The sequence below is a fragment of the Aquarana catesbeiana genome, linkage group LG04, assembly GCF_042186555.1.
Source record: "Aquarana catesbeiana isolate 2022-GZ linkage group LG04, ASM4218655v1, whole genome shotgun sequence".
In the NCBI taxonomy this organism is placed as follows: Eukaryota; Metazoa; Chordata; class Amphibia; order Anura; family Ranidae; genus Aquarana; species Aquarana catesbeiana.
The window spans coordinates 370,359,461-370,615,285 of record NC_133327.1 but is presented as its reverse complement, the minus strand read 5'-3'; the positions used below and the strand labels follow the sequence as shown (position 1 = coordinate 370,615,285).

At 42.8% G+C, this 255,825-nt stretch overlaps 1 protein-coding gene across 3 annotated transcripts; it reads left to right on the top strand.

Annotated features, from left to right (window-relative positions):
- The first annotated feature begins 23,380 nt into the window (after positions 1-23,380).
- WASF1 (WASP family member 1) lies at positions 23,381-214,089 on the top strand. 3 transcript variants are annotated; one of them, XM_073627064.1, is made up of 10 exons: positions 23,384-24,091; positions 59,340-59,544; positions 110,319-110,479; positions 146,097-146,231; positions 191,186-191,339; positions 197,731-197,848; positions 201,435-201,607; positions 202,514-202,696; positions 203,742-204,382; positions 212,003-214,089. In XM_073627064.1, the coding sequence occupies exons 3-10, from the start codon at positions 110,347-110,349 to the stop codon at positions 212,155-212,157; spliced, it is 1,692 nt and encodes a 563-aa protein (XP_073483165.1). In that variant the 5' UTR covers positions 23,384-24,091; positions 59,340-59,544; positions 110,319-110,346; the 3' UTR covers positions 212,158-214,089. The 3 variants fall into 3 exon arrangements, with proteins under 3 accessions (XP_073483166.1, XP_073483165.1, XP_073483164.1); XM_073627063.1 differs by lacking the exon at positions 59,340-59,544; XM_073627065.1 differs by lacking the exons at positions 59,340-59,544; positions 146,097-146,231 and having other exon boundaries at positions 23,381-24,091.
- Positions 214,090-255,825: the final 41,736 nt, after the last annotated feature.

The following is a 255,825-nucleotide window of genomic DNA, read 5'->3' as shown; positions in this document are numbered from 1 at the left end:
ACTCTGGAGACGCTGGCAGAACTCCGTCTGGGCAAATACTCCTCCTTCCGACATCCGGCCATTCTTCCCCACGTCCACATATAAAAAATCATAGTGTGCCGACACCACCGCCATTAAAACAATACTGTGGAACCCCTTATAATTAAAATAATATGACCCCGAATGGGGTGGTGGCACAATGTGGACATGTTTCCCATCTATAGCCCCTCCACAATTGGGAAAGTCCCAACGGCTGGCAAAATGGGATGCCACAGTCTGCCATTCCTGTGGCGTTGAAGGAAACTGGGAAATCAAACAAGAAAACCAAAATCAATTAATTTGGAAGCTAACATTGCAAGAAAATTAGACAATTAAAAACATTATTCCCCAGCATCAGTATAACATTCAATAATTTAATTGTTCTGGAATAACTAATATGGAAAGGCACACTTATCAGATTGCTCACCCCCTCTGATGGAACATTGATTACATTTTAGGGGGTTGTGAAATCCCTAAAAAAAATTACTTTTAGGACATGCAGGAATTTAGGGACTAAAAAGGCTACAAGACTGCAGTTGTCGCACTCTGCAGGTGCAGTTGCTAACCAGCTTACAGTAAATGAGGTAATGTAAAAAGGCATTCATGTTGCAAGGAGTACACAATCACATGCAAGGGCAATTAATGAAAACACTTTGAGGCTTGCATATGATTTGATGATGGAAATCAGCAGAGCTTCTGCTCATTTACTAAAGCACTGGAACAAATGCACTTGTAGAGTGCACATGCATTTTGCAAAGTGCAACATATATTTGCTTTAGACAAATCAACACCACAGAACATTCCAGCAAATTTTAACGAGGGTGGGGGTGGGGGGGTTGTGAAATCTAGATAATTGCTCATTAGCAGCACACTATTTGGAGTGAGTTTAGGTGGGGGGGGGGGTGGGGGGGGTTGTGAAATCTAGATAATTGCTCATTAGCAGCACACTATTTGGAGTGAGTTTAGGTGGGGGGGGGGGGGGGGGGGTTGTGAAATCTAGATAATTGCTCATTAGCAGCACACTATTTGGAGTGAGTTTAGGTGGGGGGGGGGTGGGGGGGTTGTGAAATCTAGATAATTGCTCATTAGCAGCACACTATTTGGAGTGAGTTTAGGTGGGGGGGGGGGGGTTGTGAAATCTAGATAATTGCTCATTAGCAGCACACTATTTGGAGTGAGTTTAGGTGGGGGGGGGGGGTGGGGGGGTTGTGAAATCTAGATAATTGCTCATTAGCAGCACACTATTTGGAGTGAGTTTAGGTGGGGGGGGTGGGGGGGTTGTGAAATCTAGATAATTGCTCATTAGCAGCACACTATTTGGAGTGAGTTTAGGTGGTGGGGGGGGGGGGGGTGGGGGGGTTGTGAAATCTAGATAATTGCTCATTAGCAGCACACTATTTGGAGTGAGTTTAGGTGGGGGGGGGGGGTGGGGGGGTTGTGAAATCTAGATAATTGCTCATTAGCAGCACACTAAATACACTCAAACAAAATACATTCCAAATGAGTAGACTAGGTGGATATGTTCCCATCACTTCATGCTGGGAAGGTTATTGAAGGAAAATATACATGCATGACAAAAAATAACAGTAAAAAATTCCAGCATGTGTGAGGATAAAAAGGGGACATTCACACTATATTGCAATGATGGTAAGTAGTGTTTGAAGCAAGAAATACATCACATTATCAAAGATTACATAAAAGAACATGTGATGCTAATAAAAGAAAAATATCTTACCTTAATATAGTCCTTCTGCAGGACCTGTATGATGGCAGAACAGGTCTCTGGGATAATGATCCCCAGAGCCTGGGGGGAGATGCCTGTCGAGAACTTAAGGTCCTGCAGGCTTCTCCCTGTGGCCAAATACCGCAAGGTAGCGACCAGCCTCTGCTCCGGAGTGATGGCTTGCCTCATGCAGGTATCCTGCCTGCTGATATAGGGGGTCAGCAAAGCCAACAAACGGTCAAAAACGGGGTCCGTCATCCGGAGAAAGTTCCTGAAATCCTCAGGATTATTCTCACGGATCTCACGGAGCAAAGGCATGTGACAGAACTGGTCACGCTGAAGCAACCAATTCTTGGTCCATGAACTCCTCCTCGCCCTGTTCATGGACTGGTCTTGGGCTGAAGAATAAACTACAGCACCAAGCACATACAATGCACGAGCTCTACGACGAGTACGTACAGGTAACATGGCTTCAAAACGGTCGGCTGGTCAGAACGCACTAAACAGAACGCACTGAAGAACAGCAAGGCCTGTGAAGAACGACCTGAAAATCAGGAACGAGCGGCCAATAAAACAAAGATTTCTCAATGCCAACTGACCAAACGCACTGAAAAGCAGATACAAACCTCACAAGCACAGACTGAACAACAGTTAAAACGAACTGAAAAATACGAGTCTCACAAGCGCGAATCGTCTCTCACCAAACTTCTACTAACACGAGATAAACACGAGATTAGCAGAAGGAGCCCAAAGGGTGTCGTACGGGCTATTGAACTTCCGTTTTATAGTCTCGTCGGACTTGGTGTACGTCACCGCGTACTAGGCTGTCGTACTTTTGTGTGGTCGTGTGTGTGCAAGTCCGTTCGTAAGAAAGTCTGCCGCAAGTCCGCCGAAGGTACGTCGGAAGTCTGTCGGACAGGCTGTCGGACTTTTGTAGACGAAAAGTCCGACCGTGTGTACGCGGCATTATCCTTCTCGATGGAGAGTGAGACAATGTGTCTCACACTATTTGGAAGACCCCATGGGGGAAAGAATAATCTGCCCAGGTCTTTCGAAATTGGTTGCCAAGATATGCAACCGTTACTGGATCCCAGAGAGTGAGGATACGACTGAGTTTCATGTATCCTTTAATGCCGTCTCTAGGCTTACTTGTATACAATTCAATCCTTACAGCAAGGAACAGAGAATTCCATCCTTTAAATTCTGTAGGTTTTTCTCGTATCTAATGTACTTGAAGTCTGGAGTAGGCACTCTGACCTCCATAGGATTTCAAACACTAAAGGTGAGACCTCCACTTCTTGGTCTCCAGCATCTAGATATAACTTGTATGGATTTGGAAGATACCATTGGCCACGCTGTATGAGGTGTTTGACCTCTGGAAGGAGAATAGGATGATATTGTACCCGCGTATATCATGGTCTGCAAGCCACAGGGCCATTACTGTTATCACCGCTGAACGGCTGCGAATCCGGATAAGGATCCTGGAGACTACTCGGTTAGTTTAATATACATATTGGCTAATCTGCAGACCCAGCTGGCTGTCTTTAGTTTCTCTGCTTCCACCTCTGGAAGCCACCCAGGTTACTGTCAGACCAATATTTTGATAGCCTTACTTGTTGCCGATCCCTTGATCGGCTTGTTGGTTTGGAGACTATCCCTTTGTCATCCAACGGCCTTTGTACCTTACGCCGTCTGGCAGTAAGTTCTAGAAAACCCTAACCTAACGGGCTGGTAGACCTGACTGGGAGATACCTCTGACAGAAGTTGACTAGTTTTGCATTCCTTCTTGACAGCGAAGATAGGCCTTCCCCATTTTGCTGAGTCTTTGCAGCATTGCTGAGATTCTTTTGTTGCGTTTCAGAAAGACTTCAGGCTGCGATCACTGCAACTCTGACTTTTGGACACCTTGTCCTCCAACGGCATGAATACCCTCTTGTGACCGTGGGATGCAACCAATGGGAAAGAGCTATTTGTTCAAGTGAGATACTTATACTGTTGCTCTCTCTGAGGAGACTATTTGGTCTCTAGATGATGGCTCCTCCTGACTTGATCAGTGTCTGTACTAGGACTCTTTTCCCAGAACCTGGAAGTCTTTGCGCCAGTCTGTTGCTCAAACAAGGCTCACCAGAAGTCCTTGCTCCCGCAAGTCGGCCCCTACTGGACCCAATATCCCGGGAAATCCCCGGAGTTTGTGGAAAGGTCACAGTCTGCCTGATGAACTCATAGTGAACTCTAACGGTCAAGCGAAGGTACTTGCCGAAACATCTCGAAGTGTGTATACAGTATACACACACACTCAAACACACACTTGTGAATGACCACAACATACAGGATATACAAGGTAATACCGAGATATAATCACACACATAGGTTGGACTTGATTGACTTGTGTCTATCCTCAACCTCACCCACTATGCAACTATGCAATTATGCAACTTGCTAGGTCTAAAGACCATCTACAGTCTTAGCCTAGGTTTCCACTATTGCAACCTAAAATTTGTGCGATTTTACTGCGATATCTATGCGACTTGAATTGATGCCTGTGTACTCTTGATGTCTATGACCCCAAGTACATCACAGTGGGATCAAAAGTAGTGTAGGGACTACTTTTTTTTTGTAAAATCTTTATTTAGCAACATTTTAGTAGAAAACTACACACATTATAGATATTCAAAACAAAACACAGAGAGAATGTACCTTGATACAGGCCAGTGCAAGTGACTATTCTAGACTCAAGGTGACAGCACAACTAGTGGTCAATAATCAACACCCTGAATCAGGATGACCAAGGGATGGAAGTCCAGTCAGTAGGGATGAGCCGAACACCCCCCTGTTCGGTTCGCACCAGAACATGCGAACAGGAAAAAAGTTCGTTCGAACATGCGAACACCGTTAAAGTCTATGGGACACGAACATGAATAATCAAAAGTGCTAATTTTAAAGGCTTATATGCAAGTTATTGTCATAAAAAGTGTTTGGGGACCTGGGTCCTGCCCCAGGGGACATGGATCAATGCAAAAAAAAGTTTTAAAAACGGCCGTTTTTTCAGGAGCAGTGATTTTAATAATGCTTAAAGTCAAACAATAAAAGTGTAATATCCCTTTAAATTTCGTACCTGGGGGGTGTCTATAGTATGCCTGTAAAGGGGCGCATGTTTCCTGTGTTTAGAACAGTCTGACAGCAAAATGACATTTTGAAGGAAAAAACTCATTTAAAACTACCCGCGGCTATTGCATTGCCGACAATACACATAGAAGTTCATTGATAAAAACGGCATGGGAATTCCCCAAAGGGGAACCCCGAACCAAAATTAAAAAAAAAAAATGACGTGGGAGTCCTCCTAAATTCCATACCAGGCCCTTCAGGTCTGGTATGGATATTAAGGGGAACCCCGGCCAAAATTAAAAAAAAAAAATGACGTGGGGTTCCCCCTAAATTCCATACCAGACCCTTCAGGTCTGGTATGGATTTTAAGGGGAACCCCGCGCCAAAAAAAAAAAAAAAAAACGGCGTGGGGTCCCCCCAAAAATCCATACCAGACCCTTATCCGAGCACGCAACCTGGCAGGCCGCAGGAAAAGAGGGGGGGACGAGAGTGCGGCCCCCCCTCCCTCCTGAACCGTACCAGGCCACATGCCCTCAACATTGGGAGGGTGCTTTGGGGTAGCCCCCCAAAACACCTTGTCCCCATGTTGATGAGGACAAGGGCCTCATCCCCACAACCCTGGCCGGTGGTTGTGGGGGTCTGCGGGCGGGGGGCTTATCGGAATCTGGAAGCCCCCTTTAACAAGGTGACCCCCAGATCCCGGCCCCCCCCCCTGTGTGAAATGGTAAGGGGGTACATAAGTACCCCTACCATTTCACGAAAAAAGTGTCAAAAATGTTAAAAATGACAAGAGACAGTTTTTGACAATTCCTTTATTTAAATGCTTCTTCTTTCTTCTATCTTCCTTCATCTTCTGGTTCTTCTGGCTCTTCTGGTTCTTCCTCCGGCGTTCTCGTCCAGCATCTCCTCCGCGGCGTCTTCTGTCTTCTTCTCCTCGGGCCGCTCCGCACCCATGGCATGGGGGGGAGGCTCCCGCTCTTCTCTTCTTCTTTTCTTCTCTTCTTCTCTTCTTCATTTTCTTCTCCGGGCCGCTCCGCAATCCATGCTGGCATGGAGGGAGGCTCCCGCTGTGTGACGGCGCTCCTCGTCTGACAGTTCTTAAATAACGGGGGGGGCGGGGCCACCCGGTGACCCCGCCCCCCTCTGACGCACGGTGACTTGACGGGACTTCCCTGTGGCATTCCCCGTGACGTCACAGGGAAGTCCCGTCAAGTCACCGTGCGTCAGAGGGGGGCGGGGTCACCGGGTGGCCCCGCCCCCCCCGTTATTTAAGAACTGTCAGACGAGGAGCGCCGTCACACAGCGGGAGCCTCCCTCCATGCCAGCATGGATTGCGGAGCGGCCCGGAGAAGAAAATGAAGAAGAGAAGAAGAGAAGAAAAGAAGAAGAGAAGAGCGGGAGCCTCCCCCCCATGCCATGGGTGCGGAGCGGCCCGAGGAGAAGAAGATAGAAGACGCCGCGGAGGAGATGCTGGACGAGAACGCCGGAGGAAGAACCAGAAGAGCCAGAAGAACCAGAAGAACCAGAAGATGAAGGAAGATAGAAGAAAGAAGAAGCATTTAAATAAAGGAATTGTCAAAAACTGTCTCTTGTCATTTTTAACATTTTTGACACTTTTTTCGTGAAATGGTAGGGGTACTTATGTACCCCCTTACCATTTCACACAGGGGGGGGGCCGGGATCTGGGGGTCACCTTGTTAAAGGGGGCTTCCAGATTCCGATAAGCCCCCCGCCCGCAGACCCCCACAACCACCGGCCAGGGTTGTGGGGATGAGGCCCTTGTCCTCATCAACATGGGGACAAGGTGTTTTGGGGGGCTACCCCAAAGCACCCTCCCAATGTTGAGGGCATGTGGCCTGGTACGGTTCAGGAGGGAGGGGGGGCCGCACTCTCGTCCCCCCCCTTTTCCTGCGGCCTGCCAGGTTGCGTGCTCGGATAAGGGTCTGGTATGGATTTTTGGGGGGACCCCACGCCGTTTTTTTTTTTTTTTTTGGCGCGGGGTTCCCCTTAAAATCCATACCAGACCTGAAGGGTCTGGTATGGAATTTAGGGGGAACCCCACGTCATTTTTTTTTTTTAATTTTGGCCGGGGTTCCCCTTAATATCCATACCAGACCTGAAGGGCCTGGTATGGAATTTAGGGGGACTCCCACGTCATTTTTTTTTTTTTTAATTTTGGTTCGGGGTTCCCCTTTGGGGAATTCCCATGCCGTTTTTATCAATGAACTTCTATGTGTATTGTCGGCAATGCAATAGCCGCGAGTAGTTTTAAATGAGTTTTTTCCTTCAAAATGTCATTTTGCTGTCAGACTGTTCTAAACACAGGAAACATGCGCCCCTTTACAGGCACACTATAGACACCCCCCAGGTACGAAATTTAAAGGGATATTACACTTTTATTGATTGACTTTAAGCATTATTAAAATCACTGCTCCTGAAAAAACGGCCGTTTTTAAAACTTTTTTTTGCATTGATCCATGTCCCCTGGGGCAGGACCCAGGTCCCCAAACACTTTTTATGACAATAACTTGCATATTAGCCTTTAAAATTAGCACTTTTGATTTCTCCCATAGACTTTTAAAGGGTGTTCCGCGGCATTCGAATTTGCCGCGAACACCCCAAATTGTTCGCTGTTCGGTGAACTTGCAAACAGCCAATGTTCGAGTCGAACATGAGTTCGACTCGAACTCGAAGCTCATCCCTACCAGTCAGGTACCAGTTACAACCCCCCTGAGGTACTGAATGATCAGGAGGGCAAGGGGGGCACCTCCCCCGGCAGCAGTCCGAACAGAGGGGGGCTATGCGCCTCCATCAACCTCACCCGCCCCGCCATTCCCAGAGAGGGCGCCCCCCCCAGTCCCTGCCACCAGGAGGCGGAAATAAAAGCCCACCCCAGTGTGGCGAGGTTTCCCTCCCCTCAGCTAACCACTGTAACCCTTAATCCGGGCAGTGCAACATGTAACATAAATGATTACAGCCTGGCATCAAGGAGGCATTAGGTAGTTATGGAGTGTAGGGACTACTTTGAAGTCAATGCGACTTGGAGTCGCACCGCTATAAATGATACACCTTGAAAATCATGGGGTATGATTTGTGGAGGCCAAGCCTTACTGACGGCTGGAGAGATTAATTGCAGCAATGGCCTATGCAATTTTGGATCCTCATCCTTCTGCTTGTTATTCAAGTCTTACTTTTGACTAACAACCATGTAGTCACAACCCTTGTGCTCTAATGCTTCATGGAGGGGATGCAATGAATTGGCAGAGAGTAATGAAAATTCCATCGGTTTCCTTAATGCACAGGACCCACGGATCCTAAGCTCAAATTTACATATAACTGTCAGCTGACCCTACTGGGCGGCTTGGGCTTAGGCAAATAAAGATGATTATTGATTCTTTATTCTCCGCTATAGTTCTCCCACTTTTAGCCTGTCATTCACTCTTTGTTACTTTGCCTTTTGGCTATCCTCTGGTCATTGGCAATTAACATAAGGGATTAATCCTCCTTCTAGATATCACCAGATCCAACTTGAACAGTCACCACTCTGACTTAAAGCGGCATGTGTTTACTTGTGGGATGAGCCATAAGGGGTCACTGACCACAATGATTACTGGAGAAACAGCATACAGTCTTGTATCCGCAGTGGCTGAACTGCATCATTGGCTACTCCATTTTCAATCTAGGGTCCACCATCATAGAGAGTTTATCACTGACCAGAGCTCTGCTTTCATCCTGTCTGGGGTCCTGACAGTCTGGCTACTGAAGTGAGCTCAATCGCAGGTCACAAAACACTACTTAACAGTAGTATGAACCTTATTCATCTCTGGCTCTATTTTCTGTCCCAGATTCTCTGTAAAGGATATTGTTTCTTCTGTTGGAAGAATGGCACCTTTGGTTAATCTAGTGAAGCCAGTTTGGCCGGCTGCTTTTGAGGCAGAGGTACCCTTTAGATCAGTGGTCATCAAGCCTGTCCTCAGGGCCCACTAACAGGCCAGGTTTTATGTATTACCTTGGGGAGATGCAGACTAGAATACTGCAATCACTGAGAAGCAAATGATATCATCTGTGATGCATTTCAGTTATCTTGCAAACCTGGCCTGTTAGTGGGCCCTGAGGACAGGGTTGATGACCACTGCTTTAGATGACTTTGTTTGAATTGCTTAGTACCTGAGCTCCACACAGTCAGTTTGGACGAGGTTAAAAGTATCCACCTTTGCTTCTGATATGCCAACTTGCCATAGCAATTTCTCAGAAGCAAGCTAAGGCTGACCCCTCTGGCCAGTCTGATAAAGACTCCCTGGTCAAATGCTTCTGAGGTAGAGGTTGCCTTTAAATAAACACAGTTGTTTGATTAGGCTTGGTATGGAAACATTAATGACTGTAGGCTTTCTCAGTCTCTGTCCATTTGTCACTGCTTCTGGCCTACAACTTAGTTTTGCATTTTGGCCGACACACCAGTTACCACCAGACCACTATGATTACTGTAAAGCTCTCTTGATCTGCCTCTTCTGACAGTGAACTACATAGTGGTTCCTTCAGGGCTGAAGAGGATCTGTCCCTTGTTGCAGAAGCAGGTTGACTGGTGTTGGTGTTGAGGGCTTGAGAGATTACACTCATTATGCCCATAATGTGCACTCTTTTAGGATATAGCATATATGCCCTTACCTTAGTTAAAGTTGCTGGTCTCTAGGAAGGCTAATTGCTACTGGTTCACAGATGAGCTGAAAGCCTGGAGCCATGCCTGGGCGTATTTACCATAAGTAGTAACCACTACAAAACCACATATCTCTCTGTGGGGGTACCACAACTAACACAAGCAATTTACATATTGCTACAGGTAAGTACTACGACTAAGCAGATCCTGACTTTTATTTTAGCACCAAGGTCAGCATGTAAATGCATAGAAATAAACACATAACAGTCATTCATACTGTAGAGTTAATGTAATCATAGGTAAGTAGCGCAAGTTAATAGTCATCTGATGATTAGCACTAGCAGGCAGGGGCGGATTAATGCACAGGCTGGTCTAGGCTGCAGCCTAGGGCCCCATGTGTGCAAGGGCCCCCGATTGGCCATGATATTTTTATTAATTTATATATATTTATGTATATGTAGAATAAAAACCATGCCTGCATGTTATACGAATAAGCCAATAAATGTTTTTACCAACAGGGGGGGATTTCTCAGTTTAGGCCGATATGTATTCTTCTACGTATTTTTGGTTAAACAAAAATCACAATAAGCATATATTGATTGGTTTGCGCAAAAGTTATAGTGTCTACAAAATAGGGGATATATTTGTAGAATTTTTATTATTATTATTCTTTTACTAGTAATGGCGGCGATCTGCAATTTTTATTGGGACTGCGACATTATGGCGGACACATCGGACACTTTTGACACATTTTTGGGACCATTGGCATTTATACAGCAATCAGTGCTATAAAAATGCACTGATTACTGTAAAAATGTCACTGGCAAGGAAGGGGTTAACACTAGGGGGGCGATCAAGGGGTTAAATGTGTTTCCTCAGTGTGTTTCTAACTAAAGGGGAGGGGACTGACCTAGAGGAAGTGATGGATCGTGGTTCCTAGCTATTAGGAACACACAATCTGTCACTCCTCACAGAACAGAACAGGGATTTGTGTGTTTAGATACAAACGTCCCTATTCTGCCTCTCGTGCCCGCGATCGCTCGTGGCCGGCGGTCATCCCCCGCAGTGCAGCGGGCGCGCGCGCCTGCTATCCCAATCCCACACGCCAATGTATAGCTACGACGGTTCGTGGGATTGTGTCGACCTGCCGCTGTAAAATGACGGCGGCTGGTCGGCAAGCTGTTAATCACCACTGGGTTTTTTATTTTTTGCGACATAAGTGAAAAAAGAGCGTAAATTTTGAAAAAAAAGCACTTTTTTTTCTTTTCTATGATAAAATTTTGCAAATAAGTAATTTTTGTTCATAAATTTTGGCCCAAAATTTTTACTGCTACATATCTTTGGTAAAAATAACCCAGATAAGTGGGATATTATTTGGTCTGTGTGAAAGTTATAGTCTACAAGGTATGGTGCCAATAATTGAAAATTGATTACACCTGATGTGCTGACGGCCTCATCTTGAGACCCTGAGATATCTGGAAAGTACAAATACCCCCTAAATTACCCCTTTTTGAAAAGTAGACAGTAAAAGGTATTTAGTAAAAGGCATGCCGAGTTTTTTGAAAGTGTAATTTTTTCCCACAATTCTTGGGAAAATTAAAAAAATTATTATGTATTTTTTTACACACAATTGTCATAATAACAAGTTATTTCCCACACACAGCATATGCATACTTGCAATTACACCCTAAAATACATTCTGCTACTCCTCCCCAGTATGGCAATACCACATGTGTGAGACTTTTTCAGAGCCTGGCCACATAGAGAGGTCCAACATGCAGGGAGCACCATCAGGCGTTCTAGGATCATAAAGTACACATCTAATTACCTAAAGACCTATTACACTTTTGAAGGCCCTAGAGCACCAGGACAATGGAATTGCCCACAAAATGACCCCATTTTGGAAAGCAAACACTCCAACGTATATTCTATGAGACATTATGAGTCTTTTGAACAGTTCATTTTTTTACACAAGTCTACAGAAAACGTGGAAAGAAAATGAAAATGTATTTTTTTTACACTAAGTTGTCAATTTATATGATATTTCTAACACACAGCACATACATAGCAAAAAGTACCCCCAAAATACATTCTGCTACTCGTCCTGAGTATGGCGATACCACATGTGTGAGTCTTTTATACAGCCTGGCCACACACATGCTCCTTCAGGCGTTCTAGGAGCATAAATGACACATCTAATTTCATTCCTACCTATCATACTTTTGAAGGTCCTGGAGCACCAGGACAGTGGAATTACCCACAAAATGACCCCATTTTGGAAAGCAAACACCCCGACGTATATTCTATGAGGCATGGGCTGCAGATAGGAACTCGGGTACTCTGATGGGCTGGTGACAGGTACTTGGTTACTTAGATGGGTGGTGACAGGTACTCGGGTACTCAGATGGGCTGGTGACAGGTACTCTGGTATTCTGATGGGCTGATGACAGGTACTTGGTACTCTGATGGGCAGGGGACAGGTACTCAGGTACTTAGGCTGGTGACAGGTACTCAGGTACTCAAATGGGCTGGTGACAGGTACTTTGATGGGCTGGTGGCAAGTCCTCTTTATTACTGGGGGGGCAATCAGTGTGATTGGTGTGCACTCTAGGCAGTAACAAACCCGTTACGGCAGTTCGTTTACATTCTGTGACCGGCTGTGATTGGATACAGCCGTTCACGTGGTAAAGAGACAATTTTATTGGCTTTTTACCACGGTCGGGGATGGGCTGTGTCGGGGTGACAAGCCCCATCCCCGATTTGCCCTAGGGACGCGCATAAGCACTGTGCACGAGGACAGTGCATGTGACCGGTTGTGATTGGACACAGCTGGTCACTTGGTAAAGAGCCATTTTTATTGGCTCTTTACACTGATCGGGGATGGGCTGTATCCTGAGGAACATGCCTCAACCCTGATCGACACGCTGCGGGCCCGCAGGAGCGTCGAGAAGGTCATATGACATCCAGCCAGAATGGGAAGGTGTTCCTGCCGGCATCATTTTACAATGGCCCGGTATGGAAGTGGTTAATAAATGCAAAACATATGTGTTGATTTTGCCAGAAATCTTATGAGCTGACAACTTCCCTTGCGCTCTGCCTGCGCAAAAGCAGGGCTTATGGAGGGGGGGGGGGGATGTCTGTTCTTTACAGTCCACCAGGAATCAAGTAAGCAGGGCTAACACCACATGCTTTGGAATTCAGAGCTGAAAATACACTGTGGGGAACTTATTAAGACTGAAGCAGACAAAATCTGGAGCAGCTGTGCATGCCAACCAATCAGCTTACATCTTTTGTTGTCAAAGCTTAATTGAACAAGCTGATTGGTTACTATACACAGCTGCACCAAACTCTGCCTGCTCCAGTTTTAGCAAATTGCCTTAACTCTGCTGTCCTGTCAAAGAAGGTAGAAAGCACACTATGGGGTTGATTTACTAAAGGGAAATCCACTCTGCACTACAAGTGCACTTGTAAATGCAGTCGCTGTAGATCGCTGTAGATCTGAGGGGAAGCTCTGAAATTAGGGGGAGCTCTGTTGATTTTATCATCCAATCATGTGCAAGCAAAAATGCTGCTTTTTTATTTTCCTTGTCCCCCTCAGGTCTACAGCGACTGCATTTTCAGTGCACTTTCAAGTGCACTTGCAATGCACTTATAGTGCAAAGTGGATTTGCCTTTCGCAAATAACCTGCTATATTTCCGGTATACCAAGTTATTTTTCTGTGCTTGTATTGTGTTTAAAGGGACAAAGCATGGGAAAATGTGCATGTATTGCAGAGATGTACTAAATGTGCTTTAACATATACTTTAATAAATTGAAAAGTTATCATTGCCCTAGGCCAGTGATGGCGAACCTTGACACCACAGATGTTTTGGAACTACATTTCCCATGATGCTCATGCACTCTGCAGTGTAGTTGAGCACCATAGGAAATGTAGTTCCAAAGCATCTGGGGTGCCAAGGTTCGCCATCACTGCCCTAGGCTGATGTTCTCTGTTCTTTGCTTCTGTTTTAGTAGTTATTTTTTGCAGATGCTTTTCTTTGTTTCGCGGATCTGCAAAACCGTTTTTCTCATTCATTTCATTTCTTTCTGCTACTACATATTTTGAGCTGAACCTTGGATAATTCAGTTTTGGATCAAAGTTATGATATTTAAGACTTTTTTTTTCCTTTGGGTTTACCTGTAAAAGGATAATTGCGCCATTGTCTACATCAGTGTTTATCAACTCCAGTCCTCAAGGCGCACCAACAGGTCATGTTTTCAGGATTTCCCTCAGGTTCAAAGAACTGTGGTAATTACTAAGGTAGTGAAACTGATTAAATCCCCTGTGCAAAATAATGGTAAGCCTGAAAACATGACCTGTTGGGGTGCCTTGAGGACTGGAGTTGAGAAACACTGATCTACATTATTCTACAAACAAAAAATCCCTGCTTCTGCATTATTCTATTTATGTTAATTTTAGCAAATACAATACATGCGGGGGAATTATAAGAAAAGGACCTGATGGATGCCTTGCAAATCTCCTTTTTAATATGAGTTTGGATTTGAGGAAGAGGTAATACGTTATACTTGTAGGTCATCTGAATAGGGTCCGGAGGAGGTGATAGTAGATGAGGACACAGGTTGACCCTTCCTATAACCGGAGGGAGATTAAGAGATGATTGAAGAACCTAAAGCTTTTTTGATCTTAAGATATGTGGCCACTGCCAAAGGATAATGGACATTTATATAATCACTAATTAACAAAACAAGACCCAGTCTTGACTGTAACAGAAAGAGTCTGCCACTAATGTCTAATAAAATGGATGACACATGGATCTTAACAGAATTAAAATGGTATTAAACCCCAAACCAAAAATATAATTTATTGCAGCTTACCAATCATTAGATGTGGTGGCTGCATTTGTTTTCTTTTCTTAGGCTTTTTTCTCCTGTATTCACCTGGTGATCTGGCCAGTGACACATCAACTGTATCAGAGTGTCTGCACTCTGGATGAAGGAGAAGGGGGCGCTTTGAACAGCAGCATTGAAAATCTGGGGGGGAGAGGAGTGTTAGATGTACTAGCAGATTTAAATACACAATCAAATTGAAGCCAAACTTCAGCTAACACTTTATAAGCAGTTAGAGCAAACCGTTTTTTTCCTTTTGGGATTTCTTTACATAAAAAAAAAGCTGAACAAGCACCCCTGCTAGTGTTAAATGGTTTGTCTCATTTCTTAACTGATATAGTCTGCTGGAAAGCTTGTTCTTTTTAAAAACAACAGACTTACTGTGTGGATCATCAGATGAAAACAGAAAAAACAAAATGAATGCAGCCATCACATCTAAGAATTAGTAAGCTGCAATATAATAGGTGTTTGTTTTTGGGTTCAATACTGCTTTAAGACCCAATTTAAAGAAATTTCCAAATTTTTTTTTATGCCACTAAATTAAACAGCTTAGATATAAATGCAGGAAAATCTCGAAATAAAGCCTTTAAGGACAAAAAGAGATGACTATAATGAATTTAGAGTTGCTAAGTTGCTCCAGACTTTCTACAGAAACCTGAAAACAGGAGTGGGAGGAATAGCATAGAATAAACTATACTTTCATATCTGATTGACAGCATTATTTCCCATGAATAATAAGGGACTAGAGATGCGTTGAACACCCCCCTGTTCGGTTCGCGCCACAACTCTTGAACATCGCAAAATAAAAAACCCTAATAAAGTCTATGGGGCCCAAACTTAAAAAATCAAAAGTCCTCATTTTGAAGGCTTATATGCAAGTTATTGGCCATAAAAAGGGTATGGGGGCCTGGGTACTGCCCTGGGGGACACGTACCAATGCAAAAAAAAAACTTTTAAAAAACATTGTTTTAAAGGAGCAGTGCTTTTAATGATGCTTAAAGTAAAACAATGAAAATGATAAATTCCTTTAAATATGGTGCCTGGGGGGTCCTCTTAGTCTGCATGTAAAGTGGCGCATCTGTACCATGTATAGAACCTGCTGCAGCAAAATTTACATTTATAAAGAAAAAAAATGAACTTTAAATAGATTTTTCCCTGCAAGCTTTCTTTATTTGGACAAGCTAGAATTTAGACAATGAGCATGTGGGTGGCAGGGAGTGTATTTTTTTTTCAATGCAGCAGCTGGGGCAGAGAAATTTGCCTGCTATACTCTACAGTTGGTGGTGTACTGCTGGCAGATGTGTTGCAAGGACCTATGACACCCTTTGCTATATCATTATCCCTGTCAGTGGAGGCTGCTGAGAGGTCATGAGATATAGCTGGGTTACACATGACAGGTGAGGAGGAGAAGTATTGTGTCCTTACTGTGTGGCTTTCAGGCGCTCTTGCCAACGGTGGTGGGAGGTTAAATGCTTTGTTAAGCATGTGGTACCCAAATTGCTGGTGTTTTTGCCATGTTTGATCTGCTTTCAGCAGAGATTGCAAATTGCAACAGTGCAGTCGACTGCACATGTGCTAAGCTGAGCTGTGGGAAGTGGGCTGGGAGAAAACAGCTCCATAATCTGATGGAATAGGGTGGCTGCTCTGTACTGTTCCATAATGGCTGCCTCTGGAGAACATCCTGCCTTGTTGGGGTTGTGCCTCCCCCTCACTTTCCTCCTCTGCTCTATCTGGCACCCAAGTCACGTCAGTGACCTGATCATCATCATCCCCTCCACCCTCATCACTGGAGCCAACTTGGCAATACGCTGCGGCTGGGGGAACATGACTGCCAATTTGTTGTTTATTAGGGTTCTCCCCTCTCTGTAGTCTCATATTCCTACCTTCCTCGACCTCAGAATCAACATCAGAATCAAGTAATGCCTGTGCTTCCTCAAGAAGCAAGAGGCTGATGCTGTGTTCAAATAATCCAGCTGACTCCTTCATGCATGATGCCGGGGCTATGGCAGGAGTAGCTGTGGACAAGGAGGCAGAATAAGCTGCTGGTAGCTGCGGTAGACTGCGCACTAGTGTCAGCTTGGGTCATAGAGGATAAGGATGAATTAGTAAGCAAGCCCACCACCTCCTCTGCATGCTGTGGCTGGATAGTATGGACAACATCAACAGAGACAAATGTGCCCTGCCTGAGGATGGATCATGTCCACTTTTGCCTGTGGACACAGATGCTGCTGGCCCCTCATAGTAGTATGGGAACGTCTGCAACCCCTTGCTGGCCTCCCAGACATGATGGGGGGGGGCTGGGAACATGTGATTGGATGCACTATATTGAATGAAAAGTGGTGTTTGGTGCACTTTAAATTGAGGAATGATGTTGACAGAAATGTAGAAACTATAAAACAATAAAAAAGGGGAACACCAGCGTCGCAGTCAGAAAAACTGCGTCTGACAATTTAAAAAAAAGGGGGCAGGCAAGGGACAAAAAAAAAACATGCAGCAACCCAAAAAAGGGGGGGGGGGGGTATACAGCACTGTATGCAGCACTAAATGTTATGTAATGCTGTGTTAAACACTGCACTATACTCACACACTACACTATACTGTCACACTACACCAGTGTTTCTCAAACTTTGTCTTGCGGCGCACCAAAAAGAACTAAAAATTTTCACACACACCTGAAAAGATTTAACAATTTTTGTGGTGAAGAACTTATTTATTTTTACATATATATTTAATATCAGGTTGAAGCGATTTGTAATCTTATTTTGTACTTTCGCTTGCCTTTCAGTTAACAGTTTCTCTTTCAGAGTTCCAGACTTGGTTAAGTATTTCTCCATCGCTAAACAATCAACAAACTATTTATAAGCATCAAAGTTGGAATGGAACGGTCTCTATTATTATAATATAATTAGAATGATCAAGTTCTCCCGAGATCTCTATAAGTCTTGCGTTACAAAAAGAACCAATGAATGACAGGCTGACAGAGATTGCGTTTTTATATATGTTCCTTTGTTAACTTTTGCGACATTGATTTACAATAAAATTTTTCGATATGTTCAAGGTTTCAAAATGCTAGCAGTTTTAAATATTTTTCAAAACTCCCACAGCACACGTGCAAATCTCACACGGAACATTAGTGTGCCAAAACATTAGTGTTTGAGAATCACTGCACTACACTATACTCACACTATACTGACAATAACACTACACTAAAACCACACTAACACTCTACACTCAGAGTCACAATAAGTGAACACACTAACTCCCTATTAGAAAACTGAGCCCTGCTCAATCTCTCTCCAATCCAACAACATTCTCCAGCAGTCAGGTGCAAGGCTTCATCCAATTAGGGCCCTAGAATGCACCAAGCTCCCCGCAAATTCGGGTGCTCGCCGAACAGGCGATCTTAGGGCCGAACTTGTGCTTGGCCTGAACCGTTCCCCCAACTCCATAAGGGACCTGGAAAAAAGTTGGAGTAATCATGTGGAGGGCCTCCATCTTGAGTGAACATTCATTTTTTCCTAAGAAATGACTGCTCAGATAATCTGCTACTTATTTTTTGACTGTTGAAACATACGGAGGCAAGAACCGTGCTCTCATGCCTTTTGGATAAAATATTTAGTCAGCACTTAGTTCTATGGTTTTTCGAAACAGCTCCCTGGGTGACAAAGCGCTACCTGGCTCTACCAAAGATACTTCACAAGGTTTCCCCATTCTGGGAGGCTGGCATTGGGCATATATATATATATATATATATATATATATATATATATATATATATAGACCAATACACAGTTTTCAGGTTATGGCAGTTTTTGGGAAACCTAATTTAAAAAAATAAATAAATATACCGCGCTAAATGCTATATGCAATATATTGCTACATACAGAAAAATAAATGTAAAATACTGAAAACCATCAATAATAAATAAAACAGTCCCCAGTGAAAAGTGCTGGTGCTTATGCAACAATGATGAAAAACTCATACAGTGCTGTGACTTGATAAATAGTTTGTGCTCCTTATGTGCTTAAATAGAGTGCCCCCTAGTAGATGTGCACTCACCCTTGGGATTGGACCAACTATTGCTAGTTAGGTCAAATGCGTGTGTGGGACGACCCCTGTAGATATCCTTTGAACCGTTGGTTAACTATGATGAATGTTCCTCATGTAGATGGATACAATAGAGAAAACCTCATTGCGCAGTAGCGTTTAAAAAGAACTTTTAATCCAAAGAATTAAAAGATATTCAACTCACATGTATGAGTGCCTGATATCCTGGCACCCGGAGTGAACAGCAGGTAAAAATATCATCTGTGAAATCTTGGTAACTTCCTGAGGATGGCCAATCTGATAGGCCGAAATGCATAGAGGTTGAGTCACGTGATCGTGACAACTTCCGCCCATACCCGGAAATCGAGCCCTTCACTGCATTAACTGATCAGGAAGATTTCACGGATAATATTTTTACCTGCTGTTCACTTCGGGTGCCAGGATATCATCAGGATATCATCATCAATTGTTTACACCAATTGGTAATTTTTACTTTTATTTTTACCCATGATATTAATACATATATGAGGTCATTTATATTGGTAGTAATCCTTTTGGTGCTTTGGTCCATATATATATATATATATATATATATATATATATATATATATATATATATATATATTTCACAATCCTAATTTTTAACTGACACTGAATGGAGCTTCTCAGTGATGAAAAATATTGATATTCTAAACAAGATTGTTTAAATAGCGATTGGGGGTGTCTCAAGGTCTATCAGGTTAATTTCACCACCATAATAATGATGAAAAGGGGAAACTAAAGAGGGGTCTTTAACTCTTTGAGTCCCTGTGCTTACAGGACTCAGAAAGCTCACATGCTGTCTCAAAGTTGTACAATGTCTCCCTATTGGCAGCCTTCCCGGGTCACCCATACTACCTCCGAGACTGGGAGAGAGAGTTGGGACATGCCATCCTGGAGGAAGATTGGGACAAATAATTTCTTCTCACTTTCCAAACTATTGTATCCACTCAAGCTCAAGAATGTAATTTCAAGCTCTTGACTAGGTGGTATAAACTGGCTCTCTTACACAAAATAAAACCCCCTAATCTGGATCGGTGCAGGCAATGTGGAGAACCCAGAGGCACTCTTCTTCATTTGTGGTGGACTTGTTCCCTTATTAGGCCATTTTTGAGTCCATTTTTCAACTCTGCGTGCTTTTTATAGGCAAATCTTGGCCTGCAACTCGTCCTTCCTATTTTCCCCGGACATATAGGTAATCTTATGAAAGAAATGTTCCTGTTTTTCATTTTAGCAGCCGAGTGGTAGTTACTAGGCACTGGAATTCACCTACACTTCCCGCTACAATATGAAAATGGAGGAGAATGTTGCGATGATACAAGAACGCTATCAGAAATTTTGGGAATCATAGTAGGCTTGGATTGATTTTGGCGCTTCCCCCAAAATGCAATTCTTTTTGTAATGGAATTTAGGGATTGCAAATACACATCATGGAAAGAGCTAGATCGCCCTACCAGTCAGAGCATGTCCTCTTTCTTACCTTTTCTATGGCCTTCTATCCTCATTTTTTCCTGTCCCCACAGTGCAAGGTTGGTACACAGCTTGGAAAAAGTAGCACTAAAGGATTTCTTTACAAAACAATGAAAATGCTAGTGCTCAGGGTAATTAAATTGTAGACAATAATGGGTGATTAATACACAAAGTCCAGGGCAGGGGGGAAGAAAATGATAAAGTCCATGGTAAAATTGGATGACAAATCTTAAATGGGGAATCTTGAGAGGAAGACACGCACTGAGGGCACAACTTTTCTCTGGAGTGAAGTCAGCTCTGAGATGCAACATAAGGAAAGAACAGAAAAGTGCCTCTGAGTGCAATGTTTATTGTACAATAGCAAGTAGTTATAAAACACTTACATAAAGGTAAGGGAAAGTAAACTCATCTGGGAAAGGCAAACACTGTCACTTTGTGGAGGAGGGTTGTGAGGAACATAGTATACAATGACACTTTCTAGAACATCATAATAAGTCTACCATAGATTTACAGGTGTGGGTTATTGAAGCCATACCCAAAAATGTAGCCAAAGCTGAACATTTCTGGAGACTATGTGAACGTGAAACATTTTGGATATACACTCTTGATACCCTTGTGCCAAATGGTTTAAACGAGGAATTAGAAATCAGCACTATATTATAGCTATACCCCTGCTAATACCTCCCAGCCAACTCATTGTTCTTATTTCTTTATTTGGACAATCAGACGCATTCTAACACATACATCAGTCACATAGTAACATTTTTATGACATACACCCTCTAACCGTATCTAGATCCTTTGTTTAAGTTTTGGTTAATTAATGAATTTTTGGTTAACTTTTGTTTTACCCTACCTACATTAGAATTACAGTAATCTATCTTATTTTCTGTGTGTGTGGTCTGTGTGCAGTGTGTACTGTGGGTTGTGTGTACTGTGTGCAGAGTGACTGTGTACTGTGGGTTGTGTGTGTACACTGTGTGTACTGTGTGCAGAGTGACGGTGTACTGTGGGTTGTGTGTGTACACTGTGTGTACTGTGTGCAGAGTGACTGTGTACTGTGGGTTGTGTGTGTACACTGTGTGTACTGTGTGCAGAGTGACTGTGTACTGTGGGTTGTGTGTGTACACTGTGTGCAGTGTGTACTGTGGGTTGTGTGTGCAGTGTGTACTGTGGGTTGTGTGTAAACTGTGTGCAGTGTGTACTGTGGGTTGTGTGTACATTGTGAGCAGTGTGTACTGTGGGTTGTGTGTACTTTGTGTGTACACTGTGTGTGTGCACTGTGGGTGTGTACTGTGGGTTTTGTGTACAGTCTCTGTGTGTACACTGTGGGTTGTGTGTAATTTGTACATCGTGTGTAATTTATATGTATACTGTGTGTGTGTTGTGTGTATACTGTGTACACTGTGTGTTCTGTGTATACTGTAGTTTGTGTGTACACTGCATGCAGTGTGTACTGTGTGTATACAGTATGTGTACTGTGGGTTGTGTGTATACTGTGTATGTACTGTGGGCTGTGTGTATACTGTGTATGTACTGTGGGCTGTGTGTATACTGTGTGTGTACACTGTGGGTTGTGTATATACAGTGTGTGTACTGTGGGTTGTGTGTATACTGTCTGTGGGTTGTGTGTATACAGTGTGTGTACTGTGGGTTGTGTTTATACTGTGTGTGTACACTGTGGGTTGTGTGTATACAGTGTGTGTACTGTGGGTTGTGTATAATGTGTGTGTGCAGTATGTATTGTGTGTGTACTGTGGGTTGTGTTTATACTGTGTGTGTACACTGTGGGTTGTGTGTATACAGTGTGTGTACTGTGGGTTGTGTATAATGTGTGTGTGCAGTATGTATTGTGTGTGTACTGTGGGTTGTGTGTATACAGTGTGTGTACACTGAGGGTTATGTATACTGTGTGTGTACACGGTGGGTTGTGTGTACACTGTGGGTTGTGTATACTGTGTGTACACTGTGGGTTGTGTATACTGTGTGTACACTGTGGGTTGTGTGTACTGTGGGTTGTGTATACTGTGTGTACACTGTGGGTTGTGTGTATACTGTGGGTTGTGTATACTGTGTGTACACTGTGGGTTGTGTGTACACTGTAGGTTGTGTGTACTGTGGGTTGTGTATACTGTGTGTACACTGTGGGTTGTGTGTACTGTGGGTTGTGTATACTGTGTGTACACTGTGGGTTGTGTATACTGTGTGTACACTGTGGGTTGTGTGTACTGTGGGTTGTGTATACTGTGTGTACACTGTGGGTTGTGTGTATACTGTGTGTACACTGTGGGTTGTGTGTATACTGTGGGTTGTGTATACTGTGTGTACACTGTGGGTTGTGTGTACACTGTGAGTTGTGTGTATACTGTGGGTTGTGTGTACACTGTGGGCTGTGTGTACACTGTGGGTTGTGTATACTGTGTGTACACTGTGGGTTGTGTGTATACTGTGGGTTGTGTATACTGTTTGTACACTGTGGGTTGTGTGTATACTGTATGTACACTGTGGGTTGTGTGTATACTGTGGGTTGTGTACACTGTGGGTTGTGTGTATACTGTGTGTACACTGTGGGTTGTGTGTATACTGTGGGTTGTGTACACTGTGTGTATACTGTGGGTTGTGTGTATACTGTGTGTACACTGTGGGTTGTGTGTATACTGTGGGTTGTGTATACTGTGTGTACACTGTGGGTTGTGTGTATACTGTATGTACACTGTGGGTTGTGTGTATACTGTGGGTTGTGTACACTGTGTGTATACTGTGGGTTGTGTGTATACTGTGTGTACACTGTGGGTTGTGTGTATACTGTGGGTTGTGTATACTGTGTGTACACTGTGAGTTGTGTGTATACTGTATGTACACTGTGGGTTGTGTACACTGTGTGTATACTGTGGGTTGTGTGTATACTGTGGGTTGTGTATACTGTGTGTAGTGTGTATACTGTGTGTACACTGTGGGTTGTGTGTATACTGTGTGTACACTGTGGGTTGTGTGTATACTGTGTGTACACTGTGTGTTGTGTATACTGTGTGTACACTGTGAGTTGTGTGTATACTGTGTGTACACTGTGGGTTGTGTGTATACTGTGGGTTGTGTATACTGTGTGTACACTGTGAGTTGTGTGTATACTGTGTGTACACTGTGGGTTGTGTGTATACTGTGGGTTGTGTATACTGTGTGTACACTGTGAGTTGTGTGTATACTGTATGTACACTGTGGGTTGTGTACACTGTGTGTATACTGTGGGTTGTGTGTATACTGTGGGTTGTGTATACTGTGTGTAGTGTGTATACTGTGTGTACACTGTGGGTTGTGTGTATACTGTGTGTACACTGTGTGTTGTGTATACTGTGTGTACACTGTGAGTTGTGTGTATACTGTATGTACACTGTGGGTTGTGTACTGTGTAGAATGACGCAGTGTAGGTCATGGGACATTCTCCTTCCCAGTGCCAGCATCTAGTTAGCAATTAACTGATCAGCTCTGAGATTCCTAAGCCAACAGAAAACAAAGGCTGTCATAAGAAATAAACATCAATGAGAATACAGAGAGATGCCCGGATAACGTCTCGTCCCTATAGGATGTAGAGAGCGGCTGTGGGTGACGTTCCAGCACCATCTCCCCAACCTGCACAGGAGGAGATAACTCGTACCGGAGCGAGCTGTGGATGGGTGGACTGCACCACCCTGTGGCAGGAGGGGTGGACATAGCACCGCACACAGAAAACCCTCCGCCTGGTTCAGCCTCCATTCCTCCAGTGTGAGTAGAGCAGTCCGCCATCTCTCCTCCTGTACACAGTGCTGTGAGGCCGGGAAGGAGAGCACAGAGCTCGGCTGTGAGGCCGGAGAGGAGAGCCCAGAGCAGGGCCGTGTGCCGGCCATTCCTGCCTCCCTCTCCCCCGCAGCTGACCTGTCCCCGCCCCTCTCCCATCACAAGCTGCGGCTGCAGGGCAGGCGAGCCTCCTCTCCTTGTTTGTTGTCCTTGTCTTCTGGTCTATGGTGACAACGCTGACATGGGGCGCACGGCTTAACCGGTCCCACGTGACCCTGATTATCGGAGTGCCATCCTGATCCGGAGAGGAGGACTATGAGCGATCAGTGATCAACAATCCCCGCACATACGGCTCCATTCATCCCACGGCTCAGTCAGTAGGTATCCTGTCATTGATTCCAAGTGCTTGCTTTCTATAGGATTGTGTGTGTCTGTTCTGGGGGGTCTCACTTATCTTCTACCTCTGATCACACTCATCTCCTCTCTGGCTGTCATTGATTTCTCTAATGGGATCATGCCATGCCTTATCATAAGGCCTTCTTCTCATCTCTATACTGTCCATAGAAGTGATAGTACATCCCATCCCCTGTGCATGACATCCCCTATATGTATGATCCATAGTAGTGAGGAGAAATCCTACACCCTGTGCATTTATTACATGACATCCCCTGTATGTATGATCCATAGAAGTGATGATAAATCCCATACCCTGTGCATTTATTACATGACATCCCCTATATGTATGATCCATAGTAGTGAGGAGAAATCCTACACCCTGTGCATTTATTACATGACATCCCCTGTATGTATGATCCATAGAAGTGATGATAAATCCCATACCCTGTGCATTTATTACATGACATCCCCTATATGTATGATCCATAGCAGTGAGGAGAAATCCTACACCCTGTGCATTTATTACATGACATCCCCTGTATGTATGATCCATAGAGGTGATGGTAAAGCCCATACCCTGTGCATGACATGACATACTCTGTGCATGACATCCCCTGTATGTCTGATCCATAGAAGTGATGATAAATCCCATACCCTGTGCATGATATGACATCCCCCTGTATGTATGATCCATATAAGTAATATGATAAATCCCATCCCCTGTATGTATGATCCATAGAAGTGATGATAAATCCCATACATACCCTATGCATGATATGACATCCCTTGTATTTATGATCCATAGAGGTGATGGCAAATCCCATACCCTGTGTATGACATGACATCCCTGTATGTATGATCCATAGAAGTGATGATAAATCCCATACTCTGTGCATGATATCCCTTGTATGTATGATGCATGGAAATGCCTCTGATTCCCCCAGGCTTCTCCTGGGATCTGACAGTTTTGATGGATGTTTATCAACATGGTTATTTTGTTACTGTTATAAAAGATACATTGATTCCTTTCTGTACACTACCAGTGTCAGCTTCTCATCATGACCATTGGAGATAGACATGGAGGTATTATAAGTACTGGGATCACTTTCAATCTCTATCTATCTATCTATCTATCTATCTATCTATCTATCTATCTATCTATCTATCTATCTATCATTTTTCAACTACTAAATGTAGAGATTGTAGATAACAGGTAAGTGTGGTCTTATGATGACCATGCGCACTTTCATGTTATTATCCAATCAAATCAGCAAACAGTTGAATAGCCATACCATCCCCTCCAATTGATTTAGATCAGATTCGATCAAAGTGAGTTAATCAGCCAGGGCAGAAAATTATCGGTTGTGTTGCATTAACCTGTAGCACTGAGATGATCTGGTCATGAATGTGATCATATTTCTATCAGATGTCAGGTGAAAATAAAGGATGCATTCAAGAAACTGATTATTGTATCTTGCAGCTATCAAAATCCACTGGCATATCGATTGATTGGGTTATCGTCTGTGGATCAATTGTTCCTATCAAGAATTATTCCCATCAATTGGAAGATCATTATAATACTGTGTATGGACACCATTATAGTGGCTTACACATAACAATCTGATCAAATGATTCTTCACAGAATTAATTGGATTTAGGAATTCTCAAAAAAGGCACATACTGGGGGAGATGTACTAAAACTGGGGCAGCTGTGCAACCAATCAGCTTTCAGTTTTTGTCAAAGCTTAAATGAACAATCTGCAGTTAGAAGCTGATTGGTTACTATGCAAAGCTGCAAAAGATTCTGTGTTCACCAGTTTTAGCACATCTCCCACAGTGTGTCATCAGTCTGTTTTAAACAAAATTAGTCCTTTTTTATTTAAAATGATTTTGATGGGTCCGGATGGAAAGTACGATTGCAGGGAAGTAGATGATTCAATATGATCATTAAGTGTGTGGTGCAGCAAATGAGCCCTCCAATTGTATTTCTGATCGGCAGGGTGATTGTATAAAAATGGGTCATTTTTTAATGGCTATGAAAACAGTGGCTATATAATCATTCAATGAAACTTTTGATACAGCTAAAATGATTGCATTTGAATTAAATGATTGTTTTCAACACCTTTTCTGATAAATATGTGTGTTGACCACCTTAATACACCTGCATATATCAAAATCATTCAGTTGATTTTTCGGTGCAGCTAAAATGATTGAATTTAATAGGAATTAAATGGTTAAATGATTCTTTTCAGTCGATTGTTTCTGATAGATCGTGTTTCCAATCAATACTGTATTATTGCATTGCTCAATATTTTTTAATCGAGGATGAATTGTACATTTACGATCGCTTGTACGTAGATCGCAGGTCACAAATCAATACATGTATACCTTTACCTTTTGGCTTAAGTGGTCTGTAGGGGACCATAAGTAGATGTAGCAGAGCGATTTTAATGCTCTTCCTCCAAATATTTTTTGACATGCAGCTTGTGTGCAATACTTTGCACTTTAAGGGTGTTTAACATGCGTTACTATTGAATTCTATATAACGTGTGTTTTCATGAAAGTGCATCAAAGATGCAGCAAGCAGGGTTTATTTATATATTTTAATGCACAGGTGGGCTTGGTAGAATTCATATTGTAAAATGTCTTCTAAGTACATCAGTGCTAGATATCCTGATGGGTATCTGTTAGTCACGCAGAGATGTCAAACTGGCGGCCCCTTCAGCTGTTGCAGAACTACAAGTCCAATCATGCCTCTGCCTTTGGGAGTCATGCGTGTAACTGTCAGCCTTGCAATGCCTCATGGGACTTGTAGTTCCGCAACAGCTGGAGGGCCTCTAGTTTGACAGCATTTGCCCCTCCAGTAGCTATGCTTATCATGACTATGGGGGTTGATTTACTAAAACCTGGAGAGTGCAAAATCTAGTGCAGCTGTGCATGGTAGCCAATCAGCTTCTGACTTCAGCCTGGTTAATTATGTTTTGACAACGAGGCCCGACTCACACCTATGCAGGTTGCAGTTTGCATATTGCAGGTGTGTTTTGCAATACACACTTTTGATCCATTGAAGTCTATGGAACCAAAAACCAGAAAAAAGTCCCTTTCCCTTTCCATAAAATGCACAGATGTGAACTACATCCATAGAGAACCATGTTAAATGGACTGTAGTGTGTTTATGCAAAACTGAAAATGCTCTAAAAATTGCATAGATGTGAACCAGGCCTGAAAGCTTATTGGTGCTGCACCACATTTTGCACTCTCTCTAGTTTTAGTAAATCAACCCCTGTGTTTTCCCAGTCTATATATTCTACAATCATCCATGTCACTCCTTTCCCAATTAGACTTGTTTGTGATTGTCATTTCTGCTATGTAACTTCTGGCTGTGACAATCGTGACAGTAAAGTCTTGGAAAACGCAGGAAAAAAAAAAAAATATCAGCGCTGTCCTAAACTAGGAGACTTGTGTTCATTTTCTAGCAATACGCCTTTTTTCCAGCCATGTACATATGTAGCATCTGTAAAATGTACAGTAAGGCCAAAGTGGCGTTTTGTGTGTGCACAGGCAAGGTGTGTGCCCGGAATAGAAATATCGCTGTGTCATAGACTTGCACTGGTATCTGATTAAAGCAATCTGATCCCTGGTTCTCTCACCAACCCCCACCTGCCCATTCTTCCTGGAAGAGGAGGGGTGACTCTCGCTGGTATCCTGTCTCCTTGTGCATTGTTAGTGGATTCCACAGGATTGTGTTAGGGATGCCGGCGGAAGATGGAAGACCCCCCCCCCCCCCTTTTTTTTTTTTTTTTTCTAATACCTGGTTGCTGCAGCACAGACCAGCATTGTGTCACACATATGTATACACACATTCTATTTGATCATACGAGAAAAGGGGACTGCAGTAACTCAGCCTCACGTTGATCATCATTTAAACATGAATACTTCTAGTCCTGCCCTACAGAACGACAAATGATCCTTCTTTTATACTAGGCCGTCCTGTTTCCCTTGTATTTGAATATGTAAACTGTCAGCTTCGTATACCTTTTTTTTTTTTTTATTGTTTACCTAGAGTATTTACATTCACAAGGCGTTGTCCGTTTGTGATAATAAAATCTTCTATGGGAACGAATGGGAAGGGATTTGGGGGAGAGCTTGCTATATGTGAATGTTCCTGTTTGCAATTCCTCAGGAGCCGGATTTCTGATAGTGTCGTATGGCAGCACTGAGCACAATGCCTTTTCATCAGGACGTCTTCCAAGACTGCAATATTATGCTTTTCGGTTTTCGTACGAAAAATGCCACTTTCGAAGCAATTGTACGATAATCTGATCGTTGGTACACAGCTTTCGATCACGATCACGGCAGTTCATCTGATTTATTATCCAATCGGACAAGCATGAACATTTTTCTCATACGATACCAGATTGTATGATTTTTGTTTAATCAGTACAGTTGTCGTTTGAAAATACACTGTAACACATGACATCACTTAAAGGAGTTAAGTAAAGGCAGAAGGTTTTTTTCTCTTAATGCATTCTATGCATTAAGATAAAACAAAGGCTGCGTGTAGCAGCCCCACCAGCACCCCCTAATTACTTACCTGAGCCCTATCTCTCTCCAGCATTGTCCACGAGTGTCTTAGCCATCCAGGACGTTCCTCCTGATTCGCTGAGACACAGCAGTGGCGCCATTGGCTCCCACGGCTGTCAATCAAAGTCAGTCAGCCAATCGGGAGAGAAGGGCTGGGTTAGGGCTCTGTGTCTGCATGGACACACAGACCTGTGACTCGGCTTGGGTGCCCCCATAGCAAGCTGCTTGCTGTGGGGCACTCGACGGAAGGGAGGGACCAGGAGAGCTGAAGAGGGACCCGATAAGAGGAGGATCCAGGCTGCTCTGTGCAAATCCACTGCACAGGGCATGTAAGTATAACATGTTTGTGTGTTTTTGTTTATAAAAAAAAAAGACTTTAAAATCACTTGAATTTTTATTCTGTCGCACGAGAATTTTTGTAACTTTAGTAAAGTCTTCATTTTCAATAAGAGTCTAGCATGCAAAAAAAAAGACGATCATTCAACCAATAATCTCATCGTGTGTACCAGGCATAAGGTTTGTCATATCCTGTGTAAAAGCAGTATACAGCAGGTCTTGTAGTCTATAATCAATATTTTCTGATGTAATATGCGCATAGGAATGTGCTTCCGAGTTACAGAGCAACAAGAAACTAAAGATGGCCACACACGTTGAAAACTAATCTATTGATGTGACTAAAATGATCAAGTTAACAGGCTCTCCATTTGGTCAGTTTCAACGCTAGCAAGTCGGTCGACCATGGTGGAATTTGATTGATAAAATGAATACCTGTATGCGTGTTACACAACCAACACAGAATATATGGTCATTTTTATCAGATCATTTCTGATTGATTGTATTTTAAATCGATATGTTGTATTGTATCGTTCCATATTTTCACCACTTCAATACCACTTTCACCCCCTTCCTGCCCAGGCCAATTTTTTCAAATTTCAGAGCTGTCCTACTTTAAATGACAATTAGTCAGGCAACACTGTACCCAAATTAAATTTGTATCTTTTTTTGAGTCAGATAGGGCTTACTTTTGGTGGTATTTAATCACCACTGGGTTTTTTCTTCTTCCTTCTTTTTTTTTTTTTTTTTGCTATATAAAAAAAAAAAAAAGTTTGAAAAGAAAACATGTTTTTCTTTGTTATAAAATATGCAAATAAATAATCTTCATAAATGTAGGCCAAATTGTATTCTGCTACATTTCTTTGGTAAAAATAACCCAAATCTGTGTATATTATTTACTCTGCAAAAGTTTTAGGCCTCTTTCACACGGACTGTCCGTTCAGGTCCGCCTGTCAGTTTTTTAGGCGGACCTGAACGGACACTCTATGGAGGTCTATGGAGTGTCGGATGTCAGCGGTGACATGTCCGCTGACATCCGACCCGCTCCGAAAAAGTGTAACGGAGGAAAAACCTACTTTTCCATCCGTTATCAGATCGGGTGACGACGGACTCTACGGTCCGTCATCACCCGATCCCCCATAGGGGAGAGCGGCGCTCTGACAGGTCTGTAGCTGCACAGTGTGCAGCAACGGACCTGTCATTTTCCTGCTAAGCAATCAGATGTTCACGGGGCGGATCATCACTGATCCGCCCCATGTGAAAGAGCCCTTATAGTCTACAAACTATGGTGTGTATCTCTCCCTCTCCCCAAGGTATTTTAGTAAAAGGCATGGTGAGTTGTTTTTTTTTTTTTTTAAGTTATATTTGACACAGGGATGTGCAGGCATCTCATGCACGTGAGGACGTCCATGCATGTACACCCACCCGCCAATTGAGGCCCCCCCCCCGCTGTAGCAGTCTTTTGGCTATAACGTGGGTGGCAAGTAGTTAAAAAAACAAAAAAAAAAAACAACCTGTCATACCTCCTCTGTGCAGTTGGTTTTGCACAGAGTGGCCCTGATCCTCCTCCTCCCTGGGTCCCTCAGTGGCGCTCCTGGCTCCTCCTCTTCTCGAGTGCCCTGTTGGGAAAGCTGCTCTCACTCAGGGCACCCGTGCAGGCGCGCTCCCGTGTCCTGCTGCTGCGTCCGTTGACACAGACAGCAGGACTCGGCCCCGGCCACCCAGATCCCGCATCATTGGATTTGGCTAAGATCAAGTGTAGTATCTGTTCTTATCAGTTTCCAGGAGGTGGCGCTTGCTTCCGTCCCTGATCGATGGCAGTTGCTATGCAAAACCTGCTGGAGTAAAGGTGACCTGGACGGTTCGTAGCCGAAAAGGAAGCCTTCTGATGTGGATGGAGAACCACGGGGTCTGAACCGGAGGGTCAGGACCCTGGTCTTCTGGCCTGGATTGGGGCAGATCTAGCTCCGTACAGTTATTCGGGAGAGAACGCTGGCTCCCCTTTCTCCCACCGGGGGGAGCGGCCAGTACTTCCCGACTGTAATTAGGTAGGAGGGACGGAACAATGGTGAAGCCTGATGATTAAATACTGGATAATGTTGGGTTATTTTCAGATACAGATACAGGTCCCCAATCCCTAATATTAAATCACAAATAGAAACATTAGGAGGGAGCCTAGGCTGCCTCATAGGAGATGGGATTTTTGTAGTGGACCATTTTATCTGTATAATAAGGCAAGCACAAACTCAAAAAATCTGATAAAAATGTTACATTTTATTGGTTACAAAACGCATAATATCTGATATAATAAAATCACAGGCTACAGAGAGTACATTATGAGTACTTAATACTAAAATCGCTGTTACGCAAAGTGCTGGAGAGATGCTAGAATATGCGGTAAGCCAACATGTTTCGCAGTTTCCTGCTTCTTCAAGGGCGTCGCTTGCATCTGTAGATGTCTCTAAATTACATAAATTTATATTAGGAGCCATAATTTCTACAATACATAATCCAAGTGCATTTTCTTTGGCTAATGAAGGTGCTTACCCAATCATAATTACCAATGCCTAGAGTAGGGCGTGCGTAGCCGGACTCACACCAAAGGTCCAATGGGTAATCAGCCGATCGCGATCATCACCCCAGGGCAGTCAGAGCCTAAGGGGTTGGATAGTGGGGTGTCGGATCATGTAGTGACCCACCTATCAGAAGGTATGTCCTGTGTAAGAAGATATTTTTAACTACTATTGCAATAGAGGAAAGGGGTTTGATTAACATTATTCCTAATCCTGATATATTATATTTCTCTGGCTTTGATTATCTATATATGTTAAATGATAATTCTAATATGGGTTATACTCATGACCATCTTACGCCACCCTACATGCCAGTAGGGAATGTACACCTAGATGGATATTGTTTTCTTATATTTACAAAATAGTTAATCAAAATATGGATCAGCATATATATCTATATTGCTAAAAATGCCAGAGTGTCAGCTAACTTAAATAACTGGCACATATCTATCACCCACAGCAAGGTACAAACATCTGTACAATGACAATATGTAAAGTATTGTGTATATCCACTGGTATAAATTTCCCAAAATGGATAGGGTGAAATAATATTAAGTTCCTGTCTACATAGCTCAATGAAAAGCCCTGGGTGCAGTGTGCAATCATAATAAATCATGTCAGAGTTTGTACAATAGCAGGTAGGCAAGGGGAATATCTATGTAACATTTACCTCCAACTGATCTTAGTGTCAAATGGCTTTAAGGCCGAGAGCCTCTGGGTATTGTCCGCTTGTGTCCGCTGCCGTGATAGGTGGCTAAGTAGACACTGTTCACGTCTTCCTTAAATCTGCGTGATCCCTGCAAAACTGCGAAACATGTTGGCTTACCGCATATTCTAGCATCTCTCCAGCACTTTGCGTAACAGCGATTTTAGTATTAAGTACTCATAATGTACTCTCTGTAGCCTGTGATTTTATTATATCAGATATTATGCGTTTTGTAACCAATAAAATATAAAATTTTTATCAGATTTTTTTGAGCCTGTGTTTGCCTTATTATACAGATAAAATGGTCCACTACAAAAATCCCATCTCCGGTGAAGCCTGATGGTAAAGGGCTTTCACCAAGCTTCCAGAACTCCATGCCTTTCTGCCTGGGGTGGGGTCTGCTGTGGCCAGGGTTGGTCTTGAAAGCCTATGGAGTAGTGCCCCTGGAGTGGCAGTCCAGGGGTGCCATAAAATCACTATGAGTGGCAGTCACTTTGATTTGAGGCACCACGGTCACTCCACCATAAACACGCTTTTTTAGCACCTCCCTCTTGGGTCGGGCCTTTTGGCTAGGACCAGAAGAATTTTTTTATTCCTGGACGGAGGGCCTGGTCATTGTTTTACACAATGGCCACTTTTTTCACTCTCCTCTCCACTATCCCTTCCCCACTTTTTATTTATTTTCTTTCTTTTGATTGAAATCCTGTGTTTGTCACGTCTTGTTCACGTTTGTCATTGTGTGATGAGTAAGGACGGGTCCTTGGGCCAGCCCTGAAAGTCTTGTGGAGGGGTGGACATGGCCTTCTGGCTTCGTCCGCCCTGACTCATGGGGTCTCCCTTCGGGGGAGCCCCACCTAGTACTTGGGTGGGCTCTGCTTCGGCAGGCCTTCCAGAGAACGGGGTCTGTCTGGTTTCGGCCAAATAGACTATTGTAAGTACCTTTGTCCCCGTCTGGAGCCTAACGCCCCGGGGTATCAAGGAATTGGCACGTCTGTGTACCCGTTGCACTTTTTTGTGAGCATCTTTATGTGTGTGCACATTTTTCATGCATCGGGTGAAGTTTTTGGGTGTGTTATGCACGCCATAGGCTTTCAATAAAAATTGGATTTGATTGACAGCAGTGGGAGCCAATGGCTGCTCTGCTATCAATATCCAGTCAGGACCCGAGGCAGCGGCTGGAGTAAGTAAGGGGGGGGGGGGGACTCTGGGGGGGCCGCTGCATTACGGGAGGTTTTCCACCTTCATGCATTAATGTGAAAAACCTCCAAGGGTTTACAACCCCTTTTAAGGCTTCATTCACTCAGGCATATGTGTGTTTCCTGCACAAATGCGTCTAGACACATAAAGCTTTTAGACGTGCACATTTCTTCTAATGACTGTGCATGCATTTACACACATTTACAGACCTACATGTTTAAAATATGCAGCTATGTATGGCCCCAGACACAGATGTGCTCTATTTTTTATATACACGGCTAAATGTGGCGCACATTTTTGTTTGTCGACACAGCTGTGTCTAAGGCCCTATTGATTCCTATAGTGCTTTGTTTAGTTAAAAAAAAGTATATGCTGTACATATTTAGATATGGCATTTTGAATGCCCATGTTAATAAACCTTATAATAAAAATATGTCCCATTCTATGAATGGAGGACAGGTGAATGAATGACAGGAGTTGCCTCTTCCAGTCACAGACTGGATTCTATTCTATGCATTCTATTCTCCATTCATAGATCCCCTTTCATTTAAAGAAACTGTAGTAACGACTTCTATGAATGGAGGAGCTGAACGGAAAGGGCAGGCATAGTCGGGCTTTCTTGAGGAGTGCCTGCCACAGCTCCCTTAGCACTATTAACCCCTGCCTTACTGGTAAATTGCAAGGGGGCATTGGAGGAGGAACATGTCTGGTAAACTAGGGCACAGCAGCTTAACGCCCACATCGCATTGAAGATAAGTCATGTCCCTTGTACTGATTTTTAAATGTTTTTGCAAGTAAACTTAGGCTTTATTTGATAATGAATAACTTGTCTCCAATTTCCAGTACTTAGATTGATCACAAATCAATACGTGTATGGCTACTGTGGATGAAAAAAATCTGTGGCTGTTGATCATAATGACATGCTAATACTTTGTGTATGTGTAATTAAAATAATGATATCCTGCACTGGCATTTCATTAAAAGGATACAATCATCGGCATAACGGATGTTTTGGTCTGGTTGGATGCATTGTTCTGTATAATGTGCAGTTATTAATGTTCATTCTCAATTTGATTTTAACTTTTGATTTTTATTTATTTACTTTTTCTTTATGGGAAATCTTTTTTTTTTTTTTTTTTTTTTTCTGATGTTTTTTGTGACCGTTTTTGATCACATTAAGCAGCAACATGTAAATTGAGGTCCATCTGCTTCCTGATTTTTGCATTATGCTAAATGCGGGACCTCTCCGTTTTTAGATTCCATATGTCAACTGAATTTAGTTTATTTTCCCGAGTTGACTGTTTCTCAAGTAGTATTTAAATATATTTTATTGTTCAAAGATTACTTTATTTTTAGTGCAATCCTATGTGGATCAATATGACGTTGAAAGTAATTATGCATTCCTGTTTTACCTGTTGAACAAAAACAAGAGCGGTGTCTTCTGAACAAATAGCTGTCAAATATGTGTGCTCACAAGGTTTGACTGTAAGCTTGCATTTTGGTCACATAACTCATCCATTGTGCACCTGTTCATAGTACATGATAGTTGGGATACTGTAATTAAAAAAAAAAAAAATAACCAGCAGGATCTGAGCAGTGTTAGGTTTCCTTTTTTAGTTGTATAGGTGTTGCAAGTACACTTTATCGGTAACACTTGTGACTTTCCCTAAAGATCATATCCGCTCTCCAGGTAGACAGATATTTCAAGATCTGCAGGCCCTTCTTCCAAATCTAGCTTCACTAATGCTAACCTCTAAAAATTGTCATCAGCTGCTGTTTATTCTCATGTCTCCACCTGTTTGTCTTATGCTATTTGCATTCTGTGGCAGACAGTGATGATTGAATGAACTGGTTTCCTTTTATCTAAATAACTACACAGGTCATTGGTACAGAAGACTTTTTTTTCTGTGAGATAAGATAACTGCTTAAACATTTACACAGTAAAATTACTTTCACCTTGAACCAAACAATCTCAGAATATTTTGCAAGTAATGCCTCCCATAGACTTGACAGGGCGGTCACCCAGGTGCAGTTCGACCATCCTTGGGTTGAAGAACTGGCAGGGCACGGCACAAACTGGTAAGGTGTACAATAACATCTCTGGGTTTTCTCATTTTTCATGTTTTAGTATGTTTCCCTTTGTCAAACTGTCACCAGAAGCATTTTAAGCATGTAATTGAAAGTACAAGTTGCATAACAATGAATGGTAATGCGTAAAAAAAAAAATACATTTATTGCATGTTTTACATATTTCTTGTAAACATAAGCATAAAATCTGTTTGCTTTAAACCAGATGCAGCGCATGTAAAATGCATCAACTATATACCACACCTTGTGAAAAATATACTGAGGCGTAGAGTAGGGACTGACTCAGCTTATAAGTGAAGGAAGCAAGATTACTAAAGCTAGATGACTAATGACTGTAATATGTCTATGGGTTGCCTAAAGTAAGCCTAGACATATCTCACCCAGAACTATCTGCGAGCCTTCAAAACTCAGATATAGCTATTGCTGGTGGGGAGCTGGTGAAATGACTGGGCTATCATTAGCAGTGCCAAAAAAAAGTGCATCATGGGAGTTATTCAGCCCTGACCTAAAATCAACTTCCTATTGATTTGGCATGCCAAAATGTCTTAAAAGTCCAGCACATGTTACATTTGTGAGCTACAGAACACTCCTTTCTTATGTTATGGAGATGAGGAGAGCGAAAGGTATGCTGTAATACTCTCTGAAGGTGACAATCCTTCTCCTGCCTAGATACAGTATACAGTGCAGTGATTGAGCCTTGCCCCTTAGCACAGAAGTGTGTTGTTGGCACTAATGTATATTAATGCAGCCAACTCAGGTTCCTCGAGGTTACTGGGGGTTCCTTGAGCAATTTCTGCCTCTCAGATAGGTTCCCACTGACACCATTGATTTTTCTAGCTATCTGTGTAAGAGGGTAACTCTTCCCAATGATCACTAGTGTACGGAGCACTCTTCCCACTGACATCGCACTGTTGTATCACGAGTTGTAGATCTAGTCAATTTTTTGCAGAGGTACCCTGAGACTGGAAAGTGTATTTCTGTTCCTCTGTGTTGAAAAGGTTGTTGAGAAAGATTGTTCTAAAATGTGAATGTGTATATCGATACTTAATGTATTTGTTAATTTTGAGATGGGCATTGTTGGATTTGGTGATATGTCTTCTGTTTTTACTTCAGTTGTCTGAGCTTGAGAGTGGGGATGATCAATTGATATGACACGCTTTTCCCATCACTATTGTTTCCCCAATGGTAAGCCAGCACCCGAGAGATCTTTTTCTTGTTCCAGATTCCTTTCATTATACAAGAGAGGATTTTACTGGAAGACTGATATGTAGATATTACATAGGGTATACTCTGTACACTATGTGATCCTTTAAAAAAAAAAAAAAAAAATTCTGCAAGGCTTAATTTCTTATAAATTCTTCCTTTTTTTACCTATTTTGTGTGTTTACTCTTTCAGATTCTGGTCAAAATGGCCTTAAAGAGGCGCTCCAGGCCTCCAAAAAAAGGGAAAAAAAAAAAGACTTTTAATATTGGAGGACTTACCTGTGCCCAGTGGTGTCCTCACCAGAGCCAAATCTTCAATCAGCTCTTCTACCGGTTTCCTCTACACCTTGTGAATGGGCCGCAGTCTTCTGGGACCTGTGAAGTGTCCCAGAAGGCTGCAGGGGAAGGAGGGGGGCTGCAAATCTGGCCCAGTTCACCACAGCGAACTGAGCCAGGAGTGGGTACTTGCAAAATCCAGGTACCCACTGCCCCCCAAAAGGTGACAAATGTGGTAGCGGGGGGGGGGGGGGGGGGTGTGAGGACAAGCTGAGCTTCCCATTTTGGGTAGAGCTCCACTTTAACTCTGTCAGCTTAGATGGGGGACTGATGGCATTTTGAAAACTTGCTACCATGCTTCACCATGGGGTTGATGTTCTTAGGGTGACGAGTGGTGTTGGCTTTCTGTCACTTCATTTTAGGTTTCATCGAACAAGCTCCTTTTGTTCCATCTGTCTTATGCCTTCTCCCTCATATCATCCCACACAGCCTTCTGCTGTCCACAGAGCTTCCCTTCCCTTGTCCACAGGCACGAACATACAGATTTTTCCAACATCATTGTAAAATGATTGCTCAGGGACTGGATTGTGACTGTACTGCAGGCCACATCTACTTTTTTTTTTGGACAACTTCAACCCAAAATCATGTGGAGTATTATAAAAATAAATGTAAGGTATTTATTGCCATTCATTGGCATTTTTTTATATGAGCACAAGCTCATATTTGCACCTAGCAATTTTGCACAGCATCTTTAGTGTTTTTTTTGCACAGTCGCATTTTTTAGAAATTTTTGCTCAGTGCTAAATCATCTATATTTAAAATATTAAGTTGCGCTGATCACTTATTTATTTTATACCAATGTGGAGTATTATGCCATGTTCTTCTAAAGTGTTACTAAACCCAGAACAGTAAAATCAGTCTGTATATGCAGTAAGACCCCTTTCACACTGAGGCGGTTTTCACGCATTTTAGCGCTAGAAATAGCCTATAAATAGCGCCTGAAAACCATCTCTCATTCATTTCAGTGTTTTTGCACACTGGGGCGGTGCGCTTGCGGGACATTAGGAAAAGTCCTGCAAGCAGCATGTTTTGGGGGGTTTGGGAGCACTGTATTTAGCGCTCCCAAAACACCTTTCCAAAGCAATTCGGAAGCGCTGCAACGCGGGTGCTTTTAACCCCTTCTTTAGGGTTAAAAGCTCCTCTTAAACAGCGTTAAAGCACCGTTAAAACGAGCTTTTGCGCTGATGCGTCCGCGGCCCCAGTGTGAAAGGGGTCTTAAGCATGCTTGTTATTCTCACTGTGGAACCTCAGGGGTTAATCCTCTGCATTGTGTTAAAAGGCTCTTTGATCCTGTCTTCTCTGATCCACCCCTTCTTCCATTGTCCCCAATCCATCTGCTGATGGAACAGAGCCTTGGGGGTAAGCTGCACATGCTCGGTTTGGTGTGTATTGCTAGAGATTTATTTTCTCTTGGGAGGGTGCATGTGATCAGCACATGGCCAATCAGCACTGTCCAGACAGAGTCAGGGGTCCTGCAGCCTCATAGGACAGTCAGAGAAGAATGAAAACTCCCCCTACAAGTTTTAAACAGACACTGATAGAAAGAAGTCACAAGAATGCTATGTACTACTGATGGAAAAAGGTATTTAGCAGTTTTATATTTACTAAAATAATTGCATTTCCATGGTCTGTGTACTGTGGGAGACCAGATATAGTGAGTACAGGTTCTGGGTTTAGTAACACTTTAACTGTTTACTAGGCAAGGGAACCAAGCAATTGTTTGTGAGACAGAATAAAAATAAAATCTGACACTGCCTTCAAAAGAATAATTTCCTGAAGTGATTTACATTGATCTTTATAGTAACTGCAGTGTTGAAATTTCAACCTAAATACAACCTCCTCCTCCCTCCTCCCTCCTCCCTCTTTCTTCTTTCTTTTCTTTTTTTTTCTTCTTCCTTCTTCTTTCTTTTCTTTTTTTTTTTCTTCTTCCTTCTTCCTTCTTCCTTCTTTCTTCCTTCCTTCTTCCTTCTTCCTTCTTCCTTCTTCCTTCTTCCTTCTTCCTTCTTCCTTCTTCCTTCTTCCTTCTTCCTTCTTCCTTCTTCCTTCTTCCTTCTTCCTTCTTCTTCTTTTCTTTTCTTTTCTTTTCTTCTTCCTTCTTCTTTTTCTTGGAAATTGCTACCTGGTAGGCGCATTCTGTCAAGTTTACAAGCAGGAGTCTGCCTGACTCATCATTTATTGCAGAAACCTGTTCTTACACCCTCCCCTAAAATACGTTTTGATTCAATTTGCAGCTGTTCTTGTGTATCGCAAAATGTCGATGAATGAAGTGACAGTGTCATGTTTCATGCACAATGAGGAGTAAAGATATATAATTTGGCATGAGTTATAGGTGTGTCTGAACTTGTGCTCATAGCCTGTGATGCTTCCTAGGAGTGGTCCTGTGAACTTTTTATTTTTGCATTGTCTGTGTCACAAATTATTTTCAGGCTAACCTGTCAGAACTTGTCTTAACAGTTTTTTTTATTTCAAGATCTGAAATAAATTGGCTGTAAGGTCCCCGTGTTTTGTAATGTGTTTTCGAATAATGTATACAGTGCAGTGCTCTTCAAGGACTGAAAGATATGTGAGGTACCACCATGAGCAGTGGTTGCCATCAGGTACCTCTGCTGAGTAAAGAAAGTTATTGTGTACAAGCTAAGAGCAGTATTAGAGGCATCTCTACATGTTATTAAAACATGCACAGTAGTACCATACATATGGTATAAGCACAGCTGTCTAAATATAGAAAAATATTTTTCTGTCTAAGTTTTGTTGAAAATAAACAAGCCTCTAAAAAAGAAGAGCCTTTTGTAATCTTTTGCTAACCCATAGTCCCCTGGGAATCCTCTGTTGTTTATTATATGCTTATTAAAACAAGATTGGATGAAATGTTAGTTTTCTTTGTGTACAAGATACTGTACATGCACAACTGCTTTTTGGGCATGCTTGCGTTAACCAGTTGCCTACCTTCGGCATGTTGCACACGTCCATAAAACCTCCTCCTCTGTACACAAGGCATCTCCTGTACATCCAGGAGACTTCCTTCAGTTTCTCCTCTCCCCTGCTTGCTCCTGTGCACAGCCCTGGTTTCTTTAGAAAGATCAGATCCCAATCCTCCTCATTGAATGATCACTGTGACAGCCAATCGGTGTTCATTCAATGTAAACAATAACAAAAATAACACAATACAGTGGAACCTCGGATTACGAGCATAATCTGTTCCAGGAGTATGCTCGTAATCCAATGTGCTCGCATATCAAAGCGAGTTTTCCCATTGAAGTCAATGGAAATTAAAATAATTCATTCCGCATTGACTTCAATGGGATGCAATACCGCATGAGGCCAGAGGCGGGGGACGCCAGAGAGCCTCGGAAACGGACGAAAAGGGCCGAGGGACACTTTGGCTGACCTCGGCAGACCTCGGAAAGACTCCGTTCACGAGCCTTTCCGAGGTTTGCCAAGGTCAGCCGAACTGTCCTCGGGCCTTTCCGTGCATTTCCAAACGGCGCTGATTGGCGACTTTCGGCTCTGCTCGGCTCCGGCACCCCCCACCTCAGGCCAAAAGCGGTACTGCACACCGCTTTTGGCCTGAATCCTCATTTTGTGAGACAACACTCGCAAACCGAATTAGTATTTTTAGAAATACAGTGCTCGGTTTGTGAAACACTTGTTAACCGCGTTACTCGCAAACCGAGGTTCCACTATAGCTCTTATTGCTTCAGTTCCCTGACATACAGCAGTCTGGTGAATGAGAGAGCTGCAGCAAAGGCCAGCCATGCATGGTTCAAATTCAAACTGTTAATGGGCAGTCCGAATGCACCAAGTTGATTAATCAATCAGCTTGGGTACAACCAGCCTGCCGGATTCGCTTGCGATTATCACAAGTGGCTACTATAGCCGCTAGCGATAATCACTGTCTTCTCACATTAAAATGTTTATGGTGTGCACTGGTGAATTAGTTAACCCTTATTTAACCTTTATTTTACTATTTAACCTATTAATTTCGGTAGATCACCCTGTTTAAGCACTATAAAGGGGGGAAAATATAAAGCACATATACTGTAAACGTTGTTACCTTTTACGGGATTACTGTTAAAAAAAAAAAAAAAAAGGGCAGGGGTGCTCAACCTTTTGAAGAGCGAGGGCCACTTAAGCGACCAAAACCGGTCGCGGACCACAATGAGCTTAGCGGGCTGATGACAGGTCCATGTCCGCTCTGCATATGCAAAGCAGACACAGCCCACTCTACTCTATGGGCCCTCTGATCCAATCAGCCCAGATGGAAAGGGATCAGATTGCAGTTACACAAGATACAAGTTTGTTTACATCTGCCGCTCCATAGAGGTGAATGTAGGGTCCAATTGGGTCGGACCGATTGTGTGAAAGAGGCCTAGAGCTGCTTTCACACTGATGCTCTGCGGTTTACCCACACCGCCGGTGCAGCACAGTCCACCTGTGGCTTTCTTGCAGGTTAGCTGCACTTTGCCACAGAATTCTATTATAATCCTTCAGGTGTGGTGCACTTTTTGAAAGCACACCAAACCCGCAGGTAAAAACAGAAGTCTATGGCTCAGTGCAGGTAACTTGCAGGTGCACCTGCAGATCGGGTTGAAAGTGGACCATTAATCACTGCAGAACAGTAAGGCCCATATATACATTGTGATTTTAGTAATAAACTTTACTTTTTAACAACAGTCTTCCATTCAGGTATCGCTGGCTTTTGCTGTCCCAGGCAGAGTGCAATTGGTAACATACCTCTCTTTTAAAAGCTTACACCAGCATACTGTACAACCAGCTGTGTTTAGAGTAGACATCAGTACATTTTTTTTTTTTTTACTTTTTTCACTCTGGTTTAAAGCTAGTTTGTGTGAGATGCAATAAGCACTGAGCCCTCTAAAATGAATACTTGTCTGGGAAGTAAAACTTAATTTTGAGGTTGGATCAGGTAGTAACAGCAATTGGCTGTCTACTTGCTTCATTCCTGTTTATACAAAACACTGAAGGCAGGGATTCTATCAAGCACCTAAGCAGCATAATCTGTGTCTTTGAGCAAGGGTTTGCAGACTTTTCACATGAGCTTGGCAAACCTACACAGTTCAGACTGGTCTGCCTACATCTAAAGCAAATTTATTGTTACATGTAACGTTTTGTTTTGTTTTTTTGTTATTACTTTGCACAAATGCATGTCAGTAATGATTGGAAACATATTTGGTGCAGTAAAAGTAAATTTTTGTTTTTGTGCTTCACTTTATACACTGTTACATTTTAATGCAAACATTTTTACCTATACACATTGTGACTTTTATATATTTCATATGAAAGTCCTGAAAATTTTTGATCAATGACAATGTTGCAAATTTTAACGTTTGATTTTGAGATGGACGGAAATGAATGTGATTCCTAACGGGAATTACATTTGAGCAGATAAGAAACCAGAAACATTTTCCATCCTTCTATTTTGATTTTCCGTGTCCTTGCGGTTGAAAACTATCATCTGTATGACCACATTAACCATTAAAAAATTTGAACAAACTTTTTCAAGTTAAATTCTGTCAGTTAATGGCCAGCTTTTAATTGATAAATCTTCCCCCATCCCCACCCCCTTTTGTATGATACAGTATATTTAGTAACGCGTGAATGGACTACTAATATTCTTTTGCTGTATTAAGGCCAGATTTATCATTAGCCACAATAAGCATGTGCCTTTAGGTGGCAGAGGCAAACAGGTGGCTTTTCCCTATACAATTATTGGCCACAACATTTTTTAATTTTTATTCCATTATCAGAACAAAAAGTAATTTTAATATAAAGTTATATTAAACTGTATTCTAAGCCAGGTCAGGGCCATATGTTTTGATTCTAACTGTGGATTACTAAAGGCACCAAAATTTGCGTTTCTACAGGCTACAGTAATGAAAATATTTCCCTGCGTATTTATTCTCACACGATAATTTGCCCTTCTTCCCTTTTTTTTTTTTTATATTTAAATTTTTTTTAATTTTTAATATTATTAATCAGGGTAGGGGTGGATCAGCATTGTAATTACTTACAAATGCAAAAGTGTTTTTTTTTTCCTTATTTAAGAATAGTGGATGAAACCACATTAATCTCTTTATGCTCAAGCGACCAACTTTGTATTCAGATACAGACATGGCCTTGAATATAGATCCATTTATCTAATTTGCATACAGCTGTTTTAGGTTTATTAGCTTCTGCCAGGCTTCATTGGTGTAGTTTACACAAGTCTATTATAAAGTTATTGTTGACATCACTAACAAAGCTCCTTTATATTGTGATTGGTTGCCAGATAGTGCACTGAAGCTCAAATTTGCAGTTCTGCTAATGTACTAAAATAAAAATGCATTTGGAATAAGTTATGCTATTCCCTTGAAACTGATTGCGTTTAAACATTTTTACCCATGACGGGCTGGCACTCAAAGTGCCTCCCCTACCCTCTCCATGGGCACAAAACAAGTTTAGCCAATGGTCATTTCTGATAATATTTGTTTGGTGATTGGACCTATTTATTCATGGCCTGCAACCATCTAGTGTAGGCTTTGTTATACTAAGGAGTCTCTCTTTATTTTTTACACATTTAGCATTGTTAATTTCTAACGCATAAATACACTGAAGGTAGATCTGTCCGGCTTACAGTTTGCTAATTGCTTTGGTTCTGTAAGTAAGTTTCCCACACAAGTTAGTTTTAGACTAGATGAGCCTAAAGTTGGTACATGTCTGTGTCCAAAGTGGCCATCACTTGGAAGACGGTCAACTTCTTTCTTTATATAGAATTTCATCCTGATATTTGATAACCTCCTTCAAGTCATCTTTTGACTTTTTGACATGCAAGAAAAAAATGCAATTATGGTAGCTATATACCTCAGAGGGTAATTACCATAGTGTGGATGGGGAAGAAAGTAACCAAAACACCTTAGCCAAAAACCCCCCAGATCGGATTATGTTCATCTCCTGACTACATCCAGCTTTAGAGAGTTTCTTTATCTCATCTCATATCACACTTCTGTGTTTTGCACTTGTTCTTAAATACACCATTTTATTAATGGCATACTTTTATTGTGGGATTTTTGTGGAGCAAGATAAGCCCATTTTTTTCTTTGTTTTTTTGTACCGGCCACATGTGAAGCTTTTATCAAAGATGATTGTTAGGTGAGCCAATGTCACAATGCAAATTTTCCCATAGCCAAAATTCACTACATAGTGGTCTTGTTGGGTCCCCACCGCCGACGCCCAACCCATCCAACAATTAGGCTTATTTTACACATGTCCAGCTGCATTTTGGAGTCCAGTGCAATTTTTGTTCACCGGTTCAGGTGAAATTCAAGTGGGAATTTATAATAGGCACTGTGGAAGATTAATCCACCCAGGTTGAATATTTAAAACCCTCAGCTAAATGAAGAAGGAGGAAAAAATGCAATGGTGTATGTCCAGCTATAGAAATCTGTAGCAGAGAAATTGCCCCTCAAGAAAACCTTGACACAATCTAATCCATCCTCCTAGAACATATATGATTAAAGGGTTGTTTAAACAGTTCCTTAAGTCCAACTTCACATTGTTAAACCCCACTCTCTGACCCCCTAACTGCATAAAAAATTTAAAGCATATACAGGTGCATCTCATAAAATTAGAATATCATTAAAAAGTTAATTTATTTCAGTAATTCAATTCAAAAAAGTAAAACCCATATATTTTATATAGATGCGTTACACACCGAGTGATGCATATCTGTCTTTAAATTTTGATGATTATGGCTTACAGATAGTGAAAACCCAACATTTAGTATCTCAGAAAATTAGAATATTACATAGGACCAATAAAAAAAGGATTTTTAATACAGAAATGTTGGCTTCCTGAAAGGTATGTCCATGTACAGTATAGTATGCACTCATTACTTGGTCGGGGCTCCTTTTGCATGAATTACTGCATCTGGACTTTATAAAACACAGTGGACCAACACCAGCAGATGACATGGCTCCCCAAATCATCACGGACTGGAAAATTTTGCATTTCATTTGGAAATCAAGGTCCCAGAGTCTGGAGGAAGAGTGGAGAGGCACAGAATCCAAGTTGCATGAGGTTCAGTGTGAAGTTTCCACAGTCAGTGATGATTTGGGGAGCCATGTCATCTGCTGGTGTTGGTCCACTGTCTTTTATCAAGTCCAAAGTCAGCGCAGCCCTCTACCAGGAAATTCTAGAGCACTTCATTCTTCCCTCTGCTGACCAGCTTTATGGAGGTGCTGGTTTCAGGAGTCAGTGGCTCCCGCTACTATCAGTCACAGCTAGTGAGCCAATGAGGAGAAGGCAGAGCCGAGCCAAAATCAGTTTGTGAATGGACACACACAGCAGTTTGGGAGCCTTCATGGCAAGCTGCAGGAGGTAAGGGCCAGGAGCAATAGGCGGGCCCAAGAAGAGGAGGATGGGGGTGTGCTCTGTGCAAAACCATCGCACAGAGCAGGAAAGTATAACATGTTTGTTTAAAAAAATAAATGCCTTTTTAATATCACTTTAAGTGCGAGGAATTGAGTTTTTCTTTGAGCCTGGAGTAATTTTAGCATGGAAATACCCTACATATATATGACGATTTTCTGTTCACTATTACAGGTATGCAGCAGACTAGATTTGGAGCTTTTTGCAAGTTTGCTTCAAATGCATTGTAAAATATGGTTAAGTGCCTGTTCACTATGGTGCTGCACTGGCAGTGATTTTCAGCGCAGCCCTAATTTATAAACAAGGCAGAATGCATTTTTTTGCAGTGGTGCCAGTTTTGCATACTGCAGTACTACTTTTTTTTTATCAGTGCAGTGGGTTGCCACATGAACCACAGCACTGCAATGCTGCCATGGATAACAGAACTCTATTTAAAATGCTACTTATGTTCTGTGAAGAAAAAGTAAAGATGGACACAGTGCACACCAGCAGCCATGCATTCAGCTTGGCTCACTGGTATCTACAGCACCTTAGGCCTATCACTAAGGTTATTTCTACATGCAGAAGGTATATGGCCCTTGGGTTAGCCTAAAAATAGTTTGTTTTTGAGAAGGGAGCTATGCATGACCTTGTAAAAGCGAACAATGTCACCCATTTGATCACTGCTAGCCACTTCGAAACATAATGGTGTGTATGTGTATATATAATTTGCTATGCCAAAGGGTAACCATAGACATGGTTTTGATTGTGGCCCGATCTACCAAAATCATACATTATGTTGGAGGTTTGGTTTTTGAGCTACCTTCTTGAACTATACTATGAAGGCCCTAAAAGTACATAAATATAGCCACCTAAATCAAACTTAAATCCAAAACCATAAATCATTTTTTATGTGGTTATTGAGGGAAAAAGAAAACCTTCAGTTATTTATTGGGTACTTGAGTACAATTGCTTGCTAAATCTAATTAAAACAAAACTTCTTAAAGAATATGTAAACCCAACATTTCAATATTCCTGATATGTTCCTGTGGTAGCATGTACTTGTCTGAAGAAGTATCCTGTTCTTTGTATTGCATCCCTTGTGTGAAATCCCTGATGGCAGGAGAAAAAAACACTGTGGTCAGTTCTCTGTTATCTCTGTAAACTCAACCTGCTATCCTCCAATGGTCAGATTTGTCCTTATAAACACCCCCCCCCCTGTACAGTCATTCACTGTGAAGATCACTGTGCTGCTGTTGCTCCTCCCCCAGCTTTTGTGTGGCTGAGATCAGAGGGTGTGTGATCACTTGTGGATAAAAAGGTGTTTATAATCTATCTATACTGAAATGTTTTGCCTTGTATTTCTATTTTAAACTGAATGGATTGTTTTACAAGGTGACGGTTTACATATACTTTAAAGATGAACTCCAGTTGAACAGCTACTTATATGTGAGCTGTTTTATGTGCTGAATGGTTCTGAATTCTGTTCAGTCACTGTTTGACATCAGCCACGCTGCATATCCAGGCAGGAGACACCTTTATCTCCTTTTTATTAAAGCTCTGCACATTCATGTATTTTACTCTGCATCAGAGTTCTGCTTCAACCTGATAGTCAACAAATTACGTCATTTCTAAATGAATGTGCTGTTTTTCATTTTGTGAATCTTTCTGAAATAAACAAAAACATGGGCGGTGAAGACGTTGTGTGTTTTTTTTTTTTTTTTTTTTGCGATCAGTAAACATTTATTTTTAAGGTTGCTTGCAAAATATATTTAGGCTTCAAACATATTGGTACTCAACATGTAGTCACAGCCGGCAAAAACTGTTGATCACTTTTTTCAAGTTTATTTAAAGCAAATATATATATTGCCAGATTACACAGGAATTCTGAAAGGAGGAATGGGGCTTGCAACAGTTTCAAGTGGCAGTTTAGTTAGAAATAGAATATATACAAACACCTCCATATCTCTCAATATTAAACGCAATGTTGAAGTTGTATAGATACGAAAATGCAGTTCTGTGACCACAGCCAATAAACTCTGTGCTTGGAGATGAGTCAACAATGCCTATCAATTGAAACACACCATGCCTATTGCAAGGCATAGAGGTGGATCTCTGCTGTTTTTTGGTAAGGGAGGTGGGTCAGCTACAGCGGTGACAAAAATTGATGGCAAGATCAATACAGCATAATATAAAAAATGTTAATGGAAAATTTGCATTCATCAACCTCAAAGCTGCATTTGGGGTGCACTTGAACTTTCCAAAATGACAATGATCAGCAACATAAGGCCAAGTCAACCATTCAGTGGCTGAAGCAGAAAAAAAAGTGAAGGCTTCGCTGTAGCCATGGTTGAACCTAAATCCTCCTATCCTTTACAGCCAAGGAAGCTACCATCTTAGTCTCTGTTTGAATCGCAGTTGCCATGATGCTGCACATGTAATCAGTTATAACACCAGACATTTGATGGCTTGACTATTCAGTTGAGAGAGCACAAGTAACTGAGAGCTATTACCAGAATGCCTTGAATATAGCTGTTTTGGGTATCTACTAAATTGATGAGTTTAGTTCCACTTTAAGCTGTCGTTGATGCTAAAGGGGCAATGCACGATATTAAACCCTCAATTTTTAAGCACTTTCAGCAGCTAATTAAAACACTTGCTAAGTATGTAATGTCTTCATCCTGTAAACCTTTAAAGGAGAAGTCCAGCCTGAGCTCGTTTGGCTGGGCTTCTCCTAAGGGTCACAGCGGTACAATCCATTTTGCACTCCTGTGACCTGTTTTCAGAAGAGAGTGGTCTGAAGTCTGCTCTCTGTTGATGAGTTCAGTCCAGGCACAGCGTCATCCCGACTCCGGAAGTCTGCATCCGCCAGGTGCTTGGACGATGAGCGTCTCAGCCTCTCAGCGAGCCGCTGAGATGGCCGCTCCCCGTCCCTCCATAGCTCAGCGCGCCAGTGACTGACAGGCAGCAGCTGTCCGCTCGGGGAGGTGAGAGAATCGAGCCATCGGCGGTGTTCGGTGGCTCGGTTCTCAGTGAAGAGGCGGCGGGGGACAGATGCAGCATCAGACCGATGCTGCATCCACCTAGGTTTGTATGCATATGAGATAAAAAAAAAAATCCAATACTACTTCTCTTATTCCAGTTTTTAATATGGTGCCATGATGTATAAACTTTCCTGTTTTTTAAGTTGGCTCCTTTCCCTCGCAGAGTTCAATGGAGCCACCACTATGTGCTCTCCCAGTAGGGACTAGAGCTGTGGTTCCCTATTCTGTGTGCATCAATAGGAACACATGGCCCTATAGCCTAGGATGGCTATACACGCAAATGAACTTTAATGGCAGTCCCAGTCTTAATCCATAGGGTTCAATATTTAGTTGGCCCACCCTTTGCAGCTATAACCGCTTCAACTCTTCTAGGAAGGCAGTCCACAAGGTTTAGGAGTGTGTCTATGTGAATGTTTGAACATTCTTGCAGATGCACATTTGTGAGGTCAGGCACTGATGTGTATGTGAGAGCCTGGCTCGCAGTCTCCATTCTAATTCATCCCAAAGGTGTTCTATCGGGTTGAGGTCAGGACTCTGTGCAAGCTAGTCAAGTTCCTCCACCCCAAACTCGCTCATCCAGAGTCTTTATGAACCTTTCTTTGTGGAGTGGTCCAAATCATTTGGTGGAGGGTTATGATGTGGGGTTGTTTTTCAGGGGTTGGGGTTGGTTTCTTAGTTACAGTGAAGGGAACTCTTAAGGCTTCAGCATACCAAGACAATTTTATGCTCCCAACTTTGTGGCAACAGTTTATGGATGGCCCCTTTTTGTTCCAACATGGCTGCGCACCAGTGCTCAAAGCAAGGTCCATAAAAACATGAATGAGTGAGTTTGGGGTGGAGGAAATTGACTCACCTGCACAGTCTTGACCTCAAACCGATAGAACACCTTTTGGGATGAATTAGAACGGAGACTGTGAGCCAGGCCTTCTTGTCCACATCAGTAATCTGACCTCACAAATGTGCTTCTGGAAAAATGGTCAAACATTGCCATAGACACACTCCTAAACCTCATGGACAGTCTTCCCAGAAGAGTAGAAGCTGTTATAGTTGGAAAGGGTGGGCCAACTCAATATTGAACCCTACGGACGAAGACTGGGATGCCATTAAAGTTCATGTGCGTGTAAAGGCAGGCATTCTAATACTTTTGGTAATATAGTGTATTTGTTTGGTCTGATCACTCATTTTTTCATAAAAATGGTTGACATCTTACAAAATTCCTCCAGGGGTACGTACATTTTTGAGGACAACTTATGCTGGTTTTCTCTTCTCTTCTACGCTACTTTCTCTTCTCTACTTGATTTTCTTTTACCTTTGGTGACTTACTAATTTAATTGAGAATAATATTGCTCCTGACTTTACTCATTTTTTAACAATGTTGTATGATGCTGATTTAATTTCCTTTAACATTTATTTTCCTTTCCTGTGACTACTGGAATATTGTAGTGTTGACCTCCTCATTCCTTCCCATAAGTGTGAATGAAATGCACATAGACTTTATGGCCTTACACAGTTGGAAGGTGGCATGCATTTGGGCAATGCAAAGCCACACCTGTTTGAACATATGCACTTGCCCAGCACAGTGTACAGGCATACCCCACTTTTAAGTACACAATGGGGTTTATTTACTAAAGCTGGAAAGTGCAAACTTAGGCTCCCTTCTGCATACAAACCAATGAGCTTCTATCCGCAGCTTGTTCAATTAAGTTTTGGTAATAAAACCTGGAAGCTCATGGGTTTCTATGCAGAAGTGAGCCTAATTTTGCACTTTCTAGCTTTAGTAAATAAACCCCATTGTGTACTTAAAAGTGGGGTATGCCTGTAATGTTTCAGACCTGTTTGGAGGCTCTTTAGCAGGCTTTGAAAGCACTTGTCAAGACCCACTTTTTTTTAGTAATCGTATGAATCCTTATGTATGTTAACAGCAGCGTTCTGTTATCCACAAATAATAATGTAAACGAGAATGTAAAAGTAACCAAACAACCAACCGTTGCCTTTTATTAGGAGAAATATAGATGCTATGAGTTACCTCATGCTATTATTAAAGCAAGCCTTCACCCATTACATTAGCCTTTTCTCTTTTTTTGTTTCTTTCCTTTTCCCATTTATAGAACTGGAAAACATTTTATTATTGGGAAAGTATAGCACAGTTTCTTCTTGCTCAGGCACTCACCCCTGCTGTCTTCTGAAATTGCCATGTCACAAATTCAAAGAAGTAGTACATTTTTACTGAGCGTGCATGCGTGCCATCAGATTCTGTTCAAATGCAGACATGGCACTGTGCACTTCCAGGTATTTGGGACCTGGCAGAGACCCCTGGCTTGCCTGGCACGGGCAGGGGATTCTCATGCATGCACACAGTTGTTCGAGGTCTTAGCCTTGTCCAAGAAACATGCAGCATCTATGCACATGTACAGGGATCCCTGGTGTGTGTTCACAGACATGCCGCAGCTCCCTGCCAGGCCCTGAATACCGAGATCTGCGCATGCACCTAAAGATGGAAGAGTGACAGGGGCAAAGTAATATAGCCAGGTTGAAGTTCTGCTTTAAATGCTAGCTCCAACTTTAAGACCATTTTAGGTTTTACACCCATATTTAGGGTGTCATTTTGTAACACGGTGCTAAGCGCTCTACTCCCCCCATCCCCACAGACATCTGTGAGTGAATAAGCTTTGGCCTTTTAGATCTAATAGAAAAAAAAAAAAACTACTCCTATTTTCTTAGCAGCCCTGCAGTTGTAGCATCTGGCTCAATATTGCAATGTTCTATGCAATCATCTTATTAGGTACCTAGGGACATATCTTACTTGAAATTTGCCATGTTTGCAAATACACCATAATGTAATAATAATATTTCGATCTACCACTCTGTGAATGCTGTATTGCTTGCTGAGTGGATAGAGCACTTGTGTAGCGCATATGCATAAATTAGACTATTTATCCCTGATGTCAGCTTCTGCCGTTTTAAAGATTGCAGATGTTCTATTACTTGCATCCTTTTAAGAAAGCTGACTAAGCAAAGGTAGTCGCCTATGAGAGATCCTGGTCATAAGTAGGCAACAGACCTAATGCATCACACAGCAGATGTTTGTCTTCTTTTCCAGTGTCTGTGTGCGTCCCTTCATGTTTTTACAAGAGCAAGCCATATGCGCAGAGCTAAGGTGTAGTAGTTCTTTTTGGTCTCCTTGTGGACAGTGGCATTGATTTTGAAGTGAATAGAGTCACTGGTTTCAATGTTTGCTATGTTAATTTTCTCCTTTGCTAGCTGATTACCTAGTACTTATACAATGCTGTATTCTAATAATAGGTTAACGCATGTAATGACAGAGCAGCACAGTGACTAAGTGGTTAGCACTTCCGCCTGGCAGCGCTAGTCGTCATCGAATTGAATCCCAACCATAAGACTACCTGTTTTGAGTTTGTATGTTCTCCCTGTGTCTGTGTAGGTTTCTTCCCACACTGCAAAGACATGCTGGTAGGTTAATTGGTTACTCTAAAGCCTAGTACACACAATGGGAAAATGAATTGGTTACTAAAGTATGAAAATACTCATACAATAGAATAAAAATTCGGAAGTGATGTATTTGTATTGTAATTCGTAGGAAAACTGTGCTGATTAAACGAAAATCGTAGGATCTGGTATCGTACAAGAAATATTTTCTTGTTTGTTCCTTCGGATAATTTCGGACGAAAACTGTGAACGAACTATCAGATTATCGTACGATCGCTTCCAAAGCGGTATTTTTTGTATGATATTTTGATCGTGTGTACTAGACTTAAATTATCTTTAGTACGTGTATGTATGAATGTGAGTTGGAACCTTAGGGACTGATGTGAATGTGCAATATATATGTAAAGCACTGTGTAAATTTGTCAGTGCTATGTAAGTACCTGTAGTAATAATAATAACAATAATAGAATTCTGTATTTGTTTATTTCACATGACCGTCCCCCTCCCCCCCTTTCTACATGCCACCAAGCGTTATTGAGAAAACGACTATCCAGAAAAATATTATATTTTGGTAACTGCATGTGATTGTCTCCATATTTTACACGCCAACCAAGCTATCTGCAAAAGTGACCATGACAAGGACTGTGGCAAAGTTTATCACAGGCAGTTGTGCAATAATTTTTTTTATTCCTATGGTTCTTCGTGATTACTGCTTAGGCATCATTATTATACAGGATTTATATAGCGCCAACAGTTTGCGCAGAACTTTACAATGTAGGGAGACACTACACCAACAGTACAATTCAAAACAAGAGGGTTAGAGAAGCCCTGCTCCTGCGAGCTTACAATCTAAGAGGGGGGGGGGGGGGCTCGTGAAACAAAAGGTAGGGACTATGAGGGATGAACTGATGAGGGGAGTAGGAGATTCGGTCGTTAGCTGGAGGCAGGATAGGCCACCCTAAAGAAATTCGTATTCAGGGATGGCCTAAAAGTGGACAGAGTAGGAGATAGCCAGACCGATTGGGTAGTGCATTCCAGAGGATGGGAGAGCCTCTGGAGAAGTCCTGGAGAAGAGCCTGGGAGGAGGAGACAAGGGAGCTAGAGAGCAGAAGGTCTTGGGAGGAGCGGAGAGGCTGGTCTGGGTGATATTTGGAGATAAGATTGGTGATGTAGCTCGGGGCAGAATTGTGAATGGCTTTGTTATGTTATTGGTAGTGTTTTGAATTTTATTCTTTAGGCAATAGGAAGCCAGTGGAGGGATTGGCAGAGAGGAGTGGCAGACATTGAACAATTGGTAAGGTGGATGAGTCTGGCAGCGGCATTCATGATAGACTGAAGAGGGGATAGCTTGTGGAGAGGTAGGCCAATGAGGAGGGAGTTAAAATAGGAGATGTTTCAGAGGTTAAGGCTGGACGATTTGGACAGTGATTGGATTTGGGGCTGAAAAGACAGGTCAGAGTCTAGGATTACACCTAGTACCTTGGCATGAGGGGAGGGACTGATGGTTGTATTATTGATCTTGAAGGAGAAGTCAGGGTGAGGGGCACGGCTGGAGGAAAAATTAGGAGCTCAATTTTAGAAAGATTGAGTTTGAGGAAGTGGTGTGACATCCATGTTTATATGTCGGTTAGTAAGTTAGTAATACGAGAGGAGATTGAAGGAGTGAGGGGAGGAGTAGAGCGATAGAATTGTGTGTCATCAGCATAGAGGTGGTACTGGAAGCCATGGGAGTTTATTAACAGACCAAGGGAGGAGGTGTAAATGAAGAAGGGAAGGGGTCCAAGGACAGAACCTTGAGGTACCCCTACAGAAAGAGGAAGTGGAGAGGAGGGAACAGTTATAGGTCACACTGAAGGAGTGCTGTGATGGGTAGGAGGAGAGCCAGGAGAGAGCAGAGTCTTGAAGGCCAAGAGACTGGAGTTTTTTTGAGGGGGATGGCCAACAGTATCCAAGGCTGCAAAGAGGTCGAGTAGCAGCTATTGGTTTTAGCAGTTAGTAGGTCATTAGTGAGGTTCTGTAGGGCAGTTTCAGCGGAGTGTAGCAAGCGGAAGCCAGACTGTAGGGGCCAAGAAGGTTGTTGTCAGTGGGGTAGTAGCTAAGACGGTTGTAGACTAAGCGTTTTTAAAGTTTTGACACACACAGGAGCAAAGAGATGGGTCTCAAGTTGTTCAGGCTGGGGGGATCCAGTGAGGGCTTTTTAAGGGGTGATCAGGGCATGTTTTAAGGGGGGGGGGGGTGCCAATAGAGAGGGAAAGATTGAAGATGTGAGTGAGGGAGCATAAGATGGAAGAAGAGGGTGACCGTGCTAGATGTGAGGGAACAGGATCCAGGGGACAGGTGGTAAGGCAGGCTTCTGAGAAAACTTTGGAGACCTCTTCTCTAGTGGCAATTTCAAAAGAGGAGAGTGTTGAGAGTGAATTAGTACAGGGTATGGTATGTGGGTTAGATGTCTGTGCAGTGATGTCCCCACAAATTGCATCAATCTTGTTTTTGAAGTGATTGGCAATCTCGTGAGTAGTGAGCGAGTTACTGAGTGGAGATGGTGGTGGAGAAATTAGAGAGTTAAAAGTAGAGAAGAGATGACGAGGACTGGAGGACAGAGTATTAATGAGGGTGGCATCATGAACACAGGTCGCGTTTGCTTTTCGCCTCTGAAAGTCAGAGCTCCTGGCAGGAGAAAAGCAGTTAAAAAAACACGCCCAAAGCTGCATATTGCAAGCGTTTGAGAATAAATGGATTCCACTAGCCAGAATATTAATTTATTCTGGCCACTGGAATTCATTGAACGCTCAACAGCGCCTAAACACACAACATTTAGACACGTTTAGTTGCATCTAGAATTTTTTTTCTAATCCTCCTCTCCTGAACTCGCTTGTGATGTGTTTTTTTTTTTTTTTCTTTTCTTTTATACCTGTAAACGATCCTCTTCTAATATCCCTGTAAACCCTTGTGTGCATAGATACAATAGGCTAACATAGGTGCTTTTAGGTTCCATTCACACCTAATGCAGTTTGTTTTTGAGCATTTTTCTGCAGTTCTTTTTGCATTTATTTTTATTTATTTTTTTACCGTGTTTTTGCATTTTTTTTAAATGCTTTTTTTTTGTAAATTTGTTGTTGGGCAGAATAAAAAATGGCAAATTGAGGCAACATCGCAGTAAAATGCACTACGCTTTTCCGCAGCTTCTCCATTTAAGTCTATTGAGCAAAAAAAAGCACCGTTTTGCATTTTTAAAAATCCCTGTCCCTTTCCAAAAATGCAGAGGCACAAAAATGCATTGATGTTAACATGTTATGTAGGAACTCGTGTTAAAAACAATGCCCTGCGTTTCTCCAAAAAGCGAGAAAAAATGCGTTGGTGTGAACCGAGCCTTACAGCCTGAAAAAAAAATTAAAAACTGTAAAAGAGGCATTTTTTTTTAAAGTGCTGTGTGCATGAGATCTTAAAGCGTTTGTTAACCAAAAAAAAAAGTGCTTTCATTTTGGCCCCCTGTAACACCTGGCTGATCCTGTCTGGCTATACCCTCCCCCCGTACGCTAACTTCGATATATCAGGGCTGCTGAGCCCTGACACTAGTCATCCGTACGTGCCTCTATCATCCGCAGCCTGTGTCCTCTGTGCTCTCTCCCCCTTCCTTCTCTGCTTGTCAGCTTGTGACAGTGCCTGCCCCGCAACTCCTGCTGCTCAAATAACTTTCACATCTTCATACCATCCCCTCTGTCTTCTAATCCAGTGTCCCCTGTGTGAGTGATTTATAAAAAAAAAAAAAAAAAAAAGTCTGCTGTACCTCATTTCACAGCTCTTCTCAGCAATCACATGATCGTTTCTCTTTTTCTCTTTCTCTTTTTTTTCTCCCTCTCTCTCCCTCTCCCTCCCTCGCGACATCAGCGGTGAATCTCGGCCCCGCCCACTGCATCTGTCAGATGGGGAGAGGAGAAAGCCAGCCGATCATGTGATCGATGCGAAGACCTCTAAAATGAGGTATAGCAGGCTTTTTTTTTTTATTATAAATCACTCACACAGACTTAACCACTTTAAGCAGCCTTGGCAGTGTTCCACTTTATCCCAACATCTGTCCTTGCTGCTTATTAACCACTTGCCTACTGGGCACTTTTACTCCCTTCCTGTCCAGGCCAATTTTCAGCTTTCAGCGCTGTCGCACTTTGAATGACAATTGCGTGGTCATACAATGCTGTACCCAAACAACATTTTTTTCACACAAATAGTTTTCATTTGGTGGTATTTAACTACCACTGGATTTTTTATTTTTTGCTAAATAAACCAAGAACGGCCTGAAAATTAGTTTTAAAATTTTGCAAAAAGGAAGTTTTTCTCCTTCACTGATGTGCGCTAATGAGGCTGCACTGATGGTTACTGATAGGCAGCACTGGTGAGCATGGCCAAGGAAGCACTGATGAGGCTGCACTGGTAGGCGGCACTAATGGCCACTGGTAGGTAGCACTGATAGGTAACACTGATGAGGAGGCACTGGTGGGGCACTGTTAGGATCGCACTGATAATCAGTGTACGTGTCCCTTTTAGAGAAGCCGGTTGCTGCTGTGTGTTGTTCGTTGAAATTTTCACAAATGGCACAGAGGGGTGTGGTTTTTTTTTTTAAACACATGATATATGTTAATTATGATTGCTGGTGATGCATGGCACATTTGTTAATGTGTGTCATTATTTACACACAATATTGTTTGGAAGATAATTAGAGTGCTTCACTATATTTTCTTTTGACTATCACCATAATGCAATTTTTTTAATAATAGTGGTTCTTAAATTGTTGCTGGTAACTCATGAAACCTGTTGCTTTGCAAACAGGTGTTAAAAGACTTGATCAATGTGCACATTATGTCATGGGTTTCTGTAGTATCTATTCATCCTTCTATTTCATTACTCAGAGCTCCCGCCTCTATAAGCATGGGTGTATTCAATCATTATGATTATACTCACCATTTGACAGGGCTTTATGTCAACTGTTTATATAGGAGCAATGCAATTATGGAAATCAAAGATACACTTTAGCAATCTAATAAAAGAAACATAGGATGGTTTCTGATTGGTGTTTTCATAAGGGCCTATTTATAAATTGGTGACCGTGACATGGCATTCACCAAACCTATCCAGGTGGTTAATCATTCTTGTAATATACGCATGCGCCACAACGATTCCCCTGCAGTAAGTATTTTTGGAGGTCATATTTACTGTTTTATAAATATACCCCAAAGTGTTGTAGGATGCTGAAAATTTTATTCTACAATGATCAAACAAACTTTGTAGTTTTTTTATTTCTTGTCCATTGAAGGACACATGAATTCTTAGACTGTTGTGTTATACTGCCAACTACAGGAGAAATAAAGCACTGGCAACAAAAAAGCCCTTGGTCAGAACCGAATAACCCTGCCTACATTTGTCCTTTAGTTTTTGCTAGTGTCCTTGGAAAAGTTGACATGTTTTCTTCAGTTCTGCTGTTCTCTTTTGGTTATGAAAACTTTTTTACTATCAACAGCTGCTGGTATATTCATGCCAGATATGATAAAGTCCTGGATGATTCTCCAGTTAGCTACCAAGTGCAAGTTTTCCTAGTGTTATATTGGTATTCTCTTTATAATGAACCTGCTGTCAGCAGTGACATCTACTTCAGGATTCCTTGCAGTCTTATCAGAACCAGAGTTGTGGCAGTTCTGCACCCCATTTCCCCTGTTATGCATTAAATTCCACTTTAACCTAAAACAAAACAAACAAAAGGCAATGGCAACAAGGATTTGTAGGGGTCTGTTTTACTTATATATTTACACACGCTTTACTTTGTGTCTTGTGAATTTGATTAAAGTGGATGTAAACCCAATGTCATCCTTTCTAAACTACTGCCATAGGGGTTATCTATAAGGATATACATGCCTCCTGCATGTATCTTTACCTGTCAAATGTCTCCCATCTGTCTGTTATTAGACCTGAAAAACTGCATATTCTGTGGGTGGGTCTGTTGTCTGGAGCTCGGTGGGTGGAGTCGTGATGTCAGTAGACTCCCCGCCCACCTCTACACTCCCCTTGTCAATATGCATTTTCTCCTGTGTATTTCTAACACTGAACTTCTGCTATGATCTCTAACATCCAGTGAAAAGACAGGAAAGTAACCACATGACTTCAGCATGCCAAATCATGCTGAGGTGTGGAACAGCCAATCCTTGCAGAGCTGCTGAAGAAAGGAGTGGGGGAGGGAACTTAAAAATACTGCATTTCTCTTAGGCTAGTGCACGGGATATGTAAATCACCTGTCAATCACAGCAAGGGGGAGGATTTGACAAAGTTTTTCTCAGTTTGCCAAGAATTGTCTCACTGAACAATAAAAGAGGATTGCTCGGAGCTGGATTAACTCTGTGTGGCAAGACTGGGCTCAAATGATAGCAAATCTTATACTCTACAGTATGATATAAAAAAAATAAAATTTTTCGGGTTTACATCCACTTTAAGGCCCCCTTCACCCGACCATTGCGATCAAGTCCACTTGTCAGTTTTTCAGGCAGACCTAATTGGAAGGTCTATTCACATCTATGGACCAGCAGGTGTAAATAGAATTGTCTGTTTACATCTGTCTACCTCTGATCTGATCCAGACTGCTAAAAATAAACAGCAGGTGCTCCATCCTCCTCTGTCTAAACAGGTCGGATCTAAGGTAGTCTGGTGTAAACGGACAGATGGGTCCTAAGTTTTTCAGCTGATTACTTATCCTCCATATTTGTCCAGGTCTGCTTTAGCGGGTTCACGCGGTTTGGGTGCAGTGCAATTTTTGCGCGTCATGAAAGCGAATCAAATTTCTGCATGCTTATTCTTTGATGCACTTTCAGAAAACACACATTCTAATGGCAGTCAATGGGATTGCACCTAAAATTGCATGTAAAGCACAGATACAATTGTGCTGCACCCAAACCGCAACACACTGTTGTGAACCTGGCCTTAAGCTTCATGACAAATTCCTTTTGCTGTGACTAGAACAAAATTAAGCAGTTATTGTTTCAGACATTGTAGTCAAACATTTCAAGCTAAGGTTAGAACATTGTAACCCATCATTTATACATTCTTGACAAAGTAGCAAAATTTGACAAGCAACATGGTCTAATTAGATTCTTATAAATCCCAAAGGCAAAGCCATTATCTGTTTCCATGGTTAGAATGTTTGAAAAAAATAACTCTAATTTTGAAGAGTGCACCTAAAGTGAACCTGTCATTAAAAAATAAAAATGCCAAACAGGCATGCTTTCAAAAGAAGAGGGGTAGAATACTTACCTTGTGAATACTGCTCTGTTTTCAGGAAATCTTCCACCTGAGGCACCTGGGAAACTGAGACATCCTGGTGTGTCCATCTCCTTGGTTCTCTGCAGCAATCAGTGGGTCCTTCTGCCAACCTTCACATCACTATGGAGGGACCAATGTGATTGACATTCCTGGAAGTGTGGGTTTCCAGTGAACTTCAGCAGAAGATTTCTTTTTGAAGGAGTCTATGGGTTGCAGGAAAGGTGAGTATTCCCTAAATTTCTAATGAACAGGGTCACTTTAACTGTACTCTGTATTTAACCTGGGCACTTAAACCCCCTTCCTAACCAGACTAATTTTCAGCTTTCGGTGCTCACACACTTTGAATGACAATTACTCAGACATGCAACACTGTACCCAAATGAAATGTTTGTCCTTTTTTTTACACAAATAGAGCTTTCTTTTGGTGGTATTTAATCACCGCTGGGCTTTTAATTTTTTGCGCTATAAATCAAAAAAGACTGAAAATTCGATTAAAAAAAAAAAAATTTGTTTCTGTTAAAATGTATTGGCAGAGTATTGCACAATGTTGCAGAGTGTTGCAGAATGTTGGCATTATTTACATTGAGCAGCGCTGTGGGCACTAAACATCCAGCCCACAGCGCTGCAATCTCTCCCCCTCTCCCCTCGCACTGTACCGATCGGTACAGAGAGGGGAGGGAGGAACCGGCGTCATGATGTGACGCCGGTTTGTTTTACAAGTGATCGCTCCGTCATTTGACGGAACGATCATGTGGTAAACAGCCACGATAAGTGGCTATTTACCGTGATCCGTGATGCGTCGGGTCCGGTCATGGATGTTCCCGAGTGCGCGCCCCAGGGGGCGCGCGGGAGCAGCATTCTGGAATGATGTCCCACGGACGTCCACCCAGAACTAGCCGACCGCGCTGTTGCCATCTTTCGGCAATGGCCCGGTTGGCAAATGGTTAAAGTATGTGATTTTTTTTTTTTTTGAAAGCCCATATTGAATTGCTACCCCTCCAAAGCCCAATTATCCCAAATTTGTTTTAATAGTTCCTGGTGTTTCTGGATGCTGTTTGTTTACGGTAAATATGTTTTCTAACAAACTGAGGCCTTTCAGAAACAGGTGTATTTATTTTAAGATCATGTGACACTTTCATTGTGCAGAGGCCTACCCCTTTCAACTGATAACGTGACTTTTGAAGACAGGCAGTTGCAGTATGGCTATCGCGAATTTACAAAATGTAGGTAAAAACACAGAAAATCAAGTATTTAAATACTTGCAATATTTTTCCATTTCATAATTTTTTTCATTTCAGTAAATTTTTATTGAAATTTCAAAAGATAACAAACAGGTAATCGATATTCATGGCAAATGTACAATATAGAAGAAAGTTTAGCAAAACAGTCGTAAGTGATACAACAGAGGTAGCGCATACAATCAAGTAAAAATGAGTATTGAACATACTTTAAGACAGCGCTTCATATTTACTTTGTATTAACTTCAAGGTACCAAAGGGGGAAAGAAAAAAAAAAACTAGGGGACAATTAAACATGGGGAAATTCACCAAGGAAGAGATTTACTTTGTGGAACTATTACAGCAGTGTCTTGTGTACCACTGGGCCCATGGGCTCCAGGTCTTTTGCGTTCTAATAAGAGCTTTTCTTTTTTGCAAGACAGCAGTGTCTCATAGGTGAGATCAGTTTGGGTTAGTTGTATGATGTTCTTTATTGATGGGGGTGTTTTGGATTTCCAAAACTTAGTTACTGACAGTCTGGTTGCTAGGAGTATGTGGGTGATTACTGTACGTAAGGAGGGGGGATATTTTCTATAGAGAGATTAAGTAAGGCAAGCCCAGGTGATGGAGATATTGGCGCTTTAGCAACATCTGAGATGAGGTTGAAGGTTTCTTGCCAGAAATTGTGAAGCATGGGACAGCTCCATAAATTGTGATCCTGTTAGATCACACTCTCTCCAACAGAGGGGAGACGTGCAAGTTTTGAATGCAGACATTCTCAATGGGGTTACATACCACCTTTTGGGTCTTTTTTTTTTTTTTTTTTTTTTGTCAATTCCCATAAAGTAGCGCAGCTCTGCAAATTTTCCTCAGTGCACATTGTTACTGAGAGATGGAATAAAGGGTTCCCAAATCGTTCTCCCATTCTTGGAAAGGGGGGGGGGGGGATTTTAATGTACCATTTTCTTGGAGGAGATTGTAGAAGATCATTATGCCTATTTTTGTTGGGTATACAGGACTTGAGGTACAGCCAAGCCTGGTTAGGTATCTCTTTTATGAGGTAAGATGTGCGTGTAATTTTTTTTTGATTTGCAATGTACCTTTGAACCTCACTTTGACTAGTCATTTCCATAACCGCCTCCGTCCTTACATGTCATGGCCCTCTCCTCCTCTAGGAATGTCTAATTACTATATGTGCTGGTCCAGCTCCTCTGTCTGTCTCTCTTTACCGCTTGCAAAACCTTTTATTCAGCCAGAGTAGGTGTGAATGGGAATGCTATAGAGCAGGGTTGTTCAACCTGTGGCCCAGGATGGCTATGAAAGCGGCCCAACACAAAATCATAATTATGGAATTTTTTTGTAAAAATGCATTTACACTTAGTGAACACATGCAGAAAAAATGGACAGTGTCTCTTTACTGGACATTTATAAGTGTGTTTGTTTTTTTTTGTTTTTTTTACTTTTATAATCTTCATTGAAAAACCTTTTTCCCCTTAAACATCTTTACATGCAAATCAACCCTTATCCCCTCCCCACCCAATTTAATATACCAAGATACAAAAAGAGAAGAGAGAGAACATATTCACAATACATTTTTCAGTTATTTGTTCTATACCAAGTTCATCTTCCTCCCATAAGTTTCCCATTCAAAACCTCCACTCCTACCCTCTTAGCACCCCCTAGCACACCATTCACGCCCACCCCACCCCATTTAATATACCAAGATACAAAAAGAGAAGAGAGAGAACATATTCGCAATACTTTTTTTCAGTTATTTGTTCTATACCAAGTCCATCTAACTCCCATAGGTTTCCCATTCAAAATCTCCTCTCTTAGCACCCCCTAGCACACCATTCACTTCCCTTCTATTCCCTCTCTTTCCTCACCATCCCAATACCTACTCTCAGCCTCCCTCCCCTCCATATTGCACACCTTTTGCCCACATTCACACTACTCATCCATTCCTATTCGTCACCTCTTATTTTTATTGCGTTTATTCTCTGCCCCTTTTCTCTTTCCTTTTGATATAGTTATCATTTATCTCTGTCCTTTCTTAAGACCTTCCTATGCTCCTTCCTTTGTGCAAATAGTTCATAATTATTAATGTCTTCCACCTCACTCTAGGAAGGATATCCTTTTACCTCCCACCAGAGTTTCCAGATCTCTTCATATTTCTTTAAACAGCCTTGTCTGACGTACAGTACAACCTTGGTTTATGAGTAACGCGGTATACGAGCATTTTGAAAGACGAGCAATATTTTTTTGAAAGATTTTGTCTTGATATGTGAGCAGTAGTTTTATGGTTAAAACAAAAGAATTACTCCTGCAATGTTAAGAAGTCTGGTGTTCATCCATGTAAAGCCGCTGTGTATATGTACAGTAAAGCTGTCGGAGACACCCAGAAATGCTCTCAGCTGGGTGAGGCCGGGCGAAATGTGCGTTCGGAGCACCTGGAAGTGATGTCAACAGTTCCAGAGTGTCTCCGAGTTCTCCGGGAAGCGCAGGGAGCTAACTTCTGGCCACATATAGCGCTGTATACTGTACACCAGTGGCTTTACTGTAATATACACAGCGGCTTTACATGGATGAGCTCCAGACTCCTTAACATTGAGTGTAATTAATTTTTTTTTTTTTTTTTACATTAAACTGTGATTCTATTTTTTTAGGACCGGGTTTAGAGGTCCTCCAAATACCTGACTTATAACTCCGGACACCTCTTTTCAGTCCTGGAATAGTTTCGGACCCCTCAAACGTGTACAAAATCACCTTCCCTTTCCCCACATCTTTGGGAACTGGCGTCCAATCTACGACCAAATAAAAACAGTCTGAGCAGTATAATAAGCTCTGTATAACAGGAACAAATGTGACATCTTTTGAGAGGGGGAAAGTGAAACCAAGGGGCTCAATTCAAGGATTCTACTCCATTGCTCTTCCGATATGGTTCCTACATCTTGTTCCCATCTCCTTCTACTTAGTGGGGCCCCTATCCCCTCTAGGCTCCCTCTAAATATATGTGGATATAAGCTTTAAATAAGACCTTTTGGGGTGGTTGCGTTAATAACCTTCTGGAGCAAAGGAATCTTACTCCATTCAAGCGCCCTCTCTTTAAACTGCGCCTCCAAAGCGTGCCTGATCTGTAGGTACCTAAAGAAGGATTTATTCAATATTGTATATTGTTCCCTCAATTTCTGAAAAGATTTCAAAATATCTTCATTATATACCTGGCTAATAAACTTTATTCCGCACCTTTCCCATTCCTTGATTGTCCCCATCTTCTAGATTTTGCCCCCTTTTTTATTCTCCCATAAGGGAGTATACTCTGTAAGTCCCTTATACCCTAGCAAACGGATTTTGTTGTTGGAAAATTTTATATCCTGCTCTCAAACTTTGTGTGTCGGAAAATCCGATGGAAAATGTGTGATGGATCCTACACACGGTCGGAATTTCCAACAACAAGGTCATATCACACATTTTCCGTTGGAAAATCCGACCATGTGTACGGGGCATTAGTGTGAGGAGTCTAGAGGGGAAAGAGCCCGCCTCCATAGCTTCTACCAATGATCCATGTGGGGTAGTTTGTAGCAACATTTCCTTCCCCACGTATCCCCCTTCTGGTCCACTACACCCTCCTATATGCTGTAATTGTGCCTTGAGGAAGTAATTCTGAGGGTGTGGAAGTGCAACCCCTCCTTCCTGTCTCTGTAATTGTAAAATACGCAAATTGATTCTTGCCAGGCCACCTTTCCAGATTAATTCTCGGAAAATTGTATCTAACTTTTGGAACCACTTTTTGTATACCCACACTGGAGAGTTATGCAGTGCATACAAAAGCTGTGGCATCCATAGCATTTTGACCAATTTACATCTTCCTGCTACTGATAATGGGAGACGTTTCCATATTTTTGTTTTTCCCCTGAATTTCTCCATTAGTGGAACGATATTATTTATGATATACTGTTTGGGGCCTCTTGTGATATTAATTCCCAAGTATTTCATTTTGTCCACTATTTGAATTTGGGTGACCTCCTCAGTCAAGGGACTTTCCAGGGGATCTATTGGTAATATTGCAGATTTTTCCCAATTTATAGTAAGGCCATAGAATTGGCCAAAGTTTTTTATTTCCATTACCTTCAGCAAGGAGGCCTGCGTATCTCCTGGAGATAATAAAAGGCCATCTGCATATAGTGCCACTTTTTCTTCCGCTATTCCCCTTTTAAACCCTATTACCTTCGGGGAAGACCGAAGAGCCACCGCCAGAGGTTCGATTGCGAGGCCGAAGAGCAGGGGGGACATAGGGCACCCCTGTCTTGTCCCCCTCAGCAGTCGAAATTTGTCAGAATGTTCATTGTTCACTCTCACTTTTGCCTTTGGCCCCTTGTATAGCATTTTTATCCAATTAATAAAGCCAGGGCCGAATTGAAACTCGGCCAGAACCTTCCATCAAAAGCCTCGGCGGCAGCCAAAGGCGGAATGGTCCTTGATCCATCCCCATCAGCTGGGACCTGTAAATTCAAATACACGCGTCTTATGTTTATGCTAGTAGATGCTTCCAGGTATAAATCCCGACTGATCTGGGTGGACAAGTTTCGAGATGACCCTAGTTAACCTGGTCACCAAGACCTTCGCCAAAATGTTTACATCCATACTCAGTAAGGAAATGGGTCTATGTGAGAATGTATTAAGTGGATCCTTGCCTTCCTTATGTATCACGACTATGGTAGATTCCATCATAGATTTGAGGAGCTCCCCCTCCATCCATGAAAAAGGACAATGACACAAAGGTCCCGCCCCTTTTATAGGGTGAAAGTATATTGCTTGGCTACAAAAACTGAGGACTCCTGGAAGGAGGAGGGGTTATATAGGGGAGTCAACTTCCTGTATTGGGTGTGCCAGTGTCAACACCTGAAGGTAGCTATAACCCACTAAGTAAATACTTAAGGCTCTGTGTCCTATGATGTACTCCAAGAAAAGGATTTTACAGGTAAGCTGTTTTAATAATCCTATTTTCCTATTTATGAAAATGGTACTATCTTGGTACTCTGAAAGTGTTTATACAGTTAATTCTAAAAAGTATACCGATTGATAAAGAAAATTAAAACATGATTACTTGAAAAATGTTATAAAGCCAGAACACATTGTTTTACATCCAACATTGAGTAAACATTTCTTCCACCACCAGTCCTCAAAGAATTAATAACGTTGTATACTCTTCATCCGCATCTACCTAAAGAAGTGGATTGTTCACAAAAAAGTGTAGGAAGAAACTCTAGCCCCTGTTAATAGACAATTAACATTTGAGAACTAACATGAAATGATTTATTGCTGTTATTAATTGTTTGAGGACTGGTGACTGAAAAATGTTTACTCAATATTGGCTTTATCCCTTTGTATAAGTAACAATGTCTTAATCATCTTTAATAAAATTGGACAATTTTGTATGTAAATATATCTAATTGCCTGTAATAGGAAATGTAGATAACATACCTAAAATATGTTAAATGCACAATCCAAAGTCTAATACCTCTTACAAACTGGAGAGGCCTGGAGATCCAATGGCAAAAATTATTCATGTATTAAATCTTCAAGTAGCTCTCGCAAAAAGATGTAACATTTCCAAGAATATCAGGGGATTTAAATAATGAATTTGGTGTGCAATGTTCCTGGTGCAAGCATCGGGTATTTTCTTGCACTCTGGTAGAGGCTGGACCAGCCGAGGTTGTTCATCGGCTGGTTTGTTGGGGGCTTTTCACATTGGGAATTGTGTGTTGTTGTTGTGTTTTTTTTTTTTTTTTTTTTTGTTCTGTGGATGTGTAGGATCATCATATTTGATTTAATATCGATTAACTCCTGAATTGGCAGCAATGTATGCTCTGAAACACATTAACTTTTAGCTAATTAGTTTGGTTTGGAGTTATATATTACTTTTCTGAGATTTACCTTGTTTGTTAAAATCCCTGTGAATACAGTATACATTTTCAAACAGGGCTGGTGCTGAGTTTATTTATACCCGGCATTAGAATCTGGTGAGTCCTATTCTGTGGGTATGGCCTACGGCTCATTACAGATACACTTAGATGGTTTATTTTTATCTACTAGCACTTGAAGATTATTGTGACTATATTTTGGAACATTGATACTTGTTGCTGGTATACAGTGTTTTCTCTGCGATCTGTAAAGGTGAGCATTGTACATTTATTCATTCATTCATTTTTTTCAAAATATGTTAAATGCAAATATGATGTTATGGGAATATTTTTGTTAAAATTATGATCTGGCATGTGTTAGTAATGTTCATTTGGGTCCCATTGAGGATTTCTGCAAAAAAGATGCACATTTTTGTGCATTGCAGGAACGCATGCGATTTAGCACGTGATCCCACGACACAAATGTGAGCCTAGTTTAAAGGAGCTTTTTACAGCACACAAGTCTTTTCTGTTGTTTATTTGTAAATAATTTGAAAAGCCTTGTAGAAACTTTTTTTTACGTTATGAACTATGTAGAGCAGTAACATCATTCCAATTCTATTTGAATTCCAGAATGTAAATGACAAAAGTCCAATGGGGTTGATTATGCAAAGCAACCGGTATTTGCTCTTCTTGGGGCAGTCCAAAAATATCTGACTTGAATTTGCATGTGTTGCATAACACACCCTACCTGTATAATATTGTCTTGTTTGCTGAAACATTGTAAAAAGGTAATTTAATTTTTGTTAGGATAGTGGGATATTTAAAGAAGGTATTCTGTATGGTTTTAAGTTGTTTACAGAACATCAACAGAATTTAGTTTTTAAACCTCACCAATTGTGAGAATGAAAGCAGCAATTTTTGTTTTTTCAACTTAACGTATATCTAAAGCCTAGTACACGGGCTGAATGTTGGGCGGCATCGGCTGGTTGAACAGAAACGAGCTGACGTTTGGCCTGTGTGTACTGCAGTTGGTCCGACAGAAGAGGCATGACCAAAAAAGGTCTGCTGATTGGCTCTCAATCAGCGCTCTCAACAAATAGTGTTCTGGGAGGACGCTTACAATAGAACAGCAGGGGGGGGGGGTCACTGTACTAATGTTGGATAGTTAGTACAGCAGCTCCTCTTGAGCTCTGTTTTTTTTTTTTTTTTTCAGCCCTGCTGGGTTGAACGAAAAAGAAATTGATTAGTGTGTACTAAACCCCAGCAACGGCTTTCTCTCTTTGGTCCTTTTTGTTAAATATACCATTAAGGGCTCATCCACACTGCCCACACGCCTAAATTCTCCATTTTAGCTTGTGGGCAACTGTCAATTGTCCTTGCTGCAGCGAGGGGGTGGTGTGATACACCTTTCAGTGCATTGCACTTTACTTTTTCTTTTTAAACTTTATTTGAAGTGCATAAAGTTACACATTTGTGTCTCTGTACAGCAGCACACATCACACTAGTGTTACTGTGTGAGCGGGGCACATAGAAAACAAACTTCTATGTACCCTTGCAACAACTGTCATTTATCCAGTGTGGAAAACCACCAGTCACCACACATTGTGTGAACAAACCCTGAAAGCATTATCTGTCTGATAAGTTAAAAAATTAAACCTATTGACCTAGCCAGAAATCTGATTCATGTACTCTTTGCCTGTGATAACTATTTACATTTTCCTTGGGGAGCTCTGAGGAGTACAGAACCACACCCCTCTTTTATGGACACTAAAAAAGGGCAGTGTTGCGTAGTTCTATCTTGCTTCTATTGTTCAATGGTGTGTGAGCATTCCCACCTTAGGAAAGAAATTGTTACAAGTGTTATCAGCAGCTGGAAAAAAAAGTGTAGAAAAATAATGCTGCTCTCACATCAATATATTTAATGTTCTGTTTTTGGGTTCAGATACACTACCTCCATGTCATGGACACTTCCACATTGCACAGAAAAGGAAGATTGAGCCTATGCTGTGCCCCAGTTAGTTATCTAGTCTTATTTTTTTCTTTTATGATGTTTCAAAGTTCTTTCTTGTGAGTGATTTTGTATTTGCCTGTACTGCATTTCCCACAAAACTTTCCATAGCAATAGGCTTTGTCAGATGCAAATGTTCTCTCTGAAGGTTTTCTTCTAGTTGTCTTTGAAGTCTGTTCTCCTCTGTAGCACTTTCAGTTTTACCTGTGCCCTCTGTATCAGGCACGCTGTTTCTACCACTTTTACTTGATGTTTAAAGAAAAAAAAAGACCTTCTTACACCTGTTCTGACCCAGGATACACAAAACCTAGTCTTCCATATAAATGAGCCAATGTGGCTGACTTTGAGTCTATCAACAGTCGTCATATTATGGTTTGTAAAATCAGAATTGAGTAGTATATTTCATAGTGCAGAGTAGAGCTGCACGATTCTGGCTAAAATTTTTTTTGCTTAGAAAAAAAGATCACGATTCTCGCGGTGTAACATCTTCTTTCACATTATACAAAAAAAATTTGGCTAACTTTACTGTTTTTTTAATTAAAATGTTTTTTTTTTTTTAAATTGTTTGAAAAACCGCTGCGCAAATACGGTGTGACATAAATATTGCAACAACCACCATTTTATTCTCTAGGGTCTCTGCTTAAAAAAAAAATATATATCATGTTTGGGTGCTCCCAAGTAATTTTTTAGCAGAAAATAATGATTTTTACTTGTAAGCAACAAATGTCAGAAAAGGTTTGGTCTTTAAATGGTTAAACTTCCCTCATCTACGGAGTTCTTTCCTTTGATAAAAGAACCAAAAGATACTTTGTTTCTACTTATTTGGTGTTGTAATAAAACTTGGCAGGCTGCCTGGATTTTTTTTTCCAGCTGTAAGGACTCTCTGCACTTCAAAGATCCTGACATGCTGTTTTGAAGATCGGGAAGGGAAAAAGATTGCGATTTCGATTCTTAACAATTATTCGTGCAGCTCTAGTGCAGAGTGGTATACATGGGTTTTGGTGGACATAGCAGGTATATGCTGACATTTCCGCAAAGTCGGTATTTGGTATGGCGAGTGCTTATCGCCTGGTAGGATCTCTAACTAAAAAGAGATGAATAGCACCATAAGGAGTTGTATATTTGGTTGTAGATATTGGGCCATGTTTGGCCAAACCAAGGAGGATTTGTGAAAAAGTTGGTAGATAACTCAGGACTGGCCTACCATTGTTAATTATAAACTGATTATTCAGTAAGGTAATTCTAAGAGGCTTGGTGATGTGCAAAGTCCATTGCCCTGTTTTTATCCAGCCAAAAACATCTCTTGCTTAAATTTAATCAGATTAGTTGTTAAGAGTCATTGCACTTTGCACTGCTGCTAGATAAGTGTGAATGTTTACTATTTACAGCTATAGACTGTTTTGCTACCTAGTTACTAGAGTTTCCTTACAGGAAATGAAAGAATGGGCATAAGGGTCGGTTCACACATGGGCAACACGACTTTAGCGCGACTTTGTACCGCGACTTCAACGCGGCTTCAGCGCGACTTTAGCGCGACTTCAGCGCGACTTCGGCAAATTACGAGGCGACTTGAAGTCGCCTCCATGACAGGCGACTTCGCCTGTGGCCAATCACCTCTCTGGGAGGGAGGGGGGAGGGAGGGGTTTTCTCTGCAAAGTCGCTTGAGAGATCCGACTTGCAGGCGACTTACATTGAGTTGAATGGGTACAAGTCGCCTACAAGTCGGATAGAAGTAGTACAGGAACCTTTTTTGAAGTCGGAGCGACTTCAGTAGTGTCAGTTAAGACGGTTCAATTCACTACAATTGTAATCTAAATGCAAAGCGACTTGGGGCGACTTGGGGCGACTTGAGGGCGTACAAGTCGGATCCCAAGTCGCCCCAGTGTGAACCGAGCCTAAATGACTGATCTTCTCTCTCCATTCAATCTTGAGATTTAGGGAGGCCATACACGGTGCAAATTTTGTTTCTTGCAACCACGGGACAGTGCTGACTGGGGAATCCCTCCTGCTGAGCAATTGTCTGCTCCCCACTGGGGTGCGGCGGTGGATGAACCTGTCGCCAACGGGAGAAGACAGTGATTATCCCTAGCGGCTATAGCAGCCGCTAGCAATAAGCGCAAGAGAATTCGGCAGGTTGGTTGTACCCAAGTTGATTGATTAAACTTGGTACATTCTAATGGTTTGAATCTCAGCTGGTTCCTGCTGAACAAGCCAAGTTTCAAATTGTGTATGGCTGGCCTTACATAGCCCTGCCAAGAAGATGATACCACTTTCTTTGTTACAATTAGGAAATGCATTGCTGACCCCACCCTGTCCTTACCTAGTTGAATGGTTGTTGGAGTAGCAGACGGAGGAGATCATTCTAAAGCTTGCGCTATTGCCGCCTGTTTGCTTTTTCCTTGTTTGTATTTTTTGCATGCAGCTCACCTGATTGGCTCACAGTGCTTCCTCTCCAAGTATAATAGTTTATGAATTAATAAAGAGCTGTATTATTTAGTAGAAGTATTATTATTTATTTTTTTTAGCTGCCTAAAGTTCAGCTTTGAACAGATCAATACAAGGACTAGGCCATTTTAATTTACCCAAGATGGCATAACATACATAAGAAAAAAAACTGTGATTGCTCTTCTAAAATGCTTGCTGTCTGGCTATCATGCTAACCCCCTTGGTTCAATAGTTTCAGTCCTTGACCTAGAACAAACATGCAAATAATGCCACAGTGCAACCTTGTACAGTCAGATCTTGAATGCATTAGTGACCATCCTCTAGTACAGCCTTTCTGAATCTTTTTAACATTGAGGAGCCCTTGAAATAACTTTTTAACCTCAGGAAACTCCTGCTAATAAATACTATATCCACAGCTCCTCCTACATTAGCGTGATAGTTGGGGGAAGAATTTCTGTTTCAGTTTGTTAAAATTGTCATTAGACCTTTAATTTTAAGAAGGCATCCTATCTATGATGAGAGATTAGGGTTTCTTTTATTCAAGAGTGGCTGTGTTCGCATATGCAGGCTAGAATTTAATCATTCGTACATAAAACTGATATGGTACATAAAAATGAAACCATTTTTTTTAAATATGACCAACCTCAAATGTAACTGTGATTTTTGGGAGCTTCCAGTGAACTGAATGTTGTAAGTGCATATTTGCAGATTTATTTGCAGACATTAATAATTTCAACAGAACGTCTGGTTGATTTGCATTGAAAGGAGTTATAAAGGCAAAAGGTTTTTATTTATCTTAGACCCCTTTCACACTGGGGTGCTTTGCAGGCACTACAGCGCTAAAAATAGGGCCTGCAAAGCGCCCTGAAAGAGCCGCTGCTGTGTCTCCAGTGTGAAAGCCCCGAGGGCTTTCACGCTGGAGCGGTGTGCTGGCAGGACGGTAAAAAAAAGTCATGCTAGCAGCATCTTTGGAGCGGTGAAGGAGCGGTGTATACACCGCTCCCTCACCACTCCTGCCCATTGAAATCAATGGGGCAGCGCGGCTATACTGACAACAAAGCGCTGCTAAAATGACAGTAAAGCGGCGCTAAAAATAGCATTGTTTTACTGCCGCCCCAATGTGAAAGGGGCCTTAATGCATTCTATGCATTAAGATAAAAACCTTTTGTGTGTAGCAGCCACCCCAGCACCCCCTAACTACTTACCTGAGCCCCATCTCTTTCCAGCGATGTCCACGAATGTCTAAGCTATTCGTGACACTCCTGCTGATTGGCTGAGACACAGCAGTGGCGCCATTGGCTCAGCTATCAAAGTCAGTCAGCCAAGTAGGGGAGAAAGGAGTGGGGTAGGTCGGGGCTCCGTGTCTGAATGGACACACGGAGCTGTGACTCGGTTCCAGTGCCCCCCCATAGTAAGCTCCTGGCTGTGGGGGCACTTGATAGGGAGGGGCCAGGACCAGCAAAGCGAGACCCGAGAAGAGTAGGATCTGGGGCTGCAGATCAGGCTCACTTCAAACGTAAAGCGGGCGCTCTGGTGGTGGAGGAATTCAACCAACCTGACAAGAGGTCTCTCCTGGGTTTTTCTCCTAGACAAGCGTCTAACAACAGATGCGAGTTCTTGGGGTAGGGGAGCTCACCTGGATGGCCAAACCTCTCAGGGGGCCTGGTCCAAAGCAGAAGCCCGAAAGTCCTCAAATTGGCGGGAGCTGAAGGCCATTTTTTCCGTTTTTCTAGCCTTTCAACAAGCAGTACAGGGACAACACGTATAGGTTCTCTCGGTCAATTCAACTGCAGTAGCTTATGTATTGAAATGAGGAGGAACCAGGAGCAGAGGACTCCTGGAGCTGGCCAGTCAGCTACTTACCTGGGCAGAACAAAATGTGGCCTCATTGTCAGCAGTCCATCTAAAGGGATCCCAGAATCTGCTAGCAGACCTACTAAGCAGAAGGAGAGTTGTGGAGTCTGAACCAAGACGTGCTACGCTCCCCCCACCCCCCCCCCTCCCCTGATACCAATGGTCCTAAGGAAATTCAGGGAGGAAAATGCCAAACTGATCCTAGTCATTCCCTTCTGACCAAAAAGACCCTGGTTCGCGACATTACTAACCCTGGCCGCAAAACCTCCATAAAGCTACCACCAAGAAAGGACCTGCTAACACAGTCCATGAACCATCCGGAAGCAGACGGGTTACATCTAACTGCTTGGTTTCTGAAGAAGACCTCCTAAAAGCCAAGGGACTGTCTGATAATTTAGTGAAGACCCTACTCTCCAGTAGGAAGGAGGTAACTCGGGCCATATACCTGAAGGTTTGGAAAAAGTTCAATTACTTGGGCACTCCTAAAGGCCTCCAGGTCAAAAATTTAGTGTCAGTCTTAGAATTTCTCCATGACGGAATGGAGAAGGGGCTGGCAGCCAGCACCCTGAAAACCCAGGTGGCGGCTTTCTCAGTTTTCTTCGAGAAGACTATCCAGAGAGGTCTTAATTTCAAGATGCCAAATGTAACGCCAGAGGGGGGGAGGAATCGGATAAGAAGTTGTTCCACTTTTGGGTGGAACTCCACTTTAACAACCATCATAGCCCTCTATTAAGAGTTAAATGTATTAAAAAAAGCAAATGATGTTAGGGGTGAAAATCCCATGGGGCCACTCCTCTATATATATTTTTTTTTCTTGGCCCTGACATTCTTCTACAAATACTGCAGCTGCTGACTTTTAATAATCGGACACTTACCTGTCCCAGGGTCCAGCGATCCGGGGAAACGAAGCCCCGCTAGTCTTCCCCTCTTCTCTGCGGCGCCGGCATTGTCACTGTGGGCGCCCGGCTATGGCTTCACAGCCAGGCACGCACTGCGTATGCGTGAGCCGCGCTGTGACTGACCGGGCAATCATCTGGGACCTGTGACGTGTCCAAGATGGTTACCGAGAGGAAGGGGGGAGAGGTGATCTTCCTTCCAGCGCCGTGGTGCCCCAGGAGGAAGTGGAAGCTGGAACCCTCTAAAAAGAATTTCTGCCCCCCCCAAAAAAAATGGCATGCCAAATGTGGCATGTCAGGGGGTCACCTTCCCTTTAAAGCGGAAGTTCCATTTTCGGTTGGAACTCTGCTTTAACATCAAAATTTAGAAGGCCAGTAAAATTCTGCTGTTGGAACAGAAATCTTTTGCCGAGTCATGCGTATTCAGATGATTACAGTAATTTGTCAGAAAAGTTTCTTACCCTTTCCACACAGACTGCAAACTTCTGTCACCTTGACCTATAAATAATGGTTGCTGTAGTTGCGCTATGAAATACTAATTTATTCTGCTTCTATGTCTCTGTAGATTAAAATTATTTATCCGGCTTTGACAGTTGTACATTCATCAAAGTAGTATTCCCAGCTTTATGCCAGTCCTTCTAACCAACTCTGCAGCATTTTCCTATTCTATTTTTTTTAGATTCAATCCAAACTAAATTGTAAAACAAAAATTAAACAGACCTTTGCAGAAAATGTATTACTGTTAAAAACATCATAATTATATGTATTTTCAAATGTTGTGCCTTATTGTGATGTGTATTCCAAAAACTGAATTGAGGATTGACTTGTACGTGTCAGTTGCTAATAAGTCAGGTCTTGATAGATACTGTATAATCCCATTGAATCCCTTAGCAGTTTAGCAACTTAGCTACACATTTCTGCAGTGGCCATCGCCATTAGTAGGTCACAGTAAATGATTATTATACTTTTATATTTACATTAAATTACTGCAGCAGGAATTGTCAGCCGTCTGACATGATTGCTGGTCGGAGCTGAGAATTCCAGCAGGGTATTTTATTCATCCAGCACTGAGCCATAGCAATAACATTCGTTCTGAATACACTGGCTCTGTATGTCTTTTTTTTTCTTGTCTACAGGTCCTATGTGTGTCTATTCTGGTTTTACATGCCTTATGTGTCTCTTCTCATTTACAGTTCCTGTATGTCTCTGATCTGGTCTACAGACTCTGTTTCTTCTGTCTTAATCAGGTCATATATGTCTCTTCTCTGCTTTTCGACCCTTATATGTCTCTTCTCTGGTCTTCAGGCCCCATATCTCTTGCCTGTGGTCTACAAGCTCTAGATGTCTCTTCTCTGGACTACAGGCCCTGTATGTCTCTTCTCTGGACTACAGGCCCTGTATGTCTCTTCTCTGGCCCACAGGCCCTCTACAGTAGGGAAAATCATTTTTTGATCCTCTGCAGATTTTGTAAGTTTGCCCACTAACAAAGAAATGGAGGGTCTATAATTTACAATAGATGTATTTTAAATGATGGAGACAGAATATCAACCAGAAATCCAGAAAAACACAATACAAATGTTATAAATTGAATTGCAGTTCAGTGAATAAAATAATTGTTTGATTCCCAAGCAAAACATGACTTGGTACTTGGTGGAGAAACCCTTGTTGACAAGCACAGAGGTAAGCCGTTTCTTGTAGTTAGTGACTAGGTTTGCAGTTGCACACGTCTCAGGAGGGATTTCGGTCCACTATTTTTTGCAATGCAGCAATGTCAGTCTGTACCTTTTAGCAAAGAAACAGCCCCAAAACATAATGTTTCCACCTCCGTGCTTGACTGTAGGGATGGTGTTCTTAGGGTCATAGTCAGCATTTTTCTTTTTCGTGTCAGGGAAAATCTAGCTGATTCAGAAAAGGATTGGGAAAAAGTGCTGTGGTGAAATTAGACCAAAATTGAGCTCTTTGGCATTAACTCAACTTTCCGTGTTTGGAGGAAGAAAAATGCTGACTATGACCCTAAGAACACCATCCCTACAATCAAGCACGGAAGTGGAAACTGTTTAAGACTGTTTCTCTGCTAAAGGTACAGACCAACTTTGCTGCGTTGAGGGGCCAGTGGACGGGGGGGGGGGGGGGGAGGACCCAAAACATACCACCAAGGCAACAAAGGAGTGGCTCAAGAAGAAGCACATTAAGGTCATGAAGTGGCCTAGTCAGTCTCCAGACCTTAATCCTATAGAAAATTTGTGTTGCCAAGAGACAGCTAAGAAAAAGGATTTAGAGAAGTTCTGTAAAGAAAAGTAGACCAAAATCCCTCTTGAGATGTGTGCAAACCTGGTCAACCAACTACAAGAAAAGTCTTATCCACCAAGTACTAAGTCATATTTTGCTTGGGGATCAAATACTTATTTTACTCACTGAACTGCAACTCAATTTATAACCATTGTATCACGTTTTTCAGGATTTTTGGTCTCTAAAATGTAAAATACACCTATGATAAAAATTATAGAACCTTAATTTCTTTGTAGTGGGAACAATTAACCACTTCAGCCCCAGAAGGATTTACCTCCTTCCTGACCAGAGCACTTTTTGCGATTTGGCACTGCGTCGCTTTAATTGACAATTGCACGGTTGTCGACGTTACACCAAAACAAAATTGACTTCCTTTTTTTCCCACAAATAGAGCTATCTTTTGGTGGTATTTGATCACCTCTGTGTGTTTAATTTTTTGCGCTATAGAAAAAGAGCGACTATTTTTAAAAAAAGCAATATTTTTTACTTTTTGCTATAAAAAATATCCTAAAAAAAATTATAAAAAAAAACTAATTTTTTTCCTCAGTTTAGGCTGATGTGTATTCTTTTACATAATTTTGGTAACACAAAATCACAATAAGCGTATATTGATTGGCTTGTGCAAAAGTTATAGCATCTACAAAATAGGGGATAGATATGTGCCATTTTTATTATTCATTTTTTTTTTTTTATTAGTAATGACGGTGATTTGGGATTTTTATGGTGACTGCGACATTGCGGCGGACACATCAGACACTTTTTTGACACTCTTTTTGGACCATTGTCATTTATACAGTGATCAATGCTATAAAAATGCACTGATTACTGTGTAAATGACACTGGCAGGGAAGGGGTTAAACACTAGGGGGCAATCAATGGGTTAAGTGTGTCCTAGGGAGTGATTCTAACTGTAGGGGGGATGGGCTCACTACAACATGACAGATCAATGCTCCTGATGACGGGGAGCAGTAGATCTGTCATGTTGCTAGGCAGAACAGGGAAATGCCTTGTTTACATCTCCCCGTTTGTAAGGGCTTACCTAGGTTGGAGTCCATGATGCAGAGATGTATGCTCACCCTTGCAAAAACACACAGCCCACGGTAACAGGGTAATAAGCTACCTGGGCTGTGAGTCTGTGCATGGGGGCTTGACAGGAATTTGCCAAAGGATAGTTAAGGTAAAGCCGTAGTCAGGGATTCCAGAAGACCGAATAAACGATAAGCAGAGCCATGGTCAGAAGCCGGTGTCAGTCTTGGAACGCTGTAAGTAGAACACAGGAATACAGGAACCTTTAGCGAAACAGGAAACGAGAGACAATGAACTGACAAAACCCTCAGAGTGAGGCAGTGCTTTATATCCAGCTGATTGGATAAACTGCCTCAGCTGAACCAGGAGTGACAGGTACAATCAGAGTATCACCCACAGTACTTCACGGAGAACTAGGCGTAGCTGGAAAGCAGGCTGAAAGGAACTGAGGTGTGGCTCAGAGGCAAGGTAACAGGAGCACTAAACAGGCAGTCATAGGTTCAATACCTCTTTGAGCCACTTGGGGCGTGACCACGCCTGACCGTCTGCATGGCACAGTAGGGACCATGACATCGTTCTGCCGCTCTGTGACACGATCGCGGGACACCGGCAGACATCGAGTCCGCGGGACCCGTGGGCACGGTCGCGCAGTACGCAGCGGGGGCGTGCCCACTAGCCCGCAAATTAAAGGGGACGTACAGGTACGCCCATTTGCCCACCACTGCCTTTGTGCCGATGTATATCGGTGTGCGGCGGTCGGCAAGTGGTTAAAAAAATCTGCAGGGGATCAAATAATTATTTCTCTTTCGTTCATCGACGGACACAGTGTTTAATCTTTGACTATTGGGTTATTTCACCTCCACAGGAATAGGACTAGGCAGAACAAAAAACACCTGGCTACCCCCATGGGCTGTTCTCAGTCATTATATAACCCCCTCCCTGCTCTAGGTATTCAGTTTATTTCTGCCTAGTCATGAGTATGGACCTAGCTCCTTGCTGGGAACTTTTGGTCCTAGCAAATTTTGTTTTTGTCTCTTTCGTCCATGCATTTTCTCCTGGAAGATCTACAATCAACTGCCGGGCTGGGCGACAGGCTGGATAATCTAGATCCAGTGGTATCCACAGTCCAGCCAGCGAGCGCGTGCAGACCGCAGCTATGTGCTAGGTCGGCCATGACATGGCCTCAGTTGACGGAGGCTGGCTTGCGAGTTAAACGTCTCGCAAGGTTGCATATGAATGGGCTTTGGTCCGAGTTGCAGCGGTCCCTTGGCCAACAGCCCCCCTCTTCAGAGGTGAGGAGTTCTGTCTGGAGGGTCACCTGCACCATGGATTGGTAAGAACAACCCCCCCTCCTTTGTGTTGTTTGGGGTGGAGGTGGGTACTCCTCAGGGATAGTCGGACCTGCCTGCAGGATCCCTCCTCCCATTCTAAAGTCCCTTGGTTAAGCTGGGCTTCCCCCTCCCCCCACGGATTGGTGGGAGTCCCTTCTGGGTGGTGTGTGTCCTGCCCTGGAGGTATACAGCAGAGACCCCTAGATGCATGCCCTGCTGTGTGTGAGGTAGAGTCTTTGGGGGTCCTTGTATATCTCCACCTCTGCTGATAGGTACCCTGGCCATTGGGGTGTCCCTTGGTGGTGCCAAAGATTCCTTTTGTACTACAGGGTCTTCTGTCCTATGGAGCCTCAGGGTCTCACCCACTGATCCCCCTCATGGAGGTGGCAGGTCCCTTGGAACCCCAGCTTCCCATTGTTGAGCTGATGGCGGTCCTTGAGTCATTGGTATCCTGGGTGGAAGTAGTGTGTGGGCAAAGACTCAGGGGGAAGCATCCCCCACATTCCCCTGACCAGTCTGTCTCATCTGATTCTGAGCCTGATGCCACTGGGGACACGGCTCGTCCAGGGGGGTTTAATATCTCGCCCCCTGACCCGTCCTCTTCGGTCTCAGCAGCGAGTGAAAAAGCGCTGGTGGATGCCCTTGTTACTGCGGTACGGGAGACTCTAAAGATGGAGGATGCGGCTGACAGGGCCACGGATGTGGCTGTGTCCTTTGGTACACATAAGGCACCTCGCACACCAAAGGTGTTTCCTTATCTGCCTTATTTTGATAGGTTTACCTATAAGGAATGGGGATAACCAAAATCACCCTTTGTGGTCCCCAAACATTTCTCAGTTCGCTACCCCTTTTGAAGAATCACTTTTTAAAAAAGTGGACCACCCCACCAGTGGTGGACCCTCCTGTTTCCAGGTTGAGTAAAGCAACTATGATCCCAGTAGAGAAATCCCCATCCTTTAAGGACCCGGCTGACGGGAAAGCGGAGGCTGTGGCACGCAGCATGTTTACTATGGCTGGTTCGGCATTGCGTCCAATCTTGACCTCTGCCCTGGTGTCACAGACCCTAACTGAATGGGCCAAGCTTTTGTGTCAGGGTCTGGTTAGTGAGCAGGTTCCCGCTGCCTATGTTGATTTAGTGGACCGGTTGGTCCATGGGCTGCAGTATATTTGTGATGCAACCTGGATGCAGCTCCTCTGCTGTCCAAGCTTTCTGTTTCAGCGGTGGTGATTAGACATGTGCTGTGGCTTAATAATTGGTCGGCAGACCACGCCTCTAAGAAAGGTATCATTGATCTGCCGTTTCAAGGCAACCGCCTGTTTGGGGCTACCCTGGATGTCATCATTAAGGGTGTCACGGGGAGGAAGAGTACCTTCCTGCCTCAGCAAAGGGAATGAACCCCGTCGCAGATGGGGGGCCTTCCTTCTCAGCTCATAAGAAATTCTTCTGGGCTCCCGGGACTGTAGATAAAGGAAAAGATCTCTCAAGTCTTCCCCGGAAGTTCCAAGCAATATTGGTCTGGTAAGCCTAGAACAGGCTTCTCTGGATCCACTGACAAGACTCCTTCAGCATAAAGGTCTGCCCTCACCCATTGCTGGGGTGGAGGGACATCTTTGCTGGATTCCAGATTCATGGACCTGTGAGTGTCAAGGGGGTCCACGAAGTGAACCTTTTGGGGGTACCAAAGAAGGGGGACAGAGTTTGTCCACTTCAGGGGGCCTTGTGTCTTCTTGTGCGGGTATAATTCCTGTAAAGGTTTGGGTGATGTCCGAACTACCCAAGGTCACCTCTAGCCCGGTCCAGGAAATTGGGTTACCTGGGTCTGACTCTGGAGTGAATGCTGACCAGGTTAGTAGTTTTTCTTCTCAAACGTCAGCCCGTTCAGCAGGTTCAGTTCAACAGGAAGTAACTGAGACTTTAATGGGTTCCTCTGGTAGACGCCACAGTCGTCCTAGTGCCACTGCGGAACCAACACCTTCCTGTTTTGCGGTGCCTGCGAAGGACCAAGGGCAAAAGTCTTCTGGTCATTCTGGTGGCCCTTAACGTCCCTTGGAAGCTACCCCTGAGGGCTGAGCTTCCATCCTGCTTTACAGTAATTGGTTTTAATGACCTAGCCATTGAAAGCCAGCTACTGAGAGATAGAGGTCTGTCGGAATCAGTGATCCCTACTATGGTGAAGACGAGGAAGTCGACTTCTAGTAAGATATACCATCGTACGTGGAAAGCGTACATTTCTTGGTGAGTCGATTGGCGCTCATCCTCGATCCTTTTCTGTGGCTCAGATCTTCGCTTTTCTTCAACGGGGGTGTTGAACAGAAGTTGGCCTTGAGTACCATCAAGGGCCAGGTGTCTGCCTTAGCAGTCTTCTTTCAGCGACCACTAGCCACTCACTCTTTATTTTGTGCCTTCATTCAAGGAGTCCGGCATGTGGCTCCACCTGTACGGTCTCTTTTGCCGCCATGGCATTTAAACTTAGTACTATCAGTTCTCCAGAAACCTCCATTTGGGATATTCCCTTACCTACGTTGTCCCAGAAGGTGGCATTCTTGGTGGCTATTACCTCAGCCCGCAGGGTTTCGGAGTTGGCAGCATTATCCTGTTGTAGTCCCTATTTAGTACTCCATAGGGATAAAGTGGTTCTTTGTCCCTGTCCGTCATTTCTGCCCAAGGTTGTCTCTGACTTCCATTTGAATGAGGACATTGTGTTGCTGTCCTTGTGTCCCAAACCGGCTCAATCCAAGGAATTTTCTTTGCATACCTTGGATGTGGTTTGTGCGATTCGGGTGTATCTTGAGTCCTTCCGGAGGTCAGACTCACTTTTTTGGGTTACACAGGGACCAAGAAAGGGCTGGCTGCTTCCTCGGCTACCATCTGCAGATGCATCAGACAGACTGTGACTCAGGACTATTCTATTAAGGGTTGGGTTCCTCCTTTCCCTGTCACGGCGCATTCTACTTGGGCGCTTAGTACTTATTGGGCCTTCCGTCATCAAGCGTTAATATCACAGGTTTGCAAGGCGGCCACTTGGTCGTCAGTGCATACCTTCACTAAATTCTATAAAGTAGATATTTTGGAATTTGTGGATGCTTCTTTTGGCTGCAAGGTTTTGCAGGCTGCTGTTTAATAGGGGGGTTCCCTCTTGAGGGTTTTTTTCTTTAAAATGTTTTATTTCAGATGGGGCTCCTGTGACCCAGTTAAGGCTCCTATGTCCTGGTTAGGGCTCTTGTGGTTAGCCATGGGTTATTTTGCCCACCCCTCATTTTTCTTTGGCACTGCTTTTGGACGTCCCAATGGTCAAGAATAAGGAGGCGCTGTGTCCGCCTGAACGAAAAAGAAAATTGGATTTTTGTACTCAGCGTAAAATCCATTTCTCTGAGTTTGACGGACCCAGCACCCACCCCTCCTATGAAGTTTTTGATACTTCTATTACTGCTTGCTACTAAACTGAATACCTAGAGCAGGGAGGGGGTTATATACTGACTGAGGATAGCCCATGGGCCAGGTGTTTTTTGTTCTGCCTAGTCCTACTCCTGCTGAGGCGATATAACCCAATGGTCAAGATTAAGGAGGTGCAGTGTTCGTCGATGAACGCAGAGAAATGGATCTTACGGTGAGTACAAAAATCCAATTTTTCCCCACTCTGTCTCTTCTCTGGCCCTCTAGGTCTCTCCTCTGTCCCCTGGCCCACTAGGTCTCTTCTCTGGCCCACTAGGTCTCTTCTCTGGCCCTCTGTCTCTTCTCTGGCCCACTGGCCCTCTATGTCTCTTCTCTGGCCCTCTCTGTCTCTTCTCTGGCCCTCTCTGTCTCTTCTATGGCCCAATGGCCCTCTATGTCTCTCCCCTGGCTTACAGAAATATTCAGCGTCTTCATCATGCCTAATTTTACTATCACACTGATCAATTGTGTATATACCGTATAGTAAACATGGTTATTGCGATTATTGTACTTTTTTTTAACGTCTTTTTTCCCTTAGTTTTTCCCCTAGTAATCAAATGTCACACACTATGTGCAACCTTAATGTCTAAATGGTTTGACCTTACTATATAACTCAGCAGTTACAGAGCAGTTCTTTTAAATTTAGAAATTATGTCTTAAAGCAAATTTATAGACAAATCGCTAAATACACAGATGCAATTGATAAGGTGTACAACTGCAAAAACTAGTTTTCTAATCAAAACACCCAAACTAGACACCATGCAAAGACTTTACCACTAATGTTCTCCACTGCAGTTATAACAACACAACCTAGTCAAGGCTATAACTGATGAAAGTATTTGTGAATATTGTAGCTTAAAAGTCAATAGTAAGGCAGTAAACCCAAATCATTAACTCCTTTTTTGCTTTAACGTTTTCCCATAATAATAAATATCCTCTGGGGAAAAAAAGTTCTTCCTTTTTTCTTTTTTTTTCTTTCATTCTTTTTCTTTCTTTCGTCTTCTTTCATCTTCCTTCCTTCCTTCCTTCCTTCCTTCCTTCCTTCCTTCCTTCCTTCCTTCCTTCCCCTTCTCTCCTTCTCTCCTTTTTCCCTTCCTTCCTTCATTCCTTCTCTCCTTTTTTCCTTTTTTCCTTCCTTCCTTCCTTCCTTCCTTCCTTCCTTCCTTCCTTCCTTCCTTCCTTCCTTCCTTCCTTCCTTCCTTCCTTCCTTCCTTCCTTCCTTCCTTCCTTCCTTCCTTCCTTCCTTCCTTCCTTCTCTCCTTTTTCCCTTCCTTCCTTCCTTCTCTCCTTTTTCCCTTCCTTCCTTCTCTCCTTTTTCCCTTCCTTCCTTCCTTCTCTCCTTTTTCCCTTCCTTCCTTCCTTCTCTCCTTTTTCCCTTCCTTCCTTCCTTCTCTCCTTTTTCCCTTCCTTCCTTCCTTCTCTCCTTTTTCCCTTCCTTCCTTCCTTCTCTCCTTTTTCCCTTCCTTCCTTCCTTCCTTCTCTCCTTTTTCCCTTCCTTCCTTCCTTCCTTCTCTCCTTTTTCCCTTCCTTCCTTCCTTCCTTCTCTCCTTTTTCCCTTCCTTCCTTCCTTCCTTCCTTCTCTCCTTTTTCCCTTCCTTCCTTCCTTCCTTCCTTCTCTCCTTTTTCCCTTCCTTCCTTCCTTCCTTCTCTCCTTTTTCCCTTCCTTCCTTCCTTCCTTCTCTCCTTTTTCCCTTCCTTCCTTCCTTCCTTCTCTCCTTTTTCCCTTCCTTCCTTCCTTCCTTCTCTCCTTTTTCCCTTCCTTCCTTCCTTCTCTCCTTTTTCCCTTCCCTCTCTCCTTTTTCCCTTCCCTCTCTCCTTTTTTCCCTTTTACAATAACACATTCAATAAACACTTTACATCAGGGATGCTCAGCAGGGCAGGGCTGCTAGTAAATTTAGTTGTGCTCAGTGGTAATAAAGTCTGGCTAATTTATAGTCTTGATCAAATGGTTTTCTCCTAAGCTTGAGTTTAACTGAGTTCTCTCTTCTGTCAATAGGAGGCACTGTTGCCTTTGGCATTAGAACAATAGATTACAGTGAATTCAGATTATGAGTGAATATGCTTTTCTCAGCCAATCGGCAGGAGTTTCTTTGGCCGCTGAGGCTGCTGGGGTAGTCTATGTATTTGGAGAGAGTCAGGTGGTCAGGGTTCTTTACACCCAGGCTGTGGCCTGTGTGGGTGTGTGTGGAGCAGCAGCAGAGGTGTAGGCCTGAGGCCTAGCCACGTGTAAAGAGGCTCAGCCCTAGGGGAGCTTGATCGTTGCCAGGAGGTATAGGAAAAGAAGTTTCCAGAGGGTCAACCACTCTTGTTGCCAGGGGCAGGTATCAAAGAGCTGGCATTTTGAAAGAGTACCAGAGCAGACTCTTCATCAGCCGGGGACTGTGGAGTGTTGGAAAAGCTTCAGGAGAGCACTTATCCAAGACATACAGCTGGTAGCTGTGAGTAAAGCTTGAAGAGAAATACAGTGGGTAGCTGTGAGTCCGAGGAACCCAGCAGGTAGCAGTGGGTGAAGCTTACAGTGGATAGCTGTGAGTAAAGCTTGGAGTACAGCGGGTAGCTGTGGGTGAAGCTTGAGAAGTCCAGCAGGTAGCAGGGAACTAATTGCACTATATTTTTGATATTCATAGTTTCAATATAGTTGTGTTCTTTATGTATAAGACGAATAAATAAAATTGATTTTATCATTATACCAACTTTAGACTTTATTGTTGCCCAAAGTAACCCCTTTCTCCGAACCCATCCCTTTGGGCTCTCCCCTCCCCCAACCTTCCTTTTAATACTGTATAAGCTATGGTTACAGCAACAATACCCTAACGGGTTAAGCATGAAGTACTCAAAGCCACAAAATCTCTGCGCTTAGGACAGAGGACAAAGAAGAGAAAAAGAAGAAGGAAGAGGAGGGGGATGTAAGATGCAGGGGGGTGTGTACCCCAATAAAGAGAGAGGAAGGATGAGGGAAAAGGGGTCAGTGAGGGGAGATAGCCAAAAAAGAGAGAAGCTAAGGTGTGCTGCCTCCCCTAGTTAAGCCCTCAAAGGGAGCTAACGTGTATGAGAGAATGTAAATGGGGGGTATGGCGCTCCCTTGTGGGGGGTATATAAGTGATACAGTATATTGTGATGCAGTAAATGCTGATATGGATATTAAATACTTAGTATGTACCATATGCAAAGGGTGAAGAGTGCAATAACTCATACATGGATTAAACCCTAAAACATTGTTTAAAATGGTGAGACCAAAAAAATGTGATGAGAACACCCCTATATTGCATTCACATGTATTAATAAGTGTAAGATAGTGGCAAATAGTGACCACTAGGTGCTACTACTATATAAACTGTGCAGCTTATGTGATGAGTTCAACGTGTTTCAAAGGTAAGTGACATACTTGATTTGATTGTAGCCGTATTAGTGCAATTGTGACAGAGAAAATTGAGTACTGTCCGTGATACTTTTTTTATTTGCACTAACATACAATTTTTCAGGACAAGCTTTCGGGGTATGTCCCCTTCTTCAAGGTCCAAGCAGTATTGATTCACAAATTTTTAAGCAGAATGTTAAAGAAGAAAAAAAAAAAAAAAAAAAGAGAAAACCAAACACATACAAATCAATGGTAATAAAGATAGCAGCAGAGTTAGTGAGATAAGACAGAGGGAGAGCAAGGGGGGATGCTAGTCACAGAGCGGTCGTAAAACTTTAGCATAATGTGTAAGGAAACCAATATCTAAATTCAGGCCATTATTCTTCGTGTCAAAAAGAAGTATCATTCTTAGTTCAAACGTTTTCCTTTCCTGGATAGTTCTGAAATTCCCTTTAAGAACGAAGACATTGAGGTCTTCTATAGTGTGGTCCGATTGTGAGAAATGATGTCCCACAGGTGTGCATAAACTGTCTTCTTTATGTTCTTTGATGGTATGTCTGTGCAAATTCATCCTCGCTTGCAACTTCTGTCCTGTTTCACCAACATAAGATCCTTTGCTGCACCTTTTGCATTGGATGAGGTACACAACATTACTTGAGGTACAGCTGTAAGATCCCATGATATTGAAGGTCCCATTAGTGTGTGTAACACTTTTGGATAGATTTATCTGGTTGCATAGTTTGCAGCGTTTTTTATTGCAGGGTTTGCTACCATTGTTTGTGACTTCATAATCAGAGTGAAGTTTCCTGCTGATTAGTTTGTATCTGAGGTTGGGTGGTTGTCTGAAAGCCAATAATGGGGGCTGTTGGAATATTCCTTTCAGAGTTTCATCCTCTGTTATAATGGGTTGTAAATCTTTGATTATCTTTTTGATCCCTTCAAGTGCTGGGTTGTATGTGGTGACTAGAGGTACTCGGTTATTTGTTTTTTTCTCTGTGTATTGGAGGAGATTTTCTCTTCGGGTTTTCAAGGCTGTGTTTATGCTGTTGTTGATGATTTTGTCTTTGTAACCTTTCTTATGGAAGGAGTCTGCCAGTGTTCTGAGATGTTTATCTCTGTCTTCTGGGTCTGAACAAATTCGGTGGTATCTGATGGCCTGGCTGTGTATGATGGCCCGTTTGGTGTGTTGGGGGTGAAAACTGGAACAATGAAGATAGCTGCATCGGTCAGTCGGTTTTCTGTATATCGATGTGTGTAGCTTGTCATTCCTGATGTATACTGTAGTGTCCAGGAAGTTGACATGTGTGTTCGAATAGTCCATTTTTAGTTTGATAGATGGGTGAAAAGTGTTGATCAATGAGAAGAATTGGTTTAGATTTTCTTCACCATCAGTCCATATCATGAATATATCATCAATATAGCGATAATATCTGTATGGCTTTTGTTGTATGCTGTTCAGAACATTGTCCTCCAGGTCAGCCATGAATAAATTTGCATATTGGGGTGCCATTTTGCTTCCCATAGCAGTACCCATACACTGGAGATAAATGTCATTATTGAAAGTGAAGTAGTTGTGTGTAAGAATGAATTCAATGAGCCGTGTCACATCCTCAGCAGTGTATTTGTGGTCTGGTGAGGATGATAAGAATCTGTGACATGCCGCCAACCCATCCTTGTGAGGGATGTTACTGTACAGAGATTCTACATCCATAGTGACTAGAAGTGTATTAGGTGGTAATTGTTGTATATTGTTAAGCTTGTTCAGAAAATCAGTGGTGTCTTGCAGGAAACTTGCAGTGTTCATGACTAAAGGTTTTAACATGTTTTCTACAAGGCCTGAGATATGTTCGGTAAGTGTATTCATACCTGTTATAATGGGTCTGCCTGGATTTCCTGGCTTGTGGATCTTGGGCAGCATGTAGAAGTCTCCAATTTCTGGATTATCTGGAATCGCATTGATGAGTTCTGAATGTAGGTGGCTTGGTATTGTCGCAATGAGACTTTTTAATTGCTGAGTAAAATCCTGGGTCGGATTTATAATCCAGTTTTTTGTAGTAAGTAGTATTTGCCAGCTGCCTCTGGCCCTCTTGTATATATTTGTCTGTATCCATCACAACGACTGCTCCCCCTTTATCTGCTGGTTTGATGGTTATGGCCTGATTATTGCGCAGATCATGTACAGCTCTTCGCTCCAGTGGTGAAAGGTTGTATAATATTTTCTTTTGCTGGGTGGATATCAGGGATGTAACTCGCAGCCTGAAGCTGTCAATATAGGTATCCAGTTTGGGGTTGCGTCCTTGTGAAGTTGCTGTTCTTTTTCCTTTTGTAATCTCCTATTGTCCTAGGATTCCTTTCCTTGCTGTCAAAATATTCTTTGAGCCTTAGTCTCCTAAAGAATTCCTCCATATCTGACCATACTTGTAATTTATCCAATTTGGTGGTTGGGCAGAATGTGAGGCCTTTGGAGAGGACTGTTGTTTCTGGTGTAGTAAGTTGATGATTTGACAAATTTATGATTCCGAGTTCCTCTGTTATATCCACATTTTCTGTAAAGTCAGCATTTACACAAGGGATACCTTGGGATTCTGGATTGGCTTCCAAGTTGCTGATAGCAGGAGTTATAGAAGTTGTGTTTGTTTTGTGTTGTTTAGGTTGTATCCAAAAGGTCTGCTCTTGGTGTAGCTTTTGGAGTTTTTTTTGCTTCCTGTTCATGGGAAGTTTTTGCAGTTGTCTTTGTAAGGTTTCAATTTCATTCTTAATTTGGTTGATGCTTGTGGGGTCCAATGGTGTTGAGGTTTCAAACACCAACTGCTTTTGTTTCCGGATTGTTTCCCTTTTACCATAGAGTTTATGAATGAGGTTGTTCCTTAACCTTTCGCTGGTACGTCTGCAGAGTCCTTCTGCATAAGGAGAGTTCAGTGTATTTGCACAAGGATTTTTAATCCGGAGACCCTGTGGTATGAGATTTCTCTTTTTGCATCTTGAGAGAAAGAAGATGTCGCTGTTGACCTGTGTTTCCTTTGTGGTCAGGTTGGTTAACTGCTTCTTTATGCGGCTATATGCAGTAAGTGACAGATGCAATCCAATCGAAAAAATTATAAACGAAAAAATTAATATAAAATAATATAAAATAATAAAGGAAAATACAAAATGCAAAAAGTCTGTTCAAAGGTGCTGCGTTTCCAAAATGTAAATATCAGGACAAAGTTCCAAGAGCTTTAGTGACTGTAGTGCTCACAGAGGAGAATATCCGTGACTTCTGTGCTCCCCCTTTTGGCTCCCCACTCACCAGCTCCCAATACCCCTGCAGGGGTGACAGACACTTTAAGATCCCAATGCCGTCCTCTTGGTAGGTATCCCGTGGTTGCTGAGATATGGTATCCTCTCTCCCAGGAACTCCAGGTCACTTCTCCATACCACGTCCAAGAGGGGGATCGCCAGAGAACTCCTCATAAAAAAAGATGCCACCTCATAGTGTAGTATGATTAAAAACTTTATTAAAATAATACTCCCCAAACGGGAAAAAATCCACAAAACGCTACACTATGGGTGAAGCCGAAAACCAGGAAGTGCTTTCCCGCAGCGTGCGGTCCAGCTGCGTTCCAAGCTCTCTCGCTCCGTACCCGGAAATGACGTAAGTGCGTAGCTCCGCCTAGGCGATCCCCCTCTTGGACGTGGTATGAAGAAGTGACCTGGAGTTCCTGGGAGAGAGGATACCATATCTCAGCAACCACGGGATACCTACCAAGAGGACGGCATTGGGATCTTAAAGTGTCTGTCACCCCTGCAGGGGTATTGGGAGCTGGTGAGTGGGGAGCCAAAAGGGGGAGCACAGAAGTCACGGATATTCTCCTCTGTGAGCACTACAGTCACTAAAGCTCTTGGAACTTTGTCCTGATATTTATATTTTGGAAACACACCACCTTTGAACAGACTTTTTGCATTTTGTATTTTCCTTTATTATTTTATATTATTTTATATTAATTTTTTCGTTTATAATTTTTTCGATTGGATTGCATCTGTCACTTACCTTTGAAACACGTTGAACTCATCACATAAGCTGCACAGTTTATATAGTAGTAGCACCTAGTGGTCACTATTTGCCACTATCTTACACTTATTAATACATGTGAATGCAATATAGGGGTGTTCTCATCACATTTTTTTGGTCTCACCATTTTAAACAATGTTTTAGGGTTTAATCCATGTATGAGTTATTGCACTCTTCACCCTTTGCGTATGGTACATACTAAGTATTTAATATCCATATCAGCATTTACTGCATCACAATATACTGTATCACTTATATACCCCCCACAAGGGAGCGCCATACCCCCATTTACATTCTCTCAAGCATGAAGTACTGGCTTACGCAATTTCATGATCCAGTACAGGTGTACTCACGCTAGCCCCCCTACCTTATCCCCCAACCTCCCCAAAACCCCCCCCCCCCCATTTTATTTTAGCAGGGAACTAAGCTTGAGGGTCACCAGTGGGATACTGTGAACTGAGCTTGAATATCTACAGTGGGATACTGTGAGTGAAGTTGTTGCCATAGGAGACAGCAATTACTACAAGATACAGATCACTGCGAGTTACCACGCTTAGCAGCATTTACAAGCTGTTACAGGCATCTGATGTTTCAAATGCCTCTGAACATCCATATGAACCCATTTTTTTGCGTTCCAAAAAAAGCTTCTAAACCAGGGGTCTCAAACTGGCGGCCCTCCAGCTGTTGCAAATCTAAAAGTCCCATGAGGCATTGCAAGGCTGACAGTTACAAGCATGACTCTCACAGGCAGAGGCATGATGGGACTTGTAGTTTCGCAACAGCTGGAGGGTCGCCAGTTTGAGACCCCTGTTCTAAACTCAACTGCCTAGAAACTACTATAAATGACCCTGTGTACATGTACTGATAAGATAACATAGAGGAGAGTTCAGGGGCAGCTGAAAAAAATGCCCAACTGCTTCTAAACATCCTAAGGCCTAAGGGTGTCCTGTGCCTTACCCTTTTCTCCCCCTGTTCCTGTTAGGAGAAATAAAACTCTTTGTTCATTTTAAAATTGACTGGCGCCCAATCTTTCCATCTTGCACTACACCCACCATGCCTAGTAACCTGCACCCTGAGGAAGAATGTCAGTCCTTCCGGCCTCTGGGGGTCACCACCAGGCCCTTGGAGGTTGGGGAGACCGCTACAACTGTTATAAAAATAAGCCATGAATTTGGGCAACACGGTTATATATATAAGCCAATGGTATCTTGCTAGATTCTCCTAGCTATTTAAATACAAATCCAACCGTTTAGTCAATTTCAGGCATATCAAAAGCAGAATTGTGGCAATTTTCTTCTTGGGTTTTTGTTTTTTTTTCATTTGTGTTACCATTATCACCGATTGACAATATAATGTTTGGAATTATCCACTGAAAGCTTCATGTCATCTATTGTAATTTGCAATACAGTTTAAATCATTATATTATATATATGTATATTTATGTGAATTGCAGCTTAAACAATTGACCTTGCTGCCCATTTGAACTATTTTTTTTCTGCAGAATTGTCACTCTGCTGTGCTGAAGCATTAATGCATTTGAGGCCACATGTGAGGTCTCCAAAATCTAGTATTTATTTATTATAGGTACTTGTATACAGTGCTGGGACAAGGCCATTTGGTGCCCAGGGCGAAGATGGCAAACTGCGCCCCCCCCCCCCCCCCGCCCCCCCCCCCGTTTTTAATTCAGATATCCCCGCACAAAGTCAAGGACGTCGTATGACAACCGGCGGGCGGGAAGTGGTTAAAACGTTTTTTTTTTTAACACAAAGTTGTCCATTTATACAATATTTCTAACACATAACATGTACATACCAAAAATGACACCCTAAAATAGATTCTTCTACTCCTACTGAGTACGGCGATACCACATGTGTGAGACTTCCACAGCCTGGCCACATACAGAGGCCGAGTACAGCCGAGTATGGCTGGGTATAACTGAGCATGGCTGGGTATAACTGAGCATGGCTGGGTATCACCGAGTATTGCAGAGTATGGCTGGGTATTGCAGAGTATGGAGGGGTATTGCAGATTATTGCGGGGTATGGCAGAGTATGGCAGAGTATGGCTGGGTATTGCACAGTATTGTGGGGTATTGCAGAGTATTGCACAGTGTTGTGGGGTATTGCAAAGTATTGCGGGGTATGGCAGGGTATTGCAGAGTATGGCGGGGTATTGCAGAGTATGGCGGGGTATTGCAGAGTATGGCGGGGTATCGCCGAGTATCACAGAGTATGGCTAGGTATTGCAGGGTATTGTACGGTATTGCAGAGTATTGTGGGGTATTGCAGAGTATTGCACAGTGTTGTGGGGTATTGCAAAGTATTGCAGAGTATTGCAGGGTATCGCCGAGTATCACAGAGTATGGCTGGGTATTGTACGGTATTGCAGAGTATTGCGGGGTATTGCAGAGTATTGCACAGTGTTGTGGGGTATTGCAGAGTATTGCAGAGTATTGCAGAGTATTGCACAGTGTTGTGGGGTATTGCAGAGTATTGCAGAGTATTGCGGGGTATTGCAGAGTATTGCGGGGTATTGCAGAGTATTGCACAGTGTTGTGGGGTATTGCAGAGTATTGCAGGGTATTGAAGAGTATTGCAGGGTATTGAAGAGTATTGCAGGGTATTGAAGAGTATTGCAGGGTATTGCAGAGTATTGCGGAGTATTGCGGGGTATTGCAGAGTATTGCGGGGTATTGCAGAGTACTGCGGGGTATTGAAGAGTATTGCGGGGTTTGGAAAGTATTGAAGAGTATTGAAGAGTATTGCGGGGTATTGCGGGGTACTGCACAGTGTTGTGGGGTATTGCAGAGTATTGAAGAGTATTGCGGGGTATTGCAGAGTATTGCGGGGTATTGTGGGGTACTGCACAGTGTTGCGGGGTATTGCAGAGTATTACGGGGTATTGCGGGGCATTGCAGAGTATTGCACAGTATTCTGGGGCATTGCAGAGTATTGCACAGTATTCTGGGGCATTGCAGAGTATTGTGGGGCATTGCAGAGCATTAGGGATGGCAACCTCGCCTCAGCCTCCTCCCCTCCCCCAATCCAGCCATTTATTAATCTGTTTTTGAGTGTTTACTTACACAAGTTCAGACTCAGAACACTGGCACACAGTGGCACTGCAATCTTCTACCTTCGCTATCTTCCAGAATCCAGAAGCAGCTACTAGAGCCAGCCAGCCAGGCAGGCAGCAGCTCCTCAGCTCGGCTCGGCTCGGCTCCTTGAGGTAACAGCGCGCCGACACCGCTCCCGCCTCCCTGCGCTCCTCTGCGTCCTCCCACCTCGCCTCCGGCCGTGAGTGACGTCACGGCGCTGGCAGGGACTACGGGACTTCTCCGTAGGGGAGTATTGTGCTGAGGGAAGGGAGGATGCAGGAGCGCACAAAGTCGGCAATTTGTACAGTGCCGCTGGGCGCTGTAAATGCACTGTAGACAGTAGTTGTATTGTACACACTGGCGGGCGGCGGCCGTGACAGAACTTCATCTGCAGGCTGCGCCCCCCCCCCCCCCCCCATAGCAAATGGTACCGCCCAGGGCACGTGCCCCTTCCGCCCCTGCCTTGTACCGGCCCTGCTTGTATAGCACTGTCAATTTACACAGCACTTCACATATATTATACACTCACATCAGCCCCTGCCCTCAAAGAGCTTTCAGTCTAAGGTCCCTAACTCTACACATACTGAGGCCAATTTAGACAGGAGACAATTAACCTACCAGCATGTTTTTGGAGTGTGAGAGGAAACCGCAGGCACAGAGAGAACATGCAAACTCCAGGCAGGTAGTGTCATGGTTGGGATTTGAACCGACGACCCTAGTGCTGCTAGGTGGAAGTGCTAACTACTTAGCCACTGCGTACAGCCTTTTTCATCCAGGGTGCCTTCAGGTTTCTGAAGTAGTGCCTTGGCAAAACGCCTAAAAATTGACCAAAAATTGTATACAAGCCTGCATGGATATAGCCACAGGTTTTCATTGTACACCATTACAACCTTCCAACTACCAGTGTCCTAACAACCAGTGACGCCATCAGTTTATAAGAAGTAAGTCGGCTGCCTGCCTGTTTGCCCCTCCCCTGCCCCTCTTCATCAGCACTGGGATCACATTAGCTGAGTGATAGAAGAGAAATTTTGGAATTAGTATCAGTGTGCAAAGGAGTATTTACTTTGGAAGAATACATGACCTCTAATGTTGGGTGCCCTACCTGTATGAATATTGCTGCGTTATGTAAAACTATTAGTTTAGTTTTTACATTTTAGAATAGGTTGCCTCAAAATTGTGTAAAATTGGGTGCATTGCCTGAAAATAAAAGGTTGAGAAACACTAATGTAGCAAATAGAGAAGGTACTGTACATTTGAACTTTACATCTGTAAATGTACATAATCCCAGAATATCCCGAGCTCCTATCCATGATTTACTAGCAAAGAGCTGCCAGCTAGGATATCTGACATCAAAGAAAATTTGATCTGTTGCCTAGCAGCTGAATTCAAGTATGGAAATTTAGCTCCTGATGCATTAAATAAAGTAGAATGGTGCACTTTTGTGAGAGTATACTGTAGTAGAATGTGACCTCCTGAGTTAGTCTGTAGTTCTCTGTAAAATAGATTTTCAATGGCCTTCCTGATGCTTAAAATAAACTATTACAAAGGAATTGGATTTTTTTGCAAGTGCATACATTTTAATTGAGAGAAGAATACATAGATTAGCAATGACCTCATAAAGACATTTGATTTTTTTTGTAAATTAAAAACCTTGCTTAATTGACATTTTTCTTTAGGTGCTAGGCTGTCGAATTAAAGTGATATTGTTATTATTATTATTATTATTATACAGCATTTATATATCGCCAACAGTTTGCGCAGTGCTTTTACAACATGAGGGCAGACAGTACAGTTACAATACAATTCAATACAGGAGGAATCAGAGGGCCTGGCTCGTTAGAGCTTCCAATCTAGGAGATATTAAAAATGTATTTAGAAAAAATAAAATAATAACAAGCATCTTATACTTTACCTGCTCTGTAAAATGGTTTTGCACAGAGCAGCCCCGATCCTCTTCTTCCCAGGTCCGGTGCTGTGGGCTCCTCCCCCTGTTGAGTTCCATTATAGCAAGCTGGTTGCTATGGGGGCATTTGTGTGTGCTCCCTCCCAAACCCTGTTCTGTGTGTCACACACACAGAACAGGGCTCAGGCCTGCCCCTGCTTCCTCTTCACTGGTTGTGATTGACAACAGTGGGAGCCATTGGCTCTCAGCCAATGAGGAGGCAGAGACCCAGGAGAGCAGCTGCTCTTGTGCACATTGTGTGATCGGGCTCAGGCAAGTATCGGAGGGGTGGGAGGGCTGCGTACTGAAGGTTTTTTACCTCCTTTCATAGAATGCATGAAATTAAAAAAACTTCAGACTTTAGGAACATTTTAAGCACAATTCAAGGAACACCTATAATGTCAGAAGTGAGAGATCTTAAAGCATAGCTCTAAGTATTTTGTTCTACACGTATTGGTCTAAATACATGTAAATAGGAGGATTCAAAGTGATTCTAAAAGTACATTTTTAAAAAAATAACAAACCGTTATACTAATCTGCTCTGTGCAATGGTTTTGCACAGAGCAGCCTCGATCCTCTTCTTTTTGGGTCCCCTGCTTGGCGGTTCTGACTCCACTCCCCCTCCACCCTCACCTGCAGAGTGCCCCCAATAGCAGGCAGGCTCGCACCCGCAAATGGACATTGTCCATAAACTTACAGAGCGTGTCTCGGCCCTGCCCCCCAGCTCTTTCCCCATTGGCTCACTGGCTGTGATTGACAGCTGTTAGCCAATGAAGAGAGAAACCCAGGAGAGCCACTGCTCTCATGCACATCACTGAATCGACATAGAGCTCAGGTAGGGGGGTGGGTGGGGAGGTGCACTCAGGTTCCTTATTTTAATGCATAGAATGCATTAAGGTAATAAAAGTTCTGCCTTTAGAACCACTGTGATGTTGTTTTCAGCCAGCCCTGTAATTCACTTACACATGATACATTGCAAGGCAGGCAGGCAGGGCCGGTGTTTCGTCACATATGAACCCATCACATTTTACTGCCTGCTGGAATGCACATGCGCAGCGCCGCCATATGTGTTTCAACAGTTTTAGGACAAAAGAGCACACTAAAACCGTCACGTTGCCGCTATCTTGCTACACTCCGCACTTCTCCATAGTAAGGATACACTGAAGGGGGAAAGCGGACATCTTCTTACACCCACCAGAGTCTTGCATTTTATAGTTATTTTTAGCAGTAAAGTGAGTTCATATAGTGAAATACAGTACTTACAATTCCGTCTGACTCGTTAGATGTTGAATTTTAAAAGCAACGTCAAGCCTGCTTATGTCATAGGTTTGCTAATCTGACAGAAGTTCGCTGCTTTCAAAATTCAACATCTAACCAGTCAGACGTAGTTCTAAATACTGTATTTCACTATAAACTCACTTTACTGTTACAAATAAGTGTCAAATGCAAAACTCCAGTGGGTGTAACAAGATGTCCGCTTTCCCCTTCTCAGTGTATCCTTACTATTGAGTAGTGCAGGATGTAGCAAGATGGCGGCGACGGAACATCACTTCCCTTACAAATTCTGACGGGTCACCCTAATCTGACGAAACAACAGTGTTGGAACGCATATGGCGTCGTCACGCATGCACACTCCAGCGGGTAGCCAAATGTGATGGGTTGCCTTATGTGACGAAACACCCCTAATACTTTGTGAAAGTGACCCTGTCGCTGCAGGATCAAAATGAAAGCAGGTTTAGCCTGTAATATGGGTGCACAACCTGTAGCCCTCCAGCTGTTGCAGAACTACAAGTCCCCTGAGGCATTGGAAGACTGATGGTTACAAGCATGACTCCCAAAGGCAGAGGCATGATGGGACTTGGTAGTTCTGCAACAGCTGGAGGGCTACAGGTTGAGCACCCATGCAAGATGATGCCACATACCTTTCTGTCTACCCATTTGTGAAAACTCTGGCTGCTGCAGGTATCCAACACTCCAAGTATGTTGGGAAATGCATTGTAAATAAAAGGTTTGATTGCTCTGAATTGCTATATTATCTGCAATTAAAATGCCTTGATTTGATATCATATGGTTTAGAACCAGAATGATCGCTCTGTTGTCAAGTTGAGTGGTTCAGATGTATATTTAATGCACTAACTTCTCTCTGTGTGCTTTGTGATGTTTCTCCGATCTCCTTACCTTGTTTTGTATTCCTATTCTGGTGTAATCAGAGTAATTCAGGGGGTGTTATGTTCTGCTTCAGCTCATGTGACTCGGGTCTCAAAGTGATTTTCAGTGATGTCAATAAAACCCCAGGACTCTGTAATAACCTTGCAATAACTTTACTTCAGTTTATTTTCTCCTTTGGGCCTTTCTGCATCAGATCATTTTAAATGGGTATGTTGTATGTTTACTATAGAAATTTGAAGGAAAAGAAGGAACTACTTCATAAATCGTACATCTACATCCTAAATATATAAGATATTCCCATACTGCTAGAGGCTTATGTATGTATTTGCTTTTCACAGGGTATTTTCTTTGTTCTTTTGAAGAATCATAAGCTGATTCATAATAAATACAATAAAAATGTTGGATGTGCAGCTTTTTTTTTAAATCGAATCCATCCGCCATTTAAAAGTAATAGTCCTAATATATACTTTGCAAGGTACCCTTTCTTTCTCCCTTTATTAATGGCAAATTACTCCCCATTGTGCTCCTCTCTCTGATCCTGGCTTTGTGTTTTTCTAAAGCTTCACTTAGGCTTCATGCACACTGGAGCTCAAAAAAGCTTTTTCTGGATGCCAGATTGCTGTTAGAAAACGCTGGTTGAAAAACGCACTTTTAACAGCGTTTTGTACTAGCGTTTATGCGCGTTTTTTAGCGTTTATGGGCATTTTTAATAAATATACAGAGAAGACACTCCAAAAATCCCACAATGCAGTGAAAAAATACAACGCCGAATGCTAATAAACACGCGTTTATGCACGTTTATGAGCGTTTATCGGCGTAGCGGTTTTTAGCTTTTTTTTGTGATCAGAAAAGCTGCACTTCAGAGAACAGCCCATAAACTCCACTGCTGATAAAAGCTAAAAAACGTCCATGTGTGCATGGACACATAGAATAAAGTAGAGTGGAGTTTATGGGCTGTTAAAAAAAATTCCCAAACTCCAAAAAAAGGCCGTTTTATGAGCTCCAGCGTGCATGGAGCCTTAGGCCTCATGCACACGAGACGCTGGTGCAAACTCTGCTGAACACAGGTTTTTAAAAGCTGAAACCGAGTTTTGCCGAGTTTGCATGCCGCGTTTAGCCGAGTTTGCGTCTAGAAGCGTCTGCAGAGCAGAGAATGCCATTTTGCGACCCAACTTTGAGGCCCCGTATCTCGGGGCCACTTAGTGCTAGGAACCCCAAATTTGGTATGCTAACACAGTGGAACTAGCACTACAACATATCCAAATTCCTAGCACCAAGTGGCCCCGAGATATGGGGCCCCAAAATCGGGTCGCAAAATGTCAAGCACTTTTCTGCAGCAGAGAATGACATTTTGTGACCCGACTTTGGGGCCAGTTTATGCTAGGAACCCCATATTTGGATATGTTATAGTGTTAGTCCAACTGTGTAAGCACACCAAATTGTGTTCCTAGCACCAAGTGGCCCCGAGATATGGGGCCCCAAATTCTGGTTTTAAAAAACACTTATAAACGCAAACGCGGCTAAACGCGGTATCAGCGTTTAGCCGCGTTTGGCATCTGAAACATGGAAAACTTTTACATCTGAACCCATTTTTTTGCTTCTGGAAAAACGAGGTTAAACGCAACTGCCTAAAAATGCCAAAAAACTAGACTGTGTACATGGACACATAGGATAACGTTGAATGGGTTCAGGGGCAGTTGAAAAAAGTGTCCAACTGCCTCTGAACACGAGTTTAACAGCGTCTCGTGTGCATGAGGCCTTAAAGTTTGAGCCATCTAGTAGCAGTTGGTCACATTCAACTTGACGTGTACTGAAATCCAATGTTTCTCAACTCCAGTCCTCAAGCATAGTTCCCAACTGTCCCTGATTTCGAGGGACTGTCCCTGATTTGGAATAAAGTCCCTCTTTCCTCTCCATTTGTCCCTCATTTGGTCTGATCTATACAGTTATATAACATTTACATTTTTATTTTTCAAAACGTGTTTCCCAGTGTTAAACCTTTCATCCAATTTCAAAATTGCTGCATTTGTACATTTCAGACACCAAAATAAAGGAATAGTAGAGGGGAAAAAAAAGCATTTGTGGGTTTAACTAATATTTTTTTTGTATAATTCTCCTTTAAGGGGGTGTGACAGGGGGTGTGTCCTATACCTAAATACTTTTGCTAACAGTTGTCCCTCGTTCCTATCTCAAAAAGTTGGGAGGTATACATCAAGTACCCCCAAAAGGTCATGTTTTCAGGATATCCCTCAGCTGAAATGACTGTGGTAGGCAGTGAAACTGATCAAATCCAGGGACGTGCGGTGAGGTCAGTGACTGGTGAGGCACTGGCTAGTATCAGAGCCAGACAGGTTACATACGCCACGAACGTTAGAGCGAGAGCAAGAATTCTAGCACTAGACCTCCTCTGTAACTCTAAACATGTAACCTGTAAAGAATTTGAAAGCGTCACCTGCGGAGATTTTTAAGTACTGAAGTTTGTGCGCAATTTTAAAGCGTGACATGTTGGGTATCTATTTACTTAGCATAACATCATCTTTCATAGTATACAAAAAAATTGTGCTAACATATTTGTGTTTTTTTTTTTTTTTTGTTTGTTTTTTTGTTTCTTTCCAAAAAAAAATGCGTTTGAAAAATTGCTGCGCCAATACCGTGTGTAACATAAAAAGTTGCAATGACCACCATTTTATTCCCTAGGGTGTCTTTGCTTTAATAAATTTTGACTTGATATACAAGCGGTGTCTTGATATACAAGTAGCATCATGACACAACTGAGTATAAATGAGAAGAGAGGCACCTCTAAGTGTAGCAATACAGTTACATTTAATGAAGGTACGACATTTAGAAACTCAGATGGTTGATGATTAAAACAGGCACATCTTATTATGCAGGCATCTGGGGTAAAGCTGTCCACATAGACCGTCCTTCGCACCACCATTGACATCATCCCTTCCACTCTGTGCTCTACGAGCAGTTCAAGCCACACTTTCAGATCACTCTTCTGCAGGGTAGTCTTCCCGGTCACGATTGCAGACTGACAGTGGTGAGAGCCGGTGGTGAGGACGATGGTCTATGTGGACAGCTTTACCCCAGAAGCCTGCATACTTAGACGTGCCTCGTTTTATCATCAACCATGTGAGTTGCTAAATGTTGTACCTTCATTAAATGTAACCATATTGCTACACTTAGAGGCACCTCTCATCTCTTTTATACCCTGTAGCTCCTGATGGATTTTGCTTCTAATCCCCTTGTGGAGGCTTCCATTTGTGGATGGACATTTTATGGTTACACAACCTATCACATTGCTAGAATCTTTTTTTATGCACTATAAACTGAAGGATATATAAATAAATGGTTTTGAGACAAATCATTTGAATTTCCATTATTTCTTATGGGGAAATTCCCTTTGATATACAAGTATTTTGGATTACAAGCATGTTTCTGGAAGAAATTATGCTCGCAATGCAAGGTTTTACTGTATAATGTTTGGGGGTTCTGAGTAATTTTCTAGCAAAAAAATTTGGATTTTTACATGTAGGAGGAGAGAAGTGGCAGAATTGGCCTGGGTGGCAAGGGGTTAATTACCATAAGTAAGTCATATACCAATTATTATATATTGTTTTTAAGGTAATTTTAATATATTTTCAAAAACTGTACTTAAGCAGGTTGCATAATGGACACATTTCCTGAAGTTTGAAGTTATAACTTCCAACCAGTAATTTCACAGTAAATGGATAAATAGTAAATTATTATGTGCTAACATATAGCATAATAATAGATGATTTAGCTTGTACCTTTTCAGCAGCAGCAGATTCTCATTCTCCCTCTTAACTGTATGAGAAAAACATGGGATTGTAGGTAAATCTTATACCCATAAACACGTTATATCCTTCTAGTTAAGAGGGCTGGGCTGGAAGGGAGCATTTTGTTTTCTTTTAGACACATGCCCCCTTCTATGACACTGCAGTGAGAGGCATGCCTCCACTGCAGCATTTTTATTGGACAGCTTGGGTAAATGGTACTCTATCATTGGTCCAATGCTCCAAGCTGTCCATTGAGCTCAGTGCCTCTGACAAGAAGTGAGGAGAGGCACTGTGAGCTCATCCTCTCAGTCTGCTGCAAACAGAGTGTGCCAGCTTGTATTTAAACTGCCCACTCTGTATGTAGCTTCTGACAAGCTGCGCAATGAGCCCCGTATCTCCGGAACCATAGATCGTAGAAGCCCCAGTGGCTTAGGGTAGTGATGGGGTAGGACTTCAGCGACCCCAGTGACCCCAGTTTGCCGAGCTACGACATTTGAAGTCGATCATGTGTGTTTTGGGTTTTTTTTTTTTTTTATGTCTCCCCTGACTGCACGTCCCTGATCAAATCACCTATGCAAAATAATGGAGAGCCTGAAAACATGACCTGTTGGGGGTACTTGAGGCCTGGAGTTGAGAAACTTTGCTGTAATCTACCCCTAATCTCCTCCACCCCGTGCTTTCAATTGGCTAAACAAAAACACCTGACGCTATAAAACACACTTCTAAAAGCACTCACAAACACTCAAAAAAAAAAAAAACTTCTGAAAATTGCTCCGCTCAGGTGTGAATGCAGTCTTAGATCTCATGCTCACTGGATGTTATAAAAACAGCAGTAGCTTTTAGCTGTAGAATGCTGCTGTAAAAATGAGAGTTTTTTCTAGCGTTTGCATTTTTTAGCTTTGCTTTTTCTTTTTTTTTTTTTTTTTTTTTTTTTTTTTTTTTTTTTTTTTAGCAAAACTATACTCCCACAAAAGCTTATGGCTCATAAATGCAGAATAGACAAGTTTTTCAGCTTGCAGCATTTTTACAGCTGAAAAACTCCTCTTAAAACCCACTAGTTCTGGGGTTTTTTTTTCCAGTCAGACAATGCCCCTGCCAAAAACTAATAAAAGCCTGCATGGACACATAGGATAACATGCTGGGGAGTTCACTGGCTGTAGAAAACGCCTGAAGCCAAAAACGGCAACCGTAAAAATGTCCAGTGTGCAATGAGGCCTTGTTAAAATTTAAGGTACCCAATTACCGTATTTACTCGAGTATAAGCCGACCCGAATATAAGCCGAGGCACCTAATTTACCACAGAAAACTGGGAAAACCTATTGACTCCAGTATAAGCCTAGGGTGGGAAATGCAGCAGCGACATTCATCTGACAAAGATGCGGTACACCCCTGGTACCATCACACAGAATAGATATGAACAGAAAAAGTATTTCTCCTGTGCTCGTGCCGGCAGTATTGATATAAAGTAGTAGTAATTTTGGAAAGAAGGTTGTATAGAAAGACCATGCGTGTCCCGCTGCTTAAACATTCAGGGGTGATCCGAAGAAGGCCGAGTGAAAAAAAGAGGAGGAAGGCGCGTGATCTGACGCATGGCTCAGAATGATATAGCTTATTCTTATACAAAGTAGATAAGTACAAAAAAGTTACTACGTATTGATGGAAACTAAGTTATTTACTAACCTAGTTTCCATGAATATGTAGTAACTTCTTTGTACTTATCTACTTTGTTTAAGAATAAACAATATCATCCTGATCCATGCCTTAGATTACACGCCTTCCTCCTCTTTTTTCACTCGACCAGCACACAGAAGCGGGCAGGTTCTTGCCGAGTACGGCACGGACAACACAGAGGCTGCCGGCGTGCAGGAGAGAAGACGAGCGGTGATATCGGCAGTCATCGGACCACCCACAGAGGCTGCAGGCGCCCACAGATGAGCGGGAGAGACCTGAGAACACCTGCACTGCACCAGAGAACAGGTAAATGGGACCCTCACTCGCGTATAAGACGAGGGAGGGCTTTTTCAGCATAAAAAATGTGTTAAAAAAACTCGGCTTATACACGAGTACATACGTTAAATGGTTTCAAAAGCACTAATTACAGCCTGGCAAGACCTAATGTGAAAAAACGGAACCCTTACCATGTCCATTGGTAGAATCATTGCCGCTATTCTCTGCACATGTTATACTTACCTGTTCTGTGTATTGGTTTTGCACAGAGCAGCCCATATTCTCCTGTTCTTGGGTCCCCCGCCAGCGCTCCTGGCCCTTCCCGCCTGTCTAGTGCCCCCAGAGCAAGCAGCTTGCAATGTGGACACCCAAGCAGGCGTTTCCGAGTCGTTGCTCTGCATGTCCATTCAGACACGGAGCCGTGGCTTGGCCCCACCCCTCTCCTTATTGGCTCACTGGCTGTGATTGACAGCAATAAGGAGGGAGAGTCCCGGGAGAGCTGATCTTGTGTACATCGCTGGATCAAGGGGGAGCTCAGCTAAGTAATAGGGGGGGCTGCTGCACACTAAATGTGTTTTTTTATCTTTATACATAGAATGCATTAAGGTAAAAAACCTTCAGCCTTTAGAACCACTTTAAGGAAAAGAGAAGTAAGATAGCTTGGAGTTGTGAGAAGAAAGGGGACATGTTGTCGTGAAACTTTCGATGACTAACGTTTTTCCCGAATGACAATATATAAGATGCATTTTGCTCAGAGTATGTTTAAATAGTAGTAAACCTTCTACATTACTCTATACATTCCTTAGTAAACTATTTGGTAAAATTCTTACTCCAGCACTTGCAGTTTAAAACTTTCAATGCTGCTAGATCTTGCTTTCTCAGAGCTGCTTCCCTGAAATTCAAGGTATCGCTGGAAAGAGCTAACAGTGGACAGTGCTGTCTGTAATCAGTTTGGACAAGTGTGTGGGGTGGAGAAGTGGGGGATTGTGGGACTAGGAGGGGAGTGCCTGTTTCGGTTGATGTACACAGTGTAGGGAGCCCTAAAACTCTAGTCCCTACATGCAAGGGTGGCTCCTGCAAGAAAAAGAAGCCATCCTGGAACATTAAACCTGGGACAGCGGTCCTGGCACCTACTTGTATTAGAACATAGACAAGGATTAAAATGATTGTAAAGCTACATTTTTTTTTATAAATGACAAACATGTCATATTTACCTCCACTGTGCAGTTCGTTTTGCCCAGAGTGGCCCCAAACATCCTCTTTTGGTGGCTCTCGCGGCTCCTCCCTGCATTGTATAACCCCCTAGGAGAAGCGCTCTCCCGGGGGGTTACCTTGCGGGTGTGTTCCCGAGTCTAGCATTCGGCGTCCGTAGACACTGAATGTAGGATTCGGCCCCGGTGCCCGTGTAATTGGATTTGATTGACAGCAGCAGGAGCCAATGGCTGCGCTGCTATCAATCTATCCAATCAAGAGCCTATTAATCTATCCAATCAAGAGGAACTTGTCCGTTACCCTGTGTAGATGAAACCGAACTGTCAAAAGGCCTGGGTCGGTTCCTTCAACCCACTTGTTGAATGAAAAAAAAATGCATCATCTATGGCCTGCCTTACTTTGCCAACTTTTTGTTTCCCTGCCTCAACTTTTTTTTTAAACATGTTGCTACCATCTATTTCAAAATTACCTTATTTTTTTTCTTAAAATGGTACATTTTAAGAAAAAAATTTAAACCTTTGATATGTTTTCTAATTTCTAGCGTGAATAAAATAAGGGTTAATGAGATTTGGAAATCTTTGCACTCTGTAGATTTTACACAGCGCCCCAGTATTTTTTGGAATTGCTGTATATATGTGGCCTCACAGGTAAAGATCTACAACCAACCATGAGGCTGCATATATACTGTATGTGTATGCTTGGTAAGAATAAAGGCAGATCATGGCTAGTAGAAGAGGCTGGCAGAATATTGTACAGTGCTAATGACTTGGCTAACCCCTTGGCGCCGGCTAGTGCCGGCCCTTTAAGGGGTTTTCAATGCCGTGAGGCGGGGCTAATGGCCACGTGAGCGCCGTGATTGGTTGTCACGGCGGGCACATGATCGTAAAAGTCCTGATAGCAAACTGCGATCCAGAACTTTTCCGTGAGCTGCCGGTCACTTTGCTGGAAGTGCGCAAGGCACGCACTCTCTGCAGAGCACTGTCGGCGCTATTGCACACAAATTTGGGGATGCTCTGCTCCAAAGCCTGGCTGCCAAGAGGCCTTCATATTTTGAATGTGCTCAGCACCAAGAGGTTAACACGGCTGCTTTGTGGTAGAAAGATCTGGATTTGGGTAACTCCTGGAAAGGACATATTAAGGCGTTTCTGTGAACCCATCCATTAGGGGCGCACGATCGCTGCCGCCCCCCCATCCATATGTTTGGTCCCCTGATCTGCATACAGGGCGCTGGATGCACAGATTCCAGTCAGGGTTTCTTTGTTTTTTTTTTAAAGCACGTGATTAGAGCCAGAGGGTCTAATAGGCCTCAAAAAAGGGCGAGCTCAGGTGCAGAGCACTGCACTCGAAGCCCACCTAGTTGTGTGACAATAGCGAATTAATATTTGCTTTTGTAACACTGATTCTCCTCGCGGCCAATCAGGAAGTGGATCATGAGACCTGTCATCCGATTGGCGGAAAGAAGATTGGATTGGATCGGATTGGCTGCTAGGGGGAGGAGACGTAGGGGAACCACCAAGAAAGAAGCCGCCTGCAGCCCGGAGAGAAGCCCCGCTGCCCAAAAGATGGGGTAAGTGCAGCTGGCTGACCGACAGCGGGGGGGTTGACACCCGTGACCCGTGCCGTCCGTGGCACGACTGACGGAGGTGTGGCACACACACACACACACAAAAACCCTGCAACCACCATTGGTGGGTTGGCTGATAGGCATTTATAGATTATACCTCTTTTTTTTTTTTTTGTTTCCATTTTGGCCTTCTCTTATGCCTTAGTTGGTATCCCACAAGTGCCTTATAGCTGATGTGGTCAGAGAAAACATATTGCACAGATATTCTACTGCTGTAAAACAAGCTTAAACATGTGATGAAAAGAGGCTTGAACATCCAAGTTCTATATATATATATATACTGTATAAAGTGGTATCTGTTACCACATGAATTGGGTTAGTTTAGTATTGGTGTCTCAGTCCACCACCATTTTTTATATTTATTATTAAAATGTATTTCTTTTACATTTTCTAGTATGTGTTTACTGTCACCCCATGAGCCCCAATCTTTTTCTTCCCCTCTTGCTTGGGATATATTGTGTTTGCTGTAAAACAACCCTGATATATTTTTGTTGTAGAAAGCAATTAGACTTTTGTATTCAAACACACAGGTTAATTAATATATCATTTTCTGTATCAGAAAGAGCTGCATTGTGTTGGCCAGAGATCTCTGCTTTTAATTCTATGCAAGCCTTCAGATACAGACATTACTTGTCTTTCAATAAAAAAATGTAGCCTTTATTTTAACTATTTTGCTTGTCTTGTTTGGGATGATCTTACTGTGCTATATTATAACACATGTATTGTATATTGTGTTGTCAGGCTCACATGCTTGCACACTAGAGCTCTGTTTTATTGGAAGTGCTCCTGACATAATGTATTATTTAATTATCATCAAGTTTCCGCCGGACAAAGCAGCAGACAGTGTAAATCTCAAAATGAAAGAAAGTACTGCTTGTTGGACTTCCCTTACACTGCAGTGTCTAAGAAAGGAAGTCTTATCAATTTAGAAGGCAACTTGCATATCAATGACTATGAAAGAAATACTGTTTCAATGCTTTAGTTCAGGGGTAGGCAACCTTTTGAGCAGTGTGCCGAAAAATATTTTCAAAGAAATTGAGCGTGCCGATTTTATAACAAAAAAATTGAAACTTCACACTCTCAATCACGACAAGGATTTTTAAATTTAAATGCTGTGAACTACTTTAGTAGTGAGAAATTAACATCATGCAACTCCACACCTCAGATCAGCCCCGATTCCTACAATTCCACACTTCAGATCACTTTAAGCCACTGCACATCTGCCAGATCACTGTAACCCCCCGCACATCTGCCCCACCACTGTAACCCCCCGCACATCTGCCCCACCACTGTACCCCCTGCACATCTGCCCCACCACTGTAACCCCCCGCACATCTGCCCCACCACTGTACCCCCTGCACATCTGCCCCACCACTGTACCCCCTGCACATCTGCCCCACCACTGTACCCCCTGCACATCTGCCCCACCACTGTAACCCCCTGCACATCTGCCCCACTACTGTAACCCCCTGCACATCTGCCCCACCACTGTAACCCCCTGCACATCTGCCCCACTACTGTAACCCCCTGCACATCTGCCCCACCACTGTAACCCCCTGCACATCTGCCCCACCACTGTAACCCCCTGCACATCTGCCCCACCACTGTAACCCCCTGCACATCTGCCCCACCACTGTAACCCCCTGCACATCTGCCCCACCACTGTAACCACCTGCACATCTGCCCCACCACTGTAACCACCTGCACATCTGCCCCACCACTGTAACCACCTGCACATCTGCCCCACCACTGTAACCACCTGCACATCTGCCCCACCACTGTAACCACCTGCACATCTGCCCCACCACTGTAACCACCTGCACATCTGCCCCACCACTGTAACCCCCCTGTAAATCTGCCCCACCACTGTAACCCCCCTGTAAATCTGCCCCACCACTGTAACCTCCCTGTAAATCTGCCCCAGCACTGTAACCCCTGTAAATCTGCCCCACCGCTGTACTACCCTACACATCTGCCCCACCTCTGTAACCCCCTGTACATCTGCCCCACCTCTGTACCCCCCCTGCTCATATGCCCCAGCACTGTAACCCCCTATACATCTGCCCCACCACCGTAACCCCCTGCACATCTGCCCCACCTCTGTATCCCCCTGCTTATTTGTCCCACCACTGTAACTGCCTGTACATCCATGCACATCTGCTCCACCACTGAACCAGCTTCTCATCTGTCCTAACACTGAACTTATCTGCTCATCTGCCCCACCACTGTAACTCCCTTTCTCATCTGCCCCACGACTGTACCTCCTGCACATCTGTCCCACCTCTGTTCCCCCTGTCTTCTGCCCCACTACAGTAACCCCCTGCTTATGTGTTCCACCGATGTACCTCCTTTCTCTTCTGCACCCCTCTGCACATCTGCCCCACTATGTACCCCCCGCTCCTCTGCCCCAGAGTAAGATCACTGTAACCCCCTGCTCCTCAGTCCCACCAATGTACCTCCTTTCTCCTCTGCCCCAACACTGAACCCCCCTGCTCATCTGTCCCATTACTGTACCCCCCTGCTTTTCTGTCTCACCGCTGAACCTCCTTCTCCTCACTCCCACCACTGTACCTCCTGCTCATCTGCCCCACCGCTGTAACCCCCCTGCTCATCTGCCTCACCACTGTAACCCCCCTGCTCGTCTGCCCCACCACTGTAACCCCCCTGCTCATCTGCCCCACCACTGTAACCCCCCCCCCCGCTCCTCTGCCCCAACACTGTACCTCCCTGCACATCTATCTGCTCCACGCCGTATCCCCATGCTCTTCTGTCTCGCTACTGAATCGCCTTCTCATCTGTCTTAACACTGAACCCATCGGCTCATCTGCCCCACCACTGTAACCTGCTTTCTCATCTGCCCCACCAATGTACCTCCTGCACATCTGTCTCACCTCTGTACCCCCCTGCTCTTTTGCCCCACCTCTGTTCCCCCTGCTCTCCTGCCCCACCACTGTAACCCCCTGCTCATCTGCCCCACCAATACACCTCCTTTCACATCTGCCCCACTGCTCTACCCCCCTGTTTTTCTGCCCCAACACTGAACCCCCTGCTCATCTGGCCCATCACTGTACTCCCTGTTCTTCTGTCCCACTGCTGAACCCCCTTCTAATCTTTTTCAGCACTGTACCTCCCTGTACATCTGCTCCACCGCTGTACCCTCCTGCTCATTGCCCCATCTCTGTACCCCTCCTACACATTTTCCCCACCGCTGTACCCTCCTGCTCATCTGCTCCACCGCTGTACCCTCTTATCTATGATATGCGTGATATGCAGAGTGATGAGAGGAAGCAGAGATGAGACACATCTATCTGTCCTGGCACACTCATCCTGCTGATCAGCCTCTCGCATCCAGCCCACGTGCTTGTATGTGATGTATGGGATGTCACATACAAGCATCTGGAATAGATGTGCAATGATGAGCTCAGGTCAGGGGCATTTTCTGAAATTGGTGGGCCTGTGTGCAGCAGCAGAGAAAAAGTGCGGCGCATAGCGCCCCAGCAAATGTTGGGTATGATTTTCATTGTGCTGAATACTGGCTGTGGTTTAAAGGGACATAGAGTGCAGGGGTTCAGTAGTAAGTGACGCAAAGGTTCTGGAATCATTCCAACAAAGTTCCTAGAAGCTCAACAGTAATTCCGCAAACTGTCACCTGATTGTGGTTTTCTCAATCACAGTGAAATCCCTTCTTTTGAAGATTGGTAGTGGCAACCAAGCGAGTCCTCTTCCTCCAGATGGTGGGCGGGGCTAATAGGACTGTGATGGGCTTTAGCAGTGGCCAATGACAGTCCTCCTGGAAACAGGGACCGCCCCCGCCCTAGCAGAAATGCACCCAATCTCTTCCCCATCACAAAAGCTGACGATCGCAGCTACAGCAAAGTTGGAGAACCAAACAATGTTTCCCATCTTTTACTATGTGTGGGGGCACAGTGCCTCCCCTTCAGTGTGGCGTGGGGAACTCTGAAATTGGAATGCATTAGTGTCTCACTGAAACTTCCCTGCGCTGCTCTGCCAATGGGGAGGGAGTCGAGTGAGTCGAATGACGCTTGCGGCACCAGTGATGGGGGTTGCCTACCACTGCTTTAGTTGTAACTGTAGAACCTCTAGCTACATTGTGTGCTGTTTTCAAAATCATCATCAGATTCTTTTATACATCAAGAAAATTTTTTTTTTTTTTTTTTAAATATGATACTTCGGCCATACAGGAGAAGACCATTTTTGAAATATTACTACAATTTGGGTGGGGAGCGGTCCATCTTTGTGCCTTTATAATGCTTTAGAACTTTGGAATGTGAAATCTTCCCCCACCCTGGTACAGATCTGACCAGTCAAATTCAACTTTCCAGGAAAAATTCCAATAGACCTATAGGCAAACTGTGTTTGTTTTTTTTGGTCATTTTGGGTAGATCAACCACTTGACCTCAAAGATTTACCCCCCCCCCCTTCATGACCAGGCCATTTTTTGCGATACGGCACTGCGTTGCTTTAACTGACAATTGTGCCGTTATGCAACGCTCTACCCAAATAAAATTTGGCCTTTTTTACCCACAAATTGTTTTCTTTTGGCAGTATGAACAAAAAGATGGCCGACCATTAAAAAAAAAAAAAAAAAATTTTACTTTCTGCTAAAAAAAAAAAAAAAAAAAAATGATTCCATAAAAAATGTTTTAAAAAATTGAATTTCTTTATAAATTTAGGCCAGTATGTATTCTGCTAGATAATTTTGGTAAGAAAATCTCAACAAGCGTAGATTGATTGGTTTGTACAAAAGTTATAGTGTCTACAAACTAGTAATGGCGGTGATCAGCGACTTCTAGCGGGACTTCTATATTGCCGCGCACATTATGACACTAACTGACATTTTTTTGACATTTTTTGGGGACCACTGACACTAATACAGTGATCAGTGCTAACAAAAATGCACTGTCACTGTACTAATGACACTGGCTGAGAAGGGGTTAACATCAGGGGTGATCAAAGGGTTAACTGTGTGCCTAGCCAGTGTTTTACTATACTGTGTAATGAGCTTTTACTAGGGGAAGCGATGGACTTCGCAGGGACACAAAATCCATCTCTTCCCTCCTGTCAGAACTGATATCTGCCTTGTTTATACATAGATCGCAGTTCTGTGTGTCTGCCTGATGATCGGCGGGTGGAGGAGGACATTGAGTACCCTGCACCCACCAATTGGCTTCTGCTGTGTTTAATCACACCGCAAGCGAGCCGCCGGCTGATGAAAAAAATGCTAGAAGCGAATTGGTTGCCATGAGCAGCTTCTCCAGGTTTTGACTGCTCTAGTCTTAGTAAATTCTCCTCATTATGATTACAGTTGCAGGTCAAGATTTTTTTAATGCCATATAATAACAATCAGCTTGTCTCTTATTTTCCTATAGGTGAGAGTGTATCCCGCTTCATCCAAGGATGCCACTTGTTAAAAGAAACATCGATCCCAGGCATCTGTGCCACACTGCTCTTCCAAGGGGAATCAAGAATGAACTGGAATGTGTAACAAATATCTCTTTGGCAAATATTATTCGACAACTAAGTAGTCTGAGTAAGTATGTTTTTTTTTATTTTATTCTTTCCTGGAAATATATTTATAGCATTCTGTTTAGATTATATATATCTTTGGATTTCTCTGCTACCTCTTTTGTTTTTTAGGCTGCATTCACACCTGAGTGTTCCAGCGTTTTTTGAAATTTTTGGTGCTTTTTTATGCACGTTTTGCACATTTTTATACAGCGTTTTTGAGTTTTGTAGTTTTCTCTATTGGCTAAAAAAAAAAAAAAGAAAAGTTGATGGAAAAGCCAAAAAAGCTGAAAAACCTAGCCATCATCTGTTGCTAGGTTTTTCAGTTTTTTTTGGCTTTTTCATCAACTTTTATTTCTCTTTTTTTTTTTTTTTTTTTTTTTTTTTTTTCACTTATTTTTTTGTTACGGTAAGTGGTCAGAATTAAGGTCAGGTTAATATTTTATTTGTCTTATTCTTTATTTATTTTTTGTTACAGTGTTAATAATAATAATACTGCTAATAATAAAAATACATGAATAAATACATGTAAAATACACAAACGAATAAAAATAATCATAAATAACACCTAACACGTAAAAAAAATAACAATAAAAAATAAAAAAAAAACATAATCAATGCATTCCTACTTATTATTATTATTATTATTATTATTATTATTTTTTGTTTTGTTTTTATTATTTAATAATTTATTTTTATTTTTTTCAAGGTTAGGGGTTAATTATTATTTATTATTGCATATTATTTATTTATTTTATTTATGATGATTTTTTAGTTTAGTTTTATTTATTTTTAATTTATTTATTAATATATTACCTTTTTTTTTTATTTTTTTGCATTTGAGCAGAAAATCACACAAAAACACAGAGCAGGAATCGCGCATTTCTATGGGAATCAAAACGCGTCAAAAAAAGCGCAAATTTGGGCTCCAGAACAGTTTTTTCAGCTTTAGGCGTTTTGCTTCGGGCAACTTGGAGTGGAGATGTGAACTAACTCCATAGAGAATAATTGTTTTGTTTTTTGTTTTTTCTCCTCCAGCATTTTGGAGCTTCATGCTTCAAAACACTGAGGTGTGAATGGGGCCATAAAGCCCAATTCCAGCCAAAGATTTTTTTTTTTTTTTGTTATGGATACAGTTTAAAATTTTGTCAGTTTCTTTTTGCTGTCTGTGACCCAACTGGGGAGATTTCTCCTCACTTTCTATACTTTGCAAGTTAGGAAGGTGCAGTAGTCAACCAGAACGGAACTCAAGCCATAAAAACATTGTCAGAAGTTCTAAACCTTCCTGTCTCTAATGATAGTGTTTGCCTGTGTCCCTGTTGGAGCGATCTCCCACTCCTTAGGGCTCAGTTAAACCCGCGAATGGGGGCATGCATCAGGTTCCTAAAGAATTGCCAAAGTCCTGTGGCTGGATTTACAGGTGTGTGGGAATAGCTGCAGCCAGGAAGCCTTTATAAAGCAATGACAAGCCAACAAGAGCCACAGCTGTCTGCCGCTGTTCGCATGTATTCACACATTAAGAGTTTTTTTTGCATTTAGAAATATATGATCGTCCCTGGGTGCAGAAAGATTGTGTTCAGCACGGATTATCTGCTGGATGCGCAGATACATCTAAACAGCAAACAGCTGAAGTTTTTTTACTCAGCCTGTCGTTGCTTTATACAGGAGGAAAGAGGTGTTTGGTTTCAGAAACGGTTGTTTTGCGACAGTTGTATTGCGCCATTTGTCCTTTTTATGGGAAGATTTACTCTATCTGTGTGTACTGGTGACCATTGTCACTGAGACAGAATGCAGAAGCAGATCCAAAGTTTTCTAGTTGTCACTGGAAAAGAAACAGAGGAGAAATCTTCCAAGGGGACAGCTGTTCAAGGTGACAACAGTCTAAGACCATAGCTCCCAACAATCATAATCGGAAAAGGTGTCCCGTTCTCCTCTGTTCCTGTTCCTGGAACAACCATGACATTTTTGATTTCCTAGTACTTTTTATCCCAGTGACATTGCTCACTAGAACTCAGAAAGGGTAAACTTCCCAGCAGAGAAAAACGGCAGTAAAAAAATGACATGGGTTCTAACCATTCTCTGCTCTAAACCCCCCACTAAAAAAAAAAAAAAAAATTACTATTTAACAATTTAAATTGTTACTAGACCCAGCAAGATGCATTCACTATATCTGGTCTCCCACAGCACACAGAACATGGAAATGCAATTATTTTTGTAAATATAAACTGCTAAATCGTTTTTCTCATGAGCAGTATATAGCAGTCTTGTGACCTCTATCAGTGCCTGGCTGAGTACTGGTTAAAGCTTGTAGGATGAGTTTTCATTGTACTCTGACAGTCCTATGAGGATGCAGGACCCCCGACCCTCTGTCTGAATAGTGTTGATTGACCCTGTGCCGATAACATGCACCCTCCCAAAAAAACAACTCTCTAGCAATACACACAAAGCTGAGAATGTGCAGAGTATCCCCAAGGCTCTGTATGAACAGCATATGGATTGGGGACTGTGGAAGAAGGGAAGGATCAGAGAAGACAGGATCAAACAGCCTTTTTACACAGTGCACAGGATTAATCAATTAGGTTCCTCAGTGAGTATAGCAAGCATGCTTTTCTGCATCTACACACTGATTTTACTGTTGTGGGTTTAGTTACCTTTTAATCTCCCACCTGGACGTCTATAAGGCATGACCTGTTGGCTGACACTGAAGAAAAACAAGATATGGTTGCCCTTTCAGGAGCCAGTTGTATCTGTTAGACTATAATTGCCTATGCATTTGATTATTACTGGTTTTAGTAATAAAAGTGATCGTAAAGTCTTGTTTTTCTTTCTCTAAAAATAAACATTTCAAATTTATCTGCCCTGTGCAGTGGTTTTGCACAGAGCAGCCCAGATCCTCCTCTTTTTGAGTCCCTCTTCGTCTCTCATAGCCCCTCCCTCCTGTTGAGTGCCCCCACAGCAAGTAGCTTGCTATGGGGGCACCCAAGCTAAGTCATAGCTTCCTGTGTCCATTCAGACACGGAGCCCTGGTTTGGCCACAGCCCCTCTCTCCTGATTGGCTAACTGATTTTGATTGACATCATGTCTGATCATCTGGGTGTGTGCAGCATCTCCCCATGCTGTTGTGTTCTTTGGACCTGCTATTGTTCATTAAGGGGTTTGGCAGTGGAGGTCCCACCTTTGTGCCCCGCCTCCTGGCCACCCATCTACCCTCAGCTCCCTGGGGAACCCACGCTGTGGCCAACTGTGGCTGTATCCTGATGAAGGGAAATGCATAGTTAACCACATTGGCATCTTGAATGTACATTGGTGAAACTGTGTTTTTATTATGACACAATCAATGTGGAATTGTATATGTTTTTATGCAATTTGAAATACATTTTAAAATAATTTTTATATACCGTATTTGATGTATAAATTTCCTTGGCACCACTCCCAAAAGTCCCATGGGCATATTGCTTTTTTTTTTGTTCTTGAATATTGGGGACTGAGTGTTGCTTAGGTCTGAGCACAGGTGACCCCCTTTTCTCTTTACACTCCTGTAGCAGATGATGCAAGTCTGAAAAGGAGGGCTGCACTCCGTTGGTATTGTCTACAAGAAACTTTATTAGAGACTGCTCAGACAGGACATGGTTCTGCAATGTTTGTTTTGTTTGATCAGTCGCCAATAAATTTTCTTGTGGATGATACCAGTGTTGTGCAACCCTGCTTTTCAACCAGGGTCGGATTCAGGGGGGGGGGCAACGGGGCAATTGCCACCCCCGAGAAATCTGCGGGCGGCTGAGATATCGGGCGGCTCTGCGGGCGGCTGAGATATCGGGCGGCTCTGCGAGCGGCTGAGATATCGGGCGGCTCTGCGAGCGGCTGAGATATCGGGCGGCTCTGCGAGCGGCTGAGATATCGGGCGGCTCTGCGAGCGGCTGAGATATCGGGCGGCTCTGCGAGCGGCTGAGATATCGGGCGGCTCTGCGAGCGGCTGAGATATCGGGCGGCTCTGCGAGCGGCTGAGATATCGGGCGGCTCTGCGAGCGGCTGAGATATCGGGCGGCTCTGCGAGCGGCTGAGATATCGGACGGCTCTGCGAGCGGCTGAGATATCGGACGGCTCTGCGAGCGGCTGAGATATCGGACGGCTCCGTGGGCGGATGAGCTAGCGGGCGGCTCCGATAGCGGGCGGACCGGTTTGTGGGTGGGTGGCGAGGTTTGTGGGTGGGCTAAGCTGCCAGGTGTCTCGGTGTGTTGGCAGGTGAGAGAGAGAGAGCAGGCTCAGTGTGTCAGCTGGCCAATCAGTTAGCCAGGGGCGGGGGAGCAGAGAGATGAGATCATCTCTCACCGCCAGCCCTGCATCCCTGCAGTAACTTCTGCCCTCACTGGGCAGGCAGCAAAGAGATTACATTATCTCTCTGCTGTCTGAGTCTGGGAATTCGGGGTCACAGCAAGAGACAACTAAAACACCCACTTAGCAGGCAAGTGACAATCCGCAAGTTGTGGCAGGTGACATGGCAAGTGACAATACACAAGGTGTGGCAAGTGACAATCCACAAGGTGTGGCAGGTGACGTGGCAAGTGACACTACACAAGTTGTGGCAGGCGACGTGGCAAGTGACAATCCACAAGGTGTGGCAGGCAACGTGGCAAGTGACAATACACAAGGTGTGGCAGGCGACGTGGCAAGTGACAATCCGCAACGTGTGGCAGGTGACATGGCAAGTGACAATCCAAAACGTGTGGCAAGTGACAATCCGCAACGTGTGGCAGGTGACGTGGCAAGTGACAATCCGCAGGGCTCCCACTGATTCTGCATTATGGTGAGTTGAACTATTTCATTTTATATTACAATGTAATTCTAGAAATAATGCGCTACTAATCATCCTGACACCGTAACAACCATGGTGCCAGGATGATTGAAGCGCCAACACCAGCCGTTTCCCCGATAATTTGCCCACAAAAAAAACGGATTTTCTGGCAGTGCCCCTCCCGAGACTAGACTCTGGATCCACCCCTGTTTTCAACTGGCAATGAATTATATTATTCTCAGTGCAAAGTAAAGGAAAACCTAAACACATGGCCCGTTGGGGGTACTTGAGGACTGAGGTTGAAAACCACTGCTCTAGAAGATCTGTTTTCCTATTTGTAATTTGGCAATAGGCATCAGAGAACATTGTATTTCTTTATCATACATCACAGGACACAGAGTTAGGTTAATATTCATTACCTACTGGGTTATACGCCATCTCTAGGTGAATGGACACTGGTAGACAAAGTCTTAGACAGGAAGTCCGCCCCTATATAACCCCTCCTATACAGGGAGTACTTCGTTTTTTACCAGTGTCTGCAAGGTGGATGGGCATGTTTGTTTGAGCTCTCTAGAGCTCCAGGTCTTTAGTTCCAAAACGGTTCTTAAATGAATCAAGGGATTGACCGATCAGCACCATTTTAAAAAAAGCTTAAATGGTACCCGAACCTCGCAAAGAAGACGCAAGGATCCTGCAAGGTTTTGCCTGGAACATGACCTTCGGGTGCTGGACCCTGCGTAGTGGAATCCTGGACACGACAGAGCTAAGGCATTCCTGCAGGGTGCTGTACAGGTCCAAGGGAGTGGAACCTAAAACTATAAGGTTACCCAGTCCTTGAAGGTCCCAAGTGATGGAACCCACCATGATGGGTGAAGATTGGGCTCTTAGTTTCTATGGCTGCCCTGCGCCTGGATGGGTAAGTGAAGCACCCTTATTTACTTATTACGGGGTGCCCCAGTGATTGTAACAATCATTTAAGCTAGCTAGAGGCTGGACACCTGTGTGCGGTGACCACAGGGGGGAGTTTTGGGCTAGCTGTGGGTGTTTGCAAAGAGTACCTTTTTATTTCTTGGCTGTTTTTTTCTTAATGAATGGTCCGCGAACGAGGGTGCACCATTGAGCACCTTGGTTTGCCATGGCGCACGTGGGTTCACCAGAGTTCACGAGTATTCACTGCATCCATGGCACACGCGGCTTCGCCACATGCGTTGTGCGCACTCAGAGCCGCGCACGTGTCATAGCCTGATCTTGGCACACAGATTTGCGTCATGTACAAATACAGCCATGCGCGTTTGCCTGGATCGCGCATGTACACGCAGAGTATCTGGGAGCACAGCCATCTTAATTAAATAGAAAATGGCTGACATGTGGCAATTCCAGGGGACAGCTGTGGTACACAGGACAGGCTCTGAACCATTCACTTATAGCAGTTAACTTCTCCTTACCACGTTACGTGAGTTACCAGGTGTTGGTTGGCAGGCTAAGGTGCTTAGCAGAATTGTTGCATAGGGGCTTGGTGAGCCTTATTAAAGGGTCTCCCTTCTGGGGTATGTAAATACTAAACCCAGGAGCCCGGTAAGGACCCCCTGGACTGCTCGTCGTATACGCCTATCTCCCTTTTAAACGTAGATGCCAAGATCTTTGCAAAAATCCTTGCTAACAGGCTCTCCCAGGTAATAGAGGAACTGGTAGATATTGACCAGACAGGGTTCATCCGGGTAAGGGAACGGATATAAATATTAGACGGCTGTTTTTGAATATTTCCATCACACATGACAATCAGGGTACCAGAGTAATCGCCTCATTAGATGCAGAAAAAGCATTCGATTTGGTCGAATGGTCCTATTTATGGGAGGTTCTGCATAGATTCGGCTTTGGCCCCAAATTTATACATTGCATACAACTCCTCTATCAGGCGCCGAGGGCACGGGTTCGCACGAACAGCTGGCTGTCAGAACCATTCACCCTTTTTCGTGGCACAAGACAGGGATGCCCTCTCTCCCCCGGTCTCTTTGCCCTGACCCTGGAGCCCCTGGCTATTTTGATCAGGTGCGCTCCAGATGTGCTGGGACTGCGACTGGGTAAGCTGGAGGAGAGGTTGTCCCTGTACGCGGATGACGCACTACTGTACCTTAATGATGCAGGCCCCTCACTGTTAGCTGCCCTGTGCATTTTTGACACATTTGGAAGATACTCAGGTATTAAGATCAATTGGGCGAAATCAATACTTTTCCCCCTAGACGAGGGAGCCATCCGTGGGGCGGCCTCCACCCCCCTCCGTTGGGTCGAGGAATTCTGTTATTTGGGGGTCATGATAACGAAACACCATTCAGACTATATGGAAAAGAACCTGCTGCCTGCTCTAGCAACCCTTAAGTCCAAATGCTCGACATGGGCAAGCCTACCCTTATATCTACTAGGTCGCATTAACCTACTCAAGATGGTTATATTACCCAAATTTTATTATTTGTTTAGGAATTGCCCGATATGGATACCCGCTAGCTTTTTTAAGGAGATAAACAAATGCATAGGTTCCTTCATTTGGAGTGGGGCGCTGCCGCGACTGGCCCATTCCACACTTTGGCTGCCTGCTCACCTAGGCGGACTAGCCCTACCTAGCTTTCAAGTCTACTACTACTGGGCGGCGGTGTTGGTGACGGTCCAATGGTGGTACCAGGGGTCTAGGACTAATGCAGCGATCTGTCTGGAGGCAAACTGCCTGGGCTCACTAGCTGGGCTCCGCAGTTTCCCGTACAGAGGACCGGGGGCATATGAGATGACACCGGGTCCAACCAGGGTGCTGTGACGAGTATGGACTGCTGCCCGGCGACGTTTTCTGCAGCCGGATCAGCGGTCTCCGGCGCAACCTCTGTGGGGTAATCCTGCCCTGCCCTGTCACACTATGGCTCCATCCCAGACCCACAGTTGTGGGCCAGATATGGTATCACAACATTAAACCACATTATGCTCCAGGGGGCCCTACAGGGGGCCCTACTGCGGTTTGCGGACCTGAAGGCCAAGTATAATTTGCCAAACTGGATGGAATTTAGATATATGCAGCTTGCCACCAGAGCTCAATTTCCTTGGCCAGTTACACTCAAGGCTGACCCCATAGAGGAACTTCTGGCTCCAGGGGATTTAACCAAGCCTCCTTCTACTCTCTATGGTGCATTACTAGGTAACGACTCCCCCAAAATTGAACGCTTATGGGAAACATAGCATAATGATATACCCTCACTAGATAGGGAAGGTTGGGAGAACTGTTTAGAGTATGGCCCTAAATTAGTTATTTCCTCAAAAGATAAGCTAATACAGGTAAAAGTCCTGCATAGGATATATTATACGCCCCAAAGACTTCGCAAGATGTACCCAAAGACCCTGAATGTCCCAGATGTAAAGCATATGTAGGTACCTTTTTTCACAAGGTATTTAGGGAAGTAAACTCCAGTTAGCAACTGTCACTTCCAATGTTACCTGAATTAGCACTGCTGGGGGTTCATGATGACGGGCAACGCTCCCATCATTTGAAATTGCTAATCTCATACCTCTTCTTTTATGCCAAAAAATAAATACTTCTTAAATGGATCCTGCCAGACCCACCCTCCACCTCCTCCTGGAAGGCACTGATTAAGGCCGAATTGCCCATGTACAGGATTACATACCTGTACTTGGTGGGTACCACACATCCTAACATAAGTAACTATCAAAGTATGCTAATGGACACCTGTTTAGATTGTATTTACTGTGTATACATGTTGTTTGATTGTGAACTCTTGCTGCATTTTGTAACTGTACACTGTCCTTTAGACTTGAATGTGCACAAATGCATTCCATGTAATGCCATATACTGTACCTATGGTTATGCTGTATACTTAACCTATCTGACAACAATAAAGCACCTTTGTTTGTTAAAAAAAAATACTAAACCCAGGTACTCCCTTTTTGTGGCTTGCAATGCTTTCAAAAAAGAGAAGCGGGACTAACATTGCAGGGAAGAGCACGTCTATGTTGTCAGTAGCTTCTGAGGAGCCTAGTCGAAACCCTAGTGTTGTATCCCCTGAAAGACCAGAGGCTTCCGGGTAATCTGAGCCGCTGCGCCTGTCTGGTATTGTGCTTACGGTCAATGCTGCTGCTTTACCCTTTATCACCAGGGATGATCTGTCCTTGGCCCTAGCCAGGATTGCGGGCATGATTGCCTCCATCTCGCAGGGTAGTAAGAAGCGTGACAAATTCCCCTCCCCTGGTCCTCCTAACTTGGAGCAGGAATGGGTTGAGGATGGGGAAGTGCTAAATGCCAAGGATTCTGTGAAGGGCCTGGCAGATGAGTCTGCTTCTGAGGAATCTGGGCCAGAAGATGTCCAGTTGGTATCAGCCTCTCAGTCGTAGAGGCTTTTGATCCAGACTCTTACCGAGAGGGTTTGTTCTGCCTTTAACCACTTCCATACCAGGCACTTTTGCCCCATCCTGCCCAGGACAATTTTGAACTTTCAGCGCTGTCGCACTTTGAATGACAATTGCGCGGTCATACAACACTGTACCCAAACAACATTTTTATCATTTTCTTCCCAAAAATAGAGCTTTCTTTTGGTGGTATTTGATCACCTCCTGTGGTTTTTTTATTTTTTGCTGAACAAACAAAAAAAGACCGACATTAAAAAAAAAAGAAAGGAAAAAAAAGGTTTTTCTTCGTTTGTTATAAATGTTTTTTTTCTCCTTCACTGATGGGCACTGATGAGTCGGCACTGATGAGGAGGTGCTGATATGTACAATTGATGGGCACTGATGGACACTAATAGATGGCACTGATGGACAGCACTGATTAGGCAGGTACTGACAGGTGTTAATGCTGGACACTGATTGGCACTGTGATGGACACTGATTGGCACTATGATGTGCACTGATTGGCACTATGATGTGCACTGATTGGCACTGTGGTGGGCACTGATTGGCACTGTGGTGGGCACTGATTGGCACTTTATTGGGCACTGGCAGGGGGTTATGATGGGGCACTGACTGGGCACTGATTGGCAGCTTATGGGTACATTTGATGGGGTCTGTGCTAATAATCAGTGTGCTGATTATCAGCACAGACCCCCCTCTGACAGGGAGAGCCGCAGATCCCTATCAGCGAGCACCGAGGAATGCCGTTTACCAGCACTTCCTGGTTCTCGCAATGATCAGCTGTGATTGGTCAAAGCTGATCACGCGGTAAGGCGCCTCTGATACGCTGCACTTGTGATCACCACGCTGCGGGCACGCGCTGGCATGTCATCCTGCTGGATGTCATATGACGCCCAGTCAGGATAACAGAACCACTTCCCGGCCATCATTCTGTTATAGGCCGGGCGGGAAGTGGTTAAGTTACCTTCTGTAGAGGTTTCTGAGCCCCCCTCGTCCTCTGGTGGAACAGGAGATGTATACTGATTGGGAACATCCTGACAGGATTTTTGTTCCTCCTAAGAGGTTTCCCCTTTTATATCCCATGGAGGAAAAGTTTAAGAAGTGGAGCATGCTAGCCATTGATGCGGCAGTCTCTTCCTTAAATAAGAACTTAACTTGTCCTGTGGATAATGCACAGGGCTTGGAAGAACCTGTTGACAAGAAACTGGAGTCACTATTGAAGGCTTCCTTTTCTTTGGCCAGTTCAGATATTCAGAGAGCTGTCGCAGCAATCGGAGTGTGCCAGTCCTTAAAGGATCAGGTCAGATAGCCTGACAGGCCTAACCAAGAGGATGATCCTGCTGAAAGCAGAGCAGATATACATCGAGCACTGTTTTGCTGTTGATGCCCTGAAGGATTCAGTGCAGCAGGTTTATTGTTTGTCTCTTTTGTCTGTACACATTCGCAGACTTTAGTGGCTTAAGAACTGGTCAGCCGAGCTTCCTTGTAAGAAGTTATTGGCAGGGTTCCCCTTTCATGGGGAACGTTTGACGATTTGGACAAATATATCCAAAAGATTTCCGGAGGGAAGAGCTCTCTACTTCCTTTGCAGAGAAAGACCTGGCGACCCTCGTTTAAAACCTCAGGGACAGCTTCCTCAGGTGTCTTATTGCCAAGGCGGGCAAACAGGGCGCTAGAGCCAGGGGCAAGCCGCTGGGCCAGGGCCAGAAGAAACTCTGGGGCCAAAACTCTTCTAAACCCCTCTCCTTTTGAGGGGATTCCCCCACTCTATGGGGTAGGGGGAAGGCTGCTGCACTTTGCGGACATTTGGAGAACAGTGATTCAGGACGAGTGGGTCACCTCGACAGTATCCCGCGGTTACAAGCTGGAATTTCGGGGGGGGGGGGGGTCCCCCCTCAGAGGCTAAAAGAGAAACTTATTGTTTCAGGCACTAGATCATTTAGTGCATCAGGGAGTGATTTTACAGGTTCCTGTATCTGAAAGGGGCACAGGGTTTTATTAGAACCTGTTCATGGTTAAAAAAAAAACAAACACAAGGCCCATTTTGGATCTAAGATCCCTGAACCAGCATCTATTAATCCAGCCCTTTCGGATCCCAATTTACAGTCTCTAAATTTGACGGCATGGCTATTGAAGCCAAAGTGCTGAAGGATCGTGGCATCTCTGGACCGGTGGTGTCTACCCTAGTGAATGCTAGGAAAGCGGTCACTAGGAAAATCTATCATAAGGTCTGAAAGACTTATATTGCTTGATGTGAAGCCAGAAAATGGCATCCTCGATAATACGTGATTGGGAGAATTCTCTTTTTTCTACAGTCGGCTGTGGAAAATGAGATTGGCTTTGAGTTCGATCAGAGGTCAGATTTCAGCCCTGTCAGTATTCTTCCAAAGGCCTTTGGAATCCCATTCACTGGTCCAAAACTTTATGCAGGGGCAACTCGTTGGCTTCCTCCCCATTAGTTCCCCTATGTGTCCTTGGGACTTAAATTTGGTGCTGTTTGTGTTACAGAAACAACCATTTGAGCCTTTCAAGGAAATTCCATTAGTCTTGCTGTCACGCAAGCTAGCCTTCCTGATGGCCATCGCCTTGGCTAGAAGGATGTCGGAATTGGCGGCCCTTTCATGTAGGAAACGATACCTAATTCTTCACCACAACAAGGTGGTGTTGCGTCCTATTCCATCCTTCTAGCCAAAGGTGGTGTCGGCCTTTCATTTAAATCAGGACATTGTTTTGCTTTCTTTTTTCTCTCAGCCTCGTTCGGCAGAAGAGAGATGACTGCATTCCTTGGGCATTGTCCGGGCAGTCAGTTTATTTGTCTAGATCTGCAGAGATCCGAGGATCAGACTCTTTTTTTGTTTTACCAGAAGGACCCAGGCAGCTTCCAAAGTTTTCATTGCCATATGGGTACGCCAGTTGGTCATTCAGGCCTATGGTCTGAAACGTACGGCTCCCCCCTTAAGGGTGGGAGCTCATTCTACCAGGGGTTTAGGAACCTCCTGGGCTTTTCGCCATCAGGTATCTTTGGCTCAGATTTGTAAGGCTGCCACCTGGTTTTCAGTGCATACGTTCACAAGATTTTATCAGGTAGATGTTGGAGCAGCCGAGGATTTGGTTTTTGGCCGTAGGGTACCACAGGCTGCCGTTTAAAGTCTGATGGCTATTTTTGTTTGGCAGGGTGTCTCCCTCCCCTCAAGGCTATTGCTCTGGCACGTCCCAGTAGATAATGAATATTAGCCTAACTCTGTGTCCCATGATGTATGATAAAGAAAATAGGATTTTTTCGGCATACTTACCTGTAAAATCCTTTTCTTTGAATACATCACGGGTAGGGATGAGCTTCGAGTTCCAGTCAAACTTATGTTCGACTCGAACATCGGCTGTTCGCAAGTTCGCTGAACAGTGAACAATTTGGGGTGTTCGCGGCAAATTAGAATGCCGTGGAACACCCTTTAAAAGTCTATGGGAGAAATCAAAAGTGCTAATTTTAAAGGCTTATATTCATGGTATTCTCATAAAAAGTGTTTGGGGACCTGGGTCCTGCCACAGGGGACATGGATCAATCCAAAAAAAAGTTTTAAAAACGGCCGTTTTTTCGGGAGCAGTAATTTTAATAATGTTTAAAGTGAAACAATAAAAGTGTAATATCCCTTTAAATTTTATACCTGGGGGGTGTCTTTAGTATGCCTGTAAAAGGGCACATGTTTCCCGTGTTTAGAACAGTCTGACAGCAAAATGACATTTCAAAGGAAGAAAGTCAATTAAACTACTCGTGGCTATTAATGAATTGCCGGTCCGACAATACACATAAAAGTTCATTGATAAAAACGGCATGGGAATTCCCCACAGGGGAACCCCGAACCAAAATAATAAAAAAAAAATGACGTGAGGGGTCCCCCTAAATTCCATACCAGGCCCTTCATGTCTGGTATGGATTTTAAGGGGAACCCCGCGCCAAAATTTAAAAAAAAAAAACGGCATGGGGTTCCCCCAAAAATCCATACCAGACCCTTATCCGAGCACGCAACCTGGCAGGCCACAGGAAAAGAGGGGGGGACAAGAGAGCTCCCCCCCTCCTGAACCGTACCAGGCCACATGCCCTCAACATTGGGAGGGTGCTTTGGGGTAGCCCCCCAAAATACCTTGTCCCCATGTTGATGAGGACAAGGGCCTCATCCCCACAACCCTGGCTGGTAGTTGTGGGGGTCTGCGGGCGGGGGGCTTATCGGAATCTGGAATCCCCCTTTAACAAGGGACCCCCAGATCCCGGCCCTCCCCCCTATGTGAAATGGTAAGGGAGTGCAAAAGTACCCCTACCATTTCACTAAAAAACTGTCAAAAATGTTAAAAATGACAAGAGACAGTTTTTGACAATTCCTTTATTTAAATGCTTCTTCTTTCTTCTTCTATCTTCCTTCGGTTTCTTCCATCTTCTTCTTCTGGTTCTTCTTCCGGTGTTCTCGTCCAGCATCTTCCTTCACGGCGTCGGCGTCTTCTTCCCTTCTTCCCTTCTTCTCCTCGGGCTGCTCCGCATCCATGATGGCATGGAGGGAGGCTCCCGCTCTTCTCTTCATCATCTTCTCTTCATCTTCTTTTTGGGCCGCTCTGCATCCATGATGGCATGGAGGGAGGCTCCCGCTGTGTGACGCTTCTCCTCTTCTGACGGTTCTTAAATAACGGGGCGGGGCCACCCAGTGACCCCGCCCCCCTCTGACGCACAGTGACTTGACGGGACTTCCCTGTGGCATTCCCCGTGACGCCACAGAGAAGTCCCGTCAAGTCACCATGCATCAGAGGGGGCAGGGTCACCGGGTGGCCCCACCCCCCATTATTTAAGAACCGTCAGAAGAGGAGAAGCGTCACACAGCGGGAGCCTCCCTCCATGCCATCATGGATGCAGAGTGGCCCGAAAAGAAAATGAAGAGAAGAGCAGGAGCCTCCCTCCATGCCATCATGGATGCGGAGCGGCCCGAGGAGAAGGGAAGAAGACGCCGTGGAGGAAGATGCTGGACAAGAACACCGGAGGAAGAACCAGAAGAAGATGGAGGAAAAAAACCGAAGGAAGAAAGAAGAAGCATTTAAATAAAAGAATTGTCAAAAACTGTCTCTTCTCATTTTTAACATTTTTGACAGTTTTTTAGTGAAATGGTAGGCTACCATTTCACATGGGGGGAGGGCCGGGATCTGGGGGTCCCCTTGTTAAAGGGGGCTTCCAGATTCCAATAAGCCCCCCGCCTGCAGACCCCCACAACCACTGGCCAGGGTTGTGGGGGTGAGGCCCTTGTCCTCATCAACATGGGGACAAGGTGTTTTGGGGGGCTACCCTAAAGCACCCTCCCAATGTTGAGGGCATGTGGCTTTGGTACGGTTCAGGAGGGGGGCGCTCTCTCGTCCCCCCCCTCTTTTCCTGCGGCCTGCCAGGTTGCGTGCTTGGATAAGGGTCTGGTATGGATTTTTAGGGGGACCCCACGCCATTTTTTTTTTTTTTTTTATTTTGGCATGGGGTTCCCCTTAATATCCATACCAGACCTGAAGGGCCTGGTATGGAATTTAGGGGGACCCCCCACGTCTTTTTTTTTTTTTTTTTTTTTTTTTTTAATTTTGGTTCGGGGTTCCCCTACGGGGAATTCCCATGCCGTTTTTATCAATGAACTTCTTTGTGTATTGTCGGACCGGCAATGCATTAATAGCCGCGAGTAGTTTTAAATGACTTTTTTTCCTTTGAAATGTAATTTTGCTGTCAGACTGTTCTAAACACGGGAAACATGCGCGCCTTTACAGGCATACTATAGATACCCCCAGGTACGAAATTTATAGGGATATTACACTTTTATTGTTTCACTTTAAGCATTATTAAAATCACTGCTCCCGAAAAAACGGCCGCTTTTAAAACTTTTTTTTGCATTGATCCATGTCCCCTGGGGCAGGACCCAGGTCCCCAAACACTTTTTATGACAATAACTTGCATATAAGCCTTTAAAATTAGCACTTTTGATTATTCATGTTCGTGTCCCATAGACTTTAATGGTGTTCGCGTGTTCAAACGAATTTTTTGCCTGTTCGCATGTTCTGGTGCGAACCGAACAGGGGGGTGTTCGGCTCATCCCTAATCACGGGACACAGGTCCTTCCCTTTTTTTGAGGATTCCGTGCTTGCTACAAAACTGAAGTACTTCCTGTATGGGAGGGGTTATATAGGAATAAACTTCCTGTCTAAGACTTAGTCTACCAGTGTCCAATCACCTAGAGATGGCATGTAACCCAGTAGGTAATAAATATTAGCCTAACTCTGTGTCCCATGTTGTCTTCAAAGAGAAGGATTTTACAGGTAAGTATGATGAAAAAAATCCTATTTTTGGGCACAGCTTCAGACCTAAACAGGAAAGCTCTGGTCACACAAGCATTCTCCTTTAGGTATCAGGAGAAGGGAGGGGTAGCACAGTGCATACACAGTGCCAGCAATGCCGTTTCTCAGGGGACACAGTAGGTATAAGATGAGGCTTTGTGACCTATTCTTAAATAGCTGATTTAGGAAACTGTCATCTCATGTCTCAGTGCCTTTAGTATGTATCAGAAATGATCCTAGAAAACTGCCCTGGCAGTGTCTGCAGAGAGGAAGCTTGTTGTGTTTACAGTCTTTGCATGTAAATTAACTTACTCAGCAGAGACAAATAACTGCAAATAAAAATCAAAGACTGTTCCAGTTTGACTTTGTACAAAGGTTATTGTGATTTATGGAGCAACAAGCAATTTACTGATTTATGTTGCTCTGGTGTAACAAGAAAAATCCTCAAACAATAATTTTTATGTACAGCCAATTAAAATAACTAATGGTACATTTTTTGTAAATTTACCTGTATTTGTTTTAGCTAGGTGCTACTGACACCATTGTGTTTGCCTTCAGACATATATTTAAAGTGATTGTAAACCCTTTAAAAAAAAAAAAAAATAAATAAACATGTTTATACTTACCTGCTCTGTGCAATCGGGGTGGGGGGCACACTTAAGAGGTTCTTTTACTTTATTGCAAAGAATGCATTTAGGTGAATATCTTCAGCCTTTAGAAACACTTTCAGTACATATTTACATACTTGCATAATTAGGTTGACAAAAGACACAATCCCATATACACAATCCTATACCTACAGTTGATCCAGAGGAAGATCAAAAACCCCAGCAAAGGATAATCCATTTGCTACAGCAAGTAGTTTGCCATCTGCAAATTAGGACCTGCTGATGTGTTCATACAGGTGCTGGATCCCTTTAGAGTCACAGATTGCTCCAGACGCATGAACAATCAATTCAGTAACACGGCCAGAGTAACGGTGTACATGAGTCCTTAGGGCTCATTCATATGTGTGGTTTGGTCAGGGGGGGCAGTAAAACCCCATGGTCGGGCCGTGCTTTTACTGCCCACCAGCCGTTATTCCCTTTAGCAAAAGTGCCAGTGGCTAGGGGTGTACACATGCCAAGGCTGTAATGCTATGCTTCACAGCCATGGCAGAAATTATACCACCATTGAACAAGACCTATTCAAGTGAATAGAGCTGCTCTGCAAGTGCCCTGCAACCCTGTGCAATGCACATGGTTGTGCTGTTCTAGTGCGATATATCAACGCCTTTCAAATGCTCTCTGATGAGTGATCCAAATACTGACAGCTCTTCATTTCTTTCACTGTAGCCTTAGCTGCAGTGGACAGTGAATTAATTGAAAACGCTCAGTGCTGGGAAGTTTCCAGTTCATTCACAAACTGAAGCATAGTAAACAGTTTACCATGCTTCATTAATGAGTGGACACAGGAGTAATCGGTACCAATGGGTCCTGTGTTCTTTCAGGAAAGTTTACCCCTGCTCTCCATCCTGAAACCATTCCACCGGTGTGCCTGCAGCAGCTACAGATGGAACCACAAGAGGAGCAGTAAGGCAGTACGGCCATCCCTTCTGCTTAGTGGTACAGGAGGGCCAGCTTTACTGCCTTATTAGTGGCCTTAGAGTCATCACACAAACATGTGATTTGGACCTCTGCTGGAAGAAAATTTTACTGATTGGACCTCCGTGAATTGTAATTCCATACACCTGCCATAGATGAACCGATTTCCTTTCTTTTTTTTTTTCCAACCTGCAGGTTGAACGGACAAAAATGACTCCTCCCCCATTCACACATTCAAAGTAGATGGGGGAATCCTTCCGCTGAGCCTTTGTCTTCTGACAGCGGGGAGACTTCCTTGCCGTCAGAATACACTGATCCGTGCGACTGCCACTGATTGAGTGTAAATTAACCAACAGGATATTTGTACAGAAGCTGATTCTGTACAACCACCCTGCTCATACATGGATCGAGATTCTGCCGGTCACTGCTGAACCTATCCATGTATGGCTGGCTTAAGTAGATATGCGGTTACTATTATCCAAACCAACTTTTTTTCACCCAATTCAGATAAGAGGTGTGTAATTATGGGGCCCAGCAGACATGTCCTAGGTTGGAAGGCTTATCAGCTGGTCAGGTTAGAAAACCAGTTCTAGTCCTGATGTTCCCTTTTAGAATAAGCATTACTGGCAGCATCTCTTCTCCTGCCCTTGTCTCCCGTTAACCTAAACTTGTTTTTGCCAGTTTGTCACAGGTGCTGGAGGGTATTTGGATGATGCTTTTCTGTGTTTTGTGGGGACCTTTTATAATAGCCATGTACAAGGCCATTTTTTCAGCTTCTTTTAAATCCAAAAACAACTGGAATGATCATTGCAAACAACCAGTCGGCAGTTGCAATGCCAGTATGTTAAATTATGATCTCTATTTACTGTACATATTCTATATTCTGATGTACAGCGTGTAAAATAAGTATTGAACACGTCACCATTTTTCTAGGCAATTATATTACAAAACTAAAGGTGCTATTGACATGAAATTTTCACCACATGTCGGTAACAAACCATGCAATCCACACATACAAAGAAATCTTGACGGTTCCGCGGGCCTCTTCTATGAACTCTGATCTTTAGTTCTTTCCATAGGTTTCCTATTGGATTCAAGTCAGGTGATTGGCTGGGCCATTCTAGTAGCTTTATTTTCTATCTTTAAAACCAATTGAGCATTTCCTTGGCTTTGGGATCATTCTCTTGCTTAAATGTCCACCCTCGTTTCATCTTCATCATCCTGGAGAATGGCAGCAGATTTTTTTTTTTTTTTAAATGTCTTGGTACATTTCTCTATTAATCTTTCCTTCAATTAAATTAAGTTTGCCAGTGCCATATCCTGGAAAAACAGCCCCACACCATGATGTTCCCACCTCCAAACTTCACTGTTGGTTTGGTGTTTTTGGGGTGATGTGCAGTGCCATTTGACCTCCAAACATGGTGTGTATTATAGCATCCAAAGAGTTCAATTTTGGTCTCATCTGACCAGACTATATTCTCCCAGTATTTCACAGGTTTGTCTAAATGTTGTGCAGCAGACTTTAAACGACCTTTACATGCTTTTTCTTCAGTAATGGACTCATGCGTTGTGAGCAAGCATGCAGGCCATGGTGGTTGAGTGCATTACTTATTGTTTTTCTTTGAAACAATTGTACCTGCTAATTCCAGGTCTTTCTGAACCTCCCACAAGTTGCCCTTGGCTCTTGGACAACTCTTCTGATAATTCTTTTCACTTCTCTGTCAGAAATCTTGCGAGGAACACCTGATCGTTGACAGTTTATGGTGAAATTATGTTCTTTCCACTTCTGGATTATGGCACCAACAGTGCTTACTGGAACATTCAGAAGTTTAGTAATCCTTCTGTTACCAATGTCATCATTATGTTTTGCAACAATAAGGTTGCAAAGATCTTGAGAGAGCTCTTTGCTTTTACCTTTCATGATATGTTTCTTGTGTGACACCTTGGTAATGAGACACCCTTTTTATAGGCCATCAGTTGAGAGTGAACCAGCTGCTATTAATTTGCACTGACAAGGGGCAGGATTGCTTTCTAATTACTATAGATTTCAGCTGGTGTCTTGGATTTATATGCCTTTTTTTGCACCTCCCTTTTTTCACATAACCTATTTTTTAAACTTATTTGCTTTGGTTTCTTTGGATGTATGGATTGCATGGGTTGTTACTGATATGTGGTGAAAATTTAATGTCAATAGAACCTTTAGAAATATTTTTACCTGGTGACTTGTTCAATACTTATTTTCCCCACTGTATTTATTGGAAATCTTTTTTCCCAAGGCCACCTGGTTATTCCATATTGACCAATGGTGTAAGATAAAATCACAAGTAGAATTTTGTGTTTGCTATGTTTCAGATCTATTAAAAATAACTTTGTTATGGTACATGAAATAATAAGATCTTTCCTGTAGTATAAATATCAATCTGTGTAGTTGTAGAGGCTTTAAGTAATTCTTTATGGGTAGTCTGATTCTGTATATTATATTTGTATAGTTAACAGCTATAGGCAATATAAATGCTGTTTAGTTGAGCTGAGTGTGTGGAGACAGACCTGATCGGGAAGATTTACTAAAATTTGGAGGACTTCGAATCTGGTGAATCTGTACATGGTAGCCAATCGACTTTTATTTTCAGCTTGTTCAATTAACCTAAAACCTGGAACTGGTTTCTATGCAGTGTTGCACTCGATTTTGCACTCTCCTATTTTAGTAAACTAAACCCATAATGTCATATATATATTTGTTTGGTATTTTGTGTCACTGTTTGAAGTTCCAGGCCTTTTTTTGGGGGGCTGAACGGCAAAAATACTACATCAAATCTCAGTTCTATTTTGTGCCCTCATAGTAGACTGTGCAAATATCAACTGAAGATGAAACTCCTGAGGGACTAATGTTGTGTGGCGGACACACTATGTATCTAAATTTACAGATGTATTTTTCCGCTGGATTTATGGTGTGCTAAATGTGTACCTTTTTTTTTTTTTTTTTTTTTTTTTTTTTTTTTTTTTTTATGCAGACAAGTCAGTAAAAAAAACCCATCTGCACCTGAACTTGTTTTCCATTTATATTTTGTTAATCTTTACTCTGTTACTCCACTGATATATATGTGTGCTTTTGGCAGTGTGTTATACTAGGGAGGTACATATGTGGAGTGCACAAAGAAAGAAGAGATCATTGCAATGAGTATAAAAAGGCGTTTGCTGACTTTTCAAGAGCTGTATGTGTGTCGGGTCACCTGAGGCACACTGTTGCGGATGGAGTTCTGGGTGGTTCATGAAAGCTTCTCCACCTGAACACCAACATGGATCAAACAGGGAGCTAGGGTGTGGAATTGACTCGGTTAAATTGATGATAGGCAACTCCTATCCTCATATTGATTAGTGGTTCCAAATTAATAATATCTACTGCAGTAGGGAACAGACACAAAAGATACGCTCAGCATCTTTCCAAATTACTGTTCTGCTTTATTATGACGCAATTGAAGGTTTTTATGCACATGATTACGTAGGTATCACATTAATATTACAATTGTAGGTTTATGGTAACAAGGGGCGTTACATAGGCAGGCTAATTCTAATCAGGACTCGAAAGAATGTAAACATTTACTGAAAACATTATTAGTGCCGTGTGCACAGTGAGGGCAGAGTGCAATACATACAAAATACAATACAATTCTATACAGAACTTACAAATTTCCATTACAGAATCTAAGAGCCAGCAGTTTTTCACCAGATACTCTGGTGGTGAGGATGGATTTGGCTGACTCTAGGTCGCGGCCCCTGAGGTCCCTCAGCTCATGGACTGGCTCTGGTGGACAGAGCAGAAGCAGCAGTACAGGGTTAAACACAGGAAAGTCAGGAAAACAAGCCAAGATCGGGGTCACTAGTATACCGGCATGGTCAAAAGGACACGCCAAGGTCAGTACACGGAAGTCAGATAAACATACAGCAGGACGCCACACAGAAGCCTAAACACAACTGTTGCTGGGGCAAGGCTGGCTTGCAGTGAGCAGGGGTTAAATAGTGTTTCCTGTTAGAGGCTGGGGTGGAACCATGCTGAGAGAAGATTACTTAAACACACAGGTGTGAGAGCATGGCCCCTAAGCTGATACACAGACCAGAGAAATAGGCAGACAGACAGGACATGAAACATTACTGCAGATTCATGGCAATGTGCATGTCTTGTTCCTGCCTTTTTTTTTTTTTTTAAAGGTATTTTGTTGCCATTTTTTGACATATAGACATAAAGCAAACATTAGTAGAGGTACAATGTATATGTACAAATAACACAATTCAGAAATTATATTCTGGTTAAGATTGAAATGACAAAATGCTAAGCCTAGTCATTTGGGATGGGGGGCGGGTGAGAGTGGATAGACTGAGCAAAATCATCCAATAGTTGAGCTGAAAGTGGCCTTGATCAGGGCAAGCATATTGTGATAAACTTTTTGGACAAACATATAGAGCAAAATATGAGTCAAATAAATTTGTGAGCAAACTCATGAACACTAAGTGATCATTGAGGGAGGTAACGGTTTTGTGGTAGGTGCAACTATGTCCGTGAGTAGTTGTTTAGTTCATGAATATTGTGAAACAAAGAAAGAGTGGGGAGTATTCAAAGTGTAAGTCTCATGGAAAGATAACCGGAACATCCAGTATTCTTATGTGAGAGCCGGATGAGTTTGGGTGGGGACTGAAGTGATGTGGGGGAGGTCTTCCAATAGCTGTCTCTACATGTCCAGTAACATGCTTTTCGATGTAAAGGTCCCACTTGTGGTGGATTTGGGATGCCAGGTGGTGGGACAGGACCAAATCCAGCTTTTCTTTGCGTAGTAGATTCAGCAAATCTTGTTTGATATCTTTGGTGGGGACAGAGGGCAAAAAAACCCATTGTTTGAGAATGGCTCTTTTGGCAACCGTGAAGCATGTGGCCAACCAAGGTTGGTTGCGTTGGTTGCGTTTTGGATTGTGTCCTCAGAGAGCCAAAAAGTAGGGGGTATATGTCCCTACGAGGTTGGAGACCGGTGACTGTGGCAGCCAGTGAATCAACTTGATCCCAAAATCTGGAGATGGGGGGCATGACCAAAGCCTGTGTAGCAGGGAAGGCCTGTAGTCGTTGCATATGGGGGCAGTACTGGCGGTTGGGAAGTTGTTTGCTTTAAATGAGGTATATATGCCCGGTGTATGATCTTGTACTGTTGTTCGCGCCAGAACTTGTTGCCTCTGAGGATTGTAATTTCTTGTTCGACCATGCAGCTGAAGTATATTGATTCTATGACATTGGAGATCCACGAAGGAGTCCATGAGAGGGCATGTTTTACAGACAAAGCGAATTGCTTGTTGGATATACAAAAGGTGCTGAGGAGGTAGGTTGTATCGTTGGGCTAGCAGGGGGAATGGGAGGGATCTGTCTGATGAGATGTCAAAAAGTTATAAAAATTTAGTTAAGCCTTGTGAAGACCAGGAGATAAAGGCTGCGTATTGCTGCAACTGTGGGAACAAGTGGTTTCTGAGAATGGGAAGATGCTGGCAGAGCTGGGGGGAAACTCAGTTTTTCCTGAGCTCTCTCCAGGCTAACACTGTACCATGTTTTAGGAGGTTGTGTTTTAGCAGTGGCAGGAGAGATCTGATCCCACAGTGCAGCAAGGCCGGCAGTCCAACGGGGCTTACCATTTTAGTTTCCAGCTCATAATTTGAGTATCTGGAGGATATTGTTAACCAGTCTAAACCTGAAAGATTATAGAGGTGTATATTTGGTAGGTTGACACCCCCTTCCATGTTTTGGAAGGCATAGCTTTTGGATGGATATCCTGGGTCTGAGGCCTCGCCAAATAAAAAAAAGTGTTTATGGCTTTCTGATGTTTCTAGAGATCTATGTGTTTCAATAGTAGAGGGACAGTCTGTAGTGGGTATAGGAGTTTCGGGAAACTCACCATCTTAAATAAGTGGCATCGTCCAAATAATGAGAGTGTTAGACCTGACCAGTTTTCTAATTCAGCTATGATTTTAGTTAAGATAGGGGAATAGTTGAGATGATATAGGGAGGAAGGGACCTTACCAATTTTGATTTCCAGGTATATAATGTGGGTTTTGGCTAATTGGAAAGCAGAATTTGTCGCCCATGAAGGGTGATGGGCTTGGAATAAGGGTAGGATTTTGCTTTTTGTGATATTGATTCTTAGTCCCGAGCGATTCCTGAAGTGTGTAAAGACCACTTGGATGTGTATCACGTCTGTTCATGGATTTGACTTATATATCAGTATGTCATCTGCGAACAGGGTGGTCCTGAGTTCCTGAGACCCAATTTTAACCCCGTGTCATTTCAGATGAGATAATGGGTATCGGTAGAGAGGTTAGAGTGCGAGATTGAAAAGTAGGGGTGAGAGGGGGCACCTTTGTCACGTACCTTTTGTGAAGTTGGACTTTGTCAGAGATGCAGCCTGCTGCGATGACATTGGCTGAGGGGGCTGAGTACATTGTGGTAATCAAATGGAGGAAAGAGCCTGTGAAACCAAACTTTTAGAGAACCATTTTCAGCCACGGAAATCTGACATTGTCTAAAGCTTTTTCGGCATCAAGGGTGACTATGGCAGTTTCTGTGGCTGGGTTGGTCCTCACAAATTCTAGAACTGCGAGGACTTTTCTAATGTTGGAAGTGGCGGAGCGTCCTTGGGTGAATCCCGCTAGTGAGGGGTGAATGAGGGTGGGCATAATTGAGGCCAATCTGTTCGCCATTATTTTAGATAATAGTAATTTTATGTCCAGATTTAGTAAGGAAATTGGACGGTCCTAGTTTTGTGGGGTCCTTGCCTTTTTTAGGTATTAATTTGATGTGGGTTTGGAAGCCTGAGGGGAGATATGGGCCTCCATTGAGATATTCCTGCTTTTAATGGACTTTCAATAAAGACACAGATTTTTATGCTGGAAGTTCCGCCATCTCTTGTTTCTTTGTGCAATTTGGATTTGATTGTGGACCAGACAGGCACCCAGCTTCACATAGCAGCACAGGATCCCATGGGGTCACCTTATGAGCGGTGCATCCTTTCTGCCTTTCTGCGTATGTGGAGTGCCTTGAATGGGGCAGTTACTTGTAGCCCCTCTAAAGTCAGTCCAGCGTCACCCCTGGTGCTTTAAGTAGGTTAATCTTGTAGGGGAGTTAAGAGTCTGCCTGACCTTGCAAAATATTGGGCAGCTGTTCCTTGTTGAACCATTTGGTACCGTCTAGGGTTGCGCAGATGCCACTTATTTAAGATCAAGTACAAGTACTGATAATTTTTTTCAAGTACCCGCCGATACCAATACTTTTTTTTTTTTTTTTTTAAATGTCATGTGACAGTGGCACTAATATGCAGTACTGATAGGTGACACTGATGAGGCATTGACATCCAGTATTTTTTTTTTTTTTTAATATAATTTTATTTTTTACAATTTTTTATATATATTTTGTTTTTCAATTTTTTTTTGGGGGGGGGCAGTGTTTTTTATTTATTTTTATTTTTTTTACATTGTTTACTTTTTAATATTTATTACAATTTTTCAGTTTTTTTCTAAACAGACCCCTGACATCTCCCCTTTGAGACAGGGAAAGGGACTGAGGACACAGATTTGCCAGTCCCCTTCTTAGCAGCTTCAGCTGCAATGAAGATGAATGGACAGGAGAGAGAGGCTCCTGTTCATTCATAAACTGAAGCATCGCAAACACCGTTTACAATGCTTAGTTATGAATGGACAGAGTCAGTGATCACTGACTCTGTGCATTCGGAAAAGGAAGGAGCCGATAAATGACAGATTTACTGGTTCCTTCCTCCGCTCTCCATCCTGACAGATCAAGGACAAGGGGGGAGCCAGGGAGGACACAGGACAATCGGGCATGATTGGTGCAAAAGTGGGGGCAGTTACAAGCACCGATCGATCGATCAACAGCCACGGGAGAGAGAGGAGGAGAAGCGGATGTCAGAAAAAGCTATACAGGGAGACCGGTGCTTGTAACTGTGCCCCCACCGCCGCACGATCATCTATGAGGCTTCCTGGTCCCCCCTGCTATGCTGAGGACGCTGGGTGTACTGGCCTCCTGCCAGGTATTGGAGCATTTGCATGAGTACAAGTGCTTGTGAAAATGCTTGTATCGGTACCAATAATAGTATCAATGCAACCCTAGTACCATCTATGCTAAATGAAGGGTTAGCTCACAAGGAATTTTCCAATAGGTCAAAAAGTCTTTGCATTGTTTATAACTTGGCTCATACCATACCTACTTTTTGCAAGCATTTGCTTGTATTGATAACATGATTATTGATATTGATTACATTGGCGACATTAAGTAGAGTTGGCAAATCTCCAGAGCTCTGAGCTGGCTCCATGGCCTACAGTCTGAGCACTGTTTTTAGACAAGCTCTGGTTGGTACTTGAAAAATGCTGACATCAAAATCTGGCTGAGCTCTGGAGCAGCATCTGATAATCTATAGCTGCTTACCTATGTGTCTCTTACCATGACTGTTGTCATTTTAAGTAGATCTAGAGCTAAAATTTTCTTTCTTTTTTCATTTTGGGTACAGAAGAGAATGGTGAAAAGCCTTGTTAGTTTTTCTATCTGTGTTTCACTGTGTACATCCTAACTGCTCTTAAAACTGTCTCTTCACCCCTTCTAACAGCTATGTTAACTAACCTATATAAGAAAGATGCATATACGTACCTATTTTCGGGCAGCTTTTTTTTGATCTTCCCTGGATTTGCCATTGAAGCCGATAGGTGACGTCACTGCTGCAGGCATAACCAGCCATTGTCGTAGCGCTCTCTACTATCCCCTTCAGCCACCGCTGGCTGACAGGGGAAACATGTATCTTTCTTACAGAGGTTAATTAATAAATCTGCAGTTTTCATATTTTGTACAAAAATCTTCCACATGATTTCAAACCTTATGGGCATTAAAGTGGTTCTAAAGGCAGAGATTTTTTTTAATCTTAAAGGGGTTGTAAACCCTCAGCGTTTTTCACCTTAATGCATTTTACGCTTTAAGGTAAAAATCCTCCTTTTAGTGTAGCAGCCCCCCAGTACTCCTGTTTTACTTACCTGAACCCTGTCTTACCAGCGCCGTGAAAGAGCACACCCGCTTTCGCCGCTGTCTCGGGTCCTGATTGGATAGATTGATAGTAGTGCAGCCATTGGCTCCCGATGCTGTCAATCAAATCCAATGATTTTCTGCTGTCCGAGTTCTGCTGTCTGTGTCAATGGACGAAGCAGCAGGACCTGGGAGCGCACCCGCGTGCTGAGGGACCCCAGAAGATTTGGATCGGGGCCACTCTGTGCAAAACCCTTGCACAGAGGAGGTAAGTATGACATGTTTGTTATTCATTTTTTTTTTTTTTTAAAAGAACCTTTTAGTGTTCTTTTAATACATTTTATGCATTAAGATAAAAAATCCTCCTGTGTGCAGCAGCTCCCCTCAGCCCCCACAAACTTACCTGAGCCCCATCTTGATCCAGCAATGCTGTTTAATCAAAAAAAAAAAAAAACAAGACTTTAATATCACTTTAATGCACCTCTGCAGTTCAGACTCCTACTACAAATCATCACAACAATGAAAAGAACAATAGCAAAAACATGGAAGAGCCCCTGATTTTTGCCTTACTGAAACTAAAAATTGAATCACACAATCGCACTTGTGGATAGGATTGATAAGTACACAAAAGCATAGCAGCCCGGGGCTATGCAAGTAACTACATCATGGCTTTGAATACACCCTTTTGGAACCCTGATATATCTATTCTTATGATCCAAAATGTCTGTCGATGTCCAGTGCCTAATAATGCCCCCCTCCCCCCCACTGCCCTGGATCTAGGATTACTCTACCCATTCATACTCCTCTCCCTCCCATTCCCAGGTTTGGTTTGCTTGTTTAAATGCAGTGTGCACACTTCTACCTGTGCACGATGATCATCTGATTTGTTGTATAACCCCAATTCCAAGGAAGTTGGATGCTGTGTAAAATCTACAAAAAAACAGAATGCAATGTTTTGCAAATGTAAAAAAGAACATTTTATTAATAGAAAACATTTAAAATATGTAAACTGCGAAAATGTACAATTTTAAGAAAAAAATAAGGTAATTTTTACCATGTTGTAGTGTACTCTCTTCTTTTATTCTTTTAACAACACTCTGTAAACATTTGAGAACTGAGAAGACCAGTTGCTGAAGTTTTGGTAGAGGAATAATGTCCTATTCTTGCCATTGGATTCTAACTGATCAATAGTCCTTGGTTTTCTTTGTTGTATTTTTCATTTTAAGACACTCTAGACATTTTTATTGGAAAGAGGTTTGGACTGCAGGCAGGCCAGTTAAGCACCCATCTTCTACTACAAAACCCATGCTGTTGTCCTAGATGGGGAATATGGTTTAGCATTGTTTTGCTGGAATATGCAAGGCCTTCCCTGAAAAAAAGATGTCTGGATGGGAGCAAATGCTGTTCTAAAACCTGGATATATCTTTCATCATTGATTGTGCCTTTCAAGATCAGCAAGCTGTCGATTCCATATGCACTAATACACCCCATACCATCAGATAGGAAGGCTTTTGAACTGAGCTCTGATAACAAGGCGGAAGGTCCCTCTTCTCTTTAGTCTGGAGGATGTGGTGCCCATGGTTGCCAAAAAGACTGTCAAATTTAGATTTGTCTGCCCACAATACAGTTTTACACTTTGCAACAAACCATTTTAAATGAGCTTTGGCCAGAGAAGGCAGCAGTGTTTATAGATCATGTTCAGATAGAGCTTCTTCTTTGCATGTAAGAGCTTAACCTTTCAATTTTGGATGGCATGGCGACCTGTGTTCAGACAGTGATTTTTGGAAGTATTCCTGACCCCATGCAGTGATGTCTGTCAGAGACAGAATCATGCCTGTTTTAATACAGTGCCATCTGAGGGCCCGAAGATCATTGGCCTCCAATATTGGTGATTTTCTTGTCCCTTGCACACAGCGATTCTCCAGATTCTCCGAATCTTTTGATGATATTCTGTACTGTAGATGATGATATATTAAGTCTTTGCAATTTTATGTTGCAGAATAATATTCTGAAATTGTTTGACAATTTTTAGACACAGCTTTTCACAGATTGCTGAACCTCTGCCCATCTTTACTTCTTAGACACTCTGACTCTAAGATGCTCTTTTTATAACCAGTCATGTTACTGACCTCTTGCCATTTGACCTTCTTAGTTGCAAAATGTTCTTCAAGCTATTCCTTGTTAGTACCACTTACCTTGCCAGCTTTTTGTTGCCTTGTCTCAATTTTTTGAGACCTGTTGCTGTCATCAACTTCAAAATAACCCTATGTATTTCCTTAATAAAATGGTACATTTTCTCAGTTTAAACATTTTATATGTTTTTTTTTATCTTCTATTGTCAATAAAATATGGGTTAATGAGATTTGCAAACCATTGCATTCTGTTTTTATGTAAATTTTATTAATCCTTTCAACTTTTTTGAGTTGGGGTTGTACATAAGAGATACCTGATTGTACTTTGTACAGAAAATGAAGCTGTACCCATGTGCATTTTCAGGGGCACATATTTGGTTATTGTAATCTATTATCCTTACATAATAACACATTGCACAAGAAAGGTTTCCCCTCTGTTCTTATTCTTTGGTGACAACTCGAAATTTTGGATTTTCTTAATTTTCCTGAAACTCTCTAACAGGGATACAGATGGCAGTAAAATTCTGGCAGGTGTTTAACTCCTTACCACTTCAAAATTACTTCAAAAGTTTTGAGTTTTGATATTCTTTAAAATAATGAGCCACTACTCTTTTGAAGTAGGAAAACAAGTTGCATAAACAATTATAGCCAAAAAGTAATATTTTACGACATTTGATTTGCAGAAATAGAACAGTAGTGAAATTTTTGTCATGCATATTTGATACCCTGTATGATATAGCTGTATTTTATTTTTTCACTGAAACCTAGCTGCGCGAGTAATATTGAATTATAAGCTGCTGTGAGGTTAGGGTTTGATATGAATGGTTTCTTTTTACTTTGTAAAGTGTGTATATTTCAATGTTACGTAAATATAAGAGGTAAACATTTTAATAATTATCAAAAAAAGCATTGTATTTTTATCAGCAATGGAGATGATAGAAAAAGCAACTGTAGAAGGATAGGGTCACTTTGAAGTAGTTATCAAGTTCTGCAGCAATGTCTGGATCAGCTCTTGATCCAAAGCTGAGACCTCAGACACCAGTTTGAGTCCACTCTGTGGTCAGAGCAGACAGCCATGGAGTCCTGCTGAATCCAGTACATATTCTGTAGTAGGAGGCTTTTCTTTGCAAGGGAATTTTTACTCAAATGTTAGTGAATGTAGTGAAGTGTTGCTGACTTCCACTAACCAATCGTGTGCAAGCAAAAACGCATTTTTTTAAAATTTTTTTGTTTTTAATCAGAAAGAAAAAAGTTTTATTTTCCACAACATAAAATACAAATCATTCAGTACATAAAGGCAGAGAGAATAACATATATCAATACATGCAAAAATGAAATGTAAGTCGTAGATGATAATATTCTACCGGCCAATATAATGCATACAAAGATATATGCAAATCAGTACAATAAAGACTAGCATGCATGTAGTAACGAAACCTTACTGAGTAACCTAAGGTTCTAACCTAACCGAACCCTTAGATCTTTGAGGGTTAAACAAGAACTAACATGACCTACCAAGTCAAAAAAGCTGTAAGGTTTCAAGTTGTACATGAAATTCAGTTATCTTTTGTCCTGAAGCCCCAGTAGAGATTTACCCCTGGAGTAGTCTGTCTCTGATCAACTGATGTGGTGCCAGTCCCAGGACATCTAGCCAAGATTGCCACATGGAATAGAATTTACGTGAAACATTTCTATGTTGGTATGTCAACTTTTCTTGTATCAACAATTTATTTACTTGCTTTACCCATTGCCATCTGGTAGGTACCCTGGAGACAATCCAATATTGTGCAATCATCTTACATGCGATACATAGTAATCGCAGAATTGCAGTATGAGCTTGTGGAGTGAGAGGCTCCTCCTCCAGAGCACCCAATAGACACACAACAGGGGTTTGTGAAATATTAAACAGAAATACCTGAGAAATCACATCTAGGACTTCAGTCCAGTGGCGAACAAGTTTTGGACATCACCAAAGCATGTGGATAAGATCCCCATGATCTCTTTCGCATTTCGGGCACAAGAGGGTATTATTGTGCCCCCAATTATAAAGCTGAACGGGCGTTCTATAGACTCTGTGCAGCAAATAAATAGTTTCTGGGAGGCTGATAACGACAACAGTGGGGCGAAGGCCAAGCAGAGGTCCCACGTTTCCCCATCGATGGCACCTGCATCTGTCTCCCAACCCTGTCTACTAGAGAAGTTTAGAAGAATCCTGTATTGCATTAAGGAGAACATTATAGCTTCTCGATATTCCCTTTTTTATCACATTCCAAAAGGACCTCCTGTACTAAAGTATGATCTGTTAGTCTGAGCTGGGTAAATCGTAATTGCGCCTGAAGGGCATGCCTGAGTTGTAGGTACCTAAAGAATTGACTGTGCAGACTCTGCTTGTATATCCATAAAGGATTTGAGAGTCGAGCCACTGTATAACTGGGATATATAGCGTAGTCCCGCCCCCTCCCATACTCGGAACCCTTTCAGTTTTAACACTTCCTTATAACTAAGGTTATGCCACAATGGAGTATGGGTTAGAAATCCCTGCATCTCTAGCATATTTTTAATGTAGGACCATAAGGTTTTCAATAAGGCTATTGTAGGAGCTTTTGAATCTAGGTGCATAAACCCCACCTCCAAACAATATGAAAGCAGAGGCATCATCTCCTGCTGGAATTCAGAGTCTACAGTACCCCAGCCTCCCAGCTGCTGTAGCTGGCAAGCAAGGTAGTAGGCTCTAGAGTGAGGAACCGCCAGGCCCCCCTGATCTTTGCTATACTGCAGCTTTGACAGACTTATACGGGCTATTCTTTTATGCTAAATCAATTCTCTGAATTGAGAATCTATCCTATGAAACCATTGTCGAGGTATCCAGATCGGGGAATTATTAAAGATATACAATTTCGGTGCCCAAACCATTTTGATGGGGTTAATTCTCCCGACCACTGTTAATGGCAATTTACACCAGGCAGTGCATTTTTTGCAGGATTTACAGAGTAGGGGAAGTAGATTAGATTCTATATAATGGGACGGATTGTGGGTAACCTGAATGCCCAAATAACGAAAAGAGGACACTACCTGTACCATAGCAGCGCATTCGGCAAGGGGATTGGGCAAAGGGTCCTAGGGCATGAGGAACGATTTGTTCCAGTTAATGGAAAATCCAGACAGGGCACAGAAGGCCTCGATTAGGGTCATAACAGTCCGCAAAGTGCCTTGTGTATCCCCTAAATACAGTAGGGTATCGTCGGCATACAGTGAGACAACATCCGTACTAGTACTGCGTCGAAATCCTACTTTAGTATCCCCTGTACGCATCCACGATGCAAGAGGCTCCAAAGCCAGGGCAAAGAGCAGGGGTGACAAATGACACCCCTGTTTAGTACCCTGGTACAAAGGGAAAGGCTCGGGCAATTCTCCATTCACCCTGAGCCTAGCTGAGGGATTAGCATATAATACCTTGATCCATTTAATAAAGTTGGTGCCCAGGCCCATGCGCTCTAAGTCCGCCCACAGATAAGGCCCTTCAACGCTGTCAAAGGCCTTAGCTGCATCCAGTGAGAAAATGGCTCCATTACCAGGATTATCAACTGGTAGTTGGAGGTTCAGGAAGAGTCTCCTAAGGTCCTATGCCATAGACCTATTAGGGATAAATCCAGATTGGTCCCTATGGACCAATTTATGTACCACTTTTGATAATCTGGTTGCCATTACTCATGCCAGTAACTTGACGTCAGTTGTAAGGAGCAAAATGGGTCTATACGAGTCAGCTAGATTAGCATCTCTCCCTGGTTTTAAAATTGCAACAATAATTGCCTCATTCATAGAAGCTGGCAGCACCCCTGTCCATAACGCCTCATTATACACCTTCAATAGGATGGGTAATAACGTGCCTGCATACCGCTTGTAAACCTCGGACGGGAGGCTTGGGATTGTGCCAGCGGCAATGTCAGTTCTTCCTCGGTCAGTGGGGGCATTCAAAAGTCCAGCATCCGATGCCGACAAGCGAGGCAGTACACAGTCATCAAAGAACCCCCCAATCTCTAGGTCAGAAGGTAGCACCTTAGATGTGTAAAGATCAACGTAAAATGACCGAAAGGTCCTGACAATATCAGGAGTCTGAGTTTTGAAGAATATCCCGATCATCACAGATGGTCGAGATAAGGGAGGATGGCTGTTGGGCACGCACTAGCATAGCGAGCATATGCCAAGTAGCCTCCCCCTCCTCAAAATGTGCTTGCTGCAGAAAAAAAAATGCTTATTTTCCGCCAACTGCAGTGCCAGCTGTCTAGACATGGCTTGGGCCTCCAACAACGCCCATTTGGTATTTTCGTCAGGGTTAGCAATATACATATCTTTAGTTCTCCCCACCTTGCTGCAAACCATAGTTTCCCAGGCCTTAGTGTTAGTTTTGATATGATATATTATTCTGATAAACTGACCTCTTACTTAAGCCTTAGCAGTACCCCATACAACACCTAGTTGTGTTGAGTTTAGGTTAGACTGAAAGAAAGTTTTTAAAAACCATGTATGGAGTCTGATTCCGGGAATAGGGACAACCAAAAAGGGTTCCATTTCCAACCCATACCTTTGGGGGTATTGGGCGGTGATATAGTTACCTAAAATGGAGAATGATCAGAGACATATCTACTTTCATAATTAGATGAGTAATGGTAGCAAGCGTATGGTTACCTAATCCCAGATCTATCCTGGACAGTCCTCCATAAGTAGCTAAGTAACATGAGAACTTTTTAATACCTGGGTGTCTGAGTCTCCACACAGCCATCAATCCGAGTTCCCCAAGCAAACGAGCAAAAGGTGTGGGGCCCCTAATCACAGAGGAGGAGAGAGTAGGAGCTGGTAATTTGTCCCATGCAGGGTCTAAGTAATTGTTAAAATCCCCCACTGCTAGCAGCGGAACATCAGGGAAACAGGCTATAAAGCTTGCCATGCATTTGAGGACCTCGGATGAGAATGGCGGGTGGTACATATATTCCAGCAATTATACATAACATACCAGAAATGTTGCCTAACAGGAGAACATTTAGACCCACCGGATCAATAACTATGTGAGAGCAGGTAAATCTAGTATCCTGACGTATGAGGATGCTAAACTCCTCGAGAGTACGTTGAATAAGTAGAGTGGTACTGAACAACAAACAATCTAGGGGACAAGCAGGGAGTAGAGTCAGGAGAGAAATGAGTTTCTTGGAGACATACAATACCAGCATCCATCTGTTTTATAGTTCTAAGAATCACCAATTTCTTCACAGGGCTATTAAGTTCCCGAATATTCCACGACAGTACTTTCAAAACTGCAGCCAGAAGAAGACAGTTGCATATGTTAAAAGCATACCAACCATCCATATAGGACTCCGGGAACTCACTTAACATAGCCGACCCATGGACATTGCAGAGGCTCTTCCGGGGTGGAGCTGTAGATGCAATATAATGTATATATGCAATCTGACACCTGCAGTTTCCAATAAAAGGAATGATTAAAGCTGTGGTAGGTCAAAAGAAAAACCTTGTAAACGAAAAAAATAACAAATAGAGCTAACATTGCTCCTGTCCATGGTAACATAATAGCGGACCATCCCCATGGGGCCTCCATGGTGGGGGGGGGGTACAGTGGAAACTCCACTGTATGATGTTATTGAGTTTCACTTCAGCAGTGTATATGAGGTACACTACAATGCAGATAGGTCAAGTGTTCTTCAGTATCCACGTTGGCTTTAAAGGAACGTAGAAAGAAAATAAGAACATAGCTAGGACCAAGATCAGCATGGAGCGTGCAATACATCTAGCTTCAGATATTTGCAGAGATTTGCGGCTCAAATTCCCCTGTCCTTCCGCTGCGGAAGTGGGACGATCAAAGAAATTAACTTCCCCCAGCGCAACCACCTGCATGTGAGCAGGGTTCAGCATGGCATATTGTAGATATAGGTCACGGAGCCTCTTCCTCACATCAGTAAATTTTGCGCGTTGCTTCTGCAGCTCTGCAGAGAAGTCCGGGAACAGGGATATCTTAGAGTTGTCGATTGCCATGGCGCCACCCATGGCTCTAGCCTTAGAGAGTATGATATCTCTGTCCTTGTAGTTTAGCAGTTTGAACAGAAATGGGCGCAGGTGATTACCCGGTGGTAATGGCCGCACGGGCACCTTGTGTGCTCTTTCAACCGCGAACATGTGTGAAAAGGTATCCTTACCAAAAGAGTAGAAAGGAGCCATTGCTCAATAAAAGTGACAGGATTCTTGCCCTCAGCTTGCTCCGGAATGCCCAGGGCACGCACATTATTGCGACGCATCCTATTTTCTAGGTCATCCAAGCGGGCAGTAAGATGGCAGTTGTATTTGAGATCTCTCTACATGGACACTATGTCATCCTCCACAGTACTGACTCTGCCATCCAGAGCAGAGCTGCGGTCCCGCAGCTTTTGCATGTCGTCTCAAATAAGAGATTTCAGCTTTAACTTCCTTAAGTTCATCAGCCAGTACAGAAATGGATAAATTGCAAGAGGTAACATCAGACATTATGTCACGCAGGGTGGGTTCCGGCCCCCCTGTGTCTAAAGATGACACAGGCAGCATGGCAAAAATGTCCCCAGGAGTACTCGCTGTATTTCACATGGCGATCCGACTACATCCTCCAGGGGAGCCCTGTCAGCCTCAGAAGGGCCCCCTGATACATCGGCCAGAGTAAAGGCAGAGGAGGAATGTTCTTTGGGAGTTGTCCAGGCAAAAAGTTTTTGGGCAGCCTCCTTATACTTCTCCTTGGAGGAACGGTGTGCCCAGGCGCCATCTTGGCCAGGATCCCCTGCGTCTTTGAGCCGTTTAGCCATGGTGACCGCGGTATCCAGAACGGCAGCTCGGATTCACGGGGTACCGGCGTTGATCAGCTGAGGTCTTTTGAGCTTGGATAGCGGGTGTTTAGAGGATACTTGCACGGATTCCCGGCGGAGAAGAAGGCAGATGGGACCGACTGCATTTGCTGTTCAGCCACGTCCCCAAAAATGCATTATTTTTGTTTTCTTTGCAAGTGATTGGGTATCCTTTGCAAAGTGAAATTTCACCGCCTTCAGTTTTGGAGAATATTTTCCTGCAAAGTGTACCATCCCCTGGAAAATGAACAGCCTAATTGCTTGTAGTAGAAATCAACCCCTAGAAAGATCATGGTGACATTTCTTCATGTTCTAACAGAATGGTATCCAAAGAAAATTGAGATTTCTACATTTTCTATAAATACCGTCATTGTTTGTATGTTTCCCTTTTGTTTCTATTTAAATGTATTCTAGATAAATTTCTGAATTGCTGTTTTCATATACTGTAACTCTGTTATGTTTAAGGTAAATATGCAGAAGACATATTCGGGGAACTGTTCAACGAGGCTCACAGCTTTTCCTTCAGAGTGAACTCATTACAAGAACGTGTTGATCGGTTATCTGTCAGTGTAACACAGCTTGATCCTAAGGAGGAGGAACGTAAGTTTTCTAACCCATGTTCATTTTCCTTCTATCTCTGTAACCAGTGAAATTCTGGCATCACTTTGCTAATTTTAGTACAGAAAATTCACACACTCTGGGCTTACACTGGAAAGCAGAGATAATTCACTTGACAAGCCAACACAGCTGGACAATTGCACGCTGCCATTGTCTGATGTCAGCACATGAAATAGGTCATCTTGAGTTCCACATTCCGCTGCAGCTAATTAAACAATGGAGAAAAGCATTAAAGTGACATTCAATGGCTAGTGGATAAGAAAAATTACACATTTTGTTATTTTCCTTATATGTAGTTGGGTTTGGGTGCTGTTAAATTGTGGTGTGGCTTCTTCCAACTCAGGATAGGGTGAGTATTCAATAGAAGGGAGATAAGATGAATATGCACCAGAATGGTGATAGTTTAGTATTAGATGTTACCTTAGATTAAAGCACATCTGCCAGGAGAGGCCATTGCTAGGTCTCTCCATGAAAATGCTATTTGCCTGTTTGTGTCTGGTTTCTTTACTTTAAGTCACAGACCTTCATGTTATTAGGGCAAGCAAAGTATCAGAATGTCTTATTTTTATTACCTTTCTAGGTCAGTGTCTTGATAAACTAACATTCTCCAAAAGAGAGGTCTGCAAGGACAGCTTACATTCCTTTATGACATGTATTTTAAAGCTAATCCCGAGCTTTACTTTCACTTTAAATAGTTTGTTTAGGCCAAACTGGCCCCCCAAAAAAACTATTCCCTACACTAAATGTGCCCACTGGGCCTGCAGTTTAACTGTATGTAGCACGAGTTCGGGTATGAGACAAGACTTTCCTGTCCCACGTGGAAGAAAAATGGCATCAGGCTGATCGGCGCTCAGCCATTCTTAGGCAGCTTTGTGTTCTATGTGTGAATGCAAAGCTTCTTCTGAATTGCTGAGTTGAAGATCATGATGTCATTGGCCTGCATCTCTGACTCAGCCAACCGGGGGAAGCTTTGTATTCATTGATAGCTCAGCCCAACGCTATTTCGTTCCAGGTGTGAGACAGGAAGTACTCCTCTCACACTTGGAACTAACCGCTGTTTACTGTATGTAGCTAAGGCTGCATGCACTTTATACAGATCGTCCAGCTTGGTCAAATTAATCCTTTAAAATGAAAGTAAAGCTTTAAGGTAGGTTATTGTTAGAGTTTGGGATTAGTGGGTTATTTTAGATTTAGAGTCAGATTTTTAGGTCTTAGGAGGTAAGTTAAGTGTTTGGAGGAGTGTAAGAGCTCACTTTAGGTGCTCTCTTAAAGTGATATTAAAGGTTAAAGGGGTTGTAAAGGTAAACGTTTTTTCACCTTAATGCATTCTATGCATTAAGGTGAAAAAACATCTGACAATACCGACCCCCCTAGCCCCCCCGTTTTACTTACCTGACCCTTCGAAAGCCCCGTGCTCGCCCCCGACATCCTCTTCACCGCTCAGCCTCATTGTTGATTGGTTACAGTGGATGGATTGAAAGCAGCACAGCCATTGGCTCGTGCTGCTGTCAATCACATCCAATGACGCAGCGCGCCGGGGGGGGGGGTGAGTGATACAGTGAGCGGCTATGGCCTCCGGCTGTATCACGGGAGTGCGCCCACAAGCACTCAACACCATGCGAGGGAGCTCGCATGAAAGTGTTGAGTCCTTGCGGGGGGAGCAGAGACAGCCGCCGAGGGTCCCCAGAAGACCAGGTTCGGGGCCACTCTGTGCAAAACTAGCTGTACAATGGAGAGAAGTACAACATGTTATTTAACCACTTGACCACTGGGCACTTAAACCCCCTTCCTAACCAGACCAATTTTCAGCTTTCGGTGCTCTCACACTTTGAATGACAATTACTCAGTCATACAACACTTTACCCATATGAAATTTTTGTCCTTTTTTTCACACAAATAGAGCTTTTTTTTGGTGGTATTTAGTCACCGTTGGGTTTTTTATTTTTTGCGCTATAAAAGAAAAAAGACTGAAAATTTGGTAAAAAAATGAATTTTTCTTTGTTTCTGTTATAAAATTTAGCAAATTAGTAATTTTTCTTTGGAAATTTTGGCCAAAATTTATACTGCTACATATCTTTGGTAAAAATAAGTACAACTTGGTGTATATTATTTGGTCTTTGTGAATGTTAGAGAGTCCAAAAGCTATGGTGCGAATGTCTGAAAATTGATCACACCTGAAGTACTGACGGCCTATCAAATTTCTTGAGACCCTAACATGCCAGAAAAGTACAAATACCCCCCAAATGACCCCTATTTGGAAATAAGACATTCCAAGGTATTTGAAAAGATGCATGGTGAGTTTTTTTGAAATTGTCATCTTTTCCCACAATTCTTTGCAAAATCAAGATTTTTTTTTTCTTTTTTTTTTTTCACAAAATTGTCATATTAGAAGGTTATTTCTCACACACAGCATATGCATACAACAAATGACACCCCAAAACACATTCTGCTATTACTCCCGAGTATGGCGATACCACATGTGTGAGACTTTTACACAGCGTGGCCACATACAGAGGCCCAACATGCAGGGGAGCACCTTCAGGCGTTCTGGAGCACCCAGGCCAATTCTGACATTTCTCTCCTACATGTAAAAATCATCATTTATTTGCTAGAAAATTACATAGAACCCCAAAACATTATATATATTTTTTTAGCAAAGACCCTAGAGAATACAATGGCGGTTGTTGCAACTTTTTATCTCACACGGTATTTGCGCAGCAATTTTTCGAACGCGTTTTTTGGGGAAAAAAAACAGCTTTGTGCTTTAAAAAAAAACAAAACAGTAAAGTTAGCCCAATGTTTTTGCATAATGTGAAAGATGAAGTTACGCCGAGTAAATAGATACCTAACATGTCACCCTTCAAAATTGCACACGCTCGTGGAATGGTGCCAAACGTCGCTACTTAAAAATCTCCATAGGTGACGCTTTAAAATTTTTTACTGGTTACATGTTTTGAGTTACAGAGGAGGTCTAGGGCCAAAATTATTGCTCTCGCTCCAACGTTCGCAGTGATACCTCATATGTGTGGTTTGAACACTGTTTTCATATGTGGGCGGGACTTACGTAAGTGTTCGCTTCTGCATGTGAGCACACGGACAGGGGCACTTTAAAATTTTTTTTTTTTTTTTATTGTTTATTTTACTTTATTTATTTTAGTTTGACACTTTTTTCCCCCAAAAAAATTTTTTGATCACTTTTATTTCTATTACAAGGAATGTAAACATCCTTGTAATAGGAATATGGCATGACAGGTCCTCTTTACAGTGAGATATGGGGTCAATAAGACCCCACATCTCACCTCTAGGCTGGGAAGCCTGAAAAAAAAACAAAAAAAAAAACGATCTTGGCTTCGATCTAGCGGTGAGTCGGTAGAAGCACCGGAGGGTGGCGGGAAGGGGGGGGCGTCCCCTCTCGCCTCCCATAAGAACGATCAAGCAGTGGAACAGCTGCTATGATCATTCTTATGGTGTAGGAAATCGCCGGCTGAAAAAGCTGATATCTGAATGATGCCTGTAGCTGCAACCATCATTCAGATATCCCCGCTCAAAGTCAAGGACGTCATATGACTGTGGGCGGGAACTGGTTAAAAATTGCAGAGTATTGCAGGGTATATTGCAGGGTAGTGCCGGGTATATTGCAGAGTAGTGCCGGGTATATTGCAGAGTAGTGCCGGGTATATTGCAGAGTAGTGCCGGGTATATTGCAGAGTAGTGCCGGGTATATTGCAGAGTAGTGCGGGGTATTATGCAGAGTATTGCAGGGTATTATGCAGGCTATTATGCAGGGTATTATGCAGGCTATTATGCAGAGTATTGCAGGCTATTATGCAGAGTATTGCAGGCTATTATGCAGAGTATTGCAGGCTATTATGCAGAGTATTATGCAGAGTATTATGCAGAGTATTATGCAGAGTATTATGCAGAGTATTATGCAGAGTATTATGCAGGGTATTATGCAGGGTATTATGCAGGGTATTATGCAGGGTATTATGCAGGGTATTATGCAGGGTATTATGCAGGGTATTATGCAGGGTATTATGCAGGGTATTATGCAGGGTATTATGCAGGGTATTATGCAGAGTATTATGCAGAGTATTATGCAGAGTATTATGCAGGGTATTATGCAGGGTATTATGCAGGGTATTATGCAGGGTATTATGCAGGGTATTATGCAGGGTATTATGCAGGGTATTATGCAGAGTATTATGCAGAGTATTGCAGGCTATTATGCAGAGTATTGCAGGGATGGCTGAGCATGGAGGGATGGATGGATGTGACAGCAATTGTCACTGAGCACCGCTGTGGGCACTACACATGCAGCCCACAGCAGTGCTGCCATCCGATCCCTCCCCCTCTCCTCTCACACTGTACCGATCGGTACACAGAGGGGAGGGATGAACCGGCGTCATGACATGACGCCGGTCTGTTGACATGTGATCGCTCCATCATTTGACGGAGCGATCACATGGTAAACGGCCGCGATTAGCGGCCGTTTACCGTGATCCGTGATGCGCCGGGTCCTATGGACCCGGCGGTCACGGAAGTTCTCGGGTGCGCGCCCCAGGGGGCGCGCGAGAGCAGTATTCTGGGAGGACGTCCATGGACGTCCACCCAGAACTAGCCGACCGCGCTGCAGACGTCTTTCGACTATGGCTCGGTCGGCAAGTGGTTAAAAAAAAAAAAAAAAAAAATGAACTTTAGTGATCCTTTAAATTAAAAAAAACAAACGTGTTATACTTACCTGCTCTTTGCTATGGTTTTGCACACCGGCACTCTTGGCTCCTCCTCTTCTCTTCTCCGTGTCCCCCCATAGCAAGCTGCTTCCTATGGGGGCACTCGTGTGCAGTCGCTTCTGAGCCACGCTCTGTGTGTCCATAGACACACAATGGGGCCCTGTCCTACTCTGTCTCTGTTCACTGGTTGTGACTGACAGCAGCGAGAGCCAATAGCCCTGAGAGAAGGCAGAGACCCGGGAGATCAGCCGCTCTTGTGCATATCGCTGGATCGCGATCAGCCTCGGGTCAGTATAATGGTGCATGTTTAAGAGATATTTACTGTACCGACAGGTAAGCCTTAAGCTCTCTCTCCTTACTGCACTTGGGGGCAGCAGACTTACTAGACACACACACAGCTTGGCTCGGTGTCAAGCCCGCAGGAGTGCCCCCATAGCAGGCTGCTTGCTATGGGGGCTTTCAGCAGGGATGTGGAGCCAGGAGCGCTGGCGGGGGACCCCAGAGGAGGAGGTTCAGGGCTACTCTGTGCAAAACCATTTAAAAAAAGACATGTTTATAATTTTTCTACTTTATTTAATAGAAAACATTGCTGTTTGTTCTGAAATGAAATTGCACAGTCATGTTGTCACCTTGTGGCCAGGTGTTGTATAGACGTGTATTTTTTAATGGATTTTAGTTCAGAGAAAAATTAGGTCCTAATTCTAGCTAACACTTTGTAAGCGGTTACAGCTACATGTTTCATTTTATATAAAACACAGCTGAACATTTTAAGCCCCCCTGCCACTGCAATATATTTTCCTCCAAGCCTCACAAATGCTAATTTTGCTAGATAGCTTGGCCTGTTACAGGAACCTTAAAAAAATAATGGTTCCACTGACAGGGTCAAGTGGTAATTAAAATATAACTAAAGCCAAAACTTTTCAGTTTTGATGAAGTAGGGAATGGTGAAAATCCCTGTTGGGTTCTCTTCAAAGTGATGGCAAATCCCCTCTCAGACAGTTGTCTCAGCCTAGGTTCACACTGACTGCAGGTTAGAAATTTCAAACCGTCACTGCAGTCCAACTCCGGGGCGATTTGACAGACATCTGTGCAGGAACTACTTTTGGGAATCAGTGTGGCACCGCAAAGTCCCACTGATTTGGACGATGCTTTTGCCGGCAATAGCCACCAATTTGGCATGGGATTTGACATGTCAAATCCCATGCCAAATCAGCCTGATGTGAACGTGGGCTCAGGAACAGGTATCCCATGGGAAGATATTCTCCTCTGTTTCTGTTCTGGTAGCATCATATGTGTAATTTTCTATTTTCATATCCCTTTTTAGACATCTATGCAGCTGTGCTTGATGCGTTTTTAGGCACGTTTTTGCAGTGCATTTTGTGTTTTTAAGCCCTCCTTTTTTTATGCGTTTTTGCATGCAGTTTTCATGCATTTTTTTTCTCTTTAAACACACTGTATATAGTTGATTGCTAAGCAGGGGGCCGGGAAACCGCCGCATCTTTAATCGATGAGTCATCAGATGTCACCATTTGTAATGGGGTGTGGTCCCCCCCAATATCCATACCAACCCCTTTTCCGAGCATGCAGCCAAGCAGGTCAGGAAAGGAGTGCCCCCCCAAAGCACCTTGCCCCCATGTTGATGGGGACAGGGGCCTCTTTCCGACAACCATGGCCAGTGGTAATCGGGGTCTGCAGATGGGGGGCTTATCAGGATATAGAAGATCCCCCAGATCCCACCCCCTCCATGTGAATGGGTATTGGGTACATCGTACCCCTACCCATTCACCTCAAAAATCAGTGAAATGTAAAAAAAACGAGAGCCAGTTTTTGGCAAGTCCTTTATTAAAAAAAATAGCTCTTAGCCGTTTTCTCCTACCGCTATCTCTCCTGCTGACATCACAAGGGGAGGCTGTCTGGGTGACGTCTTAGGGGGGACCCCATGCTGTTTTTTCGCTGTGTGATATTTTTTTTTTTTTTTTTTACATTCAGCTGTCAGCAGGGAGCCCATCGGTTGTTAAGGACGCGGCGATTGGCTTCCCAGCCTCCTGCTTAGCAACCAGCTATATACAGTGTTAAAATAAGAACTGCAAAAGGCAAAACATCAAAAATCGCATCACAAACACACTTGCGTTACTGGTGCGATTTCATTGAAGTCTATTACCCACAAAACGCATGAAAAAAATCCCTGACCCTTTCCAAAAATGCACCCGCCACAAGATGCATAGATGTAAACTTGTACCATAGGAAACCATGTGAAATGGACTGTAGTGCATTTCTGCAAAATACACTAAAAACCGCATAGGTGTGAACCTAGGGTCAAGTCTTGGGTTAAGCTTTAAGTTTTGAAAGAATGGGTAGGCTGTGAAATAAGGCATTATTTTAGGGCATGGTAATTAGGTAGGAGAGGATTAAGTGTTAGGGGGCTTGCTTTTTATATATACATATAAAAGTCCTGCAAGCAGCATCTTTTGGGTGGGTTGGGAGCGCTGTATTTAGCGCTCCCAAAACTCCCTGCCCATTGGAATGAATGGAAAGCTCTTTGGAAGTGCCGCAACAAAGTAGTTTTTAACCCCTTCTTTGGGGTTAAAATTGCCATTTAAACAGCGGTAAAGCGACGCTAAAATGAGCGTCCGTGGCCCCAGTGTGAAAGGGGTCTTAGTCAGAAGCTGAAGATTTTTACCCTGTTCTCAGTAGTATTGGCTTCATGGCAAAAGTTACCAGAGCTGGATTTCTGGAGGTAAGTATGTATTAAAATTGAATATCTTGCCTTTCTATGTAAAACATTATTTTATATTATAGCCTCATAGTTTTCTAATTTTACAACTCTAAACACACATTGGGGTTTATTTATTAAAGCTGGAGAGTGCAATATCAGGCTCATTTCTGCATTGAAACCAGTCTGCTTCCAGGTTTTAGCCTAGGTTCACATTGCTGTGGGTTTAAAATCGTGCGAGTTAAGTTGAACTCACACGATTTCAACTCCAACTTCGAGGGCGACTTGACAGACATTTGTGCGAGTTCCTGCACAGATGTCTATACATATCCCCCCCCTGAAGTTACTAATAGTAGTACAGGAACTACTTTTGGGAGTTGGCGCCGCACTGATTCGGACGGTGCCGTTTTTCGGCAATAGCCACTTGATTTGGCATGCCATTTGACATGTCAAATCGGACCAATGTCAACCTAGGCTCTTTGTCAAAGCTTAATTGAACAAGCTGAGGTTAGAAGATGATTGACTACCATGCACAGCTGCACCACATTCTGAGTGCAATGATTTCAGTAAATCAACCCCATTGTCTTAGGTGAAATTCCCTATTCCTTTTGGGCTGCTCTGCGTGGATGATTTTAATATGCAATGGTGTTCTTGTATGTTGCACTGTTGGTGGGAATCTTGCATACATTCTTTGCCTTTAGTGAGACAAATGATATGCTTCTCACCACTAAGGAACTGAGGATAGCTATTAATAAATGCAATAGAACATACAAACTGATATGTTTTATTGCAACTAGCAGCTTCCTTCCTCGTTGATTTTAGTATCACAAGATTTCAAGTCCAGGATGTAGCAGATCCATTAATGAAAGATCTGGGGGTGTATGGCCAGCCTGATCATCTTATTCTAGGTTGCATATATTAAGTCTTACAAAAGGCAGAAACCAGTGGCCTGACTGAGACTATTTTAAAACGAAACACACAGCTTTCAGAAATAGAATCATATCCAGGAATCTGTAAAACCATTCACTAGAATTAAAAGTGGCCTCACAGCAAGCACCTTTTTATACCTTTTGTTGGGTATTGAATTGACATTTCACTGTGTATTGAGCCAAACTACTCAGTGCCCCATAGTGTTCTTTGTAGCATTGGTTTGCCTTCACATCGTGCAATGTAACATAATATGCAGACTGCTGATACCAAAGTCCCTGTTCACATTGTTTCCCAACCAGTAGATAACACTGGTCCAAGAACTAGGATTTTGCATCTGGTTCCTGTGTGTACAGATCCTAACTACTCCCACTATTGTTCCAGAATTTTTGAACAGGTTGTTGAAACAGTCGGCCTATTGATATGTACATATTTATTAGTAAATTATATATCCAAATAGATTCAAATACTTAGTGTTTAAATACCAGTAGCGATGTGATAGTGAGCCCACAAAGAAAATTCTTATAAATTTATACATCCAATATACATAAATATGTAGTAAAACATTAAAAAACGTCCACAGGGATTTCCTATGTGATTAGTGAAAACAAAATTGTCTTTCACCACACAAGTTCACCAATGTGCTTCAAGTGAATAGATCCAGACTCTCCCCATGCAACACTCGCTTAACAAAGTTATATGCCTCTCATATTTCAGATCGACACGTAATCCATGTATCTGTTAGTTGTTCCAGACTTCTCTATTTGATCATACAGCAGAAAGTAATACAATGGCAAAGAGCACTCCAATAGTGTAATAATGCTTGAAACCATATGACTTTATTAAAAAGAATGCTGCTCCCATGTCTCGAGCAAACTGAATCCTGTTCCTGGTGGTCATTACATGATTCACAGAGGTCTTCCACCTCCTTACGTTCTGCACCTTCCCCTCCTGGCCCTCATTCCCTCCACCCATTGTGCTAAGTTACATCACTGGGTGACCATTCTAAGACACAGTTCTTCTTACCCCTTTCAAAAAATGGCCCTTGAGCACACCTGCTTACTAGAGGTGCATTGAATGGAAATTTTGGTACCGAAACCTAAAATGCAGGATGCACTTGGCCAAAAACTGAAAATGACAGTTTTTAAAAAATATTTATATTTTTATATGTAATTGTATTATATACGACTTTTTAATGAATTTCAATCTAAGTGAATATGAATTTATCATCGGTCATTATTGGCACCTTTAGCGCAAGAAAAGCTCAAGAAAAATGCATCCCTTTAAATTCTGTGTATGTCTTCACACTGGTCCGTTGCACTTCCATTGTCGTGTTAAAAATCCTGCTTGCTGCTTTTTTTGTCAGTTAAAAAAAATGCACCTCTCAGTTCAAATGCATTGAAAATGCAGCAAGAAAGCATCAACGCACCCGTGTTGCTTTTTTGATGCATTTTTCAGTCACATGACCTTTGAAAAACACACACCATAAGCAAAGCAGATTCTGGTCAAATAGTCGCAATATCGCTGTAAAATCGGGGGCAAATTGTGTGCATTTTCCGTACCTTTTTCTCTTATCGGCTGAATGCCAATAACACCATTTTCGGACGAAATGTATTGATGGCCAAAATTTTTTTGCATCTCTACGGCTTACACTATACTGGTTCTCCGGGCACCATCGCCAGTATCTACTAATCCCTTAACGCCATAGACTCCCCAGCAGCCACCTATAAATCCCGGTTGGAACGTGGCCTGGCTACCTTTATCGACCCTGAGGGAAGGAGCAAGGCCTTGTCTTAAATTGCAAAGTGCTCCTTTAACACCGCTGCTCTGGAGGCTGCCTCCTAAAATGGTATTGGGTCCCGGACTGAATAGCAATTCAAACCCATCCTATATTGACAGGTGCTTCAGGGGGTGCGGCCACCGAGATGTTATACATATCTGGTGGTCCTGCCTCTGCTTAACAGGATTCTGGTCCTGGGTTTTTGGGCTTCTTCATACTCTTTCATTTGCTCATCCACAAAGATGCCAAACTGGCCTTGCTACATTGCCTGTTTACTTATCAACAAAAGCTGGTGACCTATTTGTTTATTGCTGCCAAATGCACAATTGCCAGGGCCTGGAACCTGACCTGACCAACCTTATGGTTTACAAAAAAAAAATGTCTAGTATTTTACATGACCCTCATATGAAATTTCTCAAAGTATGGACACCCTGGTGGTCCTATGCTCTCCCGCCCTGCTTCCGACCAGCTTTGGGCATTTTATAATTATCTCTACACCTAACCCAAGCCTGCAGGAACTTAATTCCCATCCTCCTCTCTCTCACTATGAGCTCTTTATCTCCTTTCCCTTCTCCATTTCCCCCTCCCCCTTTTTTTGTGTTTTGTTTTGTTCCTTGGCACTCGGCGTCCACCTTTGCCAACCCTCGTCTCCCCATGGTATGTTCCTAAGCCCTCAGACTTAAGTCTCCTTTACAAACCCACAGCCCGTTATGTACCACTAGTTCTTTGATAAAAAATTATTGTATCAGAAAAAGAATGCTGCTCACCATATACTTTCTTGTCATAATGCATATCAAAGTACATGAAACCCCGACCAGCTTCATAGAAAACATAGAAACCAGAGCCTCACCAATCACCCGTGATCCGCTATGGCGTGACTTCCAGTCATGTAGCTTATGTCAGCGTCGCTTCCAATTTCCGCCAGACCACGCCCAGACGCTTTTAATCATTTTGGACTTTGTCACGGGATTGGAAAGGTGGAAATAGCAGTGGTCATTTTATACAATAAATGGGCAGTTTATCCCTAACCTTACCCATCTCTTCCAAACACTGAACCCAGCAATTTTAACCCATATCCAACTATCCTATATGAACATAGCATGGGTAAGACTACTACATGGCATGCCACAGGCCGCCATACACATGTCCGATAGAATGTCACATGCCTTTGCACTGGGCAGGGGGACTAGGCAGGAGTGCCCCCTGTCTCCCCTGCTATTTGCACTGGTCATTGAGCCTCTTTCAGCCCAGGTGAGGAATTGCACACAGATCAAGGGATTTAGCTACGGTGAATTGCACGAGAAAATAATGCTCTACGCCGATGATATGCTCATCTTTTTGGAGGACGTGGATAATTCATTGTCTCAGGCCTCACCATCAACTGGTCCAAATCTGCACTGATGTTTCTGGATGAAACCCCTGTGCTGAGTGCAGAGCTTCCTTGTCCTGTACCTATAGTGACTTCCTTTAAATACTTAGGCATTTATATCTCCCCCAAATTGACTGAGTATTGTAGGCTAAATATATACCCTCTATTGACTCGCTTTAGAGACATTATGGAACAAACTTAAAATGTCCCTGGCAGGGAAGACAAACCTTGTTAAGATGATCCTAATGCCCCAGTTCCTGTACATGCTACACAACACACCGGTGGTTACTCCACTGAAAATATTTAGAGTGGTCAACTCCCTATTCAGGCTATTGTTATGGCATAACAAATCCCCTAGGATTAAGCTGGAGCAGCTGCAATATCCGAAGGGGGGGGGGGGGGGGGTGGTTTCGCACTCTCCAACTCTTGGATATACTACTTGGCTGCACAGCTGCAGCACCTGATAGGAGCTATGACTCCTGCTCCTGTAGGCTCGTCAGCTAAACTTATGCTGGTTGGCACAGGGGCGGAGTCTGTACCAGAGGGCCTAGACGCTTAGATGGTTCAACGGCCCAACAAACAAATGCCCACTTACACACTCCTCCAGAAGGTGTGGAACAAGGCTAAACAATTACAGCACGTAACAGGGTATACAGCTTACAGCCCACTCTGGGGGAATAAAACTTATGCAGAACTGGCCAAAATTCAACAGGGACCAAGGTGGCACCCCATGGGAATAACCCACTTAAGACATGTCTTCCATAATTGGAGACTACTCTCCTTCGCAGAACTACAATCTAAATATGTGTTACCATCCAACATGATGTTTTACTACCTACTACTAAAACACGCTGTCAAGGCGCAGGGCGATGCAGTGGACTGGGTACAATCCCCCACACCTGTTTTTTATATACTGCAAAACACATCGGACACAAAGGGTATAATATCTCAATGTTAACCTTATGCTTTTATCATCATTTCGGGTGGGGCACCCCATGAGAGCAGCGACAAAATGGGAAGCAGACTTGGGTCCCATTACAGGGTAGCAGTGGAAAGAGGCCCTTCAGGCAGTTAATACCTGTTCACTGAATGTATCACAAAAGATATCCCAATTATATATACTATTGAGAGTGCACTATGCACCAGTAAAACTTCACAAAATGGGCAAAATACCAGACCTGCTGTGTGGCAAATGTAAAGCAGTGCCTGGGGACCTGATTCATCTCCTCTGGCGTTGCCCCAAACTCCATAGATATTGGATGGCGGTTCTGACTACGCTTAATCAGGTGTTTCAGACCAATGTCCCTCTTGATCCACTAGGCTGTCTTTTGGGGGTACTGGAGGGGGCAGTCCTGGAGGAGGTGACAGGGATGGCTTTTGCCAGAGCACTGTTTCGAGCTAGGAAAATAATTTTTATGTGCTGGAAATCGGCCGCGCCGCCGATGATTAAAACATGGATTCAACACATGGGAAGCACTCTTATCATGGAAAAATACATATATCAGCATAGGGGAAATTTGACATATTATGGGGTGCATGGCTTGATAAGCCAGGTGTAAGCCCCAAGGAAGTGGTACAGATGAGACTGCTGAGAGGCTTATAGATGTAAAAGGTACCCAGGGACACACCTGAGTGGATATTAGAATGCAGGTCAGGGCAGGGACAGTGCAGCAGGAGATGTTGACTTACTGGCAGGGGTTTAAAATGTATTATTAGAGGAAAAAAAACAAACTGGGTATGCACGATGTAATACTGATTAACAGGTGTATGTATACTATAAGATGTAACCAATGGTTGTGTGACTGACAATATAATGACAAAACAAAGTGTAATGCGATTCATGTATGATTCTAATGTTTGTTTCTTGAGCAATAAAAACCTTTTGATTTAAAAAAAAAAAACTATCCTATATGAGAGCGATTTCCTAAATCTGAATTAATTTAGAAATTTTAGATCAACTCATCTAGCCTTAGGCTCCTTTCACACAGGAACGGAATCTGCTTGCTCAGCAGGGGATCACTCTGCCAATCCCCGCTGAGCAGGTGGATGACAGGTTAGAGCGAAGACGGACACAGTCCTGCTCTCCTCTATGGGGAAATCGGGTGAAAACCGGCTGCCTGTCCATTTTCATCCGATCATATCCATTTGGATTTTGCGGATTGAATAGAGGTAGATGTCAGTGGACATGTCAACGCTGACATCTGCTGCTCCATAGGGAAGACTGGAAGGTCCGATCAGGTCTGCTTGAAAAACTGACAGGTAACCTGATCGGGCAGCCTCTGTGAAAGGGGCCTTAGTTGTTTCTCAAAATGGCTAAATGGATAAGCACATATCTAGGTGTGAGCCAGTTTAAACATTTTAATTGCTCCTAAATATCTATGGATCAGTGATGTATTTGGTTTTCTCATCTTTACCTATTTTAGATCAAGGCTAAATTGTTCTAAGAACAAGTACAGAATACTGCAGAATGTGATGTTTATGTTCCTCTTGTTCTATGTGTGGAAAACAGGCAGCTGGAATGTGAAAGTCATTATTTGACTTGTATATTGTCACTGGAAAAATAAACTGTCTAAGAGAAGCAGCAGGAGTTCGGACTTGCCAGGCAAGATTGGCTTACGATGGATTTATAGCTAAACTCACATTCTCAGTGGGTTTCAGTAGTTATTACAGTGGAGAACCAGACACATTTATAGTATGGTGTCATTTTATCAGTGCGAGGATGATTTCTCTCTCCATTGTTTTTTTTTTTTTTTTTTATTGAGATATATTTTGGTTATTTTTGAAGCTTTGCTTTTGGCTGATACCTTTACAAAAATAGAGGTCATAGTTTTCCACAGTAATTGCTGTAGCAGTAGAAAACGACATTCATCTGGGTTGTTACATGCTTGGCACGTAACATAAATGACAAACTTGCCGTTTCAGACCAGTGCGAGTTGTCCAAAAGGGCCTGCTGGCCGTGTCTCACAAGTGTCCCTGGGCACAGTATAGTAGAGATGACTGATCAGAGGAAAAATAAGAAATTGTGCCTCCTGAGGGTGAAGAGTTAAAACCGTGTTTGTTTTTTTTTTGTTTTTTTTTTATGTTTCACCTTCACATATATTAATTAATTGAACACTTAGCAATGTTCTATCTTTATTGCATTTCCAGCATCAAATAAACATAGGCAACTTTTTCAGTATCAAGCTTCAACAGTTTTCCCACAGGAAAAAAGACATTGGCTTAAAGCGGTATTACACCCAAAACCAAAAACATATTATATTGCAGCTTATCATTCTTTATATGTGGTGGTTGCTTTACAACATTGTCTGTCTGGGGGGAAGGTAGTGTTAGATGCAGTAGCAGAATTAAATACATTAACAAATTAAAGCCAAACGCCAACTCACACTGCAATTACAGCTAACTATGATTAAGGCCCTTTTGGGCTGAAATGTGTTAGCTCTATGGCTGTTTTTTACCCATTTTTGTATGGTATTAAATGGACTTTTAGTTTGTGGACTTCACCGCGCTGCTGGCTATTTTTTAATTGGATGAAGGTTCTAACCCTTCTGCACTTGGTTCAAACAAAAATGGTTTTGGTTGGAGTCTGGGTTTAACTCTTTTGCTGCCACCAATGTAGCTATTAGCCTGGATTAACAATGCCACAACTTCAAAGTCGTGCGACTTTGAATCTGACATCCCTGCGCGATTTCATTCTTTAACAGAAGTCAATGCAAGTCATTTTGAAGTTGCGCCAAAAGTAGTGCAGGAACCTTTTTCTAAGTCGGAGCGGCTTGAGTCGCACCGATTAGAACGGTTCCATTGCAGTAAATGGGGCACAACTTGTCATGCGACTTTGAACGCTCAAGTCGCATGACAAGTCACGGCAGTGTGAACCAGAGCTTAAAGCCAAGAGCTTGTTTACATGTTTTCTCCCAAGGACTGTCGATCAGGCTATATGTACCATATGTACATGAGAGCAGAGAAAAAAATGTTGTGTACCTTTTTTATTACAGTGAGTTTAGGATAAAGGCTCAAAATCTTTAGGAATAGAATGCACCAACTTCAAACAACGTTGAACACATAAGAGGCTATCCATATGAGGAATAGAGCAAGAACAAATAATTGTTATGAAATAACCCAGCCATCACAGTAGCTGGTTGTAATTTACCAGTCTGCCATTGTTTGGCATTACCATAAAACATAATCATTACATTGTTTTACAATTGCGGCCATTCCCTTACTTGCTGTTGTCCATGTAATATGATAGGAATCCAGGGACAGTTTTTTCACTATCTTGGTATTCCAGAATAAAGAACTTTTTTTTTTTTTTAAAAGCAGCTGCTAAATATGAAGAACAACTGCTGGGAAAACCATTGAGAAACAGCTGTTTTTCTCTTAACACCGGAGTGTCTAATCGGCCATTTATTCTTGGTGATAGACACCAAAGAGATGTGACTGTAATATGAAGCAAACACTATTTTGGATATTTTCTGTAAAAAGTATAGCTTTTTACTGTCACTTTTTTGAGAACTGCATACACTTATGTATATTTTATGATGGTACAAAAAGTGCAAATCGGGGCCGGATCTAGCCTGGGGGTGCAGTGAGAAAAAAGTCAGGGGGCGTAATATCAACATGGTGTGTGAGTTACTAACAGTCTGTGGGCCCCCATACATCAGGTTCCCCCAGACATCAGGCCTCCCCATCAGAGTGCCCCCAGACATCAGGTCCCCCCCCATCGGAGTGCCCCCAGACATCAGGTCCCCCCCCATCGGAGTGCCCCCAGACATCAGGTCCCCCCCCATCGGAGTGCCCCCAGACATCAGGTCCCCCCCCATCGGAGTGCCCCCAGACATCAGGTCCCCCCCCATCGGAGTGCCCCCAGACATCAGGTCCCCCCCCCATCGGAGTGCCCCCAGACATCAGGTCCCCCCCCCATCGGAGTGCCCCCAGACATCAGGTCCCCCCCCCATCGGAGTGCCCCCAGACATCAGGTCCCCCCCCATCGGAGTGCCCCCAGACATCAGGTCCCCCCCCATCGGAGTGCCCCCAGACATCAGGTCCCCCCCCATCGGAGTGCCCCCAGACATCAGGTCCCCCCCCATCGGAGTGCCCCCAGACATCAGGTCCCCCCCCCATCGGAGTGCCCCCAGACATCAGGTCCCCCCCCATCGGAGTGCCCCCAGACATCAGGTCCCCCCCCATCGGAGTGCCCCCAGACATCACGTCCCCCCCCATCGGAGTGCCCCCAGACATCAGGTCCCCCCCCATCGGAGTGCCCCCAGACATCAGGTCCCCCCCCATCGGAGTGCCCCCAGACATCAGGTCCCCCCCCATCGGAGTGCCCCCAGACATCAGGTCCCCCCCCATCGGAGTGCCCCCAGACATCAGGTCCCCCCCCATCGGAGTGCCCCCAGACATCAGGTCCCCCCCCATCGGAGTGCCCCCAGACATCAGGTCCCCCCCCATCGGAGTGCCCCCAGACATCAGGTCCCCCCCCATCGGAGTGCCCCCAGACATCAGGTCCCCCCCCATCGGAGTGCCCCCAGACATCAGGTCCCCCCCATCGGAGTGCCCCCAGACATCAGGTCCCCCCCCATCGGAGTGCCCCCAGACATCAGGTCCCCCCCCATCGGAGTGCCCCCAGACATCAGGTCCCCCCCCATCGGAGTGCCCCCAGACATCAGGTCCCCCCCCATCGGAGTGCCCCCAGACATCAGGTCCCCCCCCATCGGAGTGCCCCCAGACATCAGGTCCCCCCCCATCGGAGTGCCCCCAGACATCAGGTCCCCCCCCATCGGAGTGCCCCCAGACATCAGGTCCCCCCCCATCGGAGTGCCCCCAGACATCAGGTCCCCCCCCATCGGAGTGCCCCCAGACATCAGGTCCCCCCCCATCGGAGTGCCCCCAGACATCAGGTCCCCCCCCATCGGAGTGCCCCCAGACATCAGGTCCCCCCCCATCGGAGTGCCCCCAGACATCAGGTCCCCCCCCATCGGAGTGCCCCCAGACATCAGGTCCCCCCCCATCGGAGTGCCCCCAGACATCAGGTCCCCCCCCATCGGAGTGCCCCCAGACATCAGGTCCCCCCCCATCGGAGTGCCCCCAGACATCAGGTCCCCCCCCATCGGAGTGCCCCCAGACATCAGGTCCCCCCCCATCGGAGTGCCCCCAGACATCAGGTCCCCCCCCATCGGAGTGCCCCCAGACATCAGGTCCCCCCCCATCGGAGTGCCCCCAGACATCAGGTCCCCCCCCATCGGAGTGCCCCCAGACATCAGGTCCCCCCCCATCGGAGTGCCCCCAGACATCAGGTCCCCCCCCATCGGAGTGCCCCCAGACATCAGGTCCCCCCCCATCGGAGTGCCCCCAGACATCAGGTCCCCCCCCATCGGAGTGCCCCCAGACATCAGGTCCCCCCCCCATCGGAGTGCCCCCAGACATCAGGTCCCCCCCCATCGGAGTGCCCCCAGACATCAGGTCCCCCCCCATCGGAGTGCCCCCAGACATCAGGTCCCCCCCCATCGGAGTGCCCCCAGACATCAGGTCCCCCCCCATCGGAGTGCCCCCAGACATCAGGTCCCCCCCCATCGGAGTGCCCCCAGACATCAGGTCCCCCCCCATCGGAGTGCCCCCAGACATCAGGTCCCCCCCCATCGGAGTGCCCCCAGACATCAGGTCCCCCCCCATCGGAGTGCCCCCAGACATCAGGTCCCCCCCCATCGGAGTGCCCCCAGACATCAGGTCCCCCCCCATCGGAGTGCCCCCAGACATCAGGTCCCCCCCCATCGGAGTGCCCCCAGACATCAGGTCCCCCCCCATCGGAGTGCCCCCAGACATCAGGTCCCCCCCCATCGGAGTGCCCCCAGACATCAGGTCCCCCCCCATCGGAGTGCCCCCAGACATCAGGTCCCCCCCCATCGGAGTGCCCCCAGACATCAGGTCCCCCCCCATCGGAGTGCCCCCAGACATCAGGTCCCCCCCCATCGGAGTGCCCCCAGACATCAGGTCCCCCCCCATCGGAGTGCCCCCAGACATCAGGTCCCCCCCCATCGGAGTGCCCCCAGACATCAGGTCCCCCCCCATCGGAGTGCCCCCAGACATCAGGTCCCCCCCCATCGGAGTGCCCCCAGACATCAGGTCCCCCCCCATCGGAGTGCCCCCAGACATCAGGTCCCCCCCCATCGGAGTGCCCCCAGACATCAGGTCCCCCCCCATCGGAGTGCCCCCAGACATCAGGTCCCCCCCCATCGGAGTGCCCCCAGACATCAGGCCCCCCCCCATCGGAGTGCCCCCAGACATCAGGCCCCCCCCCATCGGAGTGCCCCCAGACATCAGGCCCCCCCCATCGGAGTGCCCCCAGACATCAGGTCCCCCCCCATCGGAGTGCCCCCAGACATCAGGTCCCCCCCCATCGGAGTGCCCCCAGACATCAGGTCCCCCCCCATCGGAGTGCCCCCAGACATCAGGTCCCCCCCCATCGGAGTGCCCCCAGACATCAGGTCCCCCCCCATCGGAGTGCCCCCAGACATCAGGTCCCCCCCCATCGGAGTGCCCCCAGACATCAGGTCCCCCCCCATCGGAGTGCCCCCAGACATCAGGTCCCCCCCCATCGGAGTGCCCCCAGACATCAGGTCCCCCCCCATCGGAGTGCCCCCAGACATCAGGTCCCCCCCCATCGGAGTGCCCCCAGACATCAGGTCCCCCCCCATCGGAGTGCCCCCAGACATCAGGTCCCCCCCCATCGGAGTGCCCCCAGACATCAGGTCCCCCCCCATCGGAGTGCCCCCAGACATCAGGTCCCCCCCCATCGGAGTGCCCCCAGACATCAATTATCTGCATTAGACTGGCTCATGGATCAGTGGATGCACTCTGAGACCTGGGAGGGTGCAACTAAAATCTGATGGGGCACAGCCCACCCTAGAACATTATGTAAAAATTATATACACAGTTAATTTACTCAATGACAGGATACTCCATACAGATTTGGATGAATTCTGATGGCAGGATTTTGCTCAGTTCAAACTGTTTTTTCATTACCATGCAAATATTTGGCTTTAATTTTTTATGAGTTTGCTACATATGAACATTTTTTTTTTATATACTGTACATTTTTACATATTCTTGTAAATCTATTTTATTTTGTGTGTGCAGGTGTCATCCAAAATGTAAGATGTACACAGGTATTAGAAGTATGCCCATTGAGGCATTACAGATTAATGGGAGGAATTGACCTGACTTGCTCATTGCCCACCTGAGATTTTGAGATGAGACCTTCTGCAGAACTGGGAGCGCCGTATAAAAATAACACCGCTCATATCACATTAGATTGAGCTAGCTATTTTTATACAGCGCTGTAGGAGAAAGTAGGTTAGATTTGTTAGCTGCGCAAATGGGTTTCCCAAAAAAAAAAAAAAGGCACATATTTATAAAGCCCTTAACCCAATAGTTATTCACTCAATTATTTAATAGGGAGATGGAAATCTAGCTGTATGAACAGTAAATCTTCCCAGACGGCAGACAGCGATCATAGGAATACTTTAATTATCTAATGTGGGTGATCTGTTAAATCTGACAATACTGTATGTATGGACATATCTGCTAAACGGGGTCCCTGAAGTCTGAGATGTGTTGGTGGTTTTGACTCAATGTGTATGTTCCAGATGTTTATTCAGATTCAGTTATAGTTGTATTACATCACATCATCGTGTGTTGATGACAGAGCTTTAAATATGTTCTACAGGAATGTTGAAGAAATGCTTGTTTCCTTGGTATGTGGTTGAGAAAAACACTACAACCAAAGCAAAGTGCATAAGCTATGTGTTTATTCTATGATTTACCATTGAGAGTTGTCTGGCAATGTGAGAACAAATACAAGATAATTGCAGTGTTTCTGTGCAAAGTCTATGAATTCCAAGTGGGCCACATCAATTTTGTGTATAACACGCTTCCCTCGATGGCACTCATTGTTAAATGCATCTCTTCTATGAAATGGCATAACTGGAGCGAGAGATTTTTTCAGTTATGCAGCATTTCTCCCCATGCTAGAACACACAAAACATGTTTCAGGTAAACTCCTGTCTCAGTTGAAGCAGTTGGTTAAGGTTGAAAAAAATTGTCTCTAAGAAGTGGTTATTATACAAGCAAAGCCATAAGAATATAATAGTAAAACCACAAAGGCCAGTTTTTGGGGGTCATTTTATCTTTACCAAGAAAATGCTTTTCTTTATAGTTCATTAGGGCATACAGGATCAATTCTGAGACAAGAGGGTTATGCTGCTGCCTACAGGAGATTGGACACTAGCAGGGCCAGGACAGGGTGGGGGCAGAAGGGACACATGCTTCGGGCACTGTGTTGGTGGTGGTGGTGGGGGGGGGTGCACTGGCCTCTTGTCCCTCTCCTCACTGATGGGAGTGACTGCAGAGTCACTCCTGTCAGAGGGAGCAGTGGCTGGCTGCTCCTGGTAAAAGAATTGCGCTTTTTCCACCTCCCAGAATGTACTCGCCTCACCCTCCACACAATGCTGCTGAGAAGTGAAGGGGGCAGACCACCGTCCTTCCTTCCATATCACATGACATGGAGAGGTGGAAGAGGAACCTGCCTTCTTTGCAGGTGGGATTTGTGATCTGTGGGTACATTGAGGGGGGGTTGGCAACTTAGCCCCCCAGAAATATTGTATACATATGTTCATGTGCGCTCTGTCAGCTCAAATAGAGAGAAATGGGCAGTTAATCTACTCTCTGTAGTGGGGAGTCCATGCATGAGAGTTCAAATGCAGCAAGAGGTGTGTAGATAAAAAGAACACACCACTTTATTAATATTTTTAGGCTCTGCTAGGTACTTCAGTGGACAATTTTGCAATGTACAATAGTGTACAATGATCTTTGCCTAATAGGGGGATTTTCTCTTCTTGTTTTTGTAATGGGACAGGAAGTGAAGGGAAATCTACCCTATGGGGACACAGATGATCCCCCCCCCCCCATTGCTCTTCTCTTACTAAAAATAAAAAATAAAAATAAATAATAAATAAAAAAAAATAAATAAAAGGGGTTTCCTTTAATTCTACTCTAAACTCCAAACTTTTCATAAGCACACATAGACTTCATAGGCCCTAAATGTGAAAGAGAGAAGAGAACACCCTCCAGAAAATCCTCAGTCATTCCCAAATCTCTTCCACGAAAAAAGAACCCACAATTTTCTCTGAAATAACATGAATTTGACAAAAGTGATTGACATCGTCATTGTTTATTCCGCGTTTAATAAAAATCTGACTTTGCTTTTGTTTTTTGAATTGGCAGAATATTTTAATTGGTAATAAAACAAATGAAAATGAGATGATCAAAAATGATGGGACTTAACTTAATTTTTTGCTGCACAACCGTTCGAGGCAGTCACTGAAAACCAGTGATTTCTGTATCTGCCAAAAGGTAGTTTGGCCAGCTCTTCTTGAGCAAGCAGCTCCAGCTGTCAGATTTTTAGGGTGCTTTTTCCTTGCTGAATATTTCAGCTTTTTCCAAAGATGATCAATAGGATTCAGGTCAGGCTTTAGAGGTCACTTAGAATAGCCCAATATGTTATTCTTAGGTACGTTTAGCTGTGTGTTATTTGGTCATCGTCCTGTTGGAACATAACCTGCGACTTTCTGGCACTGGGCGGTATGTTTTACTCTAGAATTCCTTGAGATTCTTGCACAGATATCTTCAAAGTACTCTGTGCCAGATGCAGCAAAGCAGCTCTGAAACATAACTGATCATCTTCCATGTTTTACAGTAGGTTTGGTGTTCTTTTAAAACTGTATTTTGCAGCCAAATTGGGATAAGGACTACATATTTGTTACATGTTCCCATTCATATGGCATAAGTGTAAAATATTGCATTTTCTTTCTTTTATGCATTATTAAGGGGGCTGTGGGAAGTTGTATTTACCTTAATTAACCCTGTCTGCACTGTGCTGGCTGATTTTCATTTTCAGTAGTAAACTAGATTTGATCACTGCCCTAACTAAAGGTTAAAGATTTTAAGGCTTGGGTTCTGCATTGAATGTTAACGTGCTGTTTTTTTTAAAAAACTATCCCTTATCTGCGCACTACCATCTATTCATGGCCATAGAAGCTTGCCCATAGTGTCTTATGTATAAACCTACTCCAAAGAAACAGCTACAAGGTAATAAACATTTTTTACAATTACTTTTAGGTATGCTGCACGAATGACAACACATAACAAACTTATAGCGGGAATGTCTCAAATTTGACTATAAAAGCTGTACTTTTTTGCATCTGTGAACATAGAGCTGAAGTGACTTGCCAAAAAGTTCCAGTTTTGTTTCATATGTTCAAAGGACATTCTCCCAGAAGCATTGTGGCTTGTCAATATGCATTTTAGCAAATTCTTTTCTGGCCTTTTAATGTTTCTCTTTGAACAGTGGAATCCTCCTGGGTCTCCTCCCTTTGAGCCCACTGTCACTCAAAAAGCATCGGATAGTTCAATCAGACACCGATGTACCTTGTCCTTGGAGCTCATATCCCTTTGGAAGTTTTCTTTGTCTACTATTCACACTTTCCTTCTGTTCACTTTCCTTCTGTTCAATATGATTTTTTTCCTCTTGCAATCATGCCCAGAGTGTTTGGATACACTCCCATGGGCCTTAAACTACTTTTGTAACTGTAGTCACTGGAACTTCAAGCTGTTTGGGTATGGCCTTTACCTTTGAAATTCGGGTCTTAATTTTCTTTCTGATCTCCACTGACAGATCTTTTCTTTGCTTTCTGTGGTCCATGTTCAGTGTGATGCAAATGATCATGCCAAACACCAGCGTGACTACTTTTCTCTATTTAAGGCCTTGCACGCTTGGACAGTTAGAGGCTTAATATCTGCTCTAGTGTAAAATCCTGGTGTTTCTCCCCTCCCAGTGAGTTGCAAGTGGCTTGTACAACCGGCCATATTTGGGTATACGCTGTTGCTTTTGTGCATCAGCATAAACACTTGCATGATGTATTTCTTGACTGTGGAATTTCCATGTTTAGGGATCATTCACATGTTAACACCAGCGCACAAGAAAATCGTCCTATACTTGAGAACATCTGCATACAGTCATCCAGTTCTTTGGCCAGCTGTATGCACCACCTGTGGCACCCAGAAATGTTATATTCGAGTAGATTTTAAGCCTCAGATTGTCTGTCTGTTTTTTCAGGAGGAATAAAACAATGTTTCCCTCTTCTGTATACGTTTATTTAACTACTCATCTACCAGCACCATTTATAAACAGCAGTTGATAGAATTAGGTTTTAGACACAACAGCCGGCAATGTGGTTAAATTTGTAAACCCAGCGATGGGCTCTCTGTTTTCAAGTAATTTGGATGGTTTTAAAGCCACTTGATCACTCCCACAGCCCACCAAGGGTAGGATCCCCCCCACCATGTCTCCTGTACTCCATTGTCCCACCTACGGATATGGAACTGGCATTGTGGGTGTTGTCATGTGTAATATTATTTTGCATCACTTTCAGGTTCAACCATCATTTTCCCCAGCTACTGTAACCATCAAATGAATTAATGGAGCACAATCTGTGCTTTATTAGATTCAGTGGGGGAAGGAGAGATATCAGGTATATAATAGAAAGTTTTAAGGAAATTAACTTGTTTTTTTACAGTATGTGATCGCATAGGGGATTATTGACCCCCTATGTGATGTCAATACAGTTAAGTGTTACAAAAATAATGTTAAAAAGAAATTAAATAAGACAAAAAATGTTTTAAACACCACCACCCCCACGTACATAGACATGAGGTCAAATGCATGGGGCAGGTGCCATTCATATAAAATTGATAATTGCGGTGCTATGTAACATGTAGCACAAACATTGCGGTGAGAGCAATAATTCTAGAGATATTCAGGGTTAACTCCAAATTTGTAACCAGTAAAGTCTTTGGACAGTCTCTAGCACGAAGTTTGTCACCAGTCTCAGGCTCAAGTAATTATAACACTTGTTATGTTTGGTATCTGTTTTCCTATGACCTTATTTTTTTTATATTTTACCAGATATTTTGGTAAATTGCTGTGCTTACGTTCACTATAATTATCTTTCGTTTATTTTATTGCTGAAAATATGCGTTTGATAAACGTGCACTATTATCATGTGACATAATAAATTTCAACTACCACTATTTTTCATAAAATCTATAATGTTTGGGGGCTTTAGCGAATTTTCAGGCTCAAAATGTGTAAAACCTGAAAAAAATGGCTCTAGTAGGAAAGTGGTGCAATGATGAGATTTACAAAAATCTGATCATTTTCACATATAGATCTTTAAAAAATATCTTTAGTTTTTCTTTAATGTTTGAATATATTTTCTCAAGTTCTTATTCTGTCCCCTTGTGGTCTTTTTATTTATTTATTTTCAGTCAGGTGGTGTTAAATATTCATGAGTAAGCTGGTTTCTTCAACAAACTGTAGTTTCTAATTTGAATGCTTTATTAATCCATTTGAGTGATTCATTTAAGGGCTGAGAGCTATTCATTCAAAATTTCAAATGGCAAATGTATTCACAGCCTATGAACTGTACTTTGTTCTTTTCATTAAAAAAACAATTCAGATAAATATAGGAGCCTTTCAAATTGACTTGATAAAAAAAAAAAAATATGCAGATCCAGGGGCTCTGACTTTTTTCTGACCACACTAGCCACATGTTTTTCTGTGTCAGTGATTCAGAAACTACTGCAACCAGAGATTTCAAGAAACTGGCATTTTTAGAAGGAATTCAGCAATAGCATATACTCAATTTTTCATAGTAAAGGTGTCCTTTAACCACACACCCTTTAAAGGACATAGACTTGAATGGCATGTAGGAACCATTAAACTCTAGGGAACATTACTGCATAGACATGGCCAGACTTTCACCAGCTGGACTGTATACAATACATAAGTCCATTTCTAATGAAGTAGGAAGGTATGGACTTGGGGTGGGGGGATAATCAAGATAGTCTAGTTAAGGGATGGGAGCTTGGAGGTTTATGACAATAGCAAACGTGTCCTTTTAAAAATAATCTAGTTCGCTTTTACTGTTCAAAGCTATGTTGACAAAATACTAGTAAGTTTCCTGCTTGTACCAGTGTTAAGGCCCATATACACGATCGGATTTTTTGACAACAAACATGCAAATTAGCTGTTTTAAGGCAACATCTGACCGTGTGTGTACGCTCCATCGGACAAACTTTTTCGGTTTTCATCGGACTTTTATTGACTGTACGAACAGACAAACTTTCCGGTAACAAAAGTCTGATGGAGCAAAGTCCGATCGTGTGTACACAAAACCATCGGACATTTGTACAAACTACAAACACGCATGCTCAGAACCAATGCAAAAGATCAGACAACAATACAGAAGTTGACTAAAGGGTGGCGCCGGAGAATTGAACGTCGTCTTTTTGAAGTGTCGTAAGTACATTGAAACGTCACTACGTTCGTGTTTGTTGCCAAAAAAGTCCTGCTGTGTGTATGCTTAATTAGTTTACGGCCAATGCCCTTTGTACAAAAATCCACGGGAAAATTTGTACTATGTCCAATCGTGCGTAGAGAGGCTTAAGTGTCACCTGCCTTGTTTGAAAGGTATAATAGGAGATTACGTTAAATACAGTATGGGAAAAAGTTGTTTATACAGACATGGTCTTCATAAAGCCTCATACACACGATAGGACTTTGTACAAACTTTCCCTTGGATTTTTGTACAAAGGGCGTTGGTCGTAGATTTGTATTGCATACACACGGCAGAACTTTTTCAGCCAACTTTCACCAAATCACGTGGTTTTTCAGCTCTTTACCACCACCCTTTGGTCAACTTCTGTATTGTTGTCTGATATTGTGTCAATCTCGCCGCTTTTATCGGCGAGATTGACACCTTGCGAGCCGGGTTCACACTGGTGCGGGGATCCGACTTGGATCCCCGCCAATGCCAGGCACTGTGTTTGGTATGAATCTTGAGGGGGAACTCCACGCCAAATTTTTTTTTTTTAACAGAAATTTTTTTATTAAACAAATCAGCATTACAGTACAAGAACCCTGAAACAATAACTACTGTTTATCAGTTGTTCCAGATGTGCACACAACAGAATTTTCACTTAACCATAGTTCTCATGGCTCATATCATCTTAAAATTCTTAGATAATATGAAGTAAATAACCCAGTATTCAATCAAGCCTAGTGGCGGCGGGGGGGGGGAGGGGAGGGAAGAGGAAGGAAGGTAGGGGGTGGGGGAGGGAAAGGGAGGAAAAGGAAGGGGATGAAGGGAAATGGGTATAAGAAGAGTAGACTTGAGATGCAGGATGTCCTCTACTATGTTTCATGTCTTACTTATGGGGTAGGGGGTTCAGGGTCCCCAGAAGCGTCCATCCAGGACGACCAAATTTTGTCAAACTTCCCTGGACATTGCCTACTTTCGTACGTCAGTCTATACAGGGGAAGTACTTTGTTCACCGACCTTATCCACGAGGCCAGGGTAGGAGGCTCCACCAGTTTCCATCGCAGTAGAATTTCCCGCCTAGCATAGTACAATGCGAAGGTTAGACACAGTTTATCATACCTATCACCCTCAACATCCTCCAGATGACTGAGCAGTAGTATTTGGGGGTCAACCGGTAAGTCTGAGCCTATGACATTATCCAGTGTGGAGGCCACTGCTGACCAAAAGGGTCTTAGTTTGGAACAAGACCAGACCATGTGCCAGAAAGTACCCACTTCCTGTCTGCATCTCTGACAGTTGGGATCTCTTTGGTATATGCGCGCCAATCTTTGTGGGGGTGAAATACGCTCTGTGTAGGAACTTGAATTGTATGAACCTATCCTTTGCAGTGATCATGGAAGGAATGTAGGAGGTTAAACACTCCTTCCATTCCTCCTCATCTAAAGAGGGAATATCAACCCTCCACTTTAACCAGGTTTTAGTTAGTTTTACATCATACTCCACCGTAAGGTATAAATATAGTGTTGAGAGAGGCTTCCCCATCACGCTGGAGGTCAGGAGCCTTTCAATGGAGTCCGGTTCCAGAGTGAGGGGGGCAGGGAACTGAGCCTCAAAGGCGTGCTTCAGCTGCCATTATCTAAATTGGAAGGAGGATGGGATAGCAAAGGATTGCCTCAGGGCTTGGAAAGTCATAAGCCTGCCATGTTTAACTATATGTTTTAATGTGAGGATTCCCTTTTTTGCCCAGAGAGAGGGGTCCGTTATAGTGTAAAAGTGGGAGAAATGTAGTTGGGCTTTCTATAGATTTTCCTAGCCTCCTGCCATACCCTCACAGTGGTCCGCATCGGAGTTCTAATGGCTCAAACTGGCCCTAAGACCGCGAAACGGAAGATTGCTCAGGGCAGCAAAGGAACCCAGAATGGCTGCCTCCAGAGTGACCGCTGGATGCTGCGTGGGCTGGGAGAACCACCACCGAATCGTGACCAAAACAGCTGCCCAGTAGTAGATTTGAAAATTCGGTAGCGCCAGTCCCCCCCCCCCCGAAAGTGGGAGATATAAGATCTGCTTGGCCACCCTGGGTGGCCTCCCAGCCCAGACAAAGTGTATCAACAGACTCTCCAGCCTTCGAAAAAAAATCTTAGGTATGGGTGTGTTGCGGAAAAAATATAGGTATTTTGGGAGGTAAATAATTTTTAATAAATTGACTCTGCCAACCGGGGTACGTGGAAGGGAACGCCAAGCAGCACACCTAGCCGTAAGTTGTGCCATGAGTGGACGCAAATTGTTATCTATGTAGTCTTGGACTTTACCGCTAATTTTTATCCCCAGGTATTTGAAGTCATCTACCCATTTAAGCTGTGGGTGAGGTATTCTAGGGGTCGAGGGATGGAGTGGGAAAAGAACCGACTTATCCCAATTAATACGAATCCCCGAGTACCCACCAAATCGGTTAATCAGTTCAAGTGCAGTCTGCAAAGAGGACGACGCATCCGCTAAATAAAGCAGAGCGTCGTCCACGTATAGTGATAACTTCTCCTCAATGGGACCCCCCTGGAGTCCCCTTACCCCAGGGTCGGCCCTCAATAATATAGCCAGGGGCTCCATCGCCAGAGCAAATAGACCCAGGGAGAGGGGACACCCCTGTCGCGTACCTCAAAACAATTGGAACTTTCCCGAGAGGCTTCCGTTAGTACGTATTCCAGCTGAGGGGCAATGATATAACATGCGGAGCCATTTCGTGAAACCCGGGGCAAACCCGAATCGCAAGAGCACTTCCCATAAGTAGCCCCACTCGACGGAGTCGAAAGCCTTCTCCGCGTCGAGTGAGGCCACCGTTCCATTAGTCGCCTCGTCTGCCCTGTCTATGTGGGTATGGAGGCGTCTGATATTAATGTCAGTTCCTCTCCCGGGCATAAAGCCCGTTTGATCCCTGTGGATGAGAGCAGTAATTACCAGGTTAAGCCTGTTGGCCAGTACTTTTGCCAGTACTTTTGCATCCACATTCAGAAGGGATATAGGGTGATACGAGGAGCACAACGTGGGGTCTTTCCCTGGCTTGGGGATCACCACTATGAGCGCTTCGCTCATAGTGTCCGGGAGTTTACCGAGGTGCGTCGATGCAGAGAAGAGGCCCTGAAGTTTATCGACTAGTTCCGCAGCATATTGTTTATAAAACTCCACAGGGACGCCATCGGGTCCCGGAGTTTTCCCTGTCTGCATTGATTTAAGAGCCTGTAATATCTCTAAGGACGTGATTGGAGCATCAAGCTTGTCACGATATGTTACAGTAAGGGTTGGGATATCAATGTCGTCTAGGTATGCTACCAGATCCTACCCCCTATAGTCCACTCTGGACCCATAGAGGGATTTGTAGTACTCCGCAAAACAGCGGTTGATCCCTTCCGGGGTATGGATCAACTGTCCCGAGGAGTCCCTAATATGTGAGATGCTCATCCCGCCTGCCTGTTCCCTGGAGAGCCAGGCCTACAAGCGAGCGGACCGCTCCCCCTGCTCAAAAATCCGTTGGGATTGAGCCAGCATTTTCTTCTGGGTAAGAGAAGTACGGAGACGAACCACCTCCTTCGTCATAAGTTGTAGATGCGAATAGTGCGCAGGGTCTCGGGTATGAACAAAAAGAGCCTCTGCACTACTCGCCTCCCTCTCAGCCTTAATCAGGTCTGCCCTACGCTCTCATCGGACTCTGGCAATGATGGTCTGGTAATGTCCCCTCGTCGTGGTTTTAAAGGCATCCCGCACAACTACGGGGTCAGCCGAGCCCTCGTTTACAGCCCAAAAATCAAGCATTTCCGTTCTAAATTGGGAGTCTACTGCAGTGTCTGAAATCCAAAATCTGGAGAGCCTCCATATCCTTTCTACTGAGCCAAGGGAATGGTCCAATGACAACAAGGGTGCGTGGTCGGAAATTCCCCTAGGCAGTATTTGTATGTCTGTCTGTGACCCGTGGGAGGACTTGAGTCCCTGCGAAGACCAAGTCTATGCGGGAGAACGTTCTATGAGAGGCCGAGTGGCATGTGTATGCCCTGGTCTGGGGGTGACGCCACCTCCAGACATCAGTCAGACCAAAGGTATCCGCCCACTCAGCCAACCCAGGGCAGTGATGTCCCGCAGGAGTTAGTCTATCAAAGTCAGGGACCAGATTAAAATCACCCAATATAACATTATTGTCCGATGCAAAGTTGGCCAACCTGATTGAGCATCAGCAAGGAGGCCGGAGGAGGCAGATATAAGCCCACAATGGTCCACGTTAGAGAGTATATTTTAGCGTGAATAATTACATACCGACCATCAGGGTCCAGGGCCAAATCCAAGAGCCGAAATGGAAGTGACTTCAATACCAGTATAGTAACACCTCTAGAGAATGAGGAGTGCGTGGAGTGGTAGTGGTGTCCCACCCATGGTTTTTTTAGGGCCAGAACCCTGCGTCCTGTTAGGTGTGTCTCTTGGAGCACACATATGTGTGGGTTATAGGTTTTAATAAATTGGAACACCAGGGAACGCTTGATCGGGGAGTTCAGTCCCCTGGTGTTCCAGGAGATGATGTTAAGGGAGGACATGACCACTAGAAATATGGAGAGTGTTAGGATCAATAGAATTCACGGCTCCCGGACTGGACCCCGTCCCCCAAAGTGGACACATCTGTAAACAGTGCAATGCCGATGAGTCAATTTTTTTAGTACAAATATCAAACAAAAACAAAACCAAACTAACAACAGATAAAGGATGCCAAAATCTAAAGTAGATGAAACTAGCCCCATTAGGGGAACTTACCCCACCCCACCTCCCAGAACTGAGGCGGGTTTCAATCCCTAACTTATACAGCTCGCCGGCTGCAACAGGGGGTCCGTGGAAGAGGCGAACTCACCCCCCCCGAGACTTCACACGGGGGGGAAGTAGTAGTTCAAGCGTCTTATGTACGTGAGATCTCCGCTTGTGATACAGCAGGCTGTGAGGACTTAAAAAGTCAAACGAAGGGCAGTAGCCCATAATGCGACCCCACAGTGAATTCGATCCATCCTTTTGGTGGAGATACCGAACCAGAAGTCCAGCATTCCTCAAGGAAACAAGCATATATAGAAGAAGCTTTATATTTCAGCGGTCTCCTGACCAAGATCTTTGGCAGGGGCACTATCTTAGAATTTCCCTGGTAGGGATCATCCACCACAAGTCCGCACACAACATGGATTGAACTGGGCATAACTTGTGCAACATAGTAAGTCATCCATGTGGAAGTTCGTGTGATAACGGAGACCTGGGCCCAGGCTATGGTGAGTAAACAACAAAAGGGGGTCACACAGCACATACCAGGTAGATCATCAGCGAATCTGTGGTAGCGAGTCCAGCCAGGCAGAAGCCTCCCTTGGAGTGGTGAAGAAGCGAGTTGTCTCGCCGTCCTGGACTCTCAGGCGGGCAGGGAAGAGTACACTGTAGCGAATGCTGCGTGATCGTAGAACCGCTTTGACTTGGTCAAAAGATTTCCTGAGCTTCTGGGTCTCTACAGAATAGTCGGGGAAGATCATCAACTTCGTGTTCTGGAATCTGAGGTCCCCTACGTTTCTAGAGGTGCAGAGGACTTCGTCTCTGTCTCTGAAACTAAGGAGATGGAGGATGAAGGTGCGAGGGGGGGATCCAGGAGGCCCCGGCTTAGGCGGGATGCGGTGGGCCCTCTCCACCGTGAAGTAAGGTGACCAGCGGGCCTCGGGTAAGAGATCACGAAGCAGACCCTCTATAAAGGAGGTAGGGTTGTTTCCCTCCGCCACCTCCGGTAATCCAACAATTATTACGCCGGTTTCTGTTCTCCGCATCCTCAGCTTTGTATTCAAGGGCCTTTACTTTGGTTTGAAGCGTATGGAGTGATGCTCCATGTTCTGCAATGGTGTCTTCAGTGGTACTCAGTCTCTGCTCCGTCTCAGTGACTCGCGATCGGATTTTATCAATATCCTGGCGAATTAGACCCATATCCAGCTGGACTGCTTCAATCTTTGTTGTTAGTGTGGATTGGCAAGTAGCAATGGCCGCCATAACATCCGCCAGCCAGGGGGGCCGAGAGTCATCTGACTCCATAGTGATTGTCTGCGGAGCCCTTTGGGTGCTGCGTGTATGGAGGGCCTCCGGGGGGGACAGCTGAGCGTCTGAGGGGAGTCCGGTTGTGGTGGGAAGGTCAACTTTTGACCCCCTTTGTTATATTTTGCGCTGGAGTTCCTGCGCCTCATTCAGGTAACAGTGGCCCAGATCTGGGCGATTATCAACAGCTGGCTGTGGGAACCTGTCCGCAAAGTGAGGAGTACTCAGGCAGTAGGTAGGGTAAAGTGAATGTCCCCTTTAATAGTTCTCCCCCTCACCTGCAAATATATGGTGCAGAAGCAGACTAGTTCAGGCCTACACTGACCAATAAGGATGTTCAGCCCATCCACCTCCCTGCACAGCCTGGGTGGGAGGGATGTGGGCGCTCTAGGATCCGCTCCTGCTATCAGGCAGTCCTCCTCAGCTGTCCCAGGGCCTCCTCTACCAGAGCAGGAGGGTCCGGCGATCCTCCAGTCACACTGACGGCCCAGAGCTCCAGGAGAGGCCGCGGTCTAGTAAAACGTGGGGAGGAGAGAAGCAAAGTTCAGGGCCAGATCACAGGGTATCTACCGTTCAGATTCAGCTCACCCTCCTCCATCCACAGTCTGCGGCATCCGATGAGGCCTGGGAACAGATCCGACCACGGCAGAGGCCTCCCGGCTCGCCGCGCGGGCCGACAGGAAAGGCTGCGGCTTTCGGCCTAGTCACCCGCGGTAGGCCGGGAGCCGATCTCGGGCCAGGAATCGAAAAATCTCCTCTGTCTTTAATGGATAGGGAGTCCCTGGGTCCCCCCAGTCAGCGGGGATGCAATTACTGCGATATTAGAGCCGATGAATCCGGATTGTACAGACGGAGTAGCGGAGCTCACTAAAGAACCAACCGCTCACAGCGCCATCTTGGCCACGCCCCCCCACGCCAAATTTTAAATAAAAAACCAGCATGGGTTCCCCTCCAAGGGCATACCAGGCCCTTAGGTCTGGTATGGATTTTAAGGGGAACCCCTACTCCGAAAAAAACGGCATGGGAGTCCCCCCGAAATCCAAACCAGACCCTTATCTGAGCACGCAGCCCGGCCGGTCAGGAAAGGGGGTGGGGACGAGCGAGCGCCCCCCCTCCTGAGCTGTACGAGGCCACATGCCCTCAACATGGGGGGTGGGTGCTTTGGGGGAGGGGGGCGCCCTGCGGCCCCCCCACCCTAAAGCACCATGTCCCCATGTTGATGAGAACAAGGGCCTCTTCCCGACAACCCTGGCGGTTGGTTGTCGGTGTCTGTGGGCGAGGGCTTATTGGAATCCGGGAGCCCCCTTTAATAAGGGGCCCCCAGATCCCGGCCCCCCACCCTATGTGAATGAGTATGGGGTACATCATACCCCTACCCATTCACCTAGGGAAAAAAGTGTCAATAAAAAAAAATCACACTACACAGGTTTTTATAGTAATTTATTAGACAGCTCCTGGGGTCTTCTTCCGACTTCGGGGGTCGTCTTCCAACTTCGCCGCTCTCTCCGGCCTCTTCTCCCGGTGTCCGGTTCTTCTCCCGTTCTCTGGCCTCTTCTCCCATTGTTCGACCTCTTCTCCCGGTGTCCGGTTTTTCTGCCGGCTCCTCCGCTATCTTCTGCTGCTCTTTTGCTAGCGGTGGCCCGGACTTCTGCGTCGTCTTCTTCCCTCTTCTCCCGATGTTGACACGACGCTCTCTCCCGCTGTAATGCTGTCTGAGCACGCCGCAATGACTTATATAGGTGGTGACCCCGCCCCCTTATGACGTCACAGTCCTGGGGCATGCTGGGACTTTGACGTCATAAGGGGGCGTGGTCATCGGATGACATGACCACGCAACCTTATGACGTCACAGTCCCAGCATGCCCCGGGCCTAAACATTTTCAAAAAAACATTATAAAAAAATATTGGGATTTGGTCACACCATATTGCTATATGGTGCTAAGCCCACTTACTGCGACAAAGTACCCCATGATTAGTGGGTCCTACACTATCCATAGATTGAGAGATCCTTTTTTTTTTTATTATTGACACTTTTTTCCCTAGGTGAATGGGTAGGGGTACGATGTACCCCATACTCATTCACATAGGGTGGGGGGCCGGGATTTGGGGGCCCCCTTATTAAAGGGGGCTCCCGGATTCCGATAAGCCCCTCGCCCGCAGACCCCGACAACCAATGACCAGGGTTGTCGGGAAGAAACCCTTGTCCTCATCAACATGGGGACAAGGTGCTTTGGGGGGGGGGCGCAGGGCGCCTCCCTCCCCCAAAGCACCCACCCCCCCATGTTGAGGGCATGCGGCCTGGTACGGTTCAGGAGGGGGGGCACTCGCTCGTCCCCACCCCCTTTCCTGCCCGGCCGGGCTGCGTGCTCGGATAAGGGTCTGGTATGGATTTTGGGGCCCCCACGCCGTTTTTTCGGTGTAGGGGGTTCCCCTTAAAACCCATACCAGACCGAAGGGCTGGTATTCCCCCAGAGGGGAATTCCCTCTCGCGCCTGCCACAGTAGGAAAATGTTTTTCCTATTGCAGCCAGTGCGAGATACTGTACAGTACCCTGTCGCCAAGAACCAGCGCAATGGGATCACGTTGGAAACATTCTCGCGGCTGCATACTGTGGTTACGATGGTTTTGTGTACACACGATCAAACTTTGCTCCATCGGACTTTTGTTGCCGGAAAGTTTGTGCGTTCGCACACCCAATAAAAGAAAAAGTTTGTCCAATGGAGCGTACACACGGTCGGATGTTGCTCCAAAACAGCTAATTTGCATGTTTGTTGTCAAAAAGTCAGATTGTGTGTACGGGCCTTTACACATCCAAACGGTGCTTAATTAATATAGGACATATCTGTCCATATACCACGTTATACTGGACCTAGTACCCCCATGCCTGCTGGTTTCCCATGACAAAATCTTGTAATGGACCCTTGCAACATAATTAGAAAAGCCCCTGTAAAGCTGTAGAAGACAAATTACTGCGGTAAACGTAGAAAGTGTGCAGGCACACAAGACTGGAGTCAGCATTGAACATAAAACTTCCTAAATGTACTAATTGTTGAAAATGACTTGCTAAGCTATTGCTAGACTTGCCAGACTTTACAAGTTTGTTGCACAATTACAGCAAGTCCACACTACATGACTCCAGATCAACTTTCTTTGCAAACATTCTGCAATTTTGCAGGAAGTTCTAGTTCAGTTATGTTGTGCAACAGTTATCCCACCAAAGGGGTAACTGTGGCCGAATTTTCATGCTGTGGACTTGCAGAGCTCTTGCTGTAGACTCACCACTGCAACTTTGCTCTTGCTAGAGACTTGCCACGCAAATTTTCTACAAATTGGAAAAGTATCAACTAGACAGCTTCAAGTGCTCTGCAAGTGTACAACTTGCCAGTGAAAATGTGCAGCAAGTTAAGAGACTTACAATTCAACACTGCCGCAAATTTGTGGCAAGTTATTCTTGCCAGCTGGGTTGCCCATAAAATCTGGAAGCTCGTTGGTTTCTATGCAGAGCTGCACCAGATTTTGCATGCTCCAGTTTTATAAAATCAACCACTGAGTACGGTTTCTGCCTTCCCTATCCTGCTTCTCAAAAGTGTTTTTTGGAAGTAAACATACAGGTACCATTTAAGGTCTTTACCAGTGTCTTTTGAAGAATTCTGTGACTATTTACCAAATCTAGGCTCCATACCTAAATACTGCCACCATAGTTCTGTATTACCAAAAATGTTACATTGAAAATTTGGAGTGTTTCTTGGTTTGATCCAGAAAGCATTTGCATGCATTTTGCAGATAATGCATTACCACAGGTATCTAATTTATAGTCCCTTTATTATATAAGAGATTGGCAGCATTTTCCTCTAAGTTATCAAATGCCCAAGTACAACAAAATGTTTTCTAGTTCTGCCCCTGCTGTTTGACAGTGAACGCTGAGAAAGATTTTTCAACACAAAGCGGTTTATTTTACATGGATTTGCCAGCTGAAGGCACTTACTGTGTTCCAATATTCAACAGCTGGAAATTAATGCATTTGGCTCCCAACACCTCCTCGTTGCCTGCAGCTGTTCACAAGCACTTGTTCACATTAGAATGCACATCCATGCATCTTTACATGCATATACTCTTAATGTGGATTTGTGTAGGGGACATTTTGTGCGTGTGCACAGTAGCACCTCCATTGTCTTTTATACTTAAATATTTTTCCGCAGTGCAATATTGCAAAGAACTTGTCTTTAAAAGACTCATATATTGAGTGTATATTGTGTTTTTTTTTTTTCCCTAGCCCTGTGATATAGGGTTATTGGGTTGTGAAGTAAAAAGCATCTTTCCGGAAGTTTAAGTCCTTCAGGTCTAAGAATAAAGACAGTCAAATTAGGTCCTTAATTTTTCATTTCACTTAACCTTACCTCGCTGTTAAATTTAAGATATTTACATCCAGTTTATGCAATTTTACCTTGGAGATCTTTATTGCTATGCAGTGCAAACTAGTGTGATTAGTGAAAACCTTAGAAAGCAATCAATCCACCTGAAGAAAAGTTACATAGTTGGTGAGGTTGAAAAAAGACACAAGTCCATCCTATGTGTGTGATTATATGTCAGTATTACATTGTATATCCCTGTATGTTGCGGTCGTTCAGGTGCTTATCTAATAGTTTCTTGAAACTATCAATGCCACCCCCCCCCCCCCCCCCCCCCCCCGCTGATACCGCCACCTGTGAAAGGGAATTTCACATCCTTGCCGCTCTTACAGTAAAGAACCCTCTACGTAGTTTAAGGTTAAACCTTTTTTCTTCTAATTTTAATGCATGGCCACGAGTCTTGTTAAACTCCCTTCTGCAAAAAAATTTTATCCCTATTGTGGGGTCACCAGTATGGTATTTGTATATTGAAATCATATCCCCTCTCAAGCGTCTTTTATCCAGAGAGAATGAGTTCAGTGCTCGCAACCTTTCTTCCTAACTAATATCCTCCAGACCCCTTGTTAGCTTTGTTGCCCTTCTTTGTACTCGCTCCATTTCCAGTACATCCTTTCTGAGGACTGGTGCCCAGAACTGGACAGCATACTCTAGGTGCGGCCGGACCAGAGTCTTTTAGAGCGGGAGAATTATCGTTTTATCTCTGGAGTTGATCCCCCTTTTTAATGCATGCCAATATTCTGTTTGCTTTGTTAGCAGCAGCTTGGCATTGCATGCCATTGCTGAGCCTACTACTAGGACCCCCAGGTCCTTTTCCATCCTACAATGTTCAACCTGTAAATAAATTACAAGGTTATCACTGCAGAGCAACTGTAATGTGTATACAAATTTTAAAATTCATATTAATAATTGTCAGTGGGGGGGGGCATATTGTATTTGGAGAGACCACTGTTCTCACTTAGAGAACTGTAGTCTTTCTCTTCAGCATACTGTCAAGCATGGGCCTTTTATGCTGAGTTTGGGGCACCCCTACCAAAAACTTTGAGCAGTTAAAAATGATCACTTGTCATTTTAATCCATCCTAACTTGATTTTATTTAATCTTTAGATAAAATTCAATTTTTTGGGAAATAAATATTTAAAAATTTGCAGTCTCCAGAAATGATTTTGATGGATTTTCTCATTTTGTTAAAATATGGTGAAAATGATTGGACAGAATGCACACAGCAGCTTTATAAATAGATACATGGGACGGTACTTATGAAAAAGGAAAAGGAATATTGACCTTTTACAAATAGTGCATTATGTTCTGTCCCACGGAATCCTAGGGATCTGCTTCGGAAAACTTGCAGGTGATTTGGCTTTTGCTAATAATGTCAAACCCAGAACACTTGTACCAAAATGTTTCTCAGAATTAAATAAAGCAAAGTGATTGAATAAATCCAGTTTTATTGTGCAATGAAGTCACATATAAGTAAAAAGTCTGAAAAGTAATGCCACAATTCAGCATGTAAAGAAAGCCTGACTGCTGTGAAATGCAAATAATACTGTACAATGGACACAAATTAATGTTGAATTAGAACGTTCTTTCAGCCTTTGTCACAAGTGCTCTTTTGTAAGCCCACGTCTGATCTTTTTTGAGACTTGTGAGAAATAAGAGAAACCTTCTGCTCTTGTAATGGAAACATTTCCATATTATCAGTGGTGTTGGGTAGCATGGCTATAGAGCTTCAGTTTCCAAGCCTCCTCACCTTCTGGAATAAGAAATCCTCCTGACCCAGGAAATGTATAGCTTGTTCTGGAGAACTTGTAACAAAAGGCAAAATCTGGGTTATGGGTGTTTTTCCATTTTATTTTAGAGAGTTTTACGATATTTTTATAACAATACACATAATTACATATTCATGCAAAACAAATAAAACAGCAACACAGGGCAGAAAAGTAAAACGTATTATAAAACCACTTAGTAGTATAAAGGGTTTTTCAATCTAACAGCTACCCCAGAGTACCTAGAAAGCTATCTGAGACCTATGAGAATAACCCAGACAGCTAAGCAAAACACATAGGAATCAAGTGGACATTGCATTCAAATCTGCATTGGCAGGTGTTTACTATTGAACCTAAAAGGTGGAGAGGCTCGAGACACTAATGTGTTTTAAGCTCTAACGAGCAGGGCCCTCTGATTCCTCCTGTATTGAATTGTATTGCACTTGTACTGTCTGCCCTAATGTTGTAAAGCACTGCTTAAACTGTCGGCGCTATATAAATCCTGTATAATAATAATAAATAAATATATATATATATATATATATATATATATATATATATATATAAATGCAGAAACCAAAATATGTGACATTGTTCACTTAATCATGCCTATAACTACTCCAATATAATTTACTAATATATTGGGCACTATTGTTATTATGATTGCTTATTCAGCGCAAACCATATGTTTTTCTTGTGAATAAGGCCTTGTTTCTCAATCCTGGAAGCAAAAATTAGGTCTGAGAGCTCATGGTTCCCTTATTGTGTTCATTTTACTAAGTGTCCAGACCTTTAATTTATTATCTAAGCTGATATGTAAGGTTCCTTAGAGTCTCTTACAAACCCTTTTGTGAGGGATTCTTAGTTTCAAAGACAATGAACTAAAGTTAACCTCTTTAGAAAAAAATATAGAAGCATAGTTACATAGTAGGTGAGGTTGAAAAAAATCCACATCCTTGCCGCTCTTACAGTAAAAAACCCTCTGTGTAGTTTAAGGTTAAGCATAGCAATAAAAAGAACTGCGCTAAAAAACTAAATAAATTAAATTGAATTAAAATAAATTAAAATAAATAGATACACAAAATAACTCAGAAAATGTATTGCATTCCCCTATTAATCACATCTGTGAACCCAAGTAACCACACAATACCAATCAGATATCTTGATATATCAGAAATTATCGTGAAGCACTTAATTCAAAATAGACAAGTGACAGAAATCCAAAAAGTCTGTGACAATAGAAATGGCTCAGGAAATCAGCAGTCCTTAGTGCAAAACAAATCCACCGATAGTGATTGAAGACTTTTAGTGAAAAAGCATCTCGTGAACAGAATCCACCACCTATAACAATATGTGCTTACCAGAGGTAAGCTATAATGGAGCTTATGTTCGAAATCCACTCCGTGGGGACACCAACATCGATCTCGGCATGGAGGAGGACCACCCGAAACCCACCAATAGAAGGGTCGATTATTCAGCAATGGACACCAGCTCCAATCACCCCTCCAGGGGTATCTCGCATGTAGGACGGCCTTAGTGCCCAGATGGTGTTTCCAGCATTGGTCAATGCTGGAAACACCATCTGGGCACTAAGGCCGTCCTACATGCGAGATACCCCTGGAGGGGTGATTGGAGCTGGTGTCCATTGCTGAATAATCGACCCTTCTATTGGTGGGTTTCGGGTGGTCCTCCTCCATGCCGAGATCGATGTTGGTGTCCCCACGGAGTGGATTTCGAACATAAGCTCCATTATAGCTTACCTCTGGTAAGCACATATTGTTATAGGTGGTGGATTCTGTTCACGAGATGCTTTTTCACTAAAAGTCTTCAATCACTATCGGTGGATTTGTTTTGCACTAAGGACTGCTGATTTCCTGAGCCATTTCTATTGTCACAGACTTTTTGGATTTCTGTCACTTGTCTATTTTGAATTAAGTGCTTCACGATAATTTCTGATATATCAAGATATCTGATTGGTATTGTGTGGTTACTTGGGTTCACAGATGTGATTAATAGGGGAATGCAATACATTTTCTGAGTTATTTTGTGTATCTATTTATTTTAATTTATTTTAATTCAATTTAATTTATTTAGTTTTTTAGCGCAGTTCTTTTTATTGCTATACTTACTTGATTCTTTTACCTGAGGATTAGGACTGCAGCTTGGGGGGTATAGGGAAGCGCGGTATTTTATAATTTTTCTAGTTTAAGGTTAAACTTCTTTTCTTCTAATTTTAATGAGTGGCCACGAGTCTTGTTAAACTCCCTTCTGCAAAATGTTTTGTGGGGTCACCAGTACGGTATTTGTATATTGAAATCATATTCCCTCTCAAGCGTCTCTTCTCCAGAGAGAATAAGTTCAGTGCTCGCAACCTTTCTTCATAACTAATATCCTCCAGACCCTTTATTAGCTTTGATGACCTTCTTTGTACTCGCTCCATTTCCAGTACATCCTTCCTGAGGACTGGTGCCCAGAACTGGACAGCATACTCTAGGTGCGGCCGGACCAGAGTCTTGTAGAGCGGGAGAATTATCGTTTTATCTCTGGAGTTGATCCCCTGTTTAATGCATGCCAATATTCTGTTTGCTTTGTTAGCAGCAGCTTGGCATTGCAAGCTACTAGGACCCCTAGGTCCTTTTCCATCCATCCAAAATGGCTTCTGTCGTGTTCATAAAATAGATATGAAAAATATATGATGCAAAGGCCCTAGGAATTATTTTTAACCCCAATAGTCCAGACAATGGTTAACAGAGGAAGAACAATGATTTCAAGCAGCACCCTCTTTTTAAAGCTTTCAGTCTGTTATTCTAACTCGATCAGCATTACAGAGTGATTTCCAGCCTTGTCCTTGTCAACACTGACACCTTTGTTAATGAGAGAATCACTGACATGTCAGCTGGTCCTTTTGTGGCAGGGCTGAAATGCAGTGGAAATGTTTTTTTGGGATTAAGTTAATTTTCATTGCAAAGAGCGAATTTGCAATTCATCTGATCACTCTTCATACCATTCTGCCACCATAGCATTCTTTGCCATCATTAATACTGAGGCAGCAGACTTTGTGAAAAATTAATGTTTGTGTCATTCTCAAAACATTTGCCCAGAGCTGTGGATGTAGTTGTTTGAGTTGCTTTTTAACTTCTTAAATGTGACTCTCTTTTTAGGGACCTCTTGTGAAAAATCAGGAAAGAGCATCACTTTAAAACTGACCAACAGTGACTCCCTGAGCTCAAGTGCTTTTTGAAGGATGTGTTCCTTATCTCTATAGTTCCGTAAAGGGATCAAAAGAGGTCTCTGTGAATTTTCAGGAAGGAGGGATTGGGGCCTACTGCAGGGGCTAGAGCAGGGATCCTCAAACTACGGCCCTCCAGCTGTTGCAGAACTACACATCCCATGAGGCATTGTAAAACTCTGACATTCACAGACATGACTAGGCATGATGGGAATTGTAGTTCCTGAACACCTGGAGGGCCGCAGTTTGAAGAACCCTGGGCTAGAGGGTGTCTTTACCTTTATGAAATGAGCCATTATTCAATGAATTCTCTAGCATTGTTCCCTTCTATATTTTCAAGGATGCCCACGATTCTAATAATATTACACCATGGTCTGTTTTTAATGTCTTCGATTTTAGAGATTTACATTTCACAACACAGAAGAATCCTTAATTCACTAACTAAAATATCTTAAAACTGACAAAATAGTCATCCATCATTGCAATTGAATTTGCTTTTGACTTAACAGAGTATTTTAAATAATAAAACAAAGGACCGGGGCAAAAATGATAGGTCCCCATACTTAATATTTTGTTGAACAACCTTTTGGAGGCACTCACTGCAAACAGGCTATTTCTGTAGCTCTCAATGACACTTCTGTACCTGCCAACACGTAGTTTGGCCCATTCTTCTCGAGCAAACTGCTCCAGCTGTCTCCTGTTTGAAGGGTGCCTTCTCCAGACTGTATGTTTCAGCTATTTTCATAGATGTTCGATAGAATTTAGATCAAGGCTCATAGAGAGCCATTTAGAATACTCCAAAGTTATGTTCCCGGACATTTGGGTCCTTTATTCTTTCCGACACTGGGCAGTATATTATACTATAGAATTCTTTAAACTTACTAAGATTTCCTTGTGCCCTCCGTAGATTTAAAGTATAGGTGAACCCTCCCCTTGCAAAACAACCTTCTCAGTTTAAAATAGAACTGCAAGGCAAAATGTGTGTGTGTGTGTGTGTGTGTGTTTGTGTGTATATATATATATATATATATGTGTATGTTTTATATATATATATATACACACACACATCCACATCATTTCATGTGACAAGACTGAAGAAATGACACTTTGCTACAATGTATAGTGAGTGTACAGCTTGTATAACAGTGTAAATTTGCTGTCCCCTCAAAATAACTCAACATACAGCTATTAATATTAAAAAACTGGCAACAAAATTGAATACTGTGTGTGAGTGTATATGTTTAATATATATATATATTTTTTTTAGAAGTGATCACTTTTGTTTTCAGCTGCATTGGAGATATGGGTGGAGAATGCAGAGGGGCCTATCAGCAGGGAGGCAAAGGAGATGCAATGATCTTCCCAGTGAAAAGCTGTGTGTGTGTGCTCTGACCCCCCCCCCCCCCCCCCCAAACACACACACACACACACACACACACACACACACAAAGTCTTGGCCCTTGGGAGAGAAGAAGGCTGTGCTCCCAACACAAAAAACAGAAAACTGACCACAGTGGGAAGGGCTGTGCTTAGTGTGGTCAGTTTAAAATGTGAAAGCATGAGGACTGGCAGGATCACCAGTTATTTAACACAAAGGAAGCAATACAAAGAGAACAGAATACTTTTAGCACAAGTTCATGGTACAACAGGCACATATCAGGAATATGAAATGTTAGTGTAACAAACACCAGACACAGCATAGTAGCCCCAAAACAAATAAATCCCCTTCACAGTGGGTATGGTGTTCTTCTTTCTTTCTTTTTGTTTTTTGTTTTTGAAAGCTTGATTTTTTTTTTGTCTGTGAACAAAGAGCTGATGTCATTTTCTAGAGAGCTATAGTTCTGTATCATCTGTTAAAAAGATATTCTCCAGAAGCCATGTGATTAATCAATGTGCATTTTAGCAAATTCCAGTCTGTCTTTTTTATGTTTTTTTTTCTACTATGGAGTCCTCTTAAGTCTTCTTCCTTTCAGCTTACTGCCGCTGAAGAAGCGACACATGGTGCGATCAGACCCTGATGTACCTTAACCTTGGAGTTCAGCTTGTATCTGTATGTCTAACCACTTGCACTATTTTACTGTTCAATCTGGGGTCAATTTTTCTCGTGGCCACGTCCAGGGATGTTAACTACACTCCCATGGACCTTAATCTTCTTAATGGTATTTGCAAATGTAGCTACAGGAAGATCAAGCTGCTTGTAGAAAGTCTTTTAGCCTTTTACCTTTGACAATTTTGGTCTATAATTTTTCTTGTGATCCCCTTGGACAACTTGCTCCTTTGCCCTCTCTGGTCCATGTTCCGGTGTGTTGCACATGAGGATACCAAACAGCAGCTTGAAGTGACTATTTTTCTCCATGTAAATAGGCCAACTGACTAATCACAAGATTGAAGACTTGTGCAATACTTATTACTAAATAATTTAGATTAGTAATTACTATAAACAGTTTGAAATCTTTTTTAGGGCCACCAACAAATCTGTCGGTGCCATTTTACAGAATTCTTGGGAAAGAGATAAAGTATTGCTTATTCTATGCTTTCTTTGCCATACTCTATGATGTATCAAAGGATTATAGGTATACATGATGACTTTTCTTTTAATTTCATCACATTTGAGGAGGAATGAAGTATTGTGAGTTGTAAGAGTAGAAACAAAATTGTCCATGGCTGGAACTGTGGCCTTTTGCAATGCAAGTCTAACATCAGCTTGTAGGGCAGTAGAAACACCCTCCCGGTTGCTAATGCGGCCCCCCAATGCAGTAGCAAAAACCCTAAAGTTGTCTAGGCAATCAAATAAAGTTCAGATGTGGTGTCAGTGGTGAGGCTTTGACATACTAGAAAAAATAATCTCGGCACAGAAAATTGGGTCATGAGCTACAGGCTAAAGCGGTTGCATAGCGTAGGAGCAAATGATAGAACCACATACCGGCAACTCAAAAATAGACTTTTAGGGATCTGTCAAAATAGAAATTTAGAAGCTGCAATTGCTGACTTGTTTTTGAATGTGCTTACTTAAGGGCATCTTTTTTTCTTGCTTTTATTCTTATTGATTTACAGATATAGAACAAGCATGTGCATGTCAGGATATGTGATATGCACATGCTTGTTCCAGAGCCATGACTAAATAGCCTGCACCTTCTAAAACAAGTGAGCAGTAAAAGCTTTTCTTTTCTGACAGTTTTGTTTTAAAGAGAACCAGACACCAAGTATTCATAATAATCTTGCCCCTTGCCCCTTGCTCCTAAATTGCTATAACAGTGCAGTCTTGCTTTCCTTTGATTACTTTTTTCTTTTTGTCATTATTTTTATACTTTTTCTGTTAAGCTAAGTTTCAGGTTATCCCACTTGAGCTCCTGCTGTTAACTCACTAACTTGTCCTGTAGGAGATTCAGCATCATTTGTTGTAGCATTTGTTTTAAAAACTACTATTTGAAGTAATAATTTTTCATTTACACATACCCGTTCATGTTCAATTATTTATATTTGTTTTTGTGTTTCAGTCTCATTGCAGGATATTACAATGAGGAAAGCTTTTAGAAGTTCTACCATTCAGGATCAGCAGCTGTTTGATCGCAGAACCTTGCCAATTCCACTCCAGGAAACCTATGAGTTGTGTGAACATCCACCACCTCTTGATATCCTAACACCCTACAGGTATGTATGGTTAAACTGATCCCCACATACACATTAGACATGTTTGTGTTATCACTAGAATTTTATTTCCAGCCAAAGACAGCAAAACAAAGTGTCCCAAATTTGCATTTCTTTGCAGAGGGACCTAATTTTTTTTTTTTTCGTATTTAGTTTTTATTATGCCTTATTGCATAGAGGTATATTTTCTAACTTTTTAATTCAATTGGCGGAGCTCTGTGCAAGAACAGGGCCTCTCACATATCAGCTGTTGAGTTACAAAATAAACTTGCAGAGATGACAACTAGTAATTTATTACAGGCTGCTGAAAATCACATCGGCATTTTTTGTCAATAATTATTCGCAAAATAAAAATGTCATACCAGTAATTAAAGTGTATTCATCAATGATGAGGTCTGTAAACCTAAAGTGGCACAAAACTGTTTAAACTGCAGGTGTTTACAAAAAAAAAAAATAATCCCTGCAAAGCAATGTCATAACGTGCTAATGTGCATCAAATACTAACACATTATGATAGACTTGCCTTAGAACAAAGCCCTCCCACGCCAAAATGTCAGAGCTGAGACGGCTGACATCTTTACCCGTGTTCCTTCCGGGTTCGCGGCCTCTGGCTACATGAGTGGCTGGGGGCGCGATGACGTCACTCCCGCGCATGCGTGCGGGGGCGCCTGTTTCTGGCACAGGCTCTGAAGGTTCGGCACTGTAAGCTGGACCTTCAGAGCGCATGCACCGGTGATGTCATTGACTGCATGCACTTTGAATTTCTCCTAAACTGTGCAAGTTTAGGAGGTATGCACAGTACCTACAGGCAAGCCTTATTATAGGCTTGTCTGTAGGTACAAGTGGTAGTTCAGAGTTTAGTACCACTTAAACTCAGAATAGTACCTTCTATTGCCATCAGCTTCCTCTAAATCTCCAAATTCCTTTTCTGTGCTTCTAAGATCTCACTTCATGTTAGAGGGTGGCTTTGTATGTTCTCCATGGTCCTGAATCTAGCCACCCTCATGCTCACTCTTGAGACAGACTAGGGGTTATGTGATTTGTAGCATGGATCGAGCAGTGCACATGACCGCAACTACTGTGCTCTGCTTGTTGGAAACAAATAGAATTGAGTAGAAAAAGAGAGGTTCGCGAGCTTACAGAGGACATTATAAAGTGGCAGAAAAATGCAACATTGAAAAATAGATTACAGGGCCATTAGGTAGTGGATGGCTATAAGTTATTTTTGGACCATAAGGATATAGTTTAGTGTCATGTTAAAGCCCAACTCCAGGACTACCCAAAAATCCACCCTTGCAGTGGGCTTCCCACATTATTAGGATTAAAGTGATTGTAAAGGCTTATTATTTTTTTTTAAATTAAAATAACAAATATTGTATGTTTACCCGCTCTTTGCAGTGCTATTGCACAGAGCATCCCCCAATCTCTGCTTTTGGGGAAGAGAGGAGGAGAGAGAAGAACTGTTGCCAGCGCTGGATCGATCCAGGCGTCAGGTAAGTGTTGGGGGAGGGGGGGGTGCTGCGGAAGTGGTAAAAACTTTTTTACCTTAATGCAGAGGATGCATTAAGGTAAAAAATGGTTTTACCTTTGGAAACACTTTAAGCACTCATGTCTAGGGGTAGAGGAATAAGGAGGAATATTTACCTTAGTGCTCACCCCATCAGGGTCCCTCTAAGGCTGTGACTAGTCTCTCGCAGCTGCCTCTGTAAGCTGAGACCAGCAGCCCAGCTGCAAGGCTTAATTTTTAATACTCCTGGAGTTGGGATTTAAAGAATAAGTTCACCTCTGGATGTATTAGATCAAAAGGGTGCTTCTACTAAATACTGAGCAAAGGGTCTGAATACTTAGGACCATGTGATATTTCAGTTTTTCTTTTTTAATAAATCTGCAAAAATGTCAACAATTCTGTGTTTTTCTGTTAATATGGGGTGCTGTGTGTCATTTAAATGATTTTAGCAAATGGCTGCAATATAACAAAGAGTGAAAAATTTAAGGGGGTCCGAATACTTTCCGTCCCCACTGTAAATACCTTTTTTTTCTCTTTTTTATAAGTTCCCCTCTGTTCTCAGCTGCAACAGAGCTGTTGGGAGGAGAGCAGAAGTACACTGATGTTCCCAGCGAAAGGCGGTGTGTCAGGGCAAGACTGATTATTGGAGGAGAGCACACGGAGTTCCCAGTACAGCTAGAGAACTGACTACAGTGTGCTCTCCTACTTAGTGTGGTCCGTTTTTACAGTGGGAGTAAACTTTCATGGTTGATATTTACCTATATGCAAGCCCAGACTGGCCATAGGGCAGACCAGGCATTTGCCCGGTGGGCCAGGGGCTGTCGGGCTGCATGTCCATCCTCGCTGCACACCTCCCTTCTCCAGCTATGACTCCCGGCCACACAGAGCGCTGGATCCATGCTCTCCCTGGCTTGATGCTGAGGCAGAGAACAGGACTCAACAGGGGCTCTGTATGGCCGTATCCCACCAAGTGCGGTGCCTGTTGCACTGAGCAGCAGGGCTCTCTCTCTCCTCTGTGTGCTGTCCAGCCAGTTCCTGTCCCATGGGAGGCAGAAGATGTGCCCTGCACTCCAGGGAAAGTTCCATGGGAGTTCTGGAGAGCCCCCCCGATTTCAGTTGTGGCCCCCACCATGGACATTGTGTCCGTTTAGCTTCTCCCCAATCCCTGCACTCGAGGCGGGGAAAGGAGAAGTGTCAGCGGCCGGGAGGAGGTGCGGGCTCTATGTGCTCTCTCCCGTCCTGTCGGTGAAGCGCTCCTTCATACAGCAGAATGATCGTTCTTAGTTTGAACGGTACACGGCTTAATAAATCGCCCCTTCCCACGTTCCACACCTCCTCACTACTCTAATCCTCTAAGATTGGAAGGGGAGGGGGCTTGGGGAGTAGGGTGATGGGGGCTGTCTATGCTGGAAAGGGTAATGGGGGGAGGGAGGGGAATTTGTGGTAGAAGGAATTAGGGGGGGGAGGTAGTGCTAGAAGGAGGAATGGGGGGGGGGGGATTTGTGCTAGGCAGAATGGAGGGGGGGTTTGTGATAGATGGAGGAATGGGGGGGGGATTTGTGCTAGAGGATAGAATGAAGGGGGAGATTTGTGCTAGACAGAGGAATTGGGGGGGGGGGATGTGCGCTAGAAGGAGAAGAGGGGGGGGTGCTAGAAGGATGAATGAAGGGGAGATTTGTGGTAGAAGGAGGAATGGAGAGGGGAGGGATTTATGCTAGGAGGAGGAATGAAGGGGAGATTTGTGCTAGAAGGCAGAATTGGGGGGGGGGGGGGTTGTGCTAGGAGGAAGAATGCAGGGGGGAGGTGGATTTGTGCTAGAAGGAGGAATGGAGGGGGGATTTGTGCTAGAAGTAGGAGGAGGAATGAAGGGAGGTGGATTTGTGCTAGAAGGAGGAATGGAGGGGGGATTTGTGCTAGAAGTAGGAGGAGGAATGGAGGCTGGGGGGATTTGTGCTAAAAGGAGGAATGAAGGGGCAGATTTGTGCTAGAAGGAGGAATGGAAGGGGGAGATTTGTGCTAGAAGGAGGAATGCGGGGGGGGGGAATCTGTGCTAGAAGGAGGAATGGTAGAAGGAGGGATGAAGGGGAGATTTGTGCTAGAAGGAGGAATGCGGGGGGGGGGGGGGGAATCTGTGCTAGAAGGAGGAATGGGGGGGATTTTGTGAATATCCCATCACCAACCACCCCACCAACATCTGACCCTCCCCACCCCAGGCTGCTCAGTCAAAAATTCCCAGGCCTATTTTTTTGTCCCAGTCCAGGCCTGCTTATAGGTAAACCCATAATAAGTCTTGCCTAATAGGTACAGTAAATATGTCCTAAATGTGCGCCGTTTAGGAGATGTTCTCTTGTGAATGAGACGGTGACGTCACCGATGCATGCTCTCTGAAGGAACGGCATGCTCATACCGTTCCTTCAGAGTCCTGCGCGCGCATGTGCGGTAGTGATGCCATCACGGCGTGGCCAATAAAATGGTCGGAGGACGCAAACCCAGAAGATTGGGTGAAGATGGAAGCCCTGTCAGTGGTGAATGCGCATTGCTGGAGGGCTTTGTTTAAGGTAAGTTTCATATAATGTGCTGATGCATACTAGCACATTATAATTTTACCTTGCAGGTTTAAAAAAAATAAATTTAAAAAAATCATGGCGGTTTACTACCGCTTTAATAGGAAATCCGAGGGACTGGCAGGAACGCCACAGGATACTTTCTCATACAAGTACATGCTTTAAGAAAAATGGGTAAATTCCTTTACTAAAGACTACTAAAAGTAGAACAATTTATTACATGTCCGACGTTTTACATGTTTTTTTGTTATGACCTGTGTGTATTGCAACGGTTCTTTAAAATATCATTTAAAAGTATAGATTTGTTAGTGTGACACATTCTGTGTTGTCTCAAAGCAGTAAGCCAAATTGTGTTTAAATATAAGAGTTTGAATCTGATTGGAGGCTGTAGAGCAATGTAGACCATCCCAACCATTTGTCTCCTCTCCAATTGTGTTTGAACATGCAGCTTAGTTGCTGCAGTGAAGACATGCTGTACCGCAGATGTCACACGTTTATGCCCAATTATTTCAACATGCCAATTAAAATAATTTGCTGTACTCTGAGCATTCTGCTCAAGTGTTAGGTTAAACTGCCATCCCAGGAAATCCTCCTCTCCCCTTTTTTTAATGTGCAGATTGATGCCAGGAGTCTTTCATCTTATCCAATATTCGCTCAAGAGGATTAGCAGATTTCTTTTTAAAATATGTGTTTGATCATGCTGCATATAGTTAAAATTCTAGCAAGTTTTTCCTTTGAATGCTAGTTGATTGTATATTCAAAAACAATCTTAAAGTATAATTAAAGGCAAAACTTTTTTTTCTAGATTTGGATGGAGTGGAGAGCGATTGGAACAACTGTCAGTTTTTATTGGCAACCAACAATTTAACAAGCAGAAGACACATTTTTGTCAGGATCGAAGTTAGGAGATAAAAGACTTTTACATTTACTATAGATGTGCTGTAATACAGTTTAGGTCAGACACTGGAAACATTATGGAATGGCCCTTTAACTGAAAACAAGGGGGGTTAGTATGGAAGGTGTAAGTAAATCTGAAACGGACTTGAAGGTATATGCAGTCCTCAGAACCACAACACTACACACACAAAAGTAAAATAATGAAGATGAAATTAAGTAGAACTATAGGCAAAACTTTTTTTCCCCATTATGGCTAGAACAAGGGAGGGTTATAACCTGTCAGATCTTTTTTTGATATAAAAGTAAAAGAAAATCCCAAATTTTGGGTTGTTCCAAAAAAAGTTATATTGGGGAAATCTTCCAGTGGGGACACTAGTTCAGGTGACCTGGTGGTCCCCAAGGGATTAGTTTGCAGAGACTTCCTCTCGCTTCCTGTTTGGCTATGGGACAGGATGTGACGGGAAATCTCCCCAATGGGACACAGGTATCAAAAAAAGATCTGACAAGTTATAACCCTGCCTTGTTTTAGCCATAATGGGGGAAAAATAAGTTTTGTCTATAGTTCTACTTAATTTCATCTTCATTATTTTACTTTTGTGTGTGTAGTGTTGTGGTTCTGAGGACTGCATATACCTTCAAGTCCGTTTCAGATTTACTTACACCTGCCATACCATACTCCCCCTGTTTTCAGTTAAAGGGCCATTCCATAATGTTTCCAGTGTCTGACCTAAACTGTATTTATAGTAAATGTAAAAGTCTTTTATCTCCTAACTTCAATCCTGACAAAAATGTGTCTTCTGCTTGTTAAATTGTTGGTTGCCTGGCTGTCCTTATAATGCTTAGTGAAGCTAGTTTTGGGTCAGAAATATATTGTTTGATAGTACCTTAAAGGAGAAGTCCAGCCTGAGCTTTTTAGGCTGGGCTTCTCCTATGGGTCACAGGAGTGCAATCTGTTTTGCACTCCTGTGACCCGTTTTCAGCTGAGAGCGGTCTGAAGTCCGCTCTCCGCAGATATCACTAGAACCAGTCCAGGCAGCGCGTCATGCCGACTTGGGAAGTCTGGATCCGCCAGCTGCCTGGACTGATGGCAGTCTCAGCCTCTCAGCGAGCCGCTGAGACAGCAGCTCCCCGCCCCTCCACAGCTCAGAGCTCCAATAAGCGTGGAGGAGCAGAGCAGGAGAGCTGCTGACTGAGAAGCAGCAGCTTTCCGCTCGGGAAGGTGAGAGAACTGAGCCATCAGAGGTGTTTGGTGGCTGGGTTCTCAGTGAAGAGGCGGTGGGGGACAGATGCAGCATTGGTCTGATGCCGCATCCACCTAGGTAAGTATGAATCTACAAAAAAAAACAACCCATACTTCTCTTTTAAGATAAAACATTATTTCAATCAGCAAGACTTGAATATTCCTGTCTAAATTTTGTTTTAATAGAGATGATGGAAAAGAAGGCCTAAAATTTTACACAAATCCATCCTACTTCTTTGATTTATGGAAAGAGAAGATGTTGCAGGACACAGAGGACAAACGAAAGGAGAAGCGAAAACAAAAGGTATTTAAAATTTACTTAATGGAAGCCCATCATACTGTCTTGTTATTATAAGGCAGCCTGCTGCATATATCAGTCTTAACTGTAAGATGAAAGGATAGGTTCACTTTAGGTTGCACGTCACACCCATAATTCGGGTGTAATATGTAACATGCGCCAGACCTGCCCCCCACACCCGACCCCTCACCCCACCCCACCCCTCTTTGACAGCGTGTGGGGGTTCTTCTCCCAGCACCCGCTGTCACATTTTGAACATAGCATGGCCATGCAGGGCTCTGCCCACATGGCCGCATCATTCATTCACAGCAATATGTGAATGAGAGAACTACAAGTACCATCATCCATTGCGACTGAAGGCTTGTAGTTCTCAATAAACTGTGAGGGCATTGATGAACGCTCTCGTAATTCATTCACAAAGCCCTGCAGCCTGTAAACAGTCAGCCTGTATCAGAGGTCTTGCCTGCAGGATCCTGACATAGCACCTCTGATCAGGGGTGCAATGCTCTCCAGGCTCCTGAGGGAAAAAAAAACACATGCACATATTTTTTTCCTGCAAAAATATGTGCATTTATTATTTTTCCTAAAAGGGAACTAATCCTTTAAAATAGTTTCAAGAGCATTACATGGCACTGCAGTTTACATCTGTTTGATTTATTGAGGTTGATGGGAATATGTTTACTCCTTAAAGTGTAAGTCCACCCTAAAACTAAAATCCCTGCATCTACAGACATCCACATTCTAAGACTAACCTATCTAGCCCTGTAAAGAAGAAATCAGTATGCATACCTTTTTTGAAGCCGGTCCGACCCGTACTCCAGCGGCGGAAGCTCTACAGAGGACACAGCCGACAAACGGCTGTGAAATTAATGAGGAGTGACGTCACCCATAGACTTACTATGGGACTTCCATCGACAGATGTATCCTCTGCACCCGTCTCTACAGAGAAGCCGTGGCTGACAGCTCAGCGTGGGATTGGGTCGGATCTGCTGCAGAAAAGGTATGTATAGCGATTTCTTCTTTACATGGTTAGATAGGTTACTATTAGATCATGGATGTCTGTAAATGCAGGGATTTTAGTTTTAGGGTGGACTTCTACTTTAATGACAAACAAATATAACTGTGGAAGACCTAGAAGTTAAAGTGTTTTTGCTCCCCGCATTTATTTGAAATCCACTTGCATAAATGCATCTGCTAATTATGAACTGCATGCTGTGTGCTGCAGAAATATTTTCTTTTTTATAAATATTCTCTCACTTTAAAACAAAATAAAATTTGAAATTCACTGGTTTGGTAAAGAGAAACTCCTTCCCAATTATTATTTTTTTTATACTTAATCACTTGCCGCCCACTGTATAGCAAAATGAGGGCGGAAAAGTGCTTGTGTTATCCTGACTGGACATCATATGACGTGATCAGGATAACAGAGCCAGCGCGTGCGGCGATCAGAGGTGCGGTGTGTCAGTCTGTCACACCACAACTATGATCGTGGTATGAAGCCTCTGACAGAGGCTTCTTACCACGTGATCAGAAGCCTCTGACAGAGGCTTCTTACTACGTGATCAGCTGTGACCAATCATCGCGTGAATGAGGAAGTGCCGGTAAACGGCTTTCCTCGGTTCACGCTGACAGGGAGAGCCAATCGTCTGCTCTCCCTGTCAGAGGGGGGTCTGCTGATAATCAGCACATTGATTATCAGCACAGCCCCCATCAAAAGGTGCCCATCAGCTGCCAGCCTGTCCCCTTCTTTAAACGCCTGTTAGTGACCATAAAAGTGCCGATGAGTGCCCACAACAGTGCCTATCAGTGCCCAAAAAAGTGCCAGTCACTGCCCCATTAGTAATGCCTCATTCTCATCAGTGCCACCTATCAGTGCCGTAAGTGCTGTCTATCAGTGCCCATTAGGGTTTTTTTTTCAAAATTATCGGTCTTTTTTTGTATATAGCGCAAAAATTAAAAACCGTAGAGGTGATCAAATACCACAATTGTCATTCAAAGTGCGACAGTGCTGAAAGCTGAAAATTGTCCTGGGCAGGAAGGAAGGAAAGTGCCTGGTATTGAAGTGGTTAATGTCTCAAACTGCCCGGTGCCAGGATGAAACCTCCTTTGGCTGCTTGGAGAAACTTCAGACATGCATAGACATTCTACATCTGCACACAGGTCTTCTTTTATTTAAACATTAAATCTTTCATTTTTTTTTTTTTTTTTGTATAAAATTAGCAGCACGAAACAATAGTGCTCCTATTTTACACAGCATTGTTTCAAACCATGTCTAGCTCTTATGTCAAGCTAGAAGCAAACTAGCCCACTAGGGAGTTGGGTAAGTAATAACAGTTTCTTCTGCAGCCCCCTGATCTCAACAGGCATTCAACCATTACGAGGGAGAGGGTAGGGGGCCTACTGCAAGGGTTATATTATTTGTTGTGCCTGGAGTTGGGCTTTAAATTGACAAAGGCTTTTGTGCCAGATACTGTATATAACATCTTTACAAAACTTTTTGGGATAGTTTGTTGAAGGGTTAGAAAGTCTGTTTTGGCTCGTTTAAAATATAACAGACTGTTTTTAGGGATCTGTAGGGACCAAGTGGTATGGTCTACTGATTTGAATTATTGGGATAATCATTTACTGTGGTTCATACTGCAATGCTTTTAGCGGAGAATGGAATAGAAAGTCACACAAGTGGAATAGAGAATTCAGCAGGAGGGGATCAACTACCACGACTTGGAATAAACCCAAATGTAATAGTAAAAATCTAGAAAAAAACATTCTATAGAGACTATGAATGTCAAATAAGAAAAGACAAAAGCTCAATGTTTTTTCATAAAGTGATTGGTGAACAGCCCTGTCTTTTGTACCATGTTGGTGTAATTTAGCTCTTTTTTTTGTTTGTTTTTCTTTTTTTAAGCATGATATCATAAGCATAAATGCACCTATTATTTATGAGTACTAGAATATAAGATATGTACATTATCAGTACATTTTCTGACATGCTGCGGATTGTAGAAATATTATTTAAAGCTAGTGTTTAGACAGTACAGTTATTGCTGTTTTTGAATGAACACATAACTTGGAATAAAACCAAATGTAATAGTAAAAATCTGGAAAAAAGCCTTCCATAGAGACTACGAATGGTAAATAAAAAAAGACAAAAGCTCAACAGTTTTTTAATAAAGTGATTGGTGAACAGCCCTGCCTTTTACAGCATATTAGCGTACATACCACTCATTTTCTGATGTGCTGCGGATTGTAGAAAGATTATTTAAAGCTAGTGTTTAGACAATACAGGTATTGCTGTTTTCTGAATGAACACATAACTAGATTAAAGGGTGTGTTCCTGCTGGCCTGGTATTTCACTTTCACTTTGCTCAAGCCAAAGATATCATTGTTCCTCAGCTACTGAACATACCATTGTAATATCTTAATGGTTTTATTCTGGACTTTTTATATGTTTATGTTGCCTCATAATCTAGTTTGTCCCTGTGTTTTTATTTTTAATGTTTCTTAGCAAAATGTCATTTTGGCTGATGATTAAGTTGGCTAAGTCTGCTACTTGCATGCTTTTACCTTTTAATATTTTTGTAACCTTTTGTAGCAAAAGAATATTGATCGTCCACATGAGCCAGAGAAAGTGCCTCGAGCTCCACATGACAGACGTCGTCAGTGGCAGAAGTTGGCTCTGGGTGCTGAGCTGGCGGAAGATGATTTAGATTTCGGACTGAAACATGTGGAGATAGTAAATGGACCAGCGTCACATTTTGAAACGAGGTTTGCTTGCATTGTATTCTCTTATGCATTCCAGTCTTAGGATGTGTTGAAGTATAACTAAAGGCAAAACTTTTTTTTTAGCTTTTGATAGAGTGCAGAGATATTAGAACGCTTGTCAGTGTTTATTGCCTTCTGCACCTTCTCTGTTTGTCCTGTTTAGCATCATTATTAATAATGAAAGTAAAAGAAAATCCCACATTTTGGGTTGTCCCTAAAAAAGTAATAGGGGGAAATCTTCCGATGGGGACAATAGTTCTTGTGACCTGGGGGTGCTCGAAGAATTCCCTTAATTTGCAGGGATTTCCCCTCACTTCTTGCTTGGCTATAGGACAAATCTCTGCGATGGGACAAGATGGCGAAAAAAAAATCTGACGGGATATAACCCTCCCTTGCTCTATCCAAAATGTGAAAAAAAATTTTTGCCTTTAGTTCTATTGGACTACATTGTTTTTGGTAGCTCTAAAGAAGATTGTACAATCAGATTGCAACTTATTTGGTGAGCTTAAGAAAAACCTAGGCCAGAACAGTGGCAAACAGATCAGAGGTCTCGGGGGTCTCAAACTGGCCACCCTCCAGCTGTTGCGAAATTACAAGTCCCATCAGGCATGGCAAGGCTGACAGTTACAAGCATGACTCCCACAGGCCGCCAGTTTGAGACCTCTGCAGATGATTCCGGCTACTAGATCCTAGTCTTGTCTTGGTGGCATCCAGTAAGCTTTTCATTTTCAGCAAGCATGTGCATATCTGCACAAACTCTGTTTGCAAAAAGCTTCCTATTATGTGTGCATAAATTGTTATACCTACCTCAGTAATTCTCTCTGTAGTGTTTTTTAACGAGTTTTCCAAGTAAAGGTATAGCCTATATTTCTCATTACATGTTATTATAAGCTCGCGTTTTGTTATTAGGCCACAAGCTTATGGAGAAAATGCAGATGGAACCTTCTCGCTTGCAGCGCTACCTTACAGCCAGATGAATGATCTCCTGAACAGGGTTCAAGGTGAAGAAAGGGTTTTGGTAAGGCCTCATGAACCACCACCTCCTCCACCAATGCACGCTTCCGGAGATGGAAAAGCCATGCCAGCTATCAGGTGGGCAATTTTATAATAAAGTGTAGTGTGTTAATCTAAGAAACACTATTTACTTCATGCCCAGTACATATCCCATCACTTAAATCCCAAGCAGTGCTTTCAACACTGCCAAGTTTGCTTCAGGGACCTATAAACTACACTTCTCTCCTATGTTATTGGGATGAGGAGACAGGAGGTGTTTTCTAGTCCAAATCAGGGAACAGGCAGCCTAGAGTAAGAATACCTGCTCCTCCATCATTACCTCTATCAGAAGCAGAACACATGGTGGTTGATTTAATAAAACTGTAGAGTTCAAAATCTGGTGCAGCTGTGTATGGTAGCCAATCAGCTTCTAACGTCAGCTTGTTCAATTAAGCTTTGACGACAAAAAAAAAAAAACGTAAGCCAATTGGTTTCTTTGCAGAGCTGCACCAGATTTTGCACTCTCCAGTAAATCCAACCCCATGGTTTAATTTTACTATGGGTACCTGACCTGGTGCAGATCTCCAGTGTAGGCTGTGGATAGCCAGAGGAGACCAGGAATTTCAGGTGAGTAGTTGTTACTGGATATGGAGTTAGAGGAAGTTATGAGGTGGGCTCCACAAGCGTACACAGTCCAATTTTTTAAAAACTTTTTTTGTTTTCTTCTGTAATAAATTAAAAATAGTGGTTTAGAGTGACAAGATACTTCTAAAAGGTTTTGCAAGTTTCACATTACAGACTGAAGCCTCCATTGGTTTTCCTTTTCTTTTTTTTAAGAATTTTTACCATATTACTTTCTGATTATTATATCTAGTCGGTAGATAAATATAATAATCAGAAAGTAATTTCCGGAAATTATAGCATGTAATCACCTCAGTCCAGACTGAGAAACGGTCTACTTTTTAGGTCTGAGGGCATGTTAAATTGGTTAGAAAGATAGCTTCTCTATTTCTCTCTTCTTTTTTTTTTTTTATTTTTTTTTTTTATGTAGTATTAAAAAATATTTGTAATCTAGATGCTTGTTAATTTGTCTCAAACTTTTTATGAACTGCTTTATTACCAGTGCTTTGTCTTACTATTCTAGTGCCACACAAGGTTTGAATGAAAACCGGCCACAGTCTCCAGCTATGGGAAGAACGCAAGTGTTTGTGAGCCCTTCGCCACCACCACCACCACCTCTTCCTCCTCCTCCTCCACCCCTTCCATCTGCACTTTCTGCATCTTCACTGCGCTCATCTATATCATCCACTCCACCGCCTCCTATTCCTCCACCACCACCACCTCCTGCAACTAGCTTACAGAATACTGCTGTGCCACCAGCACCAGCTCCTCTTCAGATAGCACCTGGAGTACTTCACCCAGCAGCACCTCCTGTAGCCCCTCCTCTTGTACAGCCTTCTCCTCCATCATTACGTTCTGCTCAACCAGGTGAAGCTGTGCCAGTACATCCACTTCCACAAACTGAAGCACAGGGGCTTCCACCACCACCTCCTCCACCACCTTTACCTCCTCCTGGAATGCGTCCCTCTTCCCCTGTTGCAGTCCCACCACTCTCTCACCCCCCTGCAGGTTTACATCCTCTAGCATCTATTGCACCTGGCTCTCATGCTCCTTTGCTTCCCTCATCCCCACCATCACAAGTTGCTCCTGAGCCCAAGCGACATCCATCTACTCTGCCAGTAATCAGTGACGCAAGAAGTGTTCTACTGGAAGCAATACGAAAAGGTTAGAATTATGTTTGCATGACTGTAGCTTTGCTACTCATGGTTTGTTAGTATATTTAAAATGGAGAAGCTTTGGTGTTTATTTTACAATGTTATATTTAAAACAATAGACATATAACAGAATCATAAAAATAAATAAACAATTTTTTATGCCAAATATTTTTAGCGTAGGAGTAATGGTCTTCAGCCAACAAACTGTATGTACTGCTGGTTCCCAGACCAATTGGTGCAGTCAGTCATTTAGTCTTAAACCTTTGTCGGACCCTAGATGTGCTACAGACAACCCAAAAAAACCCTCCATACATATGGTGTACATAACATGGCCTGTCCCTGTTCCTCTGCTGCTCCTCTTGCTGGCAGTTACTTGCTATGTGTTACAGCAGGGTATTATAAGAGCTGAAATCTCTGCTGTGCAAAACAGAGCTTCTGAACAGTGTTATGAAACGTTGTTCAAAATAATTATTCAGAAACACAATGTAACATTTGAAAAAGATACAGAACAAATGTTCCTAGAAGAGCAGGGATTTTTAAGGTGCCATTAACTCTCAAATACAAGATAAAATTTAAGTTTTTTTTTTATTCCATCAGTTAAAACAATATCAAAAGGTACAAATGACAAATAGAAAAGACATATAAAATGCGTTAAACACAATGGATCAGTTCATCTTAGATATTTACAAACATCATCTATAGTAGGGAGTAGTCAGGGAATGATAATCCCAATAATCCCGACATGTTTCACCAAATATAAGTCTTCTTCAGGGGATATATATTTTATCATACCAATGTTGCAAATAATAGGCTCGCGACCCACAGATTATAGTCATGGTTTATAAGTACCCCACAAAAGTTCAATAGGGAGAGAGAATCCACCCAGTAATTGCAAGACAATGTGGAGATATGTATAGTGGCCGCAGGAGGACTCAATCGCACCATAGATAGCGCTCAAGGTGCATCTGTGTTCTACCAGGGGCTTGGGTTGATTGTGGCCAGATAAATGCACTTGTTGCAGGAGCATTTGGGTGCTGTCTGTTGTCCTATTTCTGTCTGCACTGTAATTTTTGTGGCAGGCTTTGGTGGCGTGTCCCCTTGAGAAGGGGGTGCGCTATGGGAGACTGTCCTGGGGATTTGAATGTTGGTGCAGATAGGGAGGGTATCGCAGATGGCGCTCAATTTGTTTTCTACCAGGCAAACCTTCACCCTTATCTGAAGCCAGCTTCTCGTATAAGAATTATTGGGGAAGCTCTTTGAGCTGCAGGAAGTTCACAGCCTTGCTGTTGTCATGGCATCAAGAGCCTGGGGGCATTTGCTTGCCTATCCTATAGTGAGATGTCAGCCAACATGGCAGGCAGAGGAGCCAATCCAGTTCTATTATGGCGCATTCTTTCAGCACTACTGATGGGCTTAGTAGTCCTCACTACACCTGTCTTTGTCAGGCAGCCAATAGCTTACTTTCTTATGATCTAATTTGCTGAAGCTTCCCACCCTGATTAGCTAGTTATTGAACTATCATACGTATGCTGCCATGGAGGCAAAGCAGAAAATTGTATCCTACTTACTTTAATTTTCTTTTCCTGGTCTCTATCCATGGCAGCATAGCAAACTCACCCAGTTCGATGCACAGGGAATGGGCTGTTGTGTGGGTGTTAACTTTTTATAGCTATCCACTGGTCCTGGGGGTGGAAGTTACTATCATACATATGGTGCCATGGATAGGCACCAGGAATAGAAAATTACAATAAGTAGGCTACAATTTTCTGTTTTTTTACGTTCGTTTTTCTCTGTTCCATGCATCTGCGGGGTGAAAAAATAGAACTAAAGGCAAGCTGGTTTTTTTTGTTTGTTTTTTTTTTCCATTTTGGATTGAGGGGGGGTTATAACTCCTGTCAGGTCTTTTCCCCCTCTTTCCCTTGGGGAGATTTTCTTTCATTCCCTATCCCACAGCCAAAACAGGAAGTGAGAGCAAATCCCTCCAAAGTGAAGAAATCCCTGGTTGTCACCAGAACTGGTGTCCCAATTAGAAGATTTCCCCACTATGGTTACTTTCACACTGGGGCGGGCGGGCGGGCACCAGCAGTAAAGCAGCACTAATTTTAGCGCCGCTTTACCATCGTTTTAGCGGCCGAAAAAAGGGTTAAAACCGCCTGCAAAGCACCGCTGCCCAATTGTTTTTAGTGGGCAGGGACGCTTTAGGAGCGTTGAATACACTGCTCCTACAGCGCTGCAAAGATGCGTCTTGCAGGACTTTTTTGACCGTCCTGCAAGCGCACCTCTCCAGTGTGAAAGCCCTCGGGCTTTCACACTGGATAGACAGGTGAGGCTCTTTACAGGTGCTATGCAGGAGCTATTTTTAGTGCTGTAGCGTCTGTAAAGCACCTCCAGTGTGAAAGTAGCCTATTACTGTTCTAGGGACAACCCAAAATGTTCTTTAACTTTAGGTGATAATAAAACCCTGACCGGTGTTTTTATCCCTCGCCATCCTGTCCAATACTGAAAAAAGGTTTGCCTTTTAGGTATTATGTAAATAAAATATGTTCCTTTTAACCCCTATAAACCCTTAGTTAACACCAATTAATTTAAATTACGCCTTCCGCTTTTTTTTATATTTCTGCTGAATGTTTAAATATCTCAATGTTGCTTATTAATGCTTTTTAAAAATATGTAGAGCTAAAATTTTTTTTTTTTTAATTTGTAAATAACTTTTCAGTGCTTTGTACCAGAACAGAAGTACAATTTTTAGGTCATAAGTGGTACAATTGTAGAATAAAATGTATACAGTATTATTAGTTATTTTAAAACTAACACTGTTCAAAGTAGAACCAAAGCAATTTTTCAAGCCTTTTTTACAGCTTGTATAGAAAATAAAATACTTTTGCAAGAGACTATCACCATAAAAAACCTTTTTGGCAAAAAGTATTCAGACCCTTTGCTCAGTATTTAGTAGAAGCACCCTTTTGATCTAATACAGCCATGAGTCTTTTTGGGAAAGATGCAACACGTTTTTCACACCTGGATTTGGGGATCCTCTGCCATTCCTCCTTGCAGATCCTCTCCATTTCTGTCAGGTTGGATGGTAAACGTTGGTGGACAGCCATTTTTAGGTCTCTCCAGAGATGTTCAATTGGGTTTAAATCAGGGCTCTGGCTGGGCCATTCAAGAACAGTCACGGAGTTGTTGTGAAGCCACTCCTTCGTTATTTTAGCTGTGTGCTTAGGGTCATTGTCTTGTTGAAAGGTAGACCTTCGGCCCAGTCTGAGGTCCTGAGCACTCTGGAGAAGGTTTTCGTCCAGGATATCCCTGTACTTGGCCACATTCATCTTTCCCTCTATTGCAACCAGTCGTCCTGTCCCTGCAGCTGAAAAACACCCCCATAGCAAGATGCTGCCACCACCATGCTTCACTGTTGGGACTGTATTGGACAGCTGATGAGCCATGCCTGGTTTTCTCCACACATACCGCTTAGAATTAAAGCCAAAAAGTTCTATCTTGGTCTCATCAGACCAAAGAATCTTATTTCTCACCATCTTGGAGTCCTTCAGGTGTTTTTTTTAGCAAACTCCATGCGAGCTTTCATGTGTCTTGCACTGAGGAGAGGCTTCCGTCGGGCCACTCTGCCATAAAGCCCCAACTGGAGGAGGGCTGCAGTGATGGTCGGCTTTCTACAACTTTCTCCCATCTCCCGACTGCATCTCTGCCACAGTGATCTTTGGGTTCTTCTTTACCTCTCTCACCAAGGCTCTTCTCCCCTGATAGCTCAGTTTGGCCAGATGGCTAGCTCTAGGAAGGGTTCTGGTCGTCCCAAACGTCTTCCATTTAAGGATTATGGAGGCCACTGTGCTCTTAGGAACCTTAAGTGCAGCAGAAATTTTTTTGTAACCTTGGCCAGATCTGCGCCTTGCCACAATTCCGTCTCTGAGCTCTTCAGGCAGTTCCTTTTGACCTCATGATTCTCATTTGCTCTGACATGCACTGTGAGCTGTAATGTCTTATATAGACAGGTGTGTGGCTTTCCTAATCAATTCCAATCAGTATAATCAAACACAGCTGGACTCAAATGAAGGCGTAGTACCATCTCAAGGATGATCAGAAGAAACGGACAGCACCAGAGTTAAATATACTAGTGTCACAGCAAAGGGTCTGAATACTTAGGACCATGTGATATTTCAGTTTTTCTTTTTTAATAAATCTGCATAAATTTCAACAATTCTGTGTTTCTCTGTCAATATGGGGTGCTGTGTGTACATTAATGTGGAAAAAAAATTAACTTAAATGATTTTAGCAAATGGCTGCAATATAACAAAGAGTGAAAAATTTAAGGGGGTCTGAATACTTTCCGTCCCCACTGTATGTCTCCTGCTTCTCCTGTCATTGTCCAATTACACCCTAGGGGAGGGACAATACTAATGTAACAACTGCAGCAGAAAAAAATGAGGTCTCCTGCCCTGCTAGACAGGTTTGACTGTTTGACAGAGCTGTGTAAATCTCAGAACGTGATGCAGAGAAAAACAAATCCTTTATCATCTGTGCAGTGGTTTGCCTGGGGTTTGACATTAACAATAATAAATGTAATCTCTATTATTATTACTGTTATTATTAATATATTTAAATTGTATTAATATTTAATAGTATATTAAAAATAATAATATACACTAATATCAATATTTTAATTTGGTTCATGATAATAAAGTGTTTCTAAAGGAAAGATTAAAAAATAAAAATAAACATGTTATACTTACCTGCTCTGTTCAATGGTTTTGCACAGGGCAGCCCCGATTCTCTTCTTTTTGGGTCCACTGCTGGCGGTCCTGGCTCTTCCTCCCTGGAAAGTACCCCCAATAGCAAGCCTCTTACTATGGGGGCACTCCAGCACGCTCACTCTCTGTCCATTCACACACAGAGCGTGGCTGAACCCTGCTTGTCACTCTCTTTCCTCATTGGCTCACTGGCTGTAATTGACAACAGAAGCAGGAGCCAATGGCTCCAGCTGTTGTGAGAGCCAATAAGGAGAGCGAGACACCCCAGAGAGTCTCTCTCATGCACATTGCTAGATCGAGAAGGGGGCTCAGGTAAGTATAAGGGGGAAGGTGGGGGGAGCTGCATCCAAAAGGTTTGTTACCTTAATGCATAGAATGGATTAAGGTGAAAAACCTTGAGCATTTAGATCCACTTTAAACATTTGAAAAATTGATAAAAATTAAATATACAGATGTTCTATATTTTACCAGCCGTTTACAGTCATCCAACATTGATAAAGTGCTGCGTTAATTAAAGAACAAATAGAACCCCAAATGATCAAAACTTTCTGAATAAACCAATGCGTGTAACCAATTCAACCAAACAAAAAGTAAATAAACAATTACAGAATAATGTGCACACTGTACAAATTGATGTTCCTAGTGGTCAAAAAATACTAATCTTTCCTGTGAATAGCAAACTCGTGAAGAAGTGAACAAAGGAGGTGGTAAAAAATAATCTTCAAAGTGTTAAGAACATTCATTACCGTATATACTCGTATAGGTCGACCCGAGTATAAGTCGAGGCCCTAATTTACCACAAAAAAATGGGAAAAACTTATTGACCCGAGTATAAGACGAGGGTGAGAAATGCAGCAGCTACTGTAAGTGGGAAAAGAGGGTCAACAATGCCCATCTGCAGCTGTATACCTCCCTGTGTCCTGTGCATGTGTCCTGTGCATGTGTCCTGTGCATGTGTCCTGTGCATGTGTCCTGTGCATGTGTGCATGTGTCCTGTGTATATGTGCCTGTGTCCTGTATATATGTGCCTGTGTCCTGTGTATATGTGCATGTGTCCTGTATATATGTCCTGTGTATGTGTGCATGTGTCTGTGTGCATCCTACCTGTGTCCTGGGCATGCCTCCGTGTGCCGCTCTGCAGCGATCAGCGTGTGCTATTACTATTCGGCGGCCATTCACTGTTCAAAAGCCGCGCCTCCTCTCCGTCCATGATAGGCAGAAAACTCCATTTCCCAGCAGTCAGCGGTCAGCCTATCACAGACATTTTCTCATCCTCATACCACGGACGAGAGAATGTCCTTGATAGGCTGTACACTGACTGCCTATCACAGACGAGGAGGAGGTGCGGCTTTTGAACAGTAATTGGCCGCCTAATAGTAATAGCACACGCTGGCTGCCGTCTGCCTGCATGACACGCTGATCATGTAGGCAGACAGCGGTATAAGTCGAGGGGGGCACTTTCAGCCCAAAAAAAAAAGGGCTGAAAATCTCGACTTATACTCAAGTATATACGGTATGTGCTCCTATCGCAAGAGTATGACCCTCTACTATAGAGAAGTCGCAAAATGCTTGAGAGTATCAGACAAACTCCAGCAGTATGTCAGGGATATCGCCACTTCCATCCACAATGTGTGTCACCTTTCTTTTTCCTCTTCTGAACAGATAACTGCTTGTTTCATTATGGCCTGCTTTCTGTATGGCAAGGTTATGACTGAGGGTTAATGAACCAGACCTTGCCATACAGAAAGCAGGTCATGATGAAACTAATCATTATTTGTTCAGAACAGGAAAAAAAAAAAGGTGACACACATTGTGGATGGAATTTGTGATACCCCTGATAATGCTGGAGCTTGTCTGATACTCTGAAGCGTTTTGTGCCTTCTCAGTATTAGAGGGTCACACTCTTGCGGTAAGCCTCTGTGTGGCACCAGGTGGAGGAGCACATATTTGGTGTTTTTAACACGTTGAAAAGTTTTTTTTCACCATCTCCTTTGCTTACTTTTTCACAAGTTTGATATTCAGAAGCAAAGTTTGTATTTTTAAAAACAGATTTGTACAGTAGAGAATATTTTGTATTTTTTTAAATAAAATTTTAATAATTTGGTGTTTAATTTGTTTCTTAATTGGCGTAGCACTTGTTTGCTTTTTTTTTTTTTTTTTTTTTTTTTTTTTACACTATAGCCATGGATATCAATGGTGTACTAGCAGCTTCTTATTCTTATTCTTTCCACCCATTAGCGCCATTTCATATTGTTTTAAGTCATCCAACATTGGTTTTCACAGAAAACATGTTCTTAAAGTACATGTATAGCCAAAATTCTTAATGTTTGATAGAGTAGGGATTGATTAGATGCTCTGTCAGGTTTTTTTTTTTTTTTTTTTTTAGCTGTTTGTAAGCACTGGAGAGATTCACCCTCTGTTTGTTTGTCCTGGCAACCATTACCACAGAGACAGAAAATGATGGAATACCAAAATTTAACAGTTGTCACCATAACAAGAGGTGATGGGGGACTCCTCTTAACAGGGACACCTGTTTCGCTGACAACTGTATAAAAGGGAAATTCTTTTACTTTGCAGAGATTTCTCCCACTTCCTTTTGCCTCTCCCAGAAAAGGAAGTTAAGGGGAATTGTTTCAATAAAAACAGAGTGCAAACAAAAACTAACACAGGTTCAAACCCTTCCCTACTTTATCCAAGACTAAATAAAAACTGGCAATACACATGGTAATGATAGAAAAGTATTCTTAAATAGGGAAATTTGCCTTTCTAAATAGTGAATATGCAATATTTTGTAAAGTTTTTGTGTTTCCTGTCAACTGCTTTTGAGTAATTTTAGTATTCTCACTAAGGATGGACTTTTTTCCCAGGTATTCAACTTCGTAAAGTTGAAGAACAGCGCGAACAGGAAGCCAAGCACGAGCGCATTGAGAATGATGTGGCTACCATCTTGTCTCGGCGAATCGCTGTGGAATACAGCGACTCAGAAGATGATTCCGAGTTTGATGAAGTGGATTGGGAGTGAAAAATGTTACATAGTTAAACACTACAAACTGGAATGCTGATGTCAATTGTGGTGCTTGTTCTTTGAAAAAGTTTGGTCATTTCTAGTGTTTTGTATCTTTATTAACTTGCGCCATCAGAAAAAAGAAACTTCTTTTTTTTTTTTTTTCTTTTTTTTTTCTACTTTTAGTTTACAGCAAGGTTAGCAACTCTGACATTTTAGTGTGACCTTTTTACCAATCTTTTATAGGGAAATGGAAGTGTTGTTCCAATAGACCACTAAGTATTACGACTGGGCAGCTGTCAAGATGTAGAATAGAAAGCGAAAGATTTTTTTTTCTTTAGGTATACTTTGTGCACTTTGTGAATTTTAAGTTAATGAAGGCGACTAAAGAGTGAAATTCCAAGGGCAACTGTATTTACTATGGGCCTTATTTAATTTTTTATTTGCTGTTTTCATAGCATTAAACCTGACTCTGAAGATTACTGTTCATAGCTAGGTCTATACACTGACACAGGAAGTGCAACTGGTACATGCATAGAACAAAGGCAGCCATTTTGCTATTTAATATTTTGGGTGGACGCCAATAGGTTGTGCCTGCTGACATCTTATTTACTGTGTGTCTTCTGAACATGGCTATATATACCTGCTGGTTAACCAAGCCGTGTTCTAATAAAAAGCTTTTAGATAACTGACTGTTCCTGCTGCATTGTCTGTAATGTGAAGGTAAATTAAAGGGCATGTAAACCCTAACAGTGAACTTCTCTTATTTACGCCTATATGGTTTGTTAATCATACAATTGAAAGTGTTTTGCTATATTAGTTTGATATGGGCAAAAAGTACCTGTTGATTCAGCCAGAAATGTCAACTTTCTGTGCTCTCTTCCTGTGCTGACTGATATCAGTTTTATTGTTCAGGGGGAACTCATATAAGCTTTAACCTGCTTCTGTTCCCCCCCAATACAGTAGAGAATGTGTGATTTCATACTAGGATCGTAAGTGTGTTACTGGCACAATCAACAGTTGAAAATAAAGGAAATAAAGCTTGAAAAAAGAAAATTATTTCACCACCACCCCCCTTTAAGGACTATATATATTAACTCTTTGTTTTTGTGCTATAAAATATGGAATGCATGCGTGACCTCTTGGTGTTCAAGGCACGGAGTCTGGTGCAGAAATTTTACCCCAAGAGATAAAAGAATCAAGTCGATGGTTCACCCAGTTGTTGTCCATCCAGAACTGAAGTACTGGTTTAGGTTGGCTTGAATGAGTTTGATTTTAGCAGGCATTCTGGCAGCTTACAACACGGCCACCTTTACTATGCATGACAGGTCTACTTGAAATGTTTTCAGCTTCAAACTAAAAGTAAATTGGTTTAGACGCCTCAGTGTATTTACTTGAGTGGGTGCTCCTACTAGTACTCTATTTAAAAGGAGCAGGAGGGCTTTTGTCCCTTATTGTCACAGCTATTAGTGTATATCCATTCAGGTATAAGGGCGCTCATAGAATATAGTATCTGAATGGCACAGTCGAAGGTTGGATCACTCGGAGGTTGGGGTTTACCTTTTATTTAAAATGGACCTGTCGCTTTTCAGGCATTTTGTACATTAGTTTGATGCAGGATATGAAATTTTGTAATCTATGTTGTTTGCCAAAAGGCAGATACTTGCATTAAAATCATTGGTGTATAAGAACCTTCAAGTGAAAGGTCATCTTCACAGTGAAAAACACCTTTAAGATAAAAAAAAAGAAAAATATTAGCTATTGTTTTTGTTTTTTTTAAATAATGGCCTTATTTGAATGCTGAGGTATTTTTATGTACATGTTGTTGGTACTATTTTGCCTGTATTCTAAAGTAATGAAAATACATGTGAAAACTTTAAACATTCTGTGTAACTTATGTAACTGCTGTTAAAAAAAGACTGATTTAATAAATTCCTCATTTTAAGTGAAGTACATGTTTTTTTTTTACTTTTAAGCAATGATGAAGTAGCTACATCTAGTGGTTAATTGTAAAACTACATTTTTTTTAAAATCTGTACAGTCAAAAACGAATTATTCGGGTAAAATTTATTTAAATTAGCTGGCACGTATCTATATTATATTATTATTATAAATATTATTATTATTATTATACAGGATTTATATAGCGCCAACAGTTTGTGCATGGCTTTACAACAAAAACTGCTTTGCGGTAGATGTCCTTTCTAGCTATCTTGAAAGGACTGTGCATATTATTATTATACAGGATTTATATAGCGCCAACAGTTTGCGCAGCGCTTTACAACATGAGAAGTCATGGTCAAACATATTGGCACCCCTGCATTTCTGTCAGATAATATACCACTTTGCTCAGAAAATTGTTGCAATTACAAATGTTTAGGCATTCTCATGTTTATTTCTTTTGTTTGTATTAGTATGACACAAAAAAGTGAAGAAACAAAAAGCTAAATCTGACACCTTCCATGCAAGAATGGACTGGACAAAATTACTGGCACTCTTAATGTAATATTTGGTAGCACACACCTTGGAAAAAATGGCTGAAATCACTTCCTGTAACCATCAATGAGTTTTTTTTTTACACCTTTTTACTAGAATTTTGGACCACTCTCCTTTTGCCAACTGCTCCAGGTCTCTCAGATTGGAAGGGTTCATTTTCCCAACTGCTGTTTTGAGATTTCTCCACAGATGCTCTTTGGGATTTAGATCTGGACTCATTGCTAGGAAGTTCAGTACTCTCCAGTGCTTTGTCTTAAGCCATTTCTGGGTGCTTTTTGATGTGTGCTTTAGGCCATTGTCCTGCTGTAAGACCAATGACCTCTGTCGGACACCCAACATTCATGTACTGGGCCCAACACTGCACCCCAGAATTCTTTGGTAGTTTTCAGATTACATAATGCCATGCACACGGTCAAGACATGCAGTGCCTGAAGCAGCAAAGCAACCCCAAAACATCAGTGAACCTCCGCCATGTTTGACTGTAAGGACTGTATTCTTTTCTTTTTCTGAAAACAGTAGAATGAAGGGGCTTTACTTTGTCCACAGCACATTCTCCCAAAAGCATTTTGGCTTCCTCAGGTAAGTTTTGGCAAACTCCAATCTGTCTTTTTTTATGTTTCTGTGTCAGCAGTGGGGTCCTCCTGGGTCTCCTACCATAGCGTCCCTTTTCGTTCAGATGGCGACATATAGTGCGAGCTGACACACATTGTAATCTGTGCCTGAAGGTCAGCTTGAATATGTCTGGAAGTTAAACAAGGTTCTTTATTCACCATTCGAACAATGGGCGGCACAGTGGTATATGGGCGGCACACTGGTGTAGTGTGTAGCACTCTCGCCTAGCAGTAAAAAGGGTCCCTGGTTGGAATCCCAACCACGACTCTACCTGCCTGGAGTTTGCATGTTCTCCCTGTGCCTGCGTGGGTTTCCTCTGGGTACTCCGGTTTCCTCCCACACTCCAAAGACATGCTGGTAGGTTAATTGGCTTCTGTCCAAAACTGGCCCTAGTATATGAATGGGGACCTTGGATTGAGGGTAGGGACTGAAGTGAGTGTGCGATGTACAGGGTTAGGGACAATTGTAGACATGCACCCACACTCATTCAGGTTGAACTGGATGGACTGGTGTCTTTATTCAACCTTACTAAGTATGTAACTATGTAATCTTTCGTTGCAATCTTTGATCGATTTTTCTTTTTCGTCTATGTCCAGGGAGATTGGCTATAGTGCCATGGGCTGTAACCTTCCTGACAATGTTGTGCACAGTGGACACAGGAACATTAAGATCTCTGGAGATGGACTTGTAACCTTGAGGTTGTGCATGCTTTGCCACAATTTTTGTTCTCAAATCCTCAGACAATTGTTTGCTGTTCTTTCTCTTCCCAATGCTCTATGTGGAAGGGTTGAGTAAATTTTTCACCATTTAACTGGTTGCCGGTGTGATTTCTATATTGTCAGCACCCAGGGGCATAGCTAGGTCTACAAAAGATCTGGGGCTAGAGCCCATAGCAGCTAAGTAAAAAAGTCATACGCTTGGGCAGGCATACACATGTATATAATATACGTGTGTGTAATTTTTATATATATATTATCATTACATCAGGGCCCCCAGAGAGCCACCCATTACATCAGGGCCCCCAGAGAGCCACCCATTACATCAGGGTCCCCAGAGAGCCCCCCCTTACATCAGGGTCCTCAGAGAGCCCCCCCGCTTACATCAGGGTCCCCAGAGAGCCCCTCCTTACCTTAGAGTCCCCAGAGAGCCGCACCTTGCATCAGGGTCACCAGAGCGAGGGCGGGCAGTGAGAGATGTCATTTCTGCTGCCTGCAGCTGCGCAGTGAGGTCAGAACAGCAGTGATGCAGGGTGGGGGGGTAAGAGATCATGTCATCATCTCTCTGCTCTCTCCCCCACCCGGCTCTCCCGTGCTGCCTGCCCACTCTCCGATGATGCTCGCGGCCCGGCTGCAGAGAGGCCACAGCCATTGAGAGACTCTGGGCTTTGGGCCCCAGATTCGGGGCTATAGCCCCAAAAGCCACCCCCTAGCGAAGCCACTGTCTGCACCTCATAATTGATACAGGTGAGTTTAATTACAAATTACAGAAGCATCACAATCTTGGAATGAAATTATTTCTTACAATTTTGAGAAGGTGCCAAGAATTTTGTCCAGTTCATTTATTGGAGTTTTGCATGGAATGTGTCAGATTTGGCTTCTTGTTTCTCCACTTTTTTTTGTGTTATACCAATACAAACAAAAGAAACAAGCATGATAATTCCCTTAAATATTTGTAATTGCAATTTTCTGGCCCAAGTGGTGCATTATCTGACAGAAATGCAGGGGCGCCAATAATTTTTGGCCATAACTGTATGTAAAGAGAACAATTCTTTAGAACAAACATGCAGGACAAGACTTTTAAGACTTTGTTGGTTGCATGCTTGTTCCAGATCAGTGACTCTTTATATTGAAGCTAGTGAATGTTCCCTTTAACTTAATCTTGGACATTGGGCATAGGCTCTTTGGTATATACTATTTTGTAACACCTTGTTCAAAGATTGGAAGAAGGAGCACTTGGCATGGAACTTTTAGAATGGTGCAATCATCAGAATGAGTGTTGCCAGAAAAAGAGCAACAAAAATTAGCCAGATAACCGCTGTAGGGCCACATCTTCTGTGCTCTTTTATCCTCTGGCCTGCTGGATGAAAGTGTACATGGTGCTGTTGGGTCTGAAAGTTCAGAATTTTTTTATTTAATAGTGCTTAATAGAGCTTTGTCTAACTTCAGACTCGGGTCTTCTGATATTGTTACACCTGCCACACTTTCAACACTGAACTAGGACCTTAGGGTCCCATTTATAAAGAAGAGTGGTTTCCACTTTTTGCATACCACACAACATGGTACACACACAAACACACAACTGTCATTTTATGTTGTATTTATAGAATGCAGAGTGCAATTCAGAGCTGAGGGTGCCTGATATGTGTTTTCTGCATATCACTGCACTTAAGCATACGCTATAGTTCTGTTACATGGCCTGTTTCAAAGTCATGTGACATGTTTCGTCCTCTTCACGACACTTTTCCTCTGTTCTCATTTAATAGTCCCAAAGCAAGGGCAGCATACACCACTGTCAGAAAATAAAGCAGTGTCCTTTGTAATACTGTTATGTTTAAAACAGTTAAAATTGGTCTGGCTTATTCAAGAAGACAAATCAAACTACATTTATCTGCACAACCTTCCCCAAATAAATAATCCTCAACAGCCACAAATAATCTAAATCCACTTTGTGTGCACCAAATGCTTATGCAAACTCAGACATTACCTCGTAAAAGTAATGATTATATTATATTATTCTTATTGTGCTGCACGTAGCAGAGTGGTGGAAGGGGAGCCAGCAGGATCTCCCACTCAGGCTGCCTGATGAAAAGTTCAGGAGGGGGTGAAGACAAAAACAGTCAGACTGCATATAGATAGATGTTATTAGTGATTGGGCTTTATCTAGAGGTAACCACACATTCAAAATGCAGAAGTTGTTTCATGTTGGATTACTTCCTTTGCACAGCTGCAAAAAAAATAAAAAATTGTCTAATATGATCGTATTTTGTCTAATATGATTATTTCTATTATCTTAAGTGTCATCTAGTTGCCATATTGCAGTATTTTCCTGAAATATCTCATGTCAATGGATGGCGCTTATGATCATACAATGTGATATAATATGAGCAATATATAATATGTGACAAAATATGGTGATTTTTCATTGCTGCTGAGCAAATGTTTGTCACGGTCGTTAGTAAGGTTGACACAACTAATCGATCGACAACTAATCGATTATGAAATGAATCGATTAATCGGCCAGTAACATAATGGGGATAAAAAAAAACTAAAATGAGCCCTTTATAGTAGAAAAAGAGCAAATCACTACTGTAAATATTACTTTCACAGTTCTACAGTAAAAAAAATTAACCCCTTATAGTAGTGATTATTTGCTTTTTTTGTACTATAAAGGACTAATTTTATTTTTTTTAACCCCATTATGTTACTAAACGTCTTACAGTAGACCTGGTTCACATCTATGTTTTTTGGTGGTTTTTGCAGAAACGCACTACAGTTCATTTACATGGTTTCCTATGGGACACGTTCACATCTATGCTTTTTTTAAGCTGCAAAATAGTATGTAATGTGTTTTTGCAGCAATTTGTGTTTTTTAATCTGCCCAACAACAAATCTGCCAAAAAAAAAATGCAAATTGCAGCAAAATCATGTGCGCAAAAAACAAAACGCACAGCAAAAAGCACTGCAGGAACAGATCAAAAGGTGTGTACTGAGCCTTATGCTGGTCACACGGACCAATTTTCAGAGGAGAATATTCAGACGAAAAATCTTTGTACATTCGCTGAATGAAAAAATGTTGTTTGAAAATTTCACTTGTTTTTAACATTCTGTTTTTAAAATGAATGTCATTTCTGAACTAAAACCACATACACTGTCTGAAAATTCCTTTGACCAAGAAGTTTTCTATTTCTAAACTTTCCTGTCACTGTGGTTGAAAATGACTGTCGATTTAACCCCACTAACGATTAGAAAATCGAACGAACGGACGTTCTTAAAATGACTTTTTTTTGAAGGAAGACATTGTTTTTTTAAATAAAAAAAATGATCTCTGAGTCTGATATTTACCAGATTCACCCCTTAATAGTATATACAGTATATATCCTGATAGTATATAAAGTATATCTCCCCTCTAATAGTATATACAGTATATCTCTCCTCTAATAGTATATACTCTCTTCTGTCTGTTATTCCCAGAGAAGATTAGATATTTTGCTCCCTAACCATATAGTTGGTTATTTACCAATGCATAGAGATATTTAAGAATAAATTGCCTTTTTTTAAAACTTTACATATTAACTAAATTATTCACCACACTTTTTTTTTAAGGTTATTAACCGATTAATCGAAACAATAATCAGCCAACCAATCAATTATGAAAATAATCGTTAGTTGCAGCCCTAGTCGTTAGCAATTTTTTTCTTGTATAAATAGACTCCCAAGTAAGAATACACATGCCTCTTGTATTTAGACAATCTTTGCTTAGCCTACATTTCAGCTTTCTAAATAAATAAATAAATAAAAAGAATAAGTGCGCATTGCATTATTGTATAATCTCTTTTCTTTTCTGTGCCCACTTAGTGTATGCCATAGAGTTGTGCATATAGCATTTGTGTCTAGAAATCTTTTAATTTGAATGTTACTGCTTTTTGCATCATGCTAAAATGTATGTTAAAAAATTTACCCGAAATCTGAATTCTTGTACAAATTCTTTATCAGAATTCTTGCATTGGTTACATTGTTCAAGTCATTACCACTCACCCTGTTTTCACACCCTTCCTGACAGAAATTAATTAGAGATACACCTTCTGGTCCTATTTCAACCTGCTTATCCAGCTTTGAGTGCTTCTTCAACCTCTCATTAACCACTTAAGGACACTTAAAAACTTTTTTTTTTGCTAGAAAATTACTTAGAACCCCCAAACATTATATATATATTTTTTTCTAACGCCCTAGAGAATAAAATGGTCATTGCAATACTTTCTGTCACACCGTATTTGCGTAGTGGTCTTACAAGCGAATTTTTTGGAAAAAATACACTTTTTTTTAATTAAAAAAGACAATAGTAAATTTAGCCCAATTTTTTTATATTATGAAGGATAATGTTACGCCAAGTAAATTGATACCCAACATGTCACGCTTCAAAATTGTGCCCGCTCGTGGAATGGCGACAGACTTTTACCCTTAAAAATCTCCATAGGTGACATTTAAAAAATTCTAAAGGTTGCATGTTTTGAGTTAGAGGAGGTCTAGGATTAGAATTATTGCTCTCGCTCTAACGATCGCGGTAATACCTCATGTGGGGTTTGAACACCGTTTCCATATGCGGGCGCTGCTCGAGTATGCGTTCGCTTTTGCATGCGAGCTCGGCGGGACAGCGCGCATTTAAACTTTTTTTTTTTCTTATTTATTTTACTTTTTATTTTTTATTTTTACACTGTTCTTTTAAAAAAAAAAATAAATTGGGTCACTTTTATTCCTATTACAAGGGATGTAAACATCCCTTGTAATAGGATAAAAAACATGACAGGACCTCTTAAATATGAGATCTGGGGTCAAAATGACCTCAGATCTCATATTTACACTAAAATGCAATAAACAAAAAAAACTTAAATGAAAAAGAAGAAAAAAGTCTCTTTAAGAGCTATAGTCGGAAGTGACGTTTTGATGTCGCTTCCGCCCTGCAATGGTATGGAGACGAGTGGAAGCCAACTTACCCTCACTCGTCTCCATACCTAACAGAACACAGGACCCGATCGCCTCCGCCGCTACAGACGGCTCCGGTAAGCGGCGAAGACCACTTTTATCTGAAAGCGGACCACCCGCTGAAGAAGAGTATAGCGGGGTTATGGCAGCTAGCTTCTGCCATAACAACGATATCCCTCTTCAAAGTACCGACCTATAACAACAGCGCGTGGTCAGTAAGTGGTTAAACACCTTCAAGTTCTACAGAGATTAAAAATGCAGGGTCTGAGGGAGAAGGTGTGTTAGAAACTTAAATATCTGTCTTTGACTTTGCTCTAGTTGAACCCTTTGCTAAGGTGATCAAGGAAATCATGCTATAGGAGGAAGAAGTTATTATTGGGCCTTCAGAAGGCATCCTCCCAGAGATCACTTTCTGGAAATTATAATTCCATCATCCAAGGCACACAGGGTAGTTGTAGAAGTTCCAAGAAAAATAAAAACCAAAGGCTATTACTCATTTCCATTTCTGGTCAAGAAGAATGCAGGTGACTTATGGGCAGTATTAGATCTGAAAAAACTGAACAAATACAAACTTATCCAATTATTCAATAAGGAAACTCTACAATTAATGTGCTGCTGTCAGTAGATTTGTTGAATGCTTACTCGCATGTTCCCATTCATTGAGATTTCCAGAAGTACCTTCACTTTCCTGTGGTCCATCACCACTTCCAGTTTCTTTGCCTGCCATTTGGTATTTCAACCCCGCCCAGAACTTTCAAGATCCTATTACTGGACAAAGCTAGAATCCTGCCAAACCCAAGGTAATCCTGAGAGAATTTTGATGGCTGTTGAACAGGAGAAGAGAAATCTGGTGTCAGCCAAGAGAATCATTTTTCTCAGAGAAGTCCTAGACATAAGCCAAAACTTAGGAGAGCTCATAAGCGAGAGCATTGGGTGTGCCTGGACACACCCTAATCTGGAGGTCGGCAACCCGTCGATCATGGGCAGGTGACGGGTAGAGATCCCTGCTTGCTGACCTTTTGAAACCTGGACAGGAAGAGCAGCATTTACTGGAATGGATCTGTATTTTCCTCCTGCAGCAGTTGAAAGTAGGCTTCTCCTCCTTTCCATCCTTCCAGCATTCAGCTGCCACAGGAGGAAAACACAAGGGATTGGTACCAGTAAATGCTGCCCCTTCTGTTCCTGTTACTATTCTTTTTGCTGCCCGGGCCCCCCTGTGTACTCCCTTGGTCCTCCTTCTCCTGCCAGCTGCTGCAGGGGATCGTTTCAGGATGGAGAGCGGTGAAGGGGCCGGTAAATATGTAATTTACTGGCCCCCTTTTTTTTCCTGAATGAACACAGTGACTGATCTGTACTGATCACTCACTGTGTTCTTTAATAACTGAAGCACAGTAAACTGTTTACTATGCTTTAGTTTGTGAATGAACAGGACATTGCTCAGCACAGAGCACTTCCCATTTATTCAACTGTCCAGTACAGCTGAGGCTGCAGAGAAAAGGACTGGGGAAACTGTTTCTTTTGCCTGTGTCAAAAGTGAGACATCATGGGTCTGTTTTCACCCCTGATATTTCACCAAAGCCACTTAATGGGGCTTCTAAAATATTGTAAAAAAATTCAATTGTAAAAAAGAAAGTAATAAAAAATAAAGAACTAATGACATCATCCACTGCGCTATTGACACCATTCTCTACCCTACTGACACAGAACACTCAGAAATTGTTATCAATAAAGTGGCACCAGGTTCTGCAGGGTTTAGGATTGACTTGGAAAGTGGAGTGAGGGGGCACAAAAAAACCAAACTATAACTTTTGCATGCATAGTAAATGTTTAATTAAAAAATAAAGTATTTTAATAGATTTTAAAATGTATGTTTATGTTTTTTTTTTAAAAGTGTGTGTGTGTGTGTGTATGTATATATATATATATACACACACATATGTTTGAGCTTTGGGGTGCACACCTTTGGTAGAGGTACTAGAGGAGAAGAAACCTGTTGTCCTCCTACAGATCAGGTTGATCATAGCAAAAGAATACATTTCACTTCCTTGGTGCCTCAGCTTGTTAGGGACACTATTAGTAAATAAATATCAATAAAAAAGGCAGTACAGCGCAAACAGATAAAACAAAACTATCTAAATAAAAACTAATCAATAGAAAATAACACAAAAACAGTACTTATTCTTCTTCATAAGATATTCATAAGTTGATTGAAAAAACACCAGCGACTATCCAGTGGGATAAGTGATATGTCAATCATATAAGGTGACTTATGTGACAACCTCCGCCATCAAGAGAAATTGCCGCTCACCTCACGCGGTGGACCCCTGAGTAAATCAGTCAGGTCAAAACAGCAGTTCCATTTAAGGGTAGTAAGTCAGCAAACTCCCACACTAGTGTCAGATAGGATGCCGGTGGTTGGCAATTTCACATGGTATACAACTCCAGGACCGTTACATGGAATAAAAGCAATAATATCTGGAGCTCTCCGAATATTCAGAACATTTTATTAAAAAGAGTAAAATGCACTTACAGATTACGCACTGTGCCCCAGTGCTAAGGATGGTTTTCCAGGATGGCTGTGGTGCTACTCTGGTGAAACAAAGGAAGACTGAGTCACACAGTGAGAGTGTGGGTGCAGCCCCACAACCCTAAGTGTAACCCAGTTGTCAAGGGGTTAATTCAGCCTGCAAAAGCTGAAAGTGCAGAGCTGTGTGTGTCAGTAGCGCCCCCAGAGCAGGTAGGGCAAAAGCATGTATTACAGCCTGCCTTGTCAGATGATGTGTCATCCCAATAGTGAATCCCAGGTTCCTGTGGGGCCTTCTAGAGTAGGTGATGGATCCACAATAGACTGGGATAATTGGTATGAGAATGCAATCGCAATGCTAAATAATGTGGTGGACATAACACCTGCTATGCCCAATGGAGGGATCGCAGATTGGCTGGTGCTCAAGGACACGTTTAACCCTGCGAAGGTTAATGCCCTCCAGTCTGAAGGAACTGTTCAGGGTGCTGGAATAGCAGATGTGTTGTCCACAGCCTAACAGCTCAAGTGTCAAGGTGACAATGTGACTTGTAATGACCTGCAGTGGCTCACTGACACTGGTGCAGAAGGGATAAGTGTGATACATGTGTCTGACAGAGCTCCAGGGTAGAAACAGGCTGTGATGAGGGGTACCTCCAAGGGGTTGGAGGTCTCTTCAAATGTCTCAACCTCACAAGCTGCAGTGGATGAGCCCCTCCATGTCTTGGACAGGGGAGAATACCCTAGAAAGGTCTGGTATTTAGACATGGGATGTCTAGAGATGATAGAAACCTTACTTGAAATGCTGGAGTTGGTAAAAATGCACTCACTGTACACTTGGGTGTCTCCACCGCAGTCGGACCAGGTGCTGCTGCGTAGTACCAATGGGTGGAGCCAGGTGGTACAGGCCGTGCTTGGAAGCCTTGATCAAAAATGGTATCGGTGGGACCAATGCTTATTAACAGTGTGGCAGATAGTCTTGAGGTTCTCTGAGAGTGCTAATGTTGGTTGCTGCAACAATGTAATGTGTACATCAGAAAGAAGTAGTCTGTGCTTGGATCAATGTCATTTGTTAGATTAGTTACCCATGGAGTGTTGGACAACAGGTGAGGTGAAGCTGTGCTATGGACTCATGGGGTGTAATCACTTGCCTGTGTTTTGTCCCTCCTCAGGTCTGGTTCTAACAAGTACTGAGATAGATGGCACTGATTGTGTTTGACATGGCACTGATTGTGTTCGACAGGGTGTCACTGAAATGTATGATCTGCTAATGTTTGGTGCTGCTAAATGTGATGTGGTTGCCGTGGGTAACCAGAGAGAGGTTTTTGACCCTGAAAGACCTGTGGTGAAAGATAAAACTGACTTCCGTAAGCTGAAAGGTAGGCTCAGGGAGGGCAGAGTTCCCCCAAGTGAGGAGAGTATGTTCAGGGACCCCAAGAGAAGAGAGGGAAGGCATGAGGAATTATAGGACCCTGTTAAGATCCAAGGTGGAATGTACCTGGAAACACACCCGTAAAAAAAGGTTGGGCCTACGTGGCTGATGGCCAGCACAGAGGTGTCCCAACTGCTATGGTGGGTGCAGGTGTTTCTCCCTCTGGATCGAAACAACAGGGGGGGGGGGTATATGGTAGAGCGAGGCTCTGTCCCAATGAAAATGGGGTTAAAGTGGACACAGAGTCTACATATCGGCGGATTGCAGAGCTACAGAGCGTAGATTTGAAACAGAGAAAACTGCTCTGGCAGTTTTCTCCGGATCTTGCTATTTCTGGAAGGGGCTCTGTAGTTTGGAGATTCTTCAGAGTCTTGGGTGGGACGGGATCTCCAACCCTGTGTCCTGGTCTTATGGACAGCCAGCAGGGTGTGTGCCCAGGTACACACAGCCCATATAACGAGGGGCTGGTGAGAGCAGAAGGTGGAGCTGGAACAGTGGCTGCTAGTAAGTGTCTCTGTGTGAGGATAGATGCTGTGTGCGTCCAAGGAGCCAAAAGTTGTGTGGGTTGAAGGGCTTCAAAGCTGTGTGTGTCCAAGGAGCCAGAAGCTGTGTGGGTCGAAGGGCTTCAAAGCTGTGTGCTACCAGTACCTATAACAGCAGTGCTATTGAAGAGTAGCCAGGTGGGCTTGCATTTTCAGCTTTGTTTGAATGATGTGTAAACCCCTGCATGAGATTCCTTAGTGGATTTATGGACTGTTTTGTTTTTTTGTTCATTTAATAAACGTGGGCTACCAGGCCCTTAGCTATCAATGCCTGTCTGATGTGGACTCACTACATAAAAACTCATCTATGACTGAGCTGAAAATCCCTAATGTCACAATACTATCAGGGTGAAAATTATCCTGTTTTTGCTCGGTCTGCATTTCCAAAAAAAAAAAAAAAAAAAGGGGGGGGGGAGGGGGAAAGAGGGAGGAGGATAATCAAATAGTAGAGTAGTTCCAACCAGCCAGACTCATCACTCGAGGATCCTGCGCAGACTCGGCGGGGATTGTCCCATCAACTAACTGGGTTCCACCCGGAGGTGCCAAGCCCCCCATACTGCCGTATGTCTAGCCATACAATCTTCTATGCGGGCCGACATGAGTTCTACGTCTTTAATTCTGGCATAGAGGTCCGAAAGTGTTGAGGGTTGTCGGTTTTTCCAGTGCAACGCCACTAAGCACCTTGCCACTGTGAGTATGTGTGTGGTGAGTTTGTCCAGGAAGTTTAGGCGGGAGAAGGCCGAGTAGAAACAGCTTAGGGGAGAGGGGGATTTCTACCTCAGACAGCTGCTGGAGAAGGCCCTGTACCGAACGCCAGTAGGACTGAAGAGCCGGGCAGTTCTAGTATTCCCTGAAACCTTTTAAAAGCACTTTTAAGTCCTTCTCCTAGGGAATAAAAATCCAGGCAAAAAAAAAAACCTGCGTCTTAGAATGATTTATTTTATAGCCTTAGCAACCGTAATTCATATAGTAACTATATGGAAAGCACCAGCTCACTGTGTGAAAAATCAGATTACCACAATGATAGTTATGGAATAGATACATTTCTGACACGGAATTGTTTAAAAGTGTACAGCAGCTTTGCATATAATATTTTTATGCACCCAGGTTATTCCATTATCTAAAAAAATTGTTTCAGTGCTTCAAAACCTGCACTAGATGATGTGTCTAGTTTAAGTTAGACTTTCAGGGCCAGGATCCTGGTGTGTTTTAACCACAAATTCAGTTGGATTCCTTATAAATTACTATTTTTATAACGAAACGTTTGATAAAAAGGAGGATTTATCAATGGTAGACTAGGTATTTTCTCAGCACAGTTACTTATATGTCTGTTCTTGCCACTAGATGGCAGCAGATATGCATTAATTGGCCTAGTTAAGGAAGACTTCAGTCGACTGGGTTGATGTACTAAAGACAAATAAGCGTTTCATTTTCCAAGGGAATTTTCACTTTCTGAGGAAACTTTACCTTAGCTTAGTCAATGTGGTGAAAATTGGATGACGGAAGTCAGCAGAGCTTCACCTCCTGCATTGAGCTAAGAGAAAATTCTCTTGCACACAGAGTATTTTAATAACTCTACCCTTTTAGTAAATCAGCCCGATGATTTAGAAAGCATTGGTTGAAGGAAAAAAAACTGCATAATCTATGGCCAGCCAAAGTCTTCATTTAACCCGCTAGTGCTTAGTGTGTTAAAGGATACTGTAAGTTCACCTTTGTAAAAAAAAAATTAAAACAAATGCACATCTTTTTTGCAGGTAAATAAAAAATGTGCATTTACTATTTTTTTACTTGCAGCCTGTAAAGCATTGCACCTGCGATCAGCAGATTGTGGGTGCAATGCAGGGCTCTTGCAGACTTGTGAATCTATGAGGTATGAGCATGCAGTTACACACAGGAAGCGTCAATGAACTACCTAGAGCACTCAAGAGCACCCTGGTAGTTCACTGAGAACTAGAAGCTGAAAGCCGCAAAGGCTGTCTGTACTTGTAGTTCTCACATTCACGGAACTCTGTGAATAAATGACACAGCCAGGGCCGCGTCTTTTTTAAATTGTGACAGTGAGTGGGGGGAGAAGATCCATAGCTCGCTGTCAGAGCGGGTGATCAAGGGGTGCGGGGCCTGCTGCATCTGTAACCTGTTACACCCTGAATATGGGTGTAACATGTAACATGTTACGAAAGGTGAACATATCCTTTAAGTACACAAATCCAATAAGTCTCCTCATTACAGAGTTTTCTAAATCTCCCATCAGGGTGGTATCATTGTGGATATGCTCAAGTGCAAACAATGGTAAACCATCATTGGATCTATTGTGTTTGATGGTGAAATGTTGCTGTACATTGTGATTAGCAGTCCTTTGTAGATAGAAGTTGTGATATTTGAAATATCTTTGATCTAGGTATACTATGTGCTGTTTAGAATGAACCGTGCTTGCCTAGAATTCATATCAGGTGATCATGTCAAATTATAGTTCAGTGCGGTGAGACTTATGGGATGCGGTATTGATGTATATAGCATACAGATATCTAGTGGTATCTCCACATTTATGGTCCAGTGCATTCAGGGACAAAGGTCCAGGATGCAAGTCTTCTAAATTCTGAACGTTTATCCTTTAATGCAAAGGGTCTTAAACGTGGGTACCACTTAGTTCAGCTTTCAACCCTGTCCAGCTGCAGCTTGACATATTCTTTGATAGGCTTCCTGCAGCGGAGCTGGATGCTGCATCTGACTTTCCAGAGAGCATTAAAACACTGGGAAGAACACACTACTCCTAGATGGTTTTGTGTACAAGGAGCCTTAGTAGGTTTCTATCAGGAGTTGGTTAATGTCTCCAATTGGTTAGAATCCCTAATGCAAGAAAGTAAATTGATCACTATGTAAGACATTTCCCTCCCAAGGTCAATCAGCCTCAGGTCTCTGCTAACAGTGAAAGATACAGTGCCTTGAAAAAGTATTCATACCCCTTGAAATTTTCCACATTTTGTCATGTTACAACCAAAAACATAAATGTATTTTATTGGGATTTTATGTGATAGACCAACTCAAAGTGGCACATAATTGTGAAGTGGAAGGAAATGATAAATGGTTTACAAATTGTTTTACAAATAAATATATGAAAAGTGTGGTGTGCATTTGTATTCAGCCCCCCTAAATCAATACTTCGTAGAACCACCTTTCACTGCAATTACAGCTGCAAGTCTTTTTGGCGATGTCTCTACCAGCTTTGCACATTTAGAGAGTGAATTTTTTGCCCATTCTTCATTGCAAAATAGCTCAAGCTTTGTCAGATTGGATGGAGAGCATCTGTGAACAGCAATTTTCAATTCTTGTCACAGATTCTCAATTGGATTTAGGTCTGGACTTTGACTGGGCCATTCTAACACATGAATATACTTTGATCTAAACCATTCCATTGTAGCTCTGGCTATATGTTTAGGGTTGTTGTTCTACTGGAAGGTGAACCTCCGCCCCAGTCTCAAGTCTTTTGCAGACTCCAGCTTCCTTGTCCCTGCTGAAGAAAAGCATCCCACAACATGATGCTGCCACCACCATGTTTCACGTTGGGGATGGTGTGTTCAGGGTGATGTGCAGTGTTAGTTTTTTGCCACACGTAGTGATTTGCTTTTAGGCCAAAAATTTTAATTTTGGTCTTATCTGACCAGACCACCTTCTTCCACATGTTTGCTGTCTCCCCCACATGGCTTCTTGCAAACTGCAGACGGGACTTCTTATGGCTTTCTTTCAACAATGGCTTTCTTGTTGCCAATCTTACATAAAGTTTGTGGAGTGCACAACTAATAGTTGTTCTGTGGACAGAGTTACCATGGCCCTTTTGGCTGCTTCTCTGATTAATGCTCTCCTTGCCTGACCTGTCAGTTTAGGTGGACGGCCATGTCTTAGTAGTTGCAGTTGTGCCATACACTTTCCATTTTCGGATGATGGATTGAACAGTGCTCTGTGAGATGTTCAAACCTTGGGATATTTTTTTATAACCTAACCCTGCTTTAAACCTCTCCACAACTTTATCCCTGACCTTCTAGGATCCTTGAGAAAGTCACGTGTCAGTGAGGCAACGCGTGGGAGGAGCTTAGGACGTTCAGTGCTGCAATACACCTGAAGGTTAACAGCAGCTGTTTCTCTATGGGAAACCTCGTCCACAGCGGCTGACTGCAATCTGCATAATTGAATGCTTCTAATAGACCGGGAGTTTGTGAGTGTATCTCTTGTCCCTGTTTTTGCTTGTGTACTATCTAGTAAGTTCACTGCACAATGATCTATTTTTTCTTTGCTTGCTTTGCATAAAACCTTTATCCTGAGAGCCGAATCACCAGCAGTATTATGGCTAAAGTGGGATGCAAGAAAAACTAAATATCATGATACAAACGATCTAACCCAGTGAGTCAATCAATCTGGATTAAGGGAAGGAACTGTTTAATTATTTTTACTTTCCCTCACTATTTATCTCTGCCTGGACATTGTACTCAGAGTGTCATTATTATTTTATTTTTATTCACCGTCACATCACCAATTTGAAGATTTATTTTGGCAATTTTAACACATGTATTAGCACCATAATTATTTATCTATTTTATTCACATGTATGCATTTTTTATTCCTGGATTTAAGCTTAGTCGCAGCTTTAATTTACTGATTTTATCATAGCACTAACTATATTGGTATATATATATTTTTAAGCGCAAGTTATTTATATCACACATCTATCCACATCAGCGCTTGGTTTTTATTCATTTTTTTTATCAGAAAAAGATGGCAGTGAGGGACCAGGTGTGCTGTGACAAATTGTCAGATCCTTGAAAATCTTGCTGCATGATGGTTTATCTATGCCAGTATCCTTTAAAGCAAGAAACAAGGAGGGTTTTACAAGAGCAAACAAGACCTACTGCATTATTCCATATGATGATAGCATGCTGTTATAACCAAACTATAGCTACAAGCTAATATAGGGGGATAACTAGAAATAATGAGGCCCCCTAGAACAAAATTTTGATGGAACCCCTCCCTGGAGACTTCCCTGCTGTTTTTGATCTTAACATAATGCAGGATTCTAACTGTCAGCATAGTCAGTACACTATTTAGATCAATGTTGTGGACAGAGGTCGTCAGGGTAGCTACCTAGCTAACGTCTCTGTCAGTGTAAACTCTCAGACTTCCCACCCCCACTGCTACAGCAAGCAATGCTGAAAAAAGCGGTGTAATAGTCAATTAAAAAAAAAATTGTAGTAGCAGAAATAATAATTATGACATAATTGTTAGCAGACAATTACTGTATAACCCTAATACAAACTTCTTTAAACCGTGTTTTCTTTTTTCAGAACTACCAAAAACTGTCAGTTCTACCTTTGTAGACACTCTCAGATTTTTTTTTTATAGCCTGAAGAAGACAGGCACACAGGGTTCATTTCAATACTGACCAGGATGACCAGAAGCACTGAGGGCAATAAATCATCATTACTAGGACAGGTAAACAAATTATCCTTACTTCAAAGCCTACAAAGGGAATCTGTACCTAGTGACAACAATTCTAAATCCCTTTTTGATTGGAAATGTCACAGGGGGCACAGCGTCAGCAGCAACTTCAGCAATCCTTAATGACACAGTACTTTGCACAGTCAATTTGTGTTATCCTCACATGCACAAAGATTTTTTCATGTTTAAATTCTTCAAAAGCCTTCTTAATGGGGAACCTTCCACCTCCAGGCCCCACGGCAATTGTTTTTGCTGCTATGGTTATTGTAATGCCCTGTACACACGTTTGGACATTGATCGGACATTCCGACAACAAAATCCTAGGATTTTTTCCGACGGATGTTGGCTCAAACTTGTCTTGCATACACACGGTCACACAAAGTTGTCAGAAAATCCGATCGTTCTAAACGCGGTGACGTAAAACACGTACGTCGGGACTATAAAAAGGGCAGTAGCCAATAGCTTTCGTCTCTTAATTTATTCTGAGCATGCGTGGCACTTTGTGCGTCGGATTTGCATACACATGATCGGAATTTCCGACAATGGATTTTGTTGTCGGAAAATTTTATAGCAAGCTTTCAAACTTTGTGTGTCGGAAATTCCGATTGAAAATGTGTGATGGAGCCTACACACAGTCGGAATTTCCAACAACAAGGTCCTATCACACATTTTCCATTGGAAAATCCGACCGTGTGTACAGGGCATAACACTGCTGTATAATATAACAGAAATAGTTATTGTAAGGAAAAAAAAAATGACCATTCTTATATGCTACCACCAGGTGGCAACATAATATCACTTGAGCAAAAGAGTAATTCAAAAGTTACCATACAACACTATAAGAAATCCAAGATGAAATATAACTTTGCTTTTACACCTTGATCAAAGAATTACTTTTAATGAATTTATATCTCACAGGTAACACACCCTTTGTTGAAAGCACATTTCCTGACAGCATGGTGAGCTGAAAAGAAGATAAAGAAATATTTCTTATTTCTTCTTATAATCAGTGAGAATACTGGAAATAGAAAAAGGTGGAAGGGTAAGGCAATGAATTACAGGTACTGATCACTTAACGACCAATTACGAATTGGTTGTTAAACGAGGAGCCACAAGTAATCAATATTTTAAGCATTCTTAACTACTGTACTGTATTGTGAAAAAAAAAGGCCTAAACACAAAACTCCAGCTCAATAACGTTTTAATTTGCATAAGTACAGAACACAAATTAAAATTCTTTACTGTACAATACAATGATGTATAGTGCGTCGTTCGGGTGGGGAGAGCTGGTCGTAAGTCCGAGTGGTCGTTAAACAGGTAAGTCGTTAAACGAGGAGTATCTGGAACCCAGAAATCACTATGAAAAGGCTCTGTCAGCTAGCTGATGAGATGTTTTGTAGCAAAACACCTAGGCTCTAGTGTCTAGTCTAGTGTGACTAGGCTCTAATGGATGCAGCAATTATCTGTCTTTTGTCATATCCAATAGTCCCTCCTCCTGTGTGGTATAAGGAGAGATTGTAACTTCAGCTTTCACTGTTGGAGAGTTTTACCCCAAGGACTGAACATAGCAGGGAAGTGCATGTACTGCTTTTCAGATCCTTTAGATCCAACAGGTCTCCAGTACATTAATTATTTACCCAGCATTACCCTTACCTCTCGGCAGAGATATTCTTAGCAGTTTCTACTTCCCCATGACATTTTGTGCCCTCACCAGTGTCCACAACACTATATACTCAAAACGTAGCTAGCCCAGGGCAGGGGTCCTACAACAACAAGGTCAACATCAAAATGTCACTGGACATTATTTGAACATTTTCACAATTAGAATGAAATCACAGTGTGGTAAACTGATAGTGTAACCAGTTTCATACTATACCACTGGCTACACTATTGGCACAGTTTAACCGCTTGCTGACCAGCCGCCGCAGTTATACTGCGGCAGGTTGGCTTGGCTGCGCGAATCGCCATAGGTGTACATCGGGCTCGAACACAGCAATCTGTGGGTGCACCGATTGGTCAGCGGAGGAGCCAATCAGCGGGTCCGGCGGACATTGAGTCGCCTGCAATCATTCCCCGTAGTGACAGAACAGGGATCTGCCAAAGTAAATAAGGCAGATTTCCGTTTTGACAGGGGATCACACAGAGATCCTGTCTTTCTGCTATGCAGGAAGATGGATCTGTGTGTTGTCCCAGGCAGCTCATCCCCCATACAGTTAGAACACACAGTGAGGGAACACAGTTAACCCCTTGATCGCCCCTGATGTTAACCCCATCCCTGTCAGTGCCATTAGTACAATGTAAGTGCATATTTTTAGCACTGATCACTGTAACATTGTCACTGGTCCCCAAAAAAGTGTCCGATCTGTCTGCTGAAATGTCGCAGCCCCGCTAAAAATCACTGATCACCGCCAATTCTAGTAAAAAAAAAAATGCTATAAAATCTATCCCCTATTTTGTAAATGCTATAACTTTTTGCGCAAACCAATCAATATACACTTTTTGGGGTTTTTTTACCAAAAATATGTAGCAGAATACAAATTGGCCTAAATTGATGGCGAAATTAGATTTTTAAATCAATTTTATAGCAGAAATGAAAAAATATTGTTTGTTTTTTTTTCAAAATTGTCGGTCTTTTCTGTTTACAGCGGAAAAAAACAAAATGCAGAGGTGATCAAATACCACCAAAAGAAAGCTCTATTTAAAAGGACATCAGTTTTATTTGGGTACATCGTCGCACGACCACGCAATTGTGAACTAAACTAACTTGCAAAAAATGGACTGGTCATTAAGGGGGTAAATCCTTCCAGGCCTGAAGCAGGCGTTGGGCAGATTGTTTTATATGTTTCCCGTTTGGCAAATGTAACCTCTTTATAATGCCTTTCATTAGTTGAGGGTGCATTACATTTGAATTATCAAATAAACTCCTGGTTCAAAGTCTGTCTGCTACCGGGGAAACTTAGAAAGCATCATGCCCTTTTTATTACAGCCATTAAACATAACCACATAATAATTTTAATATTGTTTGTGTTTATGCTTAAGCCAATCCATGCTTACATAGGCTGTCCAAAAGAACAGGAAATAAATTGGTTCTCGTGCAAAATTCCAAATTAAATTGTAACAAATTATAATATAATCTGTTGGTTTTCTAAATAAATTACAAAGCAAACTTGATAAAGGTAATAATGTCGTTATGTAATTAACTGAAATCTATGTGCACTTATTTAATGGAGAAAAAAAGAATGGTGTCAATGTGCCATAACCCATATCAACCAATCAGTTTACAGTAAATATCAGAAGGAAATTATCAACCAATTAATTTATAGCAATTAGAAAAAATAAGTGCCACGGTGTTTGGTTTTGTAGACAGCAGGTCTAAAGAAAGACTACATAACAGGTACAATAAAGATGTTACAAAGAATGGCTTCTAGAGCTTAAAGCTTAACTCCAGCTTTGCTATCACTTTAAATAGTTTGTTTGGGAAAAGCTGACCCCAACAAACTATTTCCTTTAGTAACTGCAGCAACCCCTGTCAGTGCTGTATAAACTGTATGTAGCATCAGCCACATGTAGCACCAGCCACATACAGTATACAGGACTTTTTCCAGAGGTGGTAGAACTTCCCATCTGCTAAACAACGAAAAACACGAGGAGGGTGCACCAACCTAGTGCAATTCCATTATAAACATTTATTACAGGATAAAATGTGACACACATAATACTCACCAACGCATGATGTATACACGCATATCAAAGCAAAATGAAGAAATGTCGCCTCCGGGACCCCTGGAAGGCTCCAATAGTGCAAATAGACCAGATGGTGTCCATGATGGCTTGGCTGACATGTTTCGAGGGAAAACATCTGTCACCACAGATAATGTGAATTGGCCCTAATGGTTTATTTACAACTGGCAAAACCAGAAGTGACAAAATATGTCGCTTCCGTTTTATTAGATCATAGAGATGATCTGGGCCATTACGGTCCCTGATCAGCTCTATGGTCAGCCAACTAACCCACCTGCTGCAATCCTGGGTTCCCCCAGTGGCATGGGAGAGCCCAGGAAAGTGGTGGAAGACGGCAGGAGGGGAGGGGCCCAGTGTTAATTTTGTCAACGAAAACGTTTTCGGCATAATTTCCATCAGTGGCATTTTTACAGTGACGGAAACTAAATGAAAAGTACACCACATTTTTATTCTCTGACAAAAACTATGATGATAATCTATTCCGTTTACAAATGAAAACTAAATGAAAATGTGAAGGAGGGGCGTTTACCCTCAGAACTTCCAGTTTCCACGGAACTCATTTGTAGATGGGGGCTGTCCGCAGAAAGGTTAGAATATTAATGTCTGTTATCTGCAGCCTGAAGGGGGATGTTCTAGTGGGATGGCAAGGGGGTAATTAACCCTCTCACACACTACCACACACTCACTCTTCATTCTGATATATAGAGGCCCCCTGAAGGAGACCTGTTCCTTGTCAATAGGCTTCACAACTTGTCCACTCCGGGAGAGAAGCACACTGCCTGATCTGTTGAGAATTACCTAGACCTGAAGATTACATAAACACCCCCACCACCCCCCCTTCCCTCTAAACATTAAATATTTTCTTAAAGCAGACAAGTTCATGAGTTCAAAGAGTTTTTTTATTTTAATTTTTTGTATTTATACATAGTTACATAGTTACATACATAGTTACATAATTACCAAGGTTGAATAAAGACACCAGTCCATCCAGTTCAACCTTAACATTACACTTCTGTCAAAAAAAGCAATATTCTTGTAACAAAGCTTGGTTTACCTTAAAGACCATATATACTAAATCTATGTCACGTTCAATCCTTAATACCATCTTATTAGATTTTTCACTCCAGAAGTATATAAGGAGTTTGGAAATTGTAGAGAAATGCTTAAATAATGCATTACAAAGTAACTAAACCCATTCGATTTTAGTCGACTAAAATGTACTGGACATTTAGTCGACTAAATACGACTAAAACTAAAGCAATTGCAGAAGACTAAAATGGGACTAAAACTAAAATGCCATTTTAGTCCTAAGATTAAGACTAAAACTAAATAAAAATTGCTGCCAAAATTAACACTGGAGGGGACCCCATCCCATCGCGTGAAAAACCTTGTAAAAGCAATCCAGCTATTTAGCCGCTAGGCAGCTCTAAAAAACACAATACAGGGATGATGCCTGCAGGCATCACCCCGGTATAACCACTCAAAGTTGGGTGACATACTAGTATGCTCCCTGGCATTAGGTGGTTATAAACAATGTGGACCCATACACACTCCACATGCAGGTCCCATCCATTTGACGGTTGGGGGATTACCATACTTTGTGATGCCATAGGTGTTCATATTGGATTCCAATGTTACCTTTATATACTGTATATTCCACATTGTTTCAGCTGCATCTTCAGTGCCCCCCAGTATGCACACATGCTCTTGCCTTTTTAGGGCTGCCCTCGATCAGTCTGTAATTGACAGAAAGGGGCAAAGCACTTTTCCAAAATATGTTGGGTCTTTCCTAGTCTGGGGACAGTGTCAAGAATTATAACACCATGGATATGTCAAATTAACTCCCAGACTATAGACTGTTGGGTATTTTGTTAATACATGATTGTTCAGTGGATATAAAAAGTCTACACACCCCTGTTAAAATGTCAGGTTTCTGTGATGTAGAAAAATGAGACAAAGATAAATCATTTCAGAACTTTTTCCACCTTTAATGTGACCTATAAGCTGTACAACTCAGTTGAACAATAAACTAAAATCTTTTAGGTGGAGGGAAGTAAAAATAAAATAAATAAAATAATATGGTTGCATAAGTGTGCACACCCTTAAGCTAATACTTTGTTGAAGCACCTTTTGATTTTATTAGAGCACTCAGTCTTTTTGGGTATGAGTCTATCAGCATTGCACATCTTGACTTGGCAATATTTCCCCACTCTTCTTTGCAAAAACACTACAAATCTGTTAGATTGCGAGGGCATCTCTTGTGCACAGCCCTCTTCAGATCACCCCACAGATTTTCAATGGGATTCAGGTCTAGGCTCTGGCTGGGCCATTCTAAAACTTTAATCTTCTTCTGGTGAAGTCATTCCTTTGTTCATTTGGATGTATGCTTTGGGTCGTTGTCATGCTGAAAGATAAAGGTCCTTTTTATTTTCAGCTTTCTAGCAGAAGCCTGAAGGTTTTGTGCCAATATTGACTGGTATATGGAACTGTTCATAACTCCCCTCTACCTTGACCAAGGCCCCTGTTTCAGCTGAAGAAAAACAGCCCCACAGCATGATGCTGCCACCACCATGCTTCACTGTGGGTATGGTGTTCTTTTGGTGATGTCCAGTTTTGTTATTGCACCAAACATACCTTTTGGAATTATAGCCTAAAAATTCAACCTTGGTTTCATCAGGCCATAACACAATTTCCCCCATGCTTTTGGGAGACTTCAGATGTATTTTTTCGAAATTTAGCTGGGCTTGGATGTTTTTCTTTATAAGAAAAGACTTCCATCTTGCCACTCTACCCCATAGCTCAGACATATGAAGAATACAGGAGACATGTACCACACAACCAGTACTTGCCAGATATTCCTGCAGCTCCTTTAATGTTGCTGTATGCCTCTTGGCAGCCTCTCTGACCAGTTTTCTTCTTGTCTTTTCATACATTTTTGGGGTGACGTCTGAGGTTCTTGGTAATGTCACTGTTGTGCCATATTTTCTCCACTTGATGATGACTGTCTTCACTGTGTTCCATGGTATATCCAATGCCTTGGAAATTATTTTGTACCCTTCTCCTGATACCTTTTAACAATGAGATTTCTCTGATTCTTTGGAAGCTCTCTGCGGACCATGGCTTTTACTGTAGGATGAGACTAAGAAAATGTCAGGAAAGACCTACAGAACAGCTGAACTTTATTTGGGGTTAATTGGAGGCACTTTAAATGATGGCAGGTATGTACTGACTCCTATTTAACATGAGTTTGAATATGATTGCTTAATTCTGAACATAGCAACATCAGTTATAAGTGGGTGTGCACACTTATGCAACCACATTATTTTAGTTTTTTAGTTTTATTTCCCGCCCTCAAAAGATTTCAGTTTTTCAACTGAGTTGTACAGTTTATAGGTCACATTAAAGGTGAAAAAAGTTCTGAAATGATTTATCTTTGTCTCATTTTTATACATCACAGAAACCTGACATTTTAACAGGGGTGTGTAGACTTTTTATATCCACTGTAACGTGCCAACCTAGATATATTTTATAGTTTGTTGTTTTATATTTTGGTACAAATAAAGTTTTTGTACAATTTTTTTATTATATACTTTGTCCATGATAAATGTTTATTGCCCTCAAAGCACCATGGAAAATGTATGCATCACAGTTTGAGTCACCCTGATTATTTTCAAATTTTATAACTCCTTAAAGTGGTTGCAAACCTCAGACATGAAATATGAACAATACATAGAAAAACCTTGCGCTAAGTTAATTGGGGCTATGAGACTGCTGGGACTTGCGCAGTTTCAAAGCCGGCCGGGCTCGGGATAACTTGTACCCGCTCGGCCTGTGCCGCATGCTCAGTAATGGCACCGTCTGGCGCCATTTTTGAGTCCACTCATTCGTTCTCCTGGCTGGCTGTGACACGGCGACCAGCAGCACCGCGCCTCCTGCATTCTCAACACCATAGATGGGACCAGCAGTGCAGCACTGTCGGCGAGTGAGATGGACAGCAGCGCAGACCTGGCCTCTCAGACTCACCCCCAGCCGCCTTGGACAGACACACAAGGCCCTGACCAGTGCCGCTAGCCAGCACTGAGCACACCCTGGCTTAAGCCCCTGGTGAGTAAAATATGAAAACGTGCACACAACCTGTGACCTGTCCTCCTTACCTAATGTGCAAACAGTGCTTGCCGTTATACCAAATAATTAATAAAGTGTCTTAATTTAGTGAATAAAATAGGAGTCATATTTTATTCACTAAATTAAGACACTTTATTCATTATTTATTTTGTACAATCTCATCAATGTCATGTTTGTTTGGTAACTGTTAATGGATAATAGAAAAATGTAGCGCATGATATGTAAACCAAAATATAAAATAATATTACTCAATTATATTTCAGTCCAGATAAAGAATAAAAATAATAGCGAATCTTTTATAATAACCACAAAGTCAATAGGCTAATAAGCAAATGGGTGAGGGGTGTAATGTCCCGCTGGCAAAAGAGCATGGATGTAATCCCATTGGAAGATGGTGTTCCAACAGTTGGCAGAAAGCTGTATAGATCAGTGGGGAGAAAACACATCAACCAGAAAAGGACATCATGGAGAAGATGATAAGTATGGACTCTTACCAGATCCTATGGACTCCCTTGTCAGCGACAGGGAGTCTGGAAAGCAGTGTGCCACCCAGGGCATATGGAAGGATATCCCGGCAATCGAACAATCAAAATTGGACTCTGCGTAGATTTCCAGGGGCCACCAGATAGGTCCTTGTAGTAGATAGCCATGATATGGATCAGGAGGATGGAATATCCCTCATGGAACTGGAGTAAACACTCACTGCTAGCAGCTTTAGTAATGTGTCCCGATCACCAGCCAACTCCTCTGTTCGTGTTCACCTGTTTGGTAACTGTTGCCTGTCTGTGGCCATCACATAAATAAAGTGACCAGTGGTTTTCTTAGGATTTTGGACCATATTATATATTATTACAATAATTTTAATTTCCAATTTTGACTAAATACTATCAGTGTATAAATAAAAAATTAATAATGATGACGGATAAATATATTAAATGTTCAATGATAAAATAATAAACTCTCACTAACGTGACCAAATGATATATGAGTAAATGGTGAGTAAATATATATGAGGAAATACATAATTCATGGAAATGAAAATCATTGTAATAATATATAAGATGGTCCAAAATCCTAAGAAAACCACTGGTCACTTTGGCTGTTATCTATGTGACGGTCACAGACAGGCACAGGCAACAGTTACCAAACAAAAATGACAGTGATGAGATTGTACAAAATCATTGTATGCAATCTCTGTCTTGCTATATCCTGTATCCTGTCCACTTCCTGTACCCTGTCTGCATCCTCTGACCATCTCCTGTACTATGTCTGCAGCCTCTAACCATCTCTTATATCATGTCCGCAATCTCTGACCATCTCTTGTATCATGTCCGCAATCTCTGACCATCTCTTGTATCATGTCCGCAATCTCTAACCATCTCTTATATCATGTCCGCAATCTCTGACCATCTCTTGTATCATGTCCGCAATCTCTGACCATCTCTTGTATCATGTCTGCAATCTCTAACCATATCTTATATCATGTCCGCAATCTCTGACCATCTCTTGTATCATGTCCGCAATCTCTGACCATCTCTTGTATCATGTCTGCAATCTCTGATCATCTCTTGTATCATGTCCGCAATCTCTGACCATCTCTTGTATCATGTCCGCAATCTCTGATCATCTCTTGTATCATGTCCGCAATCTCTGATCATCTCTTGTATCATGTCCGCAATCTCTGACCATCTCTTGTATCATGCCTGCAGTCTCGGACCATCTCCTGTATCATGTCTGCTATCTCTGACCATCTCTTGTCTTTTATCATGTCTGCAGTCTGTGAGGAGGAAGCAAGAGTGGGAGTATGGGAGAGGATGGGAATTCCAGGGGGAGTCAGATGTGTGTGGACTGTGGAGAGGAGATTATAGGATAACACCAAAGCTACAACCTGGAGCCGTCTAAATGAGCCCTGCACAGTGTACCTGAGAGGAGGTCAGTGACAGCGCCGCCAGGCCAGTCTGAGGTCACTGATGTAAGGGGGGGGTCACTAATGTAAGGGGGGAGTAAATACAACATTTTAAGGGGGTACTGATATGAAAGGTTCCCCCTTGTATTAGTAACCCCCCCTTACCTTAGTGTATTCACTCTGCGGATGGTGGTCTCTGGTCACCAGAGCCCCCCTTACACCAGAGTTCCCTCTTAAATCATGGTCTGCAGCATTCCCCTTTATGTCAGAGTTCCCTTGCACTGTAAGGGGGAATCTTGCAGACTCTGTAAGGGGGGACTCTGTGCTGGCTGGGTTATATTAATCTGACCTTCATGTAAAGGGAGAAATATGGTTTTTGACTTTTGTTTAAATTAAACACGTTACTAATAGCACCAGCTACATGTTTATAGTTTAAATACTGATATTTACACTGATTAGCAGTGAAAACTGCAATTTTAGGTACTTTTTAGCAGTCAGTAAAAAATGCATCTCTGTCAGCAAATGTCGTGATTTTAAAAATTTTTAAAAAATTGGAGCCGTTTGTAAATTTTGGCGTCCTGCCAGTAAATTTCACTTCGGGGGGTTGGCAACACTACCAACTACTAAAATGTCATATAAGCTTTCTCTCACTCTACCCCCGTCTCCAACAATCTCCTGTCACATGGCATCCTTAGGGAAAAACATTCTGCCCAGAAATATCACACTTTTTTTTTTTTTTTACGGAAAGGCTTAGGAAATATGCCAGTGAAAAAACACAAGCAGCTGGTTAGCAATGAAGTGCAACTGGGACAGGCTGTGAAAAAAATCTATTGCACACAGCAAAAATCTGAAAATAGCCCAGTAAAAAGACACAAGCACATACAGTACTTCCCAACTTTTGATCTTGACAAAGAGAGACCATTGTTAAATTGGCGGAATGTGGGTACAGCCATAAAAATGTGGTTGTGAACATATGGGTGTGGTTTGTATACTGTATCTATAGCAGCTTTGATAAGAATCCCACCTGGCAAAATAAGGACAGAAATACAGCCAGGAAGTCATTGTTCATTACAAAAATTATGTGTGTATTTGTTTAGCTCATTTGTTTAGTAAGTGGCAAACAGGGGCGGACTGACAACTCACGGGGCCCCCGGGCAATAGGAGATTATGGGGCCCCCAGGCAATCAGAGATTATGGGGCCACACAGTATACACACACACAGTATACAATCACACAGTATACACATACATGTACACACAGTATACACACACAGTATACAATCACACAGTATACACATACATGTACACACAGTATACACAGACATGTTTCTATTGGCTGAGAAGGTACTGGAGAGGTGGGGCAGCTATAATCTTTTTTAGACCAAAAGGATGTTGGTAAGGGACATTTCAGAGACAGATGTGAAAAAAAAAAAACCCACAGATTTTTACATACTGTCCCTGGTTTTACTGAGGCTGGCAACCCTGATGGGGCCCCCTAGTGGTTCAGGGCCCTCAGGCAGTGCCCAAGTGGCTCAATGGTCAGTCTGCCCCTGGTGGCAAATCAACAGTTCTTGCAGATACTACAGTGATGCACATCAATTACATTGCAAACACATTTGAGAAATATTAAAAAAAACATAATTTGATGCTGACTTTTCAGCTGAGTGCTGCAACTCATGTTGTGGCTGTTAATGAGCTGCAGCTCATTTTCTTTAGGTGACAAAAGTCCTGTGTAATAAAATTAAGACTGTGTCACACACTTTAATTTAAGGTCCAACATATTTTATATAGTGCGGGATTCAGGGGGAAAATATACAACATAGCATTTACAGTGCAGGGCACAGGAGTATAATGTGCAACAAAGTGTGTACTGTGTACAACATAGTGAATGCAGCGCAGGGGTCAGGAGTATAACATGCAGCAGGTGTATAATGTGTACAGAGTGCAGTGGTGAGAAGTCAGTCACATAAAGCCTAGCATACAGAGTAAGGTGGTCAGGTTTATGAAGTGTACAACGTAGAGTCTATCATGCAGCGCTCAGGAGTGCAAAATGCAGAGTGCAGGGATCAGGAGTGCATTTTACACAGAGTGCAGGGAACAGGAGTGGTTATTAAAAATGTTTCATGATTATTCATACTGTTTTATCAATAGATTAACAAAATGATGGTATTAATATAATAATAATTAGTGTATTGTATTAGGTAGATGGCGTAATACATCATTTAACCACTTACCGACCGGCTCCTGTACATATACGTTGGCACTTTAAAGATGGATATCTTGGTAATGGCAGCAGCTGCTGCCACAACTGAGGTATCCATCTTTTCAGGAGTCGGTCGTGTTTACGATAATGGTGGTCTCTGTGGAGGATTCACTGCGAGATCACCGTTATCGGCGGCGGGAGAGCTGCCACCCCCCTCCCGCCGCTCTCCCGCACCCTCCACCGCTTACCAGAGTCGTCGGTAGTGGCGGAGGCGATCAGGACCTGTCATGTCTGTGGTATGGAGACGAGTGAGGGGAAGATGGCCCCCACCCGTCTCCATACCATAGGAGGGCGGAAGCGACGTCATAACGTCAGCTCCGCCCATACGTCTTAAAAGGCCCTTTTTTTGTTGTCGTTTTTTCAAATGACAATTTTTTTTTTTTTTTTTTCATTAAAGTCCAAATATGAGATCTGAGGACTTTTTGGCCCAAGATCTCATATTTAAGAGGACCTGTCATGCTTTTTTCTATTACAAGGGATGTTTACATTCCTTGTAATAGGAATAAAAGTGTTCCAAATTTTTCTTTTTTTAAAATCAGTGAAAAAATAAATAAAATAAAGTAAAATAAATAATAATAAAAAATGTTTTAACGCGCCCTGTCCTGACGAGCTCGCGCGCAGAAGCAAACAAATACGTGAGTAGCACCCGCAAATGAAAACAGTGGTCACACCACACAAGTGAGGTATCACCGCAATCGTTAGAGCGAGAGCAATAATTCTAGCCCTAGACCTCCTCTGTAACTCAAAACATGCAACCTGTAGAATTTTTTAAACATCGCCTATGGAGATTTTTAAGGGTAAAAGTTTGACGCCATTCCACGAGCGGGCGCAATTTCGAAGCGTGACATGTTGGGTATCAATTTACTTGGCGTAACATTATCTTTCACAATATATAAAAAAAAAAATGGGCTAACTTTACTGTTGTCTTATTTTTTTATTCAAAAAAGTGATTTTTTTCCAAAAAAAGTGCGCTTGTAAGATCGCTGCACAAATACGGTGCGAAAAAAAGTATTGCAATGACCGCCATTTTATTCTCTAGGGTGTTAGAAAAAAAACAATATATAATGTTTGGGGGTTCTAAGTAATTTTCTAGCAAAAGAAAACTGTTTTAAACTTGTAAAGATGATAAGAAAGTAATAAATAACATTTAAAAAAATGTTTTATTTTTTCATAGTTCATATGTTTATGATTATGTGATTCAATTTTATGTATAATATAAACAATATGTGTTTGATGTGATGTAAAAAAAAACACATACAAAGAAATGATAAAAATTAATAGTAAGGCTTATATAAAAATAAGGTATTAAAGTGATGTTTTTTTTATGAAGGAGGTTGTTGCTGCATCAGATCCGTCATAATAGAAAGCTGCTTTTATTTGGAATTCTAAACAGACTGAGACCATGTAGATACAAGTTTAGGTTACCTTTAAGCAGCTGTGATCTGTCTCCCCTGCTGTTTGTTAGCATACTGAATGGCACGCTCTGCACGTGTAGTGTTTAAATGAACCGTGTGCATGTCAGCCAGGAGGAAGATTTCCAACCTACAGCGCATGTCCAAAGTATATGAGAATGACACTATTGTGGATAAATGAGATTGCTGCTGTCACTGGGACTTGTGTGTGGTACTGATTTATTGGAGTGTACTGACATTTTTTCTCATAATAGGTACATATTTTATCTATATAACATATTCTGTTCAGTTCCAATAAGTGATTGGTCATACTTTACTTTTATATATTGATCTATATGTATTTATGTTTATACTATAACTATACTTCTATAATTTATGTAGTTGACTAGAACTGCTGTATGTACACAGTGCATTTTATTATATTAAAATATACTCTCTGTGTGTGTATGTATCTCTCTCTCTCTCTCTCTCTCTCTCTCTCTCTCTCTCTCTCTCTGTATATATATAATGTGTGTGTGTGTGTGTGTGTGTGTGTGTATGTATGGATAGATAGAGTGTGTGTGTGTGTATATATATATATATATATATATATACTGTATATTATCAGTGTTGTATGCACCATCCTGAGGAGGGGGACAGTATAGTGCCATGAAACCTGTAAATACTTTATGATTTTTTTACATTATTCCGTGGATAATAAATATCAGCTTGATGAAGAACCAACTTCTCAGCTTCTACTTTACATTTGAGCACATGTACTGACACCAGTTTTCAATCTTTTGGCCTCCAGGATTTCTTGCTGCAAATACACTAGAATCCAGAAACCGCATTGTGCATGAGAGTCCAAATTACCCCATTTAGCACTGAGTGCAACTACTTATGCATGGGGACAACTACAGTGTATATTCCCAAAATATACTTCTGATCAGGGAGGATTATGAGACCCCAATTTGGCAAATACACAGAAAAATTTAAAGGCGATAAACAGTGTACCCCAAGAACCAGAAGTTAGCCTGGTATATCCCCATTTTGCAGTATACTAAGACATACTGTATTGGATAAAGAAATAACGAGAGCGAATTGTAGAGCAGAAGGTTGTTCCCCAGTCTCACATGAGGATAGTGTTGGATCTGGCCCATTCTCATGTGTTCAGTGGGGGCATATAAGCGTAGAAAAAATGTGACCTGGTATTTACAAAGCCACTGAGAGTTATCGAAAATTTTGCTCCAAGTGTCAAATTAATGCACTCCAACCGCATTTTTGAAGTCCCCTTGTATCTTTGCCTATAATTGAGATACATTTTGAAAGGTTTTCTATGGATCTGGTCCAGTCAGTGCTGAGGTCTGCCACGAAGCACCAGCATGTATTAATAGTCATTGAGTACACCAGCCAGTATCTAGAAGTAATCCCTCTCAGAAATACATTTTCTAAGGTTATTATCGGGGAAACCAAGTATGTGGTCAGATCCGAAAATGCGCATAGAGCGGTCCACCAACCTGTGCAAAGGATCAGGACAATGCATGCATGGGTACACATATACATTGGTGTGCACTTTTAGCATTGATTTGGTGTCCAGTGGCCTAGTTAAAGCATGAGAGAATTCAGGGTAATTACTTCATGGTCATAAGCCTCTGAGATCTGTGACCTGATCCTATGCTTGCATCTGCCGATCTGGTACCTCCGCTGCCCACTGATACTGATCTTGGCCTTGCCCAACTATGTCTCTGTTACCTGATTCTGTACTTCTGCTGCCAGTTGTTGCTGACTTCTGCCCACCTGACTACACTTCAAGATCCTGCATCTACAAGTGTCTAGATTGCCTGCTGCATGGATTCCAGTCCAGTTCTCTCTACATACCTGCACTACCCAGAGTGTCTGCTGGCCAGGATCTTCTACAGGCACCTGTGCCACTCTTTGCCCTGTGATACCCTGTCATCAACTCCAGGGGTAATGGAACACAGGGAGTAACAGAAACCCTCTGGTGAATTCAGCCTTGACCAGATATGTGACAGTTGCAGTGAAATGGCTGTTCCACATTTTTCCTATACATGTTTTCCCAAGGGAATTATGAAAGACCAAGGAACCCTATTCATGTCAAAGGTAACTAAGGCTGGCCATACATTATACAATTTTCTTCTACAATTTTCATTTGGATTTACCAAAATCATATAATATGAGGTCAAATCTAAACACTTTCATTTTTTATGCAATCAGGTAGGCTCTTACATAGGTAAATCTAAAGGAAATTGTACAAGAAAAATTGTATAATGCACTGTATGTCCAGCTTGTATTGGCAATTAAGCGTGTTTAGCCACGTTTAGCATTTTTTCATGACCAAAAGCTCCTCTCCTGAATGTGATTCTTCCTCAAGATCACCTAGATAGAGACTGGGAAATGTGTGAGGAAAATGTACAAACACATTGCTCAGATGCAGAAAAGGATTGCGGCAGAGTTTATAGCTGCCCTGCTAAAATCAGAATAGTTAGCATGGGAAACTTTTGGTGCCCACTGTAAAGAGTACATTTCTGGTAAAATGACAGAGCTCCAGTGGAGTATTCTCCATGGATGCAATGGGTGCAGTACACACAGGCCTCAGGGGGGAAGGGTCCACTATGCCTCACACATTGCACAACACTGAAACACTGTTTCGTTCTGTGTCTTCTCAGTAACTGCGATTGTCACTTGTTGCCTCAGCAAAGATTCCCTCTAGCTCCATGTTTCAGGGGGAGGAGGACTGTAACTGGCCACTGCTAAGGCTAACAACAGTCCTGCTAACCACGCTGAATGGACCTGGGGAAAGCAGGGGGCTTTATCACACTAGTGGTACCCTCTAAAGAGGTTTACCATGGATCGCACTTCAGAGCTCACACCTACCCTAGGCCCTTTGGCCAGGGCATTGTGAGGACAGCAGCCAAAAAAAAGCATAGAGATTACTTCTCTTCCTGCAATCCGCTGAAAATGCCACTATCACTATTCCTTATTTTTTTAAATACAAAATGTAGTCATGTTATGCTGATTTGCTTCTGTAAAGGGCAGGAAAACAGGGGCTTGGAATGCGTGTAAAGGCTCACTCAAACTAGCGGTTGAGAGCCACATTTTCACCACCTCGGCAACTGCTTCTCCTTTAGCTGCAGAGACAATGGCCAGCTTTGCTTCACAGCTGCAGCAGGAATTATACCCTCCATTTAAGTGAATGGGGCTGCAAGCACCCCACAACCGTGTGCAACGAACACAGCTGCAGTGCGCTGGTGCAGGCTTTAAGGGGTTAAAGCAGCTGGTAAGGAGGCGACACAATGCTTTATTAATACCTGTCAAATGCTCACTGAATAGCAATCTGAATGTAAATCAGTATTCAGAGACCAAAGCTAGTGTGAATAAGCTCTAAGGCATTGGAGGTATGAATTATTTTGAAATGGATCACCAAAACCAAGCAGTGGGGTAATACATTCTACCTTACTGCACTGCTTCTAGAATATCCACAGGGCAGGGGACAGCTGAGGGCCAGGAAGCATCCCTGCCTGTAACACTGTGAAAGTTACATAAAAAAAAATGTAAAAATTCACTTTTAATTATTTTAATACTGTTCAGTTCATTCTCTCAGAGCTGTCTGAAGTTGTCGACCAGCTGGTGCGCCCTTTTTTTCTTTTTTCTCGTTGTCTGTTAGGATTCCCCATCCTTGTGGGTAGCAAGGCCTGTGGTTATTTACTACTTGTCTGGTTATCCACTTGTGCGCAGGAGCGTCTTTTCTTCATTATCAGTTGTCTGAAGTTGTGGTTTATATAAAGATACGAGTCTTCTGGGTAAGTAGTAAAGAAAACCTACCACGCTCTACCCAGGTGTGTGTTGAATATGTGAGGAGGACTGGTGCAGCAGTTGGCATTCCCATAAGCCCGATACATATATCTTGTAAAGTAAGCTGGCATTCCAATCAAAGGCAAAGAGCCTTAATCATAGCAGCTATGATTGATACCCTTTGAGGGCAGAAACACGTAAGTGGACTGCACTTGTGATGTTTTATCCTGTTTTGCAATTAAGTGCTCTATACAGTTCCATGGTGGAGTGCTGGCTTACTTTAAAAAATATAGGCTTCTGGGAAAGTAGACCTTACATTCCTGTTGACTCTTCTGTCTTATATATAACAACCCTGTGTAACTTACTCCCGACCCCTGAACTCTGCATCACTTACTTCTGACCCCTGAACTCTGAATCACTTAGTGTACTCCTGAACTCTGCATCACTTAGTGTACTCCTGAACTTTGCATCACTTAGTGTACTCATGAACTCAGAATCACTTAGTGTACTCCTGAACTTTGCATCACTTAGTGTACTCCTGAACTCTGCATCACTTAGTGTACTCCTGAACTCTGCATCACTTAGTGTACTCCTGAACTTTGCATCACTTAGTGTACTCCTGAAATCTGCATCACTTAGTGTACTCATGAACTCTGCATCACTTAGTGTACTCCTGAACTTTGCATCACTTAGTGTACTCCTGAACTTTGCATCACTTAGTGTACTCCTGAACTCTGCATCACTTAGTGTACTCCTGAACTTTGCATCACTTAGTGTACTCCTGAAATCTGCATCACTTAGTGTACTCATGAACTCTGCATCACTTAGTGTACTCCTGAACTCTGAATCACTTAGTGTACTCCTGAACTCAGAATCACTTAGTGTACTCCTGAACTCTGCATCACTTAGTGTACTCCTGAACTTTGCATCACTTAGTGTACTCCTGAAATCTGCATCACTTAGTGTACTCATGAACTCTGCATCACTTAGTGTACTCATGAACTCTGCATCACTTAGTGTACTCATGAACTCAGAATCACTTAGTGTACTCCTGAACTCTGCATCACTTAGTGTACTCCTGAACTCTGCATCACTTAGTGTACTCATGAACTCAGAATCACTTAGTGTACTCCTGAACTCTGCATCACTTAGTGTACTCCTGAACTCTGCATCACTTAGTGTACTCCTGAACTCTGCATCACTTAGTGTACTCCTGAACTCTGCATCACTTAGTGTACTCCTGAACTCTGCATCACTTAGTGTACTCCTGAACTCTGAATCACTTAGTGTACTCCTGAACTTTGCATCACTTAGTGTACTCCTGAACTCTGCATCACTTAGTGTACTCCTGAAATCTGCATCACTTAGTGTACTCCTGATCTCGGCATCACTTAGTGTACTCCTGAAATCTGCATCACTTAGTGTACTCCAGAACTCTGCATCACTTAGTGTACTCCTGAACTCTGCATCACTTAGTGTACTCCTGAAATCTGCATCACTTAGTGTACTCCTGAACTCTGCATCACTTAGTGTACTCATGAACTCTGAATCACTTAGTGTACTCATGAACTCTGCATCACTTAGTGTACTCATGAACTCTGCATCACTTAGTGTACTCATGAACTCTGCATCACTTAGTGTACTCCTGAAATCTGCATCACTTAGTGTACTTCTGAACTCTGCATCACTTAGTGTACGCCTGAAATCTGCATCACTTAGTGTACTTTTGAACTCTGCATCACTTAGTGTACTCCTGAACTCTGCATCACTTAGTGTACTCCTGAAATCTGCATCACTTAGTGTACTTCTGAACTCTGCATCACTTAGTGTACTCCTGAACTCTGCATCACTTAGTGTACTCCTGAACTCTGCATCACTTAGTGTACTCCTGAACTCTGAATCACTTAGTGTACTCCTGAACTCTGCATCACTTAGTGTACTCATGAACTCTGAATCACTTAGTGTACTCCTGAACTTTGCATCACTTAGTGTACTCCTGAACTCTGCATCACTTAGTGTACTCATGAACTCTGAATCACTTAGTGTACTCCTGAACTTTGCATCACTTAGTGTACTCATGAACTCTGAATCACTTAGTGTACTCCTGAACTTTGCATCACTTAGTGTACTCCTGAACTCTGCATCACTTAGTGTACTCATGAACTCTGCATCACTTAGTGTACTCCTGAACTTTGCATCACTTAGTGTACTCCTGAAATCTGCATCACTTAGTGTACTCATGAACTCTGCATCACTTAGTGTACTCCTGAACTTTGCATCACTTAGTGTACTCCTGAACTTTGCATCACTTAGTGTACTCCTGAACTCTGCATCACTTAGTGTACTCCTGAACTTTGCATCACTTAGTGTACTCCTGAACTCTGCATCACTTAGTGTACTCCTGAACTCTGCATCACTTAGTGTACTCCTGAACTTTGCATCACTTAGTGTACTCCTGAACTCTGCATCACTTAGTGTACTCCTGAACTTTGCATCACTTAGTGTACTCCTGAAATCTGCATCACTTAGTGTACTCATGAACTCTGCATCACTTAGTGTACTCATGAACTCTGAATCACTTAGTGTACTCCTGAACTTTGCATCACTTAGTGTACTCCTGAACTCAGAATCACTTAGTGTACTCCTGAACTCTGCATCACTTAGTGTACTCCTGAACTCTGCATCACTTAGTGTACTCATGAACTCAGAATCACTTAGTGTACTCCTGAACTCTGCATCACTTAGTGTACTCCTGAACTCTGCATCACTTAGTGTACTCCTGAACTCTGCATCACTTAGTGTACTCCTGAACTCTGCATCACTTAGTGTACTCCTGAACTCTGCATCACTTAGTGTACTCCTGAACTCTGAATCACTTAGTGTACTCCTGAACTTTGCATCACTTAGTGTACTCCTGAACTCTGCATCACTTAGTGTACTCCTGAAATCTGCATCACTTAGTGTACTCCTGATCTCGGCATCACTTAGTGTACTCCTGAAATCTGCATCACTTAGTGTACTCCAGAACTCTGCATCACTTAGTGTACTCCTGAACTCTGCATCACTTAGTGTACTCCTGAAATCTGCATCACTTAGTGTACTCCTGAACTCTGCATCACTTAGTGTACTCATGAACTCTGAATCACTTAGTGTACTCATGAACTCTGCATCACTTAGTGTACTCATGAACTCTGCATCACTTAGTGTACTCATGAACTCTGCATCACTTAGTGTACTCCTGAAATCTGCATCACTTAGTGTACTTCTGAACTCTGCATCACTTAGTGTACGCCTGAAATCTGCATCACTTAGTGTACTTCTGAACTCTGCATCACTTAGTGTACTCCTGAACTCTGCATCACTTAGTGTACTCCTGAAATCTGCATCACTTAGTGTACTTCTGAACTCTGCATCACTTAGTGTACTCCTGAACTCTGCATCACTTAGTGTACTCCTGAACTCTGCATCACTTAGTGTACTCCTGAACTCTGAATCACTTAGTGTACTCCTGAACTCTGCATCACTTAGTGTACTCATGAACTCTGAATCACTTAGTGTACTCCTGAACTTTGCATCACTTAGTGTACTCCTGAACTCTGCATCACTTAGTGTACTCATGAACTCTGAATCACTTAGTGTACTCCTGAACTTTGCATCACTTAGTGTACTCATGAACTCTGAATCACTTAGTGTACTCCTGAACTTTGCATCACTTAGTGTACTCCTGAACTCTGCATCACTTAGTGTACTCATGAACTCTGAATCACTTAGTGTACTCCTGAACTTTGCATCACTTAGTGTACTCCTGAACTCACAATCACTTAGTGTACTCCTGAACTCTGCATCACTTAGTGTACTCCTGAACTCTGCATCACTTAGTGTACTCATGAACTCAGAATCACTTAGTGTACTCCTGAACTCTGAATCACTTAGTGTACTCCTGAACTCTGCATCACTTAGTGTACTCCTGAACTCTGCATCACTTAGTGTACTCCTGAACTCTGAATCACTTAGTGTACTCCTGAACTTTGCATCACTTAGTGTACTCCTGAACTCTGCATCACTTAGTGTACTCCTGAAATCTGCATCACTTAGTGTACTCCTGATCTCTGCATCACTTAGTGTACTCCTGAAATCTGCATCACTTAGTGTACTCCTGAACTCTGCATCACTTAGTGTACTCCTGAACTCTGTATCACTTAGTGTACTCCTGAACTCTGCATCACTTAGTGTACTCCTGAACTCTGCATCACTTAGTGTACTCATGAACTCTGCATCACTTAGTGTACTCATGAACTCTGAATCATTTAGTGTACTCCTGAACTCTGCATCACTTAGTGTACTCATGAACTCTGCATCACTTAGTGTACTCATGAACTCTGCATCACTTAGTGTACTCCTGAAATCTGCATCACTCAGTGTACTTCTGAACTCTGCATCACTTAGTGTACTTCTGAACTCTGCATCACTTACTGTACTCCTGAACTCTGCATCACTTAGTGTACTCCTGAACTCTGCATCACTTAGTGTACTCATGAACTCTGCATCACTTAGTGTACTCATGAACTCTGAATCACTTAGTGTACTCATGAACTCTGAATCACTTAGTGTACTCCTGAACTTTGCATCACTTAGTGTACTCCTGAACTCTGCATCACTTAGTGTACTCCTGAACTCTGAATCACTTAGTGTACTCCTGAACTTTGCATCACTTAGTGTACTCCTGAACTCAGAATCACTTAGTGTACTCCTGAACTTTGCATCGCTTAGTGTACTCCTGAACTCAGAATCACTTAGTGTACTCCTGAACTCTGCATCACTTAGTGTACTCCTGAACTCTGCATCACTTAGTGTACTCCTGAACTCAGAATCACTTAGTGTACTCCTGAACTCTGAATCACTTAGTGTACTCCTGAACTCTGCATCACTTAGTGTACTCATGAACTCTGAATCACTTAGTGTACTCCTGAACTCTGCATTACTTAGTGTACTCCTGAACTCTGCATCACTTAGTGTACTCCTGAACTCTGAATCACTTATTGTACTCCTGAACTTTGCATCACTTGGTGTACTCCTGAACTCTGCATCACTTAGTGTACTCCTGAAATCTGCATCACTTAGTGTACTCCTGAACTCTGCATCACTTAGTGTACTCCTGAACTCTGCATCATTTAGTGTACTCATGAACTCTGCATCACTTAGTGTACTCCTGAACTTTGCATCACTTAGTGTACTCCTGAACTCTGCATCACTTAGTGTACTCCTGAACTCTGAATCACTTAGTGTACTCCTGAACTTTGCATCACTTAGTGTACTCCTGAACTCTGCATCACTTAGTGTACTCATGAACTCTGAATCACTTAGTGTACTCCTGAACTTTGCATCGCTTAGTGTACTCCTGAACTCAGAATCACTTAGTGTACTCCTGAACTCTGCATCACTTAGTGTACTCCTGAACTCTGCATCACTTAGTGTACTCATGAACTCAGAATCACTTAGTGTACTCCTGAACTCTGAATCACTTAGTGTACTCCTGAACTCTGCATCACTTAGTGTACTCATGAACTCTGAATCACTTAGTGTACTCCTGAACTCTGCATCACTTAGTGTACTCCTGAACTCTGCATCACTTAGTGTACTCCTGAACTCTGAATCACTTATTGTACTCCTGAACTTTGCATCACTTGGTGTACTCCTGAACTCTGCATCACTTAGTGTACTCCTGAAATCTGCATCACTTAGTGTACTCCTGAACTCTGCATCACTTAATGTACTCATGAACTCTGCATCACTTAGTGTACTCCTGAAATCTGCATCACTTAGTGTACTCCTGAACTCTGCATCACTTAGTGTACTCATGAACTCTGAATCACTTAGTGTACTCATGAACTCTGCATCACTTAGTGTACTCATGAACTCTGCATCACTTAGTGTACTTCTGAACTCTGCATCACTTAGTGTACTCCTGAACTCTGCATCACTTAGTGTACTCCTGAACTCTGCATCACTTAGTGTACTCCTGAAATCTGCATCACTTAGTGTACTCCTGAAATCTGTATCACTTAGTGTACTCATGAACTCTGCATCACTTAGTGTACTCCTGAACTTTGCATCACTTAGTGTACTCCTGAACTCTGCTTCACTTAGTGTACTCCTGAACTTTGCATCACTTAGTGTACTCCTGAACTCTGCATCACTTAGTGTACTCCTGAACTCTGCATCACTTAGTGTACTCCTGAACTTTGCATCACTTAGTGTACTCCTGAACTCTGCATCACTTAGTGTACTCCTGAACTTTGCATCACTTAGTGTACTCCTGAAATCTGCATCACTTAGTGTACTCATGAACTCTGCATCACTTAGTGTACTCATGAACTCTGAATCACTTAGTGTACTCCTGAACTTTGCATCACTTAGTGTACTCCTGAACTCAGAATCACTTAGTGTACTCCTGAACTCTGCATCACTTAGTGTACTCCTGAACTCTGCATCACTTAGTGTACTCATGAACTCAGAATCACTTAGTGTACTCCTGAACTCTGCATCACTTAGTGTACTCCTGAACTCTGCATCACTTAGTGTACTCCTGAACTCTGCATCACTTAGTGTACTCCTGAACTCTGCATCACTTAGTGTACTCCTGAACTCTGCATCACTTAGTGTACTCCTGAACTCTGAATCACTTAGTGTACTCCTGAACTTTGCATCACTTAGTGTACTCCTGAACTCTGCATCACTTAGTGTACTCCTGAAATCTGCATCACTTAGTGTACTCCTGATCTCGGCATCACTTAGTGTACTCCTGAAATCTGCATCACTTAGTGTACTCCAGAACTCTGCATCACTTAGTGTACTCCTGAACTCTGCATCACTTAGTGTACTCCTGAAATCTGCATCACTTAGTGTACTCCTGAACTCTGCATCACTTAGTGTACTCATGAACTCTGAATCACTTAGTGTACTCATGAACTCTGCATCACTTAGTGTACTCATGAACTCTGCATCACTTAGTGTACTCATGAACTCTGCATCACTTAGTGTACTCCTGAAATCTGCATCACTTAGTGTACTTCTGAACTCTGCATCACTTAGTGTACGCCTGAAATCTGCATCACTTAGTGTACTTCTGAACTCTGCATCACTTAGTGTACTCCTGAACTCTGCATCACTTAGTGTACTCCTGAAATCTGCATCACTTAGTGTACTTCTGAACTCTGCATCACTTAGTGTACTCCTGAACTCTGCATCACTTAGTGTACTCCTGAACTCTGCATCACTTAGTGTACTCCTGAACTCTGAATCACTTAGTGTACTCCTGAACTCTGCATCACTTAGTGTACTCATGAACTCTGAATCACTTAGTGTACTCCTGAACTTTGCATCACTTAGTGTACTCCTGAACTCTGCATCACTTAGTGTACTCATGAACTCTGAATCACTTAGTGTACTCCTGAACTTTGCATCACTTAGTGTACTCATGAACTCTGAATCACTTAGTGTACTCCTGAACTTTGCATCACTTAGTGTACTCCTGAACTCTGCATCACTTAGTGTACTCATGAACTCTGAATCACTTAGTGTACTCCTGAACTTTGCATCACTTAGTGTACTCCTGAACTCACAATCACTTAGTGTACTCCTGAACTCACAATCACTTAG

Excerpts from the sequence above, each read along its gene's own strand:
- WASF1 (XM_073627063.1), top strand. The coding sequence starts at position 110,347 with ATGCCACTTGTTAAAAGAAACATCGATCCCAGGCATCTGTGCCACACT. Across the intron at positions 110,480-146,096 it reads TCGACAACTAAGTAGTCTGA|GTAAATATGCAGAAGACATA; the intron begins GTAAGTATGTTT and ends GTTATGTTTAAG. Across the intron at positions 191,340-197,730 it reads GATATCCTAACACCCTACAG|AGATGATGGAAAAGAAGGCC; the intron begins GTATGTATGGTT and ends TTGTTTTAATAG.